General features: G+C 34.8%; 2 pseudogenes; one reads left to right on the top strand and one right to left on the bottom strand.

The window, feature by feature from the left end:
- Positions 1-37,396: 37,396 nt before the first annotated feature.
- Positions 37,397-45,851, top strand: LOC125093069 (protein N-terminal asparagine amidohydrolase-like; annotated as a pseudogene).
- Positions 45,852-132,305: 86,454 nt separating this feature from the next.
- Positions 132,306-264,806, bottom strand: LOC125093027 (40S ribosomal protein S3a-like; annotated as a pseudogene).
- Between the last annotated feature and the right edge of the window lie 23,552 nt (positions 264,807-288,358).

The following is a 288,358-nucleotide window of genomic DNA, read 5'->3' as shown; positions in this document are numbered from 1 at the left end:
CTGTATGTTTTACAACCTAGATATCAGCTTTTTATCTGTAGGAGATGTTTCCCTGGTTTACAGCAACCTATTAGATTGTTTTTACTGTGGTATTCACCTTGCTTTCCATCTTCATCTCCTACTTTCCCCATTTCCAAATTATCTCTTCATCCTGCTACCCTATACCCAGTCATCTGTGGGATACCAAAATACACTACCAAAGGACCATGCACCAATGGTGATGTTCCTGAGCTCTTTTCCTCTGCAAAAGCCTTGTCATTGGGGAAGAATACACATATCTCAGGGGGATTCCTCTTGTCTTGAGAGCTAAGAATCTTCAATGTGCTGTTACTAAGCACCTAGTTGAGGCCTCACGGAATAGGAATGGTACCATTGACTGAGGGACATTGAAACTATATTCTTTTACACCAATCCACACTTGGAGATTAACATCCATCAGCAATTCCAATAACTTCTTATTATTATGTTCTGTGGCAGTTCATTCCCTCATTGTGGCCTTAGAGGTAAAAGAAATCACACATCTCATTTTTGTTTGGAATGAGCTTATCTGGTATTTCCCCTTCATTATGAGGAAACAATCATCTCTTAAATCTTTCTGTATCTTAACAATATGTGGAAGTGCCTTAATTTAATTTTATATGCTAGAAACAGCTTTGTACCAGAAAAAAAAATACATAAAAGATTCAGCTACATGACAATATAGTCAGTATATTATTAAACACTTTCTAAATACTATAAATGATTCCTTCACATGTGTGTTATATTCTACGCTCATTGTTCTAGCAAAAGACTTAAGTGAGATATACAGTAGCAGGACAAAGCAAAATAGTCTTGCATCATCAGTGTCTCTAGTCTTTCAACGAGTTATTTCTCTGTTTTTCTACTTATAAACTTATTTTTATACTTAGGTTAGATATGTAATCCATTAGGTTATATATGAATCCATTTTCATGAAAATGGATTAACTTCCTATAAATGTCTGGAGATGTGAACAACTTGAAAAACTTTGGGGCTATGGTTTTAAGTTCTAAATTCTAGTCTCTGTCTCTTAAGTCATGGAAACAAGTCTGGGAATGTTTTAGCCACATATGCACATGTGTCATACTCTATACTCTTTTTTAAATTCTCCTGGGAACTTATCATCATTTTTTTTGTTTATGATGCTTATGTTTCTTTCTAAACTTTTGAATAAAAAGTAGTATATGCTCTTTTCCTTTTATGCTTTGTTAGAATAGGTGTTTGGATAGAGCAGATAGTTTATCTAATATTATATGATTGATTACAAGAAAAATATATTTTATGAATTCATTTCATGGGTAACAAGATTAGTCATATATAATACACATGAATTGTACCTTTGGAAACTACATTAAATAGATATAATAAGATCTATATGTAAGTATTCAAAATAATTCATTTGTCATTTTTATTTTGTATTGGAAATTTGGAGTACGGTGGAGGGATTTAACAGAATGGAACCAAAATAATTAGTTTATGAAGCAGTAAATCAGTTGTTTCAGTGCTGATTGAACAACTAGAGTAACCTGACCTATTGCTAACTTATTAGAGGTTGTGTTGAGAAAACAGGGGGAGTGGTGAAGAAATTATGAACCATTTTTATTTAAATTTTCAAAACATCATAAAAATACATAAATTATGGCCAACAAATAACCTATTCTTCAGTGGAAATTTATTATAAATACTCCTACTTTAATATAAAAAGCCCAAGGATGGCTAAAAATTAATTACTTGTTTGCTGAAGTCATATAAAATAAGCCAAGGGTAATTAAATAAATATTTTAGTGTCACGCTTACTCCATTATTAAATTCTATGATAATTTAGTATTTTTTTCCTTTAAGTTTTAGTGGGATATAGTGTCTATGAATTCATATGAGAACAAAAATTCTCAATATCATCAAACTACACATGCCACATATGTTCATCTTATTTTCCTGTTTATTTGACCATGAGTTACTAACAACCCCAGCACTTTTAGCAATAAGACAAAACGTGACAGAAGAAGAATGAAGTCTTGAAGGGGGTGATCAGATGCCTTTGAAAAACAGACACTTAAGAGCTTGAGGAAGCTTTAAATGAATGAAGGCTATAAAAAAAACTGTCAGTGACAGAAGGCAGACTATTAGATAATGAAAGTTTAGGTTGCTCAGGACAGAGGATTAGTGAGGCTGCAGGTGACATTCATTCCTGAAAGTCAGTGATGTCCTTGAAGAAGCATTGTGAATGTTTTACTTGTGGAGATCAGGATGTCTGGCCATGACCATTCTGGTAATTCATCATTATTGCAAAGGCACTAATCTCAGGGTGACATAGTATGGATAACTCAAGCACAAATAAAAAATTGTGACATGTTCTGGTGTTAAATATATAAAAAATCCCAGGATGGCTTCCGATTCAATAAATAAATGGATTTTAATCTCTTAATGGGTATGTACTATGTATAAAACTTCTTTGAAAGACAGGATAATCATCACCACACACACAATTTAGCATTTGACAGTGATACGGGATAGGTAGAGCTATGGTTCTATTTTGGCACAGATGTAATAGATTATTTGAGTTTTAAACTAACTTTTGGAATGTAAATATCCTAATAAGGCAGAAATACACAAATTATCTCACATCCAAATAATCAGATTTTGAACATTAGGTATAATCCTTTGTGCCTTTATTAAAAATGGTTTTATTTCGGGATATCATATCATGAATTCTTCTTTAAAATACTTGTGGGTATAAAAAAATAGAAAACAAAATTCTCATTTATATAAGAAAAGACAATTAATTAACCAAGGCCCTTAACAATACATGAGAATTTGGATTTAAAAAAAAATCAAGATTGGGCAAATACATCATAAGAAGCAGATTTTGGCAACTTCATTAATTGCAGAGTGCAAAGCCTCAATGTTATCTCTAGAGCACTTACTTTAGAAAACACTTCTTAAAAGCATTTCTGTTCTAAAACCATGAAGTATCTACAAGTCATTGCAATATGTTATAATCAAAATATCTTTCTGGAATTGGAAAAGGAGAAAGGGCAACAAAGGGATGAAGAGAAGCTTTGGAGGTGATGAATATTGTATTACATGGATTATGGTGATGGTAACATGAGTATAGATTATTTCCCAAATCACCAAATTGTATATTTTAATCACATGCAGTTTTTGTATATCAATTATTTTTCAATAAAGATGGGGGGAAGATGCCTATTTAAGATAGGCCACTAATGCCTATTTAAAAAAAAATAATGGTTTACTTTTTTTAAATTAAGTGTTCTTTCACATGTTACAAACAGTAAGTCATACAATTAAGATTATTTGGAAATATAAAATTAAAAACTCTAATTTTTACACTTGGTAATGACTATATTTTGTTTATATATAAACCATGATCACAGAATTTATTTAATACTTAGTAGAGAGCTATAACATTTTACAAACTTTTATTTGAACAAAGCACAATGAATCCTAAAGTAAGGAAGCAAATTAGCAATTTCTATAAGATAAAGATGGCACCATGAACTGCAAATTTGAGCAACTACCATCTTCAAATACATTATGAAATCTTTGGAGGTATATCTGACCTTTAACTGCAATTTCTTTAAATATGGCTAACTATATTTCCTTCACTGTATATTACTTTTATCAAATCTATGGTTTGAAGATGATAGCACCATTTAATAAACATTACTGTGACATTTGCTTGATATTTTAAATATTTATTTATTTTATCTCGCCAGTAGATAGGAGGTTTCTGGATCAAAGGCAGACTGATCATTTACTTTCACAAGATCTAAGTGACAATTCTCCATGCCCCAATTTCCCCACAAGAGGACACAGTAAGATTCAAATTTCATCTGTACCTGTAAAATGTGGGTTTGCCTCACAGCAAGAATCTCTGGAATTATGAATCTCAAAGCTTATTAAGGACAGCCTGTACAACTTCTGCCTTCCCCTCAGGAAAAGGGGACCTTATCTCGCTAAGATAAGCAAATACTTTCTGTGGATCAGAGGGGAATATCTCTAAATTCATTACCATTTGGACTGTAAACATGTGGCTTCAGGGGGGATAAAACTGTAAACCACTAGAGAGAAATACATAATCTCTGACTTCCAAGTTACTTATCTCTTAACTCTGATTTCGAGTGATTTCTGCTCAGAAAGTCCAGACCATGAAGAAACATAAAAATATTCCTGTAATAGATGGCTTCCTGATACTGCTTTTACTCAAGAGAGAGTAACACTGTCCTAAGTTACCCACTTAAAATAAACAGCTAGAAAAATAAAATCTCTTTTTGACATTGTACAACAGGCAGCAGGTAGAGAAGGGGAAAAAAAAAATCAGGTGACTCCTACTGAACATCACCCCAGCCTTCTGGTGATATGTACTATGAGGATTATAGTTTGGGAAGGGAGAAAGCCAAACAGGATCCAATGATCTCACTCAATAGATGAAACAGATATTAGTGTTGGAAGGTTTAAAGCAACTATAGTTTGTGGAGTAGTGTTCTTTTGATGAGGCAATTCCTTGGAGGCAGTCATAGATATGTAAGAGTCCCATTGGAGTTTTTAGCTCAACACCTATTTGAGCATGAATAGCACCAAGCACTGTGAGGCCTGGAAAGAAATTTTCTGGGGAAAGAAGAATAACTGGGGAGCTTAAATCAGAACAATTTAAGAGGTCACACAAAGACAGCCAGTATTGAAACAGCATTTTAAATACACAGAAATTTATCAGATCCTGAAATGGCCACACCTAGGAACTATGGTTTATTAGCTTTAGGGTAAAAGCTACTCTAAACCTATTCCAAGAGAGTTTTAAAATACGCTGTTAAGAGTTCCAACTGATCTTTAGTAATTTAACTATCAGAATGAATTTCAACATTCTTACAAGAATACAATAAAATATACTACTTACACTGTATAATTTGCAGATCTGATACCCCAAAGAAATAACCAAGCAGATACACATGACATGTAACTTGGGGGTGGGGGCAGTCAACAAAAATAGAAAGAGAAATGATAAAGAAATAGCAGATAAATTTGTTGAAATGGCTATGATATGTATGCTACGTATACCCATACTCAGTGTAGAAAATAAAACATAAATATGATGAGAGAACATCTTTTCATGTGTCTGTTGGCCATCTGTATGTCTTCTTTGGAAAAATGTCTATCCATGTCTTCTGCCCATTTTTTAACCAGATTATCTGTTTTTTTAGGTGTTTTTTGTAAGATTTTTTTTAATTTTTTTTGTTTTTTGTAAGATCTTTTTTTATTATTACTATGTTCAGTTAGCCACTGTATAGTACATCATTAGTTTTTGATACAGTGTTCAATGATTCATTAGTTATGTATAATACCCAGTGCTCATCATAACACACGCCCTCCTAGTAATGAGTTTTATAAGTTCTTTATTTGGGGACTAACCCCTTTTATAAAATGTCATTTGCAAATATCTTTTCCCATTCTGTAGGGTACCTTTTAGTTTTGTTGATTTCTTTTTCCTTTGCTATGCAGGATTTTTTATTTTGATGAAGTCTCAATAGTTTATTTTTGCTTCTGTTTCCCCTGCCTCAGGAAACATATCTAGCGGGAAGTTGCCACAGCTAAGAGGTTACGGCCTGTGTTCTTCTCTAGGATTTTCATGGTTTCCCATCTCACATTTAGGTCTTTTTTTTTTTTTTTCACATTTAGGTCTTTAAACCATTTTGAATTTATTTTTGTCTATGGTGTAAGAGAGTGGTCCAATTTTTTTTTTCCTTTCCGTACTGCTGTCCAGTTTTGCCAAGACCATTTGTTGAAGACACTCCCCCCCCCCAGTTGGATATTCTTTCTTGCTTTGTGGATGAATAATTGACCATGTAGTTGTGGGTTCATGTCTGGGTTTTCCATTCTATTGATCTATGTGTCTGTTTTTGTGCCAGTGTATCACTCATCACCAGGGAAGTACAAAGAAAAACTACAATGAGGTATCACCTAACACCAGTCAGTATGGCTAAAATTAACAACATAGTAAACAACAGATGTTGGAGAAGATGTGGAGAAAGGGGAACCCTCTTACACTGTTGGTGGGAATGAAAATGGTGCAGCCACTCTGGAAAAGAGTATTGAGTTCCTCAAAAAGTGAAAAATGTAACCACATTATAATCTAGCAATTGCATTATGAGGTATTCACCCAAAGAAAACAAAAATATATATAAAAATATAAATATATATTCTATATAATATAAGATATATTATATAAATAAATATACAATATATTATATAAATAAATATGTAAATATGTAAATATATTCTATATAATACATATATAGAATTAGAATAAAAACATATATATTAGAATATTACTCAGCCATAAAAAGGAATGAAATCTTGTTATTTACAACAACATGGATTACACCTGAAACTAGTGCTATACTACATGTTAATTGGAATAAATAAAAGCTTGGAAAGAAAAAAATATATATAATTATAGAAAAGAAGATATTCTTTAAAGACTTATCGTTTATTTTAAAGAGAAAGAGCACTATCTGGGGGAGGGATAGGGAAGGGAGGGGAGAAAATCCATAAGCAGATTCCTTGCCTAGTACGGAGCCCAATACAGGGTTCAATCCCAGGACCCCAAGACCATGACCTGAGGCAAAACCAAGAGTTAGCTGCTTAACCAACTAAGCCACTCAGGTGCCCCAAGAAAGATATATATATATTTTGAAAGCCAAATATGACTTCTAGAAATTAAAGATTTTATTTATTTATTTGACAGACAGAGATCACAGGTAGGCAGAGAGGCAGGCAGAGAGAGAGAGAGAGAGAGAGGGGAGGAAGCAGGCTCCCTGCCGCGCAGAGAGCCCGATGCGGGGCTCGATCCCAGGACCCTGGGATCATGACCTGAGCCGATGGCAGAGGCTTTAACCCACTGAGCCACCCAGGCGCCCCGGCTTCTAGAAATTAAAAACAAAAAACAAAACCCTGAAATTTAAGAGCATTTTAGACATTCTTGAGAAACAACTTATTAAGTAGTAAACATAGAAACAGAAAATGTCTGAAATGAAGCACAAGAGAAAGAGAGAAAGCAAAAAAGGCTAAAAAATTAGCCAGACCCTCTTTGACATGTGGGACAATTTCAAGTAATCAAACTTATACATTACTTGAGTACAACAAAAAGAAGGAGGTACACAAAATAGCAAAGTAAGCAATCATTGAAAATTTTCCAAATAAGAAAATTCTAAATATATAGTGCCAAAATATCAATGAATAAACCCAGAGTGCAATAAATATATAGAACACTACAGCAAAGCATACAAAATCAATTTACTGAAAGGCAATAATAAAGAGAAAATGTTAAAATAGCCCGAGGTAAAAGATACATTTTGTTCAGAGAAACAAACATAAGAATGAAATATATGCAGGATCCCTGGGTGGCTCAGTTGGTTAAGCATCTGCCTTTTGGCTCCAGTCAGGTCCTAGGATCAAGTCCTGCAACAGACGGCCTGCTCAGTGAAGAGCCTGCTTCTCCCTCTGCTTGCCATTTGCTCTGCTTGTGCTGTCTCTCTCTCTCCCTGACAAATAAAAAAATAAAATAAAATCTTTTAAAAATTAAAAAAAAAGAATGAAAAACATGCTTCATATTTGAAATGATGTAGATTAAAGAGAATGCAATGGCACTTCTCCAAAACAGACAACTCCCAACTTATAACTCTGTACCCAGATAGAATATCTTTTGAAAAGATAAGCAGTAAACAAATTTTCAGACAAAAATGCCTGAAAGGATATATTGCCAGTAAACTTTTGTTAGCACAAATTATAATTACTCATGAGTAATGATTATTTTTCCCTCTGATGGATTAGGGAGATGACAAGGATATCCATTCTATTCACATTGTACTGAGAACTCCAGCTAGTGCAATGAAGCAAGAAAAAACAAAAAAGAAATAGAAGTCAAAGAAATTGAAAAGAAAGGACCTGGGGTCACTTGGTTGACTCAGTCAGTTAAGCGTCTGCCTTTGGATCAGGTCATGATCCCAAAGTCCTGGGACCAAGCCATGCATTGGGCTCCTTGCTCAGCAGGGAGCCTGCTTCTCCCTCTGCCTGCCACTCTCCCTGCTTATTCTCTCTCTTGCTGACAAATAAATAAAATCTTAAAAAGAGAGAGAGAGAGAGAAAAGAAACTAAACTACTTTCCTTTGCAGATAGAATTATTTACATTTAAAAAATCCTGTAAACTACAAAACACTACTAGAACTGATAAGTTTAGTACTTTGCAGAAAACAAGCCAGGTCAATAATCCACATTAATTATATTTCTATATTTTAGCAGCAAAGGATTGAAAATTGAAAAAAAATCAATATGTATCATTTATCATAGCAACCCAAACCATGAAATACTTAGAGATAAATTTAATGAGATATTTTAAATAAAATATAATCACTTAGTAAACCACTGATGAGATAAAGTAAAACACAGAGTAGAATGGTGGTTGTCAGGGGCTGAGTGGAGGAGAAACATGGAGTGAGTTCCTTTTCAACAGGCACAAAGTTTCCGTTACAAAAGAATGAAGTCTTAGGCAGCTCTGGTTGCTAGAACAAAAGACCAAGAGACTAGATGGCTTGAACAGCAGGACTTTATTCCTCACAGTCCTGGAGGCTGGTTAAGTTAAAGATAAAAGTGCCCTCTGATTCAGTAACTGGTGAAACCCCTCCTCCTGGCTTGGAGACCTGCCTTCTGGCTATGTACTCAAGCTTCAGAGAGAGACCATCCCTCTCCTCTCTCTTATTATAAGGGCACTAATCCCATCCACCCTCAGATCTAACTACCTTCCAAAGTCCCCATCTCCAAGTACCATCACATGGTGATTAGCACTTCAACATATGAATTTGAAGGGACACAAACATTCAGTCCATAGAAAATTAGGTCTGGAAATTTGTGCAACATGTGCCTGTAGTTAACATTATTTTATTGTGCACTTAAATTTTGTTAAAGAAACAAGGAGGGAAGAGAGAGAAAAATATTCATTTGCTATTAAATTATATGAACATTGGTTTATACTGAAATCAATGTTATTAATATTATATATTAGTTAATAGAATTTTTAAAAACTACATTCACACATCTTAGTATTTTTGGAATAGCTTAGGTGTGTGGACATTTCTCAACAGTACATTATATGAAATCTAAGTATTACACTAGTATTTCTAATGAAAATTTAGCATTTAAGTTGAGATATATGCTGCAAGCATAACTAACATATCAGATTTTGAAGACTCTGTATGAAAAAAGAATATAACATGTCCTAGGAATTTTTCATGTTGAAATAATATTTTATGTATTTTGTTACACAAAATTTAAACACATGCATATGCACACACACATTCAAATAAATGCAGAGATCTACTATGTTCATGAATTGGAATTCTCACTATTGTTAAGGTATTGAATCTCCTTAAATTAATCTCTTGATTTAATATATATATATGTATATTTATTTATTTCATATGCATATCTTATTAAATATTATTTGTGTTACTAAGGAAATAACTGCGTATACATATATAACACATATGTTAACTAATACAAATCAGGTTTAATAAGAAGTAAATTTTTTTAAATAGATTTTATTTATTTATGAAAGAAACCGTCTGAGCAGGGGCAGAGGCAAAAGAAGAGAGAAAGAATCTCAGGCAGGCTCCATGATGAAGGTGGCACCCATCATGGGGCCAATCCATGACCCTGAAATCATGACGTGAGCCAAAATCAAGAGTCAGATACCTAACTGAATGAGCCACCCAGCCATCCCTAAAATTTTTCTGATGTATTAGTGGGAACTATTACATTATTTATTCCCATCTGCATTTATCTCTTCCTATATCCACAAAAATTCCAAGTATTTTGTGTACCCCCTGCCCCCTGACCCTCTATGGGTCATCTTCCCATGAGCCCTAGGAAGACTACAGAACTCTGTTTTGTTTTGTTTTGTTTTTTTAAGATCTTATTTATTTATTTGACAGAGAGAGAGATCACAAGTAGGCAGTGAGGCAGGCAGAGAGAGACATGGGGAAGCAGGCTCCCTGATCAGCAGAGAGCCCGATGAGGTCTTCGATCTCAGGATCCTGAGATCATGATGTGAGCCAAATGCAGAGGCTTAACCCACTGAGCCACCCAGGTGCCCCAGAAATCTGTTTAAATTGAGAATCCTATACTGCAAATATAATAGATGGATACACTCTAAACAAATGCCTCTGTATGTAATGGATTTTATAGATTCAGATTAATTAGGTGCATTTTGTATTTCTGATTTGCTATATGCTATGTTGATGAAAAATATATTTTCTGGATAATTTAAAAGGCAAATTAGCATTGATAATGATCTTAAGAAATGCTTTATTCCTTATGCAACTTAAATTAATATGTATGGACATTTGAGTTACTATAAGAGAATTTCTGGCATTTCTATATTTATTTAAATAAGGTTATTGTTCAATAATGTATCATATCAAATGTATGGGAGCAAATTCCTATATGTAGTCCCCAGGGCAACCAATTTCTACTCACTAGGACCATGAGGTCATCAGAAAAGTTATTACAATTATCACAAAAGTCATGCCTCATGTGTTTGTATAATTAAATTCAAGTAAAAAGATGTTTTGAACTGTTCTATTACTTGTATTTGATGGGTATTTACTATTTATATAGTTAAAATTATTCTTTACTAAATTTACTAAATTATTCTTTAATTAATTTAATTGATTAAATTATTTATATGGTATATATTTATATGGTTAAATTATTCTTTACTAAATTTACTATATTATTCTTTACTAAAGAAATGGCAAGAAACACTTGAAATTTACTTTTTCATTTCTTCTAGTTTTTTAATCAATGATATTTATTTATAGACATTTTCATTAGTGTATAAATTGACTGTATTATTAATCTCTGTTATAGATGTTTATGTATTTAATGTAAAGAAATTACTAAATATAAAAATATAAATATGGATCTAGTTTCCATTCCAACTCTAGAAATATAAATTATTTTTGCTTACATACATGTTTTTATTTTAGATAAAATATAATTTAAATGGTTAATAAGGTATACATAAAAAGTGCAGAAACCTACATAAAGATAGATTATGACTTTATCTTACACATATGAGCTCATAATCTAATACTTTTAATCTTTTGACTAAAGAACAAATTATTTTTTCCATGTAGATTAATATTGCATACATTTCTGTTTGTATTAATATAGAAACATGTTTAATGGTTATTTAGTTTCCATCATATGAGTTTTCACTAATAATTTTTAAACTTCCATAAATATATATATATATACACAAACACACACTTTTTGTGTATGCATATATATAATATATATGTGTGTATATGTAGGTATATATACGTGTAAATGCACACATGTATGCATATATGTATGTGTATATATGTGCATATATATTATATATACATACACAAATTCTTCATTGTTATGAATAATATAGTGATTGACAGCTTTGTACCTAAATTGTTACACATTTTCATAAATCAGAAATTTGGTTTTGATGTCAATGATTATGTTTATTACAAGGCCTTGTAAAATAGCTTTCCAAACATATTATCCTAACTTTAACCACCAACAACAGCATTTGAGAAGTTCCAATACCCTGTTTCTTTGCAACACTCCATAAAAGTACCTATTTGATGAATAAATCTAGCAGCTGCAAGAAGTAATACTTTCAGGAACATGTCTGTGTGGAATTTGTATTACTTCCATAAATACTGAAAACAACATGCACATAATGTGGCCTTCCTTAAATGGGTTCCTTCCTTAAATGGATTACAGCAGCTTATCTGGGGAAGGGGTCAGGGAAATGCATTTATTACTCAGTAATATCACTCTAAAACAATGTATCATTTTAACTGACTTTTCTACTTTCTTAGGGGTACTGAAGTATTGAATACCTTTTAATTAAGAATAGTATTTATAATAAAATAATCCTATTCATATCATTTGAATATAGAGATTTTTTCCTATAAGATAAAATTTAGATATCTAAAATTGAACTAGAAAAAAGGAAATAATATTTAATATGCAATGTTAGAAATGCCTAAATTTCTGTTTATAAGTTAAGAAACATATCTAAATACATCTACATATATCTCTATGTATCTATATTAACTGAACAACGTAATTTTTATATTGTAGTTTCTCATAATCTCTATAAGCAGGAAACATAAAATAGAAGGAAAAAATAATACAGAAAAAGCCAAAACTAAAAAAAAAAAAGGAATAACAATGCAAACATAAGACAATACTAAACTTGTTTTGGCAAGTAATTCTATTCTCTACAACTAAAATTTTTAAAGATTGAAATGGACTCTTTTTTATAAAATAAGAAAGGATATACTACCACCTAGTGGATAATGGGTTTGCTAAAGGGTAATATTTCACCTGCAAGGATTCTTAAAAACCATAGATCAAGGATGGCTGAGGGCTGAACACCTTGCAATTAAACAACTTTAGTAAATAATTGTCAAAAATTACTTGATTATTAAAAAATTATTAGCCATGTTTTACCTTATTTCTTCTACTTTCTTCTTTTAGTCCTTTCATAATAAAAATATATATCCTAAAGTGTAGATATGGCTACATAAAATAATAAAATCTGTCAGTATCTGAACATCTTAAGAAGCCAGTGAAGGTAAAGACTGTATTGACTAATCCTTAGAACTATTACATTTACCAATGCTACATTTAAACCACCTATTACTTTGAGTCTGGAAATATATTACAGTTTTTCACAAATTGGTGGAAACTGGTAATAGCTATACTGCAATAATAAATACTCAAATTGAACATTAAAGGTTCAGTTAATCATTTAAGTGAAAATATTTTGAAGATCATTAAGGAGAACACGTATAGGGTTTTAAAAAGGAAACAAATAGGAAAATGTTTTCAAGGAATCAATTTATAACTATAATGTACTCTCTGATAAACTATGGGTCTTTTCCACATCTTCTCTTTTGCCCTTGTGAGTGTATGTGTGTACATGCTCACTTTGAGTTATATCACAATGAATACAATTTTACAGTTTTGTTATTATAGAATATCTTAAATTTAAAATTTCAAAGCCATATCCATAAGTACTGTGTAGTGTCCTTTCTAAAATTGAATTCATGATCAAATCATTTAATTAAATTATTAATTTAACTAAATAATTAAAGCACATTTTTATTATTTAGTCATGGGCTCCATTTAGTTATCTATGATTATTAAATTTGAATCATATACTACTGCCGGCAAGAGATAATGAGTTTTTTTGATATAGAATCTTTTATACAACCTATCTAAAATCAATATTCTTTTAGGAAACCCCTAGAAAACAGAATTCTTTGTTCTTCAGCAAATTATAGCTTTAAATTAGTTCTAGGGTATTAGTATAAGAAAACAAGAAGTCAAAGACACGTTAATCCATTTATTCACTAACTCACCAGATACATTTTAAGGTCATCCAGGACACTAGGAACCGGGGACACTGCAGTAAAGAGCTAAATTTAACTAGCACAGTCTCTGCTCTTATGGAATTGCTTCTTTTTTGGAACACCTAGTCACACAGAAGAAAAATGTAAATAAAAATGGAAAGACTTGGACTTTGGAAAAGAAACAATCATGAAATTGCCAAGCAACAGAGATCCCAGTTACAGAGAAAGCAGGCAAGTTAAAAACCAAAATAAAAACAAAAACAAACAACAAAACAAAAACAGAGTTTGCTATGCTTCAGATGGCAGAGAGAAGAAAACTGTAAGGAGAGAAGGGGACGTAGGTGAGTGAGCAAATGTCAGGAGGTAGGAACTTAATGAGGACAAAGAAGCAAGGACCAGATGATGTAGGGCCATCCAGGGCAGACAGAAGCTTGAAATTTATTTGGAAACTTGTTTTAAAAATCTCTGCTTTCATGAATGACAGTGAAATAAGATGTAATAAGAAATAAGAGGAACATATTTGGGAGAGAAGAATAAAAAGAAAAAAAATCAGCTTAGACAAGTTGAGGATGAAGGCCTCTCCATGCATGACATTAAGTGAAGGGAGAATGTGTGGAAAGAGTGACAGGATTTCTCTTTGGCTGCTGTAGTGACTAGATAAAAAGACCTTTTACCTTGTTCCAATGTCACTCTGATGAGGGTTAGGAAGTTATCTGCAACATAGAAACATCATCTGTAATAATGTCAAAGCATCATTCTACAGACTACTTACAATGTTGTCTTCCAGAATAAATCTTAATTCTTTCCAGTGTATTTCCAAACAATACTCATATTTAGAAACAGAGTATTTAAATAATAGACATCCCTTTCCCCTCACTACCTTCTCAAATTGTAATCCTTCTCTTGAATTCTTGCAGAACTCTCAAATTGTAACCACCATCATGACTTCTAACATCATAAATTATCTTTGCCTGGTAAATGGGATCAATATAAAACTTGAAATTTTGTGACAGGCTTTCTATGGTCTGTGATTTTACATGTGATTTACTAGTTCTCATCATTGTATGGAATCTTAGTGTATGGATATATAAAAATTTTCTCTTCTATCATAGAAGAACCTTGTATTATTTTCAGATTTTTGTTATGAATATTGTTGTTGTGAACATTATTGCTGATATCATCTAGTGGTGACAAGTTAGAGTTATCGTGCATATATAAGTAGGAATGGAATTATATATAAGATATATATATGAGATAGAATGTGTTCGGTATTAGCTGGCATGGCATGTTTGGTATTAGCAGGCATGGCTAGTATATATATATATATGATAGAATGTGTTCAGTATTAGCAGGCATGGCTAGTTTTTCCAAGTAATACAGCAGTTTATACTCCTATACCAATATAGGACAGATCCAGTTGTTTGAAATTCCCTCCAACTCATGACATTTCTTTTAAAATTTTTAAATGGCTTTATTAAGGTACAATTAATACACCAAAAACTATACATATTTAGTATATGCAGTTTGATGAGCTTGGACATATGTAAACACATGTGAAACCCTCAATGTAGTAAAAATAATAGAACTGTTCATTCTTGTGTGTGTATGTTTTGTTGTTGTTACTGTTTTGTTTTTTTGTGTGTGTGTATGTATTGGTGGGAGGTAAGAAAAACATGAAATCCACCCTCTCACCCAGTTTTTAAGTGCATTATACAGTATTGCTGACTATAGGTACATTGCTGTGCAGTGGATCTCTATAACTAATGCATCTTTCATATATGAAACTTTCTAACAGTTGAATAATAACTCCTCATTTCCTGCTCCCTTCCAGCCTCTGGTAACCACTGTTCTAAGCTCTGCTATGAGTTTCATTATTTTAGGTACCACATGTAATTGGAATCATGCAGTATTTATTCTTACATGCCTAGTTTATTTCACTTTACCATGGTTGTTCTTGTATGTGTGTAGTGGTATCTTACTGAGGTCTTATTTGCATCAACTTTGATGTATAATATGCTTGAACATCTTTTGGTATTCTTATTGGCTATTTCATTGTACCCTTCTGTGAAGTGACTATTGAAAGCTCTTGCCATTTTCTTATTGGATTGCTGGTTCCTTTTTCTTTCTTTCAGTTGTTCTTTCTTTCCTTCTTTCTCTCTTTCTATGTTCAATTAGCCAACATATAATACTATTTTTTTTAAAGATTTTTATTTATTTGACAGACAGATCACAAGTAGGCAGAGAGGCAGGCAGAGAGAGAGAGGAGGAGGAGGAGGCAGGCTCCCTGCTGAGCAGAGAATCCGACGTGAGGCTCGATCCCAGGACCCTGGGACCATGACCTGAGCCGAAGGCAAAGGCTTTAACCACTGAGCCACCCAGGCGCCCCCATATAATACTATTTTTTTTTTTATCTTTCGTATATGTATCTTGTTACAAGCCCTTTGTTTTTATCTGTATTGATAACATCTTGTCTCACTTTTTAGATTTTCTTTTCCCTTCTTTTTGGCATTTTTTGACAAAGTGTTTTATTGTTTTAATCTCAGTTTAAAAGCTGTAATTCATCCAGAATTGCTTTTGGCATATGGCATAGAATGGGGTTATGATTAATATTTTTCCATATGAATATCCATTTGACCCATTATTTGTCTAAAAGAATTATAATTTTCTCATAATCAGTCTCAGTCTCATAAAAGAATTATAATTTTAACCTGCCCTGCAATATTACCATTGTCATAAAGTGGGTTTCTGTTTGTACCTCTGTTTCATTCTGTTTTGAACTTTTTCTCTTTGTCTATCCTTATTAGTGTATGAGACAGTGCTAGACAGTCTAAGTGTGATAGCACTGATAAAATTATTCCAGATTTTTTAACAAGTCATGCTATTTATTGCTCTATATTCTCCAAATTTATTTCCTTGTCCAGGATTTTTATTGTAAAGTCATGTAAGCATGTAGTATCTGCATGACTAACATCAGATATTCAGATTCCAGAACCCCAGAGCAAAAGCAGGTGTTAACCATAAATAACATTGTTAGCGTAAACTATCTGGTCACAATAGTACAGTGTGACCCCAGGCTTCAACTGTACAAAAACATTCCTATTAGACAGATTATTTTGAACTTTATACTTATTGCCAAGTCCTAAAAATAAAATTTTCTTGTAAAAGTGCAGGTTTTGAGCACCCCAGCCCTGCTGAATTTACCCTCTTTTGGACCATGGTTTTCCATGGGAAAACCCCCATGGGTTTTCATCTGCTATGAAAAAAAAAAAAAAAAAGTCCTGTATTTTGAAAAATGTTCTGCTATAAAGTCCTAGATTTACTTCAAGGTCCAAAGAAAATTTAGGTGATTTTTAAAAATAGCTCTTACCTTAGCTTTGTTATTAAGACACTATTTTGTTATTCTATTTTTCATTATATTTATTTATAATATGTTGTATTTGTATACATGTATGTACATGTATGTTCAATGTTCTGAATTTGTTACCAAAGGCAAAAATGTAGTTCTGAATTTAAGTGAAGTTTTTTTGTATTAAAAAGTATGCTTATATCGACATTGAATTATCTCCAAAATTGAGCTATTCTTTCTTTTTTTTTTTTAAGATTTTATTTATTTATTTGACAGAGAGAAATCACAAGTAAGCAGAGAGGCAGGCAGAGAGAGAGGAGGAAGCAGGCTCCCTGCTGAGCAGAAAGCCCGATGTGGGGCTTGAACCCAGGACCTGGGATCATGACCTGAGCCGAAGGCAACGGCTTAACCCACTGAGCCACCCAGGCGCCCCTGGGCTATTCTTTCTAATTTATGTTCATCACTACTATATTTCTGGTGGGTACCTTTTTAGCTATTTCTTGATTGTTCTTGGGACTTTTAAATTTATGTTATCTAAGTTTATGTATTTAATATAATGTTTATTGTCTCAGCTCATTATTACTAAACTTGCTGCTTAAAATGTACTTAATTTATATTTTAACAAAAATTTATGATATTTTGGCTGATTTGGTTCTTGATGTTGAGACATACTTACACAATAGCCAGTACTTTTGGTCTTATGATGGTCATACTGTTTGATTATGAGGTTAATAATTTGTGTTTGGTAAAAAAAAGATACATGGAGATGGTAGATAAAGTGAGAATAACATATAAAAATAATTATTGGGGGTCACTGTAGTCATATACAAGTAGGGCAATGGAACACAATAATGAGAAAGAATAGATCCACACATTCAAGGTTGCTTGATTTAGGATAATGGTGGCCAGCATTCCTGTGCAGTAAAAACAGGATAGTCTTTTCAATAGATAGTGCTTGGTTGATGAAGTAAAACCAAAAATGATTCTTAAACATTACATCACACTATACTCAAAAATTAATTTAGGAAACTTAGTAGTTCTAAATATAAGTTGTATAAAAATAGATACTTAAAAACTTAAAAACATTATATAAAATGTATATATATGTAACTATAACATAGTTGGTAAAGATTTCTTTGTTAGCATGGAAGAAGTGTAATAAATCATACTACATTAAAATTAAGAAATTATGTTCACAAACAGATATCATTAAGAAAGTAGAAAGGAAAGGAGTTTTGAAAGAATGTATTTATGAATAAACACATCTGAAAAAGGATGTGTATATAATAAAGAAAAAGGAACAAAAGACTTAATTAAAAAAACAAGCAGGCATAAAATTTACATGGGCGATTTTCAAAAAAGAACATCTAAAAGGCCAATAAGCACATTTTTAATGTTGCTTGACTTCTTTAACACTTAAAAATATAACTCCATGCAATACTTAGAAAGTGTAAAATAACAAATGCTGACAATACTCAGCATTAGCTAAATTACAGAGCAACTGGCACATTACTCAGCCAAAGATAAAGAATAAAATTTTGCCATTTGCAACAACATGGATGAAGCTGGAGTGTATTATGCTAAACAAAATAAGTCAGTCAGAAAAGGACAAATACTATGTGATTTCACTCATGTGTGGGATTTAAGAAACAAAACCGATGGACATAGTGGGGAAGAGAGTCAAAGCAGAAAGCCAACTTTTAACTATAGAGAATAAACTGGGGGTTGCTGAAGAGGAGGTGGGGGGGGATGGGCTAAATGGGTGATGGTTATTAAGGAGGTCAGCTGTTGTGGTTGAGCATTGGATGTTACATGTAAGTGATGAATCACTAAATTCTATTTTTTAAAGATTTTATTTATTTATTTGACACAGAGAGAGAGAGATCACAAGAAGGCAGAGAGGCAGAGAAAAACAGGCTTCCTGCTGAGCAGAGAGTCCAATGGGGGCTCAATCCCAGGACTCTGAGACCATGACCTGAGCTTAAGGCAGAGGCTTAACCCACTGAGCCACCCAGGCACCCCTGAATCACTAAATTCTTATCCTGAAACCAATATTACACTACATGTTAACTAACTAGAATTTAAATAAAAACTTGAAACATGAAAAAAAAATACAGAGCAACTAGGATTCATATAATTGCCAGTGTGTATATAAATTACTACAATTGCTTTAGAAAATTGTTTGGAAGTATCTATTTAAAATCATTATTAGCATTACCTAGGACCCAGCAATTTCATGTCTAGGTTTATTCTCAATGCAAATGAGAATGTATTCACCAAAACAAATGCACCATATCTATGAAGCAGCTCACTATTCATAAGTGGATTAACAAAATATGCACAAATATCTTTGTTACCTACCAGCAACTGAATGGTTAAATGAATACTGATATATTCACAGCATGAAATACTAAATAGTAAGGACAAGGAACAGTGACACATCTCTACAATAACACAGATGGATCTTAAAAACATTATAGTTGAGTGAAAACAGCTATAAGTGAATATGCATTTTAGTATTTTATTTATATGAATTTCAAAAATAGCAATAACAGCCTATATTAGAAAGCTAGGTTATGTTGTAATAGTGATTGGAATGAGATATGGTGAGTATTTTTAAGGTTTTGATAATATTGATGTTTATCTCTTGATTTGAGTATTTATCATGTAGTGTGTTTACTTTGTGATAATGCATCCAGCTGTACAAATTATATATGTAAAATTTTCTTTCTATACATTTCACTTCAATGATAATTTTACTGGAAATGAATAGATATTATTTTAAAATAAAAACATCATTATAATGTTTTCAGTGCCAAGCCTTAGTTATAAAATAATTTTAAATAAAATAAATATTTTACAATAATTATTGTGGGCTCATTCCTTAATATTTTCTTCATTTCTCGAATTCAATCTTCTATATGGTTTTGATCATGCCTTGATAGAGTAATTTTTAAAAATCATTTTATGGCTAATACATTCCAGCTCCATTTTGCAATATAAAATTTAGAAAATAGAATGCCATATATTTTAATCCAAGGTATCATGGATCAAATGGAATTTCTTAGAAATAAGATTTCAAATGCACACAAAAAATTGCCTTCCCAAGTAGGATTTATAATTTTGGAGGTACTAAGAAAAACAAAATTTAAAATCATAAAATCAAAGTCAAATACATTTCTATACAGTTTTTAGGAACAGGGGTAGGATAGATGAGCATTGCCAGTAATTAATACCCCTGGGTATAGCACTCAGCCAAAGATACATTAGAGTTGGTGGATAAATAGTTCTAATTCTTCTGTGCTCTGCGCTCCATGCTATTTCCTAGAGAGTCTCAGTGGGATAAAGGCCCAGTTAGCCATAGCAATAAAGTACTCATCAATTTTTTTTTAATTTCATTTTATTTTTTCAGTGATCCAAGATTCACTGTTTATGCACCACACCCATATGTACCCTCCTCGATACCCACCACCAAGCTCACCCATTCCTCCACCCTCCCTCTCCAAAACTTTCAGTTTGTTTCTCAGAGTCCGCAGCCTCTCATGGTTCATCTCCCCCTCCAATTTCCCCCAATTCACTTTTCCTTTCCTTCTCTAAATGTCCTCCATGTTATTCTTTATGATCCACAAATAAGTGAAACCATATGATAATTGACTTTCTCTGCTTGACTTATTTCACTCAGTATAATCTGCTCCAGTCATGCCAATGTTGATAGAAAAGTTGGGTGTCATCCTTTCTGATGGCTGTGTAATATCCCATTGTATATATGGACCATATCTTCTTTATCCATTCATCTATTGAAGGGCATTTTGGCTCTTTCCACAGTTTGACAACTGTGGACATTACTGCTATGAACATTGGGGTACAGTTGGCCCTTCTTTTCACTACATCTGTACCTTTGGGGTCAATACCCAGTAGTGCAATTGCAGAGTCATAGGGTAGCTCTATTTTTAATTTTTCATCAATACCTTTTTATCATCCTTTTGCCCTTGTCTTACATCCCCATTTCTTATCATTCCCCTTTATTATCCTGGATTCACTTCTCAATTAAACCTCATCATGATTTTGTATCAAGCTCCATGCTATTTCCTAGATATTTCTTTTCTCTTTTTTTTAAAGATTCCTAGATATTTCTAAGTAGAACCTCAGACAATGCTGAACCTGAAAACAGAACTGAGCTCATGTGATAAATTTTACTGGCAGATTAACAAGATTATTGAAGTTTGGATACAGTTCTGGAGGAACTAAGACACATTTTATTTCTATCCACAGTTAAAGTTTTAGCCTATCTCCTTGTAAATATAAAAGGCCATCAATTAGATTAAGGAAAAAAAAACTCTATAATTTTTATTTTTCAAAATAAAATCATATTTGTCCTATGAGGTATATAGAGTACATGTGTTTTCTTTTAATTGTAATTGAAAATACTTAAAATTTTTATTAAGCTATCGCTTTTCCCTGTTGTGTTTTTGTAGCATATATTTTTCCTTCCCCCTTTTCCCTTTTCCCCTTTCTCTTTGATTATTCGTGTTTTTAACTGTGATAAAGTGTGTGGTTTTACAAAAATTGTGCTGTTTTTTATAAGGCACCACAAATGATTTTAGACGGAGTTAGAACATAAATTTAAAAAAATTAATAATAACACTAGAAATAGGAACATAAACAGTATTACACCATATGATTTTGCTAGCAATTATTTCCTGTCAAGGACCCAAGATATCATCTAGTCTGTAACACTGCCAGTGTATAAAATGTTCTGCAACTAATTTCTCCAACCAATATTTATGCCTCTTGTGGAGGAAAAAGTGTGTAGAAAATATTTGTGTGTCTTGTGGAGGAAAAAGTGTGTAGAAGTTGGACACCAGCAAATCCAAAGCACTTCAGAAATGACCAGAACATGGATGGGAACATCTCAAATAAAGCATATATATGTATGTATGTATGTATATATATATATATGATTTCTAAAGTACACTGAATAACTTAGAGGTAGCTTACTTCAATTTTTCCTTTCAACTACATTGTCACCTAGAGCAAGAACTCCTAACAATAAAGTAAGAAAAGTAAAAAACAAAAAAGCAAACAGCAACAAGAACTACCACCTCTACCTAATACATCAAAAAGTATGTATTTTAATATCTGCAGGGAAAAAGGTTAGAAGCACTGCCAATCACTAAGCGTTTCCTTCCCTTCTACCTTCACTCCCTGCCTACACATACATTCATTTTAAAAAATGCATGAGCAAGGATCATCTAAGACTTTTATTTCAGGGGTCTGAATATATTTTTCTTGTTTTATTTTTACTTATGTCCTAGTTGGAGATGTTAATTACAGCATGCCATTACTATTCATTGATCTACTATATGTGATTTAGAAATTCACATTTCTATATTGGTAGAGGGACAGTTAAAACAAAATTAATTTGATGGAGAAATATAGAACAACTCTAGAAAAAGTAGACAAAATTGACCAATGTAGAATTTCTCCTTTTTGGTGTAATTCCAGAATCATCCAGCTACTGCAAGTATATCACTTGAAACCATCTGTAATTCAGGATGGTTTTGTTTTTTTCTGTCATTTCTAGTCAATGAAGTAAACCTTGAGAGAATTAATTTTGAACTGAGAGATAACTTGTAGTGGTACAGAAGAAGGAACACTAGGAGTATAGGTACATGTTCATAGAACTTTGGTACATTCTCACTGTTTGCTACATCCAAATTAGACACAATTCATAACAATACTGATGTAGGGAAGACCTACTTTGTGACGAGGAAGATTAGAAAGCATCAGTCTCTTTATGAACACCATGCATCCTAAATCACCCAAATCTCACAGCCAGATGTCCGGTCTCAAGAGAAGCTCTATGGTATTAAACATAACTTTCTCTCAAGTGATTATCTGAAGTTATTTTGACTTTGCTCCAAAAATCTCCTACGAGCAATTGCTTAGCAGCCAAAGAAGACCTAGATATGTCATACATGCTTAAGTTGCTCTATTAAGTCAAAGGAAAAAAAAATGGCAGAGAACCTAATTAAGAATTTACTGTTTCTATCAGTTTAATATCTAATTGTATAGTGATTACACATAATAAGGGATCTTTATGAATATACCAATATTTTCTAAATTTGTTCAGTCAAAAGAAACCTCTGGGAAAATAAATATTCCCATGTTCATTAAGAAGTATACTGATTTAGCATTTCTGCAGTACAATTAAGATTAGAAATATTCTCAAATAAGCCATATATGATGATTATGATCACTTTTGGGAGACCAAAAAAGACCATTGCAGATAACTGCTTATTAAGCTTGACTTTCTTTTAAGTATATTAACCATAATTATGCCAATTCAGGTTCATCCAGGTGGTTAAATGCTCCCAGTTATGTTTACCATAACAAGATGTTCCTACCCCCATTGAATTCTGGGAGTTCATTTCAGTTGTGTCTTTTCCAAATGATACGCCCATAGATAGTCTTTTTGCAAAACCTGACTGGAGAGACATACTTCTTTGAAAACACATGATTCTTCCACGTGTGATATGACATATTATCATTATAAGATTGCACATAATGTACTCCTGTTTTCAAAGTCAGTGAACTTTCCTGTCGATTATTAACTTGAATTTTCACCAGTACTTGATACATTTATGTAAAGCAAGAAACACTAAAAAAGTTTTCATTCTTTCAATCCTAACAACTAAGCCCAAGTCATAGTAGTTATATCTCCAAATATCTACATAATCTGACTACTTCTATTAATCTACTATCACTCTAATCTGTCATTATCATCTCTTTCATCCAAATTGACACCCTTGTTTTTGTGAGATGTATAGGTGTAGCCAAAATCTTCCTTTCCAAATCAAGAGTGATAATATTACGCATTTATTCATAAACTTTCCATGGATTCCCATTGCCCTGAAATAATCTCAAAACTCCTTAGTAAAACTTGAATCAGACCTCCAGGTTAGCCTATCTCTCAGCCTGTCATTCAACACTGTCACTATTGCTTATTGTATATACCATGCTGTCTCTCAGACAAGGACTATAGAAATGCTGTGCCATCTGCCTAGATTACTTTCTCATGTTTTCCTCATTTATTTGAACAACTTTCCACTTGAGATCCTCTAAAATACATGTGTAAAGAAGACTATCCTATAATACCAATCACACTTGAAAAGACTTATTCAGTGCCATAAACTCTAAGGGATAAGGGAACATGCTTGCTCACTAGCACCTGGATGATTAGCTGTACAAATTAGATGCCAGTATGTTTGTGTTAAGTAGGATGACTTTTTCCCCCAATATCTTATTCACATTATTTTTCACTTAGTTATTACAACTCTAAAGTTAATTGTATCATAAATTAACACATGAACATTTGAGTATTCCCCGTTGACTAACTAGTTTAAGAATTTTAAGACTTGATTCTGATCTCTTTATAATGAGTTAATCAGAGATTGTTATTTCTAACTGTCTACTTAGTGTTTGAAAATATTGATATGTTCCCTATATGATTTAATAAGTTATTTGGTATTAAACAATTATTTAACCTATAGATACAATCACAACTTCAGGCAACTTACAGCTGTTTGGATATATAAATTTCACAAGTACAACTGGGAGCTATTAAAATTCTCTAATAAATATTCAGAAAACCAGCCTATGAACACAAATAAGAGACGACTCAAAGTAAGACTAATACCATAAGCCCAGTGAGTCTCATTTCTTTTACCTCTACTAAGATTGTGTGGCTCAGACACAAAACACTCATTCCCATGTGCAAACTAAGATTATCTCAGGAAAATTAATCACTGTAGAATTTCATAGAACAAGAAGCTATTTACTATATTTTTGAGCTGTCACTCTGTATAGCTATAATAGCAAAAAGGTGATTCCGGTTGTCATCAAATCACAGTGAGCGCCAACTCTTCAATTTAATAAAATACATCAGAATGCAATTAAGAATAGTATTATTTGGAAAACTTTAATATGTTCTATTTTATTAATAAGCTTTGTATAAATTGCATTACTCTGCTTATCGTTAGGAATAAATTATTTACTACCATCTCAAAAGTGATAGTGACAAAGTAGTATTCCAAGAAACCTTTGTTTCTTAGCCATGTTGCCATAGATTGATTGGTAATTAAAAAGTATATCGTGGGGATGCCTGGGTGGCTCAGTTGGTTGGACGACTGCCTTCGGCTCAGGTCATGATCCCGGAGTCCCGGGATCGAGTCCCACATTGGGCTCCCAGCTCCATGGGGAGTCTGCTTCTCCCTCTGAACCTTCTCCTCGTTCATGCTCTCTCTCACTGTCTCTCTCTCAAATAAATAAATAAAATCTTTAAAAAAATTTAAAAAAAAAGTATATTGTGCTTACACATTCCTTTCCTTGAAACTTTTCCAAATAAGTCATTTTTTCAGAGTGGAATTTGGTATGAGAACATGTAGTCTATGATACTAATCTCTACATAATGGTATATAAAACTTAAAGAAAACTTTGATGAACAATTGGTCACAAAAAAGAAAGGGAAGTAGGGAGGAGAAAAGTACACCCATGTTGCATTTAAACTTTTTAAAAAATATATTGTTTATTTATTTGAGACAGATATAGTGAGCATGAGCAGGGGAGAGAGTTAAGCAGACTCAGGGAGCTCAATGCAGAGTTCAGTCCCAGGACTCTGAGATGATGATATGAACTGAAGGCTGGTGCTTAGCCAACTGAATCACCCAGGTGCCCTTTGTAGTTAAACTTAATGATAAGCCACATAAAGTTAAGTCAGTGAAATTTATCTTGTTAGCCCCTGGGTGGAGTGAGAATTTACATATGCATGAGTGCAGTAGATCTATCATCTTCATCTTATGTGCCAATATAATACTTATTGAGTATGTCCAGACCTGGGAAGCAAAGTCAAAAATAAAAAGTATTAACAGAAGAAAGTCACTGAAGTCTATTTGACAGAGTTTAAATACAGATACAGATAGATATAGATGATATAGATATAGATATATAGATTATATAGATATAGATCATAATTATTGCATAGCAATAATTTGTGACATGATTCTTATGCATAGCAAAACAAAATAAGCTTCACAAGCATTATGTAAAAAAACAGTTAAAAAGCCTAGTATGTAAATCCATAAAGAGATATAGATTTCTATGTTTATTGCAGCATTATTTAGCACAGATGAATTATTGAGACAGCCCATGTGTCCATCAATAGATGAATGGATAAAGAAGAAGTGGTATGTATATGTGTATATATTTATATCTATCTATCTATCTATCTATCTATTTATCTATATAATGGAATATATACTATATGTTGAAATATATAATATATGGATATATTAGAATAGATAACATATAGATATATAGATTGGAATATGTAAATGAACCCTTGTCATTTGCCACACATGAATGAATCTAGAGGGTATAATGCTAAGTGAAATAAGTCAGTCAAAGACAGACAAATACCATTTGATCTCACTCATATGTAAAATGTAAGAAACAAAACAAACAAGGAAAAAAAAAAAGACAAACAAACTGAAAGACAAGACTCTCAAATAGAGAGAACAAATTGTTGGTTACCAGAGAGGAGGGGATGGAAGAATGGTTGAAATATTTGAAGGGGATTAAGAGTACACTTATTGTGATGAGCACTGAGTAATGTATAGAATTGTTAAATCACTGTATTGTACACCTGAAGGTAATATACCACAAAACATAAGCATTTAATGTTTAGTCTTCAGAGGAAATTGAAAAAAAAAAAAAAAGAAAAAAAAAAAAGGGGATGGGGCACTTATCTGGCTCAGCCAGGAGAACATGCAACTCTTGGTCTCAGGGTTATAAATTCAAGCCCCATGTTGGGTGTAGAGATTACTCAAAAATAAAAGTTTTTTATAGGAAGGATCTCACCTCCTCCCCATTCTCACTACCTGGTGTCTACAGAACTCAAGACACAGGCGTGTCTGAGGAGTAGCCCAATGACGCTCTTAATCAACCCCAGCCACCTGTTCCTACTCTTCATGCTGGCTTTACTATTGACTTCAAAAATACTAGAAGAGCACAGCAACCCAAGATTCTAATCAAATGGCATATGAGGTTAATGACATTTTATTGATATTCCAATATCTCTTTCTGTCATTTAAAGCTGTCCTAACAGATTTTTTTTTCCCCCGTACAGAAACAATCCTCTGTTAGGTACTCCCTTAATTTTCAAACTGAGAATTCAAACTTTGCTGGAAACTTTGCTGAACATATGAGTTCAAGCCAGAGTTTCCTTGAAGATATTTTCCCCCATTAAACTAAGAAAAAATGGGGAAGTATATGAAATTTCTCCTAGGTTTTCTGCTTTAGGCCCCAAGTTCTTTTTGATCCTGGGAAGATGTATATGCTAATTTTCACAGCTGGTTCAAATTTTTACACTCCTTATTCAGAAATAATAGAATGGAACCTCATTGAAAATGCATAAATTACTTTAAAATAGACTGCATTTTTACCACATATATTTCTATAAAAAGTAATTGAAATTTATTGCCATCATTGTGATAAAAGGGTATCAGAAGTTGGTGGCTAAGCAATAATTTTCTAAATAATTATTTTTAAGGTCTACATATATTAAAATTGAGTGTGTGGCATAATTTTTACATTTACTAACTTGTTTATATGGTAGAGATTTTTTTTTTCTTCTGGAACCACCATTTATAATCAGTCCATATATACTACAGAATAATGTTTTTCTAATCATACAACAAAGATTATTACCACTGCTATCAGCTACTTGAGATTTTCTCAGTTCACGTCTTATTTTTACTGTAACAGTTAACCTTTAATTTAAAATATCATTGCATTTTCCTCAAAATATCATGTTTCTTTAATGAGCTCTGACTATCATAGGCTAAAACTTTTGTTTGGAGAAAGTTGGATGAATAATTATGGTCTCATTAAAATGCAAAGTCTTTAGAGATTCTCCTAATCATCCTCCTGATGATTTTCTAGTTGTTTAAATGAGTGCAGTGTCTTTCATCATTCCAGAATTGAAGCACAAATTCTTTCCCCTCTATGTAAAATATACAACATTTTAAGATAGCTTGCATTCTGTGCCATTTCGTGGTCACAAAAATAATTGCCTGGTGGTTTCCTCTAAGGACTTTTCTATATAAAAATGTATAGATTCATGGTTTTTCAATCTAAAAAAATTCTTGATTGTGAAGGTTTTGGACTTGCTGCCTTCTGAGTAGCCTCAGATTCATATCTGCAAATAGTAAAATGTAGTTATATAGATCATTAATTTGACTACGCTTGAGAAGTAGTGATCCCAGTCAGTCTGAATCACTTCACTGAGTCCTTGATCCAGCATAGAATTTTCACTGAGAGTATTTTCTGTGATGTATTTTCAATTTTAATAATTGCAGTTCACTTGGATATGCCCACAAAACAAGTAATACACTTCTGTTGGAACACACTGCTAAAGTCTAGCTCCATTTCTTTTAAATACACATCTTCAAATTATAGTCTGCACTAGGTGGCATGCTGCAATGAACAGCCACAGTCAAACATCTCTGACCTCAGCATGAAAGCACAGAATGCTTCCAATGCTGACCCGTTAGCATTATGGAAAATTCAAGAGTCTTATACATTTCTCTCTTTTGTTTTTTTCTTTGCACTACACTAAGAGACAAATGAGTCTAGAGATGAGGCCCTTCATTCAGATTCACACCTTTTCTTCTGGAATGGTACTAACAACACAAACTTCTGGAAACCAAAGCACTCTGAATTATGTCATTTTTTTTTCAAATAAAGGCTGCTTTTAGATTCAGAATATTTTAATGATTTAGAAAAAAAAACAGTGGTTTCTATGCTTTAGTTATTCATTGATTTCTTCCTTCAACATATTTTTTATTGAGACACAGAAGTTCTTGTGTGTCAAACAACAAATTACTGAATTCTGAATTCTCTGAAAAACGTGACTACAGAACCAGGAAGCATCATTATTAATGTCAATGTCATATGTCAAAATAACACCCAAACAAATAAATTAATCTGATATACTTTGTTATTTTATCTTTAATACAACATGGATCATTTACTTTATTTCATTTGTTATATTGTTATAATGTAATATTTAATGTAAATCATTTTCTGATCAATTTTATAATAATTTGTGAGACTTCTTTACACTATCTACTTTAATTCAATTGTGCATTATATTTTATGTGCACTTTTGTTCATATTTATGTGCATCTGCTGCTACCCTGTCATAAGACTATGGAATACAACTGAACTATTATCAAATACTTATTAAATAGGAGTAATTAGAAAAATAGAAATGCATAGGTGCATTGAGGAAACACTCAAATCTTGAGTGCAAAAATACAGCCAACTTTAGTAAATAATAGAACATTCATTTTAAATTTTATTTTCTAAACTATTGTTTAAAAATGTTTCCTGAATATCTTATGTGTAAAAATGCTAAATTTGTCCAAGCATATCTACATGTACGGTATGGTGACATGTGCTTCATTTTCATCACTGGAGTTGACTTGATAAGCTGCCAATGATTTGGATGGTAATGAGCAGGCAATTTCAGATCAAGTGCAATCAGCCAACAATTCATATAACATTTCAAACCTTTCCTTCTCAGAATATTAAGCTAGACAATATGGCGGGTTACTGAACATGTTCAAATATGAGGTAAATTTCTCTAATGACATAATTATGGAACTTGAGAAGAATTTATAGTGAGATCAGTTACTTTGTTGTTACTTCAAAGGCACTTATATGAGAAAATAATACACTGGAAACCAAGGCAGAAACCCATCAACTTTATTACTTTAAAATTATCTAACATTATTTATAACTTCAGTCAATTCCCTTTATGATAATCTACTAAAACACAGGCTAGCATATCAAATATTGAATCATTATATGAAGGAAAACATACTTGAAAACCCAGTAAGTTTTTGTTGTACTCTTAGTTCTAAAATCCTCATAGATATTTTGTTTGTTAAAAGGGATAATTTTTGAAGTTATGCATATACATAAATGAAAGTCAACTTTTTTTTTTTTTTCCTTGTCTGGATACACAAAGGTATCACTTTTGTTCTTGTTTTTTCAAGTTATCATTTACCATTCTTCCTTATTCTCTAAGTATGACTGAATTGGTATTCTTTTTTTTTTAATTTTATTTTTTATAAACATATAATATATTTTTATCCCCAGGGGTACAGGTCTGTGAATCGCCAGGTTTACATACTTCACAGCACTCACCGTAGCACATACCCTCCACAATGTCCATAACCCCACTCCCTTCTCCCAAGTCTGCTCCCCCCATCAACTTTCAGTTTGTTTTGTGAGATTAAGAGTCACTTATGGTTTGTCTCCCTCCCAATCACATCTTGTTTCATTTACTCTTCTCCTACCCCCTTAACCCCCCATGTTGCATCTCCTCTCCCTCAAATCAGGGAGATCATATGATAGTTGTCTTTCTCCGATTGACTTATTTCGCTAAGCATGATACCCTCTAGTTCCATCCACGTCACCGCAAATGGCAAGATTTCATTTCTTTTGATGGCTGCATAGTATTCCATTGTGTATATATACCACCTCTTCTTTATCCATTCGTCTGTTGATGGACATCTAGGTTATTTCCATACTTTGGCTATTGTAGACATTGCTGCTATAAACATTCGGGTGCACAGGCCCCTTCCGATCACTACGTTTGTATCTTTAGGGTAAATACCCAGTAGGGCAATTGCTGGGTCATAGGGTAGTTCTATTTTCAACATTTTAAGGAACCTCCATGCTGTTTTCCAGAGTGGTTGCACCAGCTTGCATTCCCACCAACAGTGTAGGAGCGTTCCCCTTTCTCCGCATCCTCGCCAGCATCTGTCATTTCCTGACTTGTTAATTTTAGCCATTCTGACTGGTGTGAGGTGATATCGCATTGCGGTTTTGATTTGTATTTCCCTGATGCCGAGTGATGTGGAGCACTTTTTCATATGTCTGTTGGCCATCTGGATGTCTTCTTTGCAGAAATGTCTGTTCATGTCCTCTGCCCATTTCTTGATTGGATTATTTGTTCTTTGGGTGTTGAGTTTGCTAAGTTCTTTATAGATTTTGGACACTAGCCCTTTATCTGAGATGTCATTTGCAAATATCTTCTCCGATTCTATCAGTTGTCTTTTGGTTTTGTTAACTGTTTCCTTTGCTGTGCAAAAGCTTTTGATCTTGATAAAATCCCAATAGTTCATTTTTGATCTTGCTTCCCTTGCCTTTGGCGATGTTCCTAGGAAGATGTTGCTGCGGCTGAGGTCGAAGAGGTTGCTACCTGTGTTCTCCTCAATGATTTTGATGGATTCCTTTCTCACATTGAGATACTTCACCCATTTTGAGTCTATTTTCGTGTGTGGTGTAAGGAAATGATCCAATTTCATTTTTCTGCATGTGGCTGTCCAATTTTCCCAACACCATTTATTTTATTTTTTTTTAAGATTTTATTTATTTGACAGAGAGAGATCACAAGTGGGTGGAGAGGCAGGCAGAGAGAGGGAGAGAGAGGAGGAAGCAGGCTCCCTGCAGAGCAAAGAGCCCAATGCGGGACTCAATCCCAGGACCCTGAGATCATGATCTGAGCTGAAGGCAGAGGCCTAACCACTGAGCCACCCAGGTGCCCCTCGCAACACCATTTATTGAAGAGGCTGTCTTTTTTCCATTGGACATTGTTTCCTGCTTTGTCGAAGATTAGTTGGCCATAGAGTTGAGGGTCTATTTCTGGGCTCTCTATTCTGTTCCATTGATCAATGTGTCTGTTTTTGTGCCAGTACCATGCTGTCATGATGATGACAGCTTTGTAATAGAGCTTGAAGTCCAGAATTGTGATGCCACCAACTTTGGCTTTCTTTTTCAATATTGCTTTGGCTATTCAAGGTCTTTTCTGGTTCCATATAAATTTTAGGATTATTTGTTCCATTTCTTTGAAAAAAATGGATGGTACTTTGAAAGGAATTGCATTAAATGTGTAGATTGCTTTAGGTAGCATAGATTTTCACAATATTTATTCTTCCAATCCAGGAGCATGGAACATTTTTCCATTTGTGTCTTCCTCAATTTCTTTCATGAGTACTTTATAGTTTTCTGTGTATAGATTCTTAGTCTCTTTGGTTAGGCTTATTCCTAGGTATCTTATAGTTTTGGGTGCAATTGTAAATGGGATGGACTCCTTAATTTCTCTTTCTTCTGCCTTGTTGTTGGTGTAGAGAAATGCAACTGATTTCTGTGCATTGATTTTATATCCTGACACTTTGCTGAATTCCTGTATAAGTTCTAGCAGTTTTGGAGTGGAGTCTTTTGGGTTTTCCACATATAGTATCAATCATCTGCGAAGACTGATAGTTTGACTTCTTCTTTGCTGATTTGGATGCCTTTAATTTCTTTTTGTTGTCTGATTGCTGAGGCTAGGATTTCTAGTACTATGTTGAATAGCAGTGGTGATAACAGACATCCCTGCGTGTTCCTGACCTTAGCGGAAAAGCTTTCAGTTTTTCTCAATTGAGAATGATATTTGCGGTGGGTTTTTCATAGATGGCTTTGATAATATTGAGGTATGTGCCGTCTATCCCTACACTTTGAAGAGTTTTCATCAGGAAGGAATGCTGTACTTTGTCAAATGCTTTTTCAGCATCTATGGAGAGTATCATATGATTCTTGTTCTTTCTTTTATTAATGTGTTGTATCACATTGATTGATTTTCGGATGTTGAACCAACCTTGCAGCCCTGGAATAAATCCCACTTGGTCGTGGTGAATAATCCTTTTGAGGTACTGTTGAATCCTATTGGCTAGTATTTTGGCGAGAATTTTTGCATCTGTGTTCATCAAGGATATTGGTCTGTAGTTCTCTTTTTTGATGGGATCCCTGTCTGGTTTTGGGATCAAGGTGATGCTGGCCTCATAAAATGAGTTTGGAAGTTTTCCTTCCATTTCTATTTTTTGGGACAGTTTTAGGAGAATGGGATTAGTTCTTCTTTAAATGTTTGGTAGAATTCCCCGGGGAAGCCATCTGGCCCCGGGCTTTTGTTTGTTTGGAGATTTTTGATGACTGTTTCAATCTCCTTACAGGTTATGGGTCTTTTCAGGCTTTCTCTTTCTTCCTGGTTCAGTTGTGGTAGTTTATATGTCTCTAGGATTGCATCCATTTCTTCCAGATTGTCAAATTTGTTGGCGTAGTGTTGCTCATAGTATGTTCTTATAATTGTCTGTATTGCTTTGGTGTTCGTTGTGATCTCTCCTCTTTCCTTCATGATTTTATTTATTTGGGTCCTTTCTCTTTTCTTTTTGATAAGTCTGGCCAGGGGTTTATTGATCTTATTAATTCTTTCAAAGAACCAGTTCCTAGTTTCGTTGATTTGTTCTATTGTTTTTTTGGTTTCTATTTCATTGGTTTCTACTCTGATCTTTATTTCTCTTCTCCTGCTGGGTTTAGAGTTTCTTTCTTGTTCTTTCTCCAGCTCCTCTAGGTGTAGGGTTAGGTTGTGTACCTGAGACCTTTCTTGTTTCTTGAGAAAGGCTTGTACCGCTATATATTTTCCTCTTAAGACTGCCTTTGTTGTGTCCCACAGATTCTGAACCATTGTGTTTTCATTATCATTTGTTTCCATGAATTTTTTCAATTCTTCTTTAATTTCCTGGTTGACCCATTCATTCTTTAGAAGGATGCTGTTTAGTCTCCATGTATTTGGGTTCTTTCCAAATTTCCTCTTGTGATTGAGATCTAGCTTCAGAGTATTGTGGTCTGAAAATATGCAGGGAATGATCCCAATCTTTTGATACCAGTTGAGACCTGATTTAGGACCGAGGATGTGATCTATTCTGGAGAATGTTCCATGTGCACTAGAGAAGAAGGTGTATTCTGTTGCTTTGGGATGAAATGTTCTGAATATATCTGTGATGTCCATCTGGTCCAGTGTGTCATTTAAGGCCTTGATTTCCTTGTTGATCTTTTGCTTGGATGATCTGTCCATTTCAGTGAGGGGAGTGTTAAAGTTCCCTACTATTATTGTATTATTGTTGATGTGTTTCTTTGATTTAGTTATTAATTGGTTTATATAGTTGGCTGCTCCCACGTTAGGGCCATAGATATTTAAAATTGTTAGATCTTCTTGTTAGACAGATCCTTTGAGTATGATATAGTGTCCTTCCTCATCTCTTATTATAGTCTTTGGCTTAAAATCTAATTGATCTGCTATAAGGGTTGCCACTCCTGCTTTCCTCTGATGTTCATTAGCATGGTAAATTCTTTTCCACCCCCTCACTTTAAATCTGGAGGTGTCTTTGGTTTAAGATGAGTTTCTTGTAGGCAACATATAGATGGGTTTGTTTTTTTATCCATTCTGATAACCTGTGTCTTTTGATTGGGGCATTTAGCCCATTAACATTCAGGGTAAGTATTGAGAGATATGAATTTAGTGCCATTGTATTGCCTGTAAGGTGACTGTTATTGTATATTTTCTCTGTTTCTTTCTAACCTACTACTTTTAGGGTCTCTCTTTGCTTAGAGGACCCCTTTCAATATTTCCTGTAGAGCTGGTTTGGTATTTGCAAATTCTTTCAGTTTTTGTTTGTCCTGGAAGCTTTTAATCTCTCCTTCTATTTTCAATGATAGCCTAGCTGGATATAGTATTCTTGGCTGCATGTTTTTCTCATTTAGTACTCTGAATATATCATGCCAGCTCTTTCTGGCCTGCCAGGTCTCTGTGGATAAGTCTGCTGCCAATCTAATATTTTTACCATTGTATTTTACAGACTTTTTTTCCCGGGCTGCTTTCAGGATCTTCTCTTTGTCACTAAGACTTGTAAATTTTACTATTAGGTGACGAGGTGTGGACCTGTTCTTATTGATTTTGAGGGGGGTTCTCTGAACCTCCTGGATTTTGATGCTTGTTCCCTTTGCCATATTGGTGAAATTCTCTCCAATAATTCTCTCCAATATACCTTCTGCTCCCCTCTCTGTTTCCTCTTCTTCTGGAATCCCAATTATTCTAATGTTGTTTTGTCTTATGGTGTCACTTATCTCTCGAATTCTCCCCTCGTGGGCCAGTAGCTGTTTGTCCCTCTTTTGCTCAGTTTCTTTATTCTCTGTCATTTGGTCTTCTATATCACTAATTCTTTCTTCTGCCTCATTTATCCTAGCAGTGAGAGCCTCCATTTTTGATTGCACCTCATTAATAGCTTTTTTTATTTCAACTTGGTTAGATCTTAGTTCTTTTATTTCTCCAGAAAGGGCTTTTATATCTCCCGAGAGGTTTTCTCTAACATCTTCCATGCCTTTTTCGAGCCCGGATAGAACCTTGAGAATCGTCATTCTGAACTCTAGATCTGACATATTACCAATGTCTGTATTGATTAGGTCCCTAGCCTTTGGTACTGCCTCTTGTTCTTTTTTTTTGTGGTGAATTTTTCCGCCTTGTCATTTTGTCCAGATAAGAGTAGATGAAGGAGCAAGTAAAATACTAGAAGGGTGGCAACAACCCCAGGAAAATATGCTTTAGCCAAATCAGAAGAGATCCCAAATCATTGGGGGGAGAAAGGGGATAAAAAGAGGTTCAGAAAGGAAAAAAAAAAAAGAAACAATTAAAAAAAGAAAACCAATAAAGAAAAAATATAAAAAGGAAAAAAAAATATATATATATATTAGATAAACTAGTTAAAAAACGTTGAAAAAGAAAAGGGTAAAAGTTAAAAAAATTTAACAGAAGAAGAAAAAAAATTGAAAAAGAAAAAAAATTAAATTAACTACAAGGCTAAAGAATCATGGGGAGAAAGCCATGACTTCCGTGCTTTGCTTTCTCCTCTTCTAGAATTCCGCTGCTCTCCTTGGTATTGAAACTGTACTCCTTGGTAGGTGAACTTGGTCCTGGCTGGGTTTCTTGCTGATCTTCTGGGGGAGGGACCTGTTGTAGTGATTCTCAAGTGTCTTTGCCCCAGGCGGAGTTGCACCGCCCTTACCAGGGGCCGGGCTGAGTAATCCGCTCGGGTTTGCTTTCAGGAGCTTTTGTTCCCTGAATGCTTTCGGTAGAGTTCCGGAGGGCGGGAATGAAGATGGTGGTCTCCCAGTCTCCAGCCCGAGGAGCCGAGAGCCCGGGGCCCCACTCCTCAGTGGGCCCTCAGAGAACAGCGCCCAATTACTCCCGTCACCCTGGCCTTCGGCCGTGCTCCGAGCTGACCGAGCCTGCGACCGGTTCAAGGTAACCCCGAGTTTAGAGCTCACTCCTCGGCTCTGTCTCTGTAGCCAGCTTCCCTGTTCTGATACCTGTAAGCTCTGCGACACTCGGACACCCGATCCTTCTGTGACCCTGTGGGACCTGAGGTCACGTTGACCCCGCATGGGCTTCACCCCGGTTAAGCCTCTGGAGCGATGTCCATCAGTGGAACAGACTTTTAAAAGTCCTGATTTTGTGCTCCGTTGCTCCGTTGCTTGCCGGGAGCCCGCCCCTCCCCCCGTGGTCTATCTTCCCGTCACTTTGGATTCACTTCTCCGCCAGTCCTACCTTTCAGAAAGTGGTTGATTTTCTGTTTCTAGAGTTGCTGTTCTTCTCTTCAATCTCCCGTTGGATTTGTAGGTGTTTGCAATTTTAGATAAGCTATCTAGCTGATCTCTCGCTACCTGAATTAGTCTCAGCCTGCTACTTCTCCTCCATCTTGACTCCTCCCCTGAATTGGTATTCTTCCAGAAGTAAGTTGTTCTTGCTAGAAAAGTAACAGTAAGAATGTTAAAACACAGTGATGCCCAAAAGTTGATAGAATATGAAATTTAATATTGTTTTGCAACCAAGAATTTCCAATAAAGTGTTTTACACTACACTACAAGTTCCTAAAGACAGAAGAATGCATTAAATAATATTAAATAACCTCTATTTTGACACATTATCTTGATGTAAGTAAACCAAGACCATTGGTATTAATTCATTCTTTCTACAAATATGACCACATATATATTCTAGACAATATGCTTCAAGTTGGAGACTCAAAGAAGAATTCAATGAAGTACTTATTTTCAATTAGCTTACTATGTAGGATAGAAGATAGTTAAAAGCAAGTAATTTTTTAAAAAGTGAATATTGCAGAGATGATTAAAATTTAGGAATCCTCTCCATTGTACTAGAAGACAATATAATATTGTAAAAGACAGTAAGACCATAAAGTAGGAAAAAGTGGAGTGTTTACTTGATTATTTTAACTTCCTGCTTATAAAGTGTGCTCAGGTTGAAGGAATTCTGAATAATTCACAAAATTATACCCAGTCAGTATGTAGAAAGTAAATTTCCAGACAACTCTCTGAACTGAAACATGGTTTTGGAAGAAGAAAGTTCATAAATGACAACTTCAGCTCATGATTTGTTAGTTTTATGAATTTATGCAGAACATTTACTTAGCTAAGACTCAATGCCTTAAACTAAAAATAGTGATGATAATAGTAGGCCAAAAATACATTGAGTCCTCCCTTTGGCAAGGAGACTATTTCTGTCACATTGTATCAGTGCAGCTGAATTGATGCCATGCCAGTTTTGGATCTAGTATTTGAGGTGATTGGCAACAGCAGCTTGATCCTTGAAGGCCAGGAGCCACTACATATAAACTGTGACTACCCCACTGCATCACCATGTAAGAAGTTCAATTCTCTTGCCAGAGAAACTCTGCAAATACGTGGAGAGGGATAGTGGTCTGGATGACACTGGCCTCCTACCGACCCATCACAGATCAGACATGTGAATAAAGCCTCTCATATAAGACTGGTTACCAGTTGAATACGTAGAAGTTAATGTCAGGTGGGGCAAAAGTATTGCTCAGCCCAAATTCCTAACCCACAAAATCAAAAGATATTTAAAAAAATATTTGTTTATTATATTTTTGGTATTTTTCCGCATTAATAGGTAATCACCACAATGAAAAATAAGTAGTACCTTGGGTAACTTGGGCTATTTTGAGGGCTATGTGAGATAATATGTATCAAATTTTTAGCATCATGTTAAAATCCCTAGCAAGTGTATTTCCTAATTAATTAGCTGGCCACTATTGTCATGAATTCAGAAGAGCAGGAAAAGCACAAAATCCTGAGTAAAACTCTAATCAGCACTGACATTATCAGGTTGATCAACAAAAACAGAACCAAGAAAAGAGAGACAGAGAGACAGATGGAGACAGAGACAGAGCATGGGGGAAGGGAAGAGAATAAGAAGGAGGAGAGAGAGAGAATGTGGGAGAGAGAGAGAGAGATAATAGAGGGAAGAGCAGATTCAGTGAAGTCTGATGTCCCAAGAGCAAGGAAAGTTTACAATTAGGTGGGCAGGACTAAGATATTACCTAAGACTATTGAAAAGCTTAGGCTGTAAATGAAAAATAAAAGGGAGTACAGGAAGTTGATATTTTAACCATATGGAGTACAGGCACCACTTTTAAGAGTGATTAAGATAGAGTAAATCAAGACTAAATAGGGATAAAGGTATCTTTTTAAAGGTAATAGCAAATTGGTCTTCCTCGAAAGGTGACAACAGAATCTGAAAAGAAGTAGCTCTACATGAATCAAGACAGCATGGTGCTGGCAAAAGAATAGACAAACAGATCAAAGGAACAGAATATACAGCCCAGAAGTAAACCCCATAAAGATAGCCAACTCTCTTTGATAAAGGAGCACAGGCAATACAATGCGGCAAAGACTATCTTTTCAAAAATGATGTCGGAACAACTGTACATCAACATGTAAAACAGTTCATCTAGATCCAGATCTCGCACTCCTCACAAAAGTTAAATTAAAATGTATCACAGACTTCAATGTGAAATGCAGAAGTATAAAACACTTAGATGATAACAGAAGAGAAAATCTAGATGCTCTTGGGTTTGGCAATAACTTTACAAAAACAAAGACATGATTCATGAAAGAAAGAAGTGATAAGCCATACCTCATTAAAATTAAAAACTTTTTCTCTGAAAAACATTTTTTTAAAGATTTATTTATTTATTTATTCGACAGACAGAGATCACAAGTAGGCAGAGAGACAGGCAGAGAGGGAAGGGGAAGCAGGCTTCCCACTGAGCAGAAAGCCCTACGCGGGGCTCAGTCCCAGGACCCTGGGATCATGACCCAAACGAAAGGCAGAGACTTTAACCCACTGAGTCACCCAGGCGTCCCTCTGAAAGACAATTTTAAGAAAATGAAAAGGTAAGTCACAAACTGGAAGAAAATATTGGTAAAAGATGCATTTGACAAAGGACTGTTTTCCAAAATATATAAAGAATTCTTAAAATTCAAAAATAAGAAAAAAATATATAGTTAAAAAATGGGCCAAAGATCTTAAGAGTCATCTCACCAAGGAAGATACACATATGGCAAATAAACACATGAAAATATGTTCTACATCTTAAGTCATCAGAGAAATGCACATTAAAGCAATGAGATACCAGTATGCACCTGTTAGAATAGCCAAAATCCAGAACACTTGACAACAACAAATGCTGGTGAGGATGTAGAGCCACAAGAAATCTCATTTATGGCTGGTGAGAATACAAAATGGTGTAACATTTTGGAAGACAGTATGGAAGTTTCTTAAAAAACTAAACATATTCTTGCAAGAAGATCCAGCAATTGTGATCTTAATATATACCTACAGGAGTTGAAAGCTTATGCCTGCACAAAAATCTTTACATGAATATTGTTAGCAGTTTTATTCATAATTGCCAGAACTTTGAAAAAATAAAGACATAAAGACTTGTGTTCTACCTAATAGACTAGAATCTGGTCAATTTAAATTTGTTTTTGTTTTGTTTTGTTTTTTGTTTTTCCCTATTTTCTCACTCTTTGGATCTTCAAAGTTTGATTTTCTTACTATTTTAAAGATATATTGTTGAGGCATCTGGCTGGCCCAATCAAAAGAGCAAGTGGTTCTTGATTTCAGGTCATGAGTTCAAGCCCCATGTTGTGTGTAGAGATTACTTCTATAAATATTTAAAATACATAAATACATATATATATATATATATATATATATATACACACATATATATATATAGTTATAGTTATATAGCTTATCAATGTTCTTTTTAGGTAGAGAGTTTGTTTTGAGATAATTCAACTATTTCTTCAATAGTTTTAAAATGACAAGAAATACATGAGATAGAAATCTACTTAGAGAAAAAAATAGATAAAATTAGAAGTTTGTAAAGACCAAGATTAATGTCTTTTCAAAAAAATGCTGAAAATTAGATGCTAGTGGGGGCTGTGTAATTTGGATTTGTAATTGTGTGGCTGAGATTATCCAGCAGGTAATAGTTTCTCTACAGCTTTTTTTTATTTTTAAATAAAGGTTTCTTCACTATGGTTTGTAGATGAACTTATTGCAGATGGACCATTTGCAGAATACTAACCTAGATAAAGTTTTTCTCATAGTGACCTTATCATGCCAGTCATGCTCCAAAGTTAGTAAGTGGTAAGCAGCTGAAACTAGGTCAGCCAGCACCAAGCCAGTCACTGACTGTGGTGACTTTCTATGAAGGCACAGCCCTAATGGGGAAAATGGCTTTTTTTCACATAAGGCACTGTGATTATTTGATAGGTAGAATAGACAAAAAGCAGTTGAGTTATGTTAATAGCAAATCTATTTACAGAGCCGCTTCCTTATTTAGTTAGACTTCTGGTTCCAAATATATATGTTTCTTTTCTTTGAGTCCCCATTTCCCTCTTGCCCATGTTATCTTTTCTAACATTTGACTCTAAGAAGTTTCTGGGACCAATTTCCTACTATAGGGTTTATCTCTCCCCTTACCCCCAACAAAACCAAACAATTCTTGGACACCAGCTGGATGTCCAGCAATCCAACTCAATTCTGATATTATCTGCCCAGAGATAGCATCAGATTCTACAGGTTACAGGTTAGGGTCTTAGTCCCACAAGACTGTCCTCTGCTCCATTCCATTGCAGACACCAATAGCGAGCCTAGGTTGTTAACTGTGTTTCTGACAGATTGGCTTCAAGTCAGAGGTTCCAAGGCTAGAACAGCTCACGGAACTGAAAGAAACATTTTATTTACTAGATTACTGGTTTGTTAAAAAGGGATATAACTGAAGAACTGTCAAATGGAAAAGATGTAGAGGTCGAAGTTTGGTGAAAGACACAGAACTTTCTTGCCCACCACCTTCCCCAAATATTCACGTGCTCACCAACCAAGAAGCTCTCCTTTGGGTTTTTATGGAGGCTTCATGTTAGAGACATATTGATTAAATCATTGGCCATTCGTAATTGAACTCAATCTTTTATTCTTTCCTCCCTGGAGGAAAATTCCAACTCTCTGATCACGTGATTGGTTCTACTGATAACCAGGCCCCATTCTTAGGTGGGTTCTAAAATCACCTCATTAACATAACAAAAGACACAATTACTTTTCTCTTAGGCATTCCCAAGGGTTTTAGGAACTCTGTAACAGAAAGGGGACAAAAACCAAACATATACTTCATGCTATACATCACAATAACACAATAAGGTATTCTTTGCCTCATTTCTGCTCATCCACCAATATGAGACAGAATGATGTTTTCTGTGTTTCCAAAGACAGCAATAAAAAATATAGTATTGGGGCACCTGGGTGCCTCAGTGGGTTAAGCCTCTGTCTTCTGCTCAGGACATGATGGCAGGGTCCTGATATCCAGCCCCACATTGGGCTCTCTGTTCAGCTGGGAGCCTGCTTCCCCTCTCTCTCTGTCTGCCTCTCTGCCTACTTGTGATCTTTCGCTCTCTGTCAAATAAATAAATAAAATTAAAAATATATATATATATATATATATATGGTACTTATTATGTGAGACAACCAAAAATATGTAATTTTTTTCAAATATGTTTCTCAAACAGAGTTGAAGTGATTTTACTATATAATTTACTGTACTGTCATAACTTAAGACTTGACTAATTTTGGTGACACCTGGGTGGCTCAGTCAGTTAATCTTCTGCCTTAGGCTCAAGTCATGATCCCAGGATCCTGGGATCAAGCTGCTGCATCAGACTCCTTGCTCAGCAGGGAGCCTGTGTCTCCCCTGCCTGCTGCTCCCTTTCCTTTCTCTCTGACAAGTAAATAAATAAAACCTTAAAAAAAATTGGTCAATATTTTTTCCACATGTATATGTGACCTTCATGGAATGTATATATATTTTTCCTCTTAGATTTTGTGTTTGTAAAATAGAGATAAACATTTTTAATTAACTGTACAAATATCTGTAGGAAAGTAAAACTAAATTAAATATATAATCAACTCTCACAATTACAGGAAAAACTGACTTAGTTTTTTTTTTTTCTTTCTTGTTGGTGATTATAGAATATATCATTAATTCTCTCAAAGTTAATGAGGTCATAGAAAATAAAACTAATAAAATGAAACAATAAAAATTATTCTTTAGCTTTGTATCAGTAATCAGGAAGAAAAGAGACAAAAAGGCAAAACATTTCAACTTACCAAAAATTACTTTTACCTGAAAGATAAAAGTCCTAACTCATTTACAAAATGACACTCATGTAATTGGGAAAAGTAAGTCCATTCTACCCAGGAATGTAACGATACAATTTGAGAATGCATCTATTTAATGTATTTTAATTTCTGAATTTCTGCCTAACTGGCGAATATTTGAGAGTTTACACTTCTATTTCTAATATGGTATGCCTTTCTAATTTTGGGTAGAGGGTTGAACAATCAGTTTAGATTAACTTTATTCTAAATTAAATTAGTAATCTCCTAGGTTATAAACTGCATGATAGTTGTCTCTTTGTCTTTTTTCATTCTTTTATTTATAAAGATTTATTCATTTATTTATTTCTGAGAGAGAGAAGCAGGGTTGCTGCAGAGGAAAAGGGAGAGAATAACTAGCAGACTCTGCTGAGTGCAAAGGATGAGATCTCATCATCCTGAGATCACTACCTGACCTGAAACTGTTTGATACTGAATCATCTGTGCCAACCAGGTACCCCAGTTACGGCTTTTAAAAATATTCTGTTCAAAAAGTATATATATTCTGTCTAATATATCTAAATATCTTCTATCCTAGAAGCTAGTGAAGTGGGAGAGTTAGGTTCTCATCTCATGGAGTCAATGAATGAATGAATCTTGCAGACAAAAAGGAATGAGTAAAGTGATAGAAGTTTGTTAAGCAAGGATACAGAGAAAGCTCTCAGGAGTGGGAAGGGTCCCCACCGGGTTGTCTCTCAGCATTTTTAGGGCAAGTCTTTTATTGCAAACTTGACCAAGAAGCTTGTGGCCTTGAGATTCTTGTACCACTTGGTTTGAACAAAAACTATTGACAACACCCTTAATGTCTTACTTCTTCCAGGTTTGGTCATTTTCTGTGATACGTTGTAGCTGCCAAAGAAAAATACTCCTTAACTTATGAGGCCAGGTGGTCTCTTTCTCTTGTTCAGTCTGTCTTAGGGCTTCTGCCTGCCAGGAATTGTTTTGGAGCCTAGCCAGGGCTTCCCCTACCTTTCCCTGTCTATACCTTAACCCTTTCCTTACTCACTGAGACATTTCCAGTTATATAGTAGGCGCTCAATAAATAATTGCTAAGCACATGATATTCTTTTCACAATTTTCACCACATATGATTACATCATCCTATTAAATAAAAGTTGATTTAACCCAAGGCATGGAAATTCTTTACTTTTGGTTTAAAAAATGGATGGTATCTCAAGCTACATGAATTGCCAGAATGTTTTTGCTGTATTTTGTCCTTTCTAATTCTGTATTCCTATTATGATAAGCAAACAACTGTACTCTAAGATGGCCAGCCAAACCAGCAAGGGAATTCCTATCCTTGTCTCAAAGCCCTTCCGGGTTCTTTCCTACCCGTTTTCCTCTGAGCCTGCCAGTGTTAAATAAACCTTTGATCCTCCAAAGTCTCTGAGTACCTCTTGATTCTTCCATCAGGATCCATTTCAGTTTCCATAAAAATTAAAGGAACTATAGAAACATAGCGTTTATGTTAAAAAAAAATGTGTATATATATATAGGATATATAAATATCTAAAAATAAATAATGGAATAATACTGCTTATAATAACTACTTAATACATGGGAAAGGGATTTATACTGTTTATTTCAATGAGAAGGGACATTTGAACATCCATTCTGATCAAGTGGAAAAATCTTGAAATGAGTTACAAGTCACTAAGCAAGTAGTAACAGAATGAAAAAACAAAAATCAATAATGCTCTTTTAGAGTGGCAATAAACACTTATAAAGTACAATAAAGAAAATTGCACTCAAAAGCGTTAAGAAATTCAGCATCAATGATGGCAAATATATGATTTGTATGTGAAGGAAGATACACTTATTAAAAGAAATTATGTTTCTTTTAAGAGTTATGCCTCTTCAGCATTCATGGAAACATTCATGGAAACATTCATGGAATCATGCCTTGTTGGCAGTCCTGCCTTAGCCATGATGAGGGAACAGAAGGCTGGCTAAGGACAAAGCAGAAACTGGCACCCTACAACCTTCCCCTACCCCCACTCCTGGGTGGGACTTGTGTGACATTCTTTGGGAATCTCCCAACTATCTTAATGTTTCCCTTGCTAAGAAGGGAAAAATGAACTTGACAATGGCAAGGCCTCTGGTATCTGGTATCTTGTAGGTCCTCTTTAGCATATGAAAGTTCTATTGAAACCTCCCTTTTTCCTTACCTCCCCCAACCCCATCATACATAACCTGCCACCCCATTACAACCCCATGGCAGCAACTCTTTCTGCCCATGGATCCTGTCCTCGTGCTTTAATAAATCACCATTTTGCACCAAAGATGTTTCAAGAATTCTTTCTTGATCATTGGCTCTGGACCTCACCCCACTGAACCTCACTTATATTCTAAAACTTAATTAGCCAGACAGTGCTTGTGTCCATCTAAATGCGCAGCCTGACCAGCACAGTCTGGAACAGATTTCCCCTTCTATCCCAAAGCCCAGTGCTTCTATCAAACCTTTTGTGAGTTTAAATGGGGTAAAGAGAAAAAGCAATTATCATTAATTTACATGAAAACACATTTTCAGCATTCCCAGACCCAAAAAATAACCTTTCTTAGGTTTTTCTTAAGCTTTTCTCCCTCTTGCATAGGATACATGGGATGAATCAAGGTAAAACACAGATGCTTACAGTCACAGTTCAAAACTAGGTTTTGAAAACTGCGATGGATCGGACACCAGAGCGGAGGTGCCCTTGATCTTGAGCTCCATCAAGTCCTTCTCCGACCACGCCCAGTGTGGAAGGCTGGAGGTGCACCTCGTGGGAGGCTTCAGTGACGACAGGCAGTTGTCACAAAAACTTACTCATCAGTTTCTTAGTGAATTTGACAGACAAGAGGAGGACATTCACTTAGTGACGTTGTGTGTGACAGAATTAAATGACCGGGAAGAAAATGAAAACCACTTTCCAATCATTTATGGCATCGCTGTCAACATTAAGACCGCGGAGATTTACCCAGCGTCCTTCCCAGACCGGGGTCCGGAGGAGGCGCTGCGGGCTGCCCGGGCTTTAACAGGAGGACCAATGATTAGCATCTACGACGCAGAGACCGAGCACCTGCGTCTGGGGCCGTACTCCTGGTGCCCTTCCCGAACATGGACTTCTGGCTGCAGCAAGACGACAAGCAGATCCTAGAGAACCTTTCCACTTCGCCTCTGGCTGAGCCGCCCCACTTTGTGGAACATATTAGGTCTACCTTGATGTTTTTAAAAAAACACCCGTCTCCCACCAGCGCACTGTTTCCTGGAAACAAGGCTCTGCTCTACAAAAAAAATGAAGGTGGCTTGTGGGAAAAGATCTCTTCTCCCAGAAGCTGAACACAGGATCACCAAAGAAAGCACCTTGCCGGCCTGACGGACCACCACGGGGCCTGCGGAGAACGGGCATCAGAGTCTCCATCTGCCGAGTCCTAGGTCTCCCTCCTTACTGTCCTTCAAATGACTTTCAAAATAAAATCTTATTTTGGCAAAAAAACAAAAAAAAACAAAAAAAAAAAAACACAAAAAACACTAGGTTTAATGCTGTCATGCTAAGCATAGTTCTAGGGAAGGAGGTGGGTGGCATCACTCACTGCTGGGGTGCACCGTGCCTCTTATAATGGCTTGCAGCAAAACAAATGCTGAGTACTGTTTTTGCTTTTTGCCTTTTTTTTTTCTTGAAAAGCAAAACTCTTCTCTATATTTCTTTCCATTACAGAACACAGGTCTGAAGGTAGATTTTTCATAAAACAAAGTGACATAACAAAATTTTGGAAAGTGGGGATACTTGTATGCTTGAACTCATCACTTCAGTGTAATTAGCTTGCCAAATCATCTTTCTTTCCTTCTGTCCTCCTTTTCTTTATTTTCCTCAAAAAATAATAAGCAAAGGCTTAAGTCTCATGTTCACAAAAAAGGAAATGCACATAACTGCAGGTAAATTTTTAAAGAATTACTACTCCATGAGTCTCAAGTTAGGAAAAAAAATAATAATAAAATAAATAAATAAATAAATAAATAAATATTAAAATGGAATTCTCAGTGCTGGTAAGAATGTTTGGAAATAGTCTTAAATAACTGATAGCTTTACGAATGTGGTGCAAATTAATACACATTTTGAAAAGCAATGTGTTGTTGAGACTATACAGTCCTATCATATTCTTCAACATACACCATAGATAGGACTGGGCCACTGACGCAATTTGAATACAAACAATTTATCATAGACTATTTAATAATAGAGCAGAAAATAGAGATAAGGTTAGTCCAAGAAGCTGTGTTAAGTAAACAATAAACAAAATTCTTGAATATAATCCAATAGCATGGATAATTGCTTTTTGTGCTTTTTAAATTATTTTTATTAACACATAACGTATTATTTTCCCCAGGAATACAGATATGTGAATCATCAGGCTTACACATTTCACAGCACTCACCATAGCACATACACTCCCTGATGTCCATAACCCAACCACTGTATCCCTAGCCCTCCACCCCCACAGCAACCCTGAGTTTGTTTTCTGAGATTGTCTCTTATAACATGGATAATTGTTAATGGTACACTATGAGATGCTACCCACACAGGAAGCACATTCTACTTGAAGTTCATTTTAAACGATGTTTTGGGACTTGTAACTAATTGACCTTCCCATCATCACAGGATGTTTTCCTCGAGAATTTTCATAAGGAATTCCAGTAGATAAATAATAAAGTAACATATTTTCTTTATGTGAGAAAGCAATTGTCTAACTATCCCTAATAAATTCAGATCTCTTTTTCTTCTTCCACTAACAACAGCTACTACCTGGACCTTCCAGTAATTGACAGTCACCAAGTTATGACAAATTGGAAGATGATAGACTTGGATGAACAAATCCACTTATTTTTTACTTTCTCTATGGAAATAATGAGTAAAAATATCTATTGTGCCTCAACGTAGTGAGGCGGGAACAGAAGGCAAGTTGAAGACAGAGCAGAAGCTGATATCCCACAACCCTCCCCCACCACCCATGGGCTATATGTGACATTCCTCAGGCACTCCTGGCTGCCCTAAAGGGAAAACAAATATTTAACTTGTAGAGACTACAATCCTGCAAGACCTGAGTCTCCTTCAGTTTACATACAAAAGCCTTAACAATAGCTTCCAGAAGGAAATGTAGATACAATTAAATGTCCTTATAATCTGTAGCCCATTGACAGATACTTGAAGCAGGCAAGAGTGTAATGTTCCTCCAGGAAGTTCCTAACTATCTTCATGTTATAGCTTTACTAGAGGGAAAAACAACCTTACCTTGACAATGGCAGGGTCTCCATATCCTGTGACTGCTCTTTAACATATGAAAATCCTTTTGTAACCTCCCTTTTCCTTACCTCCCCCAATCCCATAGTATATAATCAGCCACCCTTCATAAACCCAGAGCAGCAGCTCTTTCTGCCCATGGGTCTCATCCATGAGGCTTAATAAACCACCACTTGGCACTAAAGACATCTCAAGAATTCTTTCTTAGCCCTCAGCTCCAAACTTCACCCCACCCATCCTCACCTATATTCCAAAACCACATAAATAGTAGAGCCAATGACAGGTCTTTATTTGTCACCTTCCTGCTCAAGAAGATATGGAGCCAGTGAACACCAGACTCTCACTGCCCTCTCCTCTGTCAAATCATTCACTTTCCTTAGGATAGGAGAAAAAAAGGCGAAGAAAAGAGCTAACATTCTCTAGTAAGCATGTCCCTCAAAGTGTAGAAGATTTGGCAAGTAATTCTCCTTGTTACAGAATAGGAGATGGGGCCAAATCACTACCATTATTTTCCCTAGAAATGTATTTCATTTGTAATTATTGTTAGGTCCGTAATCAAAGGAGTGAGACTGATGCAAAGTGAAGGTCAAGCAAAGCTTTATTCCACGCCAAGCATCGAGAAGCAAACTGATGGACGGGTCAGGGCTGTCTTTTACAAAGAGGGGACCCCTCCCTGCCTTACAGACTAACTTTTATAGAGCAAAGGCCACACACAGGTGGCGATTGAGGTCATTGAGGTCACAGAGAAAGCTGCATAGTCATGCTAGGTCACACATGGGTGGCCAATTGAATTACAATTTACCCTAGTAGATATTTGAACTAGCCTATCACCTTGGTCAGAATTGGTGCCCAAAAGGCGGAGCCCACACTCCTTGGTAACTAGGGAGACAGTATGCATGCCCCACTGATTGGATACCTCCACCTGGCCTGACCCACCCTTGTATTTTGGCTTTGTTACCTGGGACTGGTTTCCTGGACTTGCTTTTAAGTAAGTTCCCTGAGCGGGGGCGGGGGGGGGGGGGGGGGGGGGGGGGGCAGGGTCAGTTTAAGTTTTACTGCATAAACAGCAAAATCACTGTTTAACCAGATGGAATCGCTCTGGCTAAACAGGCCCTTACAATTATGTTGGAAAACAAAACCATATATAGACAAATAACAAATACCCTCTCATTGAACAGGCTTTGGAATAATGAGTTGTTATAAGATGCTTCCTTATCCTATATTACACATTTCAAATTTTATATGCTGAGCATATACAGGTATCACAGTGAAATTCACACACAAAAAAAAAGTTGGAGAAAAAAGGCTGTTTTTATAGCCAATGAACATATTAACACTGTAGGCTGGGCAGATTTTTTTGAAGCATTCTCTAATTGCCAATTATTTGCGTTTTCCAAACAATGACCTTAAATTCACTTTTAAACATAAAGTTTTTGGTAACCAAAGAATATTACTATTTAGTTCTCATAAAAATAAATGCCTGTAAAATGCATCTGTAACTGATTGATAAGGTTTTATTTTGCATATATTGTAACATAAAAAATTTGGAACAGATATATATATAGATAGATATGTCTTTTTTAAATATATGTTAAGGAAACAGGAAATACAAAGTTGATTATTTTCCCTAGAGTTCTTTAAAATGGCTAGTGGTAATTTTTTTTTTTTTTTTTTTTTGCTTATTGGTTTTCCTTGTTTGTGGTGTGTGTGCATGTGTATACACATATGCTTTAGTCTCTTTTATTATTTAAGATGCAAAGAATTGGAAATGAAATTTTGAATGTCTTGATCTCAATTTTGATAAAATAACAAACTCAAGCTGGAACTGGTAGAACAATTTTTGATTGAACATTTTAAAATGATGTTTGGAAAATAAACAGGATTTGTGCCATCAGTATAATTTCCACCATCAAGGGAATATGTAGAGTGGGAAAGAAAGGTTCCCAAGGGTATATTTTCTGACATCAAGAATAATCTCCCTTTGGGAATTTAAGAGGAGAATTAGGCTCAATTAAATTATGTATAGGTTATGCAAAGAGGATAATTATCTTCCTCATTACCATAGCAGTTTGGAATTGTAGCAGCCTCTCTTTCTACCAATGTTGAAGATAAATTGGAAAGATGCCTTAATCATTTTCACATTTGAAAGTCCTTATTTTCTCTCCATGCTGGCAGCTCTACCTTAAATGGGTAATGTCTGGGCCTATCCAGATGCATAATGTGATCAGTCCAGTCACATGCATTTGGTTGATCAACACAGAGTAACTGGCATGCCAATGATCTTTCTTTCTTTCTGGCCCTCAGCTGTGTTATTCACTAACATTCTGTCTGTTATTTTTAGTCTTTCCCATTAATGCCAGAAACTGGTCATTTTTTCTTTAGTTAGTAGGATAATTGTATGTGAAAGCTGAAACAGACAACAAATACTAAAATAATTTTAATCCACAGATAATACTCATTTTGTCCTAGATTGACAGCTGTGACTTATAACGGGATTATTTTAAAAATCCATTCCAGGGTATAAAATGTTTCAGTAAGCACTGACCGAGTAAACTCTGTCAAGAACACACATTAGGAATGAAGCAGGAACCTCATACAAATGTGGTCAGTCATATACATGTCCCATTTCTTCAAAGGAGAACAATGTTGCAGAAGTAAATACAGGATTTTATCTACAGATACCTCTGCCCCTTGCTTTTGTTCTAAATACTGGTCACCTAGAGAAAATTATGATGTGGAAGGGAAGAGTGAAAATACAAACAGCCAGAAGTGGGAAAGTGAGGTTGGCATCCCCTAGGAAGCATGGTTCTAAGTTGGCTGTGTGGCAGCACCCAGAGAGATGACAAGAGTGGGGGCTACATGGCATCTCTTTGCCTCAGAATTTGAACTTAGACCTTAGACCTTAGTTCAATGCTGAAAGAATCTTTCCACTGGGACAATGTGATACACTGTAGCAAGTAATTGAATCTGATAATTGGAGAGATTCTCTGAGTGGGAATTGAAAGTAAAATTCAACTGATTCAAAGAAAAAGAAAGTGATATTTCCTATTACATGACGAATGTCCAAGAAATTCTCATTTGCTGAAAAAGAATTGAAATGCATTCTCCTTCCTAAGGTTCACACAATTGATTTACAGAACAGTTTTTTAGAGTCTAGGATGTATCTATATTGTATGAATATATGTATGCATGTATGTAACCATTTGTTGTGCCAGAAAGTGTATGGATTGAGTTACTTATACAATATCATTATGCTATTTTTCATTTTAAAAATATTTGTGTGGATATATTTCTTGGTTCTATTCTGATCCATTGATTATCCCTCTGCTAATACATGCTATCTTGATTATTATGGTTATATAATAAGACATAATATAAAATAGAGTGATTCTTGAAACTTTATTCTTTGTCATTTTTTTTTTTTTGCTATTGTAAGGCCCATACCCGCATATCAATAATAATTTTTTTATGTCATCTAGAATTTTGAAATGAATTGCATTAAAGCTGGGAATCAATTTGGAGACCATTGACATCTTTCCTTTTAATATCCAACTAAATCAAACTATGACTATAATCTACATCAAAACTGCAATGTTTCTGGAAACATTGCTTTAAACCTTTCATTTTCTGACCACTACTTCCTATTCTTCAAACTTAATTTAGTCCCTATCCTAAAATAACTTAGCTTCTGTGCAACCACCCATTTATTGTACTGATTCATAATTACTAACTATCACTTGGTACTGTCTTTTGCTGATTTACCTGTTTTCCTTGCTTATTTCCATATGCTATTTAGTAATTTACAACAAATTAAATCAGCTAATGTTCTTAAAGACCCCTACCAAGGAAAGATGGTTAAATTCTATAATGAATTTTGTGGCTTTTAACTAAATGGTAATTGATTTTGTCATTGACATGTTTGTTTGTCTTGTTGTACTTTGTGCTAAGTCCTTAGAGTTTAAATTTTATTATTATTATTATTTTTTTTGTAGGAAAATGTTCAAGAGAAGACATTTTCTTTTATTATGTCTTTGGCTATATTTGATTTACTGTGTTTTCTTTACTATAATTTTTTTAAAAATTCTTAATATTTGCTCTGAATTACTATTTTTTCCTGAATTATTATTTGAATAAATAACTTCTGGAATTTTAAATTTTAATTTGAAGTTTCTGAAATATTTTGTTTTTACATTTTTTTTTTAAGTTTTATAGAACTTATACAAAATCTGTGATTTCTGTTCCATGGATTATGAGGTTTGCTTTGTGATATAACATACATCTAATTTTGTGTTACTCATCTGTTTTGGGATGATTGCATATTCTATTTTTTTCTGCTTTAAATGCTATGAATATATGTTGTTAAATACACTTCAAAATGCAGTCAGTATTCAACATCATGTACATGATCTAAATATTCTCTATATTTAGCATCTACTCTTTTACTTGCACCCACCCCTGCATATATTAAGCACATTGATATTTCAAAGAATCAGCTTAATTAAAAAATGTTATTTTGTCAGTTCTTCTAAATGCAAATATTTTTAAAGTATTATGCATTTTTATTCAAGATGGAAGAGTTTATTATTTTTTACATAATTAATATGTATTTGGTAATATATTCAATCCCTGCATATCTTTTCTTCTTCATCATTTACAGTAGATACCTATAAATCTTTCACTCTCATGGGCCATAAGATTTCTTTCTCAACTACTCAACTCACATGGTACATAAAAACAGCCATAGACAATACATGCAGGAACGGGCATAACCATTTTTCAGTAATACCTTACTTGTAAAAGAAGCAGTGTGATGGATTTAGGTAAGGGCCATAGTTTGCAGACCCTTGGTCACCATATCCACCTCATCATTGTTTGATATGTAGGGGGTTACCTGTGAATTTACATAACCCACTTATTTTTTTTTTTTTTAATGCGAGTAACAACTGAGTGGGACTACACAAATATATGAGGAGATTTTTAGTACGCTCCAATTCTAATATTTCATGTAGATTTTAGAAATATGACACTAACAGTTTAAAGGCTTAAGGTGTTTTTTGTCTTGGAGACTATCTTTTTGAGATGCACATTTGTTTTCAAACCATTTTTTCCTGTTTATTTTTGTTTCTTTGTTTAAATCTTAATATTTCTAAGAGCAAATAATTTAATGATGCTTATTAGAAACCAGTCACTATTTTAACTACTGTATATGCAGTAATTCTTATATTCTTAATAAAAGTCTTTGGGTATTTGCTATTAAAATAAACCTCTTTTTTTTTTTTTTAAGATTTTATTTATTTATTTATTTGACAGACAGAGATCACAAGTAGGCAGAGAGGCAGGCAGAGAGAGAGGAGGAAGCAGGCTCCCTGCTGAGCAGAGAGCCTGATACAGAGCTCGATCCCAGGACCCTGAGATCATGACCCCAGCTGAAGGCAGAGGCTTTAACCCACTGAGCCACCCAGGCGCCCTAAAATAAAACATTTCACAGATGAATAAATTAAGGCTGAGCTTTGACATTAACATTATAATTTATTAAAATTATAAGAACAGAGTTAAAATAGTATCTAATTGTAATAAATAACTTTATATAGGCTTAAGAAGAAATAGACTGTCCCCTACCATATCCAAGAAGACGTGACTCATTCTCTGTTTCTTTCTAGCTTTAAAATAGCATGACTCTTTCTAAGTAGTCCTCACTCTTAGTGTTATTCTGTAATGATAACAAATTCATAGACTGATGGGAAATTGAAATTTAAAGACAATACCATTTATAATTTCCCTCAAGGAAAATGAGTTTAATCAGCTTAAATTTATTTAGATATAAAGTTAACAACACATTTGAAGAATTCATGTACTTAAAATTTAAAAATTCTGATGAAAGAAGTAAAAAAAAAGACCTTAGTAAATAGAAATCATAATTGCTTGTTCACATGGTGAAAAAATGTTTGGTTTTAAAAGAAACTACCAAACTTTTTCAGAGTGGCTGTACCATTTTGCATTCTCACCTACAATGAGTAAGAGTTCCTGTTGCTCCACAACCTCATCAGTATTTGGGATTGTCAGTGTCCCAGATTTTGGCCACTCTAATAGGTGTAAAGTTGTAGGTCATAATTATTTTAGTTTTCAATTTCCTAATGATATATGGTGTTGAGCATGTTTTCACATAAATGCTTTTTTTTTTTTAAGATTTTTTTTTTTATTTATTTGACAGACAGATCATGAGTAGGCAGAGAGGCAGGCAGAGAGAGAGAGGAGGAGGAGGCAGGCTCCCTGCTGTGAGCAGAGAGCCCGATGTGGGGCTCGATCCCAGGACCTTGAGATCATGACCTGAGCTGAAGGCAGAGGCTTTCACCACTGAGCCACCCAGGTGCCCCTCACATAAATGCTTTTTATCTGGATATATTCTTTGGTGAAGTTTCTGTTCAGATCTTTTGCTCAGTTTTTTTTTTTTTTTTTAAGTAAGTTGTCTGTTTTCTTGAGTTTTAAGAATTCTTTCTATATTTCAGAAATCAATCCATCACTATGTATGTCTTTTATATACAATTTCTGACTTGTCTTTTCATTTACTTGAAAAAGGAGGCAATTTTATAATTACTGACAATGTCACATGGTATAACTTTTGAAAATATAATAGATAATTTGTTGAAAAGCATTTTATATTGAATAGGCAGTATTCAAGAATTTTGGGGTTTTGGGTTTGACTTTAGATTTATACAGTTAAAAAAATATGTATTCTTATTGTGCAGACATTTCATGAGCTAATGCAATAACAAAAAATAACAATTTATTGGGCTTAATATTTTAGATTCCTGAATAATACAATTTAAAATATTTCTTTCCTCAATGTCATCTTCCAAACAAGATATGCAGGAAAACGGTCTGTTAAATGGCAAACAGTGACAGATGAAGTCAATTCAAAAGAAAAATAAAACTGGTCAATTGTTACATTCAATTTAGTGAAAAATATTTGGAAAACTTGGATACATCTTGTTTCTATGTTTCAGCGTCAAGGCAAATTTTGAATGAATGGAAAATTTCTATGGGATACAAAAATATAGAGCTCATTTATGTGGTTATTTTCATGTCTGACTTGATATAAATAAAGCCTTACCAGAAAATATAATATTTAATTGGATAGTTATTAAGCGTATTGAATTTGGAGAAATCATATTTACTACAAATTTACATACACACATACACACAGATAATGCCTGTCCAAATTGTTTATTAGACACTTCTAATTTTATGTAATAAATAGCTTTATCAGTCTAAATAAAAATTTTTCTATAACTAAGCAATCCAACTTTTATTTATTTATTTTTAAAAGATTTTATTTATTTATTTCACAGAGAGAGATCACAAGTAGGCAGAGAGGCAGGCAGAGAGAGAGAGAGAGGAGGAAGCAGGTTCTCCGCCGAGCAGAGAGCCCGATGCGGGACTCGATCCCAGGACCCTGAGATCATGACCTGAGCCGAAGCCAGCGGCTTAACCCACTGAGCCACCCAGGCACCCAACAATCCAACTTTTAATAGTGCAATATGTGTTTGTCACAGCAACAGAACTAAAAAGTGAAATAATATAACTTTATGAAATTTGTAGTATGATGATGGATCTAAGATAATCTATTATCATGTCTATCATACTTTTTTGTTTATATTTGATAGAGATCATAATTCTAAAATTTATATTTTATTACATACTTAAATGTGGACCTTTTTGATTAAAAGTGTTGATTAGAATCTTCAACATTGCAGTATATAGAATACAAAATTTGGGCACCTGGGTGGCTCAGTGGGTTGGGCCGCTGCCTTCGGCTCAGGTCATGATCTCGGGGTCCTGGGATCGAGTCCCCCATCGGGCTCTCTGCTCGGCAGGGAGCCTGCTTCCCTCTCTCTCTCTCTCTGCCTGCCTCTCCGTCTACTTGTGATCTCTCTCTGTCAAATGAATAAATAAAATCTTTAAAAAAAAAAAAGAATACAAAATTTATACAAGTTATCTTCATGTTAATGTTTTTCATTTAAGTACTTTAAAATTAAACAGATTTTAATGTTTCTATCAATTACATGTGATATGTGGTTTTAAGTAAGTGAATACAGTTGAAATCACAAATTTGCTTTTATATCCTTTGTGTCAGGAGACATATCTAGTAAGAAGTTGCTATGGCTAATGTCAAATAGGTTGCTGCCTGTGTTATCCTCTAGGGTTTTGATAGTTTCCTGTCTCACATTTTAGTTCTTTCATCCATTTTCAATTTATTTTTGTGTATGGTGTGAGAAAGTGGTTCAGTTCCATTCTTTTGCTTGTTGATGTCGTTTCCCAAGATCATTTGTTAAAGAGACTGTCTTTCTTGCACTGAATATTCTTTCCTGCTTTGTTGAAGATTAGTTGACCACATAGTTGTGAGTTCATTTCTGGGTTTTCTTTCTGTTCCATTGATCTTCGTGTCCACTTTAGTGCCAATACCATCCTGTCTTGATCACTATAGCTTCATAATGGAACTCAAAGTCTGGAATTGTGACACCTTCAGATTTGCTTTTCTTTTTCAAGGTTGCTTTGGCTATTCAAGGTCTTTTGTAGTTACATACAAATTTTAAGATGGTTTCTAACTCTGAAAAAAGTTGGTGGTATTTTGATAGCAATTGCATTAAATGTGTAGATTGCTTTGGGTAAATCTGAAAACATGGTTAAAAAACAAAGGAGTAGTTTTAAAATGTATGCACTTTTAATGACAAATGACAGAGATATTCTAGCACAATGTAGAGTCCAAAAGCATTCCAGGAAATAGCATTTCAACTATATAGTATGTTTTTATATTCACAGTAAAAAATATTATAAAAATTTAAAAATCAAATTTGAAAAAAGAAACAAACACCTACATAACATAAACAAAGCACTAATTTCCTTAATTCATCTGGAATTTTTATTATGCACACATAGAAATATTAAAATATTTAATATTTTAGGGATTAAAATGTATTGTACATGTAATGAGTTAATTATTAGATGTTATTAAATTAAAACTTGAGGAAATCAGAGTTCATTTTGTCCTGAACCTTTGTCCATTTTTCTTTTAATATGTAATATGTAAAAATATATACAATAAAAATAAATATTAAGTATTTCAGGTAGGGAGGGAAAGATAATTTGGTGGCAAAGGTGACTAGTTTTAACTTTAGATTTTTGTTTTGTTGAGAAATTTATATTTTCCCATTATTTAGCATTAAGGAATAATAAATGTCAATATTCTTCACTTACTTTCTTTTCCTTGATTTATGATGCTCTTTCTTGAGAGTTAATGAAGCTGGGTAAGTTTTCTCTTGACCACTTCAATGATCACATTTCTGCTAGAGAAAATAATGGCAATTAATAAAAGTTTCACCAGAACAAATATATGATTAAATATTTTATCAGAGGAGAAAAGTGCAACTAAATACACATTAGAATCTATGATTTGTGTGTGTGTGTGTGTGTGTGTGTGTGTGTGTGTATGAACAAAAAGAGGGGCAAGTTGCATAGCGGGATCTGGAGCCAAATTTCAAGCTATACACTCTGTCTCAAAAGCAAATGGTTTTGAGTAAGCACTATTTATTCCAAACAACAAAATCTCCAGAGATATTTAGCAACTGTTTCATTTTCTCCTTGTCTCTTAATTAGTTTGTGTGAGAAATAATGTTCATAGTTATTTTGAAGTTTATATTCTTTGAGCTGCAGGGCCTTAAAGAAATGGAAGTAATGTAAGGGGGATATAAAAGAGATACTGGGATCCTGTGGGGCAAGGGACATATTCAGAAAATGGAACATCTCTTCTCCAACAATTCATACATTTGTTAAAAATGTCCAATATCCAACTTCTCTTTGCTAAAATTACTTTTACTAAGCTTCTTAATTTTTAAAAGTATCTTTCTGTATATAAAATATAAGAAAAAGGCTTCTGTGATATTCATACACTTTAATTTTTTTTTAAGATTTTATTTATTTATTTGACAGACAGAGATCACAGGCAGGCAGAGAGGCAGGCAGAGAGAGGAAGGGAAGCAGGCTCCCCGCTGAGCAGAGAGCCCGATGTGGGGCTCGATCCCAGGACCCCGAGATCACGACCCGAGCCAAAGGCAGAGGCCTTAACCCGCTGAGCCACCCAGGCGCCCCCATACACTTTAATTTTACCAGATATAAGATTTCATACTAATTAAGGATCACTATTCATATAGAGAAAACAAATTTACACCTGAAATTCTTCAGGTGATATTTGGTGAGGCCATATTTCATGCATGAATGTACTATTAATGTTCTATCACTGAAGTTAGAATATGCTACACATCTTTGAAATATGAAATACATTTTAAAATAAATAACACAAATGAAATAGTATAATATTGAAATGGCATTATCAGTAGTTTTTACTCAGGGGTTATAAATCATGTTTCACCTAAATGTATTTAACATATTCCAGTGCTTATATTATGTTTGAATAATGGAGCAAAATTACATATATCCTCTGAATCATTACTCTTTTGGAAGGTGACAAATTTGAAAGATTACTCTGATGTGTAATGCATACAATTTTATGCAAATATATAATTTAGTCTTATAGGATATACTGTCAGCTGAAACAAAAATAGTTCAATAGGAAACATCAGTGATGATGCTAGGTTGGTAAGGTGTTCAAAGGAGAGTGACGAGTGAGCTATTTTATACCTTGTTAATTCATCATGCTTATGAATTTAGACATGCTTAAATTTGCTCTTCACACACATTTAACCAAAACTGTTACATTTCAGACCATAAGACAATCAAATTAAATCACATTGTAAGCAAACATATTAATAGTAAGTAATTTTCTTCTAAAATACCTAGTTTGCTTTTCCTAATCTATGACCACACAAAGTGGAATGGTGAAAATCTAGATAATTCAAGCTAAAACAAATGTATCTACATTATAAAGGCTAACAAAAAACTTGTTTTAATTATATTGGATTTTACCAATCTCTGTATATTTCCTTGTTAATAAATTTGTAGCATTATTCAAAAAATTATCTAAGTAAGACAAATTTCAAACATATTTGAATTTATTCTATTATTTTTTTTCCAAATGTGATTTTAAAAAAAATTTCAATTGATTTCTGTTTATTGGGATATGAAATAAATAAATAAGTGTGTGTGTGTGTGTGTGTGTGTGTGTGTGTGTGTATCAGAAATTTTTCATTCAGGGACACCTAGGTGGCTCTGTGGGTTAAGCCGCTGCCTTCTGCTCAGGTCATGATCTCAGGGTCCTGGGATTGAGCCTACTTCCTCCTCTATCTCTCTCTGCCTGCCTCTCTACCTACCTGTGATCTTTGTCTGTCAAATAAATAAAACTTTAAAAAAACAACAACAACACATTCAGGTGGCACATGGGTGGCTCAGTTGGTTAAGTTTTTGACTCTTGATCTCTGACCAGGTCTTGATCTCACAGTTGTGAATTCAAGACCCACCTTGCGCTCTATGCTGGGCATGGAGCCTACTTAAAAACAAAACAAAACAAAACAAAACAAAACATATTCAGTTAAAAAAAAGAAAGAAAGAAAAGAAGAGAGAGAGAATGCAAGGATAAATATAGATACCAATACATACAGAATAAACAGATAAAAATTCTTTAGAATTATAGAATTTAGAATGAAGAAAAGTTCTTGAACTGGATTCTTAATCTAAAAGCTTGATATTGAAGTGGCATCAAAATCGTTTGAAATTCTTACTGAAAAATAAATATGAGTTATTTAGATCGGAATTTCTGGTGCTAAGTTCTATCTTAAGAAGCAAGTAATATGAAAAGGTCATTGTGAAGTGGGATCAGCAAAAGAGGTTAGGATTCATAATTACCTGCCTAATGTTACCAGAACATCTGTTTTATATACTGAGATTTTGTAAGATGTAAGCTTTAAAAACCAAGTTCAGTGGAATTTCAGATATTTGGAAATGCCCAGTTGTTTGGGAGTGCAAAGATGAATTAGAAATTTTCCTTATTTGGGGAAAACTGTCTCTTAATAACCAGAGAGACGGGAAATAGTAAGTATAATTCTAAAATTGCATGCAAATTTCTTTGGGGGCAAAGATGGAAGAGATATAGACAGAATTTGGGGATCTGGCACTTGATCAATGCCATGCTGATGTGTATTAATAAATGGCAATTGAAATAATTAAATTTATGTTTAACACCAACTACATATAAGTACTATGCTTGTAAGATATAAATGCAACAATAAATGCAGATTAGGGACCAAATTACTTAGTTCACAACTATCTTAGTTCACACAGGCTGTTGTAACAAAATACTATATAAACTGGGTGGTGTAAACAACAGACATTTATTTCTCATAGTTCTGGAAGCTTGGAAGTCCTAGGTCAAGATGCCATCAGATCTAGTGTCTGGTTAGAGCCCTTTTTCTGGTTCATAAATTATGGCCTTCTCATTGTGTGTTTATGCAGCAGAGAAACAAAGCTTGGATCTTTCCATCACTTTACAAGGTCAATAAATAGGGGCTCCACCCTCATGACTTATTTACATCTCAAAAACCCTACCTCCCAATGTCATCATATTGGAGGTTAGGAGAATTCAACATGTGAATTTGGGGAGGACACAAGCATTCAACCCATAACAGTGAAATATCAGTAACACTTATTAGTTAAAGTTCCACCTCTTCCACCTATTGTATCTCTGATACTTAAGTTCAATTCTTGTTTCCATCACTGAGATATAAGAACTTGGGATACCTGGGTGGCTCAGTGGGTTAAAGACTCTGCCTTCGGCTCAGGTCATCATTCCAGGGTCCTGGGATTGAGCCCCACATCAGGCTCTCTGCTCAGTGGGGGGCCTGCTTCCTCCTCTCTCTATCTCTGCTGGCCTCTCTGCTTACTTGTGATCTGTCTGTCAAATAAATAAATAAAATCTTAAAAAAAAAGAACTTATATATAAGTAATACACATCTGTGAAACATGGATGAAAAATTTTGCCTTGATTATAAGTATGAAAGCATATAAACTAGAAAAATGCTTGGCAGAAAACATTTAATGTTGTTGTTTTAATACTAACATTGCTTTCATCTATTTCATTTTTGCTAAGGCTCCAGTGCTAATGATTTTTTCCTTACTTGCAAGTGTCAAGAGAAGTATTTAACATAATTCAGTAGTGATTGCCACCTGGCTGACAACAGTTATAAGCACCACCTATTGTAAGACTAAGATTCCTTCCTATTTCAGCATTGTTAAAGCATGCAAAACTGTGTACGAGAATGAATTAAACTGGGTAATTTTAATAGTAATATTAATAATGGTTCTATGTTTCTTCAAGAAACTTTAAAGAGAACAATGTAACATAAAGTGTAAGTCAAGTTAGGTTTGGAAGAGCTGTAGGCTTAAATATGTTCAGGGTATTCAATAGTTATGTGAATTTCAGAAAATCACTTATCTTATAAGGTTGTCACAAGAATTAGATAAACAATAGATGGAGGTATTCAGCATATTATTTAATACATAGTTAATGGTTTAAATGTTAGATTTAAAGGTTATTAAATGGACCTTTGAGAAAGATGATGGAATAGGAAAATTCTAAATTCATCTTGACCTATGGATACACCAAGATATTACCTACATCTGTAGAAATATAGAAAATGACTCAAAGGCTGACAGAACAGACTCTCTACAGCTAAACATAGAGAAGAGTTCACATTAAAAAATGATAAGATGGACAGAGACATGGTCAACAACCATGTTGACCCACAAGACTGTCCACTCAACGGAGGGCCTTCGCAAGCAGAGAAAAGGGAGAGAAGACCCTACACCAGGCAGCCCAGATATCCCAGGCCACAGGCTCCCCAAGCAAGGGACCCTCTCTTGGAAGACAAATCTTCTTAATGTTTGGCTTTGAAAACCAGAGAAACTTAACTTCTAGAATTCTTACACCAGTAAGACTTAATACCTGGAACTTTAAAAAGGAGGGATCTTGGCTCTAGAGAGCTAGAGAAAACTGAGACTACTCTTAAACTGAAACTACTTTTAAAGAGACAGCACAACAAACACACACAGAAATACACTATAGAAGCAGCAGTTTGAAAAACACCTGGGGTACAAGGGAGAGAAACTTGTTTATTAATATCAGAGTGTGTGCTGGAGGTGTAGAGATCTTCAGGACACTTTTCTAAGAACAAAAGAGCTTGTAGTCATCATTTCCTTCCCCCACCTCCCAGCCTAAACAGAAGGACACCTGTGGGAACCAGAGCAACAGGAAGGGTCCCCAGCTTGCTAAGAAAACTCTTCATTCCTGGGCTCTTCTACAGACTTTCCCTCTTCAACTGACCCTTGGTGCTCTCAAAATTGGTGCTAGGTCTCATCCCACAACAGACCTGGCAAACTGTTCTATACCCACACACTTCTTGGATCTCCTCCCCTCCAACTTACTTTTGGGAGGAGTATATCTAAATCAGTACCACAAGCATGGCATTGAGCAAACAGCCTAGACAGGGGCCACCACTACTCCAAGTGACTCTTGTCCCAGGGAGAGGGGAAGATAACCACACACACCAGTTCAACTGAAACCCCAGCACTGGTCAGGAAGCAGGGGACAGGGAGCAGATACATGATCTGACTGTGACCTTGCTCCCCAGTGAAGGCCTTCCTGGTGACAAAACAGGGAGAACATCTTGTTGTTCATTGCTACCACAGCCCTAGAAAATGCCTGCTCTTACTCAACTCAAGCCCAGATCGCCCACTAACAATGCAAAGACCAATCCCTGCCCACAACATAAAGAGAAAGCCATTGCAGATGACTGGACTAAAGGTAAAAGAAGCTCAGTCACAATTGTAGGGTGCATGCAACACACTTAAGAGATACCCCTGAAGTGCTAGTGAATATTGCACTACAGTGTACCACAAGACCTCTTTCTCATAAGCCTACACTGGCAGGATCAGGAGATGTAGCTGACTTTCTTCACACATAGACACAAAGTTAGACAAAATGAGGAGACAAAGGACTATGCCCCAAATGAAAGAATGTCACAAAATTATAGCAAGAGAGGTAAATGCAACAGGGATAAGTAATAGGCATGATAAATAATTTAAAGTAATGGTTATAAAGATACCCACAGGACGTGGAAAAAAAAAGTGGAAAACCTCAGTGAGATCCCCAACAGAGATAAAAAACATAAAAAAAGAACCAACCAGAGATGAAGAATTCAGTAAGTAAAATTAAAAGCACCTGAGAAGGAGTGAACTGTAGACTGGAGGAAATAGAAGAATGGATCAGTGACCTGGAAGACAGAGTAATGGGAAGCAATCAAGTGGAACAGGAGGAAAGAAAAAGATTAATAAAAAAACGAAAATAGATTAAGGGAACCCAGTGACACCATCAAGTATAACAATATTCACATTATAGGGACCCCAGAAGGAGAAAAGAGAGAAAAGGGAGAAAAAACTTATTTGAAGAAATAATAATGAAAAAATTCCCTAATCTGGGGAAGGAAAGAGAAGTCCAGATATAAGAAGCACAGAGAACTGCCAACAAAATCAACCCAAGGAACTCCAAACAAGGAAACATAGTACTTAAAATGGCAAAAAAAAAAAAAAAAAAATGGTAAAGAGAGAATTAAAAAAAAAAGGCAAAAGAAAATAGTAATTATGCAGCCAACATGGGAGCACCCAAATACATAAAATACCTATTAACCAACATAATGGAAGTAATTGATAGTAATGCAATAAGAGTAGGGAACTTTGACATCCCTCTTACACCAGTAGATAGGTCATCTAAATAGAAAATCAACAAGGAGACTTTGGCTTTGAATGACACGTTGGGCCAAATGGATCTAACAGATATATTGAGAACATTCCATTCTAAATACATTCCTTTCTAAATACAGAATATACATTCTTTTATATATATATATATATATATATATATATATATATACACATCTATTATATATATACATCTATTCTAAATACAGAATATACATTTTTTTCATGTGTATATTGGACATACTCCAAAATAGATCACATATTAGGCAACATAAGTCTCAATAAATTTAAAAAGACTGAAGTTATACCATGCACATTTTTTCATCCATAATTCTATGAAACTGGAAATCAACCACAAGAAAAAAATCTGGAAAGGACACAAATATATGGGTTAAAAACATGCTACTAAAGGATGAAAGGGACAACCAATAAATAATAGAGGAAATAAAAAAATACATGGAGATAAAAGAAAATGAAAATACAATAGTTCAAAATCTTTGGGAAGCAACAAAAGCTGTTCTAAGTGGGAACTTTATAGGAATACAGTCCTACTTCAAGAAGCAAGAAAAATCTCTAATAAACAATTAACCTTACACCTAAAGGAGCTAGAATAAGAACAATAAATGAAGCCCAAATCCAACAGAAGAAAGTTTAGATTAGAGCAGAAATAAATGAAATAGAAACTAAGAAAACCAAAAGAACAGATCAATGAAGCCAAGAGTTAGACCTTTGATAAGATTAACAAAATTGATAAACCTCTTGCCAGACTCATGCCCAACAAACACAAAATAAACAAAATAGAAGAGAGAGAACTCAAACGAAATCAGTAATGGAAGAGGAAAAATAAAACAGTTACCTCAGAAATACATAGCATCATAAAAATTTATTGAAAATCATATGCTAACAAATTGTATTACCTAGAAGAAATGGATAACTTCCTGGAAACATATAACCTCCCAAAACTGGATCAGAAAAGTATAGAAAATTTGAACAGACTGATTATCAGCAATGAAATTGAATTAATAAATTTAAAAAATTCACAACAAACTAAAATCCAGGACCAGATGACTTCCCAGGGGAATACGCCAAACATTTAAAGACGACTTAATATCTACTCTTCTGAGATAAGGACCCGAGCCAAAGGCAGAGGCCTTAACCCACGGAGCCACCAAGGTACCCTTAAGTACAGCTTTTTGAATGTCATTTTTTTTTCTGCAGAAAATCTTCAAATACGTGATGTAATAACTTGTTGTTGAAATACATGGGTATAAAATATTAATGGTAACTTACCTTATTTTCAACCCAAATGCCCTACTCTTCCCTAATTATACTTTCTATTTGTGGATTGTCCATATTTATAGTGGAGCAAAAAAAAAAAATTAACTCATTATTTCATTAATTTATTCAACATATATTTACTGAGTCCCTAGTATTTGCCCAGCATGTTCCATTTCTGAAAATCAACCAGTAAAACAAGCACACAAAAAGCATTGCTGGTATGAAACTAATTTTTAATGGATATGGGCAGACTCTAAAAATAAGGAATATGGCAGAAGGTGCCAAGTGCTATTATGATAAAACGAACAAACCAACAAACAAACAAAACAGGGTAAATGCTTCAGGTAGCCAAGTGGAAGAGTATTTGCAATTTTAAACAATAATTGTAAGTGAAAACTTTCAGAGAAGCTGTTATTTGGTCAAAGACTAGAAGAAAATGATGGAAGCCACATGGTCATCTGGAAAAAGAATCTCAGGCACAAGAGGAAAAAGCACAAAATGCTTCCTGAGGTGGGGTCTTGTCCAGATATCGCAAGAAGAACTTCAAAGGGAGGAGCAAAAGGGAGAGTGGTAGGAGATAAGATCAAATGGGTAGTATGAGTCCAAATAGTATGGTTCACTCTCAGCCTTATTAAGACATTTTGTTAGCACTGATTAAGTTAGGAAGAAATGGAGAATTTTCAACACAGTCAGACTTATATAGTAAGAGGATCATGCTGGCTGCTGTTTTGAGTAAAAATACGAGAAAACAAGAGTTGAAGCAGACAGACTAGCTAGCTATGAGTCTATTGCAACAGTACAGGAAGAGAGATACCTGTGTAACAATGACTACCATGTTGTTAATTCATTTTTAGTCCTCATCTTTTTTTTTTAAGATTTATTTATTTACTTATTTGAGAAAGAGACTGGTGGTCAGAAGGAGAAGCAGACTCCCTTCTGAGCAAGGTCCCCCAATGCAGGACTTGATCCCAGGACCCTGGGAGCCACTCTGGACCCTCAACTCTATGGTCAATTAATCTTTGACAAAGCAGGAAAGAATATCCAATGGAAACAGAGACAGCCTCTTCAACAAATGGTGTTGGGAAAATTGGACAGCCATATGCAGAAGAATGAAACCGGGCCATTTCCTTATACCACACACAAAAATAGACTCAAAATGGATGAAAGACCTCAATGTGAGACACGAATCCATCAAAATCCTTAAGGATAACACAGGCAGCAACTTCTTTGACCTCAGCTGTGGCAACTTCTTCCTAGAAACATCACCAAAAACAAAAGAAGCAAGAGGAAAAATTAACTATTGGAACATCATCAAGATCAAAAGCTTTTGAACAGCAAAGGAAACAGTCAACAAAACCAAAAGACAACTGTCAGAATGGGAGAAGATGTTTGCAAATGACATATCAGATAAAGGGCTAGTATCCAAAATCATAAAGAACTTATCAAGCTTAACACCCAAGGAACAAATAATCCAATCAAAAATTGGGCAGATGACATGAACAGACATTTCAGCAAGGAAGACATCCAAATGGCCAACATAGACACAAGAAAAAGTGCTCAACATTATTTTGCATCAGGGAAATACAAATCTAAATCTCAATGAGATACTACCTCATATCAGTCAGAGGCTAAAATTAACAAGTCAGGAAATGACAGGTGTTGGCAAGGATGTGGAGAAACGGTGATGCTTCTATACTGTTGGTGTGAATGCAAGCTGGTGCAGCCACTCTGGAAAATAGTATGGAGTTTCCTTAAAAAGTTGAAAATAGAGCTACCAAGCAATTGGTATGACCAAGCAATTGCACTACTGGGTATTTACCCCAAAGATACAAATATAGTGATCAGAAGGGGCACGTGCACCCGAATGTTTATAACAGCAATGTACACAATAGTCAAACTGTGGAAAGAGTCCAGATGTCCATCAACAGATTAAAAGATCAAGATGTGGTGTGTGTGTGTGTGTGTATATATATATATATATATATATATATATATATATATATATCAGGCATAAAAAAATATCTTGTTATTTACAATGATATGGATGGAGGTAGAGGGCAGGCATTATGTTAGGCCAACTAAGTCAGCCAGAGAAAAAACAATTATAATATAATCTCACTGATATGCAGAATTTGAGAAATGAGTTAGAGGATCATAGAGGAAGGAAGTGAAAAATGAAACAAGACAAAACCAGAAAGGGAGACAAATCTCAGGAAACAAACCAAGGGTTGTTGGAGAGGAGGAGGGTAGGAGGGATTGGGTGACTAGGTGATGGACATTGGGGAAGGTATGTGCTACAGTGAGTGCTGTGAATTGTGTATGCCTGATGAATCACAGACTGTCCCTTGAAACAAATAACACATTATATGTGTGTGTATATATATATATATATATATGGTGTCTTAAAGAACTAGAATTGGTACTATTTCTTTGCACTATTTGGAGAAGTTCAGGAAAAATTTATTATCAAAAAGATGATTTTTTGGGACAACTGGGTGGCTCAGTGGGTTAAGCCTCTGCCTTCGGCTCATGTCATGATCTCAGGGTCCTGGGATCGAGCCCCACATCAGGCTCTCTGCTCAGCGGGGAGCCTGCTTCCCCCTCTCTCTCTCTGCCTGCCTCTCTGCCTACTTGTGATCTCTGTCTGTCAAATAAATAAAGAAAATCTTAAAAAAAAAGATGATTTTTATATGAGGGTAATATTTTAATATTCAAATATTTAAGAGAAAGAATACCTGCTTATATTTGTTAGCAAATTTATTGTTTAAAATGTTTGATTCTTGAGGCTCCTCGGTGGCTCAGACAGTTAAGATTCTGACTCTTGATTTTGGCTCAGGTCATAATCATAGGGTTGTGAAACCAACCCTGGAATCTGACTCCACCCTGGGCATGAAGCCTGTTTAGGATTCTCTATCTGTCTCCCTCTACCCCTCCCTCCCACTTGTGCCCATACTCTCTTTATCTCTCTCTCTCTCTTAAAAAAATAACTGATTCTTGCCATGGGGAGGGGGATAGGAGAGGGTGGTTGGGTTATGGACATTGGGGATGGTATGTGCTATGGTGAGTGCTGTGAATGTGTAAACCTGGAGATTCCCAGATCTGTACCCCTGGGGCTAATAATACATTATATGTTAATTAAAAAAAATAACTGATTCTTCTCATACTATGAAGTTATATTGCAAGCAAAAATTTTATAGTCATCTTAAACCTATACGAAATAAACTTCTCATGATCAACTGCATAATTACATTATATCTGTGGGCAGTGTGAAGTCATGAGTGACAACACAAATGTTGCCTAAAGGAGCACATCTAATAAACTCTCTTCAGAAATATATCTCTTATCCATTGTACATTTTTTTAAAGATTTTATTTTCTTTTATCTGACAGACAGAGATCACAAGTAGGCAGAGAGACAGGCAGAGAGAGAGGAGGAAGCAGGCTCTCTGCTTAACAGAGATCCCAATGTGGGGCTCGATCCCAGGACACTGGGATCATGACCTGAGCTGAAGGCAGAGGCTTTAACCCACTGAGCCCCCTAGGTGCCCCTGTTATACATTTTTTGAATATATACGTTCACTATGCATCCAAGAATGTTAGTATAGGGACATATATTCCATGAGATTAACGTGTAAAACTAATTGTTGTTTTCAGTAGCTTTGATTGTGAATTAATTCATAATAAAATAAGTCAAAGTAAGCACATTTTATTTCTCTTTCATTGCACAATGGATTAATTACCTTTGAACTGCACCCTATTTATTACAGCTTTAGAAGAGATGAAACATTTTGAGAGAAATTAAAAGTGTTCTAATGAAGACAATCATGTCAGTATTTAATTTCTCTAGGGGGTAAAAAGTAGAACCCAAATAAAACAATGATCCATCTTCTCAAATATAGTATATCTTGATTACCAAGCCTTGCAAACTTATTCATGTTTAATTAAGGCAGACTGAGTCGAAGCACCTTTTTTAAAGACAGTGGCCTTTCTTTTATTCTTTTATTATTATTATTATTATTATTATTTTACCTACTCTGCTCTACATTATTTTCAAAAAAAAACTGGGATAATTAACACCAGTATGTTTTGGAGTCCTTAAGGATTTTAATATAAAACGTTTCATCGGCCCTTTAAAAGCATGGCTGTGTCTTCAGCAATTGTCAGGTTATCTTCCTTCAGAAATACTCCAAATAGAAATTTCTTTATGAAACTAAATTGAGGAATACGTTGGTATTCAAATTAAAACACCCTGAAAGGTTACATTTTCCAAGTTAATATTCAAAATTTATATATAAATTTACCAATTTAAAATTTATATGTGACTATTTTTAAATATTAAATTTTATAGTATTTAATCAACTTATTTAAATTTATAAATAAATAACATAAATATTTATAATTTATGTTCATAAATTTTTTTTGGTATTTATTTATTTTTATTTTTTTTTATTTTCAGCATAACAGTATTCCTTGTTTTTGCACCACACCCAGTGCTCCATGGAATCCATGCCCTCTCTAATACCCACCACCTGGTTCCCCCAACCTCCCACCCCCCACCACTTCAAACCCCTCAGATTGTTTTTCAGAGTCCATAGTCTCTCATGGTTCACCTCCCCTTCCAATTTCCCCCAACTCCCTTCTCCTCTCTAACTCCCCTTGTCTTCCATGTTATTTGTTATGCTCCACAAATAAGTGAAACCATATGATAATTGACTCTCTCTGCTTGACTTATTTCACTCAGCATAATCTCTTCCAGTCCTGTCCATGTTGCTACAAAAGTTGGGTATTCATCCTTTCTGATGGAGGCATAATACTCCATAGTGTATACAGACCACATCTTCCTTATCCATTCGTCTGTTGAAGGGCATCTTGGTTCTTTCCACAGTTTGGCAACCGTGGCCATTGTTGCTATAAACATTGGGGTAGAGATGGCCCTTCTTTTCACTACATCTGTATCTTTGGGGTAAATACCCAGTAGTGCAATGACAGGGTCATAGAGAAGCTCTATTTTTAATTTCTTGAGGAATCTCCACACTGTTCTCCAAAGTGGCTGTACCAACTTGCATTCCCACCAACAGTGTAAGAGGGTTCCCCTTTCTCCACATCCCCTCCAGCACATGTTGTTTCCTGTCTTGCTAATTTTGGCCATTCTAACTGGTGTAAGGTGATATCTCAATGTGGTTTTAATTTGAATCTCCCTGATGGCTAGTGATGATGAACATTTTTTCATGTGTCTGATAGCCATTTGTATGTCTTCATTGGAGAAGTGTCTGTTCATATCTTTTGCCCATTTTTTGATATGATTATCTGTTTTGTGTGTGTTGAGTTTGAGGAGCTCTTTATAGATCCTGGATATCAACCTTTTGTCTGTACTGTCATTTGCAAATATCTTCTCCCATTCTGTGGGTTGCCTTTTTGTTTTGTTGACTCTTCCCTTTGCTGTGCAGAAGCTTTTGATTTTGATAAAGTCCCACAAAGCTTTACTACAAAGCTGTGATCACCAAGACAGCATGGTACTAGCATAAAAACAGACACACAGAGTAGAGAGCCCAGATATGGACTCTCAACTCTACGGTCAAATAATCTTTGACAAAACAGGAAAAAATATACAGTGGAAAAAAGACAGTCTCTTTAATAAATGGTGCTGGGAAAACTGGACAGCCATATGTAGAAGAATGAAACTCGACCATTCTCTTACACCATACACAAAGATAAACTCAAAATGGATAAAAGACCTCAACGTGAGACAGGAATCCATCAGAATCCTAGAGGAGAACATAGGCAGTAACCTCTTCGATATCAGCCACAGCAACTTCTTTCAAGATACGTCTCCAAAGGCAAAGGAAACAAAAGCAAATATGTTCATAAATGTTAACTTTAATATTTCTTTATTTTATACCATAATATAAATATTTATAATACTTAATTTTATAAATTCTTAAATCTCTAACTATATAAAAGTTTCTGCATGTTTATATATGTATATTTCTGTTAAACTAGGAAATGAGACTTTCATCATATTTTATTGCATGTTATGTGGAAATGTATATTCCTAAATGCATTTTAATTTTTATTTTCATTTAATACCCCAAGTTCTTTTGTTATAAGCCCTCATATTCTTTTATAAAAAGACTGTAAACAACATTCTTACAAAAACTCTCATTATTTTGGGTCAACTGTAGATTAGCCAATAGTTATTTCTTAATATATAGAATAATATTATGTTATTTAATATCAGTATAAAATAATAATAAAAATTCAATTAAAGTAGTTATAAACTTAGGTATTATCAGGATACTAAGTAATTATTAAAATGTGTAATATTATAATCAAAATAAATTAGTTTACATTGTATTTTAATATTACTTCTTTATTAATCATAGATGATAAAAATTGTTCATGACAAGTCTTATTTTATTTTATTTTTTTTTTAAAGATTTTATTTATTTATTTGACAGAGAGAAATCACAAGTAGGCAGAGAGGCAGGCAGAGAGAGAGGAGGAAGCAGGCTCCCCGCTGAGCAGAAAGCCCGATGTGGGGCTTGAACCCAGGACCTGGGATCATGACCTGAGCCGAAGGCAGCGGCTTAACCCACTGAGCCACCCAGGCACCCCAAGTCTTATTTTAAATATTACTAATTTATGTCATTCATTTACAGCAGTTTGTTCCAAGAGTAACAGGTAACCACATTTATTCTTCAGATTTTTTATATCCATATATTTTTTGCTGAAAATATGATATCCAATAGGAATGACTTATACAATAAAGGTATTTATTATCTCTTTTTTGGGTCCTTACATACACCTGCCAAAAGCACATGTTGTACCTTGCACAGTACCAGGAACATATTCCCATCTTGATTGACAGTAGTCACATATAAACTTAAAAAGAATATACCTTCTAGATTAGGTCAGTGCCAAGCTACGCAAACACAGAATTCTTACTTACCAATTTAGGAAGAGGTAGATGGAAGTTTCCAACAGCTCAGTAACAACAGGGTAAGCTCAAGTCATTCTCATCTTTCTGGTCTACTACTACCATCTCACTACATATCTTCTCTGGGTAGCTGAAGCAGATTTAAGAATTCCATTACTCATTCCATAATAGCCAAAAAGATAAAAAGAAGGGCATAAGGCAGGTTATTTTTCTTCATGTGCTTAGCTCTTTAAGATTTTTTTTTTTTTTTTTTTGTCAGAGAGAGAGTGAGAGAGAGCGAGCACAGGCAGACAGAATGGCAGGCAGAGGCAGAGGGAGAAGCAGGCTCCCCACCAAGCAAGGAGCCCGATGCAGGGCTCGATCCCAGGACCCTGGGATCATGACCTGAGCTGAAGGCAGAGGCTTTAACCCACTGAGCCACCCAGGTGCCCCTGCTTAGCTCTTTAGATTGGAGAATAAAGTCTGCTAAAGCATACCTACAAAGTTCCACTTACTTCTCACTGACCAGAAGTGTTCATACACCTTCTTTGGATCAATGATTAACAGAAGGGGATGTAATTATAATAATGTCTTAGTAGCCTCTTCACTGCAAAAAAAACAAAAGAGTTCTGAAAACTGAAAATGATTGATGGGAATCTACAAGTCTCCACCATTTGCGTTTTCACATACAATCAAACGATATCATCTCTAATGTACTAATTTAAAGTTTTTGTAAAATATTAGATGCATTTTGAAGAAATATTATTTTAAAGAAAATCTAAAAATGCCTTTAATGCAGCAAAGTTTTTTGAGGAACTTATTAAAATAAACATTCTGGAAGAAAGTAAATATATCTTTTACATTCAAATCACACTAAAACTTGAAAATATGAAGGCAAAAACTATATGGTGAAGAAATATAAAGGGGGAAAAAAGGGAGTAACTGCTTTTGCTCATGTTAAAAGCAATAGGGGACCTTATTCTCTAGAAAGTTATTACTTTGATGAATCTGTTGTCTTAAGAAACAAGTGTGAGCATGATGGAAAAGAAAACCACAAATATTTCCTTATTTCTTTGGTTGTGTAAATTACATTTTTTTTTTCTGAATAATGAAGGTAAGAAAAAAATTTTGGAACTTACGGGGTCATAGCTTACCAGGGTGAAAAGAAAGGATATTGACTGGAGAAGTTCAGGGAATCTGGCTGCCCAAAGTAAATAGACCTTTTCTTACCAAGACAGTGCTACAGTGGGATAAGTCTAACCATTTTTAATTCTAGTGTTGTGTCCCACAGAGGCAGCAAAAGGACATTCATCAGCCCTAGAGTGAGTCTTGTCCAATGACCACGAGTGACACTCCCTTTAATATTATCTATTGTGCAAAGAGATTGTTCTCACAGAGAATTTAGGTTTTTCTTATTAGAAAAAAAATATAGAAAAAAACCCATGAAGGACACAAAAAATATAATGTTCATTATATGGCACTCTTTGGTGGTCTAACGTCCAGACGCCATTCTTGAGATTTGTTTTTTAAAATTCCACACGACAAACAACAGTGTGTTTCATTGAATTCTCGTACTGCTCCTACCCACAGAGATATAATCCCATATGTTCTATTTAGTGCATTCTAGGATATATGAATAGTGTTTTTCCCCTCTCAAATAAAGTCTTTTTGTTTTTATTAAGGTAAACTAAATGGAAAATGTATTCAATCATAGGGACCCCCCTACAAAATGGTGGAGGGTGAAAATAAAAACAAAAAAATAGACAATTTATGAACATGCTGAGACGTACACATCCAACCACAATGGAAAGGGGAATGTAGGTAGTGGCTACAGTTTCATGTACTTATGTAACTGATACCAGCTAAGACTGATTTTCATGACCTCCACTCTAATAGCCTTCAGCATATTCCTCTGTGGTTTTAGCTAACATTATGAAATAACTTTTGTAGGATCTTTACTTAATACCAGAGGAAATATGTCACTTTGATTTCAAGGACTTTTTGTTCCTTCTATCACTTAGTCCAAAGCAGGGGATAATGCTGGCAAATGTACCTATACCACAGTTGAAATACCATGCTCTTTGTATTTCCTAGTCAGAAAATGACATTCTCAAGTATATACATAATTTCTAGACACAGTAGAAATTCCATCTATGAAATGTTATGTTTTGTGCATTTGCGTTTGTTTACAAAACTTGTCATTTTCCTATAGCCATGTGTTTCTTAGCAGTGCCCCACTTTGAATATTTATTTCATCTCATCTTGAATTTGGTTCATTGTTGCTTTTCTCTTAAGGATTGCTTCTACTAATTTGGCATCGGACCTTTAAGAATTCCGGGGAAAAAATCATACCTCTCGTTATCGGAAAGTCTTAAGGACAAAGCCTCCATAGCCTAAAATGGTGATTTAAATCTAAGTGCAAACCGTTAGATATTAGTCATTCACATGTGGACCAGTGAACAAGCAACTGATATAAGTGATAAAGGTTAAACTGGGATCTCTTGTTAACAGCTATGCCTTCTGGAACCAAATTTCCTGAGTTAGAATCCTCCCTGGCATCACCACTTGCAAGTAGTGTAACCTTAGGTTGATTAATCTCATTTAAGCTATAGGAGACATCTCTAAAATCAGGATACAATAACACCTATGTTATGGGTTAAATTATTTCATTCATGTAATGTTATTAAATGTAATATGATTAAAACAATTCTTGCACTGAAAATTCTCAATATTTATTAACTATTTTTAGTACCGCTTTAGAAGGCTCATTCTAAACATACCCAGTTCTAAGAATTTTATTTCCCGGTTAAGTTGGTAAGGAATATAACAATGACAATAACAAATACAAGTTACGTGCTCTGGAGCTAGCTAAGTGCTCTGCCACTTAGCATCTGTATGATCTTACATTGGTTACTCAGTCTTTCTAGATTTAGCTTTCTTTTATGTAAAATAGGGTAAATAACATGTGAAATATTAGCAATATATTCAAAGCATTAAGAGAGGAGTTTAGAGTATACATTTTATCATACCATAATACTATTTTTTTAAAAGATTTTATTTATTTATTTGACAGAGAGAGATCACAAGCAGGCAGAGAGAGAGAGAGAGGGAAGCAGGCTCCCTGCTGAGCAGAGAGCCCGATGCCGGCCTCGATCCCAGGACCCTGAGATCATGACCTGAGCCGAAGGCAGCGGCTGAACCCACTGAGCCACCCAGGCGCCCCCATAATACTATTTTTTAACGGAAAACATCATTTTAAAAATTTTAAATAATTCATTGGCATTGTCAGAGAGTAATATGTGGGTATGTATATGTGGGTATATATAGAGATATATACTTTTCATGAATTTTAAATTATTTTTCCTCCTCAGGAAAAATAAATCATCTGGAAACATTTGTTGTTGTTGTTTTTTTTTACAGAAAAAAAAAAGAAATGAAATGAAAAGAAAAAACAACATAGATACTTATAAAACTTTGACCTAACCTTGATTTTGTACTCTGCTGTACAGTACAATGGAAAGATTAAAACAAGTCAATTAATCTTTAAAAACATGACAACTTAAGGGGAAGATATCTTATCTCTAAACACAAACTTCTGGAAAAACAGATTATGCTGTAGAAAAATACTTATTAAAAATTAATATCTCCCAGCATAAACTATGGTAATATATAAAAGCATGTAAGTTCCCAGCACAAAAATAAAAATGAAGAATATGGTTAAAATAAAAGTTATTAAAATTCCTTTCTCCTGAGACATGCAACAAAATAATATACAGAAGCAAAGAACACAGGGATGGTTGAAAAAATAAACAATAGGCAGCCAGCAATTTAAATGAAAAAGCTCCATGGAGAAGAGCCACAGTGGGAAAAATAAAAGAAACATTCTAAAGGTGTGCATTTTAAATAGAGAACATATTTAAATGCCATCATGAGAAATAATTCAAAATCATACTAAATGCTATAACAAATTTTGGAAAGGCAATAATAGTCCATAGCATGCCTGCCTATTAATATTTTCTTTATGCTGACCATTTAAGTGAGCAGAAGTGTATTTGAATAGTCTTTCACTTTCTTCATCCTGACTGAGCGCCACTCTATTTAGCTGAGTGCTGATTATCACCTCTCAAGAAATTTGCTGCCCATCGCATTATTCTTTTCTCCTTTTGTCTTTCATGTGCGAGCTAACTTGAGTTATTCTACAGAGAATAGTGCAAACATAAGATAACACACATTTTCATCTCATTCTATGGCCCTGAGAATTGTCAAGCATGATAGTAATTTCCGTTTTGGTCCTGTTATAATGTGAATAATTCCAGTCATTATTTATTGAAAAGAAATAGGCATTAGGGAATGGGCATGTGAAGCATACAAAGGTGTTTTCTGCAATTCTTGACAACTCCTTAGACTCAGGCTCTGAGTTTCTAACAAGCTTTTTTTTCTTTTTTCTCTTATTCAGATCTTTAAAAATTTTTTTCTTTTATTTTCCTCCCATCTAGGTTGCAAAGATTGAGGGAGAAAACACACTACATTTATTATTGATAATTATACCAAATATTTCTGATATCATGAAGTGTGGAATCAAAATATTACAGATCTGGTTATTTTATTCATGTAATTCTATATTTCTAAAAAGAGTCTTACTATACTTTTATAGTAAGAGTATAAATGTAAGCAAATAAATTATTTGCTTACATTTATCAAACCAATAATAACTGGGATTGTGACTTTAAAGAAGTGGACTTTCTTGTTTGGATCATATTAGTAATTTAACTTCATTTAGTTTTTTTACTGTACTGTAAATATTGCAAATTTACTTTATAATGGGAAAATAATAAAAATAGACAGAATTTTACATCTTAGAGATAACCATCTGTAATATTTTTGTTTTTCTGTCATTAAAAAGTGTTACAAAAGGGGCACCTGGCTGGGTCATTCAGTAGAATTTGCCAATATTGATCTCGGGGTCATGAAGTTTGAGCCCCACAACAGGGGGCAAGCATATTAAAAAAAATACAGTTATAAAACTGTTTTTTACATTTTTAATTCAAGAATTAGAAACAGTGTATTTTCTTTTTAATACAGGAATTTCTGTGGCATTATTTTCACCAATAGAGATATATATTAGTTGTTAGGAATAAGTCAAAAGCTCTTCCTTAGCAAAGGGTTGTGTTACCACATTTCATCTTTATAGCTCTTTATGAGATAGTTGATTGATTGCCTTTTACTGACAAAAAGAAGGTCAGAGACACATTAAGAGCTTAACCCTGGACTCACAATAATGTGAAAGTGAGAATTTGAACTAGCCAATAGGAAGTGTGAGTCTGTACAGTTAAAGCCTTGCCTACTTAAAGCCATCCAATATTTGATTGTCGGCCTATGCTACAATGTATTTAACCTAACTTTTACAATTGTGTAATATCTTTTCTTTAAGAACAAAATTGTTATTGTAAATAATTCTAAATATTTTATCATTAGAGCATATTAATATTTTCTTTAATCTGTTCAAATTCAATAAGATAAATATACTATTTTTAATTTTAATAATGTACATCCTTGAATTGCACATAAGGTAAACTGTTAAATAGCTTCATTGGTAAATTTTGTTATTTTTATTGTTCTTCTGTGAATACATTCACAAGTTTTCAAATTTCCCTGTGTAGGATTAATCTGTCTTTCTTGCATATCTGAGTTCTTCCCATCTTGAAGTATATGAACACAGTCTCTCACTGATTTCACTTTCTTTTCAAAGACAAGTTTGAATTATTTTGTTTAAAACAAATGAATAAATAAATAATATATGTATGAATGGATTATGAGCATTAAAAAGGAAGGAAAATTCTAGGGCACTTGGGTGGCTCAGTTGGTTAAGACTCATACTCTTGGTTTTGTCTCAAGTAATGATCTCAGTGTTCTGAGATTGAGCCTGGCATCTAGCTCCATACTCAGTGGGAAGTCCGCTTAAAGATTCTCTCCTTCTGCCCCTACTCACTTATAATAAATAAATCTTAAAAAAAAAAAAAAAGGGAAGGAAATTCTGCCATTCGTGACTACATGGATGAAGCTGGACAATATTATGCTAAGTAAAATAAGTAAGATATGAAAAGACAAATACTGCATGATCTAGTTTATATGTGAAATCTAAAATAATCAAACTCGGGGTGCCTGGGTGTCTCAGTGGGTTAAGCCTCTGCCTTCAGCTCAGGTCATGGTCTCAGGGTCCTGGGATGGAGCCCTGCATCAGGCTGTCTGCTCAGCAGGGTGCCTGCTTCCCCCTTCCCCTCTGCCTGCCTCTGCCTACTTGTGATCTCTCTCTGTCAAATAAATTAAAAAATCTTAAAAAAAATTAAAAAAATAAAATAATCAAACTCATAGAAGCAGAGAGTAGAATGATAGTTGTAAGGTGGAGGGAGAATGGAGATATTTTGGTCAAGGATACAAATTCTCAGCTATATAAGATGAATAAATTCTGGAGATTTAATGTACAGTGTGATGACTATGATTCACAATATTGTATGGTCTGCTTGAAATTCGTAAGAGGTTTTAGATCTTAAGCATTCTCAGCATAGCAAAAGTAAGAGAAAGAAAAGAAACAAGAGGGAAAGGGAAAGAAAGAAGAAAGAAATGGTAACTCTGTAAGGAGATGGATATGTTAATTACTTTGAGTGTTGTGATTATTTCATGATGTATGTTTATACAAAAACTTCAAGTACTACATCTTAATTATATAAAATTTTAATTTTTAGTTATGCTTCAATATAGCTGAAAAAAATGAAGAAAAATACAAGTTTATAAGACTATCTGTAGTCAAGCTTCCACTATATTTTGCAAATATTTATGTCTATCTTAAGAAACAAAAAGGAAAAGTATGAAGGAAAAATATAAAAGAGATGAAAATATAAGTGACCTGAATAAATGAGTGAGCATTATGTTTGTCTTTAGAAATGATGACTCAAGGCACCTAGGTGACTCAATCAATGCACTTTAGGTTCTTGATTTTGGCTCAGATCATGAGCTCATGATCAAGTAAACAAAAAAATGGCACACTTTAAAAAATGCATCACATGCCTAAAGGCTAATTAAACTAGAAAGATAGTTAGAAATCAACAAAGTAAAAAGGAATAAACATCTCTACAAAAAAGAAGGCAAACAATGAACTGCTATTTCATATAAAATAAATACAAATATCTAATACACGAACACTATTAAGAATACAAACTAATAAATGAACAGATAACAGGATTCATTTATCATATTGTTACCTTACAAAAAAATTATCAATATCCAGTACAGACAAAGTAGGCAGAAAGTAGCACCCTTTGTGCTTTATACGGTAGTATAAATTAGTTTGAGAAGCTTTGGTTGCCCAGAGAGGGGGCATCCCAGTGCTAGCCCTTGGTGTAAGAGCTCAAGTGAGGTAAGGGTGTTCATGCAGAAGGAGAGGCCAGGTGTGGGAGGTAAGTATTTCAAGTACTGCTGACCCACTCAAGGTTTTAGACACCAACTAGAAGAGCGAATGTGTTATTTCTTCAAAGTTGCATCTTGGAAAGAAGTAGGCACCAGTCTCAGTTTAAAACCTTTTCTCAAGTTCAGTGGTCACATATCAAGATGTCCCAAGGATGGTAGTACCTTAGATTGTCAAGTTCATTAGAAGAGTAGCCAGGAAACAAGGTATCAGCCTCATCATCTTAAACACATTTATTTTTAGGCGGCACTCAGAACTCATTTCCCTTTGGCCGAACCATGAAAGGAGGCGAAGTACATCCATTTTACAGGTCCTATTTTGGGAAGTGGGGTATTGATGCAGTAATCGGTGAACACTATTTTCCATCTTTTGGTAAGCCTATAGTTAATACCTGCCCCAGTGATTTGTGGTTCTCTTCAGAATGCACAGCACTTAACAACTGCTTTCTTCAGCTTTTGTCTCTCATTAATAATTCTGCTTCAACTTTCTCAAATTCCAAGTAATAAGAAAGGACTTAATTAATACTCCATCATTTACAGATACATTTAGAGTAAGATAAATAACATGAAATAAGGAAGTTACTAAGGGAAGGAGGATTATACCCTCAAGTTTTATATATATATATATATATATATATATATATATATATATGTATGTATATACCTATATGTATACACACACACACACACACACACACATACATATATATTTCAATTTATAGTAATGATTTATTTCATTTATAATTTCAGAAACGGGACAGGAGGTATACAAGGAAAAAATTATCTGATTGTATGTCAAGACATTTTGTGTGTGGGTGTGTTTTAAGTAATCTCTGCCTTTGCCACTAGTCTGCCTCCTTTGGAGATGTTTTATTTCTGAAGTATTAGAAGTATTAGCAATGACAACATTTTTCACAGAAACATTAGGGAAGGAAAGAATAGCATTTGAGTCCAATACAGATTACACAGTGAAAGTAGGACTTTCCAAAATAAGAAGTGTCAAGTTTGCTTGCATCAAATATGTTTGTTCACCAGCTTGCTTGTACTTGAGAGGGACATTTGCTTTCCTGACCTTTCCATGCTCCTTAATCCCTGCCTTGTTTGTTCCTTTGTTTGATATTGGCATGCCACTAGATTACTGTGAAACGTTTTCTAACCAGACATTTACTTGATGACCCCCTGCCATGTTACACTTTGTATGAGTGGACCCTGCCAGGAAAGTGAATGAACCAAATCTTAAGGGAGTACTTTAATTCACGACTAAAGGACTCTACATATCAAAAATACTGTTCCCACTGGGAGGAAACATTTTCTTCATCAGTTACATTTTCCAGTAATTGGTTGCAATGATTTAGGAGTAAAACACAGTAGTGTGAGCATGGCAGAATAATTTTCACCTCCTGTTTCCATTTTGACTCTGATAAGAGTACCTGTCATATACACTGTCATACACCTCTGCTATATGCACATCAGTTAAAAAACGTAAAGAATTAAAAAAATAAAAAGTGTAAAGAATTGAAGAATATCTAGACATTGAAAAAAGTGTACCAAAAGTGTTCCAGAATCAAATGCATTTGTTGTTTTGTTTGTGGAACACCAAAAAGGAAATATAGGATCTGTGAGCGTTCATAAGAAATAAACAAGAATAGGTACAGATTTCAAATATCCATAAGGATAACTAAGATTACTACACAATAAACTTGCCTTGAAAATTAAGTCTCCTTGTATATGTCATTTTAAATGCACACAATAATACACATGGGATGAGGATTAGAGAGATGGAGAAAAATATTAATTGTCAAAAAAACCTCTTTTTGATTAAATGGAAGAAATATGATATATATATATATTTTTTTGAAGATTCTATTTAGTTATTTGACAGACAGAGATCACCATAAGTAGGCAGAGAGGCAGGCAGAGAGAGAGAGGAAGGGAAGCAGGCTCTCTGCTGAGCAGAGAGCCCGACATGGGGCTCGATCCCAGGACCCTGAGACCATGACCTGAGCCGAAGGCAGAGGCTTAACCCACTGAGCCACCCAGGCGCCCCAGAAATGTGATATATTTTGTTGTTGTCTGGGGATCATTTTTCAGTATACACAAAACACAAAAGAAAATGTATGTTCAGATTTTTAAAATTGTTTCTAACTGAAGCTATGGATGCTGTCCTCATTTTGCATGGTTCTGAGGTTCACAAATTCTACTTACCCTTGTTAGTTAAAATCAGTCCTTCCAAAAATCGGATTCACATTTGGTACTCAGGTATATTAACTGTGATTGGTTGCAATTAAGTACAAACTTCACAGCTATTTCTTCAGTTCACAAATCATCATATAAGTGATCTATTCATCATAACCAGTTACATTTGTATACTTTGAAGTCTGATGGCGGTGGTCACTTCCCATCTTTTGTTCAGTCCATGCAGACAAGAAGCATGTAGTTGTGTTGCCTTCTTTCTCCCAGATATAAAGCCAAGTGACATTTTACAAGATGGGCAACAGAAAGAAGGAATTGACCAACAACAACTGTTTACCAACAGTAAAGTTGGTAAAGCCAATGCTGGGAGTTCAGTTCAAATGTAATATAAATGGAGTTCTAGAAGAGATGGATAGCCAGGGGAACGTTGACACTGCCATGATTTCAGAGGCTTGAGATTTGCAGTCAGGGAATTTTAGTAAAGGTGAATTTATTAAAAAAAAAAATGAGGAAATTCTTGGGGCACCTGGGTTCAGCTCAGTGGGTTAAAGCCTCTGCCTTTGGCTCAGGTCATGATCCCAGGGTCCTGGGGTCAAGCCTCGAGCAGGGAGCCTGCTTCCCTTCCTCTCTCTCTGCCTGCCTCTCTGCCTACTTGTGATCTCTGTCAAATAAACAAATAAAATTTAAAAAAAAGTGAGAAACTGTGACAAAAAGGATGAAGATGTTTCAGGATAAGTGAGGTCAGTCAAATTTCACATGGAGGAAGATGTTTCATGACAATTAAAATTCACAGAATAACATATTAGAAGTTGACCCAACCTTAGAAAGCCTATGGCAATTCACTGAGGCTTAGAAAAAAATGCTCATTCTACCATGTAAATTATCCAGTGAGAAGAAGAAGGCAAGACTGTTCAAATTAATTTTTTTTACATCTACTGCTTAATATTTAGATATAATATTTAGCAAAGAAATAAAATGTTTTAATTCTCAATGTTTTTATGGAATTTAATCTAAGATAATAAACAGAAATTTGGGGCACCTGGGTGGCTCAGTGAGTTAAAGCCTCTGCCTTCAGCTCAGGTCATGATCCCAGGGTCCTGGGATTGAGCCCCACATCCGGCTCTCTGCTCCTCTGGGAGCCTGCTTCCTCCTCTCTCTCTCTCTGCCTGCCTCTCTGACTACTTGTGATTCTGTCTGTCTAATAAATAAATAAAATCTTTTTAAAAAAAATAAATAAATAAATAGAAAATTTTCACCAAATCTGTGAAACAGAAACAAACCTGATCTTGCATCAACCCTTGATGCACAAGCAGGATAAGTAACTGAGAATCAAGTAAAACCAGAATCAGATACTAAGTCAAATTTAATACAATTTCATGGCTAAGCTGAACATAGCTGTTCAGGTAAAATAATTTTCAAAACCATTAAATTATCAATTTTAAATTTTATAATTTTTTAAAGCTCTCTGAAGGAATTCTATTTAACCAAGAATGTCATTCAATGATGTTTGTTAATTTGTTTTATTTTTTTTTCTAAAATTCTGTGAATATGGTCACTTCTGTTTTAAAGCATACAGACTTAAAATAAGAGAGGATTGAAAATGAGTTATATTCATTATACAGATTTATTTTTTTCAATTATACCTTGGTTTTATAAATAACAATTTAAAAGTAGACATCTGATGAGTTTGATGAAATGTGGGGTTTTTTAAAAGATTTTATTTATTGATTTGAGAGAGAGCATTAGTAGGAAGGAGAGGGAGAAGTAGGCTCCCCAGTGAGCAGGGAGCCAGACATGGTGCTCTATCCCAAGACCCTTGAGACCATGACCTGAGTGGAAGGCAGATGCTCAAGAGACTGAGCCACCCAGGCACCCCTTGATGAAATGTTTTAACAGATAAACTTTGTCAAATGTTTAGGTACCTACCATTGAAACTCACTTGGTTATTTTCAAGTATACTCCTGTTATTCATTATTAGAATAGAATCGACAAAAAATAACTGATGATAGAATTTTTAGGACTCGCAGTTTTTGTTTGAATTATTTTATGTAATAGCTAGTCAGATAAGCATGTAAGAACTATTGACCAAATAGAGGAAAGAATAAATAAATTTTACATTGCCAAAACCATTAACAGGAAAAAAAAAAAAAAAACTGGGTGGGTGGGGAAGATAAGTTCCACTAGAAAAAGTATGAAGGAAAAGTATTTTGTTTCATGATGTGTCTGCTAAATAGGACCAAGAAAATAATTTTGGTTTTCTATACTGTGAAGCTTTCAATTTCTGGCAATTGGAAAAAATACAGTATCTACCTTCTCATTGTACTATTACAAATGAAACAATACATTTACTAAAACAACATATGCATCTACAAAAGTCAAAGACAGATTCATTCATTCTTAGTATAATATATGAGTACTTGATTAAAAGAGGTGGCTCAGTGGGTTAAGTGTCCCACTATTGATCACCTCAGGTCTTGGTCTCAAGGTCCTGAGTTCAAGCCCTGTGTTGAGCTCCATACTGGGCATGGAGCCTATTTAAAAACAAACAAACAAACAAACAAATAATAGAAGAATTAATTTAGAAAGACAAGCTCGTGAGGTCAAATGGCTGAAGAAATATTTTTTCTTAAATTAGCAAATTAATTTTCATTATCCAAAAAATGTACTCTCATCTAATGTCAGCCAGAGGTGAATAAATTATAACTAAGAAAAAAATATTAGTTTGAATTAATTTTTTAATTTAAAAATCCTGCACTATTTTGGATCTTTGACAAATATTGTAAGGTTGATGAACATTAGGTATGAAGGCCATTAGGGTTTAGATGTAATTATATAAAAAGTTACAATTACAAATGGAATGGTCCTACATTAGTGTAAGCTGCATTTCAGTTCTTATCTTCCTTGAGATTCTTAATCGGAAAAGTGGAGATGTAGGGAAGCGTTTAGTGGCATTGTATTTGGAGGAATACCAACTCTCTTCCATTATAATGAAATGTCAGTCTTAGAGCTATTTCCACCAGGGAAATGGCTTCATACTCATTTGTAATGGCAGCAGGGAACCCAAGTGTGGCCATTCAGACACATGCCACTATCTCAGTGAGAAACAGAATAATACAACAAGAAGATGTACCATCCTGATAGAACACTGCTCCCTACTGAATTTTTAGAGAAGATATATGTCTAATTTCCCAGGGGAAGAGCATTATGTTCCTATAAGTAGTATTCTAACCTGAAAAAAAAAAAAATAGAGAACTTTATGGAAAGTTAAAATTCAGAATTCAAGACATACTGTTTGATTAGGCTAAACAGGAAAATCTACAATAAGCAGTTGTCATATGCTGCTTCTAGTTAGAGCCTGAATAAACAAATACAATTTTATGAAATCTTTGAATTTTTTAATAAAACCTTTGAAATTTGATAACACTTTTATTTTCAAGATTTTGCAGATCTCAATTTACATTCAATTGAGAAAATACCTTTTAATAAAAATCACCTTTGAATTTTCCTAATTCATGTTGCTTATGTCATTTCTTATTTTGCAAAATTGTACAGTGGTTTTTAAAGTTTTGTGGATTTTCTTAAGGGTTATGCACAGAGGTTGCTATCTCCTTGCTCTGTGAGTATATTTTGATAATTAATTCTTTCCAATATTTTGTAAAGAACAGCTATATTTTTCTTTACCTAAATGTTAATATTATGAAGGGTAGTAGAATGTTCCATTCCAAAATATACCTTTTTGGTATTAGGATTATTTTGAACTGATCCGACAAACAGTAGACACAGGAGAAGCTCTGAAATAAGAGTAGACATCATCATCCCTTTTATACCGAAAATTTATATTTATAGAGGATGTGTCTTTGTAAACTGTAACAGGAGGAGAAAGATGGTTCTAAATCACATGAGACCCTTATCAATAGAAAAGGCATAGAAAAGTCTGCATAGCAAAACTTACTCTTTTTTACCTTACTTTTCCTGATGAGGACATCCTTTTCTCTTTTGTCTTTAGCTGAATATGGTATGTATGTATGCATTTATTATAGAAATCATCTCTTGCTTACAGAGTAATGATTTAAACTGAATACATTTGAGCACAGTAAATATTTGACATGGAAAGTAATTGTATCAGAAGATGTGTCAGAAAAATAACAACTCATCTGACACATAATAACTAGAAAATATTTTTCTGTCTGGTAATTTAAGTGTTACAAATCCTGAGAATGTTATAACTGAACCAAACAGGTAATACCTATAATTAAATCTTGCTTGGAAATCATCTGTTAAGAAAATGCTTTGGGATACAAATCACCTATGTATTAAACATGAATCTTATATTTTACAAAGAATTTAAACAAATATATCAAACAATTAAAGTTAAGTGGCTCTTAATAGAGCTATTAGGTTCAAGGATACACTAGTCCATGATTTCTCATAAACTGGGGTTTTCCATTGCAGTGCCACTCCCTCTGTCATTTATCTACCTGTTGATGTCTTCCTCTGCTGAGTGGATTCTTTCAGAAATGCAGATTTCCAACCTAGCTTTTTTTTAAACTTTTTTAAAAAATATTTTTATTTATTTATTTGAGAGAGATAGAGAGAGCATGAGAGGGGAGAGTCAGAGGGAGAAGTAGACTCCCTACTTAGCAGGGAGCCTGATGTCTGCTTAATCCCAGGATTCCAGGATCATGACCTGAGCCGAAGGCAGTTGTTTAACCAATTGAACCACCCAGGTGCCCCCCAGCTTATCTTTAAATGGTAAAAAACCACTGAGGTTTTACTCTTAAGCACAGTCTACTAAGGGTTGCCAAAGAGCATGAGGTACTGTTGACCTGAACCTGGTAATAGCCAAATAGTCAATTCCTGAAACTCCATACTTCTTTCCATTACCACTTTGAGTTCTTCTAAAGTACTGGGATTCTCTGGGTCCTAGATTTAAAGATTTTTTTTTTTATTTGACAGAGAGAGATCACAAGTAGACGGAGAGGAAGGCAGAGAGAGAGAGAGAGAGGGAAGCAGGCTTCTTGCTGAGCAGAGAGCCCGATGTGGGACTCTATCCCAGGACTCTGAGATCATGACCTGAGCCGAAGGCAGCGGCCTAACCCACTGAGCCACCCAGGCGCCCCTGGGTCCTAGATTTAATCAAATCATAACCTCTCACACTTTCTCTTCCATGATCTGGGTCTTTCAGACATCTCTCCATTTAAGAGGTAGGAGAGCCAGGGGACTCTGCTCAGGGTCCAAGAGAACAGCCAGGATACCTGTTCCATCCTCATGCCCCAGAATCCCTGGCAACTGTCCCACCTGAGCCGCCACCTGTTCTCTTAAATATGGTATTTAAGCTGGTGGTTTAGAAAACCTCAGAGAGTTACACATTTTTCTGTGGGTATTTCCCATGTATACATGAGATATACATGTTAACAAACCTCTCTTTCTCTTGCTAATCTGCCTTTTATTACAAGAATCTCAGCCAAGCATTCAGAAGGATAGAGATAATTACTTTCCTCCCCTATAATTATTAAATAACTAAGCAGGAACATGCTTTTTAATTTACAGTGTTCTTTTAAATATACTGTTAATTTTTAGTTTGCATCCTAATTCTAGTATTATCAACTAATTTTAATGGTCAAGGAAACAGATTTACTGAGTTTTAATTCACCATTATTACATAAAATAAAAATTTTTTTCTAAGTTGGAATTTAGTGAAGAGTATGTATACCATTTATTCATTATTTATTTATTTATAGTAGATAATTGCTATTTAATTTTCTTTTTCTTGGAGAGAGAGTGAGTAGAAGCAGATTAGAGGGAGAATGAGAGAATCTTTTTCTTGTTTTTTTAATTAATTCAATTAGCCAAAATATAAAACATCATTAATTTCAGATATAGAGTTCAGTAATTCATCAGTTGTGCTCATCTCTTCATGTGCCCTTCTTAGGAAAGAGAGAATCAGAAGTGACATTCCTAAGGATGTGACTTTTTCTGAAATTATCTGATCTGCACTGTTGGGGTAATCTGTCTGATAGACATCCCTTCCCCCAAAGAAGGTGACCTTACTTGATATAATCCCTTCTTTATGACTCCCTGCCCCACCCACCTTCTGCTTTAAAAACATATTCTGTACAGGTTCTTGGAGCCTCTTTCTACTTCCTAGACTGGATACTCTTTTATTTGTGAATTGTTGAATATAGTCAATTAAATATTCAAATTTACTCAGTTGAATTTTGTTTAACAATGTGAAAGAAAACAGAACTTTCTCAAAGTAATTGGATGTTGTAAAGGGAAAAAAGAAAAAAAAAAGAAATTTTTGCAGAGATGTGTAATTCTAAAGGGTGTTTAGATCTTAAGCTTATATATTATTGTCAACTAAAGAAAAGAGATTTGGGGCTCCTGGGTGAGTAAGGCTATTTGTGGGAAGGTGATAGGGCAAAGTGTGGTAAACAAGGGTAAGATTTGATAGATTTGTAAAGTGTCTTCTCCATTGATAAATTTCTTATGATTAAGTCATTCTTATCTACCCAGTACAGAGAGAGACACCTTCACAAGTGGAGATTTCCCTTATAAATAAAAATTTCCCTCAAATAAAGAAATCATGGATTATATTCAGAATTTTTGTGTGTCTGCTCTTTCTTAAAATAATCTATTCAGCATAATCTTTATGCCAAAGAGACATATTTTTGAGTGACATACACACATACTTTGAAGATATTGTGGGATTAGTTCTGGACCACTCTAATAAAGCAAATATAAGAAAGTGAGTCAAATGAAAAAAAAAAATTTTTGTTTCCCCGCACATATAAAAGTTATGTTTATATAGTACTGTAATCCATTCAGCATGCATAGCATTACGTCTTAATAAATAATATACATTTCTTAATTAAAAATAATTTCTTGTTAAAAGTGCTAACCATCATTTGAGCTTTAATTGAGTCATAATCCTTTTTTTTTAAGATTTTTATCTATTTATTTGATAAAATGAAAGGTGGGAACAGTAAAGGCAGAGGGAGAAGCAGGCTTCCCACTGAGCAGGGAACCCAATGTGGGGCTTGATCCCAGGACCCCAGGATCATGACTGGAGCTGAAGGCAGACGCTTAACTGACTGAACCATCCAGGTGTCCAGGGTCATAGTCTTTTTGATAGTGGAGGGTCTTGCCCTAATGGTGATGGCTGCTGACTCATCAAGACAGTGACTGCTGAACTTGAGGATAGATGAAGCAATTTCTTAAAATAAGACAACAATGAAGTTTGCCACATCCATTGATTATTTTACAAATAATTTCTCTGTAGCATATAATACTGTTTGATAACAATTTATCCACAACAGATCTTTTTTTTTAAACTAGAGTCCTTCCTCTCAAACCCTGCCACTGCTTTATCAACTAAGTTTATGAAGAATTCTAAATCCTTGTCAACATTTCAACATTCTTCACTGCATCTTCATTAGGAATAGATTCTATCTCAAGAAACTGCTTTCTTTGCTCATCCATAAGAAGCAACTCCTCATTTTTTCAAGGTTTATTGTGAAATTGCAGCAATTTCATCTTTATGCTCCACTTCTAATTCTAGCTTCTTGCTGTTTCCATTACATCAGTGGTTACTTCCTCTATGCAAGTCTTAAACCACTCAAAGTCATCCATGTAGGTGGGAATCAACTTTTTCCAAGCTCTTGTTAATGTTGATATTTACATCTCTACACATGAACCACATGACATTTTAATGGTGAATCCTTTCCACAAGTTTTAAATGTACTTTGCCTAAACCCATCTGTGAAATTATTTCTAGCAGCTAGAGCTTTATGATATGCATTTCTTAAATAATAATACAGCAAGTCAAAATGACTCCTGGCTCCTTGGGTTGCAGAATGAATATTGTGTTAGTAGGTATGAAAACAACATTAGTCTTGTACATCTCCATCAGTGATCTTGTGTGACCAGGTACATTATCAATGAGCAGTAATCTTTTGAAAAGAATCTTTTTTTTTTTTTCTAAGCAGTTCTTAACAGTGAGCTTAATATATTTAGTAAACTGTGTTGTAAATCCAGACTTTGTTGTTCCATTTCTAGAACATAGGTGGAATATACTGAGTATCATTCTGAAGGGCCCTAGGTTTTTTAGGATGGTATATGAGCATTGACTTCAACTAAAAATTGAAGCCTCTAAAAAGAAAGTCAGCCTATCCTTTGAAGCCAGGTATTAAATTTCTCCTTTCTAGCTAAGAAAATCCTAGATCGCATTTTCCTCCTATAAATGGCCTTTTCATCTATATTGAAAATCTGTTGTGTAGTGCAGTCACCTTCATTAATTATCTTACCCAGACTTTCTGGATAACTCAGGGCAGATTCTGCACTTGCTACTTCACCTTGCATTTTTTATGTTGTGGAGATGCTTCTTTCCTTGAACATAGTGAAACAATCTCTGCTAGCTTCAACATCTCTTTTGCATCTCTTTCCCCTCTCATCCCTCATAGAATTCAAGAGTTCTAGAGCCCTGCTCTGGATTAGGCTTTGGGTAAGGAATATTAAGGATTATTGTGACTGATTTGGTCCTCTATCCAGACTACTAAAACTTTCCCCTTTTCATCAATAAGGCTGTTTTGCGTTCTTACCATTCACATGTTCACTGAAGTAACACTTTTCATTTCCTTCAAGACCTTTTCCTTTGCATTCATATATTGGCTAACTGGCTCAGGAGGCTTAGCTTTTGGCCTGTCTGAACTTTCAACATACCTTCCTCACTAAGCTTAATCATTTCTAGCTCTTGATTTAAATTGAGTTCTGAGAGACAATTCCTTTCACTTGAACATGTAGGGGCCATTATAATGTTATTAATTGGCCAAATTTCCATATTATTTTGTTTCAGGAAGTAGGGAGACCCGAGAAGAGACCAAGAGATGGGGAATGGCCAGTTAGTGGAGCAGCTGGAACACACACATTTATCAATTAATTTTGCTGTCTTATATGGGTGTGGTTCATGGAGCTTCAAAACATTTACAAGAGTAATATCAAACATCACTGATTATAGATCACCATAACAAATATAATAATAATAATAATAATGGAAGAGTTTGAAATATTGTGAGAATTACCAAAATGTGATACAGAGACATGATGTGAGCAAATGCTGTTAGAAAGATAGCACCAATGGACTTCCCTAGATGCAAAGTTGCAACAAACTCAATTTGTTAAAAATGTATTATCTTTGAAGCTCAGTAAAGCAAATTGCAATAAAACAAGGTATGTATGTATTCTGGTCTCCTATAATATTGTAATAATGGTCTTTTCTATTTGTAGATAAATCTATAGGTATAGACATTATGATTGTCTTTTTCATAGCAACAATTAGAAATCCATCATGAAGAATTTCTAAACTTTATAAAGTAAGAAAACTAATTTCTGAATAAATTCTTATTCCACATCTATTTTTTAAATACATAAAATAAAATAACCTTTTTTATGAAAATTAATCACACCATATGTTCCATATATGTATCTATACTAAATGATTATTTATGTGGTGGTGTTTCTTTTGGAAAATAGAGTATAGGGGCACCTGGGTGGCTCAGTGGGTTAAGCCTCTGCCTTTAGCTCAGGTCATGGTCTCAGGGTCCTGGGATCGAGCCCCACATCGGACCCTCTGCTTGGCAGGGAGCCTGCTTCCTCCTCTCTCTCTGTCTGCCTCTCTGCCTACTTGTGATCTCTGTCTGTCAAATAAATAAATAAAATCTTTTTTTAAAAAAAGGAAAATAAAGTATAATTGTTATTTAATGAAGTTTGATATTATTTATTCAAGGGAAAATAGTTCTTGGACTGGGGGAGTATAGTGTGTAACATTAGTGGGGCCCTCTTCCCAAAGGATTTTGCACAAGAATGAGTTTTATAAGGTGTCAGAAGAGACAACATAAAACAGGGTGTAATTAGCTAGGAAGTTGTCAGTGAGTGGTCTTGTTCAACTATAGACCCCCCAAATGATTTCTTATTGCACTTTCTTGAGGCATTAACAATTACTGGAACATTCCACCCACCAGACCTGAAGAGCTCTAAAACAGTGAAATACCTGGAAGACCAAACCTCATGTGTCCCCTCTGTGTCTGTGATTGCCTGCCATCCACACCCAGGACCACGCACTCTCTGCCTGCTCTTTTGCAGGTACTCCTGAAACTTTCCTTGTAAAACTCTAAGAGTCCATATTGTAGGCAGAAAGTACAATTTATATTATACCAAGCAAACAATTAGTAATCGAGTTCATATTCAACATTACCTATTTTGTATGGGACCCCCCCAACTACCTCATCAGATTGTAATTTAAAATGAAGTAACTATTCTCCTATCCTTTTTTCTCATGTTGAGATACTCTGAATAAAACCTTTAATTGTGATGTTTCCTTTCCCTTCAAAAGCTTTACACCATGTTTATGTGCATGTTTAAATCTCCTTCATTCCAAGGGGGTTCTACTTTTAGAATAAGGTTTTTAGAATTCTTAAAGTTGTATTATTTCTCATGTCTTTTTTTTTATGTGATTTGACCAGGAGATTCTTCAGTGGATACTTAAAGAAAATGTGTATTCTATTTTTCTTGGATGGACTGTTTTAGATATATCTTTTAGAACTATGTATTCTGAAGTATGCTTCAAGTAAAAAAGTGTTCTTGTTGGAAAAAAAAAAAAAAAAACCAAAACAACAACAACAAAAAACTTTAACTGAAGGTACTCCTTTAAAATCAAGCATATCAGAGGATGGGTATGTGGGAGGATGGGTGGAATATATGAAAAGGATTAGGAGCACAATTATTATGATGAGAACTGAGTAATGATGTTTAGAATTGTTGAATCACTATATCATATACCTGAAGCTAATATAACACTGTATGTTAGCTATACCAAAATTAAAATTAAAAAAAAAGGTTCTGTGAAGTGCAACTGTAATGTCGATGTGCATTATTTGAATATTAGCTTTCTGTCACATGAATAAATGTGTCCACTTGATTACTAAAAAAACATTCACTGAAATAACTGAAATGGTACTATTTCCATTTTAAATCATGTGTTTTTCTACTGACACTTCCACTCTATGTGTTTACAAATTCCATGAGAAATAATATAAACTGTTAAAACAATATCTAATAGCATTCTAAAAATGAAAAAAAAAAAGCTGTCCATAGTCACTTAACATATTTCTTTTGCAAAATAGTACTACTATATAATGATATAATTCTCTATAATTATGTGTAAATTTAAAAGCACTGTGAGGGTTTTTCTACAAAAGTATATTAAAATGCTGAGACTGAATACAACCTATGCATTTTATCTTAAATTTTTAGTGCAACGGCATTTGCATTTGAGCAATAAAAATAATCAACTTAATTTGCCCTCCTAGAGAGCATGGAAGTGGCTTTGATTAGCCTATTGAAAGCTTGTGTTGTTCCCCTTGGGTTTGGTTGCAGGGGGTAGAATTGCCAACATGATGCAGCTCAGTGGGGATCCAGGGTGTCAAGGAAATGCTAAAGTTGACTATATTAAATACAAAGGAGAAGGTCATTGACTGGGAACAAATAAGTTGTTTATGCTGCAGCTGTTTCTATCTTCTGGAAGTAGTTTATCCATGCTATTATGTTACAACCATTAATGCATACATTTTTTCTTAATTGTTCATTTGGATATTTTTGCAAATGACCACTGAAAGGATTAAAACAAACAATACCCAGTGCTTTAGCAGTGTTGTGTTTGCTCTCTCCATCCAGGCTGGAAAATCTCATAATTCATGGGGCATTAGGTGGAATACTTAAGTAGGTCTTATCTAGGTAGTAGGGACTACTAAACCTTAGAATGAGGATTGCACTGACTGTACCTTAAAACATCAACATCAACAAAAACAATAAAAAAAGTATATCAGAAAGGATGAATAAATTCTGAGTATATTAACTGAGTATATTATTTCCTCTAGAAACTCAAAAGTTTTTGAGATATATAAAAATAGCCAGCACCAATCAAGGTAAAATTCACAGTGTCTTGCCTCCAAAGATTATCAGATAAACAAAGAATCAGGGAGATGAGAATTTTCAATCAATGAAAATATACCTAGAATGAACATATGCTATAATTTTCAGACATTAGTTATTACAACAATAGTCTATATATTCAAAAGTGTGTATAGATATTTATACGCACATATATCATGTTTAAACACACAAACATACAGAGAGAGAAAGAACTAATGATAGATATTTTAGCATATGTGGTTTATTTTGTAAATATGGATTTCCTATCTTTGTTCACTAAGTACATCTAGAAACAATAATGACTCAGTAGAAATGAACACACTCAAATCTTATAGCTTGGTTTCTAAATACCATTCTACAATAAAAGCAACCAAGACTCTATTTGTAGAGATTGGGCAGAGAATATACAAGGTGAGTTTCAATCATTTTACAGTACCAAAAAAGAAAAAAAAAAAAAAAAGCTCTCAAAATATAAAGATAAAGGAACACACCAGAGGGACATAGGGATACAACCTGGAGAGTTACCAAAGGCCAAAATGAGAATAATTGGTGAGACAATATTAATGAAAATATTAGATTTTTAACCTCAAGAATACAATAAATATATATTACTCTATATTGACATAAGTAAATGAGTAAAAAATTGGGAAGAAAAGACAACTCTTTCTAGATGAAATCTGTATTTGTTTGCTAGGACTGCCATCCCAAACTGCCACAGACTGGGTGGTTTAAACAACAGAAATGTATTTTCTTACACTTCTGGAAGCTGGAGGTCTGAGAACAAAGTTTGTTTATTGTTCCCCATAGTTCCAGGAGAATCATTAGAAAACAGCACATGCACCCAAAGTTTCATCACTAATGCTCTTCTATTCTCTCAAAGTCATAAAAAATAAGGCAAGTGTGAATCCACAAAATGTAAAGGAAACTAAGGAAGCATGAAGAGCAAATGCAGTATAGTATTGTAAATTAGACCCTAGATCAAGAAAATGCATGCATGGAAAAACTGGTGAAATATGAACAGACTCTGTCGTTCATATCATTGTATCAATGCTATCCCAGTTTTAACAAATAGATCACAATTAATGTTATATTAGGAAAACTTGAGTAGCACACTATGTACATACTATCTTTTAAACTTTAAGCAAATCTAAAAGTATTAAAAAATTAGAAGTTCTTTTAAAGTTATTGTCATGATAAGTACAACATAAGGAATACAGTCGATAATATTGTAGTGATGTAATATGGTGACAGATGGTGAATACACTTATTGTGGTGAGCACTAAGTATAGAATTATCAAATGAGTAGGTTCTACACCTGAAATTAATATAACATCGTATGTTAGGGCGCCTGGGTGGCTCAGTGGGTTAAGCTGCTGCCTTCGGCTCAGGTCATGATCTCAGGGTCCTGGGATCGAGTCCTGCATCGGGCTCTCTGCTCAGCAGGGAACCTGCTTCCCTCTCTCTCTCTCTCTCTGCCTGCCTCTCCGTCTACTTGTGATCTCTCTCTGTCAAATAAATAAATAAAATCTTTAAAAAAAAATATATAACATCGTATGTCAACTATACTTCAATAATAAATTTAAAAATATTGTAATGAGATGCCTCACATAAATGGGAGAATAACTGATCCTGTTAAGTATTGACAAGGATGTGAAGCAACTGCAACTCTTTACCACAAAAGATTGTAGTACATACTGCTATAATTATTTTATAACTACAAAGAATTTCTATTGAAGCTCAATGTATGCACACTCTATGCTTTAGATTTTAGAATCCAGTGGAAATGCACACAGATCTATATGAAAGGCAAGAAAAATGTTAATAGCTTTTGGAAATGGCAGCTCAAATTAGAAACAACCAAAATTGTTCATCAACAAGTGGAAGTAAGTATCAAGATATAATAAAGCTAAGAAAAACAGAAATTAGGATTTGTTTACCTTTGAGAGATAGATAGGAAAGGAGTAACAATTTGACAAGGACATCCATGAGCCTTTTGGGGTACAGGAAATGTTATATTTTTTGACACAGGTATTCTTTCTGTGTATGCATGTTTACTTTGCCATATATATGTATGTATAATTTTTGAAATTTTTAATATGGTATAAATAAATATAAAACCTTTATTAAAAAAAATCTATGGCCAGAACTAATAGTCTCATCTGCCTTTTTCATACTTTCATTTTGAGAATCATATAATAAAAAAGCTAGCAAAGGGACACCTGGGTAGTGCAGTTGGTTAAGCATCTGACTCTTGGTTTCAGCTCAGGTCATGATCTCAGGGTCATGGGATTGTGCCCCACATAAGGTCCATGCTCAGCATGGAATTTGCTTGAGCTTCACTCTCTCCCACTCATGCTCTCTGTCTCTCAAATAAATAAATCTTAAATAAAAAGCTAGAAAGATATAAAAGTTGATATTGTTGTAATTATTATTTTTACACTAAAATTTTTTATTATTGGCTAGGGTGTTGCTATTATTACAACTACTTTGTAAGGCTCAAAATGAAGTCCCTGCACAACACAATTACAAGGTTTATTATTAATATCTCTTGAGAAACTACAGGACCAAATTTAGTGTAACGTTGAGTAAGCCTACATTTGTGAGTCATAGGCACACAACTGTGATTTAAATGAGATAGAAACAAATTTTCCCTTAAAGTTTTTTCTCAGTTACAAACTATCTTCTCACCTATGGACTTGTGCTTTATTTTGATCTCCACATAATATGATATAATTTGTCTTATAAAGACAGATATATAACAGATATTTCTCAACTCCTGGACCACTTTATAACACAACAAAGCAAAAAACATCAAGAAACTGTCTACCCTTCTAATCAACCTTTCCAATGCCTCGCTCCCACATAAACATCTCATCACAGGACATACATTGAGATTTCTAGGTTTACAAACATGGTACTAATGTCAATAACATAATAGACCAAGCATAAAACAGTTACAGATTTCTGAGTATGCTGTTTCACACTATCTATATGGTGAAAATTATTTACACTTACAAATGTAGGAATATAAGGTAAGAAATCTATTATCTTTAAAGTCAATGATCTTAATACAGTACAGCCTGGCTGTCACTTATGTGGGTCCACATCTGTATGGGATGAAACTCATATCTTCAAACTAATTAGACATTTTCAAGTTTGAAATTCTGTAATTGTAAATAGGAATAATATTATCAAGTACTTAGTAGTATTTATATAATAAATACTTGGAATAATAAATTTATAAAATTTAGGACAAAGTATTCAGCATGATTAAGATTTCAATAAATTATAGTTTATCTCTATTATGTCAAAATGGCAATGTATCCTTTTAAGAAGTACATTGTTATTAACATTTATTTAAACTGAAATTTGTTTAGAAAAGAAGATATTGCATGACTAATGCTAAGCCTTGTGGAAATCACTGATGGAAAGAAACTATAGGTAGTAGATACAACAAGCAACACTGAAGAGAATAATTTTTCATCTAATTGTGTGTGTGGCTTAAATTACTTTTTTCCTATTTGATAGGTTTATGTGAATATTTTAAGGAAACCAATCATTATACAGCTTTATTTTTATCAGCATGTATTATGAGAGAGTTCAAAAGGTGAACAGAATATTTATTTGCAAACACTCAGGGATAACTTTTAAAAGAAAGAGGTATAATCAAGTGATCACTTTAAGATTTCTTCTGGGGGTCAAAGAGATGTTAACCATAACATTGACAAGTTATGTATTACCAAGTTAGAGTCTATTATTTTATGCCATGATAAGTATTTGTTAAAAAATATTTTAGTAATTTTAATACTTAAATCTTTAATTATAAAGTTCATGATACCAGTGCAAATGGAGCTCAGCTGCCTTTTTTTAAAGTAATATGAAATTGGAAATTATCCTCTCAAAAATTATTTCTTCTCTCAGTGGAATATTTTAATTAATTCTCTTATGATGGCAATTGCAGACCACTGAGATTTAGTTGAATCTAAATCTACTATAAGCAAAGGTTGCCATTATGTTTAACATAATAAAAGTGCATTTAAGAAAAACATATTCCTCAACTTTTGTAGCAATGTAATTCTGTGTGCAGAATGTTTATTTTACTCATATAAACATTTTATTTTACTCATATAAACATTTTATTTTACTCATATAAACATTTTATTTTACTCATATAAACATTTTAAGTAAAATAAAGTTAGATGAGATTTTTAAATATGATTCAATCTCTAATGGCAGATAATAAATAAATTTCCTCAAACTTCTTCTATCAAATTTCCTTTAAGCCCACTAAAAATAGGGACAATTCTGCTTCAAGATCACAAGGCATGCAAATACTATAGACAGAACACAGGAAAGTATAAATACTTTTGGAGGAGTAAATTTAATGACAACTATATGTAAATAAAATGTAAAATCTTGAAACTGATTTTAAATCAATCTTCTGTATATTTCACATTTTTGTGATCAAAGAAAATATATTATATATTAAGTATGTAGCTTTCAGAACTGAAAAACAAGAAGTCTTAAATACATAGTTTAAATTTTGGAACTAATCATAAGCAGAGAACTTTATGACTAATAGTGAATCACATAAAGGAAAGGGCTTGAAAAGACGGTTGTTGTAATTGTAGTGGTTATCATATTCTATGTGATATTCAAGAGTAAATTTTTGAATTGCGTTATTTATCGGCCTAACCACCTGGAGTGATGGTAAGAGGAGGGGGAGCATCTTAAGATTCAGGTCATCTGGATTGCATGGGAGATTAAACAGAGCACTTGGTGAACAAACATTCATTTTTTTTTCTAATACAGGTTTCCTGAATATTGAAGCTTTTTTTAAGCAGCACATTATGCAGGTACACTTGAAAAGAAAAAAAAAAATGTGTGAATAAGACATGTCATGATTTATTACAGGTATTAATTTGAATGGTCAATAGGAGAAACAACAAGTCAGTAGTAGCCAGTAGCACTCCAGAGTCCACAGGCTCAATGGTAGGATGTAAGTTAGACTTCTTCAGCTCAGACACTGTGGCACTGTTTGTTAATCTGATCTATTTTCTAGATGCACATGACTTGCCTTATTCCAGAATTCATACTCCAATAGGGAATCAGCTAGCATTTAATTATAAAGTCACTTTTGGGGTGCCTGGGTGGCTCATTTGGTTGAGCATCTGCCTTATGCTCAGGTCATGATCCCGGGGTCCTGTCAAGCTCCCTGTTCAGTGGGGAATCTGCTTCTCCCTCTTCCTATGCTTCTCTCCCTGCTTGTAGTGTCTCTCTCTCTCTCTCTCAAATGAATAAATAAAATCTTTAAAAAAAAAAGTCACTTTCTGGGAGGTGGCTACAGAATAACTTCATCTACTTTTTTTTCTATGATTAACTCCATTGCTTTGCAAATTTGTAAAATGAAATTTAGATATGGGTTTTCATTAGTGGAATTGGTGGTGACAAAGATAGGTGAAGTGACTGAAATAAATATTTTTGGTACATTTAGTGTCCTTATGTGAAGAGGGTAATGACCTAGGAGAGCTTCCATGGTTAGCCTTAAAATGTGGTACTTTCAGTTTTGTCCTTATATAGTCAGATTTCTAAAAGATAGTAAATCAAACCCTATGCCTACAATCAGTGTGGTTACATTCACTTCGAGTAAAAACAGCTCAGAGTTTTGTTTTTATTATCCAGAATATTCTAAAAGATAGAGAGATGGGTATTCATCAAGCATACAGAAGAGACTGCAGGATAGTTTTGGGTCTCCATGTTTAATAAAGATGTATAAACATGGCATATTTGGAGTTATTTTAACTTAATAGCAAGTTGTAACAGATAGCCAACCTTCACTAATATCTAAATATTGGTCATTGCCAAAGATCTAGCAAAGACATATTATACTCGTGGAGAAGAAAAAATAGCTTACTTGCATTCACAACAATTAGCTGAACCCTTTTCTGTTTCATACAATTGTGTGTGTGTGTGTCTGTGTGTCTACTCACATAACACTTCTTAGATCATTTCCCCGCTTTCATTACGGCTTACATCACCAGTATTGGATGTCCTTAATTTCAGTAAATTAATGTCACTATAAAATGAGAATTATCATTTTGAAATAAGGAAGCCGTTCCACAGTGTGTTTATTTTTTCTTCACCTGGCACTCTTCTTACTTCAAGATTGGACTCTTTCTACAATGTCTTATGAATCTCTATTGATCCTTCTATGCTACAAACTAAACCCAGTGATGATTTTCTCTCCTCCAGCCTGCATAATTAATTTTCTTTCAAGCAACACTTGAAAAGTGTTACCACTTAACATCCTCTTACTTCTCAGGTGTCTTTCTAAATGCTCAGGTATTTACAAAAAGAAGTCAATTTATAGTCTTTCCATAATGCTATAAAAGGAAATGATAATTGTTTTTATTTAATTCTTCATAATAAACTCTACAAAATACCAAAGCCACAAATTTTTCTTCTGCTGAATGATGGCAATTCTTAGGTCAGTGTTTGGGTGTTGATTGTACTGAAAGCAAAATAACTATCCTGTGTGTTCTTCAAAATGCCAACCCTTGCTACATTTTGAATGACTACCTATTGTGTTCTCTTTAAATCATTCTAAAATTCTTATTACAAAACAATATTACAACTGCTCTAAAAATTTTAGAGCAGCATCTTAATCATACATTCCTCAAATTGTAATCAGAACATGATTGCATCTTTCCTTACCTAAACCTTGGACTCTGTAATTTATCAGAGTGATTTTTCCTCAGATACTAATACTGTACACATTTAAAAGGCAATATTCTCTTAGAACTCTCAACCTCTCCAGCTGGTGCTCTCAAATCTATTAACACAGTATTCTTCCAGTCAGAACTAAGCTAAGTCCATAGCAGCTTAGTTAAAGAAAGCATTATATGGCCAAACACGATAACCAGCAAATGTCTTGTATGACTTATATGTATGTATTTACTTTAGAACATTCTTTTCTAAAAGATCATTCTTGAGATAGGTATGCAGCCAGCTTTTTTTAGATTTTCCTTTTTTTTTCTGATTCATCTGTCTTTTTTAAACTATTGTGATGCTATTTTGTCTTATGCATGCAAATACTTGACAGTTATTAGTGAAAGGGGACATTTACCATTGTTCTATTTTAAGCCATCAAACATTAAAGTTTTATGCTGCTACTTTGGATATGTTAATATTTACTTTTAATTTTTTTCTATCTCCTTATATTTTAATTTCATTTTTCTTAAGATTTTATTTATTTGACACAGAGACCGAGCACAAGTAGGAGGAACAGCAGGCAAAGGTAGAGGAAGAAGCAGGCTCCCCCACCAACCAGGGATCCTGATGTGGGCCTCCATTCCAGGACCTGAGCCAAAGACAGTCACTCAACCAACTGAGCCACCAAGGCACCCCTTAATTTCATGTCTTTTTTTTTTATAAACATATAATATATTTTTATCCCCAGGGGTACAGGTCTGTGAATCTCCAGGTTTACATACTTCACAGCACTCACCGTAGCACATACCCTCCACAATGTCCATAACCCCACTCCCTTCTCCCAAGTCTGCTCCCCCCATCAACCCTCAGTTTGTTTTGTGAGATTAAGAGTCACTTATGGTTTGTCTCCCTCCCAATCCCATCTTGTTTCATTTACTCTTAACCCCCCATGTTGCATCTCCTCTCCCTCATATCAGGGAGATCATATGATAGTTGTCTTTCTCCGATTGACTTATTTCGCTAAGGATGATACCCTCTAGTCCCATCCACGTCATCGCAAATGGCAAGATTTCATTTCTTTTGATGGCTGCATAGTATTCGATTGTGTATATATACCACATCTTCTTTATCCATTAACCTGTTGATGGACGTCTAGGTTATTTCCATACTTTGGCTATTGTAGACATTGCTGCTATAAACATTCAGGTGCACGTGCCCCTTCGGATCACTACATTTGTATCTTTAGGGTAAATACCCAGTAGGGCAATTGCTGGGTCATAGGGTAGTTCTATTTTCAACATTTTAAGGAACCTCCATGCTGTTTTCCAGAGTGGTTGCACCAGCTTGCATTCCCACCAACAGTGTAGGAGGGTTCCCCTTTCTCCACATCCTCGCCAGCATCTGTCATTTCCTGACTTGTTAACTTTAGCCATTCTGACTGGTGTGAGGTGGTATCTCATTGTGGTTTTGATTTGTATTTCCCTGATGCCGAGTGATATGGAGCACTTTTTCATGTGTCTGTTGGCCATCTGGGTGTCTTCTTTGCAGAAATGTCTGTTCATGTCCTCTGCCCATTTCTTTTTTTTTTTTTTTTTTTTTTAAAGATTTTATTTATTTATTTGACAGAGAGAAATCACAAGCAGGCAGAGAGGCAGGCAGAGAGAGAGGAGGAAGCAGGCTCCCCGCAGAGCAGAAAGCCCAATGCGGGGCTTGAACCCAGGACTTGGGATCATGACCTGAGCCGAAGGCAGCGGCCCAACCCACTGAGCCACCCAGGCGCCCCATCTGCCCATTTCTTGATTGGATTCTTTGTTCTTTGGATGTTGAGTTTGCTAAGCTCTTTATATATTTTGGACACTAGCCCTTTATCTGATATGTCGTTTGCAAATATCTTCTCCCATTCTGTCAGTTGTCTTTTGGTTTTGTTAACTGTTTCCTTTGCTGTGCAAAAGCTTTTGATCGTAATCTCTTTACCTTAAAAGATTTTTGGCTCCTAAGGTATGAATCTAGACACTTTCACACTTTTTTCCCATTTGAAGATAGGTGATTGTGAACAGAATTATTAAATTTATAGTTTCATTTTTAGGGGAACAGCTAACCTTAGAAAAGTAAAGTGTCCATTCAAAGAGAAACTAAGGAGTATATAGAAAAGGAATCTTTAAAGTGATTATAGTCTTATTTAGATTCTATCACTATCCCTTCTCTCCTTCTTCCAACTCCTGTTCCTCCTATATCCTCTTTCATTAATTTTCAACTTTGGCTGCACAGAAAGTAAGTTTGCCCCCTTCCTCCTACAACATTAAAAAAAAAAATCATGAATTTATGGGGTATTTATTTTCTCTTTTCTTGTTTTATGTACTGTATTTGTTGAAATCACATTAAGTTTCAGATTCAGACTTTTTGTTACTTTTTTCTTGCTTAGGTCTCATTTTTAAATAATTGCGTTAATCCAACTAAATTGTTAAATTAATTAAATCATTTCAGAGTTTTTTTTTTAATATTTGGTTTTCAGTATGTTTTAGTGTTGACAGATGTTTCTTCCATTATATATTACTTCTATTTTTATTTTTATTATTTTTTAAATATTTTATTTATTTATTTATTTATTTATTTATTTATTTATTTATTTATCAGAGAGACAGAGAGTGAGCACAAGCAAGCAGAGTGACAGGAAGAGGCCGAGAGAGAAACAGGCTCCATGCCTAGCAAGGAGCCCAATGCAGGACCCTGGGATCATGACATGAGCTAAAGAAAACAGCTTAATCAACTAAGCCACCCAGCCATCCCTATTTTTAATTTGATTTATATGTTTCTTGCCACTCTAAATTCTTGAGTATTTATGACAGATTTTTAAAAATTTTTAAAAAAAATTTTATTAACATATAATGTATTATTAGCCCCAAGGGTACAGGCCTATGAATCACCAGGTTTACACACTCACAGCACTCACCATAGTACATACCCTCCCCAATGTCCATAACCCCACCACCCTCTTCCTACCCCCTCCCCCTGGCAACCCTCAGTTTGTTTTGTGAGATTAAGAGTCTCTTATGATTTGTCTCCCTCCAGATCCCATCTTGTTTCATTTATTCTTTTCCTACCCCCAAACCCCCCACATTGCATCTCCCCTTCCTCATATTAGGGAGATCATATGATAGCTTTTCTCCAATTGACTTATTTCACTAAGCGTAATACCCTCTAGTTCCATCCACGTTGTCACAAATGTCAAGATTTCAGTTATTTTGATGGCTGCATAGTATTCCATTGTGTATATATACCTCTTCTTCTTTATCCATTCATCTGTTGATGGACATCTAGGTTCTTTCCATAGTTTTGCTATTGTGGACATTGCTGCTATAAACATTAGGGTGCACATGCCCCTTCAGATCACTATGTTTAGGGTAAATACCCTGTAGTGTGATTGCTGGGCCATAGGGTAGCTCTATTTTCAACTTTTTGAGGAATTTCCATGCTGTTTTCCAGAGTGGTTGCATCAGCTTGCATTCCCACTAACAGTGTAGGAGGGTTCCCCTTTCTTATCCTTGCCAGCATCTGTCCTTTCCTGAATTGTTAATTTTAGCCATTCTGACTGGTGTGAGGTGATATCTCATTGTGGTTTTGATTTGTATTTCCCTGATGCTGAGTGATGTGGAGCACTTTTTCATGTGTCTGTTGGCGATCTGGATGTCTTCTTTGCAGAAATGTCTGTTCATGTCCTCTGCCCATTTTTTTTTTTTTTAGATTTTTATTTATTTATTTATTTGAGAGAGAGACAGTGAGAGAGAGCATGAGCGAGGAGAAGGTCAGAGGGAGAAGCAGACTCCCCATGGAGCTGGGAGCCCGATGTGGGACTCGATCCCAGGACTCCAGGATCATGACCTGAGCCGAAGGCAGTCGTCCAACCAACTGAGCCACCCAGGTGTCCCCCATTTCTTGATTGGATTATTTGTTCTTTGGATGTTGAGTTTGCTAAGTTCTTTATAGATTTTGGACACTAGCCCTTTATCTGATAGGTCATTTGCAAATATCTTCTCCCATTCTGTCAGTTGTCTTTTGGTTTTGTTAACTGTTTCCTTTGCTGTGCAAAAGCTTTTGATCCTGATGAAGTCCCAGTAGTTCATTTTTGCCCTTCCTTCCCTTGCCTTTGGCGATGTTCCTAGGAAGAAGTTGCTGTGGCTGAGGTCAAAGAGGTTGCTGCCTGTGTTCTCACAGATTTTGATGGATTCCTTTCTCACACTGAGGTCCTTCATCCATTTTGAGTCTACTTTCATGTGTGGTGTAAGGAAATAGTCCAATTTCATTTTTCTGAATGTGACTGTCCAATTTTCCCATCCCATTTGTTGAAGAGACTGTTTTTTTTTTTCCATTGGACATTCTTTCCTACTTTGTTGAAGATTAGTTGAACATAGAACTGAGGGTGTATTTCTGGGCTCTCTATTCTGTTCCACTGATCTGCGTGTCTGTTTTTGTCTCAGTATCATACTGTCTTGATGATGACAGCTTTGTAATAGAGCTTGAAATCTGGAATTGTGATGCCACCAACTTTTGCTTTCTTTTTCAATATTCCTCTGCAATTTGAGGTCTTTTCAGGTTTTATATAAATTTTAAGACTATTTGTTCCATTTCTTTGGGGAAAAAAAATGGATGGGGCTTTGAGAAGGAGTGCATTAAATGTTTAGATTGCTTTAACTAGCATAAACATTTTCAGAATATTTGTTCTTCCAATCCATGAGCATGGAACATTTTTCCATTTCTTTGTGTCTTCCTCAATTTCTTTCATGAGTACTTTATAGTTTTCTGAGTATAGATTCTTTGCTTAGTTTGTTAGGTTTATTCCTTGGTATCTTATGGTTTTGGGTGTAATTCCAAATGGGACTGACCCCTTTTCTCTTTCTTCTGTCTTGTTGTTGTTGTATAGAAATGCAACTGATTTCTGTGCATTGATTTTAATCCTGACACTTTACTGAATTCTTGTATACGTTCTAACAGTTTTGGAGTGGAGTCCTTTGGGTTTTCCACATATGGTATCATATCGTCTGCAAAAAGTGATAGTTTGACTTCTTCTTTGCTGATTTGGATGCCTTTAATTTCTTTTTGTTGTCTGATTGCTGAGGCTGGGACTTCTAGTACTATGTTGAATAGCAGTGGTGATAACGGACATCCCTGCGTGTTCCTGACCTTAGCGGAAAAGCTTTCAGTTTTTCTCAATTGAGAATGATATTTGCGGTGGGTTTTTCATAGGTGGCTTTGATGATATTGAGGTATGTGCCCTCTATCCCTACACTTTGCAGAGTTTTGATCAGGAAAGGATGCTGTACTTTGTCAAATGCTTTTTCAGTATCTATTGAGAGTATCATATGGTTCTTGTTCTTTCTTTTATTAATGTATTGTATCACATTGATTGATTTGTGGATGTTGAACCAACCTTGCAGCCCAGGAATAAATCCCACTTGGTCGTGGTGAATAATCCTTTTAATGTACTGTTTGATCTTATTGGCTAGTATTTTGGTGAGAATTTTCACATCTGTGTTCATCAAGGATATTAGTCTGTAATGCTCTTTTTTGATGTGACCCTTGTCTGGTTTTGGGATCAAGGTAATGCTGGCCTCATAAAATGAGTTTGGAAGTTTTCCTTCCATTTCTATTTTTTGGGACAGTTTCAGGAGAATAGGAATTAATTCTTCTTTAAATGTTTGGTAGAAATCCCCTGGGAAGCCGTCTGGCCCTGGGCTCTTGTTGTTGGGAGATTTTTGATGACTTTTTCAATCTCCTTACTGGTTATGGGTCTGTTCAGGTTTTCTATTTCTTCCTGGTTCTGTTGTGGTAGTTTATATGTCTCTAGGAATGCATCCATTTCTTCCAGATTGTCAAATTTGCTGGTGTAGAGTTGCTCATAATATATTCTTATAATTGTTTGTATTTCTTTGGTGTTGGTTGTGATCTCTCCTCTTTCATCCATGATTTTATTTATTTGGGTCTTTTCTCTTTTCTTTTTGATAAGTCTGGCCAGGGGTTTATCAATCTTATTAATTCTTTCAAAGAACCAGCTCCTACTTTCCTTGTTTCGTTCTTTCTTTCTTTCTTTCTTTCTTTCCTTCCTTCTTTCTTTCTTTCTATTTCATTGATTTCTTCTCTGATCTTTATGATTTCTCTTCTCCTGCTGGGTTTAGGCTTTCTTTCTTGTTCTTTCTCCAGCTCCTTTAGGCATAGGGTTAGGTTGTGTATTTGAGACCTTTCTTGTTTCTTGAGAACGGCTTGTATCACTAAATATTTTCCTCTCAGGATTGCCTTTGCTGTGTCCCACAGATTTTGAACCATTGTGTTTTCATTATCATTTGTTTCCATGAATTTTTTCAATTCTTCTTTAATTTCCTGGTTGACCCATTCATTCTTAGAAGGATGCTCTACAGTCTATATGTATTTGGATTCTTTCCAAATTTCCTCTTGTGATTTTGTTCTAGCTTCAGAGCATTGTGGTCTGAAAATATGCAGGGAATGATCCCAATGTTTTGATATTGGTTGAGACCTAATTTATGACCCAGGATGTGATCTATTCTGGAGAATGTTCCATGTGCACTAGAGAAGAATGTGTATTCTGTTGCTTTGGGATGGAATGTTCTGTATATATCTGTGATGTCCATCTGGTGCAGTGTGTCATTTAAGGCCTTTATTTCCTTGTTGATCTTTTGCATGGATGATCTGTCCATTTCAGTGAAGGGAGTGTTGAAGTCCCTGACTATTACTGTATTATTGTCAATGTGTTTCTTTGATTTTGTTACTAATTGGTTTATATATTTGGCTGCTCCCATGTTAGGGGCATAGATATTGAAAATTGCTAGATCTTCTTGTTGAACAGACCCTTTGAGTATGATATAGTGTCCTTCCTCATCTCTTATTATAGTCTTTGGCTTAAAATCTAATTGATCTGATATAAGGATTGCCACCTTGGCTTTCTTTTGATTTCCATTAGCATGGTACATTGTTTTACATCCTGTCGCTTTAAATCTGGAGGTGTCTTTGGGTCTAAAATGAGTTTATTATAGACAACATATTGATTTTTTAATCCATTCTGATAACCTGTGTCTTTTGATTGGAGCATTTAACCCATTTATATTCAGGGTAACTATTGAGAGATATGAATTTAGTGACATTTATTGCCTGTAAGGTGACTATTACTGTATACTGTCTCTGTTCCTTTCTGGTCTACTACTTTTAGGCTCTCTCTTTGCTTAGAGGACCATTTTCAATATTTCCTATAGATCTGGTTTGGTGTTTGCAAATTATTTTAGTTTTTGTTTGTCTTGGAAGCTTTTTATCTCTCCTTCTATTTTCAATGATAGCCTAACTGGATAAAGTATTCTTGGCTGCATGTTTTTCTCATTTAGTGCTCTGAATATATCTTGCCAGTTCTTTCTGGCCTGCCAGGTCTCTGTGGATAAGTCTGCTGCCAATCTAATATTTTTACCATTGTATGTTACAGACTTATTTTCCTGGGCTGCTTTCAGGATTTTCTCTTTGTCGCTAAGACTTGTAAATTTTACTATTAGATGACGGGGTGTGGACCTATTCTTTTTTTTTTTTTTTTAATTTTTTTATTTTTTAAGCATAACAGTATTCATTATTTTTGCACCACACCCAGTGCTCCATGCAATCTGTGCCCTCTACAATACCCACCACCTGGTGCCCCCAACCTCCCACCCCCCACCCCTTCAAAATTCTCAGATCGTTTTTCAGAGTCCATAGTCTCTCATGGTTCACCTCCCCTTCCAATTTCCCTCAACTCCCTTCTCCTCTCCATCTCCCCTTGTCCTCCATGCTATTTGTTATGCTCCGGTGTGGACCTATTCTTATTGATTTTGAGGGGTGTTCTCTGCACCTCCTGGATTTTGATGTTTGTTCCCTTTGCCATATTAGGGAAATTCTCTTCAATAATTCTCTCCAATATACCTTCTGCTCCCCTCTCTCTTTCTTCTTCTTCTGGAATCCCAATTATTCTAATGTTGTTTCATCTTGTGGTATCACTTATCTCTCAAATTCTCCTCCCATGGTTCAGTAGTTATCTCTCTTTTGCTCAGCTTCTTTATTCTCTGTCATTTTGTCTTCTATATCACTAATTCTTTCTTCTGCCTCATTTATCCTAGCAGTGAGAGCCTCCATTTTTTATTGCACCTCATTAATAGCTTTTTTTATTTCAACTTGGTTAGATTTTAGTTCTTTTATTCCTCCAGAAAGGGCTTTTATTTCTCTGGAGAGGGTTTCTCTAATATCTTCCATGCCTTTTTTGGGCCCGGCTAGAACCTTGAGAATTGTCATTCTGAACTCTAGATCTAACATATTATCAATGTCCATATTGATAAGTCCCTAACCTTTTGTACTGCCTCTTGTTCTTTTTTTTTTTTTTTTTTTTTTGTGGTGCATTTTTCCACCTTGTCTTTTTGTCCAGATAAGAATATTCAAAGGAGTGAATAAAATACTAAAAGGGTGGCAAAGACCCCAGGAAAATGTGTTATAACCATATCAGAAGAGATCCCAAATCAGAAAGGGAAGAAAGGGGGTAAAAAGAAGTTCAAGGAAATAAATAAATAAATAAATAAATAAAAATAAAGGAAAAATAAAAAAAAGAAAAAAATGTATATATATATTAGATTGTTGAATAGAACATGGTCACCCACTTAATTTGGGAGTATTTCTTAGAAGAAACTGCCTCCCAAAATTTTAAAGAATGAAAAACATATATAAAGATAAACACAATGAAGGGATGGAGTATGACCATAAATTGAAAAATTTTTTTTTTTCTAAAAAAGGAGTTGATAAGATAAGTTGTTTGGGAGAATAAAGAGAAATAAAGTGGAGAATTTGCTCATGCTGGAGACTAGAACAAAGCCCTGTGCTGGATTTAGGGTCTATTTTGATCTATTAGAAAAAAGTTGCATCCCAATTTTTTTAGAAGAAAAAACCCTATGTGTATACAAAAAATACAGTTTGATACAAAGAAGGATAAAATATGACTAATAATGAAGGTTCAAATGATTTTTTTATGAAAGGTATTGTTAAGATAAACTAGTTAAAAATGTTAAAAGAGAAAGGGTAAAAGTTAAAAAAAATTAGCATTCGAAAAAAATAAAATTAAAAACAAATTAATTAACTTTGCAAGACTAAAGAATTATGGGGAAAAAGCCATGAATTCCATGTTTTGCTTTCTCCTCCTCTGGATTTCCGCTGTTCTCCTTGGTAAGTGAACTTGGTCTTGGCTGGATTTGTTGCTGATGTTCTGGGGAGGGGCCTGTTGTAGTTATTCTTAAGTGTGTTTGCCAGAGGCGGAATTGCACCACCCTTACCAGGGCTCAGACTAATGCTTTCCAGAGCTTTTGTTCCCTGAACACTTTCTGTAGAATTCAGGAGGACAGGAATGAAAATGGTAGCCTCCCAATCTCTGTCCCAGAGGAGCCAAGAACTTGGAGCCCCACTCTTCAGTGTACCCTCAGAGAAAAGTGCTCAATCACTCCCATCTCCCTGGCCTCCGGCTGTGCTTCAAGCTCACCCTGCCTGTGACCAAGCATCTCTGTCTCTGGCATATAGTCCTGCCTGGAGTCTCCAAACCCTGCAGATCCCTGTGCTCTTCCGGGTGGGGGGGGCTCTCCCTGGAACTTGTGGGGTCTCTCCTCACAGTGCAGTGGTCTGTGCCACAGATCACAATTTAAGATAATCCCAAGTTGAGAGCTCACTCCTCAGCTCTGTCTCTGTAGCCAGCTTCCCTGCTCTACTACCTGTGAGCTCTGTGACACTAAGACACCCCCAATCCTTCTGTGGCCCTGTGGGACCTGAGACCACGCCATCCCCCTGTGGACTTCACCCCAGCTTAGCCTCTGGAGTGATATCCCTCAGTGGAGCAGATTTTTAAAAGTTCTGATTTTGTGCTCCATTGTTCCACCACTTGCCAGGAGCTGGCCCCTCCCCCTGTGGTTTATCTTCCCATCTCTTTGGATTCTCTTCTCCACCATTCCTACCTTTCAGAAAGTGGTTGATTTTCCATTTCTAGAATTGCTGCTCTTCTTCTCCTGTTGGATTTGTAAGTGTTTGGAATGGTTTGATAAGCTATCGAGCTGATCTCCTGCTACTTGATGTCATCTTAGCCTGCTACTTCTCCACCATCTTGACTCCTCCTCTGACAGATTTTACATGAATTGTATAATCATCATTTTCTGGTTCTGGGTGCCCAATTTCTCTCCCTTTTCCTGGTTGGTAAGACAGTGGTAATATTCTTCTAAGTTCTATTCTTCTCGTATCACACACATTCTTCCTTGTGTCTCAATCCTTTTTATCCTTAGAAGCCAATTTAAACCAGGAAAACCAAGTTAAAGTTATTGTAAATGAAATGGACTCTCTGATCTCAGCTGGAATGGGTGGGAGTTTGCAGAATCAAGGTGGTTGTATTTACATAACTCTTAATTTCAACAGGACACAGTCTTAAATTCCACAATAGTTTATGTTGACTTGATATCCCTTGTTATGTCTCTGGAAAGGGAGTAGCAGGGGAGATAGCCCTACACAGTGTCAGAGAAGGACTGACAAATTTGCTGTTAACCGCAACAAATCACAAAGGCCAAAGGATTAGTAGTAGACTGATGTACTCATTATTAGTATAAGGTAAATTAGTTCCATCAATGAGGACCCAAACATTTAATTCACTTAGACTTCACTGCAACCACATCTACAAGCCCACAAATATCTTCTCCTTGACCACCACTTAGATTCTTGTTGTGTACAATGATGTTGCAGTCTGATATGGAAGGGGAGACATAAGAGAGAGATTTGCACAAAGAATGGAAATAGTCATGATATCATTTGGGCAGTGAATTCCAGAATCAAGCCTCTGCATAGCATACTATCACACCCAAGAAATCTGTCCATCTGTGCACTGGAAAATGAGTGGTTTGGAACTCAGAGGGAGAGGGGAGAAGAAAGAGCTGGAGGCTGTCGTGGCAGAGAATGGTGGCAGCAGGTTTGACAGTGGACCAGCAGGACCCTTCTGACAGCGGAGGTGAAGGGTGAAGGCAGTGAGTGCATTTCTGCCCAGCAGCAAGTGCTACAGCTAGAGAGGGATCCTTGCTCTTACTGAAACTGCAGTGGTTGGAGGGAGGGCAAATTATATAAAGTAGGGGGCTAATTTTTTTTTTTTAAATGAAGGAAAGCACTTCCTGTTGTCTGCTCTGGGATTCTGGCAAAACAACCCAGGGACCTCTGAAACCCCCAAATGAGAGGATCATTATAGTGGGCACACCCAAAACCCAGTGCTAACCACTCACCTTTCCAAACTCTGCTGCCCCCCCAATACCCCCATATCCTCCCCCACGACCTCCCCCATTCATTCCCCCCCCCGTTAGTTTCATTTTATTTTAGGTTCCCTGCCTTGCCAGGGAGTTGGCTCCTTAAGAGTAACCAAAAACTTGTGCTATAGTGCCACCTTCTGAAAAACAAAAGAAAAATTCTTAATTACCAAACTATTGAACAGTTAGTATCAAAGTAAACAAAACTTGGGTCCACTAGGAAATGTGTTTGCTACTTCAAATGCAGCAGGCAGAGTTCATTAGACACTATTAAAAGCCATGGTAATGAGGGTCGCCTGGGTGGCTCAGTCCATTAATTATTGGACTCTCCATTTAGGCTCAGGTCACCATCTCAGAATCATGAGACTGACACCCCCACCCCTTCTGCTTTTTGCTCAGTGGAGAATGTACTTGAGGGTTCTCTTCCTTGCCCTCTGCCCTTTTGCCTGCTCACATTCTCTCTCTCTCTCACTCTCTCAAATAAATAAATAAATATTTTTTTAAAGATCATGGTAATGAAGTATAAAAAAAAAATTACAGTTTTCCAGCAACCAAACCTAGATGCATGGAGTATTGTGATCAAACCTAAAAAGAATTCAAAATAACTTTAATGAAGAGATTCAGCAAGTACAAGCAAACTCAGAATGGTAATAGAAGGATCTCAGGAATAAAATATGAAGAGAAGGAGTACTTTACCAAAGATATTGAGATTCTTAAAAAAGAACCAAACAAATTCTAGAGCTGAAGAAGCCAATAAATGAGATGACAAATGCATTAAGAAGCATTGGAAATAGAGCAGATCAGATGGGAAAGAAGATAAATTAGTTCAAATATGGGAATATAGAAATGATTCAGGTGGAAGAGGAGAGAGAGCTAGGATTTTAAAAGTGAAGAAGCCCTAGAGGAAACATTAGATTCCCTTAGGAGAATCATCCTAAGATTAACTGGGATTCTGGGAGAGGAGAGAGAAAGAGGACAGAGGGCTCATTTAAGAAGTGATACTGAAATTTTCCAAACCCATGGAAGGAACTGTATATAGAATTCTATGAAGTTTAAGATCACCTTATTGTCCCAACACAAAAAGATCTCCAAGATCTTTTTATTAGAACTGTTAAAAAAAAAAAAGGTAACCTATAGTCATTTCTCAGTGGAAACTCTGTGGCCAGGAAAGAGTAGAATGATATAGTCTAAATATTGAATAAGAACTGCCAACCAGGGGCACTTGGGTGGCTCAGTGGGGTAAGCCTCTGCCTTCCGCTCAGGTGGTGATCTCAGGGTTCTGGGATCAAGCCCCGCATTGGGCTCTCTGCTCAGCAGGGAGCCTGCTTCCTTTCTTCTCTCTCTGCCTGCCTGTCTGCCTACTTGTGATCTCTATCTGTCAAATAAATAAATAAAATCTTAAAAAAAAAAAAAAAAGAACTGCCAACTAAGAATATTCCATTTGGTAAAGTTATCCTTCAGATATGAAGGAGAAATTTTGTTCAGATAAACACAAAACCTAAAGGAGTTCACTATCACTAGACCTGCCTTATAAGAGGCATTGAAAAGGAGCTCTTCAAGATTTAAAAAAAAAAAAAAATGGAAGTACAAAAAACTATGACTAATGTGATAAGCATTCAGAATTAGAAAACTGTGATTGTTTTTAGAATAGTATATTAAACTCCTAATTATATCATAAAGGCTAAGGGAAAAGAACATTAAAAATAGTATAGCTACTCCAACTTGATAAAAAAATCAAAGCATAAAAAAGATGATTTGTGACATCAAAAATATAAAAGGAGAAGAGTAAAAGGATGGAAACTTCATAGGCAGATGAAAATAAATTGCTATCAGCCCCCCACTGAAACATGTTTTTTGTAAACCTCATGGTAACCACAAAGTAAAAATCCAGACACAAACATGAAAAGAGAAAACTGAAAAAAAATCACCATGGAAAACCACCAGCTTACAAAGACAAAAACAGAAGGAAAAAGAAACAATAGAGAAATAAAATAACCATAAGGCAAAAGATAACATGACAGTAGTAAATCCTTACATATCAATAATCACCCTAAATGTAAAAGATTGAACTCAACAATCTAAAGGCACAGAGTGCCTGGATGTATTAAAAACAAAACAAAACAAAACAAAAAAACAAGACCCAACTACATGCTGCTTAAAGGAAACTCCTTTCAGCTCTGAAGACATATATCGGCTCAAAGTGAAAAGATGGAAAATGATATTTCAAGCAAATAGAAACCAAAAGATGGTGGGTATGGCCATATCTATATTGGACAAAATAGACATCAAGTCAAAAAAGTTAATGAGAGGCAAAAAAAGGTTATTATATAACAAAAGCAATCTGTATATCAAGAAGATATAACAATTATAAATATATGCACTTCCAATACCTAAACACCAAAACATATTAAGGAAATGATAACAGATATTTAGGGAGAAATAACAACACAATAATTATAAAGGATTTCAATACCCCCTTGTTATCAGTGGATAAATTGTCTAGACAGAAAATCAACAAGAAAACATTGGAACTGAACAAATTAAACTTTAAACTTTAAAACAAATAGATATAATAGACATATACAGAACATTCCCTCCAACAACATCAAGTGCACATGGAACACTCTCCAAGACAGATCATATATGATAGCTCACAAAACCAGTCTTAGCGTATTTAAGATTAAAATCACTCCATCTTCTCTGACCACAATAATATGAAACTGGATATCAATAACAAGAAGAAAATGAGAAGATCTACAAATATGTGAAAACCAAATGACATATTTCTAAACAACCATTGGGTCAAAGAACAAATCAAAATGAAAACTTTTTAAAAAATCTCAAAGCAAATGAAAATAGAAATGTAACATCAAATATGGATTTCAGCAAAAGCAGTTCTCAGAGAATGTTTATAGCAAAAAATGCACATATTAAGAAATTGCAAAGGTATTAAATAAATGACTTAACTTTACAACTCAAGGAACTAGAAAAAGAACAAATTGAGCCCCAATTTAGTAGAAAGGAAGAAATAATAAAAATCAGAATAGAAATAAGTTAGAGACTAGAAAAACAATAGAAAGGATCAATGAAACTAAAAGCTGTTTCTTCAAAATTATAAACAAAATTGAAAAACCTTTAGGCTAAGAAAAAAAGAGGAGGACTCAAAATTAAAGAGAAAACATTACAACTGATACTACAGAAGTACATAGATGCTTGAGAACACTATGAACATTCCAATGCCAACACATTACATAATCTAGAAGGGATGGATACATTTCTAGAAACATACAGCCTATCAAGACTGAATCAGGAAGACATAGAAAATCTGAACCGGGAGCCTGGGTGGCTCAGTGGGTTAAGCCTCTGCCTTCAGCTCAGGTCATGATCTCAGGGTTCTGGGATCAAGTGCCGCATCGGGCTCTCTGCTTGGCAGGGAGCCTGCTTCCTCCTCTCTCTCTCTCTGTCTGCCTTTCTGCCTACTTGTGATCTCTGTCAAATAAATAAATAAATAAAATCTTTAAAAAAAAAAAGAATATCTGAACAAATTGTAAGTAAAGAGACTGAATTGATAACCACAAAACTCCCAACACGGAAAACTCTAGGACCAGAAGACTTCCCTACAAAATTTTACCAAGCATTTAAAGAATTAGCATCAATCTTCCTTAAAGCCTACCAAAGTGTAATGGAGAAGGGAACACTTCCAAACTCATTTGGAAAGCCAGCTTTAAACATAATTCTTGACACCATAAAACTCCTAGAAGAAAATGTAGCAAAGAAGCTTAATAATATTGATCTTGGCAGTGATTTTTTGGACATGATGTCAAAAACACAAACAATGAAAGCAAAATCAACAGATGGAACTACATCAAACTCAAAAGCTTCTGTGTAACAAAAGAAACAATAAAATGAAAAGACAACCTACAGAATGGGAGAAAAATTTTGTAAACCATATATTGGATAAAGGATTAAACACAAAATATATATAAAAAAAAAAACTCGGTCAATTTAATAGCAATAACAACAACAAAAACAAAAAATTCAATTTAAAATGGGTAGAAGATATAAATAGACATTTCTCCAAAAAGGACATCAAAATGGCCAACAGACATCAGGGAAATGAAAATCAAAACCACAATGAGAGACCACCGCACAACAGTTAGAATGGCTATTATTAAGAAAACAAGAGACAGTAGGTCCTAGTGAGGATATAATGAAAAGAAAACCTTTATACAATTTTTGTGGGAACGTAAATTCATCCAATCAGTATGGAAAACAACAGAAGTTCCTTAAAAAATTAGAAATATATTATTACATATGATCCAGCAATTCCACCTCTGTATAAATAATACCCAAAGGAAATGAAAACAGGATTTCAGCAAGCTATCTACACTCCCATATCTATCATGGCAATAATCAAAATAGCCAAGATATGGAATTAGCCCAAATGCTATCAACAGATGAATGGATAAAAAAGGAGTAGCATATTACACAATGGAATAGTATTTAGCCACAAGAAAGAAAGATAGCCTCCCATTTAGAACAACATGGCTGGACCTTGAGGACATTGTAGTAAACAAAGTAAGTAGAATAACAATTGTTGTATCACTTCTATGTAGAATCTAAAACAGTTAAAACTGTCAAAACAAAGAGTAAAATGGTAGTTACCAGATGATGGGTGTGGGGTGGGGGGATTATAGATGGTGTTTAAGTGTATAAACTTGTAATGAGTTGTAAATAAGCCTTAGGGACTTACTGCACAGTGCAATAAATACAGACAATAATATTTCACTATAATTATGTAATGTGATAAATATCACTGCAATTGCAATCATAATATATAAGTATATAAAGTGACACACTGTATACCTTAAACTTATTTAATATTACATATCAAATTTATTCAAGAAAAAAATATTAAACTAGTTTCTGCTAAACATCAATTTTTAAGTGTTCTTTATATCCCAGGTATTGAGTGTTGTCCTTTATCTACAATTTTTTTCTGTTAACATATACATATATACATATACACATATATCTTATTCTTAAGTCTGTGGTTCACATTATTATTTTTTTAATTCTATAACTTTTATTTCCCAACTGTGTATTCCTTTAAAAGATATCAATAATATGCATAAATGAATAATGAAACTGTCTGCTATTTATATTCAACTTCTTCACCTCATCTGTGCCACATCAATACAGTAATGGACATATGGAAGGAGACTATTGCTGTCACAAGTGATTTTTTAGCATTTCAAATTGTTCCTAAGATAAATTATTCACAGATCTGCATAGATTCATGCTAAACAAGTGTTGCATTTGTAGACAATGCAACATCTTACACATTCTTTGTGACACTCTGCCACATAGATGCAAAAGTTGCAACAACTTTTCAGATAGAGGAAAGGACACTGATTTCAAATTTACTCTTACTGCTGTGAATGATGGGTGTCTTTTATTTTTTCCCCTACTTTGTATTGAAAGAGCAGTACCATGTTATAAGTGTTCTCAACTTCCAAATGGAAAACTACTCCTTTATGGTCCAAGACAAAGAAAAGACAAACAAAATGCATTTTATATTCTATTGATGTCTGGTAATTTTTATTTGTTTTTAAATTTCATGGGAAGGTTTCAAATACTTTTGGTCTTCAGAAAGTTTGGAAGATCTGTAACTCGAAGCAAACTAAAACAGATCCTCATGTAGTAAATCTTCAATTTAGTTTCACATTCTAAGAACATTCTAGGATCACAGAAGTCTTCAAGCTAATAGTTCCCCCTTCATGTCAAAGTGACTCTGACTACGATCAGAAAAGAAAATCGATTGTCTCTTTTCTGCTCACCGTATTTTACCTGCACAATCCTATGCCATTTTCTAGAACACTATGGAAGTGTGGAGTCTGAGCACTTCCATGTACATATATGACTACAGTTTTTTATTCTAAGACATTGGCTATATTCCTTTACAAGACCAGATAAATTAGGAGCTTGGGATCTAAGCTAATCACGTTATAACATGGAAACACTCGGAAAGCTCAGTCCCTTTATACCTAATCAACTTCTGAGTCTGTCCCCGAGCCTTGGGCTAGGAGAGGAGAAAAATAGGTTGTAGTAAAATTTTGTGCAGTGTGTTTAATCAACATACTCCCTGACTGAAGTATGAAAAATCATGGACTGTCACTGCCCATTCAGCCCAAGAGAGTTTTTTGAGATCATAGAAGAAGGGGAAAGAGGCTGTTTCATCTCCCAAACAAGAGATACATTGATCTTTCATTCTGGGCTCTTAGGGAAAGCAAGGGAGAAAAAGAGCAAAACCAAACCAAACCAAACAAAACAACCCCATAAATAATCAAAAGCACTAATTTAAAACCTTTATTTCCAAGTGAAAGTGAAACATGCAAATGCTATGCTCTTAGCTACTGTTATTTTGACTAAATGGTGGGCATTTAGATTTGAGAAAATGCTTAGCTTAATGAAAGGCAGGAAGAAACTAATGTGCCTTCACAATTCTGTAAAAATGTCAGACTGCACAAGTGTCCAATTTTCGGAGGTGACTAATAGCACACCTTTTGTTGTGGATGAACTGTTATTAATGATAATAGTAAGGAAAATCAAACGTCAAACAAGAAGCTTGGCTTGGCTTGGATTTAAAATAACATGGCATGATTTTAATTCTGTTTTTGTTTAAATTTTTGTTTGATTAGTTCAATAGCAATACAGAGTACTTTTTAGATGCCTAAAAACAATGCAATGTAGCTGATATATAAGCTGTGTTTTATACTGGTGCAGATGAACAGATCTATTGCATGCTTATTTGTGTATATCTATACACACAGAGACATTAAACCAAATGCTCATAACCACGTTGAAGGAGTAAATAAAAGATCAGGAATTACGTGTGTGCACAATATGAAGTATACTAGCTAACTTTGATACATTTGTTATATTATCTTCCTTTTGGGTAACGTAAAGAATATTATGATTCCTTGGGGATAAATTCATTTGAATCACCACCAATATAGAAGAAACCAGGATCAAAGTCAAAAGTGTCACTGTAGTTAGAAATTCTGTGCTTTTTCCCCCCCATTTTATTTTATTTTATTTCTTTTCAGCGTTCCGAAATTCTGCGCTTTTAATAAAAGGAAAATAAAACATTATTGCTAGATGATTTTAGGTCCATGAGCCTCAGTAACAGAAATAATGTAAAAATCACTAAGTTAAACTTTGAAAGATTAATAATTTTACCAGCACATTTTTATCTGAAGGCAAATAAATATAACATTTAAAGGTTTTATCATCAAGTGGACAGTAAGTGATATCTGTGTTGGTGCATGTATCACGCCACATTTTATATCTACCTGGAACATCATGGTAGCAGTTGAACAGCAGGCTAAAGGAGGAAGGAGCAGTGTAATTGTTGCATCACTGAAGTGTGAATGCAGTCTAATGAACAGGATGGAAACTGCTCTGCCCAGGCTCTTACTGTACTTGTCTTTTTTCACTGACTTTCTGTATACTCCTGTAGTCACTTGCTGGCATGTTGTAGTGTTTCTTGTCCACCTGCTGCATATTGAGTGCTATCTCAGGATCCTGGGAGTGCAATGATCTTTTTGTGCAGGAGTATTCTAATTACAGTCTACAATCTAGCTGAGATTCTGCTCGAGAAAGCAAGTGAAAATGCCCAATCCTCCCTACTGTCCATAAAGAACAAGTGGAGATAATTATGAAAATGCATTTGTCAATTGCCTTTGAATTACATGTTATGTTCTGACTGTGTTATATACATTGACTTCAATAAATTTCTCACTTAATTCTTTGTTGCCATTTTTTGATATTTGGAGAAAATAAACTTATAAGAGGGAGAGATAAATGAAGATAAATGTACTTTCCTGTCTCCATCATGGTTAATGCTAAAGCTCTTTATTAAAAAAAAAAAAAATGGGGAGTGCCTGGGTAGCTAAGCCAGTTAAATGCCTGCCTTACGCTCAGATCATGATCCTGGGGTCCTGGGATCCAGCCCAATATCAGGCTCCCTGCTGAGCAGGTAGCCTGTTTCTCCCTCTCTCTGCTCATCCCCTACTTCTGCTCTCTCTGTCAAATAAATAAAATCTTTTAAAAAAAAGGAAAAATGAAAATTTTAACATGCATTAATTAATTAATTGAATTTTTTTGAGTATAGTCAACACATGATGTTACATCAGTTCCAGCATCTCTTTAAATATATAAATTTGTTTTCTTTAGGATATCAGCTTAATTTTGCTTATTTATTTCATCCTCTTTCCAAAAGACCAAGTGATTATTTTACTGAATAGTAATAATATCTTAAGATATTATAATAAGATTATAACACCAGAAATCTGACATTTAATCCTACATTTTAACCCTGGATATCATTAAAAGTTTAATTAGGATAGGCCACTTATGTTCCCAGGTTTTCATTTCTTAAATGAATTAGGAAGAAGCATGAATAAATGCCTTTTAGAAACTTGTTAATTCTGACATGTCTGTGATTCCATTTATGGTTTACTCCTTCGCCAAGTGCAATTGGTAGGTCCATGTTGGAAGCAAAACATATTTCTTTATATCAGTAATTAAAGGCATGATAAATAAATTCTAAGACATATGCATAGTTTTATTTTTTATGTCACTGATTTTGCATTCATGACTGTCCTTCAGATCTAATGAGCTTAAACAATAAAGCTAGCATTCTGGATGTTGTGAGTGGTATAAGGCGACACAGGAAGGTTTTTCTTACTCCACAGTATTTCCTATGATCTTAAAATGACAAGTAAAAGTAACCATTTATATAATCACCTTTTTTTCTCTTTGTAAATGTTCTGGGATAATGTTTTATATATGACAAAAGTAGAAATACTTATGCACAGCATTGGGTATGGATATATGAAGTCCATTTGCATTATTCTTTTAAAGCCAAATATGTTTATCTTTGCCCATATTCAGAATTTGTTATCTGACACTAATATTCTCCTCTTTTCTCTCAGCCATCTCATTACTTCACTACCTCTGTATTCTTGCCAATCACTTATCATATAGGAAACACATATAAATATTTGAAGTGATGTTGAACTGTTGCACTGAATCAAAAAGACTTGGACTCTGTGGCAACAGCTAAGCAGGTTTAAATCTCCAATCTAAGATGTGACCTTGAACAACTTTAATTACCCATCTCTCAGATGGGTAATATTGCTTGCTTTATAGTGCTATTATAATAATAAAATGATATATTATTTGAGATAGATTCAAGAAAAGATACCTAAAAATTCACTTGAATTTTATGAAATAGGTTTGTGAATTCCACATATTAGTAATATTTTAGTATGCTATACTTTTGTGTACATTTGCTTCTTATTAACTGTGAGAACATTGATCTAATGGAATAAATCACCATGTTCAGTCCAAAATTTCTAGCAAGTACCACTTGATTATTCTTTTTTTTTTTTTTAAGATTTTATTTATTTATTTGACAGAGAGAAAGAGAGAGAGAGATCACAAGTAGGCAGAGAGGCAGGCAGAGAGAGGGGGAAGCAGTCTCCCCGCTGAGCAGAGAGCCCGATGCAGTGCTCGATCCCAGGACACTGGGATCATGACCTGAGCCGAAGGCAGAGGCTTTAACCCACTGAGCCATCCAAGCGCCTGCCACTTGATTATTCTTTTTCTTACTTCCTACTTCCAGTGACTTTTATCAGGTTGTTACTATCCCATACCATGAACATGTTAATAGGCCCTTTAAAGGTATCTCTTTATTCCAAATAAGAGATTATGTTATGAGTATCTGGGCTTTATCTTTCATGCTCTTTCTTATTTCTCTAATAAAATACAACCCATCGTTATAGTCTTGAAGGAGCTAGCTCAAATATTATTTCCCAGTTTCTCAAGATGGATTTCTTATGACTTCCTTTATTACTTCTAAGGCATTTTTTATAACACAGTATAATTGTCATTATGTCTGTTTTCTACAATAGAGGCTACAACTCTTAACTGAAATTTCAGCATAATGAGAATGTGTAGAAAGGCATAGAGAGAGAATGAACTATATGTTTGTTGAAAAGAGAAATTAAATCATAAGTATCAGTCTTTAGGTTAGAATAATATTAACTAGAAAATTATGATTTTATATTACCTTAAAATTTATTTATTGAGCATAGTAGTACATGTGAACTAAATTTCTTTTTGAAGAATATTATAATATATATTTTAAGAATCCGATGCTCAGTAATATTTTAACCTAATTAATTCTATCTTTCTTTCTCTCCATTGTTTTCCATTTCCTTTCTATCCCATGCCATTTACTTTCCATTCATATTGCAAGGGTCCTTGTCAAAGTTTGCCCCCATAAATAGGAGATTTGAATTGGAAGAAGACTTAAGGATTAGGAAGATGCTGAAGATAAACTCATCTCCTTCAAATTTATGTTTACCTTGGTCTGATGAAAACATATTAACAAGATATAGTTAATAATTGCAGAGTTCTAAGATCATAGAGGGATATATACAAGTCTTTGTGCAGAAAAATGCAGGTACATTTCTGCTGATCAGACAATGAAGCTGTGTATAAACTGAAGTCTTACCACTTTAATAGGAAAAATTTATAATTCCAGCTCCACATGGAGAAAGAACATCGTCATTATTAGTAAGAATTAGAGATTAGATAGAAGGAGCTAAGCTTGAGAATATGTATGTGTATGGGTGATTTGGTTTTAATTACAAGATGTGTTCAGATTCCCTTTAAGTACAATGCAAGTTAACATTTCTTTCTCTGTGGCAATTGTATTAATTGACTTGAGGATGAATGGTAGCAATCCTGGAGGATGCTTGTCTCCGTACAAGGTTGACATTTAATTCAACTGACTATCAAGCATGACTGCAAAGAGGATTGCACTCTGCGTCCAGATTGTGGAATTAGTTATCATTATTTAAGTATTATAGTTTATATAATGACACTAAAACATGTTCTATCCTTCAATCTATTTTTTTTTTCCTTTAGAATACAACACCAATATTAATTGTGGAGTCTCAGTGTGGCATCTCTCTGGATCAAACGGGGGCCCTCAAATGTGGGGGAATGATAAGGTGGAAGCCAATGGCCAGGGCCATGAAAAGAATTCATCTGAGACAGAACAAAGGAGATAGAAGTTTATTAAATACACTGCAGGGGAGTGGCAGGAAGGACGCCAAAAGGAAAGCTGTCTGCAACATACTGGGTGGGGGCTTTTTTAAAGGGGGAATGTGAAGACTTATGGTAACATATGAAATGTTCCCTTTTTTGGTAACCATGCCTGGTTGTAAGTAGCCCATTGTTTAGTTAGGGCCCGTGGATATCTTGAGCTCAGTTGCCTAATGGGACTGTCTGTACTCAGCCAGGTGGCCGCTGTGGACCCTTTCTACATTCCATGGCTAAAGCCTATGTGTCTAAAAGTGGCTTCTACATAAATTATTAAAAAAAAAAACAAAACACCACTGGGGGTGCCTGGGTGGCTCAGTGGGTTAAGCCTCTGTCTTCGGCTCAGGTCATAATCTCAGGGTCCTGGGATTGAGCCCCGCATTGGGCTCTCTGCTCACCATGGAGCCTGCTCCCCCTCTCTCTGTCTGCCTCTCTGCCTACTTGTGATCTCTCTCTGCCAAATAAAGAAATACAATCTTTAAAAATATACCATTGTTTCTTGAAGCTGCACAAACCATACTTTATTAACTATCATTTCTCTGAACTTTACCAACTTTACTGTCTCTACCAAGAAACCCATTAACTCCTTTCCAGCAGGACCACCTTTTAAAAGAATAATGTCTTGACAATTATTTTTTTTTCTACAATTCCATAGTATGTCTTTTAACATTGCCTTGCTGCTATGGCCTCATGCCTCATTTGCTATGCAACAAATGAGGACATTCTTTGAAAATTTATATGAAGAAAACTCCTAGGGGTGCCTGGGTGACTCAGTCATTAAATGTCTGCCTTCAGCTCAGGTCATGATCCCAGCTTCCAGAGATCCAGTCTTGAATTGGGTTCCCTGCTCAGTGGGGAATCTGCTTCTCCCTCTTCCTGTGCTTGCTGTTCCCCCTGCTGTGTTCTCTCTCTGTCAAATAAATAAACAAAATATTAAAAAAAGAAAGAAAGAAAAGAAAAATCCTAAAACAATAGGAAATAGTATTTCCTACCTGGATGCTAGAGAGCTATGTTAAATCCAAAGAGAAAGAAAAAGAAATAGAAATTGAAGGATTAAAAAAAATGATGTATTGATAAGTCCTTTCTTAGTCTGCTTTTGTGGTTCCATAGTATGATTAGCCTGGTTAAATGCTGCAATGTTCATTAAGCAACACCAGCTGAACTTCCTGCTTGACAAATGATTAGTGAAACTTCCACCACTTTAATATGCTACCCTATAATATTTCAGTCTTTGTTAGTTTCATAAAATATAAACTTCAGTCAATATAACCCAACTCGTGTTAAAAATTGGCTGTGAAATGAATAGTCATAGAGGATGTCCAGAAGAAATTATGCTCTTATCCAACTGGACTAAATAATTTTCCTATTGAGACTCAGACTATGGGAGAGATGCATAAATAGATCGAAATTTTAGACCCTCATAAGATTGATATCTGGGTTTTTGCATAAGCTAGCTTCAAATATTATATACAGAATAACTTTGCTTGTTGATGGAAGAATATCCAGCACACGTATGTAAAGACCAACCTTATACTATACTGTGTATAATAACTTAGCCCTGTCTTTGTAGAACATAGATTAAGGTAGTTTTCCTTTTTTTATACTGTCCTCTTTATCATCTTCGTGAAAGTTTGAAGAACTGAAGAAAAATTATGTCACTAAAATTAATTAAGCCAAGTATGCATGACTTCTCCTGTTTTTGAAGCTAACACCTTTGATTCTTCTAAAAGTAGTCTTATGGATTGCTCTAGTTCCTTCTTCCTTCACCCCCTGCTTAGGCTAAATGTTATCACCCATTAATCATTTATTTAGCACTCCTCACAACAAGCTGTTTTCTGGAGGTAAAAAAAAAAAAGTTAGAAAAAGATAACGGCTTTTTTTTTTTCCTTTTGTTCTTAAGCTTTAAGCTTATTTGAGCCAAGACAACTGCCTGCATGTGAGGAATTAAGCTCTTTTAAAGTTCAGGTATTCACTGTTTTTTTTGTTTGTTTGTTTGTTTGTTTTGTTTTGTTTTGTTTTTGTTTTTTTTTGTTTGTTTGTTTGTTTTTTATAGGAGAGATACTCAAATGAAGAACGGATTCTGAATCCAAAAGCAAAACTTGCCAAAGAAAATTCTCTTCCTGCTCACACACACACAAAGCCTCTGGACTTTGGGAGAAAACAACCATAATGACCTTGCAGTTACTGAGCTAGGTCTTTTTGACCCTCAAATGGTTAAGAAAAAGTTGAGTATTTATTTGATAGTCTAATCCACACTCAGCCAGGGAAAGTGGGATAGAACATGAAAGAATTGTCTTCCCAAATTTCTAGAAGGGGTTGATGGTTGTCTTTGAATCACAGACAGGACAAAGCATGTTTGCTGTTTATCATTTTGAGATCCCAGATACAAAGGATGTTTTCAAACACCCAACAAGAGTTTTAATTATCAGAACAGTTTTTTTTTAATAGCTCTTAATCCGAAGGGCTCCAGCTGACTTTCGAGAGAATCATAAAGTAGGAGTGCTAGAGGAATAGAATTATTAAAAGATTAGAGAGTTGAATGGAACGCAAAATTAAATTTTTGTTTGGTTCTTAACAAAATTACTTTGAAATATAAAATCACATTAATTAGAGTTGGTTTCTGGTTCTGCATTTAAATAGCTTGCAATTTGCCATTCCACGCTGACAAGTAAAAAGCTGAACAAACTGAAAAAAATCAACAATTGTTCTTGGATCCTTAAGAGAAGGAAGGACATATGATAAACTAGACAAACTACTGTGTTCAGGATTGGAGAGACAGTAAGGCAAATATAGGAAATAAGAACTTACCAGAGCTGACGTTCAGGACCAGAAACTTCTGTGGAACCAGTGGTGAGTAGGAAGCTCTGAACTGGAATTGATAAATTGCTGGAGGCTCAGTTTGGACAGTTCTTTTTTTTTTTTTTTTTAAGATTTCATTTATTTATTTGACAGATAGAGATCACAAGTAGGCAGAGAAGCAGGCAGAGAGAGAGAGGAGGAAGCAGGCTCCCCGCTGAGCAGAGAGCCCGATGCGGGGCTCCATCCCAGAACCCTGGGATCATGACCTGAGCCAAAAGCAGAGGCTTTAAACCACTGAGCCACCCAGGCGCCCCAGTGTGGACAGTTCTAAGAGTTAAAAACTTCAGGAGAACCCAATTATGGGATAGGAGGACTTCCACTTTCCTGTGCAATTTGCCTTAGGATTTTAACCAGATTCCCAAAGTAAATATCAGAGAAATATCTCCTGTTTCTAGCAGGAGATAGGGAAAAAGAACTATTTTGAAATATACCAGAGCACTGTGTTTTTCTTAACAAGACCTGCCTTCGGGAGAAACTGTTTAGCCAGAACTTAACCTGCTAGGGTTTTATCACAGACTAACTAATCTAGAGGAAGGAAAATGCCCAACTGTAACACACTTGAGCCATCCTATCCAAATCAAGGGGAAGAAAAACAAAAACAAAAACAGAGCTGAGAACCTATGAAGGTCATCTCCCAGAGAAATAGAAATAGGCTCACCAAAACACCTAGACCTGATCTTAGGACCACAGAATGCTTTCACTCACCCCATAGTTTACCAACACATTACCAAGGACCCATTGCAGCAATCAATTTCAGCCAATAAATCATGTTTCTCTATTAAGGAAAAAAAAAATTACAAGGCATACCAGAAGGAAACACACACAAACACACACACACACACACACACAACTGGAGGAGACAGAGCAAGCATCAGAACCAGACATAACGGAGATTGGAATTATCAAAGATTACCAGGGATAAAGAAAGACATTACATAATAATAAAGGAGTCAATTATCGGAGGAGACATAATAATTCTTAACTTGGGTGCACCTCACAGAACATCAAAAATATACATGACATATAGATAGATAAATAGATATAATATATACACATCATCATATATATATATATCATTATGTACAGCAGAAGAGAAGTGGTGTATATATAGTATATATATCTAATATATACATCATCATACATGATGATGATGTATGTGTGTGTGTCTGTGTGTGTGCGTGTGTGTGTCTATATAAATAAATTTAATGGAATATTACTCAGCCATAAAAAAGAATGAAATCTTATCATTTGCAGTGACATGATGGAGCTAGAGAGTAATATGCTAAGTGAAATAAGTCAGTCAGAGAAAGAAAAATACTATATGATTTCACTCATATGTGGGATTTAAGTAACAAAACAAATGAGCTAAGAGGAAAAAAAGGAAAGGGAGGCAAACCAAGACACATCTCTTAGTAGAGAAAAACTGATAATTAACAGAGGGGAGGTGGGTGAGGTAGGTGGGTGAAATAGGTGATGGGGATTAAAGGGGGCATTTGTGATGAGCACTGGGTCTTGTATGGAACTGTTGAGTCACTGTATTGTACTTCTGACACTAATATAATACTGTATGTTAACTAACTGGAATTTAAATAAAAACTTTATAAAATGGAGTCTTCAATTAAAAAAATAAGATAGTATAAACCTGTGTGTATTATTAAGATAGTATAAACCTATGTGTATCAGGAAATATGACTAATGAAAGAAGGAGAAATGGAACAAACTCTTCAAATCATCCAAGGAAAATTGAAGTAAATGCCCATTTGGTGAGGTTACCAAGACTCTTAAAATTTGGTCACTTTAGGGATGGGGGGGAACTCAAATAGGAGGTGTATAATAATACAAAGGAAAAAAAAATTGAATGTTAACAGTTATTGCCTTTAATGTCAAATGACTGGATATATTAAAAGGAAAGTTATAAAATCAGCTTAAAATGGAGAAGGTTATAATTTAAAAATAAATAAATTGAAAACAAAATGCCTAAGTCTGAAAAGTAAGGAGTGAGACATACATTCATTACCAGAAATTATAAAAGAAGGAGTGCAAACATTAAGAGTAGATTAAATTGGTTGAAAGATTAAAGAAATTAAACAAAGGATAACTTTATGTAATCTTAAGTGTTAATGATGTAATTATGATTCCAGCATGGCAATAAAATATCTTGTTAAATAATGAGAAAAAGAATACTTTATAATAATACTTTTTACTTATAGGGGACGACAAAACTTGTATTTCTGTGTAAATTTAAAATTCATGATGTCCCTGCCTTATAGCATTCCTAAGTTATTCAAAGCAATGAGAACTTCTTTTTAAAGACTTTATTCAAATTACAGGTAGTTAACATACAGTGCAATATCAGTTTCAGGTGTACAGTAAAGTGATTTGTCATTTTCATACAACACCTGGTGCTCATCACATGTACCCTCTCGCCACATGTGCCCTCCTTAATCCCCATTACCTCTTTCACCCACCCGCACCCACCTCCAGCTTGGTAACCATCAGTTTGTTAATGAGGACCTTTTTAAAAAAAGTATTTAAGAATTTAGAAAGATATCAATATAAAGTAAGAAGACATTTATTACAACATTAGAAATTAGGAGACGGAAATAAAAAAAATAAAAATTGTATGAAGTGAATGTGTATGAATGTCTGTAGAGTAGATTTTCCTGGTCAAGGAAAATGAAAAGAGTAAAAATAGAAAAAATGTTAAAGGAAACAATCACATGTACAGGTCAATAGAATAATAAAATATTAATACTAGCAACTCTTGGCAGCATTATTCAAATATCTTGAAAAAATATCTTGAGGAAAGAATTACATATGGGTAATTTAAAACTATCAAAATTGAACCTAAGAGAAAAAATGGAAAACTTGAATAGACTAATTACTGCAAAAGTGGAAATATGTTTAGATCACTGAAAATGAACTACACAGCTGAGTTTTACCTTATCTTAATAAAACATGATAAATGATCTTTACATTTCTGGATATTGAAAATCATGGAATTTTTTCAAAAGTTTTACTTATTTATTCATTCTTTTATTTAAAATTTGAGGTATAATTGACATATATTAATCTTAGGTGTGCAATGTAGAAATTTGATATTTATAAAATGATCACTGCAATACATCTAGTAAATATTAATCACCACACAGTTATAAAAGTTTTTTTTTCTTGTGATGGAAAATCAAGATATATTCTCCTAGCAACTTTCAAATATGAAATACATTATTATTAACTAGTTACAATGTATACACCATATTTCCATGCCTTAGTTTATAACTTTCAATCACTTTACCCATTTCACATCCCCCACTAAAATATTTTTAAGCCTATAAATACATATATAGAAAGAACAGTGTAATGGGTATCCATATTTTTTTGTTTGTTTGTTTATTCATTTGCTCAATGATGTGGTTTCTGGCATGGCATCTCTTGCATGAGAGGTTTTAATACAGAAATATTTTTGATGTGGTTTTATCAGTATATGAAAATTTAATACAAAAATCAAATAAAAGTAGTCCATAAAAAGAAAGTATAGATCAATTTACATATGTATATGTATATAAAATTTGTATATAGTATTAGAAAAGCATCACTAGAATAGCTGAATATCCTAATAAAATTAATAGGATATTAGGAACAACCATGGAAAGATAAAAAAAGCATAGAGAATCTAGAACTAGATTAACTATATATCAGATGTAATTATATATATATATATATATATACATATATATATATAGTTGATAATTCCATCAAGGTCTAAAAGGGTAGATTAATTAATTGTTTATTTGGAGAAAAACAAAAAGTACAATATCTGTATTAAAATACTTTCCAAATGCTTTATTTATATATAAAAATACAGAGTAAAAATATTACAAATATTTAGACATTGCATTCCATTGCAGGTGTTAAGGGGGCTAGAGAAAAGCTCCTAAAGAGAAATCAATAAAGTTAGGAAAAAAAGAATAAAACTTTTTTCTAGGAAAAATAACATGAAAGTTATTAGATAAATACTAATTCTGAGAAAAAAATGTGTAACAAATTTCTGTAATATGTACATTTTTAAATTGGAAAGAAAATATAAGCACTTCAAAACAAAAATGGTTAAAGGAAATGAGTAGAAATGGCCAAAAAGCAAATGAAATATGTTCAAATATTTGGTTGTCAGAAAAAGGATTTTAATGTGATGAATATGTCACCCTACAGTTAAAAGACAAGCAAAACATAAAAGTTACAATTTATTTCTGGCAGGTATTTAGGGAACCTGTGTTTTCTTACATCGCTGTCATAAAATATTAATTGAGTTTAAGACAGGCAATCTGGCAACATATATTAACATCAATAAATGCATTGATTGAGCTTTGGAATCTTTTCTACATAGACACAATGTACAAATATGTCCAAAGATACTTCTTAAAGTATTTTCATAGTGGTCAAGAACAAGAAACAATACAAATGCCCATTAGTAGGAAAACGTTAGGATAAAAGTGTTAAGTAGTATACTTACTAAAAAAGAAACATTAGAAGAACATTTAATCAAAAAAAAAAAAAAAGAACATTCAATCATTTGGAAAGATTTTTAATAAAATATTGTCAAATGGGAAAAGTAAGATGCAGAAAGATGTGATACTAGTATCTTGCTTTATAAGAATAAAAATCTCTAGGATAAAATTATAGATATGAAAGCATATATGTATATGTATATACACATTAGAAGATTTTATGAAAAGACTCATACCACTTATTAACATGGATGATTGTAGATAGTGATTATAATGGGTGGAAGAAAAAGTTAAGGGCAAGAAATGCGATATATATATAATATGGTATATCAATAAATCAATAAAATAATAAATTAATAAAACGAAATTATTAATTAAATAAATAAATTAACAAAATAATAAATATACCACACATGGTTATGTAATCTCACTTATGTATATAACAAGATCTATAATAAGCAGTTAAAAAAGTTAACATGTTTACATTCAAATTGTTGGATTTTGAGGTGATCTTTATTATCTTCAATGCATTTTATGTATCTTTTAAAAATTCAAAAACAAGCACTGGGGTTGAAAATATTTAAATACTGTCTCTGAATATATATACACACACACACACACACACACACACACACACATGTAAAGTATAATATATATAAAATAAATAATATATAAATGAATATGTAAAATGTATTTATGAAGCATTGCCTTTTTTTTTAAAGATTTTATTTATTTATTTGAGAGAGAGACAGTGAGAGAGAGCATGAGCGAGGAGAAGGTCAGAGAGAGAGAAGCAGGCCCCCCGCGGAGCTGGGAGCCGGATGCGGGACTCGATCCCTCATTGCCTTTTTTTAATATGAGAAGCCTATTAACTTTTTTGACACATATCTAAGTAACAATTACTACCTCCTTTTAAGTGATAATTTCAGGTTATCTTTATTTAAAATTGAATTTGTTGTGATGAGCATTGGGTGTTGTATGTAAGTGATGAATCACTAAATTCTACACCTGAAACTAATATTGCATTGTATGTTAACTATCTGGAATTTAAGTAAAAACTTGGAAAAAATAAATAAAATACACTTAAAATCATCTATGAATATTTGAGAGAAATGTCCTAGGCAGTTACTTAAATTGCTTATGAAAAAGTAATGACTACCAAGATGTGAGATGCACTGAAAAGGTGGTGGGGCATGTTTTCCATTTATTCCTCCCAGAAAATTGCTTTGGTGGGAAAAGTCCTAAGTAGATGATTACTCAATCTGTACAGTTCAAGAATACATCTACTACTTTCAGATAATTGTGTTATTCAGTATTTCTAGAAAATACTTATACATTGGTGGAGCATCCTGTACTCAAAGCCCTTATAACCCATAAAAACATTCCAGTTTATAAATATATTTTTCAGAAATCCTGCAAATTAAACCATCACTCCTTTTAATTAAATAATTTAATAATCTAATGGAGTAGGACAGAGAAATGTGTGTTATACTCTAAAGAACAAATGCTGTAGGGTCACTACTTGTGATCTTAGAAAATAATTTTATCTAAGTCCCTCTGCCTAAATGTATATAGAGATGATATGGATACCTAATTTAGTCTTTTTCTTTAAGGACTTAAACATGCATGCAAATTTATTCAAATTATTGGCATAGAGCAGATGAAGCATGTTAAATCAATGAAACCCTAAATACCACCAAAATTCTCTTTAACGGGTTAAAGACTTCTTAATGCAAATCAGACTCAACAGGACTGTAACATGTCTTCTGAGAGCTTTAAAAAAAAAGATTTTATTTATTTATTTTAAGGAGAGATAGAGAGCATGAGCAGGGGAAGGGGCAGAGGCAGAGGTGAGAGAGAATCTCAAGCAGACTCCACGCTGAGTATGGAGCCTGACGGGTGCTGGTCTCAGGACACTGAGATTATGACCTGAACCAAAATGGAGTCTCAGGCACTTAACCAACTAAGCCACCCAGGCATCCCTCTGATAGCTTCTTTGGGGGCATTAAAACTGTAAGGGGATGTGTCTGACCCAGCAGTCTGTATCAGGTAGGGCAGGCAATGTAGTTTAGAGGCAAGGTGTTCTGGATTCTGGGAAGACCAGGATCATATTGCCTAGAATTCGGCTGTCTGGTGAGAAACTGCTTCCTAGACAGTTGTCTTTTTTGCTGTCACCTCACATAGCAGAAAGGGCAGGGGAGCTGTCTTGATATTTATAAGGGAACTTATCCTATCCATGAAGTCTCTGTCTGCATGACTGTCAAAAGTTTGGAGGGAAACAAAATGGAGAAATAAAACCAACAAATTATTGAAGTAGTAATTAGAAAAAGTTTATTGTGTACATGCTAAAAAGATAGTTGCAAACCGGGAGCACTCAAACCAAAACATGGAATTAGGTTGAGAGTTGTAGATATATTTTAAGCATCACAAATAAGATTTTTTATTTGTCCCCATTAAAGGTCTGAATTTAATTAGATTCTTGAACTGATGGCTCATATCCTGATATCAGCTCATTGAACTTCAACACGTGTCTCACCTGCCACATATTTTCAGAACTACTAGCTTCACTGTGAAGCCTCATGAGTTTTCCCTATTCAAACTCAGGCTCCTTCAGCATTTCTACTCTTCTAACAAAGGTATTGTGAAGTGGAAATAGACTGGCAATCCTTTTCTATGTCTTTTCTTCATGTTTGCTGGAATCAATTTATTGACCACTTTACTTTCTTTTTTTTTTTTTTTCCAGGTAATTTATCTACACCTCTAGAGTCATGATTTCTGGCATCTTTTTCCAAAATTGGCAGACTTGTTGATGCTGAGAGGACTTCTGACTCTGATTATTTCATATGCATATATGTATGCATGTATGCATGTATGTATTATATATTTATTTATTTTAGTAAAATCAACGCAAAGTAAACAAAGCAAATCACCATCAATAATCTTGGCATCAACATGAGCTTTGGTCACGGGCTGCCTTTTTTTGACAATGGAGCATATTTTGGTCCAGGTAAGATCCATGTCATGGAAATTAGGTAGTTTTTACCCCAAATGTCCTCAGTAATTAACTTTAATTTCTAAATGCTTTTTCATCTTTCTGCAGATTAGCAAGGCTTACATCAAAAACAGGACCCTTGAACCCATCAGATGTGATTTGGGTTCCTTGCGTTCTTGTGACGAGTGTTTTTCCAATATTTCTGTTTTTCCCCCGATATCTCTTATATCGAACAAAACTGGTGCTTCCACATCATACCAATCTTCCTTAGAGAATGGATCAACAATTTTCTTCTTGATTCCCTTTTTGCCTCCTTTCCTAGGTGCTTATTCTTGCCAATGCCATGTTCAGGGAGCCCCAGAGTTATATTGTTGTAAAGCAGCTTAGATAGAGGCTGTGACTGCTTACTCTTCACTGTGATTGGTTGCAATATTTGTGTTTTCTTATTTAAGGGAGTTGGTTAGTGATTACTTCATATTGATTTGGGGAAATAATTTAAGTTTCACTTATGATGTCTTGAGACATAAGCAAGAAGTAATCAGATCAGATTAGCCTCACTTGTCTTAGAAAATAAACTAAGTTTTACTTGTATAACTAAATTAGTTTTGTCTGCTCAAAGAATTTCAAGTCTGTATTCTATTTGTGTGATTTTTTTTTTTAAGTAATGTTTATACAGTGCTTTATCAGTTTCAGGTATAGAATATAATGACTCAACACATCTATACTTTTTTTTTTTTTTTTAGTGTTTATCATTATATGTGTACTCCTAATCACCTTTGTCTATTTCACCCATCCCTCCCAAACAGCTCTTCTCTGGCAACCACCAGTTTGTTCTCTGTTATTTGAGTGTGTTTTCGCGCCCCTTCTTTATTTTTGTTTGTTTTGTATCTTGAATTCTACATCTAAGTGAAATCCTTGTCCACTCACAAATGAAAGGATAAAAACAATGTGGTGTATATTTCATATATACTACTCAGACATAAAAAAATGGAATCTTGCTATCTGAAACAACATGTATGGACCTAGAGGATATTAAGCTAAGTGTTTTTGGAGATTTTCTCTGTCCCCTTCTTGTCTTTGTCACTTTTGGTCTTTCCTTTCCACTCAGAGTCCCCTTTATATTTCATACAGGGATGGTTTAGTGGTCATGAACTCCCCTTTAGTTTTTGTTTGTCTGGGAAATGTTTTAGCTTTCCTTTTATTCTGAATGCTAGCCTTGCTGGATAGAGTATTCCTGGCTGCAGATTTTCCCTTTCAGCTTTTGAGTATATCATGTCAGTCTCTTCTGGCTTGCCAAGTTTCTTTTGAGAGGTTTGCAGCTAGCCTAATGGATCTCTTGGAAGTTAGGGACTTCCTTGTCTTGCTGGTTTTAGGATTTTTTCTTTATCTCTCTGTCTTGGTGTTGGCCTGCTTTTATTGATTTTGATGGAAGTTCTCTGTGCCTCCTGGATTTGGATGTCTGATTTCTTTCCCAGATTAGGGAAGTTCTCAGCTATCATTTCCTTAGGTAAATTTTCTGCTGCCTTTTCTCTCTCTTCTTCTTCTGGGACTCCTATAATACAGATGTTACTATGTTTGGTGGAGTCACTGAATTCCCTAAATCTATTCTCATGTTCCATAATTCTCTCTTTTGTTCAGCTTCATTATTTTCCATTATTTTATCTCCTATATCCCTTAGTCATTCCTCTACCTCTTCCACCCTTGTGCTCATTACACAAATCTGTTTTGAATCTCAGTTATTGTATTTTTCATTTCTAATTGCTTTTTAACTCTTTTATCTCTGAAGTATTCCATTCTTTCCTCAGGCTAGTGAGTATTCGTACGATTGTTGCTTTAAATTCTCTACCATGAATGTTACTTGCATCTGTTGCACTTAGATCTCTAGCCATGATCTTATATTGTTCTTTCATTTGGGATGAATTCCTCCCTTTTGGAATTCTGTCCAAGTCTCTACCCTCTTCTCTACAGAGGGAGAAAAGCCCATTATGTTTCTTACTTCTGAGAGTAATAGCTTTATGAAGAAGAGATTATACATTGTCTCTGGTGTGTCCTGTGTGTACTCTACTATTGGGTTTAGGTTGCTCTGTCATCAGGCCAGTCATCTGTAGAGGCTTTCCTTGCCTACAGTGGGCAATATTTGATCCTTGGCCAGAATGTAGCAAGTTTTTATTTATTTATTTATTTATTTGACAGGCAGAGATCACAAGTAGGCAGAAAGGTGGGCAGAGAGAGAGAGGAAGGGAAGCAGGCTCCCTGCTAAGCAAAGAGCCCAATGCGGGGCTCAATCCCAGGACCCTGGGATCATGACCTGAGCAGAAGGCAGAGGCTTTAACCCACTGAGCCACCCAGGTGCCCCCAGAATGTAGCAAGTTTTAACTAGATGTGCTCTGGTCTACTTGTCAATTGGGACCTGATACTACCACCACAATTGAACCCCTGCAGAAATATCTGGTCAGGAGATGTGGTGTGGGTTAGGCTTTCTGCTCGTCTTCTGGGGAAGGGGCCCACCATGCTAGGACTGAGACAAGGTTGACCAAGAAGAGCAGTTCTGTCAGAGCACAGGGTTATGGGATTGGTTTTAAAAAGTTATGCATTCAGTGTTAGCAGTGTGTGGCTTACCACAGGTGACTACATTTATGTTGAGGGGCAGGGTAGGGAAATGGCTCATCCAGCTCCTTTGTCCCAGAAAGGACCCCTCCACACACACACACCACCTCCCTGGAGGCACTCCAAGAAGAGCAACTAATCTGCCTTGTGGGTCCCAAGCATTTTTCATATCACTGTTTCCATGCTGTCTGCCTCCAAGTTGTTTGCCTGCCTTCTCTCCGGGAGGGGCAGAGTCCCCACGGCTCTATCCCAGCTAGGACTGCTGATATTTAAAACTCCTATCTTTAAGCTCTGCTGATTGCAAGGACTCACAAAAACCAGTCTCTCTCATTTTCCCAGCTAATTGCTTTGGGGAAGTGTTTGCCTTGTGCATTTCTCTGTGGGCTGCTCTCTCTGGTGCTTGTGCACATGTTTTTTTTCTCTGTGACCAGTTCTCCCTCCCTTCAGCAGCACAAGTGATGTGATTAGCTTCTTCCCAAACCATGTCCCTGTACTTCCTACTTTCTTCAATGTGCTTTCTTCTCTATCTTTAGTTGTGAAGTTTGTTCTGTCAGTCTTCACGTTGATTTCTGGGGTATTTAGAATGAAGTGATAGTTATGTACTTGTGTTTGTGGAATGAGAGGAGCTTAGGGTCCTCCTACTCCACTGCTGTCTTAGGTCCTCTAAAGTAGTTTAAATCACTGGATGTATTTATGGCCTCCCTATTTAATTTTAATCTAAAATGTGTACATTCATTGGCATATTTATTTTTCAGAATATGTTTCATTCATAAATATATTTCTATCTATTTTCTAAATTTATGTATTTCTATTTGTAGCATCATATTATCACTTTTAAATAAAATAAGCATTATTCAGTTACATTTATAAGGTAAATATGTAATTAGATTTAATTTCCTCCTATTTTTTTCTACTCTTACTTGAACAAAATTTGATATGATATTAACAGAGCTGTCAACATTTGTTAGTAGAAAGAGGTAGTATTGCTCATTACAATTCAACTTTTTAATAATTAAGAAAAAACCCCAAAACCTAAAGTGTTCACACTGTTAATGTATCCATAGAGAAGATACCATGACTATAATAGTATTCATGAAAATAATACAAAACAGTTGTATTAAAAGAGGGTGCCATCCTGAGATTAAATGAGCAGGACCACACTGATAGTCTTGGATATTCCTTAAAGGATATATTGAGAAGAATGGCCCACATTGAATATTAAAGTTTCTGGACAGGTTTTAACTAATAAGATTTCATCAGTTAGTCTGTTTAACAAAACCCTTCTGGTTGTTGCATGGTTGGCAGGGCTGGTGTAGCAGTGTTTTAAGAAGTAGTCAGGGTAGGACAAAAACACTCTGCATTTAATCCCCCATTATTATTATACATAAAACAGTATTAAAGTATTGAGAAATATATTGGGAAACACATTTTTCTCCTGTCCTTTATTTATAAGATATATTATTTATAACTCTTTAAAAAGTTTTTATTTAAATTCCAGTTAGTTAACATAGAGTGTAATATTAGTTTCAGGTGTAGAATATAGTGATTCCACAATTCCATATAATACTTGGTGTTCATCTTAACAGGTGCACTCCCTAATCTCCATCACTTGTTTCCCCTATTCCCTACCCACTTTACCTCTGGTAAATGGTTTTAAAGACAGAAGTGGGAACTGGTATTTGTCACCAGAGTCAGCAGTGGATCTACAGATGAGGACATTTAACTCTAATTTGGAGAGCGCTATTGTTATTGTAATTTTCAGATAACAGAATTAAGAATCTGAATAGTTCAGGAATTTTTCCCAAATCTGACAAAGAAGGATTAAAAAAGAAACCTAGATAACACCAAAGCAGTTCTTTTCCAATGTGATTCAAACACTGAGGAAGAAAGAGTCCTGGTTAACATAACAACCTGATTTCCTGGATGTAAGTCCATGGACATATCAAGAAATACACTGAAACTGTTCTAGAATGGGACTCAAAGAGGAACTCCACACAAATGGTATATGTGTGCATGTCCCTGTGCACAAATGGGGTATGGGTAAGTGAGCACTGGGCTAGGTATGCATATTGTATTTCTTTCTAGGGCCTAGAAGTGGTAGTTTTACCCCAATTTAGAAAATTTGTACATGCTATAAGCACACCAAGATTTTATAATTCAAATATCATAATATGTAGAAAAAAGAGATTAACAATATATTTATATGTGCAAAGTACTTTGCACACTCACATGGAATTTTCTCAAAGCTTTCTCAATTTTTCAAAGAATATCTGTTATTACTAAAATGTAATGAAAAACATAATTAAGTGTCCTCATGCTAAAGACTCCAGGTACTTAAATATTTAACAGCTTAGAATTAATGCTCCTAATGTAATATAGTCAGCACATAAATATTTAATCCCACTTCTGTAAACTTTCAGAGCTAGCATAGCTTGTGATAGTGTTCAATACCCTTAGCACATATGGAAGTAAAGCCTACTCAGTTAATTTTAGTTAGTGTTTTGAGCCTCCAAATCTCCTGTCAGAACTACTATATAGGGAAAATCTACCTAGTAACCTTCTCCCTTAAATTCCTACTCATCTGCTAATGGATACAACAATGTTTTATTGTTGTTTTCTTTTCTTTTCTTTTTTCCCCCACAACAAGGTGAGCAATGAAAAACGAGAAAGGGCAAGAATGGTTTATAGAATGCTTATTCACTCCTTCATGTACTCTTCATGTACTCTTAGACTTCATGCATATGCTAGAGAAATAGATATGAGACCATAATGAGAAATGAGGTTGAACACTGTTTAGTTAAATCAGAAGTTCAAACAACAGCAGACGCTGTGTGTTGGCACCAACCTTAGAGTGAGAAATCACTGTCACTTTACCATGCTGCAGGGTTTTGGCATTTCAAAAATTGGACTACTCAATTTACATCTTTGGGTGACACTGCCTTAATGTGAATCCTCAAGAAATCATTTGAAACTCCTCTAAACTCCCAGAAGAGAGTTGAATATTAGAATTTGGATGATATCTCCAATGTTTATAATGGCAGGTGTCAAATACTTAAAACAACATGAGTTGCTTATTTGAACATAAGTAATTTAACAGCAAAAGAGAAGTGGAACTAGGATATTTCTCTTTGCTCTCTCCTTTGGCTTTTTTGAAAAAGAGTATTAAAAGCTTATGTTGATGATGCTGGGTTCTGTTGTGACACTTATCAGCCATCTATGTTTTGCATTAAAAAAATGCAAAAGCAAACACTTTAGTAAAAGCTATTTTTTTTAAGCCATCTAGGAATAATTTATGCCCTTGAGAAGATAGTGTGTCAGCAAAATTGTTAGGTTTATGATGAAAAGATATATGCAATTTAATAAGGTTTGTAGGTCAGTGAATTGACTTCAGGATTTCAGGCAGGAGGGAAAACAAATTCAAAACAGTTGAGCATAAGAATTGCAATAACAAAAAGAGAAAAAACATGAGAAAAAATAGAAGATGAGAACTAAATTGTTTCCTCATGAGCAAAATTTTGTATGATTATCACACACAATGGATTTTCAATAAAATAAAACGTAACAACTGAAGATTTACATTATAATTGGCACATAGCACTTAAGTTGCTACATTGTTAGTACCTGATCCTGTTTTCTGCAATGCCAGAAAAATGTAGGTCAGTAATTCTCACTTATTGGCCTGTTTTTAATAAGATGTTCCCAAGTTTATGCAACTGTAAGTCTATAGGAAAAGCACAATCAATTTCATGCTTTTGTTTTGTTTTGTTTTAAATTCTGAACTGTTCACAGAAACACTTAATGTAAAAATAATTTAATAATAATAGCTACAAATATGTTGAATTCTAGACACATTGTTTAATTGTGCAGGTGTATTTCAGACACCAGAGAGAGACAGAGAACACCGACACCAATCAATTGTGTTGAGAAATTTTAGGTGAAAAATAGGCATTCATTTGTGGGTAAAGTAAAATAAGCATAGTCCAATAAGCATGCAACCTAATTCTTTTGAGTTAGTTTTATTTGATTAATCTAGGTTAGATAACACTTGACTCTGAGTTTCTGCTTTCCCATCCTAGAATTAGGAGCATGTCTCAAGATTTTCTAATGTGTGAAAACTCACTGGTTTTCTGTCATCTGAATATTCTGTTAATCACTTTTTTTTTTAAATAACTCTTGGTTTGAACTTTGTTGAGTCTTCTCATAATTCCACACTTGCAACAGAGAAAGCTTTCTAGGGCTGGGCACCTACATAGTCAATCTTGATCTTCCCTAAGCACTTTTTTTTTTTCTTGAACATTCTTGCCTTTAAGGAAAATAGTGTCTCTTTGGAATTGGAAAGACCCATTAGAATTCTCCTCAATGGCTCATGAAAAAAATTTCTCTTCAACTATAGTCATATTTTATTGGCTTTTCTTAATTATGTCTTAGAATAAACTCTCTGATGAGTCTAAGCCGTTATAAAAGATAGTCGAGGAAGAATATTTTCTAAGGCAAATACAAATAAAAATGATAATGTGGAAAATGTCAATGGCATTTTGATAAGGATTGCATTGAAAGTGTAGATTGCTCTGGGCAGCATAGACAGTTTCATAATCTTTATTCTTCCAGTCCATGGGCATGGAATGTTTTTCCATCTCTTGTGTCTTCCTCAATTTCTTTCATAAGTGCTCTATAGTTTCTAGAGTATAGATCATTTAGCTCTTTGATTAGGTTTATTCCCAGGTATCTTATGGCTTTTGGTACTATTGTAACTGGAATCAATCTCTTAATTTCTCTTTCTGGAAAATAGTATGGAGGTTCCTAAAGGCACTAAAAATAGAGCTACCCTATGATCCACCAATTACACTACTTGGTATTTATCCCAAAGATACAGATGTAGTGAAGAGAAGAGGAACATGCACTCCAATGTTCATAGCAGCAGTGCCTACAGTAACCCAACTGTGAAAGGAGATGAGATGCCCTTCAACAGATGCATAGATAAAGAAGATGTGGTTCGTATATAAAATAGAATATTACTCAGCCATTAGAAAGAATGAATACACACCAATTGCATCAACATGAGTGGAACTGGAGGGGATTATGCTAAGTGAAACAAGTCAAGCAGAAGATAATTATTGTATGGTTTCACTCAAATGTGGAACGTAAGGAATAGCATGGAGAAGGGAGGGAAAACTGAATGGGAAGGAATCAGAGAGGGAGATACACTATGAAATACTCTGGACTTCAGGAACCAAACTGAGGGTTACAGAAGGAGGAAGTGGGGGGATGGGGTAACCAGGTGATGGGTATTAAGGAGGGCACATGTGGTGATGAGCACTAGGTGTTATATATAACTAATAGTTGCACACTACATCAGAAACTAATGATGTACTGTAAGTTGGCTAATTGAAGGTAATAAAAGAGAAAAAATAATGTAAAATATCTCAATATATTTATTTTGGTTACATGATGGATGATAATATTTAGCTACATTGGCTTAAATAAAATACATTTAAAAATTAAAAAAATAAGTTTTAGTGTAAATTTTAGTGTAAAAAAGCCCTTTTTAGTTTTTTGTTTTTGTTTTTGGTTTTTTTTACTGGAATTGTATTGAATCTGTTGATCAGTTTGGGAACAAGTTACATCTTTATGATACTGAGTCCTTCTGTTCTTGAAAATGATATGACTTTGAGTGCCTAGGTGGTTCAGTCAATTAAGTTCAGTCAATTTGATTCATATCATGATCTCAGGGCCTGACATCGAGCTACATTTAGGGCTCCCTGCTCAGCAGGGAATCTGCTTCTCTCTCTCCCTCTGACCCTACCCCCACTTGTTCTCTCTCTCTCAAATAAATAAATAAAATCTTTAAAAAATGATAATGTGAAGGACAATTCTGTATCTTAAAACATCTTTGGGGGGTTAGAGAAATAACTACTTTGGGGCACCTGGCTGGGCCAGTGGGTCAGTGGGTTAAGCCTTTGCATTTGGCTCGGGTCATGATCTCAGGGTCCTGAGATCGAGCCCCATATCAGGTTCTCTGCTCAGCGGGGAGCCTGCTTTCTCCTCTCTCTCTGCCTGCCTCTCTGCCTCCTTGTGATTTATAAATAAATTAAATTAAATAAATAAAATCTTAAAAAATTAATTTATAAATTAAATAAAATAAATAAAATCTTTAAAAAAAGACGTACTTTAAGAGGAATAATAAAATAGACTCAGTGTCATATTTTAAGAATTATTTTGCCATATATGTACTCTGACAACCATGAGATGGGTAAAAACCCTTATATGAAAGAAATTGAGGAATTGAGAGGCAATAAACAAGCTGATTTGCTTTCATGGCACCAGTGCAAAATGGAGATGCCTTAACCTCCAATAAAGCATCATCATGATTTTAATGAACAAGTGTTTGTCAGGTTTCAGCACTGCCTGAAGTTACATATTTATTAGACAACTCTAAATAAGGCAGTTTATATCAATAGTTCTATCTAGTATTCATAAAAATATATTTCACATACAGTCTTTTCATTTTCTTTTGATTTAGAACTCAGTTTCTATGTTGGTATGCTTGTTATACCAGGGTCTATTATGTGTTCCTTTGCACAAAGCTTCTAAAGTCACTTATGAGATTACACTTAGAATTGAGTAGAAGGGTTATGCTTTAAAACATTCTCCCCTCAAGAGGACAAACTGGTTATAAAAACCAAAGGGAAGACACTCTATGTTACTTTGAATGGGAATTTTGCCATTCTATAGTTCCTAATAGAAAAAAAAATTGTGATTTTAAAAATTGTGGCAAATTGAGAAATAAGAGAGCCCTAGACATTATTTTCCCACTTAGGAGATGACAGGAATTTCCAGTTAGCAATGCTATTAGATATTTTAATAAATTGTTGACTTTCCAATACAGATTACACCTGTGAACCCAAGAAGTCCAAACTTCTGTTGCTAAAATCCTCCTTTTCCCCATTACCAAAATAGAGTAATATTAATGTACATATAATCTGGACATCTGACATCTTTTTTTGTTTTAAATATTTTATTTTTAAGTGTTCTCTTCACCCAACATGTGGCTTGAATTCACAATCCCGAGACCAAGAGTCTCACGCTCCACCAACTGAGCCAGCCAGGTGCCCCTATATGTTCTTAATCTACAGATAAGTAACAAAGAGAGATGTCACTACAGAGATTAATCCAATTCATCATTCAATTCATCTCACCAAATAAAACAACAGATTATGGTAATGCTGGGTGAGTAATAAAAATTCCATCCTCTCATCTATTCCCATACTATGTTTCATGAATTCTAATGCTTGTTTTCATATTAGAAATAGTAACCCGACAGAAGTTCACTATGATACTGCCTCACTTGAAAGCTTCATGTATCCATTTACTTGTTTGAATCATTTTCCATTAAGTTTTTTTTTTTTTAATTTTATTTGCTCTCAAATTCTCAACTTGATCATAAGAATGTTAAGAACCTAGTACATGTTTTCAATTATGGAATGAGCATTAAAGAATGAAAATTTGAAGCCATAAACCTAGGTTTTTTTTTTTAAGATTTTATTTGTTTATTTGACAGAGAGAGATCACAAGTAGACAGAGAGGCAGGCAGGCAGAGAGAGAGAGAGAGAGAGAGAGGGAAGCAGCTCCCCACTGAGCAGAGAGCCCGATGTGGGACTCGATCCCAGGACCCTGAGATCATGACCTGAGCTGAAGGCAGCGGCTTAACCCACTGAGCCACCCAGGCGCCCCATAAATCTAGGTTTTAATCCTGACTCCAGCCCTTACTAGCTATATGAGTTGACAAGTCACATAATCCTTCTGAGCCTTATGAACTCTATCATCTGTAAAATAAAGATATTAACAGGACTCATCTTCATAGATTGTTGTGGGAATTGGGTTAATATTTTTAAAGATTTTTTTAAAACGCACCACTGACTAATACAGAGAAAACTGTATGTATGTTTATTATTAAATAAAGCAGCAAAGAAAGATATTATACGAGTGTTCAGGTTGGAATTTGATAAACTTTGTCTGTAAGGATCAGACAGTGCATATTTAGGTTTTGCAGGTCACAAATATCTCTGTCATATTTTGTTTACCTAGTCTTTTTTTATGTTCCTTTAAATGTAACAAACAAAGAAACAAAACAAAAAACAAAACAAAACAAAAATCATTCTTAGCTCATAAACATAAAAATGCAGGCTAGATTTGGCTCCTGAGCTACAGTTTGCCAACCCCTGGTCTGGATGAGAAAAGTTCCAGTGGACTATATAGTAACAGACAGAAGGAAAATGAGCATAGCCCTGGGGAAGAGAGTAAAGTGTCCTGCTTTTCCTTCATGTGTTTGATCCTTTTTACTGATGAATACAGAAAAAAAAAAAAAAATACATTTGCCAAACCAGTTGTAGGACATTGAGTGCCAGCTGCTCTGTTGGTTAGTGCTCATAAAAACCTCATAACTGGAAGAAAACGGAGTTTAAGGCCTAACTATTTGTTGCACTTAGGGTAGTCCACATCCTTCAGCTTCTTCTACCTGGTTTTGATTGAGGTTTGTTGGGGTCACCATCCCTCCATCCTTCCTGTCATTGAGAGTGACCCTAGAATATGATGAATTATGATTTATTTTCCTGGTGATACTTCCTCACATCAGGAAACACATATGAAGGTTCTATTTGTGGCTCAATATAACTGCATCAATTGACCATGTACGACCTGAGAAAATGAACAGCACTTAGACACAGAAATATTGGACAAACTGTAAGAGACTCTTGGGCTAGGATTACATTCGTGTTTTGCATCCTTAAGACCCTCACTCTAACGAGGGGGCCATGACAACTTTCAGGTTCCTTACTATCAGGACTAATAGCCATCAAATGCCTTAAGTATTCATTTTTCTCCAGTATACAGTTGCTCAGATAACTGGTTGCAGATATCTTTGAGAAAAGAGTGGGAGAATATTTATAGAATAGTGGCATAGTGGGATTTCTGGGTGTTTTTACAAGGACACTATGTCTTGCTTCATTTTATGGGCTCTTGACCTTAAGATAGGCTCAGACCTGGAAATGAGCGAGGACTTATAATGTCCCATTGTCGTATCTAAAGTCAGTCTGTTTCTCACTAACTCTTCTGTCTTGGTTTGTAAAAGTAAGACCATCGCCTAGTTGCCTACTCATTTTTCATGGTTAAGATCTCATGGTTAGGAGTGCTCATATCTTTTCAAATTAGTATTTTCATTTCCTTTGGCTAAATATCCATCAGTGTAATTTCCAGATCATATGATATTTCTATTTTTTATTTTTTGAGGAACCTCCACATTGTTTTCTGCACCAATTTACATTCACAACACTGGTGTACAGGATTCCCTTTTCTCTATATCCTCACTTATTTTTTTCTTGTCTTTTTGAGGATAGCCATTCTGACAGGTGTGATGTGATATCTTATTGTAGTTTTGATTTGCATTTCCCTGATAATGAGTGATGCTGAGCATATTTTTTCATGTTTCTGTTAGCCATCTGTGTCTTCTTTGGAATAATGTCTATTCAGGTCCTCTGGCTTATTTTTCTCTCCCCTTCCCCTTGGTGTTGAGTTGTAGATCTTCTTTATATATTATGGATATTAACCCATTATTGGATATATCATTTGCGAATATCTTTTCCCATTTAGCTGATTGCCTTTTGTTTTGTTTATAGTTTCCTTCACTGTGCAAAAGCATTGAATCACAATGTTGTACACTTAAAACTAATGTAACTTTGTGTATCAACTATCCAAAAAATGAATTTAAAAAAAATTGAAGATTTATTTATTTGGGAGAGAGAGAGGTCATGTGGGGGATGGAGCAGAGGGAGAGATTCCTGAGCAGACTCCCTGCTGAGCCCAGAGCCCAACATGGGACTCCATCTCATCATCCATGAGGCCATGACCTGAGCCAAAATCAAAAGTCAGGCACTTAACTGGCTGAGCCACCCAGGTGCCCCAAAAGAATGCATCTTATAATATGTATCAATGAAGCCGCTTGAAAAACACATCGACTACCTTGTAATTTCAGGGATTGGAATGTGTACCTATTCTGTGATGCATATGTGTATGTATATATATATTTTTTTCAACTTTTCTTACAAGGTGTATTTAATAAATCACATTTAAAACCCATTTGGAAAGAAAAAAAACACACATTTTATTAACCAATGCCATGGACTTGTTTCTGAGTTCTTACAGTAGCTTTGCTGCCCATTCTGATGTTTATGTACAGTGCCTCTAATGATTATGGGTCAACACTGAATTTCTGCTGTTCAAAAATTACATCATATTATCACTCCACTCTACAGAGCCTAGTCTATGGAGATATCTCTCACCATCAAACCTAACATAAAGAGGACACTCACCATGTGCTTGCCCAATGGTGCAGGTTCTTTTTTTTTTTTTTATTGTCTTGGTGAAATGTGTATCCTCTGTGCTTTTCTGGTAAACATAACATGCACGATTCTCTGAGCCTCCTGAATCCTTATATGAACAAGTTCTTTCATCTCCATATTGTGACATTTTGTCATTATATAGTGAAATTTTCAAGGGAGTATCCCAAATGTGTATCTGAAAACTGGCTGTATGTATCATTGATGAAATATTAAATACTGAAACATAAGGAAATAGCTCCATGATCACATGCCAGTTCAGTTTTTCCTTGTGTAGCTTTAGAGTCTGTTCCCTCTGCCTCAGCATACTTAATATACATTCTGACATACTTTTCATTGTTCTTATCAGTACATATATTACTTGGTCTACCAATATTTCAGGTGTAAGTTATTTTCTCCTGGAGCAGAATATACTTCTCTCATACTGAGACCTGACCATAGTTATTGGTCTAGATACAATGAAAATAAGCTGAGGAAGATCTTGAGAAGTGCAACCATTATCTAGAGGCACCCACCCCAGGGAGGTTCTGTCCTGTCTCTGGGCAAGTAGAGGCTACTTCATCTTATAAGAAGGACAGAACTGTTTTGCTGGACCAGAAGTTTCAGAGTTGGGGACTATAAGATCGTTCAAAGCATCCATACAGATTTTGCATTCCATTTGGTTTCTACTCCTTCCACATCAGTGTATTGACTCTAGACTAGGACATGCTTCATAATAGTTGATGTCTCACAGTTATGAATTAAGTCTCCTGTTTGCTTTTGCCATTGTAACAATTAATTTCAGGGTTTGATTTCTAACAATATTTTTCTAGCTGCCATAGAATATAAGGATCTTTCTAACTGGTGACATTGAGGTTATTAGTGTACAGTAGTTTGACTTTTTCAAATGGGATATGTTCCAAGACCCCCAGTGAATGCCTGAAACCACAGATAGTATTGAAGAACATTATGTATAGTATATTTTCCCTGTACATATGTGTCTATGATAAATGGGCTAGGATTACTTCAGGCTGAGAGGTCAATACATTAAAAAATAAAAGGACCTAGAGATTCATTTACATGCATTATTATCTACTTTGCTATAATCACATTAGGTAGGAAGAACTACTCAAGCATGGAAATTTTCAAACACACAGACCAATTTCAACTCCATCAAAATTTTTAACTTGCCCTTTGTCTCTAGCGTAATCTGTCTTCTATAGTTAAACTTCTGTTTAGATTTTTCCTAGAAACTATTGCAGATATACCTTAAACCACGTTTGCTTCCCTGCCGTAATACATTTTATGTTATCTTTTCATAATTTTACTCAAGTAGGGATCTTATGACTTAAACAAAACCAGAAAAAGTGTATGCTTATTTAAGTATCCACTTCATTTGATTAAATTCCTAATGACTAATGATGTTTTACAAATTTTAAATACTAATTGGTAATTAGAGTACTTTTTTTCTTGGTGAGGAACTATTCAAGATTTGTGCCCATATATGTGTCATTTTCTAATTGATTGGTTAGCATTCCCTATAAAGGATATGAATTTGTTTTATGATATGATACATACAAAAATTTTATCTGTATCTATCTGTATCTATGTATCTATCATCTATCATCATGAGCTATCATCTATCAACAGCTATATGTCTTCTTCAATCTTTCAATTATCTTTTACTCTCTCGTTCTTATGCTTCAATGCATGCAAGCTATGATTTTTAATACAATTAATTAATTATGGTCTTTTTATGACTGATAATTCTTACTTCTTGTAAGAAATGTTTGACTAAAGTCAGGAAGTTGTTCTATAGTTCTCACTAAAAGATTTATTGTTTTACTTTAAACATTTAGATATATAATTTTTCTGAAATCATGAGTTTGTGTGTGTGTGTATCCACGAGTGTATGCACGTGCACAGCTGTGTGCAGTTAAGTGAAACTGTTGAACTTTTTTCCTCATGGATTTCCAATTGACCCACCACCTATCATTGCAAAGGACAACATTTTTCTTTTTTTTTTTTTTAAAGATTTTATTTATTTATTTGACAGATAGAGATCACAAGTAGGCAGAGAAGCAGGCAGAGAGAGAGGAGGAAGCAGGCTCCCCGCTGAGCAGAGAGCCCCATGCGGGGCTCCATCCCAGGACCCTGGGATCATGACCTGAGCCAAAGGCAGAGGCTTTAACCCACTGAGCCACCCAGGCGCCCCAAGGACAACATTTTTCCATGGGACTTCTTTATCATTTTCACAAATCATGTGGTCATATCTATATAGATCTATTTTTGAACACTCCATTCTGTTTAATTGGTCAGTTTGTCTATCCTGGTGCCAATATTGTACTGTATCAAGAGCTTTATAATGCATGCTAATATTTGATAAGACAAGTTCTTCATCGGGACGCCTGGGTGGCTCAGTTGGTTAAGTGGCTGCCTTCGGCTCAGGTCATGATCCCAGCGTCCTGGGATCGAGTCCCACATCCGGCTCCTTGCTCAGCAGGGACCCTGCTTCTCTCTCTGTCTCTGCCTGTCATTCTGTCTGCCTGTGCTTGCTCTCTCTCTCTGACAAATAAATAAATAAAATCTTTAAAAACAACAACAACAATAAAAGACAAGTTCTTCATCTTTATTTATTTTCATCAGGCTCACCTAGTCTTTAGCCACTAAATTTTAAGCTGCTCTTATTTCCACAAATGAAATGATTTACATTATTTTCATGTGATACTTTAAATTTAAAAAAAGATAGAATCCAGTGATGGATTTCCTTTTCTGAAACTTGTACTATACTTTCTAACAAATAACAGATTGGTAAATAATAGCTCACAAACATACATAATTTTTTAAATACAGTTTAACTTTTTTTTAAAGATTTTATTTACTTGATAGAGAGTGAGAGAGCACAGGCAAGGAGGGCTGCATGCAGAGAGAGAGGGAGAAGTGGGCTCCCCCTTCTGAACAGGAAGCCTAATGTGGGGTTCCATCCAGGACCCTGGGATCATGGCACCTTGCAGTTTAACATTTTAGATGTCTTCTAAACATTGGATATTTGATTCATATTTTGACCTCACAAATTTATTTTATTTTTACAAAAATACAGCAGGTTAGATTATATTACTTTTATTAAAATAAAAAAAAATAGGGGTACTTGGGTGCCTCATTTGGTGAAGCATTGCCTTTGTTTCAGGTCATGATCCCGGGATCCTGGGCAGAGCCCCACATGCATCAGGCTTCCTATTAAGCAGGGAGTCTTCTTCTTCCTTTCCCTCTCCCCTCTCCACCATTCATGTTCTTTCTTGCTATCTCTCTCTCTCTCTCTCTCAAATAAATAAAATCTTTAAAATGATAAAAAAATAATAAAAAATTAAACAAACCAAGGAATTATGCTTGCTGATGGGCAATTGCAGTAGTTCATACACAAGAACACCTCATATAAAACAAAGAAAATTAGAAGGGACTCTGGGACAATGAAGGGCTGAGAGACAATAAAGTGCCAAAGTGTCAAGGTCATCTGAAAAGGAAGCTTTTTTTTTTTTTAATATATCAGTGTTTGGCACTAAGCCTCAGCATTTATCTCAATTTAAATTGGATACTCCCTTTATAAAATGTAACTCAGTTAGTGGTGCCTGGGAGGTTTAAGCAGCTGACTCTTGATCTAAGTTTCAGTCTTGATCTCATGGCCCTGAATTCATGCCCTGTGTTGGGCTCCACATTGGGGGGTCTACTTAAAAAAAAAAAAAAAAGTAACTCTGTTATCTTATATATAACACAATAATTGTAAGAATATACCTCTCTAGATTAGACATTTTGCTTTTTAAAGATTTATTTATTTATTTATTTATTTGACAGACAGTAGGCAGAAAGGCAGGCAGAGAGAGAGAGAGGAGGAAGCAGCCTCCCAGTTGAGCAGAGAGCCCGATACGGGGCTCGATCCCAGGACCCTGAGATCATGACCTGAGCCAAAGGCAGAGGCTTTACGCCACTGAGCCACCCAGGTGTCCCAACATTTTGCTTTTTAATATGTGTGTGTGTGTGTGTGTGTGTGTGTGTGTGTGTGTGTGTGAGCTTAGAGGGAAAGAAAGACAGATAAGTGGAAGGAGGAAAAAATTAAAAAAAAAAGAGAGAGAGAGATTTCTGTTTGGTAAGTTCTTTATAGATATCATACTCAACACCCAAAGAACAAATACTCCAATCAAGAAATGGGCAGAAGATATGAACAGATATTTCTGCAAAGAAGACATCCAAACGGCCAGAAGACATATGAAAAAGTGCTTAACATCACTTGCCATCAGGGAAATACAAATCAAAACCACAGTGAGATACCACCTCACATCAGTTAGAATGGCTAAAATTAACAAGTCAGGAAATGACAGATGCTGGCGAGGATGCGGAGAAAGGGGAACCCTCCTACACTGTTGGTGGGAATGCAAGCTGGTGCAAACACTCTGGAAAACAACATTGAGGTTCCTCAAAAAGTTAAAAATAGAGCTGTCTTATGACCCAGCAATTGCACTACTGCGTATTTACCCTAAAAATACAAATGTAGTGGTCTGAAGGGGCACATGCACCAAAATGTTTATAGCAGCAATGTCCACAATAGCCAAACTATGGAAAGAACTTAAATGTCCATCAACAGATGAATGGATAAAGAAGATGTGGTGGGGCGCCTGGGTGGCTCAGTGGGTTAAAGCCTCTGCCTTCAGCTCAGGTCATGATCTCAGGGTCCTGGGATCAAGCCCCGCATCGGGCTCTCTGCTCAGTGGGGAGCCTGCCTCCCTCTCTCTCTCTGCCTGCCTTTCTGCCTACTTGTGACCTCTGTCTATCAAATAAATAAATAAGATCTTTAAAAAAAAAAAGATGTGATATATATATATATATATATATTTACTATATATATATTTACAATGACATTGATGGAACTAGAGGGTTTATGCTAAGCTAAATAAGTCAATCAGAGAAAGACAATTATCATATGATCTCTCTGATATGAGGAATTTGAGAGGCAGTGTGAAGGGTTGTGGGGGGAAGGGAGGGAAAAAATGAAACAAGATGGGGCTGGGGAGGGAGATAAACCATAATAGACTCTTAATCTCAGAAAACAACCTGAGAGTTGCTGGGTGGTGGGGGGAAGGATAGGGTGTCTGGTTTATGGACATTGGGGAGGGTATGTGCTATGGTGAATGCTAAATACTAAGTATTTACCCAAAGACTCTAAAACACTAAATCAAAAAGATATATGCATCCGTATGTTTATGGCAGTATTATTTACAATAACCAAACTATGGAAGCAGCCCAAGTGTCCATTGATAGATGAATGGATAAGTAAGAACAGGGATATAGATATGTGGAATATTACTCAGCCATAAAAAGAATGAAATCTTACCATTTGCCACAACATAGAGGGGTCTAGAGTTTATAATCCTAAACTAAGTAAGTCAGAGAAAGACAAATATCATTTGATTTTGCTCATGTGTGGAATTTAAGAAACAAAAGAAATGAACAAAAAAAAAAAAGAGACAAGCTGAAAAATACACTCTTAACTAGAGAGAACACATTGACAGTTGCCAGAGAGCAGGTGAGTGGAGAGATGGATGAAATAAGTGATGTAGATTAAGAATATACTTACATGATGAGCACTGGAGAATGCATGGAATTGTTGAGTCACTATAGTGTAAAGCTAAAACTAATACAACACTATATGTCAACTATACAGGAATTAAAATTTAAAAATTAAACTATTCATATTATAGTCTTAAAATGTGATCCTACTTTTTATTAATTTTTATTAATATTTTAAATATTAAGTATTTTGCAATTTAAAATAATATAAAGGAATGATAGTCCAAGTGCATGACTAGCCTCATCTTTTGTCCCATTGTCCTACATATTTGATTGTCCACACCAATAGTCCCAGCAGGCCAATAATCAAAATCTCCTACAGAAATGTGTTTTATTTATTACAACCACCCATCATACATATCACTATGTTTTCTCCTTTAGCTCATGGCTTGAGTCAAAATATATATCCTTTCCAAGAGGCAATGACCTGCCTTTAAATATAATGTCTGGTAATGCAATGGTTTCTCCTCTCACATTAATAACCTGAGTGAGAAAAACATCTTGTCAAATGCCATTAACTGTAACCTCAATGCTGTGTCCTATTACCCTTTGGTATGTAATAAACTTTTTCAGCTGAAACCTACTGTTTAAATGATCATACCTCTAAAACCATTCTTACCTGAATATATAGTCACCTGAAATTCTCAAAATTCCAGAGTGGGTGAAAATATTAGTCATTTAACCTCATTATGTCTTTATACCATGAAAGATATTCACCAAACTTACAAATAGTTTTGAGCTTGGTTTATCTCGTTTAAGCTACTTTGAGCCAGGATTTACTCAGTGTTTCTTTAGAAGTATATACATCCCAATCTATTTTTCATTGATCTGAATGCACTTTAATGTTTTGAAATATAGAGAAAACATATTAGAACACACTGGTCTGAGGCTCCATTTATTTTATTCCTTCTAAAATCAGATTTTTTAATAAAATAAAGGCAAATATAAAGTGCTGAGTATATACTGAAATGCTGAAATAAATCAAAAACTAGGCCAAATAATTTATGAAAGCACAGACACAAGTATAGCTGTTTTTTCTTATGATGGATGCAAGTTATATATTGTCATTGAGCAAAATTTTTAAATTTCAGCAGAATTTCTCCCTATCTTTATTTACATGGAAGTTGCAATAATGATTATGACTTCTTTTTTTTTTCCCTACAGGTATGATCAATAAAATAATTCAGTATGCTTTAGATAACTAAAGCTTTACATAATTAAGCTAGCTAGCTCTCCTCTGACAATGGTCTTACCTTAAGCAGGCATTTAGGAAAAAAATATAATAAAACTAATTTCAGTTAATATTTCTATCTATTCTAAGGGCTCCTAGCTGGCTCACTTAGAAGAGCATGTGACTCTTGATCTCAGATCGTGAATTCAAGTCCCACATTGGGTGTAGAGATTACTTAAGAAAGTTAATGTGTTTTACCTTATAAAATAATAATTATTTATATTTAAACTATGATTATTTTTCTACTTGGAAAGCCTGAGGTGATCCTCCTGCTTTTTGTCTTCTGTGGTAAGGAGAGAAGGTGGCCACTGTTTCTGAAATGGGTTTGGTGCAATCACACTGTAGTCTTCGTGATATGAGAAAAATTATGAATTTTAAAGTATTCCACAATGCCCATAATTTATATAAATGGGCACAAATATGTAAAGAGATACTACAAACCCAAATATCACACCATTTCATATGCACTGGGTGAAACTAGTTTCTTCTATTCCACAATTTGGGCAAATAAATCCTTTATGGGAACTGTTAGAAAATCAGAATCTTCATTAGTCTCTCCCCTGAATCTACCAAAAATAAAATCTTTTCTCTGATAGTGCTACATAAGAATATGATATGCACAAAATCCAGTAATAGCTTTGTTCACATCTTGCATCAGCATTGGATAGTAGTGGAATACAAGGTAAAGTGAGGCAAGGAATGGCAGAGTTAACATTAGAGACCAATGATGAGAAAGAGGCCTACTTACATTCCCATGGCTCTGTGGGGTGAGGCAAAGGGGCAAACACATGGAATTTTTTTCTTTCATTTACAAATGTAAATTTATCAGAAATTTATCAATTTGCTTTGCAGTTCGAATTACATGTACATTGTTTGCAACACAAAGAGAAAAAAGTAATATAGATTTTGATAGAAGAGGATTTTGCAAGTGGTAAACCTTAAAATAGAGAATTAGCTGTGTTAAACGGGGTTCAAGGACATGGACTGGACACTGCCTCCTTCCATTTCCAAAGGGGAAAATTAGAATCTTGTCATATGGAACCAGAACATCTTTTTTTAATTATTCAACAGTCTGTATTTAGGATTCAGACTCACTCTACTATAACTTTAAGGAATATGGTAGAAAACTGTCCAGAGATTTGGGTGTTTTTGATATGTTCTGTGGCTTTCCATAAGGCTGAAAGGACAAAGTTTGATTTGTATAAGGCAGGGTTTATTCATGCAAGCAATTATAAAAAACACTGATAATGCCATGATAATACAATATTTCCTGGGAAATGTGCTTTTCATTATGTCACCATTATCACTCATTTCAAACAGTCTCTTCTCCCTTCAACATGATATGGGAAGACACTTGGAATTGTTATTTCAGATTCTCAAAATTAAGAGTCAAAGAATCTCCACTTCATTTAGTGTGTAAAAATAGGTCATTAATTCCTTTTTCATCTTACAGTAGAATACAGTTAAATGACTAGACAGCAATAATCACCAACACTTAAGTTGAATTTCTTCAGTAAAACATAGAATAGTATTGAACTAAGTTCAACTAGAACCCAGGAAGTGGCTTTGCTATGGACATATTTATAATTTAACACTTTTGCAAGAATTTTTCTCTAATGTCTTCTCATTGACTGGTGACAGAACATAACAGTATTAATGGACATAGGAGCTTAGGTCCTTTTGTGGGGAGGTGATGGATGGTCTTATTTCTTTTTGTTTCATTGTTCAGTATATCTCTCTGAGTAAATGTTGAAGACTATAATAAATTCTCATCATATTTCCAGAACCTCTCCTTTATACTGAAGGTTATTTGGAATGAGCTTGCTAGAACTTCCCAATAAAACTCCACTATCAATGTCAATTAAAGTAAAATTTGTCACACTGCTTAACAGTCAGATTATGCTAATTATGCCCAGAAATAGATGCTTATTTGATGTGTGGTTTCTTATTAAAAATTAAGAATTACTGCATCAGAAAGAATGCATTGTTTTCATGCTTTATTTTCTCTAAAAGCTTTCAGCATAGCAAAAATTACTTTGTTTACTTTTAATGTGTAATGTCCTTTAAGTATCACAGTGATAATGGTAAATGAGACCCAACCTGTTTGAAATAATGTGCACCACTTTTCACTACATAAATATATGTAGATATAGATATAAAAGTAGATATAGATGAGAGAGAGGGAAACAGTGAGAGAGAAAGAAAAAAAATGATATGCACAAAATCACAAGCTTGCCAAATTCTTTCATTCCATAAGTGTATTTAAGATCAGACTTAGAGGAGTTTTGTAGGATCTGATGGGATGTATGCATGTTAGGCATGCATGTATCTTTTCTAAATCAAAGGCCTCCTCAGTACAATCATGATTATTACAAATGTGCCTTTATGGTATAAAACTCCCCACAGAATCTATGAATTTCCAAATATGTTTATATTTTTAAGCAAACTTTAAAAACTCAACAGATAACTTAGAGATTTGGAAATTAGAAATGTTTAAAAATAAAGAACACTAATCTCTCCACTAAAAATAACCCTCATTAAAATCGCCACTACCTTCTTTCCAGTCCTGTGTCCCCATGCAATTGAGAGACAAAAAAGTATCTGATTTAATGAGGCACAGAGCACATTGGAAAGTTAATGTTTGAATTTTTCAAAAATTATAAACAATTTTCAAATAAAATAGATGCACTGACTTATTCAAAAAACTTGCTGTTCCTATTGTTCACATGCCATAGTTCCAGGAAGCTTCATATTTCTTCTACCCACCTAAATCTTTCACTTTTGCTCATCAATTATACTTTCTCTTATTTCTCTTTCTGTTTTCTTTCGTCTTGCTTTGGAAATTTCTACCTTCTTTAGGCATCTGGACACTTGACTTTTCTATTCATTTTGGTGTGGAACCAGAAACAACCTTCATCTTTAAAGTCATGTTTCTCTCGCAAAACTTCTCATGGCTTTTTTGTTTAGTCAAAAAAGAGTAAAATTTATATTTTTATTAGATTTTGTATTGTAAGAGATTGCTTAATCAACCAGAAGTTATTAAAATACCACAGATAATCATGAGATTAGTGTTTGCTGAATTTACAGGTAATACTACTTTTCTGAATTTCCCAAAGTTTCTAAAATTGATATGCATTGATTTTTAATCAGAGAATAAAATTTCAAAAATGAACCTTAGAAAAGTCAGTATTCCTTGAGCTGGAAAATTATCTTAGGAAAAAAATATGCCAAAGATAAAAATGTCAGAAATATTTACCCCGTTTCTCATCAAGGATATACTTAATGTCAACTGCCCAGCTCCAAATGTTGATACTTACTTCATGATAAACTGATAGAAAGTGCAGTGCTTAAAAATAGAGAAGTGACCCAAATCAAAGACAATTTTTAAAAATGTTGATGAGAATCAAGGTCTCTGAATTTTATCCAAAAGAAAAGTTCCCAGAATTTTTATATCAGATCCTCCATTCTACGTACAGTCCTTAGAATGTAGTAGATTTTACCAGTGTTTTAGGAGGTCATCTGCTCTCTTACATTTGTCATTATTTTAAATCTATCTTCTTTCAATTATAAATGTTTATTTATTTACTTGTTTGTTTTGTTCTGTTCTTATTTAAATTCCAGTTAGTTAATATACAGTGTAATATTGGTTTCAGGTGTAAAATTTAGTGATTCATCACTTACATACAACACCCAATGCTAATCACAAGTGCTTTCCTTAACAACCATTACCCATTTAGCCCATCTCCCCACACACCTCCTCTCCAGCAACCCTCAGTTTGTTCTCTATAGTTAAGAGTCTCTTGTGGCTTGTTTCCCTCTCTTTCTTTCCCCCACATTCGTTTGTTTTCCTTTTTTCTTTTCTTTTAATTTCTTTTCAGTATTCCAGAATTTATTGTTTATGTACTACATCCAGTGCTCCATGCAATACATGCCCTCCATAATACCTACCACCAGGCTCACCCAACCTCGTACTGCCCTCCCCTCCAAAATCCCCAGTTTGTTTCTCAGAGTCCACAGTCTCTCATGGTTTGTCTCCCTCTCCAATTTCCCCCAACTCACTTTTTTTTTTCTTAAATTCCACATATGAGTGAGATCACATGGTATTTGTCTTTGACTTATTTTGCTTAGCATAATACACTCTAACTTCATCTACATCATTGCAAATGGCAATATTTCATTCCTTTTTTTAATATTTTATTTATTTATTTGACAGAGAGAGATCACAAGTAGACAGAGAGGCAGGCAGAGAGACAGAGAGAGGGAAGCAGGCTCCCTGCTGAGAGAGAGCCTGATGCGGGACTCGATCCCAGGACCCTGAGATCATGACCTGAGCCGAAGGCAGAGGCTTAACCCACTGAGTCACCCAGGCGCCCTCTTTCATTCCTCTTGATGACTGAGTAATACTGCTCTACTAGGTATTTATCCAAAGCCTACAAAAATATGATTCAAAGGGGCACATGCTCCCCAATGTTTATACCAGCACTATCAACAATAGCTAAATTGTGGAAAGACTGATGAATGGATAAAGAAGATTTGAGAATATATATATACACACACACACACATATATATATAATGGAAAATCTGTTTTTTTCAAATGATGAGGCTTCACACATATTAATAAATATATCCTCAGTTCCTGGTTCCCAGAGCTTCTATCTTCTTGTTGTGTTGGAACAAAAATAGAAAGAGTTTTAGTAGTTCATTCACCAAGTGAATATTTTTAGCATTTTGTGGATTTCTGAAGCTTTTTCTTTAATGGTTTCTTACCTACATTTTCATTTAATATTATATATTCCAATTTAAGACATATTTTATAGAATTATTATAAATATTTCATAAAAATAGAATAATAATGACACCAATTAATTTTAAGGAAGAGAAAATGTGATAAAACATTTCTGATTATATTTATGTGGGTCATATATCTGTCTTCCACTTGCCAATAATGTCACAGTTAATCTTCTGAGGAATTAAAATTTGTTTATGCAAAGAAATCTCATTTTGGAGTATCATCATAACAAGAAAAAGTCTCATGTCAAAGAAAATTGTATTTCTGCCTAGTATAGGAATAAAATTAAAATTTGATTCTATAGAAATGTAGGAAATGTTGAAAATTATTATCATTTCTTTTTCTCAAGAGCACTATATCTTAACATAAATGCCATTTAATTTCCTTTTCATTGATTTTTAAATAATGGATATGAAAATTTAGGCAAACTTATTTTGCTATGTTGATAAATATTTCAATTTGACTCAGTGTCATGAGTAATAAGTTTTGATATATATCAGGGTTACTTCTATTCTTATTGTGGCAAAAATCATTTTTACTTGAATGCTTAATACACATGTTCTTTAAGGTATGTCTTTGCTCTTTCTTTGTCCTTCCTTTCCAGAAGACTGCAGACTGATTTCATTCTGAGTCTGAATGCTGAAAAACATCTACAACCGTAACACACTAACTATCTGAAAGATGTAGGGCGTTAAAATGAATATAATTTCCTATATTCTACTTCCTTGGGATATTTTAATTTTAAAAATGTTCTGAGTTTTATATATTTTGGGAATTTTATGTTAATTTCTTACTCAATTCTAATAACTCAAGCCAGTTAACATAATTATTAGTAATTATTTATAATTATTTTATAACAATTGAGGCTATATTGTTCATATTGGTATATCAATTAGATACTTTTATAAATATATTTTAAAGAATACTAGCAAACTCTCACAGATGAATGTTTTCTTAGTAGAATTCTTTATTTATAAATATATATCATATACATCTAAGTATATACACTAAATATAAATTATACAGTAGGTATAGATATGGATATAGATAAGATCTATATATGTTGCTGAAAACTTTAGTTTTTGCTAAATTTTTATTGCAGAAATATTCACATATTAAACCTTTTAGTTTTAAACATTTTAATCAAATGATGTATAAGAGAAAAAAATATGGGGCACCTGGGTGGCTCAGTTGGTTAAGCATGGGCCTTTAGCTCAGGTCATGATCTCCAGGTCCTGGGATTGAGCCCTGCATGGAGCCCCACATGGGGCTTCCTGCTCAGCAGAGATTCTGCTTCTCTCTCTCTCCCTATGCCCCTCCCCATCACCCATTCTCTCTCTCTCTGTCTCAAATAAATAAATGAAATCTTAAAAAATAAGAGAGAAAAAAACTCTAATGCAATTGGAAGAACATCAGAATCATTTTAAGGGGCTAATCTTCTACAAAGGGGATGTGTATATGGGTTATTACTAGTACTAAGTGAGATTATGTTACTGAATATTGTGCAAATATGAGTGCACAATATTTCCAGCATTTTATATCCTAACATGATACTAAAAATAGTAAATAGTACATAGTACACAGTAAATGCTTATCTATGTATCCATCTATCCATACACAGTGGAGGAGGATGAGTAAATAGTTAATGAATTACAATGAATTTATAAAAATTGTGAAATTGCTTCTCCATAATATGTCCAGTTTCAACCAACATGTTCCTGGCATTAAGCTAGAAGTGACTGTACACACATGAATGCCTAACATGGCTGAGTCTGTTGGTTGCTTCATTTATTATCTATTCTCAGTCACTTTCTTCTCACTCACCTTGGGGAGAAAATGTACTTCTCAGGCTTCCTGAAAACTCAGGAATGTCAATGAAGAATTTCTGCAGTAGAAGCTTCTGTACCAGAATAAATACATAAAGGCTCATCAGAGTAAAATCCCTCACACCTGGAACTTGAACATAATGCTTGAATATTTGGGAGCCGTGGTACCACAATAAGACAAGAACCATGAAGAGAAAAAAGCTGACAGAATTACAGAATTGTTTGCCTTAGTATTACAGAGTCTTGAAACAAATATCAGCAGCTTCCTCCCTGGACTTTTGTTCTGTGAAATCATAAAGCTCACTTTTTAAAGCTAAGAGGGGGATTTATTTTACGTGCAGTCTAATCATACTTATACCACTGAATTAACGAAGTTTTATGCTATGAGCTGAAGGAGGCTGGCTCTTTAAATTGATATCAGATATATTCTTAGGAAAACAACTATTATATTAATAAGATATAGAATGTCTTTTGGAGTGCCTCAGAACTACCTAATGAATTCAATTTTTGAATTTGTCAAGAACTATTATTAGAATGCAAACTCACTGATGTAGGATCCTTATATTAAAAAATCCTGTTGTATAACTACCTGCCATCTCTCAAAATTGGCATTTTTTATCTGTGTGATCCCTGGTTTCATGACATATCTTTGCAATTATTGGGTCTAAATAAATACTCATTAATAATATTTATGAAAGGTTGGTGAGTGGGTGGATTATTTAGTGGAGGGATGGATATTTTAAACTGTTTTTGTTTACTGTCTGAGAGATGTAGTCAGCAAAACAGTTCATTAATAGAATCTTGGTTCACTGAATGGAAATATTAAGTCCAAAATAAGTCTATGTTGAATTCTCCCTTGTACTTGATTTACATTTTTATTGCAATGCAATATTCATACTTGATCTATGAAAAGACTCTTTCTTTCATAATCATATATTTAATAATCTGTAGGCTCTGCCCTAGGTATGTTAATAGCTATACTTAAGGCAGGCTTAGCTTTCAAAGGCTCTAAATGCAATGATCCTTTTTCCAATAAAATGGCATCTATTTTTTGAAAACTACTGCAATTCTACTGGGTATTATATCAATGGATGTTCATAAAAGAGTGGTTTGAAGGATGAAAGAACAAAGAGCGATGTCATTATACCTGTCAATGAATGATAACTATATGCATAAATGACTTCTCTTTCTTATTCCTTGTACATGGTAACTTTGTTTTCATATCCTGGGACACACAAGCAGACTATAAGATTTACATTCACACACACATTGAAAACATTTAGTAGAACTGGGAACTTCTTAATTTTTCCAAAAGGCTTATTATAACAGAGAAGAGGAAACCAAGTGTGATTCCTTTTATACTGGCTTTTCAGTTTGAAATGAGTAAATAAGAAATAATGTTTCTGACGATTTTTAATTGCACAAGCAATTCCATTGTAGTTTTATGCAAGTTTGCCTTATTGTAACAACTAAATACAAAATTTTTAGTACACTATTTTACTTTAGTTATAACAAAACTGTATCACATTTTATTTATGTCCATTTCCTCAGCCTGGGATAAAGACATTTTTCTTCACTTTTATCTAAGAATTGCTCTGGATAAGGATGCCTGGGTGTCTCCATTAGTTAAACATCTGACTCTTGATTTCAGCTCAGGTCATTCAGGGTTGTAAAATTGAGCCCTATGTTGGGCTCTGTGCTGGACATGAAGCTTGCTTAAGATGTTCTCTCTTCCTCTTTCTCCCCCACAAACTGCCACTTAAAAAAAAAAAAATATATATATATATATATATATATATATATATATATATGAAGAAAATGGAGAAGAAGAATTGCTCTGGGGGTGCTTGGGTGCCTCAGTCAGTTAAGCATCTGTTTTCAGTTCAAGTCATGATCCCAGAGTCCTGGGCTGAACCCCCCCGCCCCATTGGGCTCTCTGCTCAGCTGGAGTCTGCCTCTCCCTCTCCCTGCAGCTCCCCCCTGCTTGTACTCTCTTTCACTGTGTCAAATAAATAAAACCTTTAAAAAAATTAGAATTGGGGCACCTGGGTGGCTCAGTGGGTTAAAGCCTCTGCCTTCGGCTCGGGTCATGATCCCAGGGTCCTGGGATCGAGCCCCACATCAGGCTCTCTGCTCAGCAGGGAGCCTGCTTCCTCCTTTCTCTCTCTGCCTGCCTCTCTGCCTACTTGTGATCTCTGTCAAATAAATTAAAAAAAAATTAGAATTGCTCTGGATAACCTGAACATCAGGGACACATGTGATTAAAAGAATCTCGATTAAAAAGGGCATAGTTTGTCAATTGAAAGAGGTACCACTAAAATTCAAAAGGTAATTTGAGGAAGTTACCAAATGTTTGCAAGGTATTACATGGAGAGATATATGAACATATATTATTTTGTCAGTGTTAATTGTGTTGTATTCAAGATGGACATACAGCTCCTTAACATAAATATGTATGTTATAGGTGCTTAGGAAAAAAAAAATACTTTCAATGATATAATAGATATTACTTGTATTTTAGCCACTAGGGGTTAATGAAAATTTCCCCTTGTTGTAAGGTCTTCAAAAGTAGGACTTTGGATTAATCAAAGTAATTTTCTGTACTCTGGAAAACTGCAGGACCTGGCATTTAGCCTTTTCTCACCAATTAAATATTATGTCACTCAAATACATATGATTGCATATATTTGAATTTCAATTAATTAGTCAATGCTTTCTATGGATTTTGCATTTTTTTCAGTTACATGGAAGAAATGTTCCACAAAGCAATGCAATAACATATTGAATAACTAACAACTTAACACATTTCTGAATAACTAACAACTTAACACATTTCTCTTAATATTTAAAACAAATTGATCCATGGGAATTATTGCAAATGTTTAAAACTCCCTATTTTGGGCGCCTGGGTGGCTCAGTGGGTTAAGCTGCTGCCTTCGGCTCAGGTCATGATCTCTGGGTCCTGGGATCGAGTCCCACATCGGGCTCTCTGCTCAGCAAGAAGCCTGCTTCCCTCTCTCTCTCTCTCTGCCTGCCTCTCTGTCTACTTGTGATCTCTCTCTGTCAAATAAATAAATAAATAAATAATCTTAAAAAAAAAAAAAACTCCCTATGTTAAGTGTAAACTCACTGGTCAGATGAGAATTATTTTTATTGTGTTTACACAGTCCATAGCACTCCATATAAAATTTCTTAGAATATTCTCCCAGGTACTCATGAAAGGTGTAGATATATTTTTTGATGATTAAATGTACTGAAATATAATGTACTGAAAGATGAAACACATTTATATGCTTATAGATATTAATAGAAGTTATTTTATTACACATCAACCATTTATACCACAAGCTTAATACCAACTGTGGGTGTCACTATAGCTATATGCTAGTGCTAGCTCATGATATCTTGTGAAATCCCATAGCTCAATTTTTGCAAAATTTCATAAATAAGTTAGTAGCTTGAAGTCTATCATGGGTGGACTATGATACATACACATAGAAATATGTGAATTCTATAAATTAAGATGCTATTTTTCTTCCCCAGGCAGCCAGTTTTTACACATTTACATTTTCACCTTTGGGTTATTTTCTCACTTTCTATTTTAGGAACTGATAAAAAATAGTCTCACTTTAGTTTTGGCCATTTTTCTACTTGTAATGTCCCTGTTCAAATATCCCTCTCTGTATGTCCTTTTTAAAATTATTTTATTAAAAAATTCTATAATTTGAACCACATTATAGTTTGCGGACTATTCTCAATCACCACTCATGAAATTTTCAAAGTTCATTAGAAAATATGAATTTTAAATCAATTATTTGTAAGATTATTAGTAATTTAAAACAGCTCTTAAAAAAAAAAAAAGTCCAACAAGGCAACATTGATTTATCTAAAAAGATGATTCTCTATAATTCTTCTCTTCTTTCTAAAAGTGGCATACTGCCTACCAAGAGGTGGAGTCTAACCCTTCACCACATTAAATCAGTGCTGCTTTGGCCAATATAACATAGTAGTGGTGACAAGGGACCTATCATTCAAGAAGATTGGGCATTATTATGCTCTATACATAGTATCCTGGGCTGCCATGTTTGAGAGAGGGCCTAGGGAGGAGCATAAACATGCAGAAATTAAATTAAAAAAAATAAATAAGTGTTCTAGCTTACTTGAGCTTCCAAATTATCTTCCCACTACCACCACTGGTTTATCTTAAAAACCTATAATATTAGAGCACCTGATCTTGGACCAAGATTGAATGAATAAGTGATTTTTGGCACTGAAAGATCTTTACTGCTAAAAAAGTTCTATTTTAAGATGAACTGATTTTACTTTCTGAAATCGACTGATTATTAAATATATCCAGATAAATGTTCTTTGTTCTGTGGCAGAAATTATCTTCCATTCTATAGTAGGTACATAAAACATCCTTCCTCTTCTCACTGACACTAAACAATGCCTGTCTTCATTCCCTCTTCCTTCTCTTGATCTTCAGCCTGATCTATGAAGTTAATATCACTCGAGCACAATTTTTCACATTAATGGTCATCTTCTGCCTATAAAAATTTGATTACATATATTCACTTTGAGGTGTAGTCTAGATCCCATAACGATTATTCAAGAAACTACTTTGCTTCTCTTCTCTACTTTTAACATTTCTCCTCCTCTGGCTCAAGTATTTCTGCCCTTAACAAGAAGAAAATTTATCATGAACCTACCTTACTCTCAGAATTTCTATGTAGCTGTCTCTTTTATTTATTTGTAGCTAATTATCTTTATTATTTTTTGTACCAATTGCAGCTGGTTAGGATATTCTTTATTCAAATAACTCAGAATGTTGAAAACTACATGTAATCTATTAACTGAAAAGATTGGGTTCTCTAAAAATTCCCTTATCAAAATGATAATTGCACATGATATAAAATAATATGGTCTGCAAACCCTAGAATTAAAACAAAAATTTGCTATCTCCTGCACATAATTTCTTTATGCACTTACTACTCTGTTGAGCCCACTTTTCAACATTTTTAGTTGTATTTCCCTCTACTTTCTTTGTAGCATGCTTTCCATGTATTTTTTTATTTTACTTACTGTTACTATTAATTTTCTATGCAATATATTTACTATTTATACTTACATTTCCATTCATTCACCCTCAATTTTCTCTCAAAGTTCTTTTAATATGTCGCTATCCTCTGTGATAAAATTATATTTCAATTAGAAACCTCTCATGATTATGTAAATATTATTATATGATAAATAAGTAGTACTATTTTAATTACATTTGTTTTCCATGGAGCTCTTAATTTTTCCCAAGCATCAGTTACCAATGTTCTCCTTCTTTCCTCCTTTTTTTCCTTCCTTCCTTCCTTCCTTCCTTCCTTCCTTCCTTCCTTCCTTCTTTCTTTTAGAGAGATATTGAGATCCAGAGAGACCCCACATGCATGTGAGTGGGGTTAAGAGGGAGAGGGGAAAGCAGAGGAAAATTATCAAACCATTATGAACATGTATGAACTCAACAGGCAATTAAAAAAAAATTAGCAGCAAATCTATGAACAGAAAAGCACCTACTTTCTGGAAGGTGGGGCATGCAGAGAAGTGAATCCAAGGTGATATTTAGGGACATAGACCACAGGGGCAAGAGCCTCCATCAGCCAGCTATGAGGAAGTGATAGAGCCATGGAGCACAAAATCAGAACTTTTAGACGTCCGCTCTGCTGAGAAATGTTGCTCCAGTGGCTAAGCAGGGGAAGGAACCTTCACTAGAACACTGTGGTCTCAGGCTCCTTGGGGTCACAGAAAGACCGGGGATTCCTGAGTGTGACAGAGCTCCCAGGTTTTGGAGCAGGGAAGCTGGTTGCAAAACCTGAGCCAAGGAGTTGGCTCTCAGATTGTGGTTACCATAAATCATGATCCTAGGGACAGTCAAGCCACTACTCTTTAAGCAGAGACCAAGCAAGTGGCAGATACGGGGACACTGTTCTTCCTCCCTTGGGAGGAGTGGCATGTTAGCACACTGCAGGAATCCGCTGAATTTAGAAACTCCAAACAGGGCCTATGCCAGAGATAGAAATGCTATCTCACAGGCCGAGTGAGAACAGAATGCGGCCAGAGACCAGGGAGGCAGGAGTGATTGACTGCTTTACATGAGGGGAGTGGGGCCTTGAGGTCTCTTATCTTCCAGAGCCAGAGATTAGGAGGCCACCATTTTCATTCTCATCCTCTAAAGCTGTATGGAAAGCCTTCAGGAAACAAAAGTTACAGAGAGCAAACCAAAGCAGATTGCTTAGTCTGGACCCTGGCAAGGGTGGTACAATTCTTCCTCAGGCAAAGACATTTGAGAATCACTGCAATGGGCCCCTTCCCGAGAAGATCACTAAGAACATCCATTCTTCTTTCCTTTTTCAACCAACATCTTATCAATTCCTTTTTAAAAATATATTTTTTAATTTTCATCTTTATAGTCATATTCTATCCCTTCATTGTATTTAACTTTATCTACATCTATATCTATATCATCTATATCTATACCTATATCTACCTATATCTATCTATATGTGTATACACACACACACACACACACACACATATATACCTTTCCTTCTTTCTTTCTTTAAAAATTTGAGATACAGTTTCTTATAACAGTGTATGGCTTTGTTCTATTCTCCCATCTGATCACATTCTCTCTCTCTCTCTTTTAATTTTTCTTCTTTCTTTTTTCAACCAACTTCTTATCAATTCTTTTTTGAAAATCTTTTTTTAATTTTCATTTTTAGAGTCGCATTCCATCCTTTCATCATATTTACCCTTATTTTGGTATATTTATGTTTTTCTTTCTCTAAAATTTGGGGAAGCAGTTTCTTCTAACACACCAAAATACACCCAAAATCTAGTGTGTGGCTCTGTTCTATTCACCAGCCTGATCATTTTCTTTCTTTCTTTTTTTTTTTTTCTTTTCCCACTGGTTTCAGGTCTCTTCTGATTACAGTATATTTCTCTGGGGTTGTTGTTACACTTTTAGCATTTTGTCCTTTCATTCATCTATTCTTCTCTAGAAAAAAATGACAAGACAGAAAAACTCACCTCAAAAAAAAAGCAAATGGCAGTGCCAGCTGCCAGGAACCTAGTCCATATGGAAAATAGTAAGATGTCAGAACTAGAGTACAAAATGATAATTATAAAGATACTAGTTGGGTTTGAAAAAAGCATAGAAGATACTAAAGAATCCTTTTCTGGAGAAATAAATCTAACCAACTCAAAGTCAAAGGCTTTTAATAAGGTGCAATAAAAAATGGAGGCTCTAGCTGCTAGAATAAGTGAGGCAGAAGAGAGAATTAGTGATATAGAAGACCAAATGATGGAGAATAAAGAAGCTGAGAAGAAGAGAGATAGATAACTACTAGATCATGAGGGGAGAATTTGAGAGATAAGTGATACCATAAAGTGAAACAATATTAGAATAATTGGGATCCCAGAAGAAGAAGAAAGAGAGAGGGGCAGAAGGTATGTTGGAGAAAATTATAGTTGAGAACTTCCCTAATTTGGGGAGTAAACAGCCATAAAAATCCAGGAGGCACAGAGAAGCCCCCCCTCAAAATCAATTAAATTTGGTCAATACCCTGACAGCTAATGGTAAAACTTACAAAACTCAGAGACAAAGAGAAAATCCTGAAAGAGCTTGGAGCAAGAGGTTTGTAACCTACAATGGTAGAAACATTAGATTGGCAGCAGACCAATCCACAGAGATCTGGCAGGCCAGGTCTGACATGATATATTCAGAGCACTAATAAGAAAAATATATAGCTAAGAATACTATATCCAGCTAGGCTGTCATTGAAAATAGAAGGAGAGATTTTAAAAAAGCTTACAGGACAAATAAAAACTAAAAGAATTTGTGATCACCAAACCAGCCCCACAAGAAATATTGAAAGAGGTCTCTAAGTAAAGAGAGAGCTAAAAGTAACCTAGCCAGAAATAGAACAGAACAATACACAATAACAGTCACCTTACAGGCAATACAATGACCCTAAATTTATAACTTTCAATAGTTACCATGAATGTAAATGGGCTAAATGCCACAATCAAAAGACACAGTGTATCAGATTAGTTAAAAAAAAAAAAAAAAAAGAAACACAAGTCCTATCCATATGCTGTTAGCAAGAGACTCTTTTTAGTCTCCAGCCCCTTCCAGATTTTAGAAACCTTTAGGTTTAAAGTGAGGGGGGTCAAAATCTACTTACCCTGCTAATCAACATTAAAAGAAAGCTGGGGTGGCAATTCTTATATCAGACAAATTAGATTTTAAACCAAAGACAGGAGGAAGGACACTATATCATACTTAAAGGGTCTATCCAACAACAAGATCTAACAATTTTAAATACTTATGCTCCTAATATGGGACCAGCCAAATATATAAGCCAATCAAAAACAAGGTCAAAGAAACACATTGATAATAATGCAATAATAGTAGGGGACTTTAACTTTCTTCTCGCTGAAATGGAGAAATCATCCAAGCAAAAGTCAACAAGGAAATAAAGGCTTTAAATAACACACTGGACCAGATGGGCATTACAGATATATTCAGAACATTCCATCCCAAAGCAACAGAATACACATTCCTCTCTAGTGCACATGGAACATTCTCCAGAATAGATTACATCCTAGGTCACAAATCAGCTTTCAACTGGTACTGAAAGATTGGGATCATTCCCTGCATATTTTCAGACCACAGTGCTTTGAAACTAGAACTCAATCACAAGAGGAAATTTGGAAAGAACCCAAATACATGGAGGTTAAAAGCATCCTACTAAAGAATGAATGGGTCAACCAGGAAATTAAAGAAGAATTGAAAAAATTATGGAAATAAATGAAAATGTAAACACAACTGTTCAAAATCTTGAGATGCAGCAAGGCAGTCTTGAGATGAAAGTACAAGCAATACAAGCATTTCTCAAGAAACAAGAAAGATCTCAAGTATACAACCTAATCCTACAGCTAAAGGAGCTGGAGAAAGAGCAATGAAGAAAACCTAAACCCAGCAGGAGAAGAGAAACAATAAAGATGAGAGCAGAAATCAATGAAATAGAAACCAAAAGAACAGTAGGGCAGATCAATGAAACTAGGAGCCGGTACTTTGAAAGAATTAATGATTGATAAACCCCTGGCCAGACTTATAAAAAAGAAAAGAGAAAGGACCCAAATAAATAAAATCATAGAAGAAAGAGGAGAGATCACAACTAACACCAAAGAAATGCAAACAATTATAAGAACATATTATGAGCAACTTTTCTCCTGCAAATTAGACAAATTGGAAGAAACAGATGCATTCCTAGATATGTATAAACTACCAAAACTGAACCAGGAAGAAATAGAAAACATGAACAGACCCATAACCAGTAAAGAAAATGAAGAAGTAATCAAAATTCTCCCAACAAACAAGAGCTCAGGGCCAGATTGCTTCCCAGGGAAATTTTATCAAACATTTAAAGAAGGATTAGTACCTAAACTTCTGAAACTTCTCCAAAAAATAGAAATGGAAGGAAAACTTCCAAACCAATTTTATGAGGCCAGCATTACCTGGATCCCGAAACCAGAAAAAGACCCTATCAAAAATAAGAATTATAGACCAATATCCCTAATGAACATGGATGCAAAAATTCTCACCAAAATACTAGCCAATAGGATCCAACAGTACATTAAAAGAATTATTCACCATGACCAAGTGGGATTTATTACTGTGGTACAAGGTTGGTTCAGCATCTGCAAATCAATTAATGTGATAGAATGCATTAATAAAAGAAAGAACAAGAACCATATGATACTCTCAATAGATGCTGAGAAAGCATTTGACAAAGTACAGCATCCTTTCCTGATCAAAACTCTGCAAAGTGTAGGGATAGAGGGTACATACCTCAATATTATCAAAGCCATCTATAAAAAACCCACCACAAATATCATTCTCAATGGGGAAATACTGAGAGCTTTTATCCTAAGGTCAGGAACACAGCAGGGGATGTCCACTATCACCACTGTTATTCAATATTATACTAGAAGTCCTAGTCTCAGCAATCAGAAAACAAAAATAAATAAAGGCATCTGAATTGGCAAAGAAGAAGTCAAACTCTCACTCTTCACAATTATATGATACCTTATGTGGAAAACCCAAAAGACTCCACCCCAAAACTTCTAGAACTCATACAGGAATTCAGTAAAGTGTCAGGATATAAAAATCAATGCACATAAATCAGTTACATTTCTATACACAAACAATAAGACAGAAGAAAAAGAAATTAAGGAGTCAATTCCATTTGTAATTGCACCCAAAACCATATGATACCTAGGAACAAATCTAACCAAAGAGGCAAAGAATCTGTATTCAGAAAACCATAGAATACTCATCAAAGAAATTGAGGAAGACACAAGAAATGGAAAAATATTTCATGCTCATAGATTGGAAGAACAATATTGTGAAAATATCCATGAGCAATGTCTAGAGCAATCTACACATTTAATGCAATCCCTATGAAAATACCATCAATTTGTTTCACAGAACTCAAACAAATAATCCTAAAATTTGTATGGAACCACAAAAGACACTGAATAGCCAGAAGAATGTTGAAAAAGAAAAGCAAAGCTGGCAGCATCACAATTCTGGGCTTCAAGATCTGTTACAAAGCTGCAATCATCAAGGCAGCATGGTACTGGCACAAAAACAGACACATAGATGAAAGGAACAGAATAGAGAGCCCAGAAATGGACCCTCAATTTTTTGGTCAATTAATCTTTGACAAAGCAGGAAAGAATGTCCAATGGAAAAAAAGACTGGCTCTTCAACAAATAGTGTTGGGAAAATTGGACAGCCACATGCAGAAGAATGAAACTGGACCATTTCCTTACACCACACAAAAAAATAGACTCAAAATGGATGAAAGACCTCAATGTGAGACAGGAATCCATCAAAATCCTTGGGGAGAACATAGGCAGCAACCTCTTCGATCTCAGCCACAGCAACTTCTTCCTAGACACATCACCAAAGGCAAGGGAAGCAAGGGGAAAAAAGAGCTATTGGGACTTCATCAAGATCAAAAGCTTTTGCACAGCAAAGGAAACAGTAGACAAAACCAAAAGACAACTGACAGAATGGGAGAAGATATTTGCAAATGACATATCAGATAAAGGGCTAGTGTCCAAAATCTATAAAGAACTTAGCAAACTCAACACCCAAAGAACTAATAATGTAATCAAGAAATGGGAAGAGGACATGAACAGACATTTCTGCAAAGAAGACATCTAAATGGCCAACAGACACATGAAAAAGTGCTCAACATCACTTGGCATCAGGGAAATACAAATCCAAACCTCAGTGAGGTACTACCTCACACCAGTCAGGGTTGCTAAAATTAACAAGTCAGGAAATGACAGATGTTGGCGAGGATGTGGAGAATGGGGAGCCCTCCTACACTCTCGGTGGGAATGCAAGTTGATGCAGCCACTCTGGAAAACAGTATGGAGGTCCTTAAAAAGTTGAAAATAGAGCTACCCTATGACCCAGCAATTGCACTACTGGATACTAATCCCTAAGATACAAATGCAGTGATCTAAAGGGGCATGTGCAACCAAATGTTTATAGCAGCAATGTCCATAGTAGCCAAACTATAGAAAGAGCCTAGATGTCCACAACAGATGAATGGATAAAGAAGACGTGATATATATATATATATATATATATATATATATATATATATATGAATGACATGATATATATATATATGTGTGTGTATACACACACATATATATATATAATGGTATATTAGGGAGACATCAAAAAGAGGTATCTTGTTATTTGCAACAATGTGGATGTAACTAGAGGGTATTATGCTAAGAGAAATAAGTCAATCAGAGAAAGACAATTATCACATGATCTCACTGACATGTGGAATTTGAGAAACAAGGCAGAGGATCATAGAGGAAGGGAGGGAAAAATGAAACAAGATCAGACCAGAGAGGGAGACAAACTATAAGAGATTCCAAATCTCGGGAAACAAACTGAGGGTTATTGGAGCGGAGATGGGTGGGAAAAATGGGGTGGCTTGGTGATGGACACCGGGGAGAGTATGTGCTATGGTAAGCACTGTGAATTGTATAAGACTGATGATTCACAGATCTGCACCCCTGAAGCAAATAGTACATTATATGTTAAAAAAGAAAAGAAAAGAAATGTATTAATTAGATTGAGCACTCCATCTTACTATGGAAGGGATAAATGAGGGATGGAAAGAAAATAGAAACCTTTTGCTAGTGGCAGGCTTTTCCCATAGAAGGAATCACTGGAAATAGTGAACACTTATTTCTCCTAATTTTCACTATTTCTTGCCTTTACTGCAGTATGCATTCAGTATTCAACTAACTGGGAATATTATTAGGAAAAATAAGCTATTTTCTGTACTTTTGGAAAAAAGAAAAGTACAAGTTTTGCCAGCCATCATATACTTCTGCTATCCATATCCAAACAAACATGTCAATAATAACTCTCTTCATTAATTATTTGGGATATGTTTTTTTTTAAATCTAGTTTTTCTTCATGATTCAGTCTTCTGCTTGCTCTACCTATGTCCCTCTCTCAAAACAATTTTTATAATGTACAATTTTTGTTACGTAATTTATTTTATTACATTTGCTTAAAATCTCTACATGGATGACTCCTACTTAACCTCCAAAAATTCTGAACATGCAAATGCATGTCTGAAACTGTTTGCCAATAATAAGTGTATATATCCTGCTAGACTATAATTCAACCTGTTAAAAACTAAATGAATTGTTTTCTTTTCTAAATAAATGTGTTCTTTCATTTTTTAATGTCTTTCATTTTCCAATAAGAAATTCAATGGTTCATCATGTCATCATTTTTCAAAGTGTTCAAGCCAAAAAACTTGATATCATTGTTCAGTCACTCTCCTCTTCAATATTCTTATTTTCTCAATCACAGTGATATCTTATTTTGTCTCTGAAATGTCACACTTAATTTCAAGCTCCTTACTGCCTTTATTGCAAATGTTGCACATTCTATATATCTCCTCAGTATTCTTCACTTGGATGATTGCTAATGTCCTAACCGTTCCTCTACAGCCTTGAAAATTAGCCTTGCTAGTTCATTTTTAATACCGCTGGCAAAATCCAATTAGCCCACTTGCATATTTGAAATCTCTATTGCCTATGGAATACAGCCTACATTTTTAAAACCATCCTTTCACTAGCAGGCCAAATTGCTACTTCCTATATGTGAAATATATTTCTCAATAGCTTACAAATGCATCTTCCTTTTACTTTTCACATTTGTGGAATCTAAACCATGTTAAACTATTTATTTATTGAAAGTAAATATTGCTTTTCTCATAGGTTATGCACTAACTATTCATTTCTCCCCAAACTGCATGTCTTCGAGTATTACAACATAATCTGCATTGTGATGGTATTTGAAGATGGAGGCTTTGGGAACTGATAAGGTCCTGAAGGTGGAGCCTTCACAGAGGGGATTAGTGCCCTCATAAAAGAGACCCCAGAGAGTTTTCTCATCCTTTCCACCATGGAAAGACACAGCAAGAGGACAGACATCTATAAACCAGGAAGCAGGCCCTTTAGACACTGTATCTGCTGGTGCCTTGATCTCAAATTTCCTCCAGACTCCACAACTGCGAGAAATACATTTCTGTTGTATATAAGCCACCCATTGCATGGCATTCGGTCATAGCACCCTGAACAAACTAAGAAAACATATCACACTTTCTTATATTTAAGCAAATCTTCAAATTTTCATATGGCACTTTATAAAGGTTAACTTAGAATTTCTAAAATTAGTTTTCCTTCATAATTCTATATTTTAGTGGATTTTACTCACTTAAAAACATCACATCACATCTAAGGTTTTTAAATGAAGGGTACTATACTAAATGAAATCAATCAATCAGAGAAAGACAATTATCATACAGTTTCACTCATATATGGAATATAAAGAATAGCCCAGAGGATCACAGGGCACAGGAGGGAAAACTGAATAGGAATGAATCAGAGAGGGAGACAAACCATGAGATACTCTTGACCCTGGGAAACAAACAGGGTTGTGGAAAGGGAGGTGGGCTGGGGGAGTGGGGGAACTGGGTGATGGGCATTAAGAAGGGCATGTGTGGTGATGGGAAATGGATGTTATACACAACTGATGAATCATTGAACACTGCATCAAAAACTAATGATGTACTATCTGTTGGCTAATTAAATTTAAATAAAAAAATAAGTTGCATTCTTCACAGAGGGGAAAAATGTCTTTTCTTGTCAAGTTTAAAATGACCTGGGTCACACGGATTTTGAGCTTCTGAGATCAAATATAAATTACCTTATACATTTGGGCTACAAAGTTACAAAAATGTTACAATGAGATTGCTGTAACTGGTCAAGAACTCTGGAAATTTTAATCCTTGTTCTGTCACAAAGCTGCTTTGTGACCTTGGCAAGTTAATCTATGTCTGTATTTTTATAGAAGAGATCTCTGTTGTACCTAGGCACTGTGATAAACATGTCATCACAATACGGTGTAATGCACAAAGAAAATTAAAGATCCTCAGAATATATGATCTGAAAGTGAACATGAGACAGTATCCAGTTTATACTTTGAACCTCAAACAGTAGTACACATAAAGTACAAGTCAAATCATGTCAGATTCAATGCGGACTGTGGATGCAGTCTTAGGCAAGAAACATCTATTTTAAAATTTTAATAAAATTTATTTTCTGCACAACTTGATCATTAATTATAAAATCTAGTAGCAATATTAAATTATATGTGGTGTTTACTCATTTTTCCTTGTGTTTTTAAACTCTATTTTACATGCATCCAATAGAATGTTATGTCTTTGGAGACAGATCATTAAATGCACAGTTCCTCAATGTTTTCTTCAAAAGTCTGATTTAAGATCTTATCTGTCTTATATTTTCCCAATAATAGCTAAGATCTTGCCTTCATTTACACTAGAGCTCCAATCACAAACACGCTGATTTATATCTGATCATAGCAAACACACTGAGTTCAGAAAGACTTAGATTTTGTTCTCAGGTGTGTAGGTCTTGAAGAAATTACATCTTAGAGCAGTTGTATTGAATTCACACTCATATAGCCACATTCGGCATCCGATATTCCTAAAAGGCTGTTTTTACTTAACCAATATGTTATTTTGTCAACTTTCACATGTATGTTTTCTTTATAATTCTACACCATAGGCCTTATGCTAAATATTTTAAGCATCCATTTGATTATAAAGGAATATTATGGTTTAGAGGAATTTGTTAATTTTTTTTTGAAGATTTTATTTGTTTATTTGACAGAGAGAGATCACAGGTAGGCAGAGAGGCAGGCAGAGAGAGAGGAGGAAGCTTCCTGCCGAGCAGAGAGCCCGATGCAGGGCTCGATCCCAGGACCCTGGGATCATGACCTGAGCCGAAGGCAGAGGCTTCAACCCACTGAGCCACCCAGGCGCCCCAGAGGAATTTGTTAATTTTGAAAAAAAAAGTGCTAGCCAATATAGGGAAAAATTCCTTGCTGGGCAAAACACTCACTAGATGTCAATTACACCACTTGTTTGGCATTTGAAAACTGACCATTGCACAATTTGGATTTATGAGAGAATGACAGTATTGGTAACAATTCTGGATTAAAAGCTGACTTCAATTATTTATGAACTATGGGTACATTTTGAGAATTTAAGGAAATATATGAAATTACCAAGCCTGAACTACATAAAATTCCTATAAAGGAAATTCTTGGTCTTCTGTACACTTACTACTTAAATGATTCACTCACACACACAGCCCTCTTTAACTTCTGCTTTATCAGGATATAATACATATATAATACAATATCTATATTAAGTGGGGAGTAAGTTTTGACAAATATACTCACTTGAAAGATTAGTATTCTTATAGGTTTCAGAATATTTCCATAGACTTGAAAATTCCCTCCTGCTCCATTTGTAGTCAATGTCATAACCATGCCTTGCCTGGGAGGTGTTTTAGCATTTATTTAGTGTCTGTTTTTTGTCAGTCTAGATTAGTTTTATCTATGTTAGCATTTGTTTAGCTTGTTGAATCTGTAGGTTTATGATTTTCACCTCATAAGGGATTTTAGCCGTCAGTTGTGTCAGTAATCATTAGTTTTATCATCAGTTTTATTTTACAAATGAGGATATTAAGATTCCAAATGTTTAAGGGATTTGGTTTGGAATCTATGATTGGTCAGAATCAAAGTCAATCTCAGTAGCTCATTCTTCTAACTCCTTGACCTAGCGTTCCTCATCTTGATTACATTTTATAGGTCACAAACAATGACAAAGTAATATGACGAAAATGACAGTCATAATTTCTCCCTATATTATTCTGAATATTTAGGAAGCAGAGTAAAATTTTATTCTCTTCTCCACTCTATAATTTTAAGAAAATTTCTTCATCTACCAAACTTACATATTAAATATATACTGAACTTGTTTGTTTATTATTTACTAACCATAAGCATTTGATTCTATCAATTTGGATGATATTTGGTGCTCGTCATGATTAACACACAGGTTTTCTTCATTGATGCTATGAGAATAGCCACTAATGTATTGTCCTGAAAATGGTCACATATTTTAAATCAGGCACACCACAACTGCCTGTTGTTACATTTATTTCTTTGTCAGAGTGAGAGAGTGAGAGCACAAGCAGGGGAAGTAGCAGACAGAAGGAGAATCGAGCAAGGAACTGAGCAAGGAACTCGGTGGGGGACTGGGTCCCAGCACCTTAGGATCATGACCTTAGATGGAGGCAGACACTAAACCAATTGATCCACTCAAGGATCCCTTGTTACATGTTTTAAAATGTATCAAATAATTGCGCCTTTTTTTTTTTTTTTTGCCAAAGCTTATGCTTTTTAAATTAATAATAAGATATATTCACTTAGTCCTTTTATCAGAATTACAGCCAAGGAAAAGACAATTTTGTGTAGATTAAACTTGATTTCAAAAATTTATTCATACCTTAAAATCAGAATATATCCTGACAAATATTTAAAAATATGTTAAGACTGGGGCGCCTGGGTGGCTCAGTGGGTTAAGCCACTGCCTCGGCTCAGGTCATGATCCCAGGTCCTGGGTTCGAGCCCCGCATCAGGCTTTCTGCTCAGCAGGGAGCCTGCTTCCTCCTCTCTCTCTCTGCCTGCCTCTCTGCCTACTTGTGATTTCTCTCTGTCAAATAAATAAATAAAAATCTTTAAAAAAAATATATTAAGACTGAAAATAATAAATAGAAAGAGGAAATTCTGAATATGACAATGTGCAAAAGAACGTATTAAAATCATACTAACTACTAGATATCAAATAAATAACACTGAAATAGTGGAGAAAAAGATTTTGAGCTTGTAGCTTGTAATACCTTATTAAGAAGGGTTCTGCATTTTCTCCTCACTGATCTCCTTTTTCTTGTATGGCTAAATATTCTTCTGCTCTTCCTTCATGGGCACCAAAACTGAGTTTGAAGTAAAATATATTAACCATATCTTAAACTATTTAAACAATTTATATTTATTTTCAACTTTACTTTATTGTGGGATGCCTGGGTGGCTCAGTCAAGTATCTGCCTTCAGCTCAGATTATGATCCCAGGGTCCTGGGATAGTGTCCCACATCAGGCTCCTTGCTCAGCAGGGAGCCTGCTTCTCCCTCTGCCTGCTCTGCCTGTTCTGCCTGTTTCTCTCTGTGCTTCTGCTCTCTCTGACAAATAAATAAGTACACAATCTTAAAAAAAAAACAACAAACTTTACTTATTGAGATTCTAATATATACCGTGGCATTCACTGGGTTTAGACATAGAGAAAAGAGCAAATCTCACAGAACACTCATGATGATATATTTCATGAAAGAAACACACAGAAAATTAGAATAAAAGCAAATAATCAAATTATACTTTTTGAGTGGAAGAATAGAAAGCTGAGACCTGAAAAATGAGTATGAATTAACCAGGTGAAGAGTGGAGACAAATATGTTCCAGGTGGTGACTTTCTCCAAATGTACATCTACAGAAGAATTAACTACTTGGTCATGAAGAGTTTCACTCTTCTCCCAGAAAATATGGGCATTCACTTGGAAATGACAACTACAAATAAACATATTTATCTGAAACAAGAGATTTATGGGGAAAAATAAAGGGGCCCATAAAGCCATTAGGGAAGGGATTTCTGAGGCGTGGTCTGTAGTAATAATGTGAATGGGGGAAAAAAAGAAAAATGCATTTTAAAAAAGTAGGAGTAATCAACTCCGTAGAAGGTTGTGAAATGAGGATAGAAAAACACATATTAGACTTAGGAACTTGAAATGTTAGAAAATGTTAGTGAGAACAGCTTTGTTCAATGATATATGCCAAATTATGATTGGGATAGACTGAGTGTTAGAAGCAAGGTGGTGAAGTAGAGATATTGTGGGACAATACTCTTTCAGACAGTTTCTGTGCTGGAAGAGTAAACGATGGGCAGGAACCAGATATTGGGTCAGGACAGTTTTAGCTTGCTTTACAAGGAGGTATATCATTGTACATTTACAAAGCTGATAGACTGACCCCATAGAAAGGAGGGTTGAAGGTGCAAGAGCAGGGGTGAATAATTAATGAAAGTCATTCATAAAATGGTGGAAAGAACACAAGTGGAGGGTTTGATCTTGTATAAGAGGAGAAAAGAAGTGGGTAATTAAGGCAAATTTGTAGACTTGGTAATGGATTAAGTAGTGATGACTGTTTGATGAATGGCTTTTACTCTACAAATGTGAGGCAAGGTCACGACAAAGCAAGTTTGGCAGTTTTTGTAAAGAAATTATGAAATAACTGCAAAGAGTAGTTTTTTTTCCCCTCCCTTTAGCTATACTAAATGGGGGGACTTTTACATTTCAGATAATAACAGCTGCCCATAATTATTATGGCCTTGAAAATTGTGTATGAAGAGGGAGGATAGAAGAGAATATTGGGAACAACTTTAGATATGTACTCTCCTTTGCAAAACCAAGTAATGCCAGGATTATTGAACTTCATTGTAATTGTTTTTGTCTTATTTTACCTTTTTTTCACTTCCTTTGTAATTTTGCTGCAAAAAAAAAAAGTGTATTTGGGCGCTATGTGCACACACACACACACACAGTAGGACCACTGCGTATAAGGAAGAGAATTTCCATTAGACTAGTGATTTTTGCAGGCAGTTATTCCCCCCCAATAGAAACAATAATAAGGATAATGTTATAGTGAATACCTTATACTCTTGGATTCATTATTCTTAAAATGATCATTAGGTACTGCAACTTTTCATGCCCATGTTTCTGTGCTTTTTCCGTCCATACTGTCTCATAAAAACAACAGCATGCTGTGCTTTGTAATATCCCATTGGTGCCCACAGTTGTTTCGTCAACTGTTCACTATTGGCCTTTCTCATGGATATTTTTGGCCTAAAAATAATGAACAGGTGGTGTGGAGGTAAGAAGCCATGTGGGTGTTAATGTGGTATTGCTTTCTGTAGAACAAGAGGAAGCATTTTCAGAATTTCAGGCTGCCAATATACTTAGTTGGCACCTGCTGTCTAAACTGGAACACCATTTTGAGAGCAGGACAGTTGCCATCACAACAGATGGTTATGGGTATTGACAGCCAAGTGATCATGTATGTACATCAGTTGTGGGTGTTGAAAGCAAGCTGCTCATTTAAGAAGGTCAAACAGCAGTCTGTCCAGAGCTTCCACAAATAATATTAAGAGGGTTAGCTGTCTAGTTCTCATATTCTATTAATTATCTTCTTCCTTATTCTCTTATACAACTACTTAGATAACTCAGGCTGAGAATTTTATATTGTAATCAACAGAACTCTGTGGCATAGCAGATGCCCTGAATCTGGAATAAGTAAAATGATTAACTTTGATAGCCAAAAAACCAAAAAGGCTTAAATGTCACATAAAATGAAAGGTAGTTGTGGGTAAATTACATGTAATATATTCTTTTAAAATAGGATGCTTGGTCTAGTATTTTTATTCTTAAACAACTCTCAAGGTTCCACTAAACTGGCCTGGCTTATTATTTATTAATTTTGGAGAATCAGCACATTATAGATCCTGTGAAAGATCTATAGAGCATTGTTTCAGCCCTTTTTCTGCACTAAATAAGCTAAATTCAAATACTACTAATCTACAATGGTATATATTAAGTCATCTAATTTCAAATGGATTTTCAAAAATATTATAAGACATACAAAACATACATGCCCTCCAATAACTTACATCCAAGTTTCTTTAACCAACACTATTTTTATAAAAGAATAAATGAATGCTTAGTAGTATGTGTGCCAGTCTGTAAGATGTTTTCCTCTCCAGTTACCCCAAATTCTACTACCCACGACCTTGTTGCATTTCCTCTCTCTGAGTACTGGAAGCACCTGTTGCTTAGTCTAACCAGTAGACAATGACAAAGGTGATGTCATATTTCCTTCAACATTGTATTACATAATTTACAACTTGCTAGTGACTTGCTTTATTATCTTTTTGTTTTTCATGTTTTTAGAATGCAAATGGCCACAGTTGAGAGGTCCATGTTATCAGGAATTGAAGTTACCTCTGTCCAACAGCCAGCTAGGAAGTGGGGAGAAGGTCCTGCCGATAGCTAGCAAAACAACGAGTCCTGCACTCCTGAAGACTTCAACCAACTGAATCCTGCCAGTTCACCATGTTAGGTTGGAAGCTGATCTTTCTTTAGACTAGCTTTAAGGGAGCTCCCAGCTCTGGCTGATACCTTGATTATAGACATCGGAGATACAGAAGCAGAGTACCAAAATGTGTGTTTATTTAAACCATGAAATTTGTGGTAATTCATTATGCAGAAATTTGCAACTAATATATTGTTGATTAATAAATTAATGACATTTTCAGGTAATGAATGTACTGTATGGACTAGCAATGGCAAAGGGAATTACGTAGAGGAGATTGTCTTTAAAATGATAAAGTAGGTGGTGTCTGACCTTAGAAGACAGAAGAAAGTAGGATCCATAAAGAAATAACATTAATGTTAGGGAGAATGCTGGTATGGAGATAAAAATGAAAATTTCTGTCCCAAATGACTCCATGCTTTTGTCAATTTTCTTATGTTTGAATTATCATCAATTTTCAGAGTTATTGGTATGTAGTAGACTCTCAATAAATTTTAAAAATAGTTGCAGAATAATGGAAAACTGGCAGTATACTCATGTATATATTATTTTGCAATTATTTATGAGATTTATGATTTAGGAATTCATATATATACACATATGTGTATGAAGTATATAATATATATGTAAATAAATTAAAATACATAAATATACATAAAAGTGTGTGTGTGTGTGTGTGTGTGTGTGTAGTTTTTGAATTAAATGTAACACTGGAGGTTACCCTACTTTTTTTTTTTTTAAGATTTTGTTTATTTATTTGACAGAGAGTGATCACAAGTAGACAGGCAGAGAGAGAGGGGGAAGCAGGCTCCCTGCCCAGCAGAGAGCCCAGTGCTCACCCTGATCCCAGGACTCCAAGATCATGACCTGAGCCGAAGGCAGAGGCTTAATCCACTGAGCCACCCATGTGCCCTGAGGTTACCCTATTTTGTATCCCACTATGCTATTTCATTTGAAAATCAGAAGGGCTTTTTAAAATAATTTGTTTTGAGTACAGTAGAAATAAAAGATTTTGTGTTCTAGGAAAGCAGGGACCAATGGCAGTTAATGTTTCTTAAAAGGAGATGAGTAGACTAAATCATAGTGCAGGTAGAAGTATTGTGCTTTAATCAAAGGGACAAACACTTCCTTGTTGCAGAGGGAAGGGAGGAGAACTTAAGTTATCAATATGAGTATGAGAACTTCGGGGAATTCCTTTATTATTCATTTTATTGGTTCTTTTACATACGAAGTACACAAATTTATAGGGAGGAAAGGAAAGAAAAAGGATCTAGTTTGAAATGACTTGAAGTCATTACGAACAGTAGACAAAATAAAAGTATCTTGAGGATCATAAAAAAAAGTGATTAAGAACTAGTTGTTATTAGTGTTTATGAATGTATGGTATAGTACTACCTATTTGGCTTTTTCCATCAGCATTGGATTGTACAATGACAGGTTTAGAGAAGTTAACTAGAGTTATTTTAAACATAAATTGGTATTTCTTGGAAAGTTAAAAATGAAAGAAGGGCAAGGAAATTAGAATAATGAAAAAGAAATGGTTTATGAATATCACTTGTACATAAAGAAAGGCTTAGCATGTGATGATAAAAAGCTATGGTTAGAGATTAAGATATTTTTATTTATTTATTTATTTATTTATTTATTTATTTATTTTTGAGATTAAGATATTTAAACACTACAAGGATGTTTTAGTTCCATGATCCAGCATGTGACTATAGGATAAATGACAAAAAAGAAAGTTATTTCTAGGAGATGATAATTTTTATCAAGTATATGAAACCATTCTGATGGATTAGAGAGGGATTCTGTAGATCAGGTATGAAACTGGTAGATGAATAAAAATAATATCCATAAAAGAAAATGATTACACTATGGAGAACTGTAAAAAGAAGTATATCAAGATGGCACAATCCTCAAAGAACAGTGAATTTTGCAAAAGGATGAAGAAACAGTTTAAGAATAAGAGACAAAGTGATCCTATATCCCAACACGAGGTATATGGAACATGAGAAAATAAAGGGCCTCTATTTGAGTGGACTGAAAAGGAATCAGTTTGCTTGGTTAAGAAATAAAGTTAAAGGAAACTTTTGGACAAAAAAAGTTAAGAGCACAGTTGAAGATGTTGACATTGGAGCAACAGTGTTAGAGGAGTGTAGGAATGAAGAAGAATAAACTCCATCAGGGAAATGGAAATTTAGTGGATTACCAAAAGATAAGGACAAACTGTAAGACTAATGCTCCAAGAAACTTATTTGTTGACCATTGACCAAGAATAATAGTGATAAGTGGTGCCATTGATTTAGACTTCATGTTTTCTTGCGAAACAGAGAGAACCTTTAGGTCTAATAAAATATAGCAAAAGCCTGGAAAAGTCCATCCAGAAGTTATGATATGGAGCTGGGCATTACTCTTCCTGAGTTAGTATAGTCGAGGCTGTCACCAAGAGTCAAATGTCCTATGGGTGTGAGAAGACAGTGAATCCATATGGCCATTACTCAGCTCATTCTTGTTGGGGCAGCATTCTGCCAGGTTGGATATATTGATGCACCTGATTTGCCACTTATCAAGGTCCTGCTTTATCTGAAAAAGATGTTGAAGTGATTAGAAAATTTTCATTTTGTAAAGTAAGAGCAATAACAATCATCTCAAAGAGTTAGAATTACAAAAATATAGAAAAATTCTAAAGCCAAAAAAAAAAAAATTGAGGCTGAGAGAAGATTTTACTCATGGAGGCGTTTGGCAAATTTGGTTGTAATAGCCTCCCCGCCCCAAATGGAGACATCATCAGTTAAAGATATAAGGAAAGCAGAATGAAAAACATCAAGCCCAAAAAAACCAAACTCATTTTTAAAGGAAAACATATTTCCTGATATTGAGAACTGAGAAAAAAATATTTCTCTTCTTAAAAAATGAGTTATCTTTATTTTTAAATTTTTTAAGAAAAAAACCTTTTTAATAAAAAAGTACAATGCATTCATAATTAAAGGATTAAATGATATGATTGCAGCTTAGTATCATGAATGAAACTTTAGAATGATTAACACCCGATTTACAGGAAATACAACTCAGTCTATTTTTAGTTTCTTCCAAAAAAAGCCAATGAAATGTGGGAAGAGAATACACAAGTGGACAAGAAAAAATGAATTCTTTTTAAAAGAAACTGATTGGGGATGCCTGGGTGGCTCAGTTGGTTAAGCAGCTGCCTTCGGCTCAGGTCATGATCCCAGCGTCCTGGGATCGAGTCCCACATTGGGCTCCTTGTTCTGTGGGGAGCCTGCTTCTCCCTCTGCCTCTGCCTGCCACTCTGTCTGCCTGTGCTCTCTCTCTCTCTCTCTCTCTGACAAATAAATAAATAAAATCTTTAAAAAAAAAAAAAGAAACTGATTGAAAAGTTGAAAAATATCCTCTAACATATTCCTACAAATGAGAGGAAAAAATGTTTAGAAGTTTTAAAAATCAATGATCATTGTAAGAATTAAATGTGGTTTTTAGAACTAGCTTAGCAGGTTGGTAATTTTTACTATTATTATAGAGATTTTCCCTTCCCATTAAACATTTATTAGAGAATTCATGACTGCAAAATATTCCATCACATGGCTAAAGGTTAATTTCACATATTAATACTATATGCTAATCGACTTACTCAATCCAGAATAGACTTTTTTTTTTCACAATAGACTTTTTTATATAGTTTTTTATTTTAATCTTCCTGTACTACCTTATAATGCTTTTAAAAAATTATTTTTAACCTTATTGAGGAATAATTAACAAATATAATTGTACACATTTAAAGAGCACAATGTGATAATTTGATATATATGTGGGGTATATATTTATTTACTTATATATAAAATTGCAAAATGATTAGCAAGATCAAAACAATTAATACCTATATCATTTACTATGATTTATGCTAATCATTTTAAAACTAATAAAATATTATTTAACAAAATCAGTTGAGCGAGGCATTTGGTTGATATTTTTATTTTTCTGTTTATAATGAATATATATATAAATTTTATATGAAATATAAAATTTAGAAGTTTCAGATAAATGGATAGATTATATGTTCTCTAGGAAATCTTTCATACATATTTTATTAATTACATCAGGTATTTGATAACTGGTATTTGGAACATTTGGAAATTCAAGGTTAGTTTACATGACAAGATGAGGTTCTATTGAATGGCAAATGAAATTTCCACAACTCAAGAAATTGGGGGATGGAGAGTTTGTAGGCATGGTAATGGCAGATATACATGCTTTAGTAATCAGTGAGGCATAGGGAAGGGTTAAGTCCTTTCTGGAAAAAATGAAGATCTTAACAAAATACCTCTTAAAGTTATAAAGGCAGAATGGAATACCTAAGTGTAAGGGCTGAGCTTCCTCAGGAAACAAATCTGAGTGTTTATTTCAGTAATAAAATTAATGAGTAGTCATCGCTTCGAAGTTCTATCATGGAGATTTGATGTAATTATTTTAAATTTGGAAAACATTCAAATCATTGATATCATGTTTGTTTGTTTTTCTCCTCCTTCTTCTTCTCCTCCTCCTCCTTCTTCTTCTTTCTTTTTTAAATCAAATAAATCCTGGGCACATGGGTGGCCCAGTCGGTTAAGCATCTGCCTTCAACTCAGGTCATGATCCCAGGGTCCTAGGATCTAGTCTCGCATGGGCTCCCTGCTCTTTAGGGGAGTCTGGGTCTCCCTCTTCCCCTCCCCTTGATTGTGATGTCTCTCTGTCTCAAGTAAATAAATAAAATCTTTTAAAAAAATCCTTATAGTGGTTTCATTTAAGCAAAATGATTATGTTGAAACCTTCAAGGAGAAAGTTATAAATTGCTTCCTCAAGTAACTGTTGTATTGGATGAAGATGGAATTCTGGAAAAGAATTGTCAAAGAGGATTTTTTAAAAGTAATTAATGGTAATCCTTGTTTTCATACATTAATTAAGAGAGCAAGAACAACTTGTTCTGTTGGTTGTTAAGGCCACTCTGTCATAGTGTAGGATATAACAGCGTAAAATTGTAATAAAGACAACTACCAATTGTCCTAATTCTAATAGCAGAGGTGTTAGAGTTTGGCATTTCCAAAATTAGAATTACTATGAAATAATTTTTACCATTTAAAATGGAGAGTTATAAGGTAAAAATTTGAAGTATATTCTTGTACATTGTTAGTGAAAAGTTTGTCTGATTTTTAGAGAGACCGTGTTTTAGATGATTATTTGAAGAATGGCAATTCTGATCAGAGACAGAATCAGACTATAAGACTATCACAGTGAGTCATTCCACACTGATATGAGGTGGCCAGAACAGAGATGTGATAGAATTGGCAGAGAGAACAGTGGGTGTGGCTAAGGTATATATCAAACAAACACAGAACAGACATTTGTAATCTACTGATATCAGAAATTCTGGTTTAGGAGAACTACACGGTGTCAGATTATAGCCCTAAATTTTAGTGCACACATACACCTTTACTCTTATTAGCAGTGGCATTCACTGCATGCAACTGAGTGTGTGTACAGGAGATAAGCGTTAAACCCACTGATTAACTGAATATGAAACTGTTTCCCTGAACTTGAAATGTCCTAAGGTATTTTTTTTTAAAGATTTTATTTATTTGAGAGAGAGAAAATGAGAGAGACAGAGAGAGCACGAGAAGGGGAGTGGGAGCGGGAGAAGAAGGCTCCCTGTTGAGCAGAGAGCCCAATGTGGGACTCAATCCTAGGACTCTAGGATCATTACCTGAGCTGAAGGCAGCCGCTTAACCAACTGAGCCACCCAGATGTCCCCTAAGGTATCTTTCAGATGAAGAGTTGTACATATCAGTAGTCTTCATTATTGAGAAAAAAAAAAAAAGTGTGGGGGGGTTCTTGAGCAGGAAATGGAAATACCTGTGGCAGTTAGGGGTTTCTTTCCTGGGATGCTCACTCTATCAGTCCCTGACTGTTTTCCACATAGAACAGTGGGTTTTTTGTTTGTTTGTTTGTTTTGTTTTGTTTTGTTTTCACTCTCTTTAGATTCACAGGATGTTTAGCTGGTTCTTGTGAGATTCCCACCGACACTTAACTGAACATGGATTTTGCACAACTACTCTTCTTGGAACTACTTATTTCTTGAGAAACCCTAGGTCAGCAATGTGGACAATATTTACTAGATGAATGGGTAATAATTTTATGGATTTACATACCATGGTAATTAAGAAGCAAAGTGCACCACTGAGTCAATGATACTATTTTCATGGAAAGAAATTTTCTACATAAAATGTAGATGATTTATCTTTGAGTACCAATGTTGTTGTATAGATTTGTTGAGACATAATACATACAATAAAGTTTGCAGAAATGCAGAATGATATATTTTTATTGCCCTTTAGGGATAAACATTAAATGACTTTTGCCAAATCTAGAACTCATTACTTTGTTTTTGTTTCACTTCTAATCTTTTCTAATATATAATACTTCAAGAATTAATGTTAATATTTGCCTTAAAGTGACTGTTGTGGTCCAACTGAGAGTTTCATGATGGTGTGGGTTTCCTCATAGTGACTAAAAGCACTCAGCATTCATTAAATAGCTTTTGTCCGTTGCAGAATCAATTCCAATTTTCTGTTTATCATTTCTTTCTTTCTCTATTAACAGCTTCAATGACATGTCATGATGAAGAAGAATATTTATGTCTTATAGATTTCTCTATTTATGATTTTTGGCAGATTAAATCTTTAACCATCTCTATTATGAGGGACCATGAATCCCACTTCGGAGGGGCATAGTGGCATAAAAGCAAGCAAGCCAGCGACTGATAATAGTTGCCAAAATAGATATTCACCAGGCATAAACAGTAGAAATTTCTCTTTGCAACAGATAATCAAGTCCACATGACGTGCAGGAGAAATATCTACCTCACAGGATCTGGAATGTTCATAAGATCAGCGCTGGGCAAAAATAGAGCTATATCTCAAATTATGTTAATATTTTAAAGATTTATGATGTCACAAATACATAAAAGTATAGAGTAGTTCTGATTAAAAAACTTAAAGAAAAGGTGAATAGAGGTGGATATCTGAATTTGTTTATTTATGAAGTTTTTGAAAAGAAAGATAAATAAAATCAAAATAAAGAAAGATCATACTTATTTGTACACCATCGATGTATGTACTCACATGTTTACACATTAATTTTGGGCTAAGACAATATATTTTTATATTTACAGATATTTACAAATGCATAAAAATTACAATTCAAAGGAAGGTTTTTGTTTTGTTTTCTTTGTTTGTTGACAAAAGCAATGAGGGTATTATGTAGGTAAGCAGCATAAATGTCAGTAAGAGAGTAGAGTTTGCTAAAACCAGAGATATACATGATTTCATCCAGCCCTACTATATCTGTATCTTTAAATGTAGAGGTAAGGCATTCACATATTTAACAATCCCCACATAGTTGTATACCTGACATTACTTGAACAACTATTGGGTTAAGAATTTTTAAATTACCAAATTGAAAATTGTTGTAAAAAAAATAAGAAAATACTATAAATCATCATTAAGTAAGAAATTATAAGTAATGTAACAGTAATAAAATAATATTATCCATTAAATTATAAACGTTAAATACATAGTAATATGTATTATGGCTCAGGATGTGCTTAAAGTCAAATACTCTAAAATGAATAGAATTTTAGCTGAAACAAATTTTCCAGAATCCATTTAAAAATATACAAAGATATTAAGTGTTCATTCATACTGAAGAACAGCCTTACTTCTGGACATTTATCATAATAAAAAATCAATTTTTTAAAATATTTATTTATTTATTTATTTATTTAGCACATGTGAGTGGGGTTAGAGGCAGAGGGAAATAGAGAATCTCAAACAGACTCCCCATGACCCCAATATCGTGACCTGAGCCAAAATCAAGAGTTGGACGCATAACAGACTGAGCCACCCAGGTGACCCTAAAGATAATATTTTTAAAAGATTAAATATAGGGTGCCTGGGTGGCTCAGTGGGTTAAGCCACTGCCTTTGGCTCAGGTCATGATCCCAGAGTCCTGGGATCGAGCGCCGCATCGGGCTTGCTGCTCAGCAGGAAGCCTGCTTCCTCCTCTCTCTCTGCCTGCCTCTCTGCCTACTTGTGATCTCTGTCTGTCAAATAAATAAATAAAATCTTAAAAAAAAAGAAAAAAAGATTAAATATAGATAATCCATTTCATTATACAGTTTAACAATAAAAGTTAAAATTTTCAGGGCTCCTGAGAGGCTAGGCTGGTAAAGATTCTGACTCTTGATTTCTGGTCAGGTCATGACCTCAGGGTTGTGAGATCAAGTCTTGAGTTGGGCTCCAGCTGGGCATAGTTAAAACTTTCTAAGTGTCCAGTAATAGAAAATTATTTCAAGGAATTATGGTATATTCATTAGACTAAACATTTTATGGGTGTAACATTTTGTTTAGAAAAATATCTAATCATGAAAATTAAGTAAATGAAAAAAGGAATGGTGCTGATAATATATACAGATAAAGATAAGTTTAAACCTATATGACAAAAAGACTTTTTAGTTAGAACATATATCTTGGAAATCGTTTGAAAATTAATTTTTTCTTATGTTTTTATTTAAATTCAAGCTAGTTAACAATGCAGTGTAACATTAGTTCCAGGCGTACAATATAGCGAATCTACCCTTCTCTACAACACAGTTCATCACAAGTGCACTTCTTGCCTTTTTTTTTTTTAAGATTTTATTTATTGGGGCGCCTGGGTGGCTCAGTGGGTTAATGCCGCTGCCTTCGGCTCAGGTCATGATCCCAGGGTTCTGGGATCGAGCCCCACATCGGGCTCTCTGCTCAACAGGGAGCCTGCTTCCTCCTCTCTCTCTGCCTGCCTCTCTGCCTACTTGTGATCTCTGTCTGTCAAATAAATAAATAAAATATTAAAAAAAAAAGATTTTATTTATTTACTTGACAAAGATCACAAGTAGGTAGAGAGGCAGGCAGAGAGAGAGAGGAGGGAGCAGGCTCCCCGCTGAGCAGAGAACCCAACGCGGGGCTTAATTCCAGGACCCCGGGGACCATGACGGGAGCCAAAGGCAGAGGCTTTAACCCACTGAGCCACCCAGGCTCAGGCGCCCCTATCACAAGTGCACTTTTTAATCCCCATCGCCTATTTCACCCATTTCCCCCCACCCACCTCTCTTCTGGTAAACATTTGTTTGTTTTTAATAGTTAAGAGTCTCTTGGTTTGTCCCTCTCTTTTTTTATTTCCTTTTGTTTATTTTTTTTCTTAACTTCCTCCTATAAGTGAAATCATATTGTATTTCATTCTCAGATGTATTTCACTTAGCACAAAGATACTCTCTAGTTCCATCCACATCATTGCAAATGACCAGATTTCATTCTTTTTTATGGCTGAGTAATATTGCATTGTGTGTGTGTATATATAACTTTATCATATAATAATGTATATTGTATATATACAATAATATATATGGTATATGTACCATCCACCCATTCATTGGTTAATGACACACAAATTCATGAAGAAAATTATTTTACAAACACAGTAGCTCTCTTTACATATTTGTAAGACTCATTGTGGGAATAGCTTACCAACTACTGAAGAATGAAGTATTAATTGAACTTATTTTAAACCAATTTAGTTCATGACCAGAAGAAACATAGTTGCTATGATAATGTCAGTGATGCGAGTTTAGCTATATAGTTTGAATACCCTACAGGATGAACAATCCAGTTGGTAAGTGGGATACATAATTGTATTTATGGTTATTTTATCATATGTTCATAAAAAACACAATGCTCCAGTGTAATTTAAGAAAATGAAAAGATAATCTCTCAGTGGGATCAAAGATGTTTCCTAAGAAAATCTGCCTGTAACATTTTGAGTATAAATTTTATAAAGAGAGAACATAAAATTTATTTTTCACTTATTTCAAATTAGCATGATTTTTTTCAGTTTATGCTAGGCAAGTTAACCAATTTTCTATTTTCTGTGATTATAAAATTATTTCAAATGTATTTTCTAAAAATAAGATGCTTCTCAAAGTCATCTAACAACATATCAGAATATATTTTTACATTGGAATATTTAAATTGACCTTTAGTAAAAATAGACCATTTTAATGGGTTGTTTGCAATTTTCCGTCACTCTGGAACCCAGATGAGACTTAAGTATGTTTTCTAAATAATCTGAGACACTACTGGAAGTTTATTGTGCAGATGAACTTGAAACGTGCTATTCATTATGCTTTTCCTCCTCAGTCTTCTTCTGTTATTATTGTGCTACGTATTTTACACAAGTATTTTGCATATATTTGCGTACACTAACCCATCCAATCCTCGCAACCCTGCAATGTACATAATGCAGTTTGTTTATTTATTTATTTATTTATTTATTTATTTATTTTAAGATTTATTTGACAGACAGAGATCACAAGAAGGCAGAGAGGCAGGCAGAGCAGCAGGCAGAGAGAGAGGAGGAAGCAGGCTCCCTGCTGAGCAGAGAGCCTGATGTGGGGCTTGATCCCATAATGAAGTTTAGAAGGTGAGAGTGACTTCCTGGAGATCACACTTATCATCATTAAAACAGCTGGGAGTTGAACCCAGGTAATCTGGTGTCCTATGCCTAACCACCATATTCTATTTTAAATGCTTTGAAAAAATAAATACATCACTTACAGTAACTATGTCATTGAGAGTACAAAGAATAAAACTTCATATATACTCAGAGTGACAATATGGTAGGAATTAGATTTGCTTTACTTATTTTAAGTACACAAAGTATATGTAAGACTCAAAACTCGAAAACTCCTACAAGACAATATAGGAGAAAATGTAGGTAAACTAGGGTATGGTGAAGACTGTTTAAATACAATAACAAAGGCATGATTCATGATAGGAAAATGACAAGCTGGGCTTCATTAAAAGCTACTTTGAGAGAACATCAAGGGAATGAAAAGACGAGCCATAGAAAGAGGGAACATTATCTACAAAGACTCATCTGATACAAGAGTGCTATCCAAAAATATAAAGAGTAAACTTAAAACTCAATAATAAGAATACAAAAGCATATGATTCTGCTTCCTGTTTTTTTATTTATTTGTTTTCTTTCTAATTTTAAGATCAGAGAGAGAGAAAAAGAGAAACAGTGGTACAGACATATGGGGACCAAGAGACAGTGTCAGAAACAAAATGTAATTCATGGATTTCGACACTGGGAAAAAGTTGTTGATTTACCCTATTTCACATGTCTGAGTGTAATATTATGAATCTTAAAAGTACCTTAATTAGTTGAATTTTAAACTTTCATAGAATGAACAGGAATTATTTACCCTGTTACTATAAGGGAAGATAAAATTAAACAATAACAACAAAACTCCCTATTGAAAATAAAGAAGAGACTTGCTCCATTTCCTTTTCCCAGAACATAACGCTATTGTTAACCTATAGTCCAGTAATGTCTTACTCAAGAAACTGGGCACTGCTTCTCTGCAATGTAATCATTAAGCTAAATAGCTAAAGTCTATTTCCCAATTTCTGTAGGAGGTTAGGAGCCTAAATTCCTCAGATATTGTTTCAATTTAAAAAGTACTTTGTGCCCCCCAAATATGAAAGTTCTCCCCCTGCCTTTGGATAAAACCAATGAGCTAGCACAGGTGGTCACCCCAAATACGGAGTGAGTTTTAGAATGAACTCTGTGTCACAAATGATGTCTTAGAGCCTCTACTTGAGAGCTAGCTGTTTACCTAGCCAGCATGTGTGTAATGGGTTGTATCTACTTGGCTTTGTAAAAGGGTAAGATTGTTATCTGCCTTTGCAACCTCTTAGCAGGTTGTCTGCAATGCACAATGCATTCTGGTTTAATGCTTAGTCAATAATAAAACTGATTTGTTTCTTTTCTACTTCTGTGGAGAGGCTTTATGGTTTAGAAGGAGATTCTGGTTTTAATTATACTTTCTGCAACATTTCCAATTGCTAATTAGTCTCAGCTATTTGCGTTATGACATAATAATGGTGTGTTAGGGTTTTTGTTTTGTTTTGTTTTAATATCCTGAATCTGCTGTTTATGGAAAACTCCAAAGTCTCAAACATTTCCAAAGTATGAGTTGTAAACTTTGAACTATCAGAATTTTTATATGCATTATCTTAAGTTACTTTCACTTTTATTTTTTTTATTTTAGTGCATTGGTCCATGGCAGGATAAGAAAGAGAATATCCTGAGGGAAAAAAATCAAGTATCTTAATAGTCAAAGTGCAATAATTCACAGAACTTAAAACAAAATATATTTTTTTCTTTTTCTTAATAGCTACATAACTGTGATTCATCCTAATATTTTTCACGGGATTTACTTTCATCTTTTGTGACATTGTTAATAATCAGTGTATACAATTAACGAAGGCAACACTTGTAATGTCTTCCTAAAAGATGAAATGAAATATAACTTAAGACATGACTTTACCTTGTCATTATTTGTCATTGTGTTTCATTATATTTGAGATAATATTATGGATGTTTAAAATTAATATTCACAGACAAAAGACTCAGAACCATAGTGGCAATAACAAATAGAGTTCTTTAAAGCAGAAAAGACTCAACTCACAGGACTTAATTAAATATAAAGGCTAAAATCATTTTGCTATGATCATAGAATTAAGAATTTGTCAATTACATAATTAGAACTGCATGGATAAAAAACAATACTTCTTCATTATACAATTCATGATTCTGACTCATATATGATAATTCATAAAATATGTGCAAATGACCAGTTTTATTTCTAACTTGTGAGTGAAATGTATGTTATGAGGAAAAAGCACATATTTAATAGTTAGAATGCTAATATTACGAGAAATAAATCCATTCTTCTCTGTAAAGTGTATAAGTGGATATGGTAGGAAAGACATGGTCTATCTCAACACTCCCCTTCCAATCACTCCCCTTATCTTTAAATGTCTTACAGAAAGAAATTATTTAGATTCAAGAAGAGAGTTTTAAATGAATGTTTCTCCTCACAACATTTTAATGATGTTTTATATATTGGTGAGATAGTAAAATCTGGCTGTATAAAAATGTTTTAAAGATTTATTCACTAAACATATTTATCACTCAAGACATACTTCCTATTCATGTCTTTATTTTGTTGCTCACTGCTATTCACAAACAAATCAATGTTAATTGTTTTTTGATGAAACTAAACATGTCAGGAATGAGTCTCTAAATTTGAGTTTGTGAACTTTTCTAATATGGTAAGTGAAATAATCTTCTCATAAAATAATGAACTGATCGAAGAGGCAGTAAACCTAATAATAGCAATAATTAAATCAATTAAATTTCTCAAGAGACTATGAATAATGACACTCAAGAAAAGTAGGAAATATTTAATTACACATTTTTCTTTTCAGAAATAAATTACTGAACAAGATAGTTTGGGATTAATAAAATCATTTTATTAATTATGATCATAGTTTTTTCTAATTGAAACAGAAACCCAAAATAAGATTGGCTTAAACATGATTTTTTTTTCTCTCACTAAGTAATCTAAATATAGAGATTTAAGACTGTTATGAAAGTTACACTTTGCAAGGTTGGCCACAGACCCACACTCCTGCAGTGGTTTTGCTTTGTCATCCCTACCATGCTTCCCTCATCTGCCCAAAGTTGTCTTACTTATATATCTCATGTAGCAAAGTAGAAGAAGAGAGGGAAGCCATTCCCCTTTGAGGAAAACATCAGCAAGTGAACCACAGTACCCTCTCTTCTATACCTCTGACCAGGTCCCAATTATATTGCTATATTTAGTATCGCAATGTAAGAGATGATATGGAACATTATCTTATTTTTCTAGGCAATAATATGGCCAGTGCCTCCCAACTCCAAAATTAAATAAAAACAAACAATACAAAAAAATATAAACAAAAACAAAAATAAAATAGAACAAAAAAATCACCAAGAAAATCCCCCCAAAATAAGCCTCAATACTAAAAGGAAAAGAAGGGAAACTGAAATTAAAGGAAAACTAGCAATCTTTGGGACTAAAATAAGTAGAGAAAATACTAAAACAAATTACTCATAATTTATATGGAAATTCAACAAAATAATAGAGTGTAATGAATTATATTAAGTATATATTCTTCTTTCAGTCCAAAATACTGAAAGTAATCTTAACTTACAAATAAATTCTAAATTACAAATATTCTAAAATGTCTTAAAATAATAAATGTAGCATATGCCTCAGAGGACCTGAAGGTATTCGAAGGAGATTTTAGGTATAATAATGATGAAAAATCCAGCTAATACTGTTCAAGATGACATAATGATGCATTATGATTCTCAAACTGATGACAATTTTGTCTAAACCGGTGGCTATGAAAAATGACTAAGAATAGAGTGCAACTGAATGCCATTATTTGAAATATTTCAAAATACAGAATTTTTGTTTAAATGTATTATGAAGTTTTCAAAATAAAAGTTTTATATGGTGCATTTATTAATTAATCAGCACTATGATAATAAAGAAATATGCTTTGTATAATTTTCATCTTGTCTCTTGAGGAAGTATGGTAATAAACATACACACATGCACAATCTGGGGAAGAGCACTTTGTAATAGTCATGCTGAGTGCTAAATTATAATATCAAGATTATTGCCACATCAAGGTCACTTTCCTTCTGGTGTTTGGGAAAAGCAAGGTAATTTTTAGGGTGAAATGTTATGTGTTTTGATATGAAGTAGATTACAAGGTTTTATACATTTCTCAAAAGTCCTCAAGGTTTACATTAAAATCTATCCATTTTACTTACATAAATTAAAGATCAATATAATAATTAATTCCAAGGAGGGGAATTTTTATAGGTAAAGAATTTGCTATCTCATTATATATATTTAATTTAACTCTATTTTAAAACACTGAGGCACTTTTCTCTTAAATAATATTATGTGAAAAATAAGACATTATTCAATTTTATAAAAGATTTGAAACAAACAATCAAAAAAAAAGATTTAAAACAAAATGCCCAGAAAAAATTCCTTCACATTACGTAAATTATATCTTATTAAAATATTATAAAATAATTTGAATTTTATTTATAAAAACAGTAGATTATAAAAAACTTCTTAATATAATAAAGCATTATTATATAATAATATACAAAGTTTTCTTGTTATAACAAAAGTATCAATATAACAATAAAATTGTCTCTAATACTAAGCCAAAAGTCAGCAAGTGTTTTAAGTTTTCTGGCATTGCTAATCCACAAACACCTCATGTGATACTCATTACACAAGGAAGTTCTGCTGGTCCTCAAATATCTCAAGGTACCAAATCTACAATACTTATATAGAAGAGGTATATTTGGAAATGGTATCATAATGTAGGAAAATCTTCAAAAGGTGTATTCTACCCTTAAAACTTTCCTGACTAGGAAAATTAGAATTTCAGATAATAGATTTATTTAATAAAACTAATACAATTTTACTAGCATTTTTTCTAAAGCATTGCAACATAATGATATTTCCATTTAATGGTTATATATAATTCTTGTTTTTTTTTATTGAATCAATAATCATTTAAAATGTTTAAAATTACACTTATCTGGTTTTAATATTTATTATGGAATATAATGAATACAATATTTTATAATCTGGACCCTCATTAAATTCTGTTCTCCAGAGTTCATTTCATGGACTTGCCAATGTAGGTAAAGATAAACTATAATGAGGTCCTTAGGTAATTTCTGGAGCTAATACTCTGGAGAGCTACAGTATAAATTGACCTTATACAGAAATATTCTCTATATTGCATGTTAACACTTCTGATGTTTTATTACCCACAGAAAACACATTATATGAAAATAAAACATAGTATTTTAGACCTTTGATAGTCTTTTACTTTATATAGATCAACATTTTTCAGAGTACACTGGTCACTCTGCACAGCAAAATAGATGAAAACTCATGAAAAATTAATATATTGTCAAGTAGCACATATTTCATTTATGTATTCAAATGTTTTAAGGACCTACATACTAAGAGTCAGAACAAGTTCTGTTTGCTGTGAATAAACCAAAAAGCAAAAACATACTCCCTGCTGCCATAGATATTGCATGCTTGCAAGAGGAATCCAAGAAATAAAAAAAAAAAAAACAACAATAAATGTGCAATATGTCAGATGTACAAGCGTAAGAAGAAAAAACCAAGATGGTGGAAAATATGGGAGAATGGTAGAGGTATTATTTGTGGAAATGTGTCTGATTAAAGTAAGAAAGCAGGCATTCAGATACCTGGCTTACAATAAAAATGTATCCTCACACTCAAGGATCTGCAGGTTTCCAGGAGTTCAGCTAATCTAGTTTAGGTTTGACTGAGCAGATCTACTTCATTCGGGGAGAAGCTGTCTGGATTTGCTTCTGTCTGTAAAATGGGTCTAGGTAGGCTTCATTAATTCTTCTTTGGACTAGGCATATTCCCGTCAGGGTGAATCACAGACAGGCAAACAAACTGCAGAAGCATCTTTTAGACCTGTCTTCACGTCAATATGTTCACGTTCCCTGACCAAAGAATGCCACATAGCCAAATTTAATATTAATATGAGAAAGAAATATGTTTATTCCACAATGATAGAGTACTGCAAAGCAATGTGACAAAAGGTATGGGCTTATTATCTTATTACATGGAGAGAAAAATTAGAGTCAGTCTTTCATTCTTCTGTGTTTGAGAAAGTACAGGGTCTTTTGACCATGGCAAATATATTGTATTTCATTCTGAATGAGATATGAAGCTATGATAGGATTTTGAGCAAAATAAAGTTATTATCTGATTTATGTCTTGAAAAAAAAACCACTCTGATTATCTTTTGAAGAATAAACTGTCATGAAACAAAGGGTGAGTCTGGGAACCTTATAATAATCCAGGTGAGAAGGGGCCAAATCTAGACAAAAGTGGATAATGATATAGTTAAGTAAAAAATAATTAAATTCAGGATATATTTTGATGATGAAAATAATAGGATTTCATCAATTATCCATTCAACAAATATCTATGGTGACAACTATGTGCCATTATCCTAAGTTGTCCAGGTACATTAATCAATAAAGCAAATGATAATCATAAGTAACATAGAGCATTCTAGTGAAGAGAACAGATAAAACACAAATGCAAACAAGGAAAGGGATGTTAGAGAGTGGCTAGGTAGGAAAACAAAGGCAAAATTGTGTGAAATTTTTATTTTGGGGGAGTTGTTTACAGGTGAAGTTATATAGGTAGGAATGTTAGTGAAGACTTCACTAACAAGCTGACTTTTAAATAAAGACCTGAAAGAAAGTAGGGGATTCAACCATGCAGATATCTGAATAAAAAGTACACAAATAAGTGTAAAAAGCTCTCAGTTAGGAGCATACTTACTACTGTGTTACTGTTAGGGAATGGAGGGGAAAATCCTAATGCATTTAGAGCATAGTAAGTAAATGGTATAAGAGCCTGAAAAAGAACAAGAGTTCTCCATGATTTTGTAGGCTGAGAAGTTCAATAATCTGACTTCTGTAAGCTGGAGACCCAGGAAAGTTAGTGATGTAAATCCCAATCTAACTTCAAAGGTTAGAGAACTAGAAGTTCCCATGGCCTAAATTCTAGGACGAAGGCAGAAGAAAACCAGTGTCTCAGTTCAGTGGTCAGAGCAGACTGGAGGATGCTCATTCACACTGGGGAAGACAATCTGTTTTATTTAGCCTCCTGATTTAAATGCTAATCTCTTCCAGAAACACCCTCACAGACCTACTTGATTAAAATAACATTTAGCTAAATTTTGGACGTCCTATGGTTTAGACAAGGTGAACATATAAAATTAACTATTACAAGTGCATTAGCATTTTATCTGACTTGAGAGTCATAAAAGGTTTTTTTTTGTTTTGTTTTGTTTTGTTTTGTTTTTTCCTACAGGGTACATATGGGTGCCATTTTGGGAATAAAAGGATAAAATAAAAAGTGAGGAAGATTAGTAGTAGTTTGAACCAAGCACCCAAACCAAACCAACTTGGAAAGTATATGTACAAAATATAGCCCAGATTTAAGAGGTTTCAACCAGAATGGTAACAGTGGCTATGATGAAATGTGGTTACATTGTGGATATATTCTGAAATAGCAGTGACAGAACGTTCTGAAATGTCAGATGACATCTGTGAGAGAATAAAGGAATTAATTACATCAATGTTTTTCTTCTGAGAAACTAGAAAGTTGATATCACCATGATGACATGAAGAAGACTGGGATGAGGAGATTAGTTGGGTGCTGTTTCATTTTTTACGGGTGAAGATAGGCAACAATAGTTTTTATTTTTATTTTTTTAATATTTTTTTATTATTATTAATTTTATTTTTTATAAACATATAATATTTTTTTATCCCCAGGGGTACAGGTCTGTGAATCACCAGGTTTACACACTTCACAGCACTCACCATAGCACATACCCTCCCAGTGTCCATAATCCCACCTCCCTCCCAACCCCCCTTCCCCCATCAACCCTCAGTTTGTTTTGTGAGATTAAGAGTCACTTATGGTTTGTCTCCCTCCCAATTCCATCTTGTTTCATTTACTCTTCTCCTACCCCCTTAGCCCCCCATGTTGCATCTCCTATTCCTCATATCAGGGAGATCATATGATAGTTGTCTTTCTCCGATTGACTTACTTCGCTAAGCATGATACCCTCTAGTTCCATCCATGTCGTTGCAAATGGCAAGATTTCATTTCTTTTGATGGCCGCATAGTATTCCATTGTGTATATATACCACATCTTCTTTATCCATTCGTCTGTTGATGGACATCTAGGTTCTTTCCATAGTTTGGCTATTGTAGACATTGCTGCTATAAACATTCGGGTGCAGGTGCCCCTTTGGATCACTACGTTTGTATCTTTAGGGTAAATACCCAGCAGTGCAATTGCTGGGTCATAGGGTAGTTCTATTTTCAACATTTTGAGGAACCTCCATGCTGTTTTCCAGAGTGGTTGCACCAGCTTGCATTCCCACCAACAGTGTAGGAGCGTTCCCCTTTCTCCGCATCCTCGCCAGCATCTGTCATTTCCTGACTTGTTAATTTTAGCCATTCTGACTGGTGTGAGGTCATATCTCATTGTGGTTTTGATTTGTATTTCCCTGATGCCAAGTGATGTGGAGCACTTTTTCATGTGTCTGTTGGCCATCTGGATGTCTTCTTTGCAGAAATGTCTGTTCATGTCTTCTGCCCATTTCTTGATTGGATTATTTGTTCTTTGGGTGTTGAGTTTGCTAAGTTCTTTATAGATTTTGGACACTAGCCCTTTATCTGATATGTCCTTTGCAAATATCTTCTCCCATTCTGTCAGTTGTCTTTTGGTTTTGTTAACTGTTTCCTTTGCTGTGCAAAAGCTTTTGATCTTGATGAAATCCCAATAGTTCATTTTTGCCCTTGCTTCCCTTGCTTTTGGCGATGTTCCTAGGAAGATGTTGCTGCGGCTGAGGTCGAAAAGGTTGCTGCCTGTGTTCTCCTCGAGGATTTTGATGGATTCCTTTCTCACATTGAGATCCTTCATCCATTTTGAGTCTATTTTCGTGTGTGGTGTAAGGAAATGATCCAATTTCATTTTTCTGCATGTGGCTGTCCAATTTTCCCAACACCATTTATTGAAGAGGCTGTCTTTTTTCCATTGGACATTCTTTCCTGCTTTGTCGAAGATTAGTTGACCATAGAGTTGAGGGTCTATTTCTGGGCTCTCTATTCTGTTCCATTGATCTATGTGTCTGTTTTTGTGCCAGTACCAGGCTGTCTTGATGATGACAGCTTTGTAATAGAGCTTGAAGTCCGGAATTGTGATGCCACCAACTTTGGCTTTCTTTTTCAATATTCCTTTGGCTATTCGAGGTCTTTTCTGGTTCCATATAAATTTTAGGATTCTTTGTTCCATTTCTTTGAAAAAAATGGATGGTACTTTGATAGGGATTGCATTAAATGTGTAGATTGCTTTAGGTAGCATAGACATTTTCACAATATTTATTCTTCCAATCCAGGAGCATGGAACATTTTTCCATTTCTTTGTGTCTTCCTCAATTTCTTTCATGAGTACTTTATAGTTTTCTGTGTATAGATTCTTAGTCTCTTTGGTTAGGTTTATTCCTAGGTATCTTATAGTTTTGGGTGCAATTGTAAATGGGATGGACTCCTTAATTTCTCTTTCTTCTGTCTTGTTGTTGGTGTAGAGAAATGCAACTGATTTCTGTGCATTGATTTTATATCCTGACACTTTACTGAATTCCTGTAGAAGTTCAAGCAGTTTTGGAGTGGAGTCTTTTGGGTTTTCCACATAGAGTATCATATCATCTGCGAAGAGTGATAGTTTGACTTCTTCTTTGCTGATTTGGATGCCTTTAATTTCCTTTTGTTGTCTGATTGCTGAGGCTAGGACTTCTAGTACTATGTTGAATAGCAGTGGTGATAACGGACATCCCTGCCGTGTTCCTGACGTTAGCGGAAAAGCTTTCAGGTTTTCTCCATTGAGAATGATATTTGCGGTGGGTTTTTCATAGATGGCTTTGATAATATCGAGGTATGTGCCCTCTATCCCTACACTTGGAAGAGTTTTGATCAGGAAGGGATGTAGTACTTTGTCAAATGCTTTTTCAGCATCTATGGAGAGTATCATATGGTTCTTGTTCTTTCTTTTATTAATGTGTTGTATCACATTGATTGATTTGCGGATGTTGAACCAGCCTTGCAGCCCTGGAATAAATCCCACTTGATCGTGGTGAATAATCCTTTTAATGTACTGTTGAATCCTATTGGCTAGTATTTTGGCGAGAATTTTTGCATCTGTGTTCATCAAGGATATTGGTCTGTAGTTCTCTTTTTTGTTGGGATCCTTGTCTGGTTTTGGGATCAAGGTGATGCTGGCCTCATAAAATGAGTTTGGAAGTTTTCCTTCTATTTCTATTTTTTGGAACAGTTTCAGGAGAATAGGAATTAGTTCTTCTTTAAATGTTTGGTAGAATTCCCCCGGGAAGCCGTCTGGCCCTGGGCTTTTGTTTGTTTGGAGGTTTTTGATGACTGTTTCAATCTCCTTACTGCTTATGGGTCTGTTGAGGCTTTCTATTTCTTCCTGGTTCAGTTGTGGTAGTTTATATGTCTCTAGGAATGCATCCATTTCTTCCAGATTGTCAAATTTGTTGGCGTAGAGTTGCTCATAGTATGTTCTTATAATTGTCTGTATTTCTTTGGTGTTCATTGTGATCTCTCCTCTTTCATTCATGATTTTATTTATTTGGGTCCTTTCTCTTTTGTTTTTGATAAGTCTGGCCAGGGGTTTATCAATCTTATTAATTCTTTCAAAGAACCAGCTCCTAGTTTCGTTGATTTGTTCTATTGTTTTTTTGGTTTCTATTTCATTGATTTCTGCTCTGATCTTTATGATTTCTCTTCTCCTGCTGGGTTTAGGGTTTCTTTCTTGTTCTTTCTCCAGCTCCTTTAGGCATAGGGTTAGGTTGTGTACCTGAGACCTTTCTTGTTTCTTGAGAAAGGCTTGTACTGCTATATATTTTCCTCTCAGGACTGCCTCTGCTGTGTCCCACAGATTTTGAACCGTTGTGTTTTCATTATCATTTGTTTCCATGAATTTTTTCAATTCTTCTTTAATTTCCTGGTTGACCCATTCATTCTTTAGAAGGATGCTGTTTAGCCTCCATGTACATGGGTTCTTTCTAAATTTCCTCTTGTGATTGAGTTCTAGCTTCAGAGCATTGTGGTCTGAAAATATGCAGGGAATGATTCCAATCTTTTGATAACGGTTGAGACCTGATTTAGGACCAAGAATGTGATCTATTCTGGAGAATGTTCCATGTGCACTAGAGAAGAATGTGTATTCTGTTGCTTTGGGATGAAAAGTTCTGAATATATCTGTGATATCCATCTGGTGCAGTGTGTCATTTAAGGCCTTTATTTCCTTGTTGATCTTTTGCTTGGATGATCTGTCCATTTCGGTGAGGGGAGTGTTAAAGTCCCCTAGTATTATTGTATTATTGTCGATATGTTTCTTTGATTTTGTTATTAATTGGTTTATATAGTTGGCTGCTCCCATGTTAGGGGCATAGATATTTAAAATTGTTAGATCTTCTTGTTGGATAGTTCCTTTGAGTATGATATAGTGTCCTTCCTCATCTCTTATTGTAGTCTTTGGCTTAAAATCTAATTGATCTGCTATAAGGATTGCCACTCCTGCTTTCTTCTGATGTCCATTAGCATGGTAAATTCTTTTCCACCCCCTCACTTTAAATCTGGAGGTGTCTTCAGGTTTAAGATGAGTTTCTTGTAGGCAACATATAGATGGGTTTTGTTTTTTTATCCATTCTGATACCTGGTGTCTTTTGATTGGGGCATTTAGCCCATTAACATTCAGGGTAAGTATTGAGAGATATGAATTTAGTGCCATTGTATTGCCTGTAAGGTGACTGTTATTGTATATTGTCTCTGTTTCTTTCTGATCTACTTCTTTTAGGGTCTCTCTTTGCTTAGAGGACCCCTTTCAATATTTCCTGTAGAGCTGGTTTGGTATTTGTAAATTCTTTCAGTTTTTGTTTGTCCTGGAAGCTTTTAATCTCTCCTTCTATTTTCAATGATAGCTTAGCTGGATATAGTATTCTTGGCTGCATGTTTTTCTCATTTAGTACTCTGAATATATCATGCCAGCTCTTTCTGACCTGCCAGGTCTCTGTGGATAAGTCTGCTGCCAATCTAATATTTTTACCATTGTACGTTACAGACTTCTTTTCCCTGGCTGCTTTCAGGATCTTCTCTTTGTCACTAAGACTTGTCAATTTTACTATTAGGTGATGGGGTGTGGACCTATTCTTATTGATCTTGAGGGGGGTTCTCTGAACCTCCTGGATTTTGATGCTTGTTCCCTTTGCCATATTGGGGAAATTCTCTCCAATAATTCTCTCCAATATACCTTCTGCTCCCCTCTCTGTTTCCTCTTCTTCTGGAATCCCAATTATTCTAATGTTGTTTTGTCTTATGGTGTCACTTATCTCTCGAATTCTCCCCTCCTGATCCAGTAGCTGTTTGTCCCTCTTTTGCTCAGCTTCTTTATTCTCTGTCATTTGGTCCTCTATATCGCTAATTCTTTCTTCTGCCTCATTTATCCTAGCCGTCAGAGCCTCCATTTTTGTTTGCACCTCATTAATAGCTTTTTTGATTTCAACTTGGTTAGATTTTAGTTCTTTTATTTCTCCAGAAAGGGCTTTTATATCTCCCGAGAGGGTTTCTCTAATATCTTCCATGCCTTTTTCGAGCCCAGCTAGAACCTTGAGAATCGTCATTCTGAACTCTGGATCTGACATATTACCAATGTCTGTATTGATTAGGTCCCTAGCCTTTGGTATTGCCTCTTGTTCTTTTTTTTGTGGTGAATTTTTCCGCCTCGTCATTTTGTCCAGATAAGAGTATATGAAGGAGCAAGTAAAATACTAAAAGGGTGGCAACAACCCCAGGAAAATATGCTTTAGCCAAATCAGAAGAGATCCCAAATCGTGGGGGGGAGAAAAGGGATAAAAAGAGGTTCAGAAAGAAAGAAAAAAAAATTAAAAAAAGAAAACCAATAAAGAAAAAGTATAAAAAGGAAAAATATATATATATATATATTAGATAAACTACTTAAAAAATGTTAAAAAAGAAAAGGGTAAAAGTTAAAAAAATTTAGCAGAAGAAGAAAAAAAATTGAAAAAGAAAAGAAAAAAAAATAATTTAACTTCAAGGCTAAAGAATCATGGGGAGAAAGCCATGAGTTCCGTGCTTTGCTTTCTCCTCCTTTGGAATTCCACCGCTCTCCTTGGTATTGATTATGAGACTGACGCGCTGCCTACTGCGCTAAGGAGGCACCTCTCCTTGGTATTGAAACTACACTCCTTGGTAGGTGAACTTGGTCCTGGCTGGGTTTCTTGCTGATCTTCTGGGGGAGGGGCCTGTTGTAGTGATTCTCAAGCGTCTTTGCCCCAGGCGGAGTTGCACCGCCCTTACCCGGGGCCGGGGTGAGTAATCCGCTCGGGTTTGCTTTCGGGGCTTTTGTTCCCTGAGCTCTTTCCGTAGAGTTCCAGAGTTCCGGAGGGCGGGAATGAAGATGGCGGCCTCCCGGTCTCCGGCCCAGAGGAGCCGAGAGCCCGGGGCCCCACTCCTCAGTGTGCCCCCAGAGAACAGCGCCCAATGACTCCCGCCACCCTGGCCTCCGGCTGCGCTCCAAGCTGACCGAGCCTGCAACTGGTTCAAGGCAACCCCGAGCTGAGAGTCACTCCTCGGCTCTGTCTCTGTAGCCGGCTTCCCCATTCTAATACCTGTGAGCTCTGCAACACTCAGACACCCCCGATTCTTCTTTGACCCTGAGGGACCTGAGGCCATGCTGACCCCGCGTGGGCTTCACCCCAGTTAAGCCTCTGGAGAGATGTCCCTCAGCAGAACAGACTTTTAAAAGTCCTGATTTTGTGCTCCGTTGCTCCGCTGCTCGCCGGGAGCCGGCCCCTCCCCCTGGGGTCTATCTTCCCGTCGCTTTGGATTCACTTCTCCGCCAGTCCTACCTTGCAGAAAGTGGTTGATTTTCTGTTTCTAGAGTTGCTGTTCTTCTTCTCTTCGATCTTCCATTGGATTTGTAGGTGTTTGCAATCTTTAGATAAGCTATCTAGCTGATCTCCCGCTACCTGAAGTAGTCTCAGCCTGCTACTTCTCCGCCATCGCAACAATAGTTTTTATTCAGACTTGAAATGATGTCATTTTAGACATTATTTAGGCTGTCATTATTAGGCTAAAAGGTATCTGGATTTCTGTGTCTAGAGTTTGGAGAAGAGGTCTGGGCTAGAGATAATTTGGAAATTGTCAGTATTAGGTGATAGTCAAATCTATGACTATCATAGATGACCTAGTGATCAATCATTTTAACATACTGACAGATTCTGGATGTCAGGGATTTAAAAAGCATGGTGTAGCAATTGATTGTTTTTGTTCCATGAAACTAGGGGCTTCACTTGAATTCAATAAAAATGATAAGCAACTCATCAGCTGGGTCAGGACTTATCTGTATATATATTCATTTATGTGCACTTTGACCCTTGTAGTTGGCTGAGACCTCAACTGAGGTTGTTAGATAAAATACTAATACATTGTCTTTCCATGTGACCTGAGACTTATTGCCATATTGCAGACAGGAAAACCTTCTTACAAGTCAGTTTAGGGCTCTAAATACAAGTATCTAAAGAAAGCCAGGTGGCAGCTCTATTTCCTTTTTTTTTTTTTTAATTAATTTGTTTTTTTGACAGATAGAGATCACAAGTAGGCAGAGAGGCAGGCAGAGAGTAGAGGAGGAGGAAACAGGCTCCCTGCTGAGCAGAGAGCCCGACGCAGGGCTCGATCCCAGGACCCTGAGATCACTACCCGAGCCAAAGGCAGAAGCTTTAACCCACTGAGCCACCCAGGCGCCCCATCTCTATTTCCTTTTATGACCCAGCCTCGGAAGTTATGTAGGGCTCACTTCTGCCTTAGTGACAAGACCCTCCAGATTTGACAGTAGAGAATGTATCTTATATCTTAATGAAAATAGTATCAGATTCACATTATAATAAGAGCCTGTGGGATGGGAGATATGGCGGTCTTTCTTAAAAATATATATTCTGCCAGTCTCCCCTCAATCACAAAACTGCACATCTCTTCTATAAAGAATACTCTTATCCCCTCCTTCACTAGAACCGTTACAGCATTAGTTCAAATTTGAGCATTAAATTACGTTTCCAGGAATGGATGAGTCTGTTCAGGTGAAGTATATCAGGTGCAGCTCCTTGTTTAGGATTCTCTCCATCAGATAGATTTATGAACTGGAAAGAAAAGGTGATTCTTTGCTCCATCACACACATCATACAACTGTGGGATAAGCATAAGCCAACACTGCAGACATTTCCAGTTTAAAATGGGAAAATCAGGAGGTACTCAGAAACCACTAGTCTGGAGCAATCTTGAAATTGATTTGGGTATATTTTTCAGTTAGATTTGCACTCAGTTGCTGTGTTTTGGAGTTTTCCCTTATGGTTTTGAATCTTTTTTAGGCTTTTATTTCCACCATATGAGTTATCCTTCCTTTTCAACAAGAAGTTTTATGTGTGTGTATATATATATATATATATATATATATATATATAGTTTGCTCAGCCTCCCTTTTTGCTTGTGGAGGTTTAAGAGTCAAGGAGCACCTGGGTGGCTTAGTTGGTTAAGGGTCTGATTCTTGATCACAGCTCGGGTCTTGATCTCAGGATCATGAATTCAAGCCCTGTGTTGGGTCCCACTTAAAAAAGAAAGAAAGAAAAAGAAAGAAAGAAAGAAAGAAAGAAAGAAAGAAAGAAAGAAAGAAAGGGAAAGAAAGAAAGAAGGAAAGAAAGAAAGAGAGAGAGAAAAGAAAGAAAGAAAAAGGAAGGAAGGAAGGAAGGAAGGAAGGAAGGAAGGAAGGAAGGAAGGAAGAAAATAAATGGAAGAAGGAAAGAAAGGTAGTTTGAGAAGTCCCACAGTGGCTTGGTCCATTTATTGTTGGACTCTTAATTTTGACTCAGATCATGATTTCACAGCTAAATTTGAGCCTTGTGACTGGGCTCGTGCTAGGTGTGGAGTCTGCTTAAGATTCTCTCTTTCTCTCTCTCCCTCTGCCCCTTCTTTCTCTCTTTCCCTCTATCTCCCACCCCCCCAAAATGAGGTTTGAAAGCTAAAAAAAATAATACTTCTTTCACTTTATTTCATTTTCCATTCCCTTTTTAGAACAGCTTGATGTAAGCCCTTTAAGAAGCTGTGTGTATGTCAATTTATAAATCACTCAATAGATAAGATATCAACCCCAAATCTCAATCAAGATAATCCCCTATGCATTTGGTCTCCCAGTAATACTGCTGTGAGACAAAGTTCTTAAGATTCTTAGAATCCCCATTATTTAACAGAGAAGATCTGTGAGACACCTCCTCACAATCCTTTGAGAAACTTCTGTCTATATGAGACGTCACTTAGATCTTTTGCACCTTAAATGTAGGAACTTGTAGCTCTGCCATGGATTACTCTTTGGAAGCTATTTCTTAATCTGAGAATGGTTTGCCATCTGGACTAGTTGACAATATATGCAGTTTAATTTAGAATTCTACAACTTTTAAAATATTGAACAGTTCATTCTTTAGCTTATACCTCTTTCTTTCATTTTTATTTAAAGGCAGATGAAAAAAACAGGAGGCATTTTCAACAATTTGCCTACAGATCTCCTTAGCTAATTGGTACAGTTCATTATATCTTCTATCTACACATTAATTCAGGCAAGAGTGTTGCCAAATTTCCTAACACTGTATGACAGGTGTCCTCTTTCTTCTAGTTCCCAATGCCATTTCCCTTAATATTCTTTAAACTTTTGCCAACAGACTTCCTCATGCCATTTAGGTTTCACTAATAATATTCTAAAAACTCTTTAAGCTTTCATTAACAGGAATAACTTAAGACCCAAAACATGTATTAGGTTTTGGTTATGGCAAATACTACTAGCAATTTCATAACTGGCTCATTTATTTATAAGTTTGTACAAAATTACCCCAAATTTCTTATCTTAAGATAATCATCTTTTGCGTAAAGGTAATGGGGGTTAACAATTTAGAAGGAAAAAAAAAAAAGGCAGAAGGAGTTTCCATCTATTCAATGATATTAGAAACTATACCTGAGAGTCTGCAATTTTGGGGCAAAGGAATCATGTGAGGATATGTACATTCATGGGTTCTGAGGGTGATGCTGGCAGTAATTAGGGATTCTTCTGGCCTTTGTCAGCCAGAATATGATTTCATAAATCCTGGGCTTCCTCATATCATGAGGAACTTCTTTCAATTACACTCAAGGCTCCAAAGGTCTCCAATGTCCCTTATATGAACCAACCTCAGATGCCTTATTATGTGATATCTGTTATAATCTTAAGCCAGCCACCCAGACTCAAAGGCAAAAATAAAGACCCTCATCTTTTGATTGGAAGAATGTCAAAGTCACATTGTAAGAAGACCACAAGAGATATTCTTATGGTCATCTATGGAATATGCAATCTGCCACACCCATCCAGCTAAATTCTATGTCTTCTCACAGAGATTATATTTAAGAAAAATGGCAGAAATGATTGTGTAGTGAATATGTATATTAGTGAGAACATTTTCTTTGTTTTGCAACATTAAATTTGTTAACTGTAATTAATTAGAAGTCACAAAAATACAAAAATACATTCCATATCATATCATGTAGAATGGCAGACACCAGATGCCTTGTTAGTATAAATTTCTGAATTAGTCGTGTTCTTGATACTATTAGTCAAAGTAAAATTGCTTTAGTCTTTATAAAAATGATGGCTAATTTGACGTGTCAGTTTGACTGGACAATGGAGTATACAGACATTTGGTCAAACATTATCAGTGTGTCTGTCTCGAAGGGTGTTTCTGAATGAGATTAACATTTTAATTGTTAGACCAGGTAGAGTGGATTATCCTTTCTACTGTCTGTGGGCCTCATTCAGTCATTTGAAAACCAGAAATTAAAAAAAGGGGGGACTTTATTGGCTTGGAGATGTACATCTGTCTCCTGTCCTTGGACTACAACTCACACCTTCGACTTTGCTGGTTTTTGGGTCTTCTGGCTCAGACTGGAGCTTAAATCACTGACTCTCTTGGGTCTCCAGTTTGCTGACTTCTGATCGTGGCTTCTCAGCCTCCAACTGAGGCAACCAGGCACCCCTAATGACTTCTCAGCATCCATAGTCATACAAGCAAGTTACTGATAGTGAATCTGTCTTTGTCTATCTCTCTCTGCTAACCTGTTTTTTGTTTGTTTCTTTTGTTTTGTTTTTCTGGATAACCCCAATACAAAAGACTTCCATAATTATTGTGGGACAAAATGGAATCTCTTCAAAAGTAAATTATACTAACTGTATTTTAATATCATGAAGAAAAATAGTCATCATATTTTTAATTGTTTTGAGGAAGATAAAGTCCAGCCATACACAAATTGAAAAGTATTTCATTCCTGTTATTATGGAACTGCTTTTTAAAAGGTATACTAGACTAAATTGATATTTTTAGTATTGAAAACAAAATAACATTCATTTTTCAGTTTTTTTAAAATCTTAGGAATAATACACAAAATAATTTAAGGAGAAGTGTTATAGATGTATATTATTTCACATATGTTATTTTTATTTGTAAGAGAAGACTATTTTTACAGTCTTACCACCAGTTCATTTACTTACTCTGTGAGTGACTAATAGTACCTAAAACCTCAGAGTATTTGATTACCAAGTGAAATTTTACCAAAATTTGACAAAATAATAACATATAGATGAAGAACAAATTTAGGAAATGGTGATTTTCTTTATCTTATTTTATTATTATTATTATTATTATTATTATTATTTATTTATTTATTTTGAGAAAGGGAGAGAGAGCAAGCATGAGCAGGGGGAAGAGCAGAGGGGAAAGGAGAGAGAGAATCTTAAGCAGACTCCCTGATGAGCTCAGAGGCACTTGCCAAGCTCGATCTCACATCCCTGAAATCATAAGCTGAGCCAAAATGAAGACTAGAACACTTAACTAACTGAGCCCTCCAGGTGCCCCTGAAATGGTGAAATTTTAAATATGTATCAACATAATGAATCTAAATTGTGGAAATGGAAAATTGAATAATATTTATTTTATTTAGTAAAATAAATTATATAAAGTTAATTATGTATCACTCAGACTTTGTTAAGCTCTTTACAAATATAATGTCATTTAGTTCTTATTAGTCAGTGTTACAACTGTTACTAGTATTATCTTCCTTTTACAGATGAGAAACTGACACATTGAGCATTTATTACATTGTCCACATTTATTACATTGTCCACAATAACAGAGATGATAAGTAGCATTTTATTGTAAGTCCTTAGAATATACTGTGTTCTTATTGTTGGATGGAACTCTTGATAATTGCTGGAAAACTTTTCTTTCTTTTTCAAAAAAATTTTAAAAGATTTTATTTATTTATTTATTTGACAGAGAGAGACACAGCAAGAGAGTGAACACAAGCAAGGGGAATGGGAGAGGGAGAAGCAGGCTACCTGCCAAGTAGGGAGCCTGATTTGGGCCTCAATCCCAGGAATCCTGGGATCATGACCTGAGCTGAAGGCAGATACTTAACTACTGAGGCACCCAGATGCCCCAGAACTTTTATTTCTAACAATGGGAAGAAAATATTTACCAACCTTGATCATGTTACCCATCGCTCATAACATTTTAGTAGTACCCCATTGCTTACTGTAGATGACAAAGCCCGAGTGCCATTCTTGTTCCAAGTCTTAAGCTTCATTTTTTATGTTGCTGTGCACCTCTCTTGACTCAGATACCTTACACTTTTAACATCTTTTTGCCCATTTTTCCAATGCATTTTTATGCCCTCCAAATCAAATAAAAATGGAATGAATGAATGAATAAATTAAGCAACCCATAGACAGAAGAAACTGAACAGTTGGCACCTTAACAACATGGGTAGGAACTGTGTAGATCTGCTTGTATGTGGATTTTAAAAAATTAATTTATTTATTTTAGAGAGGGAGTGGGGGGGAAGCAGAGGGAGAAGAAGATGGAGAGAATATCCAGCAGACTCCCTGCTGAGTATGGAGCCCAATGTGGGTTTCCATCTCATGACCCTGAAATCATGACCTGAGCCAAAGCCAAGAGTCAGACACTCAACTGACAAAGCCACTGAGTTGCCTCAATATGAAATTTCTTTCCATAAATACAGTACAGACTATAAATGTATTTTATCCTTCTTATGATTTCCTTAATAACATTTTATTTTCTCTAACCTACTTTATGATAAGAATACAGTATATAATAAATGAGCATAAAAATAAGTGTTGATCATCTGTGTTATAAGGAAGGCTTCTAGTCAATAGTAAACTTATGGTAGTTAAGATTTTGGGGAATCAAAAGTTATCCATGGATTTTTACCTGTGTAGGGGACTCAGCACCCCTAACTCCCATGTTGTTCAAGGGTCAACTATAGTTCAAAGAGAAATTAGATTTCCTTTGCTGGCAGGAGCAACTTTCTTTATTTGACTAGGATGTACTTCCCATCAGAACCTACTCAATCCTTCACAAATGTGCATGCACACACATAACAACACTTTAATATGTCCCCATATTAATTTTAAATTACAAATATGTTTATTACTGAAATTGCATGCTTGCGCAGTTTTGTTTTATTTATTTATTTATTTATTTATTTAATAAAACTTAGTGTAAGTCTCTTTTATTCTATGGTAAATAGTTTATCCACAAAAGTCATAAAAATCTGCAAGCCTGAGATTATTTTGAAAATTAGCTATATGAATTTTAAGTTTTGATTATAATAACTTGGTCTCAAGAAAGCTAATGGGGGCTGTACTTAAGAACACAGTCTTTGTTTTTGTTGTTGTTGTTGTTGTTTTATTATGTTAGTCACCATACAGTACACCACCACTTTTTAATGTAGAGTTCCATATTTCATTGTTTGCATATAACACCCAGTGCTCCAAGATGTTCATAGCAGCAATGTCCACTATAGCCAAACTGTGGAAAGAGTTGAGATGCCCTTCAACAGATGAATAGATAATGAAGATGTGGTCCATATACACAATGGAATACTACTCAGCCATTAGAAAGGATGAACATCCACTAATTACATCAACATGGATGGGACTGGGGAGATTATGCTAAGCGAAATAAATCAGGCAGAGAAAGTCAATTATTATAATGTTTCACTCATATGTGGAACATAAGGAATAGTATGGAGGACAGTAGGAGAAGAACAGAGTTTTTGAAATTAGTAGGATCATGGTTCAAATTCTGTATTTTCCACTTAATAGCAGTATGACTTTGGGATAAAAAAATCTTATCTATAAATAAGCAATTACTAAATATTTAGTCAAATCAATATTATTATGATTATTCAAATAATAAATGGATATCTAATTACTTCTATTAATTATGTATTTACATGATTAAAATTATTCCAATTAGCAAGGATATACATTTAATGCTTTTCAAAATTATTATTTGATATAGATAGGAATGGTATGTTATAAACAGTGCTCATCCCCCTCTCTAAATACTGTGATTAGCAATGCTCACCTATAGTAAAAATACATACTGAGTTCCCCAGAGCTACTCTAGATCATATCTATTGTCCCAACATCCCATTCAGGTTAACATTTTTTTTTTCCCCAGAAGAAAAGTGTTCTTGTTTGGAAAATAAATTATATGGGCATCCTAGATTCCCATCACTAGGTGAAGTATTTAAAAAGCCAACAAAAATAAATTAACAATTATTTCGATGTTATAATTAAATATCACTAGTAAGCTAAAATTTGATTTGAAGACTTCATGTAAAAATCTGGCTTAAATTTTCAAACATTTCTAACAACTTTTATGTTTTAATTTTCAAAAGAAATCACAAATTTTGGAAACATGAGTCACTTTTAAATTTACTGTCTAACATCTACAAATGGTTTGTTTATAACATATGTAGTTTTCTATTCTTTGTTTCTATCATATTGGTAACACACTTCCACTATTACTTTGTGTCTTAAGTTCAATTATTTACCCTTAAATATACATTAAAATATGTTATTATTTAGGTATGCATATATATTATTTATTGAAAACAGAGAAACAACAACAGCACTTTGAAAGAGTGGGTGCATATGAGCAAGGCGTGATGCAGCAGGGAGAGAAAGAGAGAGAGAGGGGTTTCAATCTTAGGATCCTGAGATCATGACCTGAGCCAAAATCAAAACTTGAATGATCAGCTGACTGAGCTACCCAGAGGCTCTCAAAGTGAGATCTTAATGTTAGAGTTGGAAATAAGACTTCTGTGCTAAAGCTCATCCTAAGATTTTTGGACTGGTATTGTCTCTAGTCTCACATTCAACATATGAGCCCCTATAATATTCCAGTCAGTGTTCTAGATGATGGACAAAACTACCTGCCTTCAAGGACATAATATTCTAGAGGGGAAATATATATTAAAATAAAAGATAAAATATGTATTAATTTATAAGTTAATGATAAAGGAAAAATAAAGCAAAGATTTAGATTCAGAAGTTTTGGGATTTCAAGTGTTGACATTTTAATGAGGTAGTCAGGAAAGATCTTTTTGAGACAAGGGAGAAAACCAAGGAAATACCTGATGAAGTGTTTTTGAGACAGAGGGCACAAGAGTTATAGAGGCCCTTTGTGTGAATTTACCTAGACCCTACCTTAAATAACTGAACAAGAATGGTAATCAGTTTAGCTGGAGAAGGTTTGTAAGGAGATGTGATGAAGCAGGTGATGAAGAATAAAAGAGAGAAGAGACCACATGATATTGGGAATGTGGTATATATTCCAATAACTGGTTTCCTTAGAGAAACAATAAGCTACTGGAACATTTTTATCAGAAAACTGGTAATATCTGAATTAAGCTCTCCAGCCATTGGATTGAAGGTAGGTTAATAAGGACCAAGGGTAAAAGCAGGGAGTGTAATTAGATTTTACAGTAATCCTAGATGATGTGGTCCAGTTTGCTAGCAGTCAGTGGAAGTGTGAAGGATTCTGGACATATTCAAAGGGATTAATGAGATGGCAATAGTCTCTAATAGAGTTCTTGGAAGTATCAAAAGAGATAATATACACAGAAACCTTACCACAGTGGTTGGCAAATAACAGTAAATTTAAAAAAGATTTGTGAGTGGTGGTAATTAATAATAGGCAGGGGTATATTTATGGTGACATTAATGGGTATATGCTTCAGAACTCCCTACTCATGAAGGCTACTTCTCAGGAAATCTACTTCTATATTTCTAAATTTATATGGTTTTTCATAAAGAGGCTCTTCCAAATTGTATAAGCTTCAGGTCAAAAATTTGGATCTGACTCAGGGAAAGTTATAATGATAATAGTAGTAGAGGGAAAAAAAGAGGTGGAGGGGACAAAAAGAGAATAACAAAAGAAGATTGATAGAATGTACTAGATGTACAGTGCACTAAAATAAAGTTTTTAAATGGCTGAAGAAATATATGTGAACTATAAAAGTAAATATACATATTTGCAACTTCTCAAGATCATAAAACATTGCTGAGTAATGTTTAAATCTTATTAACCAACTTTTATGGTGATGAGAGGCCTCTGATGAGTTTTGCTAAAAATTAGTTACTAATCTTTTTCAAGTTTTAATGATGTATAAAATCATTTAAATCAATTACTTTATAAGAATTAATATGAGTGCTCCTGGTGGAATCTAATGTAAACCCTGGGTTGATCATCTGGGATCTCTTCGAAATTTTACATCTTTCAGAACTTCTTGGTAAGTGGTTGTGCCTATTATCAAACACTTTTTCATTATGTGAAATTGTCTTTCATTCACAGATGACAATGATTATTAGCAAATATACCATTGTGGTGCATGGAGAAGGCATTCTGAATAATTTTAAAGTGTATTGATAATGCTGGTGTATAATATCTTATGCCAAATTCATATATAAAATATATATATATATATATAAATATATAAAATTGAATTAGTGAGTACAAATTGAATTAGTGAGTACAACCTGCTTGATAAATGTCTTTTGTTTGCTTTTCATAACAACTGAAGGGGTAGCTAAATTATTATGTCTGTTCTATAAATAAGAATCTTGGATTAATTAAATCTTCAAGATAGAATGTGGAAAAGCCAGGAAAAGACACAATTATAAAAATTATAATCTTGTATCCTTTTCAATAGATCATTCTCTTTAAACTATTATTTTATGTCCTTTTATCTCTCACTGTTTTTTTTAAAGTATGATTGACATGAAAATATATTAATTTCAGGAATACAGCATGATTCTATATTTATATATATTGTTTAATGATCACTACAATAAGTCTAGTTAATATCTGTCAACATACTTCATTATATTTTTTTCTTGTGATGAAGACTTTCAAATACGCAATATAGCATTAATAACTATAGTCACAATGCTGTATATTACCTAACTTTCATCTTTAAAATGCTTCTTTCGGGGTGCCTGGGTGGCTCAGTGGGTTTCAGCCTCTGCCTTCAGCTCAGGTTATGATCCCAGGTCCTGGGATGAAGCCCTGCCTTGGGCTCTCTGCTCAGAGCCCTGCTTACCCCTCCCCTCTCTCTCTGCCTGCCTTTCTGCCTACTTGTGATCTCTGTCTGTCAAATAAATAAAATCTTTAAAAAATAAATAAATAAAATAAAAAATAAAATGTTTCTTCCTTGGGGCACCTGGGTGGTTCAGTCATTAAGAGTCTGTCTTCAGCTCAGTTCATGATCCCAGGGTCCTGGGATTGAGCCCCAAATCAGGCTCTCTTCTCCTGGGAAGCCTGCCTCTCGCTCTCCCTCTGCTGCTCCCCTACTTGTGTTCCTTCTCTAGCTGTGTTTCTCTCTGTCAAATAAATAAATAAAATCTTAAAAACTTAAAAAAAATAAATGCTTCTTTCTTTAGGTGTTTAGCACTTTTGGTCTGTTTTTTTTGTTTGTTTGTTTTAGTTTTGGTCTGTTTTACATGACATAGCCATCAATGTATTTTCTCCAGGAGGTTATTTTATAAATGAGCATAACAACTCCTCTCAAAAAATGCTGAATCCAGTTGTGACAGCAAATAATAATTTTCTAGTACCAGATTTTATCTAGGAATCTAATATCTTCACAGAATGTATAAATTCTGGCTCCTTCAAGTTTTTTTTTTAATATCATTTAATATTCTAATGAGAAAATCATTCATTTAAGTTAGTTTTAAAGTTAGAATTTCTAGAGTTTCTCTTTACACTTTTGGATACAGAAAATATAGTTGTTGAGTTATATGAAATTGAACATTTCTTCTTTCTAGTATTTTCTTCATTTCAGTTTCTCCACATGTGTTTAATTGGGGATCAGGGATACAAAAATTATCATTGAGAGTTAACTTCTTAGAAAACAATATTACACATAATCAAAATTATTTTACAATTTTAAGGTTGAGAAAATTAGTCCTCAACTGCCTTAAGTTGTACATTGTTATGTATTCTGGACTATACTATTTGTAATAATATATAAATTATATGTACTTGTAGTAATATACAAATTATATGTATGTGTTCATATACTGACTATTGGGAGAGCTTGAAATTTTGGAAAATAATAATAGTTTGTTTATGTACACATAAATTACATATTTCATAGTAATTATATTTTAATTTATCAGACTGTGAATTGCTATATATATAGTAAATCATTTAATTATTCAAATATCCAAATGAAATACAAATAGGTAAAAATAGTAGCCAAAACTTAGACCATTTTGGTGCAGAAACTATTTTAAGTGATATGTATTAATATAGTAACATTAATATATTTAATTTTCCCAGCAATCTGTTGAAGCAAGTGATATTATTATATTAATTTACAGATGACAACTGAGGTATAGATAGTTTAATTGCCTGGTTAACTGTAACATCAATGCCAAGTGGTATAGACAGAATTCTTTCCCTACCCGTTTGGTTCCAGAATATACACTCTTTTTTTTTTTTTTTCAAGTTTTATTCAAATTCCAGCTAGTTAACATACAGCGTAATATTAGATTCAGGTATAGAATTTAGTAATTCATTGCTTACATACAATACCTAGTGCCCATCACAAGTGCCCTCCTTAATACTTAGCAGCTGTTTAACCCTACCCACCTCCCCTCCAGTAATCATCAGTTTGTTCTCTGTAGTTAAGGGTATGATTCTAGGGGTGCCTAGGTGGCTTAGTGGCTTAAGCCTCTGCCTTTGGCTCAGATCATGATCTCAGGGTCCTGGGATCGAGCCCCGAATCAGGCTCTCTGCTCGGCAGGGAGCCTGCTTCCCCCTCTCTCTGCCTGCTTCTCTGCCTACTTGTGATCTCTTCCATCAAATAAATAAATAAAATCTTTTAAAAAAAAAGTATTATTCTAGGGGCCCTTGGTGACTCAGTTGGTTGAAATACTCTTGGTTTCAGCCTGATCATGGTTTAGGGTCATGAAATTGAGCCCCCATTAAGCTCACTGTCAAGCTTCACATTGGCCTCTATGTTCAGTGGGGAGTCTGCTGGAGACTCTTTCTCTCATCCCTCACTCCCTTCATGTTCTGTCTCTCTCTCTATTTCTTTCTAATAAATAAATAAATCTTATAAAAAAGAGTCTGTTTCTTGGTTTGCCTCTCTCTTTTTCCCCCTATTTTCATTAGTTTTGTGTCTTAAATTCCACATATGAATGAAATCATATGGTATTTACCCTGTGTCCAATTGCTCACTAAGATTTCTCTCACAGCAGGTGAAAGAGAAGTGACAGTAGCAGATATTTTGGCAAGAGGAAAATTATTGAACATTGGATGGAATTAACTGTTTTTATCATCACTGAGATAATTAAATATTATCAGATATATTAGCATCAATAAGACTAAATTAATCATAATTATTAAAACACCATTATAGAATTATGGGGTAATATTGCAATAACGTAACAATGGTCAATGTAAGCTCAAAAATGTATCTTCTCCTACTGTCTTAATAAAGTTCTTTCCATTTTGACTAATAAAAAATAAAAGCTTTATATAAATATGCCCCATGGAATGGTTCTACTCCTTGAAATGTGTTCAATGTAACCCTAGAGAGAAAGATTGATTAGAATATTCATGGATATTTAATCCTATCAAATACTTTCCATTGGCCACTGTTTTCTTTATGGGTTTTTAAACATGGTTGATATTTTCTTAAACTTTTGAGATGTCCTGATCTTTGTCTAAAGAGGCAAATAATTTTTGCTATCCTTGATCATGTCTGTTCAGAATGTCCTAGAGACCACACAGAAGTTCCATTTCTACTCTCTGTCTTTTGTTTGTTTGTTTAATGGAACCATAATGTGGCCTCAACACCAATATCAATGAAATAAAGTTATCTGATAGTAGCATGATATAATTTTAAATATCAATGATTATTATGGAGTAGGATATGAAACTAGTGCATAGGAGGAGGAGACACATTTTTAAGGTAGGCAAACATAAAGCAGAAAATCCTATAAAGAGCTTTTAGAAAAGCTATACCAGTATAGACAGGTAGTCTGTCTCCTCTTTCCCTCCATCTACCAATAAATGGTCAAAATGTTGGTTACTATTATTAGCTATTTGTATTTCAGTTAGATATTTGAAGTGCTTCCTACCCATCACTCTAAACACTCATGCCACTGGTCCTGGTTCTTCTCCTGGTATTTGCATTTTAGACTTATCAAAATGTTTTTGCCCTGATCCTCAAACTTTACTGTGTTAGTTTCCATTGATATTTTTAGTACATAATGTAGCTAAATACCACATCAAGTGACATATGAATGTGAACGTTATTTTCCCGATAAAAACTAAGTTGAATACCTAAGAAAGATAAAGAATGTAGGCAGATTAAAGTTTAAAAAAAAATGTTTTAAAAAGAGGCATTGGCAGTAAAAATGTTAAGCTTACTAATTGTAAACTTTTGAAAGAATCTTGCCTTCAGATTTCTGTGCCATTGACATAGTTTTTTGGTTACTCTAAAGAAACCGAAACTTGTGACTTTATAGAAGATGTATTATTGTTGAGGACTGTAAAAGCTTGTGAGTTTGAAACCCAATCAGTTGAATCCATATTTGAAAAAGTTTTCTTTAGATAATTAAGTAAATATCTCCATACTAGAGAAGATATCGACAACTTGTAAAAACAACTTTTTTTCTAGGCTTAGTATGTAACAATTTTATGTCCAAGACTGAACATCAAGCATTAATTAGGAAAATAGCACATATGCAAATGTTAGATTCAAATAAAACAAGGAAAATCAAATGCTTGAGTAAATTTATACTGTTGTGTGTGGTGATTCCCTTAACTTCCCTAGTTACTTTAATTAAGAAGCTTTTATTTGTTATTAATTTTGTCATACCAGAAACCTTTCTGAGTTCCATGAGTTTGCTTAAGATGTAGACCATACTTGACTAACTCAAGGATGAAGGTGATTTTTTTTTAAACATGTTATGTATATAAGATGACTGGCCCTTGAAAGGAAAGTTCTAAATGCATATGTGTTTATTGAGGTAGAAATTATTGTGCTACAGTAAGGATTGACTGCCATGTCTGCCTCATAGGTTTCATATTTTAAGTATAATTAAAAAATAATGCCAGACAAAGCAAAGTTAATTTAATGATACTTGGATTCAATTCTCATTCCTGGTCAGGATAAAGAATTTGCATACAGGAGTAAGTGTCACATAGTACACAAATTAAGAAAACTAAAAAATATAAGGCATGACTAGGAATATAAAATTACCTTGTTCCTCTTTAGTCTTACAGAGTTCTTTGTTAAGATTTATATTACAGCCTTGAGCTATTTTAATATGTTCTCAAGTTAAGGACATTTTTGTATGAATTTGTATCAGATTGGTAGTTTTACTAGATGTATGCCTGAGTATTTTCTGGCTATTAATTTAATACATTTCGTGGCTCCCTTAATCTATCAGTTGTATATAATTTAGCAGGTTTATAGTAAACAATTGCACAGAATCTATTAAACTTAGTTCCTATCAAAAAGAATATGATAGAATTTGAAAATAAATGCATATACAATTTATTAGTCTTTATATTTCTCTTATTTGTAATACTGCTTCCTATAAGTTAAAGTAAAACAACATGAACAACAACAACAACAACCAGCTTTCCATCTATGATTGGAATTAAAATTTGTCATAATTTAACAGGATGTCCTTCATAGTATTTGATAAACCTATCTGCTGTGTCAAATAGATTGGAAAAATAAAAACAAAAAAACAAAACTACTATAAAGGAACACAGGGGCCTTTGGTTCTTTCAACAGTAATCTCAATATCTTAAAGAAGTTAAGGTTACGCAGATTCAGATGGCTAAAAATTGTGTCAAACCCCCTTGTTCAAGCAACTAGTCCACTGAGTTATGTATACAATCAGTAAAATATCCTTTGTCCCTTTTTTTGTTACTAATTATTTTTTTAACTCACACTATTATGTTTACTTTCAGAATTCGCCATACAGAGCTTAAAAAAGTAAACATTCAGTTACATTTCACAATATTACCTTAAACTTTGTTTTCATTTTCTGAAGATAATTTTAAAAAGCAACAACAACAACAACACAGAATTATATGGTTTGAAAGTGTCAATTTGCTGTACCATCTAATAATTTAAATATATTTCTCATAACAATATGATCAAAGATATTCACTTTAGTATATGAATACTACTTCCTGTAGACTACAGAAGAGGCAGAAATCAAAGTAATTCTCAGAGTAACTGCCTCTCATTTTTTTAGGTGCTGTCATATCTGATGGAGAGAAAGAGAGAATTTTTGTAATACATATTTTTATGTTAAGGTTTATGTTATGAATGGTAGTGCATAGTTAATTCATTATTATGTTACAGGTTGTCCTATAAGTTAAAATAATTAAAATAAAGATATATGTGTGCGTGTGTGTGTGTGTGTGTGTGTGTGTGTAACCATTAAGTACTAACTTTATCTCTTTTTAAAGTTCTAATTTAAATTCCAGTTAGTTAACATACAGTGTAATATTAGTTTCAAGTGCAGAATTTAGTGATTCATTAGTTACCTACAACACCCAAGTCTTCTTCAAAAATGCCCTTCTTAATATCCATCACCCATTTAATCCATTCCCCTGCTCACCTCCTTCTTAGCAACTCTGTTTGTTCTCTATAGTTAAAGGTATATTTTATGGTTTGCCTGTTTCTTTTTATCCATGTTCAACTCTTTCATTTTTTAAAAGTTCCATGTATAAATGAAATTGTATGGTATTTTTGTCCCTCTCTGATTGACTTGTTTTGCAAAGCATAATACTCTCTATCCCTATATACTCTCACATCATTGCAAATGATAAGACTTCATTCTTTTTGAAGCCTGAGTAATATTCCAGTGTGTATATACCACCTTTTCTTTATCCAGTCATCAGTTGATGGAACTTTGTGCTCTTTATATAGTTTGGCTATCGTAGATAATGCTGCTATAAACATTGGAGTGTATGTATCCCTTCAAATCAGTATTTTTGTACCCTTTGGGTAAATACCTTGCATGCAATTGCTGGATCATAGGGTAGTTCTATTTTTAACTTTTTTTTTTTTTTAATTTTATTTTTTAAGATTTTATTTATTTATCAGAGAGAGAGAGAGGGAGAGAGAGCGAGCACAGGCAGACAGAATAGCAGGCAGAGGGAGAAGCAGGCTCCCTGCAGAGCAAGGAGCCCGATGTGGGACTCGATCCCAGGACACCGGGATCATGACCTGAGCTGAAGGCAGCTGCTTAACCAATTGAGCCACCCAGGCGTCCCTCTATTTTTAACTTTTTGAGGAACCTCCATACTGTTTTCCAGAGTGGCTGCACTGGGTTGCATTCCCACAAACAGTGTAATAGTGTTCACCTTTCTCCACATCCTCTCCAATACCTGTTGTTTCTTGTGTTACTAATTTTAGCCTTTCCAGCAGGTATGTGAGGCAATATCTCATCATGGTTTTGATTTGTATTTCCTTGATGAGTGATGTTGAGCATCTTTTCATGTGTCTGTTGGTCACCTGTATGTCTTCTCTGGAAAAATGTCTATTCATGTCTTCTATCCACTTTTTAAGCAATTTTTTTGGAGGGGGTATTGTGTTTGGTATGTTCTTTATAGACTTTGGATATGAATCTTTTATCAGATATATTATTTGCAAATACCTTCTCCCATTCCATAGGTTGTCTTTTAGTTTTGTTGGCTGTTTCCTTCACTGTGCAGAAGGTTTTTATTTTGATGAAGTCCTTATAGCTTATTTTTTCTTTTGTTTCCCTTGCTTCAGGAGACATATCTAGCAAGAAGTTGCTATGGCCAATGTCAAAGAGGTGCCACCTATGTACCTCTAGGTGTCTCCTGTAAGATTTTGTTATCTTATTAAGAAAGCAGCATTGATCATGTGACCTTGGTACTTGAGCCTACTCTATTTACTTGTTCCAAGCTTTTAGTCTTCCTTTAAGCTGATTTCTTTGCATACTATTTGTTTATCCTTCTAGGCAGCTTTCTAAAACAAGGAGGAAAAATAAATACACAGTACATACACTCAGACATACATTCATGAGTACAGATACATACATATTTAGGAAATGCTGTGCAAAAAATAGCCACTTGTATTCAATCCACAGAACAACATTATGAGTTAAGTTTTGCTAACTCCATGATACATATGAGGAAATTGCAGCTCAGGAAAGTAAAAGAATTTGTACAAAGTAATGCAGTTAGTAAATGTGAGTAAAAGGGAAGTAAATGGGTTATTAGAAAGTTCTAAATTTTTCAGGAACATATTTTCTGCATTATATTTTATTAAAAGTAGACAAAACCATTGTCCCAAGCATGGGGAGATTTAGGGTTATATCTGAGATGGCTTTTTCTGTTCTGTTATTCTGAAAATTATTTGCTATGCATACTCAGGTATTATTATGAAGGCATTATTATGAAGAATAATTTGATTCTTTTTTTAAAATTTAATTTATTTTTTTTATGTGTGTGTGTGTGTTTTCCAAAATTCATTGTTTATGCACCATACCCAGTGCTCCACGCAATATGTGCCCTCCTTAATACCCACTACCAGGCTCACCCCCCACACACACCTCCCCTCCAAAACCCTCAGTTTGTTTCTCAGAGGCCACAGTCTTTCATGGTTGGTCTACTCCTCTGAATTCCCAAAACTCACTTCTCCTCTCCATCTCTCAATGTTGTTCATGTTATTCTTTTGTTCCACAAATAAGTGAAAATGTGATAATTGACTCTCCACTTGACTTATTTCACTCAGCATAATCTCCAGTCCCATCTATGTTGATACAAAAGTTGGGTATTCATTCTTTCTGTTGGAGGCATAATACTCCCTTGTATATATGGACCATATCTTCATTATTCATTCATTTATTGAAGGGCATCTTGGCTCTTTTCATGGTTTGACAACTGTGGCCACTACTGCTATGAACATTGGGGTACAGATGGCCCTTCTTTTTACTACATCTGAAACTTTGGGGTAAATAACCAGTAGTGCAATTGCAAGGTCACAGATACTCTATTTTTAATTTCTTAAGGAACCTCTAACCTGTTTTCCAAAGTGGCTACACCAACTTGCATTTGCACCAACAGTGTAAGATAGTTCCCCTTTCTCCACATCCCCTCCAATACTTGTTCTTTACTGTCTTGTTAATTTTGGCCATTCTAACTGGTGTAAGATAGTATCTCAATGTGGCTTTGCTTTGAATCTCCCTGATGGCTAATGATAATGAACAGTTTTTTGTGTGTTTATTAGCCATTTGTATGTCTTCTTTGGAGAAGTGTCTGTTCATGTCTTCTGCCCATTTTTTGATGTGATTATCTGTTTTGTGTGTGCTGAGCTTGAGGAGTTCTTTATAGATCGTGGATATCAACACTTTGTCTGTAGTGTCATTTACAAATATCTTCTCCCATTCTGTGGGTTTCCTCTTTGGTTTTTTTGTTTTGTTTTATTTTGTTTTTGTTTTTGTTTTTGACTGTTTCCTTTGCTGTGCAGAAGCTTTTGATCTTGATGATGTCCCAAAAGTTCATTTTCACTTTTGTTTCTTTTGCCTTTGGCCACATATCTTGAAAGAAGATGCTGTGGCCAATGTCGATAAGGTTACTGCCCATGTTCTCCTCTATGATTTTGATAGATTCCTGCCTCATGTTGAGGTCTTTTATCCATTTCAAGTTTATCTTTGTGTATGGTGTAAGAGAATGGTTGAGTTTCATTCTTCTATACATAGCTGTCCAATTTTCCCAGCACCATTTATTGAAGAGAATGTCTTTTTTCCATTGTATATTTTTTCCTGCTTTGTTGGAGATTAGTTGACCATAAAGCTGAAGGTACATATCTGGGCTCTCTACTCTGTTCACTGGTCTATGTGTCTGTTTTCTGTGCCAGTACCATGCTGCCTTGGTGATCACAGCTCTTTAGTAAAGCTTGAAATGAGCCAACGTGATGCCCCCAGTTTTGTTTTACTTTTTAAACTTTTCCTTAGCAATTTGGGGTCTCTTCTGGTTCCATACAAGTTTTAGGATTGTTTGTTACAACTCTTTGAAAAATGCCAGTGGATTTTGATTGGGATGACATTGAAAGTATAGATGGCTTTAGGCAGTAAAGACATTTTAACAATGTGTATTCTTCCAATCCATGAGCATGGAATGCTCTTCCATCTTTTTGTGTGTTCTTCAATTTCTTTCATGAGTGTTCTGTAGTTCCTCAAGGACAGATCCTTTACCTCTTTGGTTAGGTTTATTCCCAGGTATCTTATGATTCTTAGTGTTATAGTAAATGGAATTGATTCTCTAATTTCCCTTTCTATATTTTCATTGTTAGTGTGTAGGAAAGCAACTGATTTCTGTACATTGATTTTGTATCCTGCCACATTACTGAACTGCTGTGTGAGGTCTAGTAGTTTGGGGGTGGAGTCTTTTGGGTTTTCCATATAAAGTATCATGTTATCTGCAAAGAGAGAGAATTTGACGCCTTATTTGCCAATTTGAATACATTTTATTTATTTTTGTTGTCTGATTGTTGTTACTAGGATTTCTAGTACTTTGTTGAACAACAGCGGCGAGAGTGGACATCCTTGTCGTGCTCCTGATTTCAAATGGAAGGCTGTCAGCTTTTCCCTATTGAAGATAATATTCACTGTGGGTTTTTCAGATAAATTTTATGAAGTTGAGGAATGTTCCCTCTATCCCTATACTTTGAAGTATTTTAATCAGGAACTGTGTCTTGTCAAATACTTTTTTTCATCAATTGAGAGAACCATGTGGTTCTTCTCTCTTCTCGCATTGATTTGTTCTCACATTGATTGATTTGTGAATGTTGGACTGACCTTGTGTCCCAGGGATACATCCCACCCGGTCATGGTGGATAAACTTTTTAATGTACTGTTGGATCCTATTAGCTAGGATCCTGTTGAGAATCTTGGCATCCTTATTTATCAGGGACATTCAGGCAATCTTATCAGGAGAATAAAGTTCAGAAATAAAGTTCAGGGAAGGATGGGGTAAAGTAGATCTTATGAGCATTTCCTCATTCATTCCTTATTCATTCATATTAATCTGAAATTCTCCTTTTTGGTGGGGTCTTTGCCTGGTTTGGGGATCAGCGTAATACTGGCTTCATAGAGAGTCTGACAGTTTTTCTTCTGTTTCTATTTTTTGAAACAGCTTCAGGAGAGTAGGTATTATTTCTTCTTTGAATGTTTGGTGCTATAGGGGAATCCATATCAGGTCCTGCGCTCTTGTTTTTGGGGAGGTTTTTGATCCCTGCTTCAATCTCATTACTAGATATTGGTCTATTCAGGTTGTCAATTTCTTCCTGATTCAGTTTGCGAAGTTTATACAATTTCCAAGATCATGAAGGACGAGTGTTAATGTACCTGGTGACACCAAGTTCAGGAGTGTCTTCACCTCTTCCTTTACTGAGCTCTTATTTCCAAGTCACGTGTTGTGGAGAGGTTCACTCTTTCCTGGGGTAGGATTCTACTCTAATACTCTGAATTCCTGCTTCTCTAGACTCCAGTAGCCTGGTTCCAGAGCCTGGTTTTCAAAATCTAAGTAGCAGGGGCATTCAGGCAATCTTATCAGGAGAATAAATTTCAGGAATAAAGTTCAGGGAAGGATGGGGTAAAGTAGATCTTATGAGCATTTCCTCATCTTGCTATCATGAATTCACAATGGAATTAAATTTTTAATATACTATGTTGGATTTTCAATAAAGAATTCAGGAAAAAATGAAAGTAATTGATCAGAGTAGGCAGAGGTATATTAGCAAATTTATTTTTTGCATTAGAAAATATCTGGATTTATGGATTTCAGTTTCAAAATTCTGCCCTCCAATGGCTCTGTGAATTTTACTATTGTATGTCCACTATATATAAACCACCTTATCTTACACAAATTTGTAGCAGTTTAGGTAAATAAACAAAATCTTGTATTTAACTAATGAGTCACTGAGTCAATCATTTTGGCCATGTGTGATAGAACACACATCTTCTCCTAATGCAGAAACCTCACTTCACTAGAATAAACCAAACTATAGAAAATGAAGTTCTACATATACTGGGGGAAAAAATCAAGCTGTATGTGTCACACAATTTATTTTCGGCAAGAAAGCTTTTGACTATTTTGTTCCTATAAAAAATCTAGTGGGAGAAATTAAATTATTGACCCTGAGGCACTTGTTTTTAAATGGAAGAGTGAATTTACCATCCCAACCATTAATCAAGGAGAAGAGGGTGGAACTTTAAAAGAAAATAAATTTTGAAAGCAAACCTGAAGATTGAAGTCCTCCCAACCCAGTACTATGATGTTAAAATAAAAATGGCCTTGCTTGTATGTAGTTTCCTTAGATATCAGCTCCAGTAAACTGTTTTGGCAAGGCCATCATCATAAACAGTGACAGTAGGAAATGTGATTCTTCAACTTCTCTCCAGATTATTTCGCTGCAACAATCCAGTGTCATCTTGAAGGCATATTTCATCTCTTGGATGAGGAATGAATTAGAAGGATGTCTCTCTCTTGCTCACATCATCTGTCCATAAAATAATAAGTTTGAGAAACAGAGACAGAAATAGACCGAAAGAGAGAGAGGAAGGAATATGGAAAGGGAGAAAGAAAAAAATAAGAAATAGTTTAAGAGGGGAAAGCTGAAGAATGAAGGAAAGGCAGAGAATTGAGCTACCTAGAAATAAGTATATACCTAAAAACATTCATAATTTTGTCTGGGTGGATCATATTTCTAAATGTAAATAAATTAATATAATATAAAGTATTGAATAGTGGGCGAAATCCTGCAAGTTGAAGAAACCAAAAGAAACAAACATGAGTCAAAAGAAATTGTCATATAACATTAGGATAATTAAAAGGAAACTGAAAATTTTGTTTCATTAGTTCTTGAATTCATAGCCAATTTTCCAGAAATTTCTGAATTCCACAAGAAAGAGATCCTGATTCCTAATAGAAGTATCCTTGATCATTCTCATTCTACCTCTAATTTAAACAAGTGGACATTTTGTATCGCTATTAATTTTCTCTTCTCAACTTTTTTCTCACTCTTTGTTTAGTTCTTGACTATATTCTAGCTCTCTTTTGTCCCCCTTAATTTAATTAAATTATTCTATTTTCCAATAAACAGAAGAACCAGAAGAACAATAATCAAATTTGGTCAATGAGGAAATCTAGAACATGATTGCATACTAAGGTTGTGATGATGAATCACATCAAATATATAGACTAGATAATAATCTCCTAGTATGTACTGATATGGTTAACTATTAAGAGATTGGGAGATTAGGACATTTAATTCTAAACAAAAGTTGGTGAAGTTATAGTTTAGTTATGGTATTGTACTGTAAACTCTGAATTATGTATTTAAATATATCAGTAACTAGCAAATGTTGATGCTGAAATGAAAAAATTACATGTATCAAATACACATACAGGGGAACCAAGGTGGCTCAGTGGGTTGAGTGTCTGACTCTTGGTTTCAGCTCTTGTCATGATCTCATGGGTCATGTGATCCAGCCCCATACTGGGGTCCTTGCTCAGCAGGGAGAGTTTGGGATTCTCTCTCTCTTCTTCTGTCCCTCTTCCCACTCACACAATCTCTCTGTGTCTCTCTAAAATAAATAAATAAATATTCAAGAAATTGCACATATGATGTACTTCAACATATTTAACAGCATGCCATAAATATTGTACATGAAAAATTATTGCACTTCTGTTGTCACAGGCCCATTCCTGACACTGTATTTAAGAACTTGAATTTATCCATTAAGATATAAAATAATACAATAAACTTGGTCTAAGAAGTATAATGAATGGAATGCAGGAAGAGAGATGAAAACAAGGTATTATCAATTTTTTATTAGTTGTTTTGAAAGATTGACTGAAAACTATGTAACATGGTATCATATTACTGTTAAGGGACATAATAAAAATAGGACATAAATATTCAACATAGTACTAGAAGTCCTAGCCTCAGCAATCAGACAACAAAAAGAAATTAAAGGCAACCAAATCATCAAAGAAGAAGTCAAATTATCACTCTTTGCAGATGTTATGATACTTTATGTAGAAAACCCAAAAGACTCTACTCCAAATCTGCTAGAACTTGTACAGGAATTCAATAAAGTGTCAGGATATAAAATCAATGCATGGAAATCAGTTGCATTTCTATATACCAACAACAAGACAGAAGAGAGAGAAATTAAGGAGTCAATCCCATTTACAATTGCACCAAAAACCATAAAGCATCTATGCTACCTAAAACAATCTACACATTTAATGCAATCCCTATCAAAATACCATCCATTTTTTTTTCAAAGATATGGAACAAATAATCCTAAAATTTATATGGAACCAGAAAAGACCTCGAATAGCCAGAGGAATGTTGAAGAAGAAAGCAAAAGTTGGTGGCATCACAATTCCAGACTTCAAGCTCTATTACAAAGCTGTCATCATCAAGACAGTATGGTACTGACACAAAAACAGACACATAGATCAGTGGAACAGAATAGAGTGCCCAGAAATAGACCCTCAACTCTATGGTCAACCAATCTTTGACAAAGCAGGAAAGAATGTCCAATGGAAAAAAGACATTCTCTTCAACAAATGGTGTTGGGAAACGTGGCAGCCACATGCAGAAGAATGAAACTACCACTTCCTTACACCACATACAAAAACAGATTCAAAATGGATGAAAGACCTCACTGTGAGACAGGAATCCATCAAAATCCTTGAGGAGAACACAGGCAGCAACCTCTTCAACCGCAGCCACAGCAACTTCTTCCTAGACACATCACCAAAAGCAAGAGAAGCAAGGGCAAAAATGAACTATTGGGACTTCATCAAGATCAAAAGCTTTTGCACAGCAAAGGAAACAGTCAACAAAATCAAAAGACAACTGACAGAATGGGAGAAGATATTTTCAAGTGACATATCAGATAAAGGGCTAGTATCCAAAATCTATAAAGAACTTACCAAACTCAACACCCAAAGAACTAATAATCTAATCAAGAAATGGGAAGAGGACATGAACAGACATTTCTGCAAAGAAGACATCCAGATGGCCAACAGACACATGAAAAAGTGTTCCACATCACTTGGCATCAGGGAAATACAAATCAAAACCACAATGAGATATCACCTCACACCAGTCAGAATGGCTAAAATTAACAAGTCAGGAAATGACAGATGCTGGCAAGGATGTGGAGAAAGGGAAACCTTCCTACACTGTTGGTGGGAATGCAAGCTGGTGCAGCCACTCTGGAAAACAGAATGGAGGTTCCTCAAAAAGTTGAAAATAGAGCTACCCTATGGTCCAGCAATCGCACTACTGGGTATTTACCCTAAAGATACAAATGTAGTGATCTGAAGGGGCATGTGCATACAAATGTTTATAGCAGCAGAGTCCACAATAGCCAAACTATGGAAAGAAACTAGACGTCCATCAACAGGTTAATGGATAAAGAAGATGTGAGATAGATAGATCTATCTATCTACCATATGTATGTGTGTGTGTGTATATATATATATATATATATATATATATATATATATATATATAGTTATATATATATATATTATGGAATACTATGCAGCCATTTAAAGAAATGAAATCATGGGACGCCTGGGTGGCTCAGTTGGTTGGACAACTGCCTTCCGCTCAGGTCATGATCCTGGAGTTCCGAGATCGAGTCCCGCATCGGGCTCCAAGCTCCAAGGGGAGTCTGCTTCTCCCTCTGACCTTCTCCTTGCTCAGCTCTCTCTCACTATCTCTCTCTCAAATAAATAAATAAAATATTAAAAAAAAAGAAATGAAATCTTGCCATTTGTGATGACATGGATAGAACTAGAGGGCATTATGCTGAAGGTTGCCAGGGGGAGGGAGGTAGGGAGAGGGTGGTTGGGTTATGGACATTGGGAAAGGTATATGCTATGGTGACTGCTGTGAAGTGTGTAAACCTGGCAATTCACAGACCTGTACCCCTGGAGCTAATAATACATTATATGTTAATAAAAAATAAAAAAATTAAAAAAAAGACATAAAGATACATAAAACAATTGAAACATTAAATTTCACTGATTATCCTAATCATAATCCACTACCAATGGCTTCATCGTAATGCCTAGTACATATGAAACTAAAAAGGTTCAGCTTAATTCCAGTTTTAATATCAAAACAATCTTTCATTGTTTTAAATTTTCACAATCTTTGAACTAATGAGGTATTCCAGTGCAGCGGCCTTTAACTAGAAAGAGAATAATGAATAAGCTCTCCATTATTTTTACAGTTCCTATAAAGGATGTGGGTGGGTTGAGTCATTCATTTAGGTAAATCCATGCCATCTTTGTCTTCTAAGGATATTGTCCATTGATTTATAAAAGAACACAGGGTTTCTACTGTTTCAATTCTGTTCAAGAATTGCTTACTGTAGCCTTTGTTTGATGCTATGGGCTATCCTGTATCTTTCCCATAAATTACTTTGTTTTGCTAAAGATAGCCTGATATGTTTCTGTAACTTGTAAACAAATATTTCAAAAAGACACAGACACTATTTATTAGTTATCATTGATCTAAGGACTGCTAGAAGAGTTGTCATCATAGTTCTGTATAAGCAATTTGCTTGGTGAAATCAATGCACTGCTTTGCCTCGAGCATAAAATCAGATTAGAAAGAAAGCTGGTGAGAAAGTGAAAGATCTTTTTATCCTTTCTTAAATTATGATGGTAAACAAACAATCAATTTTCTTATCAAATGATTATATAAGACAGTTCCTGTAAATCTATTATTTTATTGATATGAATTATTTTGTAGAATACAACAGCAAGCCACAACTGTGAATGCAATTTGTGAGCTCTTGGAAGTGCATATAAATACTGCACAAAATCGGTACCTAATACTTCAACTCTCTCCTCAAGCCTTCAACATTCCCTCACTTATCTTCATTCCCAGAAAACAGCCATGTTTTTCATTTTACCATAAAAGTAGAAGTGAAGAAAAGGCATTTCTATAAGATCCTATTAGTCCATTTACCTGTCTACATCTATCTGTTCCCATATATGCTACCATTTCTTCTGCTGCTTTGGCCAAGATATTCATAGTCTTTCTCTCATGCCTTAGATCTCAGACTATCTCTGTCCTTCAGGTCTTTTCTCTATGGCTGCAGCACTGACCTCCTTTTCTACTTCTCTTTCCCAGATTCAGGGAAGCGTGCTATTATCTCTTCCATATAAAAACAAAACAAGATTCGCTTGACTTTATTTTCCCCAGTAATTAATTTATTTCTTTACTTCACTTTACAGAAATTTCCCTCAAAATAGTTTTCCTTTGCTTGCTGGTCACATTGCTTTTCTTCAGTCCTCTCTTGAATGTACCTCTGTTTAAGCTTCTGACCACAGAACTCCATGGACTCTGCTCCTATCAATGTCCATCTGTTTCCAATTACCATCTGTTTCTAACACCTGATGGAGCATTCTCCATCCTCTTCATTTGTAACCTTTCAGCTGAATTTAATACAAATCATATTTCTCAACCATGTACTTACTTCACCTATCTCATGAGAACCACTCTCCTCTTTCGATGGCAGGCCTTTCATCTAACATTCTTAGATTTGTTGCCTTCCTTTGACTTATTTACATTTGGAAGTTTCCAGGAATGTCTTTGTATCCTTTATCTTTCCATATATATTCCTTTTGTAATATCAACCAGCTTCATTGTTTTAAGTCTAATTCCAACTTTAATATACTTAGCTGATTACTGAACATAGTACTTCTTGTGCTGAGCTATACCCAGAGCTCAAATTGGCATATCCAATCACTCCTTGTGAATTTGTACCTGAATGTCTAATAGACATGTCAACCTAGAATGACAAAAGCTGTACTACAGACTTTATTCCAAAACCTGTCTCTTTTGCCGTCTTCTCTATTTCATTTAATACAAACTCTTCTTTTTTTCTTAGTCCTGAAATTTTAAGAGTCATAGTTGGTTCATCTTCCTGTCATATCCCATATTCAATAATAGTTTGATAATATGGAGTTTTTCATATTTTACCACTTTATCTAATATCAGCCAAGTCCAAGACACCAAAATCTCCATATTCCTTCAACAGTTTTATAATTAGCTTCCTTATATACATCTACCTTTTCTTTCTATTCTCAACACAAGCACCACAGTAAACCTGTTAAGACATATAACCACTGTCACTGGCTAGACTTCTTAGTAAGCAAATTCTAAGTTGGGACTTACTGTGCAGTACGATTATCAGGGTGTATACTTCACTTTCATACCTGTGACTGAGGGAGAAAACCAGCAGAGTGAGCAAAGGGAGAGACCTAAGGGTGAGAAAGATACAGTGACAAAGACAGCCTACCCCACTAGGAACTCTGGACCTGAAAGACCTTTTAGAGCTATCCCAAAGCATCTTAAGTCCAGGCTAGAAGGCAATTCTTGTGGACTGTGCCCTGAGAAGGACATGAACTTGGGCAAAGAAGTGCTCTGAAGCTCTGAAAAACTCTGAAGTATCTGCAAGATATTAGTATGTCAATAGTAGCCCTATAGCTGGGGCAACACCTTCATTGCCATGTGTTATCATGTGTGCATCATGATGCCCAACACTTTTGATCCTGTCACATCCCTGCTCAAAATCATCTAATGACTTTTTACTTCCTTTGGAATTGAAGCCACAGGAGTTACAATGGCTTTCAATAACTTAGAAGTTCCAGACCTGTACTGGACATTGGAATTCTCCTTCACGGCTCACCAGGTCACTCACCCCACTCTAGGTTTATTGTCTTCTGCTCTTGCTACAGGATACCAGACATGCTGCCACCTGCTGGGCAGTGTGATTTCTCTTCCTACTTCCTCCTCCTACTTGAACTGCTCTTTCATTTCCTCATCTCATTCAACATTTTATTCAAATATCATGTTGAATATATTAACGATTATGACCGGTCAGCCATAACTTTCCCTCTCCCATGTTTTATCTCTCTACACACTCACACCCACATATTTTGTGACTTGTCTTTTTATTATACTAGAGTATAAGCTCTAGGAGAGCACATATTTGTTTGTTTTTTTCTTTCTCCCCCACCCGCCAATTACTCAGTCACTGCAACAGGGACTACCACCAAGTTATCATTCAATAAGTGTCTGTTAAATTAGTGAATAAACTTATAGGAAAAAAGAACTAGTCTAAAATATCACGCATAGGAAACAAAAGGAAATATGAAATGAGATTTTCTATATACTCCTGTAGTAGCTCGTTCTTTTTCACTTGTTCATTTAGATAAGTTAGTCTGTTATATTAAACAGTTGACAACCTTTGCAATTTTATTTTGAACAATCATCATAAACTGTTTCATCGAACAGCATTTTTAAATTCTTACTATTAGCAAGATGTGTTGCAAGACACTCAGAATAGGGAATATTATTACCTCCTCTTGGTGTCTTCATTATCAGTAATATAGTTGTGGTAAGGTAGGGGGAGCATATAGGTCAATGGTTCATAATACTGAGCAGTATATTAATAAAGAGGAAGCTTTACAGATAAATAGATGTATGGATGGAGAGATAGGTGAAAAAACAGATAGATAATAGATCAATAAGTGACAGAATGGGAAATAGAAAATATGTTTTTTTATCTAAGTTTTCACCATAAAATGAATATTATTAAATTTTCATGTTCCTCCAAGGGAAAAAAAAAAAAGTTTTTTAAATCAGTGAATGCATAGCTGCTAAAAAATGAAGGTAAATGATAATGATTTCTACAAAAGTTTGAAAATTTAATTTCACATTTAAACATGGACTATATTTATGATTAGATTATGTAATCTGGATTTCTGGTTGTAAGTGGCAATTACTATCAGCCTCTAGTAAAGATAATTCCAGTAACTACTATAATATCTATGAGTATGTGAAATATGTGGAAAACTCACAATACACAAACAACACAGGTACACACACACACATACACACACACTAAAGTTTGCATTTGAACTACATTGAGATTATAGGATATAGTTAACTAACTCTAAGGGCCACAAAAATTGAAAGAATAATTTTAAGTTCACTATAGCTAAACTTTCAAAAACAAAGCAGATCAACAAACTTGCAGAATGAGAATATCTCATTGTCTTTCTCTCCACCTCTCTATTTTGAATTAGGAACTCTGGAGCTATAGCACCCGGGGTTGCGGAGGGGAGTAGTATATAGCTATCACTCAGATATGTGCGAGCTTCTTTTTGAAGTAGCTAGAATATGTTGAGCTTGCTTCCTATGACAAACTGCTGTGCAATGGCTCTCACATCTCTGGTATTGGTAAAGAAAATTGTGTAGCTCTGTGCTGAATAGATAAGTATTTTTTATAATAATGGAAGAATGGCCTTGCTATTGAGCAAGGTGACCTGGATAAGCATGCTTAAGGAGGAGAAGCAGTCATTGAAATCATTCTTACCCATAGACTCAATGTATTGCAAAATAAATCATGATTAATTACTTATTTACAATTTAATTTCTCTCAGAAAAACAAACCTAACCAGAATCTCTACTAGAAATAAAATAGGGTTTTCCCCCCTTATTTTTCCCTTTGTTTTATAGCTAAAAGTTGGTTAGAAATAAGGTAGGAAATAGCCCTGGATAGATGTAAAAGTGTAATGATTAAATGCATGGGGTTGGGGCATCTGAGTGGCTCAGTGAGTTAAAGCCTCTGCCTTCCGCTCAGGTCATGATCCCAGGGTCCTGGGATCGAGCCCCGCATTGGGCTCTCTGCTCAGCAGGGATCCTGCTTCCCCCACTCTCTCTTTCTGCCTGCCCCTCTGCCTACTTGTGATCTCTGTCTGTCAAATAAATAAATAAGAATCTTTAAAAAATAAATAAATAAAAGCATGGGGTCTGCAATTAGCAATCTTGTCCTAAACCCCAGTGGCATCCCTTTGTTGTGTGAATTTTGGAAAATAAGTTGGTGCCTTTGCAGCTCATATCCCTCAACTGTGATAAATGTGTAATAATTACATTTAACATGCTGGGATGTCAAGAATATTAAAGATATTAGTGAATGTCAAGTCCTTTGAACAATTTCTAGTAATTTATAAGCTCTCATCAAATGTGTGTGTTCCAGGGTGCCTGGGTGGCTCTGTTGGTTAAACATCTGTCTTTGGCTCAGGTCATGATTTTGGGATCTTAGGATGGAGTCCTGGGTCAGACTCCCTGCTCAACAGGGAGTTTTCTTGTCCCTATCCCTTGGTCCCTACCCCCTGCTTGTGTGCTCTCTCTTCCTCTCTCTCTCTTCCTCTCTCAAATAAATGAATAAAATTTTAAAAATTATGTTACAAATGTCAAATATTTTAGGGATGAAAAAGATTTCTTCTTAGTTAAGTGGCACTCCATGAGGAAGTAGGATACATTCTATGGACAGGACAAGAAGCATGTTCTAGCTATAGAAACAAGATGGCAATATAAGATATATATATAAGATATATATAGATGAGAGTAGGAAGACATGATGGTGGAAATGAGTCACTACTTGATAGAATGGAAAGGGAGAGGAGAACATGAGAATTCTTAATTGTTATAATTTCACTTCGTTGCACTCTGCCCACATATTCAAGGTAATAAATTTTGTAGACGATTGTCTATTGGAATAACCATCTTTCCCATTATTCCTGAGGGTACCTAAAGTATGGAACAGACTAGATCATCCTAATTTGTTTTGCTATTTCTTTTAATGCAAAGATTCAAAAATATAAACGTATTCAATGTAAGTATGTAGCACATGAAAGTAGCAATTCTCCTTTCTTAAAAATTCAATGTGGATCTCCATTTTCCCTCATCACCTTGTCCTGAGTGCAGTGGACAGTCTTTTGCAGTTTCCTGCTTGGTTTCCCAGAGTATTCTCTGGGATGCAAGGACCAAAGTCCTCACTTCTGAGTACCTCTCACTCCCTTGTGGGAGGTCACATTCAGTTTCATCATCCCACAAATATCCTCAGCATATGGCAGCTTCTTAGTTGTTTGGCAATGTACCACTCATACCTATAGTTTCAGCAAAGGAAAGGGGATAAGAGAATCATGGCCTTGCTTTCTGGTTTTTATCTTCAGTCCTCTAATACCAGTGATTTTTGTCATCTACTTTACCCAGAAAGTAAAGATGTAGATCTGTGTCTACATCTTTTGGGAATTTTACCCCAATAATCAAAACCCATACTTTACTTATATTTATGGGGGTAATATCAATTTATTCTTATGAGTAAAAGAGTCTGTTTGCCTTTATTATATAATAGCTATGTATAATATATATAGCTATGTATATAATATATAATATAATATAATATATATATTATATATATTAATATAATATAATATAATATATAATATATAATATATAATATATATGTATATATATGTATAATATAATAGCTATGTATATAAATACGAATACATGTCAACTATTGATTTAAAGATAATTTAAAACTCTCAAAATTAATCATTTCTAAGTTATCAGTATATAATATTGAAAGACTCTTGGACAGTAAATATCATGGAAGCCTGGACAAAGTCTGTTTTATTACATTATATTATATACATATAATATATATGTATATATATAATACATATAATATATAATGTATATATTAATATACATTATATTACCAGTATCAACCATTCTCAGGAATATAATTGGCCCTCAAAAAGACTAGTAAATAAGTTAATGAATGAATAAGGTGAGTGAATGAGTGAAAAAGATAATAACTCTAATAGGAAGTTAGTGTCAAGAAATAAAAGTCAACAAATAAAAAAAGAATTTCTCAACACTGAGACTGCTTTTCTCCCTTTTTTTAAAGTGATATTTTCTAGCCCTTGGATTGTATTTTTCTAGTTCCCCACAATTAAAGCTAGAGTGTTTTATTCTGTAAGTACTATCTTCATATAAATCAGACAAGCAGATTATAGTGAAGCATACAGTATGTCAGCAGGATAAATATGTGTTTAATCAAATCAAATTGGTTTGGATTGAGCTGAACCTATATTTATGATAATAGTTTGGATGTTTCATGTGTAAGATAGGAAACTACTTAATGGAAGGTTGTTTTTCCCCTTAAAATTAATTTGTTGTTCTAATTTTCTCAAACTTGTAGATAGAGTCTGAATATTTAGTAAACTATATATTTGCTTAAAGGATCATGCACATAAAACATCTTTGATACTTTGATTTAAAAATAAAAGTTATGTAAAGCCAAAAAGATGTCACCAAAAAATGTCTGTATTAATTTTGTAGAATTTTTAATTATAAGGATCTGCAATATGTCAGTAGGATATGTCGAACTATTACTGCCAAATTTTCACAGCCTGCTAACTGTGTGACTAATAAATATCATACTATCATTAAATCCTTCAAAATATGAAGATTTCAATCAATATCTTGATTTTCCAGAATTTTAATTTTTAACTGAATCAGAGAAAATAATTATGATTTGTGGAAACCCCTAGTTTTAGGATTTGCACGACAGATGTATTTCACAAATGAATATGGGACTTTTTCTTTGCAAAGATAGCAATATACTCTTACACTCTATATTTTTCTTATTTGGGGAAAGAATACTTCTTTTAAGAAATTGGATAAGAAGCCTCATGTTATTACCAGACTGTACCCCTAGTAGTGTCATGATCTATGTCTCCTCTCTTGCATCTGGAAAGTCACCCCTTTGGGTATTTGTTCAGGCTTTAAAGTCTACAGTTGCTAGAGCTGAGATCCTTGCCTGTGGAATGTGGTTAAGTCACTCAACTACTCTATGATTCCATTTCCTTACAAGAAAAAAAAAATCAAAATAATGATAATGCCCATTTTATTATGTTGTATCATTATGAATATTAGATGGAACAAAGCACTTAGAAGAGTCCTTGGAATATTGCAAGTGATTTATGAATATTGTTATAGCTGTAACACTGATTATCCCAGTTACATATATATATGTAATACATCAGTAATATATATATCGATTTATATCAGTAATATATAGATATATGTAGATATAGATATACACAGATATAGATATATATCTATACAGACATAGATATAGATAAGGATATAGATATAGATAGATATAGATACAGATATAGATATATCTGTATAGATATATAGATATAGATACATACAGATACAGATATATCTATAACACTGTTATTTCAGTGTTCTAAGTCAGGCCTTCAGCATGTCTTATTAAAGTTGCAACAATAATTGCCCAATGGACCTTAATAGTTCCAATGCTGAAAAGCTCTTCTACTACAAGTAACTCACAATTTAATATTTTAGAAATTAAAATTCAAGTATGCAAGTAAAGTAAATGCAAGTAAATGACTAAAAACTTTAAATAGTTTGTTTAAAAGATTATTTTTTCAACAATGTAGAACAAAGCCTTGGAATAAAAACAAAGTCTTTTTTTTTTAAAGATTTTATTTATTTATTTGACAGAGATCAGAAGTAGGCAGAGAGGCAGGCAGAGAGAGAGAGGAGGAAGCAGGCTCCCCACTGAGCAGAGAGCCCGATGCGGGGCTCGATCCCAGGACCCTGGGATCATGACCTGAGCCGAAGGCAGAGGCTTTAACCCACTGAGCCACCCAGGTGCCCCCAAAACAAAGTTTTTAAAAAAAGATAACTTTGTGCTGTGTTACCAATGCATTAATTCTCATTGTTGTTACTAAAATAGCTATAAGCCCCTGGGCAAACAATTCAGTTTCATAAAGAAAAGTATGTTCTTTTTAAAAATGGATAATTAAAACCTACCTTTCAGATGTATGAGTGTTAACACATTTTTGAATTTTCAAAATAAACCTTAAAGATGTTGAAGCTTCTGCTTTGAATTCTCTTAGACCACTCACTCAGGGGAATTTAGTTACCAAGTGATAACAACATATTAAGCAGCCTCATGGTGAAATCCACATCTGCAGTTAACAGTTGAGTACTCATGGCAATAACCAGCATCAACTTGTCAGGCATGTTAGTGAGCCATCTTGGAAGTGAACTTTCCAGCTCTAGACAGCACTTCAGATGAGAAAAGCCTCTGTCAAAATCCTGTCTGCAGTCCCTGGAGAAACATTGACTCAAAACCACCGAGCTAAGCTTCACCCTAATTTTTGCCCACAGAAATAAAACATTCTGATTTATTGTTTTAAACAAATAAGTATTTAGGTAATTTATTGCACAATTATAGAAAATGAATCCGGGTAGGAAAGATATGACCATTCCTTTTTTTTTTTTTTTTTCCAGATGACCAGACTAGGGTTTTATATATCATTTTCTCACTATCCTAGAATCAGTTTGTGATAGAACTGGGGGTTTGAGCAGAGAACCACTTTATCTCAGACAAGAAAGTTTTACAAACAGGCAAATGGTGGAAATGACATAAAGGAGTCCTTTGATATGATGTTATGTTGCTTTGATCTCATGCTTCTTATGCCCCCATGTCCATGCAGTATTGAGAGTTATTAGAGGGATTCTCCATCCTTCCACATTACACTTTGGTGATTAAGAACTGACCAACACTGAATGGATTTCTCCAGGAAGGCTGTTCATCTGGATACCTAACTCCAATACTTAGGCATCCATTAATCCTTTGCTGATTATTAGGAATCTTCACTCTTGGGTAGAAAAAGATATATAGGGCACCTGGGTGGCTCAGTTGGTTAAGTGGCTGCCTATGGCTCAAGTCATGATCCTGGAGTCCCAGGATCACGTCCCTGTTCAGTAGGAAGTCTGCTTCTCCCTCGGACCCTCTCCACTCCCATGCTCTCTCTCTCACTCTTTCTCTCTCTCTCAAGTAAATAACTATTTTTTTTAAAGAAGAAAAAGATCTATATGTTTCTAATATTGTAATTTTAAATGGACCAGGAAGCCAAGAAAGAAACAAGGAGTTGGTTCCAGAGAGGTGAACACATTTCTGAAGTTAACACATAATCTAAGGTAATTTCTCTTCTTTGTCTCATTATCACAAAGTGATGAAAATATACAAATTTATTGGTAATTATAAAAATAAAACAGCTGTTTGCTAAAGGCTGAAAGAATTTAACGTAACTACAATAGACCTGGAACTGGTTTGAAAAGTAGAGCTTATATAATATATATACCCAATTATCCACATGTGAAGTGTAAGAATGTGATAGTCAAAGATTAAAGATACACATCAAGGAAAAAAAAAAAGACAGCCATGTGCATATATTCACGTATTGGGTTTAGTGACAAACATAGGCATATCCTTTTTCCTATTCCACCACCTCCACTTTTCTATAAATATAATTTCTATAAGCTGATTTCCAGCCTTCCATGATTCTATAGGTGGAAAGAGAGGTGTAGGATGTTTAATCTTCTCTATGCCTACTGAAAAGTTCCAGATAAATGATTGCTAACAGAGCAGAAAAGAGAGATAGATTGTGCACATAGTGGTTTTTTAAAATTTTTTCCTTTTATTTAGATTTTATTTGTTTATTTGTCAGAGAGTGAGTGAGCACAAACAAGGGGTACAGCAGGCAGAGGGAGAAGTAGAAGCTGAGTAAAAGCCCAATGCAGACCTCAATTCCAGGACCCTGGGATTACTACCTGAGCTGAAGGCAGACTGCTTAATAGAGTGAGCCACTCAGGTATCGCAAGTAGGATGTTTTTAGTGGTGTTTTTTTTTTTTTTTTAAAGATTTTATTCATTTCATTTGACAGACAGAGATCACAAGTAGGCAGAGAGGCAGGCAGAGAGAGAGAGGAGGAAGCAGGCTCCCTGCCGAGCAGAGAGCCCGATGCGGGGCTCGATCCCATGACTCTGGGATCATGACCTGAGCCGAAAGCAGAGGCTTTAACCCACTGAGCCACCCAGGCGCCCCTTTAGTGGTGTTTTTGTATGGAGAAGTATATGGATTGTCCTCAAATGATTAATTCATAAATAAATCTTTGCTTAAAATCAATTTATTTTTCCTATGATATGTAAATGAAAATAGCAAAAACTCAAAAATAATTTGTCATGCACAAAATAAAAATTAAGAACAAGTAAAATAGGAAACACAGTTATTGAAACAGAGCTGATTCGTTTTCATCAATGAAGCATAATCCATGTTCTTAAATGTATTTAGAATGGCCTATATTGATTATATAGAATTTTAATGTTAATTTATTCACACACCTGCACAAGCCTTCTAGACATGAACTGGTAATATCTATAATATTTTACATGTAATGTGAAGATATTGAAAGTCTTTTGATGATAATATGTATGTTCTTATTTTCCTCTTAACAATTGCTCCATTTAGAATCTTCCTTTTCCAACCTTAGCTTACATTGTTGCAAAGAAAGTCAGATACTGTCAGCCCAAAAGGGAGACATCAGAGAAGTAAATTTATATTGTTGTGTTCCAAGGGTCCAGGACTTGGCATATAGAGTAGATATGGAAAAAAATTTAGAGGTTGACAACTTTTCTGCAGCAAGTGTATTTTCTAGACACTCGTGCACATGCCTGTTTGTGGGAAATGGGGAATTTGAAAGAAACTCAGGGAAAAAAATGTGTAGAGAATGTCGTTTTTGTGTCTTGTTTTTGTCCTTCACCCCTTTTCACTTACGAGTAGAGAACAGTGCATACTTAAGTTTCTAGACAAGAAGCTAGAATATTTGAAATGTAGTCATTACATGATGGTAAGATAGTGTGCCACAGTATTAGTGGGTTCTCTCCCTCAGAGTTTGGGGAGGGTGACCTATTCCCCAGCCACCATTCCTCCAGATGACAGACTAGAGATGGCTTTCAGAAGTTAGTTTGCAGATAGGGTAGGGTCACCTCATGAAGGACCTTCCAGTGCCCCACTAGGGGAGTCCTAAGCATCCAGTCATATGAGGGGAAAAGCAAAATTGCCAGAGGCAAATTTTAATTGAATTGAATTTTACTTGAGAGAGCTATAAAAATCCCTTTTTATTTATGGAATATATGATCAAATTTTTAAAATTTGCTATACATGTTTTAGGGAACAACTTTTGGTCTGTGGTACCAATTTTGGAGGTTTATTTTGGATTATATTTTATTTTATATTCATGCACACTAAATGCATAACTTCACTATTTTTTTGCTTAATTTTACTATTTAAAAAAATAACTATTATCTTTGTACAATCTTGGTACTAAAGTCATGTGAGCTGATAATAGTTCTCTATTATTTGTCTTAAAGTAAATTTCATTTTCTATCCTAAACTTTTAAAAAATGTTCTGTTGCTATCTGGCAGGTTAAATATTTCATACTTTTTTTTTAAATTCAAGCTATTTATTATGTGTCTGGGTATTTTGTGTTATGACTTACACTTTAAAGTTGGATTGACTGAGCCTGCACCTATATTCCAATGAATACATATCTATAGATGGGAGGTTTTTTTACTACAATGAGGTAAATCAGAAAGTCCATTTCCTCCTAATGCTCCTTAATGGTGCTATTGATTTATTTACTTAAAGGCTTTTGCTTTATGGGGTTGCTATGGCTATTGAACCTCAATTACCACATTTTGAATGTATTTTCTACCTAGAGTATCATCCTTATTTCAGAAAAAAATTATTTGGGATATGCAGGGTAATTTTTCATCATCTATATATTAAAAAGATACATTTAATTTATGGGCCAGATGAGGAAACAACTTGCTTCACTGGATATCATTCTGTCAGGAAAGTGAATCAGAGACTTTGAAGGGTTAAGTTATAAGAATAAAAATTCATCTCTTTCCTCTTACTTGAGTTTAAAATCATCGGCCCAACTCCATCTCACCCACAGAGGGTTCTGTAGCCCTAAAGGCAAAAATTTGTTTGGAGTCAAAAATTATAGACACTGGGAGATATAATAGGAAAAACATGAAAATATCATAGAACATATATAAGACCCCATCCTCTAGTGGGTCTATAAGCTTAGTTATCCACTTGATCTGTTTATTTTATAACATCTTTGAGAATTAATTTTTTGTAAGTATGTAGACCATTTGGAAATGAATATACTTCACAGACTGGTGAAGCATCAGTACAATTCCTACTTCTGCTGAGTGCCCTATAGATCAACAGGTTAACTTTTCTCTCAGACTCAAGGTTATGAATGCTCATCACTAGACAAAGGATACTTGATAATAAAGAAAATTGAAGAGTGAGCAAATGTTTTTCCTCAAGGACTGTACATAGAACCTAAACCCACTAGGATTTCCTTAGAAATATCTTAATCTTATTGACATTTGGTGAAGAAATTGTGATATTTAGATCAGAAGATTTTCCTGTCACACAATGAGTCAGTGGAAAAGTGAGCTAAGGAACGGAGCTTTTCAGAAGGCAACTGCAGACTCAGGTATTATCAGCATAACCTAATTATTGCAGCTGAGAAAAGTTCCTGAAATGAAAATGATCTTCCTTGTTAGTGTTTAACTGCCCTAATGATAACCTTGTTTCATAATAATATACCATGATCTGTGCTATGGAAATTATTTACCCAACAACCAAATTAATGTGTATTGAATCAAACTATATCTAATAAGACTTAATATCAAATTATAAGCAAATAGGGAATTTCAGTCATGTAAAAAAAATATATATATATATACACATACATACATATATGTATATATATGTTTTTTTCCTATATCAATGATTTTTCAATTATTGTAAGGCTAACCTCTAAATTTCTTAACATAACTTACAAAGTCCTGGATAATAAGTCCAAAACTCTTCTGTGTTTGCTAAACCAGAGCTTCACTGACTGACCGTTGGGATTTTTTAACTCAATGGGCTTCTACCTGTCTCAAGATTCTGACCATGCTTCTTTCTTAACCTAGAAGTACCATCTTTTCTCTTTGCAACCTTTATGCTTATTGTTCAGGTCCCACTATATCTAGTTTTCTTGATGTGGTACCTTCAAAGAAACTTGTCTATGCCTGTGGCCTTTCTATTATACATATAAACAGCAATTTAATTTTTTTCAGAATATTTAACTATTACTTGATATGAAATATATCATTAAAAGGAAAAGATTCTGGGAAGTTATAATGCAGAACATAGTTGGATAATCATCAGCAGCATTTTTGTGAATATTGATTTCATATTTTTTATCCCCATCATACTCTGAATTCTAGGTATCTAGGAATAATGTTTGCCTTTCCCATTGTATCTCTAGCCCCAAAGCAATGCTTTACACAGAGTTGGCATTTACTAAAATTTTGTAAATTAATTCAATTAGTGTATTAAATAGTGTCATGTATTTCTAATTTACTAATCAAGAACACTAATCAAAAATCAAGAGAACCACATTCTACTCAGTTTACCAACATTCAGCCTGTTACATATTGAGTATCCCAATTTACTGACCAGTAGAGGTATTAAAATATTTCCATTACTCACAGTATACAATATGAACTTGTGATAAATGATAATAAATGAACTACACATTTTACTAACACCTCAATTTGGCCAAAAAAAAAAAAAAAATGACCAGATTGACTTTAATGCAAAATTTAGCCAAAGGTTAATGATTCTTTTGGAAACATAGATATAGACTACATAGAAACATAGATATAGATATCAAGTACTCAAGATGATTCTTTCCACTACTTACACAAATTTTTAAACTTAAGATGTCTAACAGAGAAATTATTTCCCTTGTAACATTTCCTTTATAAATTATTATTAAATTTAAATGAAGATAATTGTAGGTGTATGATTAATGCAGTAAGTGTTTACTTTTTCCTAATGTAGCTAACTTCCATGGACAGAAACAATTGACCTAAGGCACCATCAACATAATTTATATCATACAATCTAGATTGCAATTATGCATCATATTCTAAGCATCTTAAAATATACACATCTTTTATTTTGTTGCCTAGTCCCTGATTAGAGCCAACAACAATTTAACGGCTAATATATAGCAGTAATCATGCATCCTATGTTTATCAGACAGCCTTCACCACCTATTCATCTAAAAGAGAATTCCTTTTTTTCCCTCATTCCACACACATACAAAAAGGTCAATCCACTGCCCACTTCTCTTATTGAATTTGAAAATTCCCAGAAAGAAAAAGAAACAGACATGGAACTAGACAGAGACATTTATTCCTTGTCATTCATTGTGATAATTTATGTATTATTTTAATATCAGCCACACAAAATTATATATGTGTGTAATTTCCTTGAAGCTGGTTTCTAAATATCATAATTAAATATATGTTTTGCTAATTTGAAGACAGTAGTGTTATATTTTAAATGATAATATATTTATTTTCTCTTTCTATGGCTATTTTTTTGTTTGCTTTATGCATGGGCACATCTTTTCTTCAGTTTTACATTGTGTGATGTTGAAATTGTATTCATTTAAATTCACCCACAGACAGACCAGAAAGTAACCTCTGTCAACATTTCCTTGTATAGTATGAAGGGAAAATTGGCATATCTTAGGATATCTTATTTTAGTAAGAAGATAGTTTTTCCCACATGTAAGTTTTAAGTTCCACTTACATAAACACCTGTTCTGGCTGCTGTTTCCAGTTTAATGAGTTTGGGGAGGTTTATATCTCTAAACTGAGAGTAGTTTTATCATTTTGACATTTAATTTTGTTTCTCTTTTATAAATGTCTTGTAAAAAGAGAATCATTTAGCATCTGTTTGGTTATCTACCAACATCTGTCCCAGTTACCCACTGTAACAAGAAGTACACCCCTCTTAAATCCCAGATTGATTCAGTCTTCGAGGCAGAGTTCTCGATAATAAAACCTTTTAGTGAATATTAAGGTAATATGTTATTATGAAAAGAAATATCTTCTCTCATTATATATATATAATATAGTACATAATACATATAAAATTATAGAGAGAAATGTTTCTTTTTATAGTAACGTATGTATTATAACATACATTATATCACTATATATGTTATAATATAATGTTATATATATACATATATATAAATTCTTGATTGACATAGAGAAATGATTTTTTTTTTAATGAGAAAGGTTTTTTTTTTTAAGATTTTATTTATTTATTTGACAGAGAGAAATCACAAGTAGGCAGAGAGGCAGGCAGAGAGAGAGGAGGAAGCAGGCTCCCTGCTGAGCAGAAAGCCCGATGTGGGGCTTGAACCCAGGACTTGGGATCATGACCTGAGCCGAAGGCAGCGGCTCAACCCACTGAGCCACCCAGGCGCCCCTAGAGAAATGATTTAGAGACTTGAATTATTCAAAACATTCAAGGGAGATTCTTCCGTTTGAAAAAAAAAAGTAGAGTCGGACATAAATTTGTCAGTGATTAGTTTAAATACTATAAAGATCAGGATTATCCTATAAACTTCAGTTAAAGACATTAAAAAATATGAAACCATCAGACTAACTTCTTTCTCAAATGAGGTACTCAAAAAAAATCCCAATCTATAAAGTGCATTCAACCTTAATTGAGCCAAACCTCCTTCATTCAGACTTATTTATAAGAGACTCTGATTTAGAAGTGAGCAAATTAAGGAAGAAAACTCTAAGGAGAAGGAAATTAATTTTTGGCTAATTGAAGAGGTATCTACACTTCAGGAGCAGCTGTGGTTTGAGTTTTGGGCACAGAAGAAGCACGGAGACAGCCAGCAGCATCAACAATGGAAGCCGGGTGCCTCTAGGGCTCAGTCAGGTAGTGGCTGGAGACTGTGACACTTTCTTCCAGGGTCCTTTTTCTCCTTCACGTTGTTGAGTTCTGAGACTCATTCTCTGGCCCTATAAACAATTTCATGAGCTGTTTTTTGTTTTGTTTTTGTTTATTTTTTTTATGAACTCTCTTTCTGCTTTAATTACAGAGTCACTGCTTTTGGCTGCAATTAAAACCTTGAGTGACCCAGGAGAAATAACCAATGAACAAAGAGATAGGTCATGTAGTGTCAGGTGTTTATACATGTTGTGCAAAGATAAATCAGGAAAAAGAAAGAGAAAGTGATGGGGACTACCATTTCTAATAAAGTGGTCAGGGCAGGTCAGATATAGTAGAAGTATTCTTATTTTAGATGCTTCAGTTTCATGTAAGAAGGCAGAATATCAAAAGATTTGAAGTTTGGGAATGAGCTCTAAAAAATCTGGAGAAAATAAACCTTCCATGTTCAACTCACTAAAGTGGAAAGGCCTTGAAATGCACTTAGGGTGCATGAGAGCATACACAGTGTTCAGCAAATGTTATTTCCTTTTTGTAGTTCTAAAATATATCAACGATTAAGTCTGTTTTCTCCCATTCTTCTTTTAAACACCACCACCACCCCTGATCCCACTGACCTGATCTTACATTTCCTTATAGCCCTCAATCTGGATTTTATTCTAATATTTAGTTAAAACCCTTCTAACATCCTCCCTGTTCTGTAAAACAGACAGCAAATAAGGATTAAAAACAAAATGAAACCTAATGCACAGAGGAGTATGACTATTAACCATGTCTGTTTATGTTTGATAAAGTAAAACAAAAATAGATTATCTTAATTTTTTTTTCCTTTGACACTTTCAAACAATCTAGGTCTTGTGTGAACAAAAAAGGGCTATCCATAATCTTAAATACAGGCATTTGTTTTTAGTTCCTGTTAATGAAAATCTACAATGATATTGTGACGATGACTGAATATTATGAGTTTGTGCTGTAGTGTCTGTCTTCCTTTATCAGATACTCCTTCACTACCAAGGCTCTCCTGACCTCCCCCATCTCTTATTCTGGCTATCACAGAGCATAAGGGACAGTCAGCTTCATGAGAACATAACCTAGTCATTTTCTCCCTTTTCTTTTTTTTCTAATGCTTCCCTTTGATACTATGTGAGGATTCCATTCAGTACCCTCAGGCATAGTTTGGAAATGTGATTGATAGAAGTTTTCACCTAAGACATAAAATCTCATCCCTCCCCTACAACCCATGGACAATCTACATGATCAGTTTATTTAGTTTCTTGCATTTTTTTGGGGGGAAGTGTGTCAAGTAATCAGTATTACTGAGCAGAATTCTAGAATGATAATGGCTTTCCTTCTTCTTCTTCTTCTTCTTCTTCTTCTTCTTCTTCTTCTTCTTCTTCTTCTTCTTCTTCTTCTTCTTCTTCACTAGTCTTCTTCTTCGCTGATAGCTTGGAAATTGTACTCCCTATTAAAATAATAGCTTATAACTCACTGCCCAAGACTCTGCTTTCTGGGTAATGCAAGCTGCGCCACTACTTATGCACCCATAAATCACTGAATTGAAAACATGATTTGATTTTTTTTTTCTGACGGTATTTTCAGAAGTGAAATCAAAGGAAATCTGTTTCTTTTCTTTTTTAAAGTTTTGTTCAATGTCTGAATTTTCCCAAGACAATTTAGAAATCTATGTTAAATACATGTCTTTCTATGATAGAGTCACAATCTTTTTGGCAAAGATGTATTTAATTACACAAGGGTCTCTTTTTACTTTATACTTGTTAACAAAAAGTGTGAGTAAAACTATTTAAAATATCAAAATATAGATATAACTTTATCAATACCAATAAATTAATTTATGTCTGTAATGATCCTATTACAGACTGACTTCTCTTTCAAACTGGATATTTCTTTGTTCTGCAGAATAGGAAGTGAACCAGAAAGCTTTATATAATATCAGATCAAACTAAAAGTTAAGAACTATTCAAACATATTGGGTCACATAAAAAAAATGAGAGTGAAGTGTAATGTTGGAAACAATAAAGGTGAAAAACTAACTGACATTATTGAATACTAAGGAATACTAGAAAATAATTTCTGCTTAATTTTAACAAATGAAGAGACCTATTTCTTTGAATTTAAAGAGTAGTGTGAATTTCTAACAAAAGATAGAAATGTAGGGGTGGTGATTGTGTCTCAAAAATCTGACCTTGTCACTATTTGTTAAAATTTATTAACATTTTCCCATTTTCTAAACAGTATTGCTTATTTACACACATTTTCAATTGGAATAAATGTTTTTTCACCATCATTTCTGGGTTTGGACTAAAATACATGAACCATTTTTGGGGCTGTCTATGGTTAAATAATATAATATATTTTGAGAAATATTTATTAATTTTGTTTTTCTCCCTGAGAAGTTTTTTTCCTTTTTAACTCTTTGATAAATAAAGAGTAAACGTGAGCAGAGGTTAACAGTTTTCAAGCTTGTTATAAAAAAATGAAGACTTTTAAATCTTTTAATATTTTTTATAAGTTGACAATGAAGATAAAAACATTTCTCCCCATAGAATGAGATACATTTTTAAAGATGGCCAGTCAGTTAAATGTGCTGTAGCCATTTGAAGACTGAGAAATCTCACTGGCCTTCCTTTCATACTTACATATATTAATGATTCAACTTCTCACAATATCTCTTCTTTTTTTTTTTCTTACTTTTGTTGTACTATAATCCCATGGTAAATAATATATATGGTTAAGCTACATGAAACAAAATACAGCCATTTTTTTTAAGCCTCCTTTACAGCCAATACCAACACCATCCTCTTTCTACTGTAAGTGGGCTACATGATCTCCATCACTAAAAGGAAAATGGAATGAAGCATCATACCAGAAGCCATGTCTGTTATTCATATTGTATTCTGTTAAAAGATATACTCAGTTTTAAATATTACTTCAATGTGCATTGCCTGATATTTCTCCAGAAAGGAAAATTATAATGCTTATTCCATTCTTGGCACACCCTGTTTCCTAAAACTGAACTAAAGAAAAGAATTGTAGCAGCAGTGCATTTATTTGACAAGCTAATTGAAATTGCACAATAAGTCAGTCTGATTTCCAAGGACAGAAAGGTTAATGGAGTGTGCTTCTCTATGCTTGTACAATAGCTCAGTTTTCTTTACTGAAATAACTGTGATTTCCTATATTAGTAGTTGCATTATTCAAGCAGCAAAGATGTGTTTGAAAGGAAAACTTAATCATTATAAAATAAACCCGTTTTAGAATATACAGTTCACAAACTTCCTCTGAACACATAATGTCATGTCCTTGTCAAATAATACAAAATGCACAGTTCTTATTTTCCCTGTTAAAGACTGTTGTGATTTTAACTTAAATGCATTTCATGGGACAACACAACCAGAGAACATTTTAGACAAGTGGTATTTAGTCTATTACATTGCTGCCATCACTGAAAAACACGAGACCTGTTTTTTGAAAAGAACTCAGCCCTGGTTGAAATTAAATGCAAAACATACATCAATGGTAGATTTTCCATACAAGGATGATGTTTGAAAATCAGGTGACCAGAAAGTGAAGTTCATTTGAGAAATGAAATTGGGTCAGGAAAGGTCAGTCCATGAGCACAGACTTCACTGTAACTTTTTTTTTTTTAATGTTGTGGTTTTTATGTGGAAATACTAAAAAAAAAAAAGAAGACTTTAAAAAGTTGAGAGAAGAAAAAATAGAATCATGTTCTATAATTGACTTCATGATGTTTAATGTAAGTTTAAGTGTATTTGCAATATCTGTAAATTTCCCATCACTCTGCAAGTTATATAAACATCTAAAAATAATATTTACTATTTTTACATTATACAAATAATGCAAACACTATCATGTATTTATCACTTCAAACATTTATTGGGATCTACTGTGTGGCAGGCATTACTGTAGGCCTTGCAGATTTATCAGTGAATAAAATAAAGTTTCTCCTCCTGTAGAACTTGAAAAGAGACTATTATGAAATAAATAAGCAAATTGAGCATCAATAAGATAGTACCAGTTAAGTGCTAAAGAGAACAAATAAGGAGGAAAAGGAGATATGATAGATCACAGCCTAGAGAAGGAGGACGCCTGAGTGGTTCAGTTGGTTAACCTCCCTCTTGATTTTGGCTCAGGTCATGATCTCAGGGTCGTGGGATCAGTCCCATGTGGAGCATGCACACTCAGCAGGGAGTCTGTTGGAGTATCTTTTCCTCTCTCTGTGCCCCTCCCCCTGACTTATGCATCTCTCGGTCTCTCTCTCAGGTAAATAAATAAATGAAAAAAAAAAAAAAAGGGCACCTCGGTGGCTCAGTCGTTAAGCATCTGCCTTCAGCTGAGGTCATGACCCCAGTGTCCTGGAATTGAGCCCCACATTGGGCTCCATGCTAGGAAGTAAGTCTGCTTCTCTCTCTCCCACTCCCCTCCTTGGGTTCCCTCTCTCTCTGTGTCTCTCTCTATCAAATAAATAAACAAAATCTTAAAGAAAAAAAAAAAAAAGAAGAAGAAGAACCCAGAGCAGGTACTAAGATAGTTGAGTAGGGAGGTCCATGGTGGATACATCACAACATACAGAAATGGGAAGGAAGAAATTTTCCAAAGTCTCCTATTATGCTTCATTTATGGTCAGTCAACTGAACCTCTTAAATAATTGATTATCAGTACACATACTAACAGACATGAAACACCTTACACACAGGGTTTTTTGAAGTTTTTCACTGAAAAATGATATTTTTATAAAGATTTTATTTATTTATCTGACAGAGATCACAAGTAGGCAGAGAGGCAGGCAAAAAGAGAGAAGGAAGCAGGCTCCCTGCCTGAGCAGATAGTCAGATGTGGGACTGGATTCCAGGACCTTGGGATCATGACCTGAGCCAAAGGCAGAGGATATAACCCACTGAGTCACCCAGGCACCCTGAAAAATGATATTTCTAACACGTCATCAATTCACATTTAAAGATTATATTGAATAATGTAAATTAATTTAAAACATCCAATAAAGTTCCGAGTTCTGGGTACTTATATTGTTTCTGATAATATTCCATAATCTAAATACTTAACATAATGATACTCTATAACAATCTATATTTAATCAACAATTTTATGGTTAAAATTAAGAAAATATTTTTGTGTGAACTTCTGATTTGGAAAAATAATTTAAGTGATATGATGGGACCAAGGTATATGATGATTTTAATATTTGGATGCATATTTCCAAACTGACCCACAGAAGATGTATTTCAATTTCATTATTACTTGTAGAGCATGCAAATATCTCACCTTTCCCACCCTTGATGATAAGAGACAGATGGTACATGATATCCTCAATAAAATGAAGAACAATTTACTTGATTATACATTCTTTTTTCCTTATTTTAAAATTTACTGATAAGAATCACCCAAATATAGTCAATCCATAAGACAAATGTATAGTTTAATGAACTGTAGTAATTTGAAACTAAGGACAGGAGACAGATCCTTGTGGTCCCCCCCACCTGGAGAACTTCCATATCCCCTGCCCAGTCTCAAGCCTTTTTCTTCTAAGAACAATCGCAGGCCTGGTTTTAGGGTCAATAATTCCTTTTATCCCCTATCGTTTCACTACCCAGAAATGCACCCCTTACCACTACAGCTTAATTCTGTTATCCTTTTCACCTAACATATCCTATAACTGTCGAAAGAAATTATGTCAAAAGAAGCTGTTGAAAGAAAGATTTCATTGCATTCATTTCATTGAAAAATCATCATATTTGTTCCATATAAAGTTCCCCACATTCTAGATTCTACAAATATTACTATACGGTATATTTTCATGTGACTCTCTGTGTAAATTGATATTTTTCTTGAGAGGCTTATTCAGAATGAAGTTCAATTTTTTTTTTTCTTAAAGATTTTATTTATTTATTTCACAGACAGAGATCACAAGCAGGCAGAGAGGCAGGCAGAGAAAGAGGGGGAAGCAGGCTCCCTGCCGAGCAGAGAGCCCAATGCAGGGCTCAATCCCAGGACCCTGGGATCATGACCTGAGCAGAAGGCAGAGGCTTCAACCCACTGAGCCACTCAGGCGCCCTGAAGTTCAATATTTTAACAAGTCTTATTCACAGGTAGTTTTGGGTTCATCAACAGGAGACATTGCCATTGGAAGTCTCTCTTTTCTTCCAATAGGAATTGAAAAAAAAAAGATGATATTATAAATCAATCATTTCTTCTTCAGCTATTGGCCAGAAAAGAGAAACCTTATCTCATCTATCATTTTCTTGCCTAATGGTTTAAGTCTTACAAGAAAGGCACTCTATCCATTAGTTTCTTTTACTAATTTTCAAAATAACCAATGGGGTTCCTAGCATTAACCAAGGATTTCTGCTTATTTTTGTGTCATGTAGAAACAACGGAATTAAATACATGGGATGGGTTTCAGTCTGCAACGGAATTTTTCCTTAATTATCCCCAAATTATTCCTCCTTTGGCCCATGGAAATTTCTTTAAACTGTTTCCTGAGTCCTTCTGACATGACCTTAAAAGTCAATGATTGCTTCATACTTATTGGGAATGATATTATGTTTAAAGTACTCATTGTGCATTTTCTGCTCTGGACTTGGAATCAATTATACTTCAAGAAATGGCATTCTAAGGTCATAACCTAGGCACTAAAGATGCTTATTGATGCTGGTTTGCTTATTATTTTTAGGTATTTTCACTTGACAGAGCACGTACAGTAGAATATCAATTAATTTCTGATACTTCCAATTCCAATTCAGGAGTTGAGACTGTTTATTTAATCTCATTATATATATATATATATACACACATATATATATACATATATATACATATATATAAAACACTTTTTAGCATACCAAAAAATCCCCTTTTTTGGGGCACCTGGGTGACTCAATTGTTTAACTGTCTGACTCTTGATTCAGCTCAGGTCTCAGGGTCATGAGATTGAGCCCCATGTGGGGGTCTGCACTGGACATGGAGTCTGCTTAAGATTCTCTCTCTCCCTCTCCCTCATGTCCCTTTCCCAACTCACATGCTCTTGCACTTAAAAAAAAAAATCCCCTTTCTCAAGGACATTACAATAGAATTAAAATGCTATATGATTACATATTTCCTTTTTCTCATACTGTGCACAAAAAAATATTCTAAAAGTAAGAATACCAATGCTATTACCAATAATATGAATATTTAATTTGCTTGTTTTTTTAGTGGATTCCCCCCACTCCCGGAGCAGAGAGCCTGAAGTGGGGCTCGATCATAGGACCTTGGAATCATGACCTTCGCTGAAGGCAAACACATAACCAACAGAGCCATCCAGACATCCCTTGCATGTTTTTTATAGTTGTAAGTTCATTGATAGATATATAATCTTAATAAATGATATTTTATGTGCTCTTTCACTTACTCAGTTACTTATTGTAATTTTACATACAAATATGTGTTCTAATATTATGCACCAGTGTTTATTTTGAAGCCTCTCCAATCATTTCAGTTGTCTGAAGCTCAATCTGTTTCCTCAAAGACCATTGTGTGTTGATGACTATTGTCCCTAAGGCCTTTATTTGAAGACAGTTTAATCGGAACATAAATTGTTGGATAATCCAGATGAGCCGACTGTAAACACAAAGTTCCTAAGAGGATCTCAGTAGGGTCAGAGCTAGACCAGGAACTGCGAGGACAGAAGTAATGGTTGAAAATAATGTGGGGCCACAAGTCAAGGAATGAGGTAGCTCTTAGAAGCTGGAAAATGTAAGGAACCAGAGTCTCCTTTAGAACGTCCAGAAGAAATGCATCCCTGTTAACCAATTTTAGACTTTTAACCCTCAACACTATAAGATAATAAATTAATTGTTTGTTATTTAAGTTGCTAAGGCTGTGGTAAATTACTACAGCAAAAAGAAAAAAAATTAAAAATCAATTACACTGAAATAGGCCTGAGTATTAGTTGTTCTTGGGGCGCCTCGGTGGCTCAGTGGGTTAAAGCCTCTGCCTTCGGCTCAGGTCATGATCCCAGGGTCCTGGGATCGAGCCCCACATCGGGATCTCTGCTCGGCAGGGAGCCTGCTTCCTCCTCTCTCTCTGCCTGCCTCTCTGCCTACTTGTGATCTCTGTCAAATAAATAAATAAAATATTAAAAAAAAAGAGTCAGACCACTTAACTGATTGAGATACCCAAGTACCCCAAGAAGACAAAGTTTTCTTAAGAAAAAAAAAATTACATTTGTAAATTACATTTATTAGTCTTAAATAAAGTGACATATCTAATCTATGTTAATACATGACTATAATTAAAAAATGTTTAAGGAAATAAGTCATACAACGAAAAATACAGATTTTTATTAAAACATTTAAGCTTAAAATAACCATCACCTACATCATCTTAGCTTATATGAAAAACATTATGTAAGTGAATTAAGTCAGTCAGAGAAAGGCAAATACTGTATGATGTCACTCATCTGTGAAATTTAAGAAACAAAAAACAAAGGGAAATAGAAAAAGAGACAAAAGGTAAACCAAGAAACAGACTCTTAACTGTAGAGAATGAAGGATGGGGGATGGATGAGGGGTAGTGTTGAATAGGTGATGGGGATTAAGGAGGGCACTAGTATTGAGCACAAGGTGATGTATGGATGTATTGAATCACTATACAGTACACTTGAACATAATATTACACTGTATGTTAACTAAATGGAATTTGAAAGAAACTTAAGAAATTTCTGACAGTATTCAATAATCTAAATGTTTTACTCTTTAAAATAAAAGCCATAAGACTAACTGCCATATTTAATAAAACAAATTAGATAGTTCCAAATAAAGGCCATTCTGAAGAAAAAATATAGATCAAGCTTCTTTTTTTCTTTAACTTTATATTTTTTTTCAATGTTCCAAAATTCATTGCTTATGTACCACACCATGCAATACGTGCCCTCCATAACACCCACAACCAGGCTCACCAACCCTCAACCCCCCTCCCCTCCCAAACCCTCAGTTTGTTTTTCAGAGTTCACAGTCTCTCATGGTTTGTCTCCCCATCTGATTTCCCCCATCTTACTTCTCCTCTCCATCTCCCAATGCTCCACAAGTAAGTGAAATCATATATCATAATCGACTCTCTCTGCTTGACTTATTTCACTCAGCATAATCTCCTCCAGCCCCATCCATGTTGATACAAAAGTTGGGTATTCATCCTTTCTGATGGAGGCATAATACTCCATTGTACATATAGACCATACCTTCTTTAGCCATTCATCTGTTGAAGGGCATCTTGGCTCTTTCCACAGTTTGGCAACTGTGACCACTATTGCTATGAACGTTGGGGTACAGATGGCCCTTCTTTTCACTACCTCTGTATCTTTGGGGTAAATACCCAGCAGTGCAATTGCAGGGTCATAGGGTAGCTCTATTTTTAATTCCTTAAGGAATCTCCACATTGTTATCCAAAGTGGCTGCACCAACCTGCATTCCCACCAACAGTGTAAGAGCGTTCTCCTTTCTCCACATCCTCTCCAACACTAGCTGTTTACTGTCTTGTTAATTTTGGCCATTCTAACTGGTGTAAGGTGGTATCTCAATGTGGTTTTGATTTGAATCTCCCTGATGGCTAATGATGATGAACAGTTTCTCATGTGTCTGTTAGCCATTTGTATGTCTTCTTTGGAGAAGTCTCTGTTCATGTCTGATTTTTTTTTTTTTTTTTTTTTGACTATCTGCTGTTTGAATGTTAAGTTTGAGGAGTTGTTTATAGATCTTGGATGTCAGCCCTTTGTCTGTAGGTATGATCTCTTCTTTGAATGTTTGGTAGAATTCTCCAGGGAATCCATCAGGTCCTGGGCTCTTGTTTTTATTGGGAGGTTTTGGATCCCTGCTTCAATCTCGCTGCTAGATATTGGTCTATTCAGGTTGTCAATTTCTTCCTGATTCAGTTTGGGAAGTTTATAGGTTCCCAGGAATGCAGCCATTTCATCTAGGTTGCTTAACTTAGTGGCATATAACTGCTGATGAGAAATTTTGATGATTATTTTTATTTCCTTGGTGTTAGTCATGATCTCTCCCTTTTCATTAATAATTTTATTAATTTGGATCCTCTCTGTTTCCTGTTGGATTAGTTTGGACAGTAGTTTATCAATCTTATTGATTCTTTCAAAGCACCAGCTTCTACTTTCGTTGATGTGTTCTAGTGTATCTCTAAGATCTATCTCATTGATCTCTGCACTAATCTTGATTAATTTCCTTATTGTGTGTTGGTTTGGATTAATTTGTTGTTGCTTCTCCAGTTCTTTAAGGTATAAAGAGAGCTGGTGTATTCTGGATTTTTCAGGTTTTTGCGGGGAGGCTTGGGTGGCTATGTATTTCCTCCTTAGGGCTGCCTTAGCTGTATCCCATAGGCTTTGGACTGATGTGTCTTCATTCTCATTGGTTTCCATGAATTGTTTAAGCTCTTCTTTGATTTGCTGGTTGACCCAAACATTCTTAAGCAAGGTGGTCTTTAGCTTCCAAGTCTTTGAATTCCTTCCAAACTTTTTCTTGTGGTTGAGTTCCAGTTTCAAAGCATTGTGGTCTGAGAATATGCAGGGAATAATCTCCATCTTTTTGTATCGGTTGAGCCCCAGTTTGTGACCCAGCATGTGACCTATTCTGGAGAAAGCTCCATGTGCGCACGAGAAGAATGAGTATTTTGTTGTTTTAGGGTGGAATGTTCTGTATCTATCTAGGAGGTCCATCTGGCCCAAGGTGTCATTCAATGCTCTTGTTTCTTTATTGATTTTCTGCTTGGATGATCTGTCTACTACTGAGGGTGGCATGTTAAGATCCCCTACTGTTAATCTATTCGTATCAATGTGACTCTTTATCTTGATTAACAGTTGGCTTGTGTAGTTGGCTGCTCCCGTATTGGGGGCATAGATATGTACCATTGTTAGATCTTCTTGGTGGGTAGGCCCTTTAAGAATGAAGTAGTGTCCTTCTTTATCTCTGACTACAGTGTTTAGTTTATAATCTAATATATCTGATAAGAGAATTGCTACCCCAGCTTTCTTTTGAGGCCCGTTGGCATGAAAGATGCTTCTCCATCCCTTCACTTTCAGTCTGGATGTATCTTTAGGTTCCAAATGGGTCTCTTGTAGACAGCGTATGGACGGGTCCTGTCATTTTATCCAATCTGCTACCCTGTGCCATTTTATGGGAGCATTTAGGCCGTTCACATTGAGAGTGATTATTGAAAGATACATTGTTAATTGACATCATGTTGCCTGTGAAGTCCTTGTTTCTATAGATTTTTCTCTGTACATTTCTGTTCTGTGTCACTCTTGGGTTCCTTCTTCTTTTATAGAGCCCCCCTAAATATTTCTTGTAGTGGTCACATACTCTTTTAAACATTGCCAGTCTCTGAAGCTCTTTATCTCTCCATCCATTTTGAATGTCAGCCTTTCTGGATAAAGTATTCTTGGCTGCCTGTTCTTCTCATTGAGTGCCCTGAATATGTCTTGCCAGCCCTTTCTGGCTTGCCAGGTTTCTGTGGACAGGTCTGACATTATTCTGAGGACCTTCCTCTGTATGATAGGAATCTCTTCCCCCTAGCTGCCCTCAGAAACTCTTGTCTAAAATTATGATTTGTGAGTCTCACAATCAAGTATCTCAAAGTCTTTCTACATTCGTTGATAATGGGGGGGGGTGTTCTTTCTGTCTCTAGGACACAAAAGCTGGTTTTGTTCAACTATATCTTCTAGTCTTCTTTCTCCATCCCCTCAGGGATCCCAATAATTCTGACATTGGAACGTTTCTTGGCATCATTTATTTCCCTTATTCTGTTTTCATGGTTTCTAAGTCGTTTCTTCCATGCCTTCTCCTGATCCTTTTTCTCTACCAGTTTGTCCTCTAGATCACTAATTCTACCTTCTGCCTTGGTTCCCCTAGCTTTTAGGGTATTTAGATTAGATTGGATCTCATTGACAGCATTTTTAACTTCTTCCCAGGATGCTTTCACTTCTGCCCTTAGGGATTCTATGTTGTCACTAATGGTTTTCTCCATCCTAGCTCTTGCCTGGATAATTTTACCCTGAATTTCCTTTCTGACATACTGTTTATGTCCGTATCCAATAGTTCTGATGGAGAGGACATAGTATCTGAATTTTTCTCCTGTTGGGTGTTTTTCCTCCTAGACATTTTGGTGAGAGGTTGTTGAGAGGATGTAGAGCTGAATATGTCAACCGTGATCCAGGAAAGGTACACCCTGGAATGTCTCAGAGCTTTGGAAGTCATCAGTCTAAAGAGAATCCATCATATTTGTGAAGCTTTAAGACTCAGGCTGATTTTTCTTGTGCATGTGCATGTGCATATGGAGGACCTCCTAAGAACTGCATCCAGGGTGACAATAACAGCTTCTCTCGTCAATGGATATAAAGGAGAAGGAATGTCCACCAGCCAGGGACTGAGGTTTTTAAGAAGTAAACACAGCTCCTTCTGTTTCTTTCCCATGCAAGGTCAGAAATCTACCGAGGCACCCCTTAATTCATATCTTTATTTCCTCTTTTATACACATCAAAACTTTAGGTAAGTATGTTAACATTTTATATAATTACTTTCTCTCACTTTAGTCTCATATGTTTCCTTTTTTTTTTCTTTATTTTGGTAGGTAAAATATCTAAAATTTAAAAGTATAAGATATTTCTACTTTATTGTCAGACATAAATTTATTTATGAAAATTGAGGAACTTTTCACCAATTTATCAAAATATCATATCCTTGACTCTGTGTCATTAATTTTCCACCCCTGTGTTTATAAATCTACATTTAAACCGAAAAGTGAACATGTATTTTTATAACCCTTTAATCCATTAGTCAAATGAATATTAAAACTTGACATGTAAAAAATTAATACCCTTTATTTCCACTTACTCTTTCCTCTTTAAGTTCTTTATTTTATTTTGTAGTCAATAATAGAAGATCTATCTTCTTTTTTACATATCAATATTATCATTTATAATTTTATTGTCCTTTAATAAATACTTATATTTAGTTTTAAGAATATATCTGCTGAAAATATTAATACTTAATTTTGTTATATTTTTGAGTCCACACCTCTCAAATAATCTGTCATTTACTTTAATTCCTTTATGTTTTGTTTTATTTTTAACATTTTCTTAAAGCAGAAATTGAGAGTATGTCATTTTTAACTTTATTTTAGACTTATGTTTCTTGATGGGTAAAGAATTTCTCATCAATATGTTCCCCTCATAATTTTATATCAGTCTCTCATATTTTGATGTCAAATATTGTCAAAGACTGGTTATCATTTCCAAATATTTAACCATTTTTTTTTCTAAAAGATTTCTTTCAAATTTGGTAAAAGTTCTGACTCACTTGAAGTTTAAAACTTCAAATAGATTTTGATATGTTTTCATTAGTATTCCCTACATATTAAATATGAATGTGTTTTCCTGCATATAAGAAAAGTTTTATTTCTAATGTAAATAAATAATTCATATTTTATATAATACCAAATGTACTATGACCAACTGTGTTTTGAAAAAAAAAAATCTTATCTACATAAATTTTAACTTAATTTGGCCTCTATCTGATCTCTTTTATCTGTTGTACCATCTCATATTTCCGAGAACAGTAAATTTTCACCTTTTTACTCCTGTCTTTGTAATTTTTTTTCACAATTGAGTCTTTATTTTCTCTAATACTATGATATATCTCATGCTCCCTGATCTTTTCACCAACTTTTCTTTTTCTCTTGTTTTAAGCTTTAGCTTTGAAGGTTCTGTCCAAATCTTGTATTTATCTGTTTCTTGTATTTCTTATGTTCTCTATTTCTTCTTCTTCTTCTTCTTCTTTTTTTTTTTAAAGTAGACTTCCTAAATCTCTGTTTATTGCAGGGATCCCATCATATTCAATGTATGATGAGAGAACTGGAACCAATAGAATACCAGGGCCATACTGAACACCTCATTAAATATATATGCTCTACTAAAGATATTAATGGGAAAAGCAACATAAGTTCTAAACATTGGCATCTTCGTCTGTGTCTCCTTTCCAACACCAGGTGTTGAAAAAGGTGCAGTGATTTCTTTGTGTGTGGGTGAGAGCCAGCTCATGATTTTGAATCCATTTGCTGAGCATTACATGACAAAACACAACTTTGTGGATAAATTTTGGACTGTTGATGCTATCGATCTTAATGTATTACCATGTCTGCTTTTGTGCATCCATTTTGCACCATTAACTGAAGATTGGTTTAAAGTTAATTCCAAGCACATCTGGTTTATCTGCTTGTAGTCTTGAGCTTGAGGCAAAGATATTGCTGGTTACCACACTTCTGTTGGAGTAAGGGAGGCTCTGAGTATTTTGAAATCATGAAGAAGAAATATCTTGTTGTTGTTTTTATTATTGGTATTTTAATGTAAATATTGCTTAAACTTAATAAAGGAAGACATTTCTCCTTTTTTATTTTTCCTTACAGTATTTAAAAGTAATCTACTCAGTTAATGCCATAGGATAAATTCTGTAAAAGATGTTCTGGTTCAATTACACTTATCACATGCAAATACTTTTCCACTTTCACATACTAATAGACTTTTTTTCAAAATTTCTCTTGTCTAACTTAATTTTAATAACACTTCTTTTTGGCTTTTCAGACGATGTTGATGATGTGAGGGCATAACATCAACTATGAACAGTTTTGTGTTCATTCAGAACTCATTAATATGAAAAGAAACCTGATTTATAGTCTTCAGATTTTCTAATATGCCTAAAATATTAATAAAACACTTGCTTAGTGACTGTCTTACTTATTTTTTTTAAGATTATTTATTTATTTATTTGACAGAGAAAGATCACAAGTAGGCAGAGAGGCAGGCAGAAAGAGAGAAAGAGAAGGAAGCAAACTCCCTGATGAGCAGAGAGCCTGATGCAGGACTCAATTCCAGGACCCTGAGATCATGACCTGAGCTGAAGGCAGAGGCTTAACCCACTGAGCCACCCAGGCCCCCTGTCTTATTTATTTTTGTAGTTAATATTAATCTCTGTATTAAAAGTCTTTCTTCAAATATATCAGGCCCCATTTAAAATTCTAGACTGAAAATAAAGGAAGCATGGAGTGCCTAACATGTCATATGCTTCATCAATTTAGCTTATTTCCTCAAATTTCTATATTAGGGAGCAGCTGCAAAAACCAGATGTCATGTATCTTCTATCTTGTTTTATCATAAATTGAAAATAAAATAAAATACAAAATAAAATAAAATAAGGATTCAAAACACATGATACTCTTGCACAGTAAAATAATACAATAAAATAATAAATATCCTTAAATACAGCTGAAGTAATAAGTGGTCCTTCATTTTTATCGTATCTCAGTTATAATAAAACTGAATAAAATAATCGTTTTACTTAATGAAAAGTATATTTATTTTAAATGCTCCTTATGGAATACAATCTCCTGATCTATCTGTCCAGTACTTTCTCTTTTATTGAAGTGCACCTGTACTACCTGCAGATATATTCACATGACTGTGCCTCCCCTATAACTATGGTGAGAAAACCAAAAGTGAAAACACACACACACACTAGCTTCTCAGATTGGTCTACCTTTTTGACTGCAGTGATTAGTTTAGATTTAAACTTATCCATATCTTGTAAAGAAAGCTATTCTGAGACTTCTAGCAGTGCTGACAAGAATGTTGGGAGACAGTGAATCTTTCTATTTTTGTGTTCTCAAACTTTATAGTCTTCATAACCCTGGAGTTGCTGGTGATTAAATCAAACCACTGGAGAGTAGAAAAGAAAGAGAAAGAAGTATGGATGTGTGTACTAGTTTTCTATGCTGCCTAACAAATTGCCACAAATTCAATGTTTCAACACAGTACCCATTTATTACTTCACAGTTTCCATGACTCAGGAGAGAACATGGATTAGCTGGGTCCTCTGCTCAGGATTCCACCAGGCTGCAAACTCAGTGTCATCCAGGGCTGTAGTCTTATCAGAAGCTCAACTGGGATTGGTCCATATATAAGCTCCCTTAAGTCGTTGAGAGAATTCCTTTCCTTGTAGGGTGAGGGGGAGATAATTCTCAATTTCTATATGTTGCTAATAAGTGTATGAGAAATATTTTCTAAACTTATATAAATTGTATTTTTATAATTATATTATAAATTTATATTATAAATTATATTTGAAGTTACATAAATAAATTAATAAACCATAAATTATTTAATTCCACCCATGTTTGGATCTTTCAAATTAACATTCTTTTCTATTTTTAATGAAATTTATAAAATCCTTATGTTATTTTTCAACCAAGCCACAGCGCTGGAGCAGTTTTTTATTAGCTGTAATTTCCAAAATGTGACCAGCTGATCACCTGCATCTAATCACTTAGGATATTTGTGAAAAACCCAATCTTCAGGGCTCCATTTAAGAATTATCAATTTGAGGGACGCCTGGGTGGCTCAGTTGGTTGGACGACTGCCTTTGGCTCAGGTCATGATCCCGGAGTCCCGGGATCGAGTCCCGCATCGGGCTCCCAGCTCCATGGGGAGTCTGCTTCTCCCTCTGACCTTCTCCTCGCTCATGCTCTCTCTCACTGTCTCTCTCTCAAATAAATAAATAAAATCTTAAAAAAAAAATTAAAAGAATTATCAATTTGAAACTCTGAAAGAAGAGCATAAATCTTTGATTTTCCAAAAGCTATAGCTTTTGGAAAAATTGGGTAGCTTTTGGTAAAAATTTGTTTAAAAACTAAAACATTAGTGATAAATTCTTAGGAACACAATATAGATTAATATGCTACAGATAAATAATACAATGCATGATAAACTTTTTTTAAGAAATCACCTATTTATTTATATTATATAACATATTATTATATAAATTAATAATAATACAATTAAGTAATGTATAATGTATAACATAATAATAATAATGTATACATTTAATAATGAATTTTAGCATTACAGAGTACACTGAAAACTTGCTTTTGTAATAGGTAGAAAAAGATGTATTTTTCAAATTAGTTTGTTCTTAAGAAGTCTGATCTAGGGAGTAGGAGCAAGATGACAGAGAAGTAGGAGATTCTGTTTCAACTGGTCCCCTAAAGTGAGCTAAATATCTACCAGAACACTCTGAACATCCAGAAATCAGCCTGAGATGTAGGATTATACACTCCTGGATGTCTACAGAGGCAGAAGACACCAATGGAAAGGGAAAGCTGAGTGGGAACGCATGGACTGATATTGGAGGATAAACAGAAGTGGGAAGGAACCAGTGGAAGCAACCCATTGGAAATTAATACCCCAATATGAAAGTGCCTATGATTGGGGACCAGAATACCTTAGGAGTCTGGTTAAAAGCACTCAAAAAAGGCAAAGGATCTTAAGGGGCAATAGGTGGAATTGGGCAGTCATGGGCACAGGCCTAAGCCAACAGACACAGGATGGCCTCCACTGGTGACCACCCATGCCAGAGTGTGGCAGAGCCTCCAGTTCCTGGTCCCTGAGCCCCCGGCATTGCACAGTTTGCACTGCCACTCAGTGGCACACTCCTGTCACACCCCCATGAGGGTGTCTGGTGGGCACTCTCGAGAACCACAGCCTTTTGCACTCTGTGTGCACTGCGAGACTGGGGTCTGAACTGCACTATCCACCTGCGCCTGAGAGAGCTCCCAGCGGGCACTAGCCAGTGGTCTCTAGGACCAGTCAAGGGTCTGCATGCTCCTAGACCAGGCAGGAAGGAACTCAGCATGATCTCTAGTCGGGATTCATTGGTGGCGACCTGCACTACCATAAGGTCTGGACCCCAGACAACAGTCCCAGCAAAGGCAGTCACTGAAAGTGGGCTCCTGGGAACAATATTGCTCACAGTATTAGTGGCACGGGGGTGCAGAGACAAGCATGTGCTTCGGGCGACCCCGGAGATGGGGCCTGGGGACATACATTGTCTGTGGGAGGTTGCACAGTACAGCGGAGTTTTCAGAGGGGAGTCTGTGTGTTCTGGACCACCCAGAATGGAGAAGACTGAGGCTTCTCTCTGAGGCCAAGGTCTGGGTGCAGTTTGCTTTCCAGTGAACCTCTGAAAAGACACAAAAAAGCTGCCAAATGAAAAACAAAACAAAAACAAACACAAACAAGCAAAACAAAAAACAAAAGCAAACAAACAAACAAAAAAAACCTCCAGAGAACAAAAGTCTGAAAATGTGACCAGCAGAAGAACAGGCAGCCAAGAATACTTTATCCACAAAGCCCAGTCCCTTGATAGGGGCTGGAGGACTCAACCCAAGCTGACTAACTGAAAAACAACAGGGCAGGCTTGGAAAGCAAGCCAAAAGAATGAGAGGACAAATACCACAGAGACCCCCATAAAACAGTAAAACCCCGATATCAAGGGAAAAAATATATTAACCTTCCGGTATTGCCCTAAAACCTGTATATTTAACCTGTATATTTCATAGATACAACTTCTGTTTTTACTTCATTCTCACTATTCTTGTTCTTTTTATTTATTTATCTATTATTTAAATTTATCTGTTTATTTGACAGAGAAAGAGAGAGATAACAAATAGGCAGAGAGACAGAGAGAGTGAGAAAAGGGGAAGCAGGCTCCCTGCTAAGCAGAGAGCCTGATGAGGGCCTGGATCCCAGGACCCTGAGACCATGACCTCAGAAGAACGCAGAGGCTCAACCCACTGAGCCGCCTAGGCACCACTTCTTGTTCTTTTTACTTATTTTTTTTAACCTACTTACCATTACAACTAGAGGCTTAAGACAAGATATTCCATAATAACATTTTAACTTAAACATTTTTCATATATATACCTGTGTTTTCCTTTTCCTTTCTATTTTTTTAATATACATATGGATATAAGCTTCTATGCAATCCTCTTTCCCTAATCAGTACTACCTCTCTCTCTCTCTCTCTCTATATATATATATATACACCAGTTTTAATTTCCCTTTATCTCTGGAAAGTTGAGTCCTTTAACAAAGATATCAAGACACACCCAGGAAGAATCAAAATAATCTCCCTCACACACAGTGAGGATTTATAAACACCCTCCCATCTTTTTCCTCTGTCAGTGTATCTGTACATTTGTTTTTGTTCTGGTATTATATAATTCTTATCATTGGAATTCATTTTGGCTGAGTTCTTTTTCTTTTCCTTGTCATTTACTTTCATTGGTCTTTTATTAGTCTGTTTTTGTTTGTATACCTTATAAATCTTATTTTTGAGTCTTATTCTGGCTGGGTCTTCACATTTTCTCTCTCTCTTTCTCTCTCTCTCTCTCTTTTTGTCTTTTTTCTTCTTTTTGGTGGTGACTTCCAAAGCTCTGAGACATTCCAGGGTGTACCTTTCCTGGATCACGGTTGACATATTCAGCTCTACATCCTCTCAACAACCTCTCACCAAAATGTCTAGGAGGAAAAACACCCAACAGGAGAAAAATTCAGATACTATGTCCTCTCCATCAGAACTATTGGATACGGACATAAACAGTATGTCAGAAAGGAAATTCAGGGTAAAATTATCCAGGCAAGAGCTAGGATGGAGAAAACCATTAGTGACAACATAGAATCCCTAAGGGCAGAAGTGAAAGCATCCTGGGAAGAAGTTAAAAATGCTGTCAATGAGATCCAATCTAATCTAAATACCCTAAAAGCTAGGGGAACCAAGGCAGAAGGTAGAATTAGTGATCTAGAGGACAAACTGGTAGAGAAAAAGGATCAGGAGAAGGCATGGAAGAAACGACTTAGAAACCATGAAAACAGAATAAGGGAAATAAATGATGCCAAGAAACGTTCCAATGTCAGAATTATTGGGATCCCTGAGGGGATGGAGAAAGAAGACTAGAAGATATAGTTGAACAAAACCAGCTTTTGTGTCCTAGAGACAGAAAGAACACCCCCCCCCCCATTATCAACGAATGTAGAAAGACTTTGAGATACTTGATTGTGAGACTCACAAATCATAATTTTAGACAAGAGTTTCTGAGGGCAGCTAGGGGGAAGAGATTCCTATCATACAGAGGAAGGTCCTCAGAATAATGTCAGACCTGTCCACAGAAACCTGGCAAGCCAGAAAGGGCTGGCAAGACATATTCAGGGCACTCAATGAGAAGAACAGGCAGCCAAGAATACTTTATCCAGAAAGGCTGACATTCAAAATGGATGGAGAGATAAAGAGCTTCAGAGACTGGCAATGTTTAAAAGAGTATGTGACCACTACAAGAAATATTTAGGGGGGCTCTATAAAAGAAGAAGGAACCCAAGAGTGACACAGAACAGAAATGTACAGAGAAAAATCTATAGAAACAAGGACTTCACAGGCAACATGATGTCAATTAACAATGTATCTTTCAATAATCACTCTCAATGTGAACGGCCTAAATGCTCCCATAAAATGGCACAGGGTAGCAGATTGGATAAAATGACAGGACCCGTCCATACGCTGTCTACAAGAGACCCATTTGGAACCTAAAGATACATCCAGACTGAAAGTGAAGGGATGGAGAAGCATCTTTCATGCCAACGGGCCTCAAAAGAAAGCTGGGGTAGCAATTCTCTTATCAGATATATTAGATTATAAACTAAACACTGTAGTCAGAGATAAAGAAGGACACTACTTCATTCTTAAAGGGCCTACCCACCAAGAAGATCTAACAATGGTACATATCTATGCCCCCAATACGGGAGCAGCCAACTACACAAGCCAACTGTTAATCAAGATAAAGAGTCACATTGATACGAATAGATTAACAGTAGGGGATCTTAACATGCCACCCTCAGTAGTAGACAGATCATCCAAGCAGAAAATCAATAAAGAAACAAGAGCATTGAATGACACCTTGGGCCAGATGGACCTCCTAGATAGATACAGAACATTCCACCCTAAAACAACAAAATACTCATTCTTCTCGTGTGCACATGGAGCTTTCTCCAGAATAGGTCACATGCTGGGTCACAAACCGGGGCTCAACCGATACAAAAAGATGGAGATTATTCCCTGCATATTCTCAGACCACAATGCTTTGAAACTGGAACTCAACCACAAGAAAAAGTTTGGAAGGAATTCAAAGACTTGGAAGCTAAAGACCACCTTGCTTAAGAATGTTTGGGTCAACCAGCAAATCAAAGAAGAGCTTAAACAATTCATGGAAACCAATGAGAATGAAGACACATCAGTCCAAAGCCTATGGGATACAGCTAAGGCAGCCCTAAGGAGGAAATACATAGCCACCCAAGCCTCCCCGCAAAAACCTGAAAAATCCAGAATACACCAGCTCTCTTTATACCTTAAAGAACTGGAGAAGCAACAACAAATTAATCCAAACCAACACACAATAAGGAAATTAATCAAGATTAGTGCAGAGATCAATGAGATAGATCTTAGAGATACACTAGAACACATCAACGAAAGTAGAAGCTGGTGCTTTGAAAGAATCAATAAGATTGATAAACTACTGTCCAAACTAATCCAACAGGAAACAGAGAGGATCCAAATTAATAAAATTATTAATGAAAAGGGAGAGATCATGACTAACACCAAGGAAATAAAAATAATCATCAAAATTTCTCATCAGCAGTTATATGCCACTAAGTTAAGCAACCTAGATGAAATGGCTGCATTCCTGGGAACCTATAAACTTCCCAAACTGAATCAGGAAGAAATTGACAACCTGAATAGACCAATATCTAGCAGCGAGATTGAAGCAGGGATCCAAAACCTCCCAATAAAAACAAGAGCCCAGGACCTGATGGATTCCCTGGAGAATTCTACCAAACATTCAAAGAAGAGATCATACCTACAGACAAAGGGCTGACATCCAAGATCTATAAACAACTCCTCAAACTTAACATTCAAACAGCAGATAGTCAAAAAAAAAAAAAAAAAAAAAAATCAGACACGAACAGAGACTTCTCCAAAGAAGACATACAAATGGCTAACAGACACATGAGAAACTGTTCATCATCATTAGCCATCAGGGAGATTCAAATCAAAACCACATTGAGATACCACCTTACACCAGTTAGAATGGCCAAAATTAACAAGACAGTAAACAGCTAGTGTTGGAGAGGATGTGGAGAAAGGAGAACGCTCTTACACTGTTGGTGGGAATGCAGGTTGGTGCAGCCACTTTGGATAACAATGTGGAGATTCCTTAAGGAATTAAAAATAGAGCTACCCTATGACCCTGCAATTGCACTGCTGGGTATTTACCCCAAAGATACAGAGGTAGTGAAAAGAAGGGCCATCTGTACCCCAACGTTCATAGCAATAGTGGTCACAGTTGCCAAACTGTGGAAAGAGCCAAGATGCCCTTCAACAGATGAATGGATAAAGAAGGTATGGTCTATATGTACAATGGAGTATTATGCCTCCATCAGAAAGGATGAATACCCAACTTTTGTATCAACATGGATGGGGCTGGAGGAGATTATGCTGAGTGAAATAAGTCAAGCAGAGAGAGTCGATTATGATATATGATTTCACTTACTTGTGGAGCATTGGGAGATGGAGAGGAGAAGTAAGATGGGGAAAATCAGATGGGGAGACAAACCATGAGAGACTGTGAACTCTGAAAAACAAACTGAGGGTTTGGGAGGGGAGGGGGTTGAGGGTTGGGTGAGCCTGGTGGTGGGTGTTATGGAAGGCATGTATTGCATGGAGCACTGGGTGTTGTGCATAAGCAATGAATTTGGAATCACTGAAAAAAATTAAATTAAATTAAATTAAAAAAAATTAAAACAATAGGGGTGCCTGGGTGGTCAGTCAGTTAAGAGTCTGTCTTCAGCTCATGTCATGATCTCAGGGTCCTGGGATCGTGCTTCATGTTGGGCTTCTTGCTCATCAGGGATTGTACTTATTCCTCTCCCTTTGCCTGCCACTCCCCTTCCTTGTGCTCTCTCTCTGTCAAATAAACAAATAAAATCTTTAAAAAAAAAAAAAAGATATGAATGATCATCATTCATCATTATTGTCATCATTGTTGCTCATACTTTTGTGCAGATTGCACAAAACAAGCATAGTTCTCTGTAATCTAAACACATCATGTCATATGTATTTGACCATCTAGTGAGGTAAATGTTATTAGTAATTACATATGATCATTGTACAGATGGGAATACTGAGACTTACTGAGCTTAAGCTTTGTCCAAGGTAACATCTGTCCAACATGAGGGCCTTGAGGTTAAAAGACTTGTCTAGCTTTAACGGGACAGATAATTTTAGGTCAGGGAGTACAATGTGGATCTCTATGAGCTCCAGAATATCTTTACTTTTGTTTTCCATGTGATAGACTCATAGCAAATTTTGTGCTCTCTTGGGATGTATCACATTGCCATATTCCTATAACTAGATAGAGTAAAAAATGTGGTTTGAATCATAAACCACATAATTCAGAGTAAACCAAGAAAAATAATTAATTTGAATAATTTAACTGGCTTATTTCTGAATAATCACACCTTATAATAAGATTTACATGGAATGTCCTCAAGATAATACATACACTAGAAATTTATACCCTATAGAGAATACATAGACTTTCAAAATACTTTGAAATAAGTTTTTACGGAGACACATCTCAGATTTAGTGTTAGTGTATTCGTTTCCTAGGGCTGCTGAAACAAAGTACCACAAAGTTGATGGTTGAAAACAACAGATTTATTCTCTCATGGTTCTGAGGTCTGAAAGCAAGGCATAGACAAAGCCATGCTCTCTCTGAAGGTTAAGGAAGAATCTTACTGGCCAGTTCTTAGCTTCTGATTACTGGCAATTCTTGGCATTCCTTATTTGGAAGGCAGATGCATCATTCCGATCTATGCCCCTATTGTGTCCTGATATTCTTTCTCTGTGTCTATCATTACATGACTTTCTTGTAAGCCATGAGTATATATTACATTAGATATAAGGACCGCACAGGGACAATGACTTGTAAGTCATTAGGTTAAGGGCTCATTCTAATCAAGTGACCTAATCTTAATTAATTACATGTGCAAATAATTTATTTCATTTCCAATAGGTTCACATGATATTCTGGGTGGACATGAATTTGCAGCGGGACACTTCATCTTTGTGCACTTGGTATCACCTCTTTTTAAGGAAAAGTAGTCACACAAATATGCAGCTTAAACTATGATTCCCCCCCCCCCCCATCCAAAGGAGTCATTGTTTTATCTGAGGAAAGCTAACATGGAAAACCAATAGTTAAGATGGAAATGGCCAAAGCTCATCTCCTTGAAACAGAGTTCAGGGTCTGGAACCCTAACTCAAAATACCCTCACAGCTTTTCCTCAGCTTGAAAGACTTTACATAAAATACAAGTGAGAAGAAAGAAGAAATAAGAAACAAGAATATATAAGATACTTAGCTGCAATATTAGCTTGTAGAAGATATAAATACTTGGCTTGAAACCCAGTAGGTTGCCAATTGAAATAATGTTAAGTAGAATCTGAGTAAGAGAAAAATACTTCTAAAATACAGTATAGACTTATATTTTCTTTTAAAGTAGCCACAGAATTGCTGAAAACAATACTGCCAAAAACAAAATTAATAATTTTAGCTACTATTTTTTTTTTTGGCATGAAGTGATTCTAGATTATAATACAGACTTTCAACTTTACTGTGGGTATTTTCAGAAAGTAATGAGAAATGTCATTCAAGGATATTTCAAGAACTAGAGATCAGAGCAAAAAGCCCTTTCATCTTCCTTTCAGTAAAGAAGATATTGAATTGGCGAATGTTACTATAAAGTACAATAGCAATTCCACTAACTGAAAAAAAATCATATATTGATATGTTGCTCAATAGGAAAAAAAAAAATTTTATTATCATATAACCTTAATAACAATTCAACTTCTACAGGAAGGCTAAAAATCAACGGTATTATATAGACCTTCAAGTCACTACTGAATGTAACCTATAACAGAAGACATCAAACTCAGGTCAGAGACAATGGAGTTTTTTATTCAAATCATTATATATAAGAGAAGCTTCATATTTGCTTCCAATTCCCTTGATTCCCACATCCCAGGGGTGATGTAAAGTGGATCAGTGGAATGTGGGACATGAATGGGATTTGTATCACAAATTTAAGAAATTCCTAATCTTCCAAGAGGGCTGTATGCTAACTGTAATAGGCAGAATAATGTCCTTCCTCAAAGAACTCCAGAACCTGTGGATATATTATGTTCCAAGGCGAAAGGGCCTCTGCAGGTGAGGTTTCATTAAGCATTTTAAGATAGGGAAAACATCCTAATGGGCCCAATATAATTAGAAGCGTCCATATAAGTGAAAAAAAGAGAAGTAGAAGAGTCTGTGCCAGAGGGATTAGTGTGAGAAAGACTGGTCTGACCTTTGCTAGCTTTGAAGATTCTCCTCAGGAACCCCAGAAAGAAGCATTTCTCTGCTAATATTTTGATTTTATCCCAGTGAGAAACATTTCGGTCTTCTGACCTCTAGAATTACAAGATAGTCTGTTTTTGTTGTTTTAAGCTACGAGGTATGGTAAATTTTTACAATAGCTTAAGGAAATTATTAAATTTTGGTGCCTGGAAGTGGTGTGTTGCTCTAGCTAATACCTAAAAATATGGAAGTGACTTTGGAATTGGGTCAGAAGCTAGAAAAATTGTGAAGGGCATTCTAGGAGCAGCTTGGATTGCCTTGAACAGACCGTTAGTAGAAATATGGACATTTCAAAAAAAAAAAAATATGGACATTTCAGAAATATGCCTAGGTTGCTCAGTGGTTTGAGTATTTGATTCTTGATTTTGTTTTGGGTCATGATCTCAGTCAAGGTCATGAGATCAAGCCTGGCATCATGCTCTGTGCTGGGCCTGGAGCCTACTTAAGATTCTCTCTCTCTCTCTCTCTCTCTCTGACCCACCCATCCCTTCATCTCTAAAAATCAAACAAACAAAAAAGAAAGAAATATTGACATTTAAGCATGGAAATGATGAACATGTAATAGAAAACATAGATCACCTTAGAGAATTTGTAAATCATTGTAAACAGACTGTTAATAGAAATATATGGACATTAAAGGTACTGCTGGTAAAAACTCAGAGGTGAGAAATATGTTATTGGAAACTGGAGAAAAAGATGTCTTTGTTCTTCAGTGGCATAAAACTTGACTGAATTATTTCTTGCAGCTATGTGCAAAGCAAAATTTGTAAATAAAGAACTTGGATATTTAATTGGGGAGAATTCTAAGCAGTGTTGAAAATGTGTCATGACTGCTTCTTGCTGTTTATAATAAAACTCAGGAGAAAAAGATACATTGTGGCAAGAATTATTAAGTAATAGGAAATAGAACTTGATGATTTGAAAAATTATTAGCCTATCCAGATTACAAAAGATGCTAAATTAGGAGATTCAATCTCAGGAGAACGTGATCTAGAGAGAATACCAGAGTTAGACTAGAAGCTTTGCTAGCGCCTAGGAAAGAACTCAAGATCATAGTACTCATTCCCACAAAGACTATTTGAAGGTGTCTGGCTCATGGATCACTGCAGCTGTCTGGACAGAAGCCAGGAATAAAGACAGATTTTTCAGGAAATGTCTATGGGGGAGCCTTTTGTCTAATAGAGGGAATTCCCATAATACACATGAAAAACCCACAAGGGTGGTACAAAGCTTTTAACCTGCAAAAACACTGCTACCTTGGACCAAAAGGGATAGACTAAATGAATAAATTAAAAGAAGGCTGTTAATGTCCCAACATTCCATAGCAGGAAACAGACATATAAATGTGTTCAGATGCAAACTTTGCTGCACTTCTGAAAAATCAAACGATAACTGAGAGGGTGGAGGATCTATGATCCAGAGAGTAGAACTAAGAGCCAAAGATTATTCCTAGACTTTGAAAACATGCTGTTTGCCTATCTGGATTTCAAATTTGTTTGACTCTGTGACTCCTTTTTTTTTTCCTTCCATTTCATTTTGAATGTGATTGTCTATAACTGCTATACTTCCCTTGTCCCACCATTGTATTTTGAGAGGAAATAATTTATTCAATACAAATGGAATCTTTGGGGTCTAAAATGTGGAAAATGTTAGGCAGGATAAATTGCCTTGCAAAAATGCCCATATCCTAATCATCAGAATTTGTAAATTGTTACTTTGCATGGAAAAGGTGACTTTGTAGATGTAACTAAATTAAGCATCTTGAGATGGAGAGATTGTTCTGGATTTTTCTGAATTATCTAGGTGGGCCAATGTAATCACATGAACTAGGGAGGCCAAAGAGTCAATGTTAGAGTGATGGAGAATAAGAAAGACTGGGCCAGCCATTTATGACTTTGAAGATGGATGGGGCCATGAGCCAAGGAGACAGATATTATAATTTAAGCAATCAAGTTTGTTTCAGCAGCAATAGGAATCTAATACATAAATTTACAAATATTTTCTAGAGAGAGAGACACGATCTTTATTCTCCTGGGCTGCATATCCTAGAAGGACAGACTAGCTCTGTCTTCCAATTCTGGTTGCTATGTTAACATTCTCAAAAAGATATCCAAGATGCAGAAACATCCAAGACCAATAAGGAATTTTCTCCCAAGGAGGAGATTTCCAGTCATAGCTTTGAAAATGTTGCCTAGTTTCCTCTTGTTGCTTATAGTAATATTCGAGAAAAGTGTGATTAAAAAAAAAAGAAAGAAAGCCAAAACATTTGATAGTTTTGGAAAATTGTCAGAGATTTCAGATGGCAAAGGATAATATGGCTCTCAGGAAAGATCAAATACATGACACTGCTAGAAAAAAAATAGATCAAAACTAAAGCTGAGGGTATGACTGAAAATCCTTTATTGAGACCTCAAAAAGATCAAAGGTTATGTCACACCAAAGACCCTCTAAAGAGATAAAATATATGCCACATATATCCCTTCAATCAAACATTCAAGCTTTTAAGAAACTGACGGTCATTTTTCCTCAGCCTTCCCAGATGAAATGCAGGGTAGAGATTATCCCCAAGAGATCCTAAATGTGGCTTTTATCTAACAGTAGGAACTTCAGTAAGTCACAACTTTTAAAAGGAATTCTGCATTGAGAAATATCACCAACCCTGACTGAAAAGGCCAGAGAAAGTACAAAATGAAAAGGAGCCTTTGACCCACTTTTTTTTTTTGTTTTTAACAATTAGTAAACAGACTGAGAACGAACACATGCTTCCTTTCCTGAGCAAGGAAGGAGGGCTTAGAGTGGAACCAGAGGCTAAGAACAATTATTTGCTGGCCTTGAGGCCAAATCATAGAATGCACTGCTTTTGCTTAGCTGAATTTTAGAGATGTTTTGGGCCTAATGTCTACTTTTTCCTTCCATTTTCCCCCTTTTTGGAGGATGATCTATGCTAATTCCAGTATTATAAATTAGGTGTACTATGGCAGATAATGTGTCACTTTAATTTCCCAAGTCAAGAAGAACTATATTCAAGGGGCTGCACCTAAGGAAACTTACCCAAGGAGCCACCAGCTAGGTGGGCCTGGTTTAGACACAGGAGTCTGTATCTGAGCTGGTGCTGTCCCAGGATAAACTTTAGTGGTGTTGGGAGGTGTTTATGAGGAAGTGAATGTGTTTTACTTGTGGGAGGAACATAAATCATTGAGGGACAGACAGAACTATGGTAAGCACCCTTCAGTATGGCTTTCAATGATCCTGTCCTTTGGTCTTAGACCCTTGTATAGTCCCTTCCTTATTTTACTTCCTTATTTTACTTGGGCTTGTCAATCTGCTAGATAGCATAAAGCAGAATATCTCTCTTTCTCTCATTATATTCTGTGGCACAAATAGGCTCTCGTATTTTGAGCAGACCTGTAAGGAGGTCCAGTATCAAAGAACTGAAACCTCTAGGCAGAGCTGCAGAAGAGCTAAGGCCTAAAACCCAGCAGATGGGTGAGCTTAAAAGTCGACTCTAGAGCCCCAGTTGAGGCTTGAAATGGCTGTTGCCCCAACTCAGAGTTTGGCAGGTCTTTGTTATAGGCTCTGATCTAAAACCACTGAGCCCCTGCTAGATTTCTGACTGTCAGGAACTGTGGGAGATAATAAACATTCACTATCTTTAAATTACAAAAGGTCCAGGTAATTTGTTATGCATCGATAAATAACTCACATGGTGTTGGTTTTGGTTTTCTAAATTATCTTACTTCAAAACAACAATTGTCACTTTGGGTGAGGTTTTCTCAGACTTATGGAAAAAATGAAAATTCAAAATACCTTTTCAAATGATCATAGAAAATGTTATACTAAATATTTTAGACCAATAAATATCAAATTGTAACTATTCAGGGCAAAATTCAATCAAACTACAGCTTATTAAATAATAGTTTAGGTAAAAATAATTCCAAATTGCACTGTTTTTTTATTGTTTTTACTTTTTATTTGTAATTATTTAAATCTGTACTATTGATTTCGTTCTTTCTCTAACTGTAAATTAAGAAATAAATAAACACTAAACTTGGGAGTATATGAAACATTAAAATGTGACATATTTCTGACCTCCCTTAGAGGAAAGTAATAAAACATATGTAAAGTTTTCAGCATACATTTTCAATTCATAGTTTGAATTTCAGGGAATAAAGAAAGGTAAGTTCATATAAAATAAAGAATCATTTAAACAAATTAATAGTTGTATTAATTAAAAAATCATCTGTAACATAAAAATAAAATGATTATTTTACCACATTTTGTCATATAATTAAAATATAGAGAAAGTAAAGTAAGAATTTTAATTTTAAAAAAGGCATTTTTTTCTCTGATAATAATTTACATGAAAATCTCTAATGGTGTTAGAAAGTTATAGACACAAGCATGTGTATAACTTTCCAAATATGTAATTTAGAAAATGAATTGCAAAGTGCCCATTTGTACTGATTCATGCAAAGCTCTGGATAATTCTGTGTGGTCAATTTACTCTTAAAAAATTAGAACCACACAAATAATGAAAATGAAAAGTTAGGTGTTTCAGAAAACTAAGTATAGCAGAAAAATCAGGTGATTGAAATTCTCTACTTTATTAAAATAATGGATAATTCATACACAATTAACCTTTTCAAACTAAATGATATGATCCAAAGATAGATGATGACAAGTGAAATGTTAACCATAAACTCTTAGGTTTTTACTAGAACTCTCTTTGATGAATATGTAAAGAGAAATCTCATTAATTAGGAACCAGCGTAGATGAGCTCTTATTTGAAGATATATTGATTTTCTCATCTATAGTAAAGACATACCCTCATGCTTCTATGTGCAGTCTATGTTTCCTTAATAAGGAAAATTAGAGAAGCTGAAAGGGGTGGCAGTGAGAAGATCCTCTGGAATTATTTGCTTTCAACCAGGTGATTCCATCTTGAACAGGTGGCAGGAAAATAGTGGATACGGAGTGTTTAATTCCTTTAGGAATATCGGGAAAATAAGTGAGAATCTCACTTATTTCTCATCTTAATATAATCCCTGTTCCTTCTATTATTATTTAGGCCTAAGAGGGAAAGGAATATTTCTTGTCATCTCTATTCAGATAAGAAATGGAATCAGGAAAGGAAGTCATGTATTCAGTTATTAGCTATTATGTGTTTTTCACTTTACATGTAATCATCAGAGTTGTCAGATTTTTAATATTTCTTGTTTTATATTTTCAAGTTCCTAAAAGTTTAACAATCAGAGTCAATATTTATCTATTTATTTTTTTTTAAGATTTTTATTTATTTGACAGATCACAAGTAGGCACAAGTAGGAACTAGGATGTGGATGTTGAAGTTTTTATTAAATAATAAAAAGCCAGAATGGCTAGGAATCTCTTGAAAATGATGAAAAAGGAAATGAGAATAATGTTATTAAAAAGATTGCACAAATAAATCAGTATGTTACCTGGCACATGAGTAGATATTTAGCTTAGTGTAATAAAATAAAAACATCAGGAACAGGTCTAAGCATATATGAAAATTTAGTTTGTGATAAAGGTAGAAACTCAAATTCTAGAGCAAAAGTTATTTTTTAAAATAAATGACACAACAGGGGCACCTGGGTGTCTCAGTGGGTTAAAGCCTCTGCCTTCGGCTGGGGTCATGATCCCAGGGTCCTGGGATGAAGCCCAGCATCAGGCTTTCTGCTAGGCAGGGAGCCTGCTTCCCCCTCTCTCTCTGCCTGCCTCTCTGCCTACTTGTGATCTCTGCCTGTCAACTAAATAAATAAAATCTTAAAAAAAAATGACACAACAGCTTAGCCATTTATTTATTTTTTTTAATTTTTTTTTTTTTAATTTGACAGAGATCACAAGTAGGCAGAGAGGCAGGCGGAGAGAGAGAGAGAGAGGAGGAAGCAGGCTCCCTGCAGAGCAGAGAGCCTGATGCGGGGCTCGATCCCAGGACCCTGGGATCATGACCCCAGCCGAAGGCAGAGGCTTTAACTCACTGAGCCACCCAGGTGCCCCAGCTTAGCCATTTAGAATACAATAAAATTAGATTCTTACCACATACCAAACAGAAATATACTTCAAAAGAATCAGACATACAACTTTAAAAAGTAAAACTTTATAAAGTACTAGAAGTAAACATGTCATTATCTTTCTTTTATAATCTGCATCTGAGATGAAACTTCTAAGCCGTACTTCAAAAACTTTGGTGCCACAGAAAATAAATTTGGTTAATTCAAATGTATTAGAAAAAATCCCCAATTTTTACATGGCAAAATAAGAAAATCCATAAGAAACATTAAGGGAAAAATAACAAGTTGAAAAAAAGTAACATACATCATGGCTAAAAAGACTTATCTTACTAATTAATAACTTTTCAAAGTCAGTGGGAAAGGGAAAAATTTAAAAACTTTATAAATGGTATGAACTGATAATATAAAAATAGATACAAAGGCAGTTTATACATATGCAATTCTAACCTACATTGAAGCAGCTTTCTCATCAGAATTATAAAAAATTGAATTTTTGATAGAATTCTGTATTGGTGAAGTTAAAACAAATGGCCACTTTTATATATTGCTGATAGGAATAAGGAATGGTACAATTCCTATAATCAGGAACATGGCAATAAGCATTAAAATTAATCCAGCAAACCCACTTCAAGGAACTCTCTTGAAGTTACATCTTTAACATCATGAAATAAAATAGCAGTTGTTAATCATCACATTGTATTTAACACTAAACTGCAGAAAGTAGTCTTAATGCTTACATATAAAAAGTTGCTAAGTAAACTAAAATACATCCACATAATTTAGTACAATGCAGTGATTAAAAGAAAAGAATGAAAAAGGTCTCCATTAACTGTTAAACAATGATATCAAGAATGTATTTTTGGTAACCCAGAGAGAAGTGCAAACCAGTATATTTATAGTGTGCTGCTTTGAATTTCAAAGAACTACTTTGCCAAAAATAAGCACAGGGATGATAAACCAGAAGATATGAAATTGGATATCGAAAGAGGATGGTTTACGATGAGGAGGGAGATACAATGAGGTGGAAGAAGCTTCAAATTTTTATGTCATGTTACAAATTTAATATGTTAACAAATACAAATTAACAAGGAATGGAGAAAAAAGTTTGAAACTGAGTGCAAAGAGAAACAAATGAATCAATTCTCTATCAACTGGATAACATAAAAACTGTGAAGACAAATTAAATTCATACAAAAAACATCGACATGTGTCCTCAATCCTGAGGCAAAAATAAAAAACAACCCCAAATATATTTATCTAGACTATTAGATAGATCTAATAGATCAAATAGATAGATTAGATAACTAGATCTAGACTACCAGTTTGTAGTTGTGTTGGTGTAACACTTCTGATACTATTTTAACAAACAGATAAATATGTCAATATTTTTCAGAAATGAGCTTCTCACTGTGGAAGAAGAGAAACACACATGTAATAGTGGTTTCAATAGTTTAGATTGAAATTATAAGCATCAAAATAAATTTACAATTTAATAAAAACAAAAAATATATGCAAATATACATATGCTTATGTGTGGTTATGTGTGCATGTATATAAATAAATACATACATATACGATTACATATAGATATATGCATATATACATTTATCCATATACATAGGCCACATCAAAACAATACATAAAACAGCTTGAAGAGGCTTCCACTCGCCAAAATGGGATACTTTGAACATCTAATGGTTAATGACATTTTATTTTAAAAAATTGAATAAAAATGAATTCTATTTGTCCATATTGAAATTAAACATCAAATATAAATACACCACTGGCATGTGCATGATGCACAACTGTTGACTGATTTTTTTTTTTTTAAGATTTTATTTATTTATTTGACAGACAGAGATCACAAGTAGGCAGAGAGGCAGGCAGAGAGAGAGGAAGGGAAGCAGTCTCCCTGCTGAGCAGAGAGCCCGATGCGGGGCTCGATCCCAGGACCCTGGGATCATGACCTGAGCCGAAGGCAGCGGCTTAACCCACTGAGCCACCAGGCGCCCCTGATTTTTTTTTTAAAACAATATATGAATAAACAGATTATGCTCTATTTATCGGTGCAGAACTGAGTGTGTAAGAGATCCCTGACTTCTCTCAGAAGGCATATGAATTAACCCGTGTGGGATCACTTCCTGTAAATGTTCTGGAATTAAATCATGAAAGCCACATACATGCTCAAACCTCATTTTGGTAATTCTTATGCCAGATCATTTCAACTTAAAAGCAGGCATTCTGACACTGCTGTATTTTCACATTTTACCCACAGTGAAAATCAGATGTTTGCTTCCTCAAGAAATTTACTTTGGGCACCTGGGTGGCTCAGTCATTAAGTGTCTGACTTCAGCTCAGGTCATGATTCCAGGTTCCTGAGATCCCCACGTCGTGCTCCCTGCTCAGTGGGGAAGTTGCTTCTCCTTCTTCTGCTCTCCCTGCCTGTGTTCCCTCTCTGGCTGTTTCTCTGTCTGTCAAATAAAGAAAGAATACCCTTAAAAAAAAAAGAAAAAAAAAGAAATTTACTGACTGACTTTGTATAAATTTGGGGTTTTTTGTTTGTTTGTTTGTTTGTTTTCTCTTTCTTTCTCTCTGTGCAAATTGGTGTGTTTGAAGTCTTATTCTTTATGGACTGTGTTCTCATGTACCAAAGTAGATCTGAAAGTTCAGGGAATTTGTGTTAGGATACCAAGGGAACCTCTTCTTTGATATGCATTGAAATAGTTTCCGGGGTGTGAAATTACAACCTTGATGGTCATTTTTACTCACCACTGACATTCCGGAAAACAGGTGAGACTAATGGCTCCATCTGCCAGTGGACTCTTGACTCCCTCAAGGGGGGCCTAGTGAGCAATCCTTCTTTTCAGTTTTGATTAAAAGAGAGCTTCATATTTTCTTCACTGAATATTGAAATTTGGACACCCAAAAGTCACTCACTGTGATTTATCTCAATAAAGAGGTCTTATAGCAAAATACATTTCTGTTATGTGTTAAAGGGCAAAATTTTCAAAGAACTTTGAAATTCTGATTAACCTTACTTGAGGCAAAAATGTTTTTGAAGACAGATCCAGTCCTCACATTCCTGGGTCAGGAGTCTTGTGATAGTAACAACAAAGACATGTGAAGTTTAAATATAGCTGTCAATCAGCTCTGGTATTATTTTATTTTTATTTTTTAAAGGTTTTAGTTATTTGGCAAAGAGGGCACAAGAGATTACAAGCAGGGGGAGTAACAAAGGGAGAGGGAGAAGCAGGCTCCCCACTGAGCAAGGAGCCAAAGGCGGGGCAGAGTTCCATCCCAGGACCCTGAGACCATGACCTGAGTAGAAGACAGATGCCTAATGGATTTAGCCATCCAGGCACCCCCTCAGTTCTGGTTTTAGATCGTCAAACATAATTATACAGAAGCTAAACGTCTACTAACAGACCAATTAGGTTTTCCTTTTCTTTGCAGATTCTTCATACATTATTGTGTTTGTCCTACTCTGTATTTAATTTTGTTTCTTTCTATTTCTTCTTTTTGCCTTTAATTGTACAAAAAGACCTAACCTCTCCTGATTTATATTTCATAATAATAACTATTTATTTATTTTTTAAAGACTTTATTCATTTTAGAGAGACACCACAAGCAGAGGGAGCTGCAGGCTGAGCAAGGAGCCCAAAGCAAGGCTGGATCCCATGACCCTGGGGTCATGACCTGAGCCAAAGGCAGAGGCTTAACTGACTGAGTCACCCAGGTGTCCCAATATTAATTATTTAAAAGAAAATTTGCCTGAATTGTTTTCTTGGATAGAATTTGATAATGATGCTTAATTAATTTTCTTTTTTTCAAAAATATTTTATTTATTAGAGACAGAGAGGGAGCAAGCACAAGTGGAAGGAGATGCTGAAGGAGAGGAAGAATCAGACTCTGCTGAGCAGGCAGCCTGGGGTGGGGCTCCATCCCAAGACCCTAAGATCATGACCTGAGCCGAAGGCACAGGCCTGACAGACTGAGCCATCCAGGTGCCCTAATGCCTAATAAATTTTCTAATCTATGTTAATGGAATTAAGCCTGGGAAGCCAGTAAAGAATCTCACATGTTTTCTTTTGTTTTTTTTATCTAATCTCATAATGATTATGTCAGCTATTTTACTTTGTTATACCAAGATCCTACTCAATTAAATGTAGAATTATCCTATAAAATGAGTTAGCAGGTATAATGTTAGGTTGGGCTATCATAAGCCTTCCCCTTTAATTTTTTTTTTCAAACCTTTCCCTTTAAATATTATAATACAGGGGTGCCTGGGTGACTCAGTGTGTTAAAGCCCCTGCCTTTGGCTTGGGTCATGATCCCAAGGTCCTGGGATCAAACTCCACATCGGGCCCTCTGCTCAGGAGGGAGCCTGCTTTCTCCTCTCTCTCTCTGCCTGCCTCTCTGCCTACTTGTGATCTCTGTCTGTCAAATAAATAAATAAAATCTTTTAAAAAAATTAAAAATAAATAAATAAATATTATAATACAAATTTAACAAGTAAAAATAAGTCTGTCTGAAAAATATTTTACTCTAGAACAGAGTAAAAATATCCCATTAGTCTCTCTCTCTCTCTAAAATTTAAAAAAAAAATCTTATTTACTTTTTTTAAGAAATCATGAAATTGAGCCCGTGTAGGACTCCCCTCTTGGGGAGAGGGTGGTTTCTGCTTGGGATTCTTTCCCCCTCCCTCTCCCCATCCCTCCCCTCTCCCTTTTTTTTTTTCCTCTCTCTGTCTCTCTCTAAAATAAATAAATAAATCTTTAAAAAAATAAAAGTATATATTTCAATTCTGTATTTACTTAAAGCATGTATTTTTTAGGTTGTACTTCAGTATGTAATATGAATCTGTCTCCTGCTCCAAAAGTGTTCTACCACAAAGTCTTCCTATCACAATTCTCTAAGAGGTGTTCTATTTATCAGATTGCATCTTTAGAGCTTTAATGGTTGTTAAATGATGAGAAAACCTATGGAGAAGAATAGGATCTTGAAATCTAGAAAATGAAAGGGTTGAATTTAAAAAATCAAGTTTAGACATCCAGTGAGGATCTAGAAGACACGCGAACACTATGTAGCAAGGGGCTGGGATAATCTGTAAGGCATGAAGGGGTGAGGTCCTAGAGGACTGAGGGTAAGAGGAGATGATGTGGCCACTTCAAACCCAGTAAAATAACGGCATTTTTTCATGATTTCAAAGAAATACAGGTAAGAAACATGAATACATTTTAACTTTTTTTTTTAATTTAAATTCAATTAGCCAACATATAGTACATATCTAGTTTCTGTTGTAGACTTTTCTCATTGCTTTTTTTTAAAGAATGCAATTAGAATAATATTTCTGCCGTTACTAAACTGCTTTATGTTCATTCCCATTTATAAAGCAGGTTCAGTCCAATGACCTTCACCTCAATTTTTCCACAGGGCAGTAGAGGGTAGTGTAGAGTTTCTATAGCTCTAAAGATAGGTATTGTTGGGAAGAGAAAGGATTTGTTAAATCACTTTACTGCATATTCAACTCATCAAATATTATTCCTAGAACACTGAAGTTCAAATCCTCTCTGTATTTATCTAGGAACCTCTGCTATGAACCATCTTGCATCCTTGTTGAATATAATCAGTCATCATTAAATTTTAAGAAAAAAAAATCTACCCAATCAATTTGTCCCAGGATATTTTGAAGAGAAGAGAAGGAAGTGGCATGATAATATGTGAAACGTCAAAGCTATGTTTCTATATACTTCCTGTGACTTCTCTGTATCACTACAGGTATTAATGAACTAATTAGTTTAAGGGAAGGCAGGATCTTCATCTACAATGGAGAGAATTATTAGATAATAAGTGGAATTGTATAAGTGTGTGTGTATAGAAGTGTTTATTTGTGTTTACTTGTCTAAATGATTTGGTTTGGCATACTCCTTCCCATCTGAGTTTTTACATCATTGTTTCATTTAGGAAATGATTATCATTATTTCTGCAAATATTCATCTTCTAGTTTTCCTTTTTTTTTAACTTCTTCTGATGTGAGTAATGATCACAAACCGGAAGGAAGCTACACAATTATAGTTGATTCTAACATGTCAATCACAAAATAAATAAATTAGTTAATTAATTAAATTTAATTTAAATTTAAAAAATTAAAAAAAAAACTGTTTCAAATTTCCAGAGGGATAATCGGTGATTACCTGAAAAAAACTAAGTATGAGGAACAAATATAGTAATGCTTAATACAGAAACAAACTAGGGTAATGTTTTAAATATATCACAGAAAATAAAATTAAACTCAGAATTATATATGCAGTTAAATGATTATTTAACTGACAATGAAAGAAATAAACTTTCAAGTTAAAAGAAGTAATTAGAAAACTTACATAAAACTTCCTTTTGAGTAGATTTTATAGTATCATAAATAAAACAAAAAAAAATAAAACTTAGAAGAAATCACTGTGATATAGGATAAAAGAGAAAGTAAATTTCTTAGTGAAATATAAGGTTACCTTGATAAGGTTTATCATAATAGCTGGAAGAGAGAGAGGTGGAAAAAATAGAAGAGGGATTTATCCATTAAATTAGAAATTCCAGAGGTTGCCAATAATTACCAACTGCCTCAGAGTAGAAGTTAAAGAAAATAAGTGTGTGCTAAACAGTGTGTGCTTTCCTGTTTGAGTATATTTAGATATTGAGTTTTTGTTTTGTTTTGTTTTGTTTGTTTGGTTGGTTTCTTTTTTTTAAGGAAAATAGGCAATTAAGCCCCTGGTTTTCTTTTAGAAAAATGCTGGACTAGACTTTTATTTCATGAGCTGTTATTGTACTATTCTGTAGGGGAAAAGATTAACATGCAGGTTTTTGTCCACTGGAGATGGAAATAATTTCCTTCTAGTGGAACAGTTATATCAAAAGTTTATGGTTCATGGTCTTAAAAATCATGTTCTAGAAGTCAGAATCTCATATAATCAGGAAAACTAAAAAATGATGTCTGAAGCTTTATTTTGCCATCCAAATACTGTGCAAAATTTCTCTTTTAGCCAAGCCTAACCCAGATCTGTGTAGAGAAGTTTCTGTGGAATATCTTTTAACTTACATAAGCTGATACCATCTGAGAAGTAAGTTAACTAACTTCATATCATTCTCAAAAACCTGTGCCTCAAAACATTTTAATTCTAATATAACTTGTTCATTTTAAAGGAGGGGTACACTTTCTGCAATGTCAATAATATTTAATGTTTAACTGTAGAACTGTGCTACTGTTTATTAATTTAAAACATTTTTAACAAGTACCTTGTGTACTTTGAAGTGACTTATATTAATAGTATAGACACTGCTAGCTTTATTCATCTATATTCTATGGATCAAAATAATTATCTCGATCAATTAACCAACTAGGATATGAATAAACAGTTTGCATCAAACACAACAATCAGCTAATTATAACATTTCAAATGAATAAAATGTTATTCGATATCATTAGTAATTAGGGAAATGTAAATTAGACCATAAGATATTACTTCATATCTAGAAGGATGGTTATAATAAAAAAGACAAACAATAGCATGTGTTGGTGAATATGTGGAGAAACCAGTATCCTTATATGTTACAATAGGAATGTAAAATGGTGCAACTATTATGAAAAATAGTTTATTGATTTCTCTAAAAGCTAAAAATTGAACTTTCATTTAATCTAGTATTTCCATTCTTAGGTGTCAGTCAAATATAAATGAAAATATGCTTACAAAAAGACCTAAGTTAAACGTTTATAGCAGCATTAGCCATAATAAAGAAAAACGGACTACAATAGATAAAAATTGTAAACAAATGTCTACTAACTGGTTGATGGTTAGATAATATATAGTGTATCCATAACATGAAACTCTCCAAAATAAAAATGAAAACTACTGACAATGTTGTCTTACAGATGAATTTTGAAACACATTATGCTAGGTAAAAAAGCTAGACCCAAGACCACATACTCTCTAAATTCATATAGTCAATTCATTGTATCAATGAAATATTCACAAAACAGTTAGTAGATTAGTGGTTGCCTGGGTTTGGAGTAGAAATAAGAATTAACCGCAAATGGACAAAAGAGGATGAAAATGTTCTGATATAGATTTATGGTGGTGGTATAATCAGTCAGTAAAGTTACTACAAGTTCTTGAATTGTTCACAAGAAATGGTTAATTGTATAATTTTTAAATACACCTCAAAAAAGAAAAAAAAATAAATAAAATACACCTCAGTAAACTTGTGTAAGAAAAAAAAACGTAAAAATTATGCTTGGAATATTTTCATATTATAATTCCTTTTCCTCTCTGACACCAGCCTACTCTAGGTAGATAGGTTAAACTTTTCAACAACCTTAGTGCTCTAATTAGCACTCATCGTTAAATCCAGTAAGTGCTACACCATTAATGCACCACTGTACCCACATGTAAATGGAAAAAAAAAAAAAAAACAAACCTCCAACAATATCACAATGCTGCTACTGAAAAGTGGTTCGTTGTATTGCATATAAATTGTATTTCTATAAAGATGGTTAAAAAAAAAACAATCATTCCCACATTCTTTACTAAAAATGTACAAGAAACTTTTAAAAATCAACAAGAAAACAAAACAAAACATGTAGCTCAAAGGAAAATAGGCAAAAAATAAGAGTAGACCAGTCACAGATTGAAAAAAAATGAACAGTTAGCAAGTATGTGAAAGACATGCTTAGTATGACTAGAACTAAAAGAAATGCATTTTAAAACAAAAGTGAGATTAAAGTTTATAATGATCAGATTGGCAAAGTTAAATCAAATATTATGTGATAATGGAGAGTGTTAACAAAAATATGGGAAAGACAGCCTTGATTATCATAGGGCGATATAATGTACCCATTACATATAAAGTAATAACAAAGAACTTAGATAATTATGAATTAATATAGCAGGTATATCATTAGTCCTGAGCATGGATGTTAATCACGGTATTGTCTGCGGTTTGTGAAGAACTAAAGGTACCTCGAGGACTATCACAGGGAGAAAGGAGAAGTGAAATATGGTGAATCCACACTGAATCCATGAACTATGCAGAATTTAAATGTAATAAACCTATAAAACAAATAAACATAAGTCACTGTCCAAAACCTGAAAAGAAATAAAGTCTATGGCACAGATTCATTTATATAAATCAAATTACTGCACATAGTAAATACTACTTATTTTATTTGACTAACTTGTCTATTCAATTATATATATTAAAACATGTTAGAGTATTTCCTATATGATGGAAGATGGGAACTAAGAGAGGAGAAAAGGCTTAGGATGCAGTAATGAAGAAACCAATTTGTATTAATTAAGTAATTAATTTGTTGTTGCTCTAGTAAAAAGTACCACAATTTGGCAGCTTTAAATAATGCCCACATATCATCTCTTAAGAAATTCAGGTGGTCTGGCAGGTTCTTACAAGATGGCTGGTGGGATCCACTTAAGGTCTGAAATGGTTGATATCAAAATGTCTGCAGGGCACATGTCTGCTGGAGTATCTGTGATGGAGGTCTTTATTTCCTTGTTGGCTCTTGGCTGGGGTCATTCTCAGCACCTCCAGGCTGCTGCTGCATTCCCCGGTTCTGTTTCTCCAACTTTGAAGCCAGCAACCATAGGCTAGAGTATGTCTCATGCTTCCAAAATCTCTCTGATTTCCTTTTCTGCCTCATTTCTGTCCTTTCCTTGTCTACAACATCTCTGACTCCAGTAAGAGGAAATCCTCTGCTTTTAGTGGATGAAGTGATTAGATTGGGTTCCTTTGACAGTTCAAGACAGTCTCCCTATTTTAAGGTCAAAAGCCTTAATTCTACCAGCAAAGCTGCTTCACCACATACCTAGACTAGTGTTTTATTGAATAACCGGAGGACAAGAATCTTGGGTACATCTTTAGAATTCAGCCAATAAGTGTAACTAATGAAATAAATGGAAAGAGTGTTTGCAGGAACCATTGTTGAGAGTCCACCATGATTCAAAATTCAATAAAACAGATTAAAATTCTTCACATTTTTTCTGATGTTT

The sequence above is a fragment of the Lutra lutra genome, chromosome 1 (assembly GCF_902655055.1).
Source record: "Lutra lutra chromosome 1, mLutLut1.2, whole genome shotgun sequence".
In the NCBI taxonomy this organism is placed as follows: domain Eukaryota; kingdom Metazoa; phylum Chordata; class Mammalia; order Carnivora; family Mustelidae; genus Lutra; species Lutra lutra.
This window is presented reverse-complemented; position numbering and strand designations above follow the sequence as displayed.